This window comes from Microcaecilia unicolor, chromosome 3 (assembly GCF_901765095.1).
Source record: "Microcaecilia unicolor chromosome 3, aMicUni1.1, whole genome shotgun sequence".
Classification (NCBI taxonomy): Eukaryota; Metazoa; Chordata; class Amphibia; order Gymnophiona; family Siphonopidae; genus Microcaecilia; species Microcaecilia unicolor.
In genome coordinates this window covers 525,102,172-525,385,943 of record NC_044033.1, presented here as the reverse complement: position 1 = coordinate 525,385,943, position 283,772 = coordinate 525,102,172, and the positions used below count along the sequence as shown (strand labels likewise).

At 44.9% G+C, this 283,772-nt stretch overlaps 1 protein-coding gene and 14 non-coding genes across 15 annotated transcripts; 1 reads left to right on the top strand and 14 right to left on the bottom strand.

The window, feature by feature from the left end:
* Window positions 1–625: 625 nt before the first annotated feature.
* On the bottom strand, window positions 626–698 carry TRNAR-CCU. Its single transcript has one exon. It is a non-coding gene; the product is annotated as a tRNA-Arg (tRNA).
* Window positions 699–1,290: 592 nt separating this feature from the next.
* TRNAR-UCU lies at window positions 1,291–1,363 on the bottom strand. Its single transcript has one exon. It is a non-coding gene; the product is annotated as a tRNA-Arg (tRNA).
* Window positions 1,364–2,827: 1,464 nt separating this feature from the next.
* Window positions 2,828–2,900, bottom strand: TRNAR-CCU. The gene has a single exon. It is a non-coding gene; the product is annotated as a tRNA-Arg (tRNA).
* Window positions 2,901–3,492: 592 nt separating this feature from the next.
* Window positions 3,493–3,565, bottom strand: TRNAR-UCU. Its single transcript has one exon. It is a non-coding gene; the product is annotated as a tRNA-Arg (tRNA).
* Window positions 3,566–5,029: 1,464 nt separating this feature from the next.
* TRNAR-CCU lies at window positions 5,030–5,102 on the bottom strand. Its single transcript has one exon. It is a non-coding gene; the product is annotated as a tRNA-Arg (tRNA).
* Window positions 5,103–5,694: 592 nt separating this feature from the next.
* On the bottom strand, window positions 5,695–5,767 carry TRNAR-UCU. Its single transcript has one exon. It is a non-coding gene; the product is annotated as a tRNA-Arg (tRNA).
* A 3,735-nt stretch (window positions 5,768–9,502) lies between these two features.
* On the bottom strand, window positions 9,503–9,575 carry TRNAR-CCU. Its single transcript has one exon. It is a non-coding gene; the product is annotated as a tRNA-Arg (tRNA).
* Window positions 9,576–10,166: 591 nt separating this feature from the next.
* Window positions 10,167–10,239, bottom strand: TRNAR-UCU. The gene has a single exon. It is a non-coding gene; the product is annotated as a tRNA-Arg (tRNA).
* An 8,179-nt stretch (window positions 10,240–18,418) lies between these two features.
* TRNAR-CCU lies at window positions 18,419–18,491 on the bottom strand. The gene has a single exon. It is a non-coding gene; the product is annotated as a tRNA-Arg (tRNA).
* A 591-nt stretch (window positions 18,492–19,082) lies between these two features.
* TRNAR-UCU lies at window positions 19,083–19,155 on the bottom strand. Its single transcript has one exon. It is a non-coding gene; the product is annotated as a tRNA-Arg (tRNA).
* Window positions 19,156–20,619: 1,464 nt separating this feature from the next.
* On the bottom strand, window positions 20,620–20,692 carry TRNAR-CCU. Its single transcript has one exon. It is a non-coding gene; the product is annotated as a tRNA-Arg (tRNA).
* A 591-nt stretch (window positions 20,693–21,283) lies between these two features.
* TRNAR-UCU lies at window positions 21,284–21,356 on the bottom strand. Its single transcript has one exon. It is a non-coding gene; the product is annotated as a tRNA-Arg (tRNA).
* Window positions 21,357–25,689: 4,333 nt separating this feature from the next.
* TRNAR-CCU lies at window positions 25,690–25,762 on the bottom strand. The gene has a single exon. It is a non-coding gene; the product is annotated as a tRNA-Arg (tRNA).
* A 592-nt stretch (window positions 25,763–26,354) lies between these two features.
* On the bottom strand, window positions 26,355–26,427 carry TRNAR-UCU. The gene has a single exon. It is a non-coding gene; the product is annotated as a tRNA-Arg (tRNA).
* Window positions 26,428–49,895: 23,468 nt separating this feature from the next.
* On the top strand, window positions 49,896–250,194 carry SEC63 (SEC63 homolog, protein translocation regulator). The gene is made up of 21 exons (XM_030199182.1): window positions 49,896–50,120; window positions 67,149–67,248; window positions 79,892–80,006; window positions 83,998–84,110; window positions 97,027–97,088; window positions 103,854–103,912; window positions 114,185–114,235; window positions 121,575–121,683; window positions 131,167–131,261; window positions 131,381–131,513; window positions 146,161–146,253; window positions 153,793–153,947; window positions 156,337–156,484; window positions 162,975–163,057; window positions 172,123–172,182; window positions 172,664–172,834; window positions 189,715–189,873; window positions 195,788–195,889; window positions 200,093–200,191; window positions 213,131–213,235; window positions 249,677–250,194. Exons 1-21 carry the CDS (start codon window positions 49,997–49,999, stop codon window positions 249,818–249,820), a joined length of 2,280 nt encoding a protein of 759 aa, XP_030055042.1. The 5' UTR covers window positions 49,896–49,996; the 3' UTR covers window positions 249,821–250,194.
* The last annotated feature ends 33,578 nt before the right edge of the window (window positions 250,195–283,772 follow it).

Genomic DNA, 283,772 nt, shown 5'->3' with positions numbered 1-283,772 from the left:
TACGTATAAGGCACCGAATGATGCTTTGCTATTGCCTATGCGCCTCTTTTCGGAGGACATATTGCCCTGGTCTGAACAGTAGGGGGACTTGAGCTTTTTCTATGGCACTTCCTTCTAGCACTGGCCATATGCTATAGTTCCTGGCTAAGACCCTGAGCAAATTCTAGTGTTGGGAGCTGGGAAGGGAGTAAACGTACGTTCCCTGTCGCTGAGTTTCTGTTGTGGATGCAGAGGTCCGCAGAGTAAAGTCCCGGTAATGGCGCTTCTGGCATTTCACTATAAGAAGCTGATCCCGAGGGATCCAGGTGTGGATAGAAGGGTATTTCTGCTCTGAGGAAAGGAACTCCTTACTCCTGGTCTTTCTTTCAAGGTTAAAGAGCATCGGTAGCAAACAGAGATCATCACAGGAGTGATAAGCATTCATCATGTGCTCATCCACATGCGAAAAGGGGAGAGAGAGGAGGAAGAGGGAGTATTGAAGCAGTGCAGAAGAGAGAATCCTGGATATTCCAAGGGGAGAGGGGTGGGAGGATCAGAAGACCATTTTCTGCCTGTAAGAACCTGTTTTATTGAGGAGAAGGGGAATAGTATGGAAGGGTTTCAATAAACAAAGACCTATAAAGAGCACCCCAGGTGGGACTTGAACCCACAATCCCTGGCTTAGGAGGCCAGTGCCTTATCCATTAGGCCACTGGAGCTGTAAAGTCAGGGGGCTTTTATTTGAGCTACAGGGAAGGAGATAAATCCATTATCTCAAACCGGATGAGAACTCTCCTGCGACTTCAACATCACTGAGGAGGTGTCAGGCGGCTTTCCTTGGCTTCAAGAAGAGAAGCTGGGGGTTTTACCGCAGAATGAGGCATTCAAAGAAACATGAAATAACTCTATATTCCACAAACATCTTAGACCGCCCATTGAATCATCCTTTACAAAGGTAAATAAATGGCGCAGCAACTCAAGGTTGCCAAGCGGAGCGCAGGGTGGCAGGAGCAGAAACCCGACTGGATCTGGATGAACCTGGGACTCACCTTGGAGAATGCTGGGAGCAATATGCAGTTGGGCTGCAAAACCTCTGCAGTAGTTCCTGAGACTGTGCTGTTGAATGCGCACTTTTGGCCATTGAATTGGTGTCTGCTTTCTATTATATTTAGCCTACACTCCTTTAACTTGGGCCTCACCTTCAGTGCGAAGGGCTTAATTGGTGCCACTCTGCCTCCTTGATGTCCTTGTGTGGCAGAGAGGGAGGCTGGTTTAAATCGAATTGCAGAAAAGAAAGCTTGTCATAGGACACACCCCAGATGGGACTTGAACCCACAATCCCAGGCTTAGAAGGCCAGTACCTTATCCATTAGGCCACTGGGGTGAGGATGACAAGCCTTTTGTGGTCAACATCCCTGACAAGGGTTAAGGAACCCTCCCCTCCCCTGCAAGCACACTCATTTTGGCTCTTCTGATTCTCTTACTTCTTCACTGAGGGCTTTATCTCCGCCATTCCTGTTACTGATGTGCTGCTCAGTAAAGTCCCAGAATGCCGTGTGCCTGATCTCAGCAACAGTTCCTCTAGTTCTCCAGACTCCGTAGTAGATTACAGTATTCCTTGATACCCCTTTCTATCTGTAGGCTCACACAGGAGTTGGACTCTCACAACACAAATGTTTTGCCAGTGTAGTAAAGGAGGTTCTGCGCATGGAACGAGCTCAATGACAAGAATACAGATAGGCACAAGAAGAAAAAGTTACAGATGTGTGTACAGCTTGCCACAAGACAAAGACACAGTGAATCAAAAGTTCACGTACTGATCAGAGGGCTCAGGGAACCTTCAATTGACAGCCAATTTGCTATTCAAGTTGCAGTCTACAGTCATGTTTGCTATGGTGCCATTGGGCCAGAGCAGTGTTAAAGTCAGGAAAGGATAGAAAGATTGAATTTCATGGTTCAAAAATAGATCAAGGTTTTCTACTCAACCCTATCTTCACCTAAGCTATACCAAACTTAAGATCCGGTTCAATGTGAAATTTAGCCATGGGAACAGATTGGGGGAAATAAACTCCTTTTCAAACAAGGGAAACGTCTAGGATCTCAATTTATCCCATTCTGTGATCAATCCATTGTAGACCTTGAAATGTACTGATCCACCAACAACCAGTTGCTCTGAGAAACTTTGCATGTTTGCACCACTCGCATTGTGTAGATGCACTTCCTTACGTATAAGGCACCGAATGATGCTTTGCTATTGCCTATGCGCCTCTTTTCGGAGGACATATTGCCCTGGTCTGAACAGTAGGGGGACTTGAGCTTTTTCTATGGCACTTCCTTCTAGCACTGGCCATATGCTATAGTTCCTGGCTAAGACCCTGAGCAAATTCTAGTGTTGGGAGCTGGGAAGGGAGTAAACGTACGTTCCCTGTCGCTGAGTTTCTGTTGTGGATGCAGAGGTCCGCAGGGTAAAGTCCCGGTAATGGCGCTTCTGGCATTTCACTATAAGAAGCTGATCCCGAGGGATCCAGGTGTGGATAGAAGGGTATTTCTGCTCTGAGGAAAGGAACTCCTTACTCCTGGTCTTTCTTTCAAGGTTAAAGAGCATCGGTAGCAAACAGAGATCATCACAGGAGTGATAAGCATTCATCATGTGCTCATCCACATGCGAAAAGGGGAGAGAGAGGAGGAAGAGGGAGTATTGAAGCAGTGCAGAAGAGAGAATCCTGGATATTCCAAGGGGAGAGGGGTGGGAGGATCAGAAGACCATTTTCTGCCTGTAAGAACCTGTTTTATTGAGGAGAAGGGGAATAGTATGGAAGGGTTTCAATAAACAAAGACCTATAAAGAGCACCCCAGGTGGGACTTGAACCCACAATCCCTGGCTTAGGAGGCCAGTGCCTTATCCATTAGGCCACTGGAGCTGTAAAGTCAGGGGGCTTTTATTTGAGCTACAGGGAAGGAGATAAATCCATTATCTCAAACCGGATGAGAACTCTCCTGCGACTTCAACATCACTGAGGAGGTGTCAGGCGGCTTTCCTTGGCTTCAAGAAGAGAAGCTGGGGGTTTTACCGCAGAATGAGGCATTCAAAGAAACATGAAATAACTCTATATTCCACAAACATCTTAGACCGCCCATTGAATCATCCTTTACAAAGGTAAATTAATGGCGCAGCAACTCAAGGTTGCCAAGCGGAGCGCAGGGTGGCAGGAGCAGAAACCCGACTGGATCTGGATGAACCTGGGACTCACCTTGGAGAATGCTGGGAGCAATATGCAGTTGGGCTGCAAAACTTCTGCAGTAGTTCCTGAGACTGTGCTGTTGAATGCGCACTTTTGGCCATTGAATTGGTGTCTGCTTTCTATTATATTTAGCCTACACTCCTTTAACTTGGGCCTCACCTTCAGTGCGAAGGGCTTAATTGGTGCCACTCTGCCTCCTTGATGTCCTTGTGTGGCAGAGAGGGAGGCTGGTTTAAATCGAATTGCAGAAAAGAAAGCTTGTCATAGGACACACCCCAGATGGGACTTGAACCCACAATCCCAGGCTTAGAAGGCCAGTACCTTATCCATTAGGCCACTGGGGTGAGGATGACAAGCCTTTTGTGGTCAACATCCCTGACAAGGGTTAAGGAACCCTCCCCTCCCCTGCAAGCACACTCATTTTGGCTCTTCTGATTCTCTTACTTCTTCACTGAGGGCTTTATCTCCGCCATTCCTGTTACTGATGTGCTGCTCAGTAAAGTCCCAGAATGCCGTGTGCCTGATCTCAGCAACAGTTCCTCTAGTTCTCCAGACTCCGTAGTAGATTACAGTATTCCTTGATACCCCTTTCTATCTGTAGGCTCACACAGGAGTTGGACTCTCACAACACAAATGTTTTGCCAGTGTAGTAAAGGAGGTTCTGCGCATGGAACGAGCTCAATGACAAGAATACAGATAGGCACAAGAAGAAAAAGTTACAGATGTGTGTACAGCTTGCCACAAGACAAAGACACAGTGAATCAAAAGTTCACGTACTGATCAGAGGGCTCAGGGAACCTTCAATTGACAGCCAATTTGCTATTCAAGTTGCAGTCTACAGTCATGTTTGCTATGGTGCCATTGGGCCAGAGCAGTGTTAAAGTCAGGAAAGGATAGAAAGATTGAATTTCATGGTTCAAAAATAGATCAAGGTTTTCTACTCAACCCTATCTTCACCTAAGCTATACCAAACTTAAGATCCGGTTCAATGTGAAATTTAGCCATGGGAACAGATTGGGGGAAATAAACTCCTTTTCAAACAAGGGAAACGTCTAGGATCTCAATTTATCCCATTCTGTGATCAATCCATTGTAGACCTTGAAATGTACTGATCCACCAACAACCAGTTGCTCTGAGAAACTTTGCATGTTTGCACCACTCGCATTGTGTAGATGCACTTCCTTACGTATAAGGCACCGAATGATGCTTTGCTATTGCCTATGCGCCTCTTTTCGGAGGACATATTGCCCTGGTCTGAACAGTAGGGGGACTTGAGCTTTTTCTATGGCACTTCCTTCTAGCACTGGCCATATGCTATAGTTCCTGGCTAAGACCCTGAGCAAATTCTAGTGTTGGGAGCTGGGAAGGGAGTAAACGTACGTTCCCTGTCGCTGAGTTTCTGTTGTGGATGCAGAGGGCCGCAGGGTAAAGTCCCGGTAATGGCGCTTCTGGCATTTCACTATAAGAAGCTGATCCCGAGGGATCCAGGTGTGGATAGAAGGGTATTTCTGCTCTGAGGAAAGGAACTCCTTACTCCTGGTCTTTCTTTCAAGGTTAAAGAGCATCGGTAGCAAACAGAGATCATCACAGGAGTGATAAGCATTCATCATGTGCTCATCCACATGCGAAAAGGGGAGAGAGAGGAGGAAGAGGGAGTATTGAAGCAGTGCAGAAGAGAGAATCCTGGATATTCCAAGGGGAGAGGGGTGGGAGGATCAGAAGACCATTTTCTGCCTGTAAGAACCTGTTTTATTGAGGAGAAGGGGAATAGTATGGAAGGGTTTCAATAAACAAAGACCTATAAAGAGCACCCCAGGTGGGACTTGAACCCACAATCCCTGGCTTAGGAGGCCAGTGCCTTATCCATTAGGCCACTGGAGCTGTAAAGTCAGGGGGCTTTTATTGGAGCTACAGGGAAGGAGATAAATCCATTATCTCAAACCGGATGAGAACTCTCCTGCGACTTCAACATCACTGAGGAGGTGTCAGGCGGCTTTCCTTGGCTTCTAGAAGAGAAGCTGGGGGTTTTACCGCAGAATGAGGCATTCAAAGAAAGATGAAATAACTCTATATTCCACAAACATCTTAGACCGCCCATTGAATCATCCTTTACAAAGGTAAATTAATGGCGCAGCAACTCAAGGTTGCCAAGCGGAGCGCAGGGTGGCAGGAGCAGAAACCCGACTGGATCTGGATGAACCTGGGACTCACCTTGGAGAATGCTGGGAGCAATATGCAGTTGGGCTGCAAAACTTCTGCAGTAGTTCCTGAGACTGTGCTGTTGAATGCGCACTTTTGGCCATTGAATTGGTGTCTGCCTTCTATTATATTTAGCCTACACTCCTTTAACTTGGGCCTCACCTTCAGTGCCAAGGGCTTAATTGGTGCCACTCTGCCTCCTTGATGTCCTTGTGTGGCAGAGAGGGAGGCTGGTTTAAATCAAATTGCAGAAAAGAAAGCTTGTCATAGGACACACCCCAGATGGGACTTGAACCCACAATCCCAGGCTTAGAAGGCCAGTACCTTATCCATTAGGCCACTGGGGTGAGGATGACAAGCCTTTTGTGGTCAACATCCCTGACAAGGGTTAAGGAACCCTCCCCTCCCCTGCAAGCACACTCATTTTGGCTCTTCTGATTCTCTTACTTCTTCACTGAGGGCTTTATCTCCGCCATTCCTGTTACTGATGTGCTGCTCAGTAAAGTGCCAGAATGCCGTGTGCCTGATCTCAGCAACAGTTCCTCTAGTTCTCCAGACTCCGTAGTAGATTACAGTATTCCTTGATACCCCTTTCTATCTGTAGGCTCACACAGGAGTTGGACTCTCACAACACAAATGTTTTGCCAGTGTAGTAAAGGAGGTTCTGCGCATGGAACGAGCTCAATGACAAGAATACAGATAGGCACAAGAAGAAAAAGTTACAGATGTGTGTACAGCTTGCCACAAGACAAAGACACAGTGAATCAAAAGTTCACGTACTGATCAGAGGGCTCAGGGAACCTTCAATTGACAGCCAATTTGCTATTCAAGTTGCAGTCTACAGTCATGTTTGCTATGGTGCCATTGGGCCAGAGCAGTGTTAAAGTCAGGAAAGGATAGAAAGATTGAATTTCATGGTTCAAAAATAGATCAAGGTTTTCTACTCAACCCTATCTTGACCTAAGCTATACCAAACTTAAGATCTGGTTCAATGTGAAATTTAGCCATGGGAACAGATTGGGGGAAATAAACTCCTTTTCAAACAAGGGAAACGTCTAGGACAGTGATGGGCAACCTTTTGAGCTTGATGTGTCAAAATTCGCCAAAAAACCGAGCATAACTCGGGTGGTGTGTCACTTCGAGAAAAATCACTGCTACTAGGACCGCCCCCGGGCCCCCCCCTACCCGAGATCGCTGCCCACCCGAGGTCGCTGGGCCCCCCCCCCTCCACCCGCTACCGGGCCCAGAACTAACCTTAAAGCCTCCTTTCATGTCGCAGCAAGCAGCAGCAGGGCAGACCTCTCCTCCTTCCTTCTGTGCTCCGCCCTCGCGGACGTTACGCCAGGCGAGGGCGGGACACGGAAGGAAGGAGTGGCCTGCCCTGCTGCTGCTTGCTGCGACGTGAAAGGAGGCTTTAAGGTAAGTTTCCGGGAGCGAGGAGGGAGGGCGGACCCAGTGCATTTTTCGTAGAAAAAAAGGTGCCGGTACTCATTATGGGTGGGGTCACCACATATGGCTCCACCCCTATGATAGCCACACTCACATTAGCCACATCCCTTATATCAGCCATGGCGCATATAAACAGATATCATTGAAAATATACTAGTATAGGAGAAAAACAATAACTTGTGATTTTTTTTCATTATAAATCATTTCTGTAAGATGTTACAGCTCCAGTATACCCAGTGCAAAATAAGCCAACAGATGTAAATTCTGAAATTGGACAAATTCCAAACACTAAAATGAAAATAAAATAATTTTTTTCTACCTTTGTTGTCTGGTGACTGTTTTCTATCCATACTGGTCCAAGTGTCTGATTCTGCTGCTCTCTATCTGTTCTCTTAACTCCGTTTCCAGAGCTTTCTTTCCATTTATTTCTTTACTTTCCTCCTTTCTTCTTCCATGTCCAGCATTTCTCCTCTCTCCCCGCCAACCCCTCCATCCATCCATGTCCAGCAATTCTCCTCTATCTCCTGCGCTCCTCTCCATCCATTTCCAGCATTTCTCCTTCCTCTCCTGCCATCCCATCCATGTGCATCTCCTTCCTATCTTCCCTCCCCTCCATCCATGTCCAGCATGTCTCCTCTCCCCTCCCCTCCCATGTCCAGTGATTCTCCTCTCTCCCCTGCCCTCCTCTCCTATCCAAGTCCAGCAATTCTCTCTTCCCTGCCTTCCCCTTCCATCCATGTCCAGCAATTCTCCATTCTCCTCTCTCCCCTGCCCTACTATCCCATCCCCTCCATGTCCAGCGATTCTCTTTTGCCCCCTATCCTCCCCCCCTCCCTTCAATGTCCAGTGACTCGCCCCAGCCTCCACCTGCCCCTGAGATCATTCAAACCCCAGCCCCACTTGCCCAGCCCCACTTGCCCATACACACATACCCCCAACCCTACTTGCCCACACACACACCACCAGCCCCACTTGCCCACACACACACACCCCAGCCCCACTTGCCCACACACACCCCCAGCTCCACTTGCCCCCACACACACACACCCCAGCCCCACTTGCCCACACACACCCCCAGCTCCACTTGCCCCCACACACACACCCCCAGCCCCACTTGCCCACACACACACCCTCAGCCCTACTTGCCCACACACAACCCCAGCCCCACTTGCCCACACACACAGACCCCCAGCCCTACTTGCCCACACACACACACACACACACCCATCCCTACTTGCCAAACACACACCCCCCAGCCCCAATTGGCCACACAACCCCCACCCCAGCCCCAATTGGCCACACAACCCCCCAGCCCCACTTGCCCACACACACACCCCCCAGCCCCACTTGCCCACACACATCCAGCCCTACTTGCCCACACACACCCCCCAGCCCCAATTGGCCACACAACCCCCAGCCCCACTTGCTCACCCTCCCCTGCTCGCTCCCTGCTGTTTGCACCGATCCCTGCCTTGTAAAACTTATTTTTTCGCGAACCGGCAGACTGAAGAATTAAAACAAACAGCTGACAGGCTTGCCTCCTTCGATCGCGTCGGCCGCTTCCTTTCCCTGCATTCTGAGCGTGTCCCGCCCTCGAGAAAAGGAAATGACATCAGAGGAGGGCGGGACGCGCTCAGAATGCAGGGAAAGGAAGCGGCCGACGCGATCGAAGGAGGCAAGCCTGTCAGCTGTTTGTTTTATTTCTTCAGTCTGCCGGTTCGCGAAAAAATAAGTTTTACGAGGCAGGGATCGGTGCAAACAGCAGGGAGCGAGCAGGGGAGCACTGGGCGGACCACACTGCGACGCCGCCGCGTGTCATCGAAAATGACTACGCGTGTCAGTGCTGACACGCGTGTCATAGGTTCGCCATCAGGGGTCTAGGATCTCAATTTATCCCATTCTGTGATCAATCCATTGTAGACCTTGAAATGTACTGATCCACCAACAACCAGTTGCTCTGAGAAACTTTGCATGTTTGCACCACTCGCATTGTGTAGATGCACTTCCTTACGTATAAGGCACCGAATGATGCTTTGCTATTGCCTATGCGCCTCTTTTCGGAGGACATATTGCCCTGGTCTGAACAGTAGGGGGACTTGAGCTTTTTCTATGGCACTTCCTTCTAGCACTGGCCATATGCTATAGTTCCTGGCTAAGACCCTGAGCAAATTCTAGTGTTGGGAGCTGGGAAGGGAGTAAACGTACGTTCCCTGTCGCTGAGTTTCTGTTGTGGATGCAGAGGGCCGCAGGGTAAAGTCCCGGTAATGGCGCTTCTGGCATTTCACTATAAGAAGCTGATCCCGAGGGATCCAGGTGTGGATAGAAGGGTATTTCTGCTCTGAGGAAAGGAACTCCTTACTCCTGGTCTTTCTTTCAAGGTTAAAGAGCATCGGTAGCAAACAGAGATCATCACAGGAGTGATAAGCATTCATCATGTGCTCATCCACATGCGAAAAGGGGAGAGAGAGGAGGAAGAGGGAGTATTGAAGCAGTGCAGAAGAGAGAATCCTGGATATTCCAAGGGGAGAGGGGTGGGAGGATCAGAAGACCATTTTCTGCCTGTAAGAACCTGTTTTATTGAGGAGAAGGGGAATAGTATGGAAGGGTTTCAATAAACAAAGACCTATAAAGAGCACCCCAGGTGGGACTTGAACCCACAATCCCTGGCTTAGGAGGCCAGTGCCTTATCCATTAGGCCACTGGAGCTGTAAAGTCAGGGGGCTTTTATTTGAGCTACAGGGAAGGAGAGAAATCCATTATCTCAAACCGGATGAGAACTCTCCTGCGACTTCAACATCACTGAGGAGGTGTCAGGCGGCTTTCCTTGGCTTCTAGAAGAGAAGCTGGGGGTTTTACCGCAGAATGAGGCATTCAAAGAAAGATGAAATAACTCTATATTCCACAAACATCTTAGACCGCCCATTGAATCATCCTTTACAAAGGTAAATAATGGCGCAGCAACTCAAGGTTGCCAAGGGGAGCGCAGGGTGGCAGGAGCAGAAACCCGACTGGATCTGGATGAACCTGGGACTCACCTTGGAGAATGCTGGGAGCAATATGCAGTTGGGCTGCAAAACTTCTGCAGTAGTTCCTGAGACTGTCCTGTTGCATGCGCACTTTTGGCCATTGAATTTGTGTCTGCCTTCTATTATATTTAGCCTAGACTCCTTTAACTTGGGCCTCACCTTCAGTGCCAAGGGCTTAATTGGTGCCACTCTGCCTCCTTGATGTCCTTGTGTGGCAGAGAGGGAGGCTGGTTTAAATCAAATTGCAGAAAAGAAAGCTTGTCATAGGACACACCCCAGATGGGACTTGAACCCACAATCCCAGGCTTAGAAGGCCAGTACCTTATCCATTAGGCCACTGGGGTGAGGAAGACAAGCCTTTTGTGGTCAACATCCCTGACAAGGGTTAAGGAACCCTCCCCTGCAAGCACACTCATTTTGGCTCTTCTGATTCTCTTACTTCTTCACTGAGGGCTTTATCTCCGCCATTCCTGTTACTGATGTGCTGCTCAGTAAAGTGCCAGAATGCCGTGTGCCTGATCTCAGCAACAGTTCCTCTAGTTCTCCAGACTCCGTAGTAGATTACAGTATTCCTTGATACCCCTTTCTATCTGTAGGCTCACACAGGAGTTGGACTCTCACAACACAAATGTTTTGCCAGTGTAGTAAAGGAGGTTCTGCGCATGGAACGAGCTCAATGACAAGAATACAGATAGGCACAAGAAGAAAAAGTTACAGATGTGTGTACAGCTTGCCACAAGGCAAAGACACAGTGAATCAAAAGTTCACGTACTGATCAGAGGGCTCAGGGAACCTTCAATTGACAGCCAATTTGCTATTCAAGTTGCAGTCTACAGTCATGTTTGCTATGGTGCCATTGGGCCAGAGCAGTGTTAAAGTCAGGAAAGGATAGAAAGATTGAATTTCATGGTTCAAAAATAGATCAAGGTTTTCTACTCAACCCTATCTTGACCTAAGCTATACCAAACTTAAGATCCGGTTCAATGTGAAATTTAGCCATGGGAACAGATTGGGGGAAATAAACTCCTTTTCAAACAAGGGAAACGTCTAGGACAGTGATGGGCAACCTTTTGAGCTTGATGTGTCAAAATTCGCCAAAAAACCGAGCATAACTCGGGTGGTGTGTCACTTCGAGAAAAATCACTGCTACTAGGACCGCCCCCGGGCCCCCCCCTACCCGAGATCGCTGCCCACCCGAGGTCGCTGGGCCCCCCCCCCTCCACCCGCTACCGGGCCCAGAACTAACCTTAAAGCCTCCTTTCATGTCGCAGCAAGCAGCAGCAGGGCAGACCTCTCCTCCTTCCTTCTGTGCTCCGCCCTCGCGGACGTTACGCCAGGCGAGGGCGGGACACGGAAGGAAGGAGTGGCCTGCCCTGCTGCTGCTTGCTGCGACGTGAAAGGAGGCTTTAAGGTAAGTTTCCGGGAGCGAGGAGGGAGGGCGGACCCAGTGCATTTTTCGTAGAAAAAAAGGTGCCGGTACTCATTATGGGTGGGGTCACCACATATGGCTCCACCCCTATGATAGCCACACTCACATTAGCCACATCCCTTATATCAGCCATGGCGCATATAAACAGATATCATTGAAAATATACTAGTATAGGAGAAAAACAATAACTTGTGATTTTTTTTCATTATAAATCATTTCTGTAAGATGTTACAGCTCCAGTATACCCAGTGCAAAATAAGACAACAGATGTAAATTCTGAAATTGGACAAATTCCAAACACTAAAATGAAAATAAAATAATTTTTTTCTACCTTTGTTGTCTGGTGACTGTTTTCTATCCATACTGGTCCAAGTGTCTGATTCTGCTGCTCTCTATCTGTTCTCTTAACTCCGTTTCCAGGGCTTTCTTTCCATTTATTTCTTTACTTTCCTCCTTTCTTCTTCCATGTCCAGCATTTCTCCTCTCTCCCCGCCAACCCCTCCATCCATCCATGTCCAGCAATTCTCCTCTATCTCCTGCGCTCCTCTCCATCCATTTCCAGCATTTCTCCTTCCTCTCCTGCCATCCCATCCATGTGCATCTCCTTCCTATCTTCCCTCCCCTCCATCCATGTCCAGCATGTCTCCTCTCCCCTCCCCTCCCATGTCCAGTGATTCTCCTCTCTCCCCTGCCCTCCTCTCCTATCCAAGTCCAGCAATTCTCTCTTCCCTGCCTTCCCCTTCCATCCATGTCCAGCAATTCTCCATTCTCCTCTCTCCCCTGCCCTACTATCCCATCCCCTCCATGTCCAGCGATTCTCTTTTGCCCCCTATCCTCCCCCCCTCCCTTCAATGTCCAGTGACTCGCCCCAGCCTCCACCTGCCCCTGAGATCATTCAAACCCCAGCCCCACTTGCCCAGCCCCACTTGCCCATACACACATACCCCCAACCCTACTTGCCCACACACACACCACCAGCCCCACTTGCCCACACACACACACCCCAGCCCCACTTGCCCACACACACCCCCAGCTCCACTTGCCCCCACACACACACACCCCAGCCCCACTTGCCCACACACACCCCCAGCTCCACTTGCCCCCACACACACACCCCCAGCCCCACTTGCCCACACACACACCCTCAGCCCTACTTGCCCACACACAACCCCAGCCCCACTTGCCCACACACACAGACCCCCAGCCCTACTTGCCCACACACACACACACACACACCCATCCCTACTTGCCAAACACACACCCCCCAGCCCCAATTGGCCACACAACCCCCACCCCAGCCCCAATTGGCCACACAACCCCCCAGCCCCACTTGCCCACACACACACCCCCCAGCCCCACTTGCCCACACACATCCAGCCCTACTTGCCCACACACACCCCCCAGCCCCAATTGGCCACACAACCCCCAGCCCCACTTGCTCACCCTCCCCTGCTCGCTCCCTGCTGTTTGCACCGATCACTGCCTTGTAAAACTTATTTTTTCGCGAACCGGCAGACTGAAGAATTAAAACAAACAGCTGACAGGCTTGCCTCCTTCGATCGCGTCGGCCGCTTCCTTTCCCTGCATTCTGAGCGTGTCCCGCCCTCGAGAAAAGGAAATGACATCAGAGGAGGGCGGGACGCGCTCAGAATGCAGGGAAAGGAAGCGGCCGACGCGATCGAAGGAGGCAAGCCTGTCAGCTGTTTGTTTTATTTCTTCAGTCTGCCGGTTCGCGAAAAAATAAGTTTTACGAGGCAGGGATCGGTGCAAACAGCAGGGAGCGAGCAGGGGAGCACTGGGCGGACCACACTGCGACGCCGCCGCGTGTCATCGAAAATGACTACGCGTGTCAGTGCTGACACGCGTGTCATAGGTTCGCCATCAGGGGTCTAGGATCTCAATTTATCCCATTCTGTGATCAATCCATTGTAGACCTTGAAATGTACTGATCCACCAACAACCAGTTGCTCTGAGAAACTTTGCATGTTTGCACCACTCGCATTGTGTAGATGCACTTCCTTACGTATAAGGCACCGAATGATGCTTTGCTATTGCCTATGCGCCTCTTTTCGGAGGACATATTGCCCTGGTCTGAACAGTAGGGGGACTTGAGCTTTTTCTATGGCACTTCCTTCTAGCACTGGCCATATGCTATAGTTCCTGGCTAAGACCCTGAGCAAATTCTAGTGTTGGGAGCTGGGAAGGGAGTAAACGTACGTTCCCTGTCGCTGAGTTTCTGTTGTGGATGCAGAGGGCCGCAGGGTAAAGTCCCGGTAATGGCGCTTCTGGCATTTCACTATAAGAAGCTGATCCCGAGGGATCCAGGTGTGGATAGAAGGGTATTTCTGCTCTGAGGAAAGGAACTCCTTACTCCTGGTCTTTCTTTCAAGGTTAAAGAGCATCGGTAGCAAACAGAGATCATCACAGGAGTGATAAGCATTCATCATGTGCTCATCCACATGCGAAAAGGGGAGAGAGAGGAGGTAAGCCTTTTTTTGGTTGAGAGGTGCCCAGCTCTCCCACCGGTTGCCTTCTCAGGTGCCGTGGAGGACTTGCAGCTCATCTGCATATCCTCGGAGCCTTCGCCAGAGTGACTCCCAGGTCCGATCCACTTGGGGCCTCTGCTCAAGGTGCCGCGCGCCGTTGAAAGCTTTCCTTCTAATAAGTTCTGGGAGAAGAGGATATTTCTCTGGTAAGTGAACAAATTTTGCTTGTGCTTTCGGAACTTGAAGATTGGGGTTTAAAGGAGGAACTGTAAGTTAGTGATAGGCTGATATCCTTAATACTTTAGCAAGTTTTAAATTACGGAAAAACTCAAAAAACACTAAGATGGAGTCAGCAGTCCAGCAGCGAGAGGGGTGCTATCCAGTCTTTTGCATTGAGTGTCACATGTATGATTATCTCCCAATTGGTGAGGTGTCATATGTGTGTGCCCGATGCAAAGAGCTCCTAGCTCTCAGAGAACGTGTCCGTTCCCTTGAGGCTAGAGTAGCAGACTTGATGGAGCTGAGGGAGACAGAGAGGTACATAGAGGAGACCTACAGGGATGTTGTAGAGAAGTCCCACCTCCAGTCAGGTAGCCCCTGTGCTACCTTGGAGGAGGGAGGTCTCCTAGAAGGAGAGCATCACCCTGGTGAAGTAGGAAGTACTCCTGTAGCCAGGACCTGCCCACCAGGGGATGTATTATCCTTTCGCACCGAGGATATATCTCCAAATGTTGCCCGGGAGGGAAAGGTTAGGACAGCTGTTGTACTTGGTGATTCGATCATTAGGCATATAGATAGCTGGGTGGCTGGTGGACGTGAGGATCGCCTGGTGACTTGCCTGCCTGGTGCGAAGGTGGCGGATCTCACGTGTCACCTAGATAGGATTCTAGATAGTGCTGGGGAGGAGTCCGCTGTCTTGGTACATGTGGGTACCAATGACATAGGAAAATGTGGGAGAGAGGTTCTGGAAGCAAAATTTAGGCTCTTAGGTAGAAAGCTGAAATCCAGATCCTCCAGGTAGCATTTCAGAAAATGCTACCTGTGCCACGCGCAGGGCCCAAGAGACAGGCAGAGCTCCAGAGTCTCAATGCGTGGATGAGACGATGGTGCAGGGAGGAGGGCTTTAGATTTGTTAGGAACTGGGCAACATTCTGGGGAAGGGGGAGCCTATTCCGAAAGGATGGGCTCCATCTTAACCAGAGTGGGACCAGGCTGCTGGCATCGGCGTTTAAGAAGGAGATAGAGCAGCTTTTAAACTAGAAATGGGGGGAAGGCCGACAGTCGCTCAAAAGAGCATGGTTCGGGATAAGGTATCTTTCAAAGATATCACCATAACAGGGAAGATAGAGTATCCTGATAGTGAGGTTGCAAAAGAGATTGTAGTAGATCGGGTATCTTTAAATAACAATAAAAATCAGACAAAAGATTGCCAATTAATACTGTCAAGTACTAAGCATGATGTACTTAGGAACAACAAACATAGTTTGAAATGTCTATATGCGAATGCCAGGAGCCTAAGAAATAAGATGGGGGAGTTAGAATATATTGCACTAAATGAAAAATTAGATATAATAGGCATCTCTGAGACCTGGTGGAAGGAGGATAACCAGTGGGACACTGTCATACCGGGGTACAAATTATATCGTAGTGATAGGGTGAATCGGATTGGTGGAGGGGTAGCATGGTATATTAACGAGAGCCTTGAATCAAATAGATTGAAAATTCTGCAGGAAGCAAAACACTCCTTGGAATCACTGTGGATTGAAATTCCATGTGCAAAGGGGAAAAGGATAGTGATAGGAGTGTACTACCGTCCGCCTGGCCAGGACGAACAGACGGATGCGGAAATGTTAAAGGAAATCAGGGACGCAAACAAACTGGGCAACACAATAATAATGGGGGATTTCAATTACCCGCATATAGACTGGGGTAATGTAACATCTGTACACGCAAGGGACATAAGATTTCTTGATGAAATCAAGGACAGCTTCATGGAACAGCTAGTTCAGGAGCCGACAAGAGAAGGAAAAATACTAGACTTAGTCCTTAGTGGTGCTCATGATCTAGTGCAGGGGGTAACGATACGAGGGCCGCTTGATAACAGTGATCATAATATGATCGGTTTTGATATTGGCATTGAAGGAAGTGAAACTAGGAAATCAAGTACGCTAGCGTTTAACTATAGAAAAGGTGATTACGACAAAATGAGAAAAATGGTGAAAAAAAGACTGAAAGGAGCAGCTCGCAGAGTAAAAAACTTGCATCAGGCGTGGATGCTGTTTAAAAACACCATCCTGGAGGTTCAGGACAAATATATTCCACGTATTAGAAAAAAGGGAAAAAAGACTAAACGTCAGCCGGCGTGGCTAAACAGTAAGATAAAGGAAATCATTAGAGCCAAAAAACAATCCTTCAGAAAGTGGAGAAGAGAACCAACTGAAAGTAACAGGATAGATCATAAGGAATGCCAAGCCAAATGCAAAGCGGAGATAAGGAGGGCAAAAAAGGACTTGAGAAGAAATTAGCGTTGGAAGCAAAAATACATAGTAAAAACTTTTTTAGATACATTAAAAGCAGGAAACCGGCCAAAGAGTCAGTTGGGCCGCTGGACGAAAATGGTGTTAAAGGGGCGATCAAGGAGGACAAAGCCGTAGCGGAGAAATTAAATGAATTCTTTGCTTCGGTCTTCACCGAGGAGGATTTGGGGGGGACACCGGTGCCGGAAAGAATATTTGAAGCGGGGGAGTCGGAGAAACTAACAAATTCTCTGTAACCTTGGAGGATGTAATGGGTCAGTTCAGCAAGCTGAAGAGTAGTAAATCACCGGGACCTGATGGTATTCATCCCAGAGTATTAATAGAACTAAAAAATGAACTTGCGGAGCTACTGTTAGAAATATGCAATCTGTCCCTAAAATCGAGTGTAATACCGGAAGACTGGAGGGTAGCCAATGTTACTCCGATTTTTAAGAAAGGTTCCAGAGGAGATCCGGGAAATTATAGACCGGTGAGTCTGACGTCGGTGCCGGGCAAGATGGTGGAGGCTATTATTAAGAATAAAATTGCAGAGCATATACAAAAACATGGACTGATGAGACAAAGTCAGCACGGATTTAGTGAAGGGAAGTCTTGCCTCACCAATCTAATGCATTTTTTTGAGGGGGTAAGCAAACATGTGGACAATGGGGAGCCGGTTGATATTGTATATCTGGATTTTCAGAAGGCGTTTGACAAAGTGCCGCACGAAAGACTCCTGAAGAAATTGCAGAGTCATGGAATCGGAGGTAGGGTATTATTATGGATTAAGAACTGGTTGAAAGATAGGAAGCAGAGAGTAGGATTGCGTGGCCAGTATTCTCAGTGGAGGAGGGTAGTTAGTGGGGTCCCGCAGGGGTCTGTGCTGGGTCCGTTGCTTTTTAATGTATTTATAAATGACCTAGAGATGGGAATAACTAGTGAGGTAATTAAATTCGCCGATGACACAAAATTATTCAGGGTCGTCAAGTCGCAGGAGGAATGTGAACGATTACAGGAGGACCTTGCGAGACTGGGAGAATGGGCGTGCAAGTGGCAGATGAAGTTCAATGTTGACAAGTGCAAAGTGATGCATGTGGGTAAGAGGAACCCGAATTATAGCTACGTCTTGCAAGGTTCCGCGTTAGGAGTTACGGATCAAGAAAGGGATCTGGGTGTCGTCGTCGATGATACGCTGAAACCTTCTGCTCAGTGTGCTGCTGCGGCTAGGAAAGCAAATAGAATGTTGGGTGTTATTAGGAAGGGTATGGAGTCCAGGTGTGCGGATGTTATAATGCCGTTGTATCGCTCCATGGTGCGACCGCACCTGGAGTATTGTGTTCAGTACTGGTCTCCGTATCTCAAAAAAGATATAGTAGAATTGGAAAAGGTACAGCGAAGGGCGACGAAAATGATAATGGGGATGGGACGACTTTCCTATGAAGAGAGGCTGAGAAGGCTAGGGCCTTTCAGCTTGGAGAAGAGACGGCTGAGGGGAGATATGATAGAAGTGTATAAAATAATGAGTGGAATGGATCGGGTGGATGTGAAGCGACTGTTCACGCTATCCAAAAATAATAGGACTAGAGGGCATGAGTTGAAGCTACAGTGTGGTAAATTTAAAACGAATCGGAGAAAATTTTTCTTCACCCAACGTGTAATTAGACTCTGGAATTCGTTGCCGGAGAACGTGGTACGGGCGGTTAGCTTGACGGAGTTTAAAAAGGGGTTAGATAGATTCCTAAAGGACAAGTCCATAGACCGCTATTAAATGGACTTGGAAAAATTCCGCATTTTTAGGTATAACTTGTCTGGAATGTTTTTACGTTTGGGGAGCGTGCCAGGTGCCCTTGACCTGGATTGGCCACTGTCGGTGACAGGATGCTGGGCTAGATGGACCTTTGGTCTTTCCCAGTATGGCACTACTTATGTACTTATGTACTTATTGAAGCAGTGCAGAAGAGAGAATGCTGGATATTCCAAGGGGAGAGGGGTGGGAGGATCAGAAGACCATTTTCTGCCTGTAAGAACCTGTTTTATTGAGGAGAAGGGGAATAGTATGGAAGGGTTTCAATAAACAAAGACCTATAAAGAGCACCCCAGGTGGGACTTGAACCCACAATCCCTGGCTTAGGAGGCCAGTGCCTTATCCATTAGGCCACTGGAGCTGTAAAGTCAGGGGGCTTTTATTTGAGCTACAGGGAAGGAGATAAATCCATTATCTCAAACCGGATGAGAACTCTCCTGCGACTTCAACATCACTGAGGAGGTGTCAGGCGGCTTTCCTTGGCTTCAAGAAGAGAAGCTGGGGGTTTTACCGCAGAATGAGGCATTCAAAGAAACATGAAATAACTCTATATTCCACAAACATCTTAGACCGCCCATTGAATCATCCTTTACAAAGGTAAATAATGGCGCAGCAACTCAAGGTTGCCAAGCGGAGCGCAGGGTGGCAGGAGCAGAAACCCGACTGGATCTGGATGAACCTGGGACTCACCTTGGAGAATGCTGGGAGCAATATGCAGTTGGGCTGCAAAACTTCTGCAGTAGTTCCTGAGACTGTGCTGTTGAATGCGCACTTTTGGCCATTGAATTGGTGTCTGCTTTCTATTATATTTAGCCTACACTCCTTTAACTTGGGCCTCACCTTCAGTGCGAAGGGCTTAATTGGTGCCACTCTGCCTCCTTGATGTCCTTGTGTGGCAGAGAGGGAGGCTGGTTTAAATCGAATTGCAGAAAAGAAAGCTTGTCATAGGACACACCCCAGATGGGACTTGAACCCACAATCCCAGGCTTAGAAGGCCAGTACCTTATCCATTAGGCCACTGGGGTGAGGATGACAAACCTTTTGTGGTCAACATCCCTGACAAGGGTTAAGGAACCCTCCCCTCCCCTGCAAGCACACTCATTTTGGCTCTTCTGATTCTCTTACTTCTTCACTGAGGGCTTTATCTCCGCCATTCCTGTTACTGATGTGCTGCTCAGTAAAGTCCCAGAATGCCGTGTGCCTGATCTCAGCAACAGTTCCTCTAGTTCTCCAGACTCCGTAGTAGATTACAGTATTCCTTGATACCCCTTTCTATCTGTAGGCTCACACAGGAGTTGGACTCTCACAACACAAATGTTTTGCCAGTGTAGTAAAGGAGGTTCTGCGCATGGAACGAGCTCAATGACAAGAATACAGATAGGCACAAGAAGAAAAAGTTACAGATGTGTGTACAGCTTGCCACAAGACAAAGACACAGTGAATCAAAAGTTCACGTACTGATCAGAGGGCTCAGGGAACCTTCAATTGACAGCCAATTTGCTATTCAAGTTGCAGTCTACAGTCATGTTTGCTATGGTGCCATTGGGCCAGAGCAGTGTTAAAGTCAGGAAAGGATAGAAAGATTGAATTTCATGGTTCAAAAATAGATCAAGGTTTTCTACTCAACCCTATCTTCACCTAAGCTATACCAAACTTAAGATCCGGTTCAATGTGAAATTTAGCCATGGGAACAGATTGGGGGAAATAAACTCCTTTTCAAACAAGGGAAACGTCTAGGATCTCAATTTATCCCATTCTGTGATCAATCCATTGTAGACCTTGAAATGTACTGATCCACCAACAACCAGTTGCTCTGAGAAACTTTGCATGTTTGCACCACTCGCATTGTGTAGATGCACTTCCTTACGTATAAGGCACCGAATGATGCTTTGCTATTGCCTATGCGCCTCTTTTCGGAGGACATATTGCCCTGGTCTGAACAGTAGGGGGACTTGAGCTTTTTCTATGGCACTTCCTTCTAGCACTGGCCATATGCTATAGTTCCTGGCTAAGACCCTGAGCAAATTCTAGTGTTGGGAGCTGGGAAGGGAGTAAACGTACGTTCCCTGTCGCTGAGTTTCTGTTGTGGATGCAGAGGTCCGCAGGGTAAAGTCCCGGTAATGGCGCTTCTGGCATTTCACTATAAGAAGCTGATCCCGAGGGATCCAGGTGTGGATAGAAGGGTATTTCTGCTCTGAGGAAAGGAACTCCTTACTCCTGGTCTTTCTTTCAAGGTTAAAGAGCATCGGTAGCAAACAGAGATCATCACAGGAGTGATAAGCATTCATCATGTGCTCATCCACATGCGAAAAGGGGAGAGAGAGGAGGAAGAGGGAGTATTGAAGCAGTGCAGAAGAGAGAATCCTGGATATTCCAAGGGGAGAGGGGTGGGAGGATCAGAAGACCATTTTCTGCCTGTAAGAACCTGTTTTATTGAGGAGAAGGGGAATAGTATGGAAGGGTTTCAATAAACAAAGACCTATAAAGAGCACCCCAGGTGGGACTTGAACCCACAATCCCTGGCTTAGGAGGCCAGTGCCTTATCCATTAGGCCACTGGAGCTGTAAAGTCAGGGGGCTTTTATTTGAGCTACAGGGAAGGAGATAAATCCATTATCTCAAACCGGATGAGAACTCTCCTGCGACTTCAACATCACTGAGGAGGTGTCAGGCGGCTTTCCTTGGCTTCAAGAAGAGAAGCTGGGGGTTTTACCGCAGAATGAGGCATTCAAAGAAACATGAAATAACTCTATATTCCACAAACATCTTAGACCGCCCATTGAATCATCCTTTACAAAGGTAAATAATGGCGCAGCAACTCAAGGTCCCCAAGGGGAGCGCAGGGTGGCAGGAGCAGAAACCCGACTGGATCTGGATGAACCTGGGACTCACCTTGGAGAATGCTGGGAGCAATATGCAGTTGGGCTGCAAAACTTCTGCAGTAGTTCCTGAGACTGTGCTGTTGAATGCGCACTTTTGGCCATTGAATTGGTGTCTGCTTTCTATTATATTTAGCCTACACTCCTTTAACTTGGGCCTCACCTTCAGTGCGAAGGGCTTAATTGGTGCCACTCTGCCTCCTTGATGTCCTTGTGTGGCAGAGAGGGAGGCTGGTTTAAATCGAATTGCAGAAAAGAAAGCTTGTCATAGGACACACCCCAGATGGGACTTGAACCCACAATCCCAGGCTTAGAAGGCCAGTACCTTATCCATTAGGCCACTGGGGTGAGGATGACAAGCCTTTTGTGGTCAACATCCCTGACAAGGGTTAAGGAACCCTCCCCTCCCCTGCAAGCACACTCATTTTGGCTCTTCTGATTCTCTTACTTCTTCACTGAGGGCTTTATCTCCGCCATTCCTGTTACTGATGTGCTGCTCAGTAAAGTCCCAGAATGCCGTGTGCCTGATCTCAGCAACAGTTCCTCTAGTTCTCCAGACTCCGTAGTAGATTACAGTATTCCTTGATACCCCTTTCTATCTGTAGGCTCACACAGGAGTTGGACTCTCACAACACAAATGTTTTGCCAGTGTAGTAAAGGAGGTTCTGCGCATGGAACGAGCTCAATGACAAGAATACAGATAGGCACAAGAAGAAAAAGTTACAGATGTGTGTACAGCTTGCCACAAGACAAAGACACAGTGAATCAAAAGTTCACGTACTGATCAGAGGGCTCAGGGAACCTTCAATTGACAGCCAATTTGCTATTCAAGTTGCAGTCTACAGTCATGTTTGCTATGGTGCCATTGGGCCAGAGCAGTGTTAAAGTCAGGAAAGGATAGAAAGATTGAATTTCATGGTTCAAAAATAGATCAAGGTTTTCTACTCAACCCTATCTTCACCTAAGCTATACCAAACTTAAGATCCGGTTCAATGTGAAATTTAGCCATGGGAACAGATTGGGGGAAATAAACTCCTTTTCAAACAAGGGAAACGTCTAGGATCTCAATTTATCCCATTCTGTGATCAATCCATTGTAGACCTTGAAATGTACTGATCCACCAACAACCAGTTGCTCTGAGAAACTTTGCATGTTTGCACCACTCGCATTGTGTAGATGCACTTCCTTACGTATAAGGCACCGAATGATGCTTTGCTATTGCCTATGCGCCTCTTTTCGGAGGACATATTGCCCTGGTCTGAACAGTAGGGGGACTTGAGCTTTTTCTATGGCACTTCCTTCTAGCACTGGCCATATGCTATAGTTCCTGGATAAGACCCTGAGCAAATTCTAGTGTTGGGAGCTGGGAAGGGAGTAAACGTACGTTCCCTGTCGCTGAGTTTCTGTTGTGGATGCAGAGGTCCGCAGGGTAAAGTCCCGGTAATGGCGCTTCTGGCATTTCACTATAAGAAGCTGATCCCGAGGGATCCAGGTGTGGATAGAAGGGTATTTCTGCTCTGAGGAAAGGAACTCCTTACTCCTGGTCTTTCTTTCAAGGTTAAAGAGCATCGGTAGCAAACAGAGATCATCACAGGAGTGATAAGCATTCATCATGTGCTCATCCACATGCGAAAAGGGGAGAGAGAGGAGGAAGAGGGAGTATTGAAGCAGTGCAGAAGAGAGAATCCTGGATATTCCAAGGGGAGAGGGGTGGGAGGATCAAACACAACTCATGGACTTCATCTCGAACACGTGTGTATCTGCCACAAACATCCTTTTAATAGGAGACATTAACCTACACCTTGAAGATGACACCTCAACAGGCACACGAGAATTCAAAGAATTCCTAAAACTCTAGGATCTACATGTACCCAACACGCAACCAACACACGAAAAAGGACATACACTGGACATTATAACACACAAATTGGATCCGACTCAGCTATCACACTCACCAACACAAGATGGACACCTATATTATGGTCAGATCACCAGAAAGCAAATGTCTCCCTCTACTGGGAAAAAACACACATGAACACAATCAATAAACACCAGCGAACTACATACACCACGAGAGGAAAAATAAACCCCACAACATTTTGGCAACAGATCTACCAGAACGAATGGTCAACCACTGCTGACACCATCCAATTCCTCCAAGAATGGGACGATCTATGTACAACAACATTAGACAAAATCGCCCCAATCCAAACCAGAACATCACACAGAAAAAAATCAAACCCATGGTTCACCGAAGAGCTGAAAAAGCTTAAAACACAAGTCAGAAAACTAGAACGTGCATGGAATAAAAAAAGAGATGAACAAACAAGAAATGCCTGGAAACTACTTCGGAGGAAATACAAATATACCATAAAACAGACTAAAAGACTACACTACAAGACAATAATAGGACCAAACTACAAAGACACACATAAACTCTTCCACCTTGTGAACAAACTGTTAGACACCACACCAGTTACAAACAACAGCAAAGATATACCAGACGTTGACAGCCTTGCGAAATACTTCAAGGAGAAAATTATACAGTTATGACTTAAAATACCTTCCAGCCAAATCGAATAGGCCTCACTCCTAGACTGTCTAGACCCAGAAGATGGCATATATCCAGCAGACAGAACCTGGACCGAATTCGAACTACTATCAGAAGACCTCATCTCTGATACACTTAAAAGATATGCCAAATCCAACTGCAAACTAGACATATGCCCAAACAACCTCATGAAATCAGCTCCTCAACAATTCATATCAGACCTAACGAACCACATAAACTTCATGCTACTAAATGGACTTTTCCCAAAAGAAAAAGGACAAATTTTACTCACCCCAATACCCAAAGACACAAAGAAAAGCGCAAGAGAAATAACTAACTACAGACCAGTAGCATCCATACCACTAACAACCAAAATAACCGAAGGAATTGTAACTAAACAACTCACCAACTATCTAAATAAACACTCAATACTACATGATGCCCAATCAGGATTCCGATCTAATCATAGTACAGAAACAGTATTAATTACCCTCATGACTAAATTTAAACAAATGATTGCAACCAGCAACAACATACTCCTCCTACAATTTGACATGTCAAGTGCCTTTGACATGGTTGACCACGGAATCCTATTACACACACTTGATTATTTTGGCATTGGAGGAAACGTCCTAAACTGGTTCAAGGGGTTCCTAACCATGCGTTCATACCAAGTCACATCAAAGTCAGCCACGTCTGCCGCATGGACACCTGAATGTGGAGTACCACAAGGATCACCTCTCTCACCAACCATCTTCAACTTAATGATGATCCCCTTGGCAAAACTCCTATCAAACCATAACCTCAACCCATATATATATGCCGATGATGTAACAATATACATCCCTTTCAAACAAGACATCAAAGAAATCTCCAATGAAATCAACCAAAGTCTACACATCATGAACACCTGGGCAGACGCATTTCGTCTGAAATTAAATGCAGAAAAAACTCAGTGCCTGATACTTACTTCCCAATACAACACAAAGGAATTCACCGCTATAAATACACCAAAACTAAACCTTCCAATCTCAGAAACACTAAAAATCCTTGGAGTTACCATCGACCGCCACCTAATACTCGAAACCCATGCAAACAACACAACAAAAAAAATGTTCTACTGCATGTGGAAACTGAAAAGAATAAGACCATTCTTCCCAAGATCCGTCTTCCGCAGCCTAGTGCAATCCCTCGTACTCAGCCATCTGGACTACTGCAACTCACTGTACGCAGGCTGCAAAGAGCAAATACTGAGGAAACTTCAAACAGCCCAGAATACAGCAGCCAGACTCATATTCGGAAAACCAAAATATGAAAGTGCTAAACCATTACGAGAGAAGCTACACTGGCTCCCACTCAAGGTACGCATTACTTTTAAAGTATGCACACTAGTCCACAAAATTATTCACGGAGAAGCTCCAGCCTACATGTCTGAGTTAATCGACTTACCACCCAGAAACGCTAAAAAAATCATCCAGAACTTTCCTCAACCTCCACTTCCCTAACTGCAAGGGCCTGAAATACAAGGCGCTGCACGCGTCAACCTTTTCTTACATGAGCACACAGGACTGGAACGCGCTGCCACGTGGCCTGAAAACGATCTGCGAACAAACCAACTTCCGCAAATTATTGAAAACACATCTTTTTGAGAAAATTTACGGAAAGAACCAAAACACATAAATCCACACTCACTGTTCAGTAATACATCAACACATCCACTATGAATTTTCTATCCTGAAACCTCACCACACATATACCTCTACTCACAAAAAAAAAAAAAATGTATATCATATGTTTTCTGTCATGATATATTGCCCCATGGCTCCTCGTTGTTTCCTTCCAATGTTTCAACGTTCTTTTCCATTGATATATTCCTTAACGTTACTTTGATTTTTATTTTGTCTCGTATAACTCTTCACAATGTAATCCATAACCGAATTGTAACAAAATGTATTTCCATCATTCATAATGTATTGTAAGCCACACTGAGCCCGCAAAAAGGTGGGAAAATGTGGGATACAAATGCAATAAATAAATAAATAAGACCATTTTCTGCCTGTAAGAACCTGTTTTATTCAGGAGAAGGGGAATAGTATGGAAGGGTTTCAATAAACAAAGACCTATAAAGAGCACCCCAGGTGGGGCTTGAACCCACAATCCCTGGCTTAGGAGGTCAGTGCCTTATCCATTAGGCCACTGGAGCTGTAAAGTCAGGGGGCTCTTATTTGAGCTACAGGGAAGGAGATAAATCCATTATCTCAAACCGGATGAGAACTCTCCTGCGACTTCAACATCACTGAGGAGGTGTCAGGCGGCTTTCCTTGGCTTCAAGAAGAGAAGCTGGGGGTTTTACCGCAGAATGAGGCATTCAAAGAAACATGAAATAACTCTATATTCCACAAACATCTTAGACCGCCCATTGAATCATCCTTTACAAAGGTAAATTAATGGCGCAGCAACTCAAGGTTGCCAAGCGGAGCGCAGGGTGGCAGGAGCAGAAACCCGACTGGATCTGGATGAACCTGGGACTCACCTTGGAGAATGCTGGGAGCAATATGCAGTTGGGCTGCAAAACTTCTGCAGTAGTTCCTGAGACTGTGCTGTTGAATGCGCACTTTTGGCCATTGAATTGGTGTCTGCTTTCTATTATATTTAGCCTACACTCCTTTAACTTGGGCCTCACCTTCAGTGCGAAGGGCTTAATTGGTGCCACTCTGCCTCCTTGATGTCCTTGTGTGGCAGAGAGGGAGGCTGGTTTAAATCGAATTGCAGAAAAGAAAGCTTGTCATAGGACACACCCCAGATGGGACTTGAACCCACAATCCCAGGCTTAGAAGGCCAGTACCTTATCCATTAGGCCACTGGGGTGAGGATGACAAGCCTTTTGGGGTCAACATCCCTGACAAGGGTTAAGGAACCGAACCGAACCAAACCGAACCCTCCCCTCCCCTGCAAGCACACTCATTTTGGCTCTTCTGATTCTCTTACTTCTTCACTGAGGGCTTTATCTCCACCATTCCTGTTACTGATGTGCTGCTCAGTAAAGTCCCAGAATGCCGTGTGCCTGATCTCAGCAACAGTTCCTCTAGTTCTCCAGACTCCGTAGTAGATTACAGTATTCCTTGATACCGCTTTCTATCTGTATGCTCACACAGGAGTTGGACTCTCACAACACAAATGTTTTGCCAGTGTAGTAAAGGAGGTTCTGTGTGTACAGCTGCCACAAGACAAAGACACAGTGAATCAAGAGTTCACGTTCTAATCAGAGGGCTCAAGGAACCTTCAATTGACAGCCAATTTGCTATTCAAGATGCAGTCTACAATAATGTTTGCTATGGTGCCATTGGGCCAGAGCAGTGTTAAAGTCAGGAAAGGATAGAAAGATTGAATTTCATGGTTCAAAAATAGATCAAGTTTTTCTACTCAACCCTATCTTGACCTAAGCTATACCAAACTTAAGATCCAGTTCAATGTGAAATTTAGCCATGGGAAGAGATTGTGGGAAATAAACGCCTTTTTAAAGAAGGGAAACGTCTAGGATCTCAATTTATCCCATTCTGTGATCAATCCATTGTAGACCTTGAAATGTACTGATCCACCAACAACCAGTTGCTCTGAGAAACTTTGCATGTTTGCACCACTCGCATTGTGTAGATGCACTTCCTTACGTAAAAGGCACCGAATGATGCTTTGCTGTTGTCTATGCGCCTCTCTTCGGAGGACATATTGCCCTGGTCTGAACAGTAGGGGGACTTGATCTTTTTCTATGGCACTTCCTTCTAGCACTGGATCTGGCCAGGAACAAGTCATTGGAGAGTTTAGCAAGCTGTTTCAGTTGAATGAAGAGGGTGAAAGCCAGATTGATGTGGATCAAAAATAGTTTGAGATGAAAGAAAGTCAAGACAAAAGCGGTGAACAGCACGTTCAAGTATCTTGGATAGGAAAGGGAGGAGGGAGATGGGGCGATAGTTGGAAGGACAGGTAGGGTCCAATTAAGGTTTTTGAGGAGTGGTTTGACTATGGCAAATTTGAAGGCATCAGGAGCAGACACAGTGGAAAGTGAAAGATTGAGGATATGACAGATAGAAGGGATGATATTAGGAGAGCCAAGTGGGAATAGGATCAGAGGAACAGGTAGTTAGCTTAGAGGAAGAAAGAAAATGTGCAGTTTCCTCTTCAATGATTTCAGAAAAGGATGCAGGAGTTGAAGTGTTGAGAGAATGGACTAAGAGAAGGAGAGGTGGAGGTGATTTCATTGTGAATTCAAGTTTAATCTTGTGAATCTTATCTTGAAAGTACTCAGCCAGATTCTTGGGAGAAAGTGAAGGGGGGAGTTGGAGGTGAAGGCACATTGAGGGGAGAGTTCAGTGTGGCAAAGAGATGTCAAGGGCTTGGGCTAAGAGAGTTTGTCAACTGCATGTAGTAGTCCTGCTTGGCAAGTGAAAGAGCAGACTGGAAGGATGTCAGTAAGAATTTGAAATGTATGAAGTCAGCATGGGCACAGGATTTCAGCCAAAGGTGTTCTGCAGAGTGGGCACTGGAACGTTTATTTGTAGTTAAGGGGCACTGTGAAGAAAAGTAAAATTCTCAAGGCAAAGTTGTTAGTGGCAATTGTATTCTTTTCCAGTTCACATACTGCTTAAAGAATGATTTAGGTAGATAAAAATAGTTCAGTAATTGTCCTTTTTCTGTTATTAGTGGTTGAGAAAACATTACCTAAGACATGTTTTTCTATCTTGAAACCCATCTGTTTTGGCAAATGGTCAAAGTCTATTTTCATTCTTGTTTTGCAGACCTATTAAACTGAATATCAGCTGACTTCATAATATAAGCTTTTTTTTAATGTCTATATAATCTTGTATTCTCCCTTTGCCTGGCGAGAAGCTCATGGGAGAAACCTGACTTCCAATTGTCAGTGTTTGATTCCATATATCTTCTTCTTTGCCATGGTAAATATCCCTCTGAATAAAGGAAAACGTAACTGACCTCTTTGCTTTATTGTGTTAATTAAGCAGCCTGAATACACAGTTTTATTACAAGGGTTGTATGGGTATGGGATCCAAGGTCTGGTGCTCCTGTGGTTTGCATCATTTCTCCAGGATTGTACCTTTGAGGTCCATGCAGGTGAAGACTATTTAGCGGTTTATGAGTTGTGTTGGGAAGTCCCACAAGGGTCTGCCTTGTCTCCAGTGCTCTTTAATTCGGTTTTTGGTGCTACTAATACAGCCTCAATCCACAATTTGTGATCTTAACATGATCATTATGTTTCCTACAGAGAGGAAGCTTTGCTTTGTATTGAGAGGATTGTCCATAAGGTAAGAGCTTTGGTTGTCTTGCTCTGGAGGTTTCTCTATGATAAACAAACAGTTTTTTTCAGTTAAGATTGATCGGTTTGGGGTTTCCTTTTTTTTTTTTTTCCAGAGGTTCTGTATGTCTGTGTGTCAGTCTGGTTTCTGGTACTTTACTCTTAAATTTGGGGTTGTAAAGTTTTAAGCGAGCCAGTTGTTGCTTAGTTATGTTTTTACTGTTTTCCTGTCATTCTGTACTGAAGGCTGTGAGAATTAGTAATATTGAGCCACACTGCCCTCTAGTGGGCCAAGTGAATATTGCAAAGAAAAAAAAAAGGGAGTGTATGTATGCATATAATTGTTTTTTTTTTTTTTGTTTTTTTTTTTTTTGATTTCTTTTCAACATCTAGGGCTAGTCACCGAAGAGATAAACGCGAACAATGTATAGGTAAAAACAGATCAAATGGCAGCAGTGCATTTAGACATATACATTCATACAAAGGAGTCTTGCATCGAGTGGAATTAGAAAAGGTACAGAGAAGGGCGACGTAAATGATAAAGGGGATGGGATGACTTCGCTATGAGGAAAGGCTGAAGTGGAGTGGAACGGGTAGAAGTGAAGCGTCTGTTTACTCTTTCCAAAAATACTAGGACTAGGGGGTATGTGATGAAGTTACAAAATAGTAAATTTAAAACGAATTGGAGAAAAATTTTCTTCACTCAACGTGTACTTAAACTCTGGAAAAAATTTTCTTCACTCAACGTGTAATTAAACTCTGGAATTCGTTGCCGGAGAATGTGGTAAAGGCGGTTAGCTTCCATAAGAAAACAAAAAACTAGCCCGTTGTTACGGGCTTATTATTATTTTTATTCTTACTTTCACCTCAGAGAGGTGACTTTATGATTGATTCTTTGTGCAGTTTTCTAGCTTCATCATACATAGTAACATAGTGGCCTAGTGGTTAGGGTGGTGGACTTTGGTCCTGAGGAACTGAGTTTGATTCCTGGCACAGGCAGCTCCTTGTGACTCTGGGCAAGTCACTTAACCCTCCATTGCCTGCTGCATTGAGCCTGCCATGAGTGGGAAAGCGTGGGGTACAAATGTAACAAAATAAATAGATGATGGCAGAAAAAGACCTGCACGGTCCATCCAGTCTGCTCAACAAGATAAACTCTTATGTGCTACTTTTTGTGTATACCTTACCTTGATTTGTACCTGTCCTTTTCAGGGCACAGACCATATAAGTCTGCCCAGCACTATCCCCGCCTCCCGCCACCGGCTCTGCCACCCAATCTCGGCTAAGCTCCTTAGGATCCATTCCTTCTGAACAGGATTCCTTTATGTTTATCCCACGCATGTTTGAATTCCGTTACTGTTTTCATTTCCACCACCTCCTGCGGGAGGGCATTCCAAGCATCCACTACTCTCTCTGTGAAAAAATACTTCCTGACATTTTTCTTGAGTCTGCCCCCCTTCAATCTCATTTCATGTCCTCTCGTTCTACCACCTTTGCATCTCCGGAAAAGGTTCATTTGCGGATTAATACCTTTCAAATATTTGAACGTCTGTATCATAACACCCCTGTTTCTCCTTTCCTCCAGAGTATACGTGTTCAGGTCAGCAAGTCTCTCCTCATACGTCTTGTAACGCAAATCCCTTACCATTCTCGTAGCTTTTCTTTGCACCGTTTCAATTCTTTTTACATTCTTAGCAAGATATGGCCTCCAAAACTGAACACAATACTCTAGGTGGGGCCTCACCAACGATTTATACAGGGGCATCAACACCCCCTTTCTTCTGCTGGTCACACCTCTCTCTATACAGCCTAACAACCTTCTAGCTACGGCCACCGCCTTGTCACACTGTTTCGTTGCCTTCAAATCCTCAGATACTATCACCCCAAGATCCCTCTCCCCGTCCGTACCTATCAGACTCTCCCCACCTAACACATACGTCTCCCATGGATTTCAATTCCCTAAGTGCATCACTTTGCATTTCTTCGCATTGAATTTTAATTGCCAAACCTTAGACCATTCTTCTAGCTTCCGTAGGTCCTTTTTCATGTTTTCCACTCCCTCCGGGGTGTTCACTCTGTTACAGATCTTAGTATCATCCGCAAATAGGCAAACTTTACCTTCTAACCCTTCGGCAATGTCACTCACAAATATATTGAACAGAATCGGCCCCTGCACCGATCCTTGAGGCACTCCACTATTCACCTTTCCCTCCTCCGAGCGAATTCCATTCACCACCACCCTCTGGCGTCTGTCCGTCAACCAGTTCCTAATCCAGTTCACCACTTCGGGTCCTATCTTCAGCCCATCCAATTTATTTAAGAGCCTACTGTGGGGAACCGTGTCAAAAGCTTTGCTGAAATCTAAGTAGATTACGTCCATAGCTTGTCCCTAATTCAATTCTCCTGTCACCCAATCAAAAAATTCAGTGAGATTAGTTTGGCACGATTTCCCTTTGGTAAAACCATGTTGTCTCGGATCTTGCAACTTATTGGCTTCCAGGAAATTCACTATCCTTTCCTTCAGCATCACTTCCATTACTTTTCCAATAACCGAAGTGAGGCTTACCGGCCTGTAGTTTCCAGCTTCTTCCCTATCACCACTTTTGTGAAGAGGGACCACATCCGTCGTTCTCCAATCCCTCGGAACCTCTCCCGTCTGCAAGGATATATTAAACAAATCTTTAAGAGGACCCGCCAAAACCTCTCTGAGCTCCCTCAATATCCTAGGGTGGATCCCATCCGGTCCCATGGCTTTGTCCACCTTTAGCTTTTCAAGTTGTTCATACACACTCTCTTCCGTGAACGGTGCTCTATCCACTTCAATCTCATTTGTACTTTTTCCAGTCCATCGCGGTCCTTCTCCAGGATTTTCTTTTGTGAAAACAGAACAGAAGTATCTATTTAGCAAATTTGCTTTTTCTTCATCATTATCCACATAGCGGTATCTCTTATTTTAATTTCAATTTTACTGATGCATATTGACCTCATTCTCTTGATTGTGTCATTTTTGCAGTTCCTCATCTAACAATGTGTCCTCATTTAATAATGTGTTCTGTATTTAATTTTAAAGTTAAATATTGTTTTTATTAATTTACTAGTAAAAAAGGCCCATTTCTCACACAAATGAAATGGACGCTAGCAAGGTTATCATGTAATGGTGATTATGTTTTTAAGGGAACTGTTAGAAGGCGAGTTGTGGTGCGAGTTCCGCGCTCGCCTGCTTCCCGCCACCCTGCTGGTTACGATGGAGTTTGAGCGGCGTAGGAGTCTGGACGTCAACGGCCAGTTGTGACGCGAGTTCCTGCCTCATGGCCATTCTGAATTTGACATGGCGCTCATTAATGCGTACGGCATACGGGCTTCGAGTTCCATGCCCCCTCCCTCCCTCCGAGTTCCAGGCCCCCTTCCCTCCCTCCCTCTCCTCCCCTCCGAGTTCCAGGCCCCCCTCTCCTCTGAGTTCCAGACCCCCCGCCTCCCTCCCTCTCTCTCCAGCAGCAGCAGTGAAAGGCGAGCAGACTCGGCGCTTCAGCCTGCCTTCCCTTCTCTCTCAGCTCTGCCTCTGGTCCTGCCCTTGCAGAAACTTTTAAATTCTGGGCGGAACAGAAACTTTTAAATTCTGGACGGAACGCAGGAGGGAGAGGAGCAGGCAAAGAACTAGAAGAAGAGGGCGGGCAGCGCAGGTCGGGCTGTCTGGGAACTTCCGTTTCGGGACTTCGGGCGGGTCAAATATTAGGGGTGCTCGAGCACCCACAGCACCCACGGAGTTGGTGCCTATGCCTCCATGTCCAGCAATTCTTTCCTCCCCTCCATGTGTAGCGATTCTCCTCTTCCCTGTCCTGCCATCCGTGTCCCGCGATTCTCTCCTCTACTACTACTACTTAACATTTCTAGAGCGCTACTAGGGTTACGCAGCACTGAACAGTTTAACAAAAAAAGGACAGTCCCTGCTCAAGGAGCTTACAATCTAAAAGCCAAAATGTCAAGTTGGAGCAGTCTAGATTTCCTGAGTAGAGGTATGGTGGTTAGGTGCCGAAGGCGACATTGAAGAGGTGGGCTTTGAGCAAGGATTTGAAGATGGGCAGGGAGGGGGCCTGGCGTATGGGATCAGGGAGTTTATTCCAAGCATGGGGTGAGGCGAGGCAGAAAGGGCGGAGCCTGGAGTTGGCTGTGGAGGATAAGGGTAGTGAAAGGAGGGATTTGTCTTGAGAGCGGAGGTTGCGGGTAGGAACGTAAGGGGAGATGAGGGTAGAGAGGTAGGGAGGGGCTGCAGATCGAATGCATTTGAAGGTTAGTAGGAGAAGCTTGAACTGTATGCGGTACCTGATCGGAAGCCAGTGAAGTGACGAGTAGAGGGGTGATATGAGTATATCGGTCCAGGCGGAAGATAAGACATGCAGCAGAGTTCTGAATGGACTGAAGGGGGGATAGATGGCTAAGTGGGAAGCCAGTAAGGAGTAGGTTGCAGTAGTCAAGGCGAGAGGTAATGAGAGAGTGGATGAGAGTTCGGGTGGTGTGCTCAGAGAGGAAAGGGCGAATTTTGCTAATGTTGTAGAGGAAGAAGTGACAGGTCTTGGTTATCTGCTGGATATGCGCATCGATTCTCTTCTGCCCTGCCCTCCCCTTCCTCCCTCCCTCCCCTCGCAATTCTCTTCCTCCTCTCGATTTGTACCTGAACGTTCTCTGGCTGGCTGGCTTCCCTTCCCTCTCACTGTTCCACCCTCTGACGTCATTACGTTATGACGTGAGGGCGGGGCAATGAGTGGTTATGGATGTTACGAACCCAGGCATCCAGACGTAGAACGCTGGAGGTGCAAATTATTATATAGGATAAGTTCCCTATGTGTTTTAATTTAGAAAGCAGAGACTCCTGAGGCAGGCCAGTTTGGCCAAAACATTGCCGTGTCGCGTCTATAAAGTTGTACAATAATCATCGAAAAAAACCTACGCATTGTCAATAGACTTATTTTTGAGTCATCTTCATTGTTTCCTGTGTGCATTCGAGTGTTCGAAGATTTGTGTTCTTCTGTGTGCACATCGAAGGGGGAACAGTGGCAGAAACCCTGATGTATTTCCAAAATTGAACCAGCAGAAGGAGTAGTGAAGGTAGCAGGGCTCTTCCACAAAAATGACAGAAGGACGAGAAATGTTATAAAGTTTTTATTCTTCAAGACCTGACACAGTACTGTGTTTCGGTGTGAAGCCTACATCAGGGGCCTGTACATCTGATACAGGGATAACAAAGGAAACAGAATCATTTGCTTTTCCAGATACAGGAGACAAACTAGACTTTATGTCAAGGGAAAACATGATGCAACATTTAATACGATGGGCTGAGCCTACATCTATAAAGGTTGGAGCAGAGTTAGAAAGGATGTGTAATGATTTGTCCCTTAATGAATTGCAAGAAATATATAGAAAAACCAAAGATGCTCATGAAAAGGAAATAAAAGGTATGCTTAAAGATTTGATGTCTGATTGTAAACGTGTTGGCACTTATGACATATTAGAAAAAGAGTATAAAAAGCTGTCTTATCCTGAGTTATGTGTCTTGTATCACAATGAGTCCAAACTTAGGCACACTAAGGCTAATAAGCAGGTCACAGACAGCGAGGGTTACAGCTTATCCATTACGATTGCTGCCTGCGGAACAAGGTAAGCTCATGAGAGTCCCTATACCTTGGAATGTCTCTGAGATTAGAGCAAAAGATTTTCTTGATATTGAGGAAGATCCAGTGAAGAGGCAGAAAGAACTGCATAGTGTATTTGATGGTTATAATCCCACTTACACTGATGTCAATTGTCTTTTAAAAACTCTTCTTCCTGATACTAAACTGAGCAAACTCCTTAAGGAAGCTAAATGGTATACAGAAGATCCAAATATTGATTACACAGAGGATGACAGCCTAGATGTAATGATGTAGTAACTAAAGTTACAGAAATATATAAAACAAAGGCTGACTGGAGTAGAATTCATGCATGCCCACAAAAATCTGGAGAAGACCCCTCTAAATATTGGGACCAATTGGCAAATGAATTTGAGAAATATTCTGGAATTGACAATGCTTTAGAGAATGCTGTTCCAGATGTCAGCGCAGCATTTGATAATGGGCTTTTGCCCCCTGTATAGTCATTGGAAAAGCGCGATTTGAAAGCGCAAAACCCCTCCGTGAAAAACTACACTGGCTCCCAAAGAACGTATTGCTTTCAAAATCTGCACTCTGGTTCATAAAATCATCTACGGAGAAGCCCTGGGATACATGCAGACCTCATAGACCTACCAACCAGAAGCACATCCGGATCAACACGATCATATCAAAATTTCCCAAGCTGCAAAGGACTCAAATACAAATCAACTTATGCATCCAGTTTTTCCTACATAAGCACACAACTGTGGAACGCTTTACCAAAAGCTGTGAAAACAATGTATGACCACCTAAACTTCCGGAAATCACTAAAAACCTACCTGTTGAAAAAGACATACCCTACCGATCCAACCTAAATGCCTGAACTCTACAACACAACGAAACCAAAGCTTGTAATGGACATAATATACCTCTTCCACTCCACAATTCCCTAATGTGTCTTTTCACATGAACCTTATCCTACCAAAACACAACTTTGTATTTGCTCATACTGGAGTTGGCAAACGCCCCTCCAGTACTATGTAAGCCACACTGAGCCTGAAAATGGGTGGGAAAATGTGGGATAAAAATGTAACAAATAAAATTGCTGAAAACCATTCATGTTGGATGGAGTACAGAAACACCTGAGACCCTTGTTGAAGTAGCTAAACTACTTGATCAGGAAGCAGAGAAGGGCTCCAAGCTAGCAAAGAAACAAGAACAGCTGTTGAACCTGCAATTGTGATCTTTTCAGGTCTCCAATAACTAAGGAAGAGGAAGAGGCGGAGGTAGAGAACAAGGGCCTGGAAAAAAATACTGGCCTACCAAGAGTTCCATGTTTTATATGTGGCCAAATAGGACATTGGAAAGCTTTTTGTCCTGAAAAGCCTCCCTGAGGTCCCCCCGATGTTGAAGTTGAGCAATCCCTGTATATTCACGATGACTCAACTAGTAATTGACTAACTATGGGGAACTCTAGCACTGAAGAACCCAAGGAGACTTTTCATGGAAAACCCCCACCTGAGACCCTCTATCCTCTCATACCCCTTGATGCTGATTGCTCATTTGACACTACAGTGAATGGACAGCCAACTGGTTGCTAATTGACACCAGAACCACATGCTCTGCTCTCAAAAGTTCAGAATTTCCCACAGTCTTTCTGTCAGGGGATATGGTCCCAGCTGAAGGGATATCTAGCAATCCAATACCTCATGCTTTATCTGAGCCCTTGCTCATACAAATGGGTTCCTCATATCAAGAAAATACCTTCCTAATGAGCCCTACTCTTCCAGTTAATCCGATGGGCAGAAATCTTTTGTGTCGCTTGAGCTGCACCATTTACTGTACTCCAGATGGCATGTTTCTTTCAGGTTCCAGAGCAACGATGTTGAAGCAATATTGTATATGTCCCTCAAGGAACCTGAGCCTAATGAAGGTCTTGATTCTGAACTGGAAACTCATATTCTTGCAGTCCCACAGGCCTTGTGGGCTTCTAGCCCTTACGAAGTGGGGCATTTGAAGACTGAACCTGGACCCTTCCGGTGCCCAAGTTTTCTCAGTATACCCTGAATCCTGAAGCTGAGGAGGGTAATGATTCAGGATCTCCTGAATCAAGGAGTCATCTGTCCTACAAACTCTCCTTACAACACCCCAGTCTTGCCTATCCCCAAACCAGTGGCGTAGCTACAGGTGGGACTTAGGCCCAGCCAAAATTGTGGCACTCTTACTGTGGCTGGTGGGAATCCTCAAACCCCACCAGCTATAGATTTCCTCCTCAGGCAGCCAATGCTCCTCCAAACGGCAGCTGGCACCATACACCAGCCCCTTTGCACATGCTCATTGTTTACCCATGTGGAAGCACTGCGCATGTATGGACTATTGGCAGCGGCATCAGCTCAAGTCAAGTGCTGCCAGCTGCTGTTTGGAAGAGCACCGGCTGCCCAAGGAGGAGGAAATCTTCAGCTGGTGCAGTTTGGGGATCCCAACCATCTCAGGTATTTAATATTTTGTGTTTGAGGGTAGGGGGAGAGGCAGAATGCAGACAGCAGAGCGGAGGGGGGCCAGGAGGGACTGAATTCAGTGCCCATCCTGCCTGGCTATGCCCCCTGCCCCAAACCTGAGAAAAACACCTGGAGATTTGTGCAAGATCTGAAAGCAGGTAATAGGGCTGTTGTTGCCTTCTTTCCAGTTGTTCCTAATCCAGCTACAATCCTCTCAGCCATTCCTCATGAAGGAACCTTTTATACTGTCACAGATCTGACTGCACAAAATCAAACCAAATTCACACCACTGCCTCAAAGGATAAAACCACCTAAGAATAGATGGTTCACAGTAGGCTCAGGCAGACTTCGTCATGTGACACAGAGGCATACACCCTCACAAGTGTTACCCCTACAGAATTCTTTTGCTCCATTAGAGCTCTGTGAGGTTCCTAAAAATAGAACTGAGCCAGAAGAAACAGCAAAAGCAAAAGAAATTAAGGTGGAACAAAAAGATATGGAGGGACCCAAAGACAAAAAACACACCAAAATATCAAATGTTGAAACACATACCAGGAAATGTAAATGGAAAGTGATGACCACAAATGCTCGTAGTCTTGGCAACAAAGTTCATGACCTTCAAGCCCTGATGTTGGAGGCAGACTTAGACATTGTTGCAATCACAGAGACATGGCTCAATGGTTCCCATGAATGGGATGCAAACATACCAGGCTATAATCTATTTAGGAAGGATAGAGAGGGTCGTAAAGGTGGAGGAGTAGCTCTATATGTGAGAAATGATATCACAGCAACCGAAATGACAGGGACCTGGGGTAAGGAAGAAGCGATATGGATCACCTTAAAAAGAGATGATAGAACCTCTGTCCACGTGGGTGTTGTCTACAGACCTCCAACACAATTGGAAGAATTAGATAAAGACCTGATCGCAGATATTCAAAAGTTGGGAAAGAAGAGAGAGGTGCTGTTGCTGGGAGATTTCAATCTGCCGGATGTAGATTGGAAGGTTCCGTCTGCGGAATCGGAAAGAAGTAGAGAGATTGTGGATGCTTTCCAAAGTGCTCTGCTCAGACAAATGGTCATGGAACCCACGAGGGAGGGAGCGACGCTGGATCTGGTGCTCACAAATGCGGATAGCGTGTCAAATGTCCGAGTGGGTGCCCACCTGGGCGGCAGTGACCATCAAACGGTTTGGTTTGATATGACGGCTGAAGTGGAGGGCAGCCACTCAAAACTCAAAGTCCTGGATTTCAAGCATGCTGACTTTAGTAAAATGGGGGAATACCTAAGGAAGGAGCTGATGGGCTGGGAGGACGTACGAGAAGTGGAAGGACAGTGGTCCAGGCTGAAAGAAGCTATAAATAGGGCCACAAACCTTTATGTAAGGAAAGTAAATAAAAGCAAGAGAAAAAGGAAACCGCTATGGTTCTCCAAGCAAGTGGCTGAGAAAATAAAGGTTAAAGAGTTTGCATTCCAGAAATACAAAAAAACTCAAGACGAGGAACACGGGGAGGAATACCGGAGGAAACGAAAGAAGCCAAGAGAGAGGTACTTCTGGCGAAAGCGCAAGAGGAAGAACAAATGGCTAGAAAGGTAAGGAGGGGTGACAAAAATTTCTTCAGGTATATTAGTGAAAGGAGAATGACTAAAAAGGGAATTGTGAGACTAAAAGATACTGCAAACCGCTATGTAGATAATGATGAAGAAAAGGCAAATTTGCTAAATAAATACTTTTGTTCTGTTTTTACTGAAGAAAATCCGGGACAAGGACCACGATGGACTGGCAAAAGTTCATTTGAGAATGGAGTGGATATAGCACCGTTCACGGAAGAGAGTGTGTATCAACAACTAGAAAAACTAAAGGTGGACAAAGCCATGGGACCGGATGGGATCCACCCCAGGATATTGAGGGAGCTCAGAGAGGTTCTAGCGGGTCCTCTTAAAGATTTGTTTAATAAATCCTTAGAAATGGGAGAGGTTCCGAGGGATTGGAGAACAGCGGAGGTGGTCCCTCTTCACAAAAGTGGTGATAGGGAAGAAGCTGGAAACTACAGGCCGGTAAGCCTCACTTCGATTATTGGAAAAGTAATGGAAGCGATGCTGAAGGAAAGGATAGTGAATTTCCTGGAAGAAAATGAGTTGCAAGATCCGAGACAACATGGTTTTACCAAAGGGAAATCGTGCCAAACGAATCTCATTGAATTCTTTGATTGGGTGACCGGAGAATTGAACCGTGGACGTGCTATAGACGTAATCTACTTAGATTTCAGCAAGGCTTTTGACACGGTTCCCCACAGGAGGCTCTTAAATAAACTGAATGGGCTGAAGATAGGACCCAAAGTGGTGAACTGGATTAGGAACTGGTTGACGCACAGACGCCAGAGGGTGGTGGTGAATGGAGTTCGCTCGGAGGAGGGAAAGGTGAGTAGTGGAGTGCCTCAGGGATCGGTGCAGGGGCCGATTCTGTTTAATATATTTGTGAGTGACATTGCCGAAGGGTTAGAAGGTAAAGTTTGCCTATTTGCGGATGATACTAAGATTTGTAACACAGTGGACACCCCGGAGGGAGTGGAAAACATGAAAAAGGATCTGAAAAAGCTAGAAGAATGGTCTAAGGTTTGGCAATTAAAATTCAATGCGAAGAAATGCAAGGTGATGCAAAGAAAAGCTACGATGATGGTATGGGATTTGCGTTACAAGACATATGAGGAGAGACTTGCGGACCTGTACATGTATACCCTGGAGGAAAGGAGGAACAGGGGTGATATGATACAGACGTTCAAATATTTGAAAGGTATTAATCCGCAAACGAACCTTTTCCGGAGATGGGAAGGCGGTAGAACGAGAGGGCATGAAATGAGATTGAAGGGGGGCAGACTCAAGAAGAATGTCAGGAAGTATTTTTTCACGGAAAGGGTGGTGGATGCTTGGAATGCCCTCCCGCGGGAGGTGGTGGAGATGAAAACGGTAACAGAATTCAAACATGCGTGGGATAAACATAAAGGAATCCTGTGCAAAAGGAAGGGATCCTCAGGAGCTTAGCCTAGAATGGGTGGCAGAGCTGGTGGTTGGGAGGCGGAGCTAGTGCTGGGCAGACTTATACGGTCTGTGCCGGGGCTGGTGGTTGGGCGGCGGGGATAGTGCTGGGCAGACTTATACGATCTGTGCCAGAGCCAGTGGTGGGAGGCAGGGATAGTGCTGGGCAGACTTATACGGTCTGTGCCAGAGCTGGTGGTTGGGAGGCGGGGTTGGTGGTTGGGAGGCGGGGATAGGGCTGGCCAGACTTATACGGTCTGTGCACTGAAGAGGACAGTACAAATAAAAAAGTAGCACATATAAATTTATCTTCTTGGGCAGACTGGATGGACCGTGCAGGTCTTTTTCTGCCGTCATCTACTATGTTACTATGTTAGTGTCTTTTTTTTGTGTACCTTTGGCCCCTGAGAGCCAGCCACTCTTTGCATTTACATATGGGGGGGAGGGGGGGAGCAACAATATACCTGGACTACTTTGAGTCAGGGATATACTGAATATCCCTCTTATTTTTCTCAAACTTTAAAACAGGCCTTAGAACCCCTGCAATTTGAGGGCGGTTCTATCCTAGAACAGTACGTTGATGTCTTCTGGTCTGATCACCCACTAAAGAGGCCTGTATAAAATACTCTGTGCTATTGCTTAATCATCTATATAACATAGGCCTTAAAGCCAATAGGAAGAAACTCCAGTTCTGCCAACCCAAAGTTATGTATTTGGGATTTCTACTCAGTCACAGTAGCACAGAATTGTTACCCACCAGAAATGCTGCTATTGGAACTTCACGACGGCCTACTACTAAGAAACAACTTAGAAAGTTGCTTGGAATAGCAAATTATTGTAAACAATAGATCATGGACTATGCTGTTATTACCAAACCCCTCCAGGATTTGTTTTCAGGTGAAGTTCCAGAACCTCTGCCCTGAGGACAGGAACAAGAGCAAACCCTAACACTACTTAAGCAGGCCTTGTCTACTGCCCCAGCATTGGGATTACCAGATTACACAATTCCATTCACCCTGTTTTGCCATGAACAGAATTGTATTGCTTCTGGATTTCTCACTCAACCCCATGGGACAAAGTCTATGCCAATTGCTTACTACAGTGCTGATCTTGATTCTGTTGCCAAAGGATACCCACCTTTTTCAAGAGTGGTGGTCATGGAGGAAGTGGCGTCACCGAACAGCATGGCCGCATAAGCGCTGAGCTCCTGCTCACCCACACTAAAATCATGGCGATTCTCTGGCGCTTGGTAACATTATCGCTATAAAAAATATCGGTGAAATTGCTAACAACTGATTCAATTTATGACGAGCTCCCGACCAGAATCAACGGACTTATCCCGCTATGCTTTTCCTGCCGGGGCAACGTCACAGTGTGTACGCAGTCAAGGGCTGGAGGCCCTGCGGAACCCAGCTGTTTCCCAGAGCTCATCCCCGAGGGATTTGTTCGCTTCAGGGGATGGGCCAGAGGATCAAGAGACACTGAGAGGCATATTTTCAAAGCACTTTGGGAGGCTAAGTTCCATAGGTTTCTATGGAACTTTGGGAGGCTAAGTGCTTTGAAAATATGCCTCTGAATCTCCCTGAGCTGAAGGATTTGTTGCAGTAAGTTAGATTGGATTTTAAAGCGATGCGGGTGGATTTAGCCATGCTGGGAGCAGATCTACAGGGTGACATTCCGGAGTTGGGCAACAGATTGGAGGAGGCGGAGACCCAGCTGGAACAGCACTCTGAAAAATTTACCTTAGTGGATCAGCGGCTAGCAGACCTTGACGCGGGACAACAGTCTCTGCAGGACAAGCTTGAGGATCTAGAGAACCACAGTCATCGTCGAAATTTGCGATTTCGGGGTCTCCTGGAGACTCCCCTGTACCAAGATAGTGAGTCAGTTGTTCAGAAGATGGTAAGATCTTTGCTGGCGGGTGCAGGGACCCCGATTGAGCCTAATATGGTCCTATTGGAGAGGGCGCACAGAGCGCTGGGACCGGCGCGTAATAACATAGCTAAAGATATAATTGCCTGCTTTCAGGACTATAAAATCAAGGAGCAAGTGTTAAAGGCTGCACGACAAGCAAAGAACTTTCAATGGGATTCCTACAATCTAGAAATCTATCAAGATCTGGCGGCGGCAAACCTTTAGACGTCGAGCGGAGTTGAAGCCGGTTACCAAGAAGCTGAATGAGATGGGCCTCCGTTACAGGTGGCACCATCCATTTGCCTTAATTTTCTACAAAGATGGCCGTCAACATCAGATTAAGTCAATTGCAGAGGCACGAGAGGTCCTACCAGAGGGAGATTCAACATCACAGCGGCTGGCCCCCAAATCTACTGGAGCCGCTCCTGTCAGCGCCCCTCCCTCAAAATGGCAGTGAGTTATGAACGGTCATAAGCGTTTGCAGCAACAGCAATCAGCAAATCAACTAACTTTATGTACTTTCTTATATGCTGTGTTTTTTCTACTCTTTCTTGCTGGAACTATTCGCGCTATGAAGGGAGGTCCTCAGCATTTGCATACTTGATGAATATATGATGGAATCACTTGAGGGCATCCCCCCTGAAGAGTTCTGTTGGTGTCACAAATGGTTAGGGTCTCATAGTTCAATAGTTTTGTTTGAGATACACTGCATTTTTAGTGTTAATACTTTGATATATTGTGTGGGTTGGGCGGAGGTCTTATGCTCGCCTTGCACTTCCTCTGGTGACATCCCACCCTTTTAGGTGGGGGTCTTAGAATACTGGGGAGGATTCAGGGAGGGGGGAAGGGGATGAGGGTGGGGATTGGGGGGTGGGTTGAGATGAAGGAGTGAGTTTAAGGGTTTTGGTTTGGGACGGGAGTAAGATAAGGGGCAGTTTGGATAGGGGGAGCGGTTTTTGGTGTGTGAATGTCTTAAATGACTAGTATTTCTTTGGTGCTTATGAACTCTAGGGGGCTGAACAGTCCACGAAAGCGGCAGCTCTTGTTCCGGGAGCTACTCTGCCTTGGGGCGGATATGGCCCTACTGCAGGAGACTCATTTAAATCCCGTTCATGAGCACTTGTGTCATCACCGTAAATACCCTCACTTGTATTTTGCTTCTAACACTGATAATACCAAGACCTGAGGAGTTATGGTAGATTTAATAGTTCCAAACCATGGCAAATTTTGAGGGTGGTCAAAGATGAGGGGGGGGGGGCTGATATATATTAGTGATCTTCAAGTTGGGGGGCTGTACATACACTGGTGAAAGTGTATGGTCCCAATGCGGACCATGGGGAACACTTCTCCAACTTGGATCAATTGCTGTTGAAGCATGGGGAGGGGTCTGTGCTGGTAGGGGGAGATTTTAACCTCACAGTTCATTCCCAGTTGGATAACTCTGCTCAGGAGGTTCATTATGCGCAGTGAGATAGAAGGCTGTTGCATGCGTTTATGGCTTGCTGGCAATCAATAGATCTTTGGCGTCAAGATAATCCTACTTTGCGAGTGTACTCATACTTCCCCTCAGTGCATAATTCCTTCTCCCGGATAGATTTTTGATTGGGGGGACAGTTTGATTTTGCAACAAGTTTGCAGTCACCATGGGGTAGGCCACACTACCTGGCAATGGCGACTAGATGATACACTGCTTGCGGATATGGTACATCTCTCCCAATTAGAGGGTCAGATTAAGGGTTATATACAGTTCAATGATACGGGGGAGGTCTCACCGGGTATACTCTGGGATGGTTTTAAGGCAGTCATGCAAGGTCATTTTATTGCTTTGAGAGCTCATGTAAGGAAGATGCGTACGTCTGAGGAAGATAATTTAAAGAAGAGATTAGCTAAGGCTGAGGAACAACTTCACAATCAGGGGTCGCAAGCCAATCTATCTTTCTCAGATCAGATACATAAAATTTGTACTGAGCTCTATGACCTGCAAGTGGTGGATGTTTCTGAGCAATTGCAGAGGGCTCGGCAGTCCCATTTTGAGTTTGGTAACAAAGCAAGTAGACTCTTAGCTCATAAGCTTAAACAACAGAGCACTAAGACACACGTAGCCACTCTTAGGGATAGCTGTGGGAAGCTTCATTCAAATCCTGTGTATATTATCATCATAGCTAAGAGCTTTGGTTCAAGGCCTGACTTTGGTTCAGGATCTAAAACGAGAGAAAACCTTACAGGCCCATGACTCTAACCTGAACTTTAGTGTGACTGCAGAACTCATGATCTGTTGTGACACTTTCATGCAGCAGAATGAGGAACAGGCGTAGGTGGAAAAACAGAGTGGTCAAAGATGTTTTAGTGAAAAACAGAACAAGATAACTCCTCAGGAAGATGACTTAGAGGCATATTTTCAAACTTTGGAAGGCTAAGTGCTTTGAAAATATGCCTCTTAGTCTTCCAGGAAGAACTAGTCCATTATTAGCTTTTCCAGTAAATACTAACCACATTATTATAATAGCCAATCAGTGTTAACCATTATATTAGCATATATCCAATAAATGGGATTATTGTCAGATTACCTAGGTATGACCTGTTATGTTAATGACCGTATATAAGTGATTGTACTTCCTACTTCAATGGAGAGACAGTCACAGCCAGTACCTTTGTGCAAGCAGGGCTGCTCTCTCATGAGAAACCAATCAATTGTATCTGCATTGGCAAGTAATCCTATTGCTTTCTCATAAGTAGCCTTGAGTCTTTTATATCTGCAAATTGGCTTTAGCTGGTAATTTGGGGTGAGGGCGAAAGAGACCCTAAATAAAACATTAGAGACTCAGACACAGAGAACACCTATGTGTAGCTGTGGTACTGTACTCCCATAAGCAATTGATTGTACATATACTTGGAGAAAAATAAATAAAAGTATTTGATTGCTTATATATTCTTTGGAGTCTCAGATATAGCAGTACTTTTGTATAGCAATGTTCCATACTCCCGGTGAGATATCACTGATCTGCTAATTGTACAAATACTTGGTAAGAAATAAGGTATCTAATTAAACTCCTAACTGATGCAGCCTTGGGTGATTTATTTCTTCCTAGGTATTGGTGGGTGAACCACCATATTGGGAGGGATAAATGCACCTAAAAATACACCTGATAGCCTGCAATCCCTGTTCCGACAATTCTATGAAACTCTCTGTGCGTCAGACGCTGATCCAGCTGCTGATGATATAGCCGCATACTTAGATAGGGTGGATTTACCTAGACCCCTGATGGCGAACCTATGACACGCGTGTCAGTACTGACACGCGTAGCCATTTTCAGTGACACGCGCCGCATGTGGCCGCATACAGAGAAGCAGCGGAGTTCCTTGCTGACACCCGGGGCGGATCGCCGATGCGCCCCCCCCTCCCCCCCGGTGCAGCGCGACCTCCCCCCCCCCGGCGAAATCACCCGGTGCATGTTTACCCGCTGGGGGTGTGCCGTGTGCGCTCCTATTGGCTCCCTCCCTGCTGCTCCCTCTGCCCCGGCTCCTCACTTCCGGCCGGCGGAGCAGAGAGCAGCGGAATGCCGTGGGGGACGCATCTCTGAGGGCCCTGTGATCACCATTACCAGCAACCATCATCCAATCTACTGTTCTGGGGTGTCGTGGATTTGTAATTGACCACCATTACTGAGATAGGTGAGGGGGAGGCTGGGAGAGGCGAGGGCATGTGCTATGGGTGCCGTTTCCCGCCATTAGAAATAGCGGCAGCCATCTTAATTTACATAAGGTGGTCAGTTAGGCTAGTTAGGGCTAACAGGCTATCTATAATTCTATCTTCTGTCTCTGCCCCCCTGATGGAGAACTCAAAAAATAAAAAACCAAGGTTAAGTAAAGGAAGTGGTAGTAGCAGTAGCCGACCCTTTCAAGAGACATGGACCGAGATGTATGGCATTATAGAAAAAAATGGCAAATCATTTTGCGTTCTATGTACTGAAACGGTAGTAAGCAGAACGTGGAATATAAATAGACATTTTGAAACTAATCATTCCCAGCTCTTGAAAAAAAGTGAGGATGAACGGAAGGAATACATTTCCAGGCAGCTACACTTTTATAAGAGCCAATCTAAGTCCATCCTTAAATTTGTAAAAGGTTCTACAAATTTAACATCTGCAAGTTTGAGCATTGCTCACTCCATAGCTCAGCATGGAAAAGCACTCAGTGAGGGAGAATTTATTAAAGAAACTCTCCTAAGATGTGCACCAGTTCTATTTCACGATATGCAGAATAAAGATGCAATTATTAAGAGAATATCTGAGTTACCAGGAAATTTGGAGTGCCTGGATCCGATTACCAGACACTTTTAGCACCCTGAAAAATATAGCAATGGCTTTACTCACAATTTTTCCCTCTACGTACTTTTGTGAAACCTTATTCTCAGCGTTAAATAATATCAAAACCAACAAAAGAAACAGATTGACAGATGAAGTTAGTAGCGCTTGCTTGGGCTTGAAGTGTACAAAATACCAACCTTCAATTGAAGATTTAGCCAATGAAATTCAGCAACAAAAAAGTCACTAATAGGCAGATTAGTTAAAGAATTCCCCCTCCCCCTCACTTATCTTAGTTCACGGCACCCCACACAAGTTAAATAATATCAAGACCAACAAAAGAAACCGATTGACAGATGAACAAAGAAGTCACTAAGTAGGTAAGTTAAATAATTAGTTTTTGGTTTATTAAATACAGTTTTATATTACAATTATACATTTTTGTTATTTAAACTATAAATATCGCGAAATTATGGTTTTTTTCTCGAAGTGACACACCACCCGAGTTATGCTCGGTTTTTTGGCGAATTTTGACACACCAAGCTCAAAAGGTTGCCCATCACTGACCTAGACTGTCGGAAGGAGCCAGTCAAGCACTGTCTCAACCTATAGCTTTGGATGAAATACATCAAGCAATTCAAGATTTGGCTCCGCATAAGGCCCCGGGACCATATGGTTTTATTAATAAATTTTATAAGACATTTGGAATTAGAAAAAGTGCAGAGAAGGGCAACGAAAATGATAAAGGGGATGGGACAACTTCCCTACGAGGAAAGGCTAAAGTGGCTAGGGCTCTTCAGCTTGGAGAAAATGTGGCTGAGGGGAGATATGATAGAGGTCTATAAAATAATGAGTGGAGTTGAATGGGTAGATGTGAAGCGTCTGCTCATGCTTTCCAAAAGTACTAGGACTAGGGTGCATGCGATGAAGCTACAATGTAGTAAATTTAAAACAAATCAGAGAAATTTTTCTTCACTCAACATGTAATTAAACTCTGGAATTTGTTGCCAGAGAATGTGGTAAAGGCGGTTAGCTTAGCGGAGTTTAAAAAAAGGTTTGGACGGCTTCCTAAAGGAAAAGTCCATAGAGCGTTATTAAATGGACTTGGGGAAAATCCACTATTTCTGGGATAAGCAGTACAAAATGTTTTGTCCTTTTTGGGATCTTGCCAGGTATTTGTGATCTGGATTGGTCACTGTTGGAAACAGGATGCTGGGCTTGATGGACCTTTGGTCTTTCCCAGTATGGCAATACTTATGTATTTATATTACTCTAGATGGAGTTCTAATCCAGTATGGCTGCTCTATCCCCACACAGCACTACACAAAGCACATGGCACACATACAACCTGATGCAGACTTCAAGCAGGTGGCAGCATGTTCCTCAGATGGTCAATCAGATGCAACGCAGGTCTGCTCCTTGGATTGAATGTCAACACAGCAGCCTGTGCCTCAGATAATAGCTCCTTTTATATAGAAATCACGGGCTGCAACAGTGTTAATGAAGTGTATTCTGGTCTTGTTGGTGATGCACACGTAACATTTTGTTATCCCCATTGTTGTGACTTCAGGGGCCGCAACATTGTCTCACTGGCACCACATTGATGGGGTCACTGTGACAAGAAGCCGGGGTTTCATGAACAATTGCAATCTTGGCAGCCACAGTGTCTCTCCGGGTGCATGGGAGATTCCAAGACTTCTTGGCTGGTCTGGCCACAACATTGGTGCCGATGAGAATGTTGTTATTCTGGTAAACTGGTGTCTTTGGCAGCATTCTGTATGCAAGGTCGAGGCTCATTTAACAATAGACTTTAGCAGTGAAAGATGAAAAATCATGGTCTGTATTAAGTGAGGTTGCTAATACTGGATAGGGCCGTGTATTATAATCCTACATATCTTTGTTATACAGGAACACATATAGTACTATATATAATGCTTCATAGTGCTGGTTTCGCGCCTACAGATAGATAAGGGCCTCAGAGAGAAGATGAGTGGGGGTCATGGTGAGAAAGGTGCCAAATGGACAAGGAGACTCTAGCAAGATAGATAAGAAAAAAGACAGCGGAAAGCAGAAACCAAAGACTGGGACCAACACCACAAGAAAAATAAAATGACCAGATAACAAAGGTAGAAAAAAAATGTTTATTTTATATTTAGTGATTAGAATATGTCTGTTGTATGCAGGGCTTTTTTTTGAGGGGGTACTAAGTACCGGCACCTTTTCCATTGTCTGCTAAAATTGACCCATGGTCCCCAAGTTTTAATGAAAGAGCTCAGGCTCTACACACCAATTCTGCCTTGTCAGAGATTCTGTGACTGGTTGCAGGGGGCCTGGCTATTGTGGGGTGGGTCCAAAGGCATAGCTAGGGGGGGCGCCAGCAGAAGTCTGCTCTCTGCTCCCCCCATGCCTTCAACCTGGTTCCGCTTCTGAGTGGGTCCCTCGGTGATCACCCCACCCCTGAAGGGTAGCCTAGCATTTGACTACCAGCACCTTTTCCATTATGTGCTGAAATTGGCCCATGGTCCCCAAGTTTTAATGAAAGAGCTCAGGCTCTACACACCAATTCTGCCTTGTCAGAGATTCTGTGACTGGTTGCAGGGGTCCCGGCTGTTGTGGGGTGGGTCCCTCAGTGATCACCCCACACCTGAAGGGTGGCCTGGCATTTGACTACCAGCACCTTTTCCATTATGTGCTGAAATTGGCCCATGGTCCCCAAGTTTTAATGAAAGAGCTCAGGCTCTACAAACCAATTCTGCCTTGTCAGAGATTCTGTGACTGGCTGCAGGGGGCCTGGCTATTGTGGGGTGGGTCTCTCAGTAATCACCCCACCTCTGAAGGGCAGACTAGCATTTGAGTACCAGCACCTTTTTTACTAGAAAAATGTGGAATGAATGTGAATCTGTCAGGACTGGTTTTAGACAGGGCTGGGGCCTGCAATCTCATTTTGCTCTGATAGTTTGTATCCAGCATATTCTGTTTGGTGCTACGTGATCAGTGAGTTGACAACACATATACAAGTAGGACTCTTCGTTTTGCATTCATTACTTGGTGTATTTATTGACCCCTGATGCAGACGCTTTTTAGTGTCGAAACACGGCCTGTGTCGGGTTGTTATCTCTGATATAATAAAGACTGTTGGACTCACGTCTCCAGTGGTGAATCGTCTATTAGTCTCTACTTTTGCCTTCAGTCTCTAACACAGCAGTGGTAAACGTCCAGCTTTGGGATGTACCACCCTTGGCACCTCTGCAAGAGTGAAGAAGAGGCTGTCCGTCCCCTTTCCCTAGTTCCCACTTCTTCTAGTACTGTATTAAAGAGAGTTAAGTAAGTTACCCAAATCCAAAATGGCGCATCTGTCCCCTGCAGTCACGTCACGTGCAGAGCGCGCCTCCACCATCCATCCATCCATCCATCCATTCCTAAACCTAAAGACACGTACTACTACTCTACTCTGCTGCTCTTCTTGGAAAGAAACACCTCCTCCACCACGGCGCGAGCGCGGATTGGTTCCCTCCGTAACGGCTACGTGCTCCGCACGAGAACAAGCTGAGGGCGGAGCCATAAGCAGGGCGGGCGAACCGCTCAGGGCTGGAGAGCGGATTGGAGGTCGTCGTCGCTTTGGTCGGCTAGGTCTGCTTCGCGTACGCACGCGGGGTGGAGCCACGTCACAGACGCAGGGCCTGCCTCAGAGTTGCTCACGGTGCGCGGGGGCTCAGTGGCTGCTGCTGGTCTTGTCCCCGGTGAGGGGCCGCAGCCGCCATGGCCGGCCAGCAGTTCCAGTATGACGACAGCGGCAACACCTTCTTCTATTTCCTCACGTCGTTCGTGGGACTCATCGTCTTCCCGGCCACCTACTACCTCTGGCCCCGGGACCAGAACACTGGTGAGTGCGGGCGGCGCTCTCCTCCTCACGCGCCCCCTTTCCCCACTGACACTGCCCCTCCCCCACTCTACGCTTGCTTTGGCTTAGTTTCCTCCACCCCCCCCCCCCCATCCCACCCCGACATTTATTGCATTTGTATCCCACATTTTCCCACCTCTTTACAGGCTCAATGAAAATATATAAGAAAATAGACATTTAGTATTGCATAAGGATCTTGGGTAACATGATAATAATAAAGCATGATAGTAGTGTAACAGGTAAATATCGTAACAATGCATCAAACATGCGTGGGATATGCATAGAGGAATCCTGTGCAGAAGGAATGGATCCTCAGAAGCTTAGCTGAAATTGGGTGGCGGAGCAGTTGGGGGGAAGAGGGGGTGGTGGTTGGGAGGCGAGGATAGGGGAGGGCAGACTTATACGGTCTGTACCAGAGCCGGTGATGGGAGGCGGGACTGGTGGTTGGGAGGCGGGAAATACTGCTGGGCAGACTTATATGGTCTGTGCCCTGAAAAGGACAGGTACAAATTCAAGGTAAGGTAGACTGGGCAGACTGGATGGACCATGCAGGTCTTTTTCTGCCGTCATCTACTATGTTACTATGTAAGGCAATTCTGGATATATGTGTAGGAGTTCACATTTGTTGGTCCTTGTGGTATGCCTTGTTGAAGAGATGGGTCTTCAGTAGGTTGCGGAAGTTAGTTCATTCATGGATCGTTTTTAAGTTGCGCGACAGCGCATTCCAGAATTGTGTGCTCAGGTATGAAAAGGTTGACGCATGCGTTAGTTTGTATTTTAGACCTTTACAGTTGGGGAAGTGAAGATTAAGGAATGTGCGGTATGATTTTTTACCATTCCTGGGTGGTAAGCCTATCAGGTCTGACATGTATCTTGCTAAGGATGTAAAAAGAATCGAAGCGGTGCAAAGAAAAGCTACGAGTATGGTATGGGATTTGCGTTACAAGACGTATGAGGAGAGACTTGCTGACCTGAACATGTATACCCTGGAGGAAAGGAGGAACAGGGGTGATATGATACAGACATTCAAATATTTGAAAGGTATTAATCCGCAAACAAACCTTTTCCGGAGATGGGAAGGCGGTAGAACGAGAGGGCATGAAATGAGATTGAAGGGGGGGGGGGGGGGCAGACTCAAGAAAAATGTCAGGAAGTATTTTTGCACGGAGAGAGTAGTGGATGCTTGGAATGCTCTCCCGCGGGAGGTGGTGGAGATGAAAACGGTAACGGAATTCAAACATGCATGGGATAAACACAAAGGAATCCTGTTCAGAAGGAAAGGATCCTCAGGAGCTTAGCCGAGATTGGGTGGCAGAGCCGGTAGTGGGATGCGGGGATAGTGCTGGGCAGACTTATACGGTCTGTGCCCTGAAGAGGACAGGTACAAATCAAGGTATACACAAAAAGTAGCACATATGAGTTTATCTTGTTGGCCAGACTGGAAGGACCGTTCAGGTCTTTTTCTGCCATCATCTACTATGTTACTATGTATGCCGGGGCGTCTCCGTGAATGATTTTGTGAACTAGGATGCATATTTTGAACGTGATGCGTTCTTTGAGTGGGAACCAGTGTAGCTTTTCTCATAGGGGTTTAGCACTTTCATATTTTGATTTGCCGAATATGAGTCTAGCTGCAGTATTCTGAGCTGTCTGAAGTTTCTTGATTATTTGCTCTTTGCAGCCAGCGTACTTTGCTTTTCCTCCTCCACCTCTTACCCTCCCCTACCCGCCGTAACTGCTCCATCCCTCCTCCCTGGCCCACCTGCATCCACTCTTCTCTTATGTCAGCTTCTCTACTACTACTTAACACTTCTATAGCGCTACAAGGCATATGCAGCGCTGTACACCATACACATAAAGACAGTCCCTGCTCAAAGAGCTTACAATCTATGAAGGCCAACAGAATGTTGAGTATTATTAGAAAAGGGATGGAAAATAGGGGGGCCCACAGGGAAAAAAAATAAAAAAAAGATAGGGGAAACTCCATGTATGTGTGTCAAGAAACGAGGTTATAAATTGTGGCAAAGCTACGGCTGCTAAAGTAGAATTTTGTTATCAAGCGCAGCGTATGTTTCCTTAAGAATGTAACATATTGCATAATTCTTGTATTTATTTGGTGTGTTTTGGTTTTCTGTAAAGTGTGTTTCTCTACCTAATAAAAACATATTTAAAGAAAAGGAATGGAAAACAAACATGAGGATGTTATAATGCCGTTATATCGCTCAATGGTGCGACCGCACCTGGAGTATTGTGTTCAGTTCTGGTCGCCGCATCTCAAAAAAAGATATAAAGGAATTGGAGAAGGTGCAGAGAAGGGCGACAAAAATGATAAAAGGGATGGGACGACTACCCTATGAGGAGAGGTTAAGACGGCTAGGACTCTTTAGCCTGGAGAAAAGGCGGCTGAGGGGTGATATGATAGAGGTCTACAAAATAATGAGTGGGGTAGAGCAGACAGATGTGAAGCGTTTGTTTACACTTTCTAACAATAATAGAACCAGGGGACACAAGATGAAATTAGAATGTGGTAGGTTTAAAACGAATCAGAGAAAGTTTTTCTTTACTCAGCTCGTTCTTAGACTCTGGAACTCATTGCCGGAGAAGGTAGTGACGGCAGCTGGACTTGCTGAGTTTAAAGGGGGTCTGGACAGATTCCTGAAGGAAAAGTCCATTGATCATTATAAAATTTGGGGTTTTTGCCAGGTTCTTGGGGCCTGGATTGGCTGCTGTCTGAGAGTGCTGGGCTTGATGGACCTTTGTTTTTTTCCCAGCGTGTGTAAATAAGACGGGTAACAGACAGAACAACTAAGAGGTAAGGGGAATTAAAGAGGAGGGGATAAAAGATACAGGCAAGTGAGCAGTGGTTAGGACTCTTTACTTTCTCTCGTGATTCTACACAAGTACATAAGTATTGCCACAGTGGCCAATCCAGGTCACAAATACCTGGCAAGATCCCGAAGAAGCTCAATACATTTTATGCTGCTTATCCCAGAAATGAGCAGTGGATTTTCCCCAAGTCAATTTAATAATGGTCTATGGACTTTTCCTTTAGGAAGGCGGCCAAACCTTTTTTTAAACTCTGCTAAGCTAACCGCCTTTACCACATTCTCTGGCAACAAATTCCAGAGTTTAATTCTAATTCTCCTGCCCCTATTCCACCCGCCCTTTTTTTTCCATCTGTTGACAGTGTTGATCCTGCCAAGCCATTTCCTCTCTTTAACACCCCATCCCCATACTTTCTGTCTTCCAAGTCTTTACTTCAGTCTCTTCCTCAAGTTCTTTGTCTCCTGTATTTCCCTTGCCTCGTTCCTGGTCATCAGCTTTCCTCTTACCTTCACTGTCCTCGACTTCTTATCTAGTCTGCAGCATCTACCATTCTGTTGCTTCTCTGATTGGCATTGTGTACTTATTGTTGATATTTTTTCTTTCTTTCTGATTGAGGATGGATGAAGGGACGTGCTCACCACTTTCTTCTCCCACCCGTTTGCTGCTTTGTGTGCATCGTTTGCCTCTTGGGCAAATTGTTTTGTTTTCTGCTCTCTTTACTGTGGGCTTTCCAGGGAGAAGAGTAATTGCATACTGTACTGTAGGGAGCTCTCTGTGAACTCACAGAGCAGAGATGTGCCTTCTGGCAACAAACTGTAGCTCTGAAGAAACTATTTGGGGCAGTTATTTTGTATTAATAGAAGCAGAATTTGTTCACCATACCTGGGCAGTTCAGTCAAAAGGGTGAAATAAGTAAGCTTTTATTTTATGTAATTCAGTAGGTTCTCTAATATTGGTATTAGGCTGACTTTTTCAAGGAATGTTGCTACTATTTGAGTTTCTGCCAGCCAGGTACTTGTTGGTCACTGTTGGAAGCAGGATGCTGGACTAGATGGATTATTGCTCTGACCTAGTATGGCTATTCTTATGTTTCTCATCTAAATGTTAGGATAAATGTAGTCTGTTTACTGAATGCTGGCTGCTGCTTGTTCATATTTGAAGTGCAGACAATCAAAGGTCCTGCGATGTTCCAAACAGCGCTGGACTTTACCGTTCCTATCATTAGCGATATCAACATGCAGATTTAAACATGCTATTATCTCTGATTATAGGGTAAAAGTGCGGGAGGTTTCTGTCAGAATATGTGCTCGGGCACAATCCTCCTGCACTTGTTTGTAAAGTCCGGGCTGTCAAAAGCCCAGACCTGTCAAACATGGGGGATGGAGGTCTATGGGACCCCCAGACCACCTGCAGTGCAAGGCCCTGGTGACCAGTGCCCCCAAACCCCCATACACCCACCCTAAGCCAGCGACATAGGGGCTGACCCCCCCCCCCCCCCCGACAGAAGTTAACAGAGGGCTGGAGATCTGGGTGGGACCACCACTATTTAAGGGAGTTGGGCAGAGCTGGGTGCTGCCATTTTCAAGGTGGCGCTGGAAGAGCAAGTACTACTCCCTCCTCAGCTACGATACTCAGTTACAGGGGGGCAGGGAAGGGGGCGGCTAGAATACCAGGGTGGGGGGGGGCTCATGTTTGTGGCCTAGTGGGGCTTTTTTTTATTGGGGTGTTAAAGGGGGCTGGAGCCCCATGTCTCTGGCTTGGGGGGGCCTGCGGTGCTCCTGTGGGGGGGCCTGCTAGCATGCAGATACATGCTGTACAGGGCTCACCATTCCTCCCCAGTGTTCTAAGCTGACTTAGGGTTTGCCGCGGGCAAAGCACCAATGTTTGGTGCACTGCCCCCCCCCCCCCGATTATTGGGGGGGGGATAATAAAATACCTGTTTAGTATGCATGTGGTCAGAGCCCTCAAGCAAGTTGTTTCACGTGCTTGGGGGCTCTGATCATGGGGCGGTAGGAAACGTGGGTACTAGTATGGTGCTAATAGCCTCTAGCGCCCACGTTTCCTCTGATCATCGGCGTGTGAATTAGGCAAGCTTTCAGTGTAGGTTTTTATGATCTTGAGAATAGCTGTAACTTCCTTGTCATCAGCAGCAGATGGTCATAACTCCAAAGTCTCTGGATTTGTTTACCAGCAGGTGGAAATGAGAGCACTGGATTGAACTCATATATAGGACAGTGTGCTCCTTGGTCAGTTAGTATATCTCTATTTCTAGCAGTTGATGGGCGATCTCTCACTAGCTCCTGGTTAGAGAATGACATGGAGACAAAGCTTGTCCCCGTCCCTGCGATCTCTGTCTCCATCCCCGCAGGGCCCTGTCTCAATCTCTGTCCCCGCGGGCTCTGTCCTCATCTGCCGAAGCCTCGAACACTTATAGCTTTATATTTAAAGGAACAATTTTCTGTACAACTGTTTAAAAATCACAAATAGAAAACAATAGCAAGCAACTATAATAACCTCCCCCTACCACCCTGTACCCTTCCAACCCCATCAATAGATGACTTCTACTACCCCAAAAAAAAACCCTAATACACCCAGGGATAAAAAATACAGTCCACTCTGTATGCCCTGATAGGGAAGAAATATGCCCTACAAAGCACTGTTATGATTTTTTAAATCTGTGGATGAATAATAAGTCATCAGCAATCTTAGGATTCAGTCTAGCTCTCCTGTCCTCCACAGTCCTTTTTTGCAAAAGAAATGTCTTCTCAAAAGATGTGCAAGAATGCACAGGATCCCCCATGCAAATTTTGCCAGCAAATTAGAATCACTCGAACATACATAACTGTCCAGTTCATTAACAGCTGTCAAAGTACAGAATGATACGGGGACAGTTTGTCCCTGTGGGTTCTGTCCCCGTCCCCCCTGTCATTCTCTTCCCCTGTTTTTTTTTGTTACTCTTCATTCCTTCACTCATTTTAACCCTTTAATTGTCCATATTAAAAGCACGCTTTGAGGTGGAGGTTGTTCTTCCAGTATTTCTTCTGAACAGCACTTGTCTTCTACACACAGTTGACAAAGTTTTGTGGTGTCTTTCTAAGCAGCTTTGTGGGGTGAGTACTTTTAAATTCATAGTAATGTAGTAGATGACGGCAGGTAAAAGACCTGTAGGATCCATCCAGTTTTCCCAACAAAGATAAACTCATAGCATCAGGTATGATGTGATACTTGATTTGTCCTTACCATTTTTAGTGCACAGATGTAGAAGTCTGCCTGGCACTGGCCTTGTTCTCCAGCTACCGAAGCTGAATCTGTGCAGTCACGATCAGGGCACAGCAGAAGTCTGCCCGGCACTGGCTTTGCTTCCCAATTACTTGTGTTGCCTTGTTGAGTTTGCTGACATGGTTTTATTTTTAGCTTGTATTGTATGGCGGCTGAGGTAGTTAAACACTGCTTTTTCTATGGGATTCGAAGAGCAGCGTTGGGATAGTATGCCTTTCACTTTTCAGCCACAAGTGAGTTGGATAGTTATGCAGGACTCACGGAGCCATCGGATTTCCACATGGGGGAATTGGCTTCTCTGTCTCCACAGTGCTTTCCCTTCTGAGTCAGTCGGGTTACATTTCAGCTGTGCCTCCAGCTGCATGTACTTCTGCTCTGGATATGTTTTCACCTGAATTTTTTCTTTTATTATATCAAGCATAGCTTGTTAAACGCGCTCAGCCTGCCTCTGCAGTCAGACATGCCTTATAAGAAGGAGTGGAGGAATGGCCTATTAGTTAGAGCACCAGTCTTGCAATCCAGAGGTGGCCGGTTCAAATCCCACTCCTTGGGCAAGTCAGTTAACCCTCCATTGCCTCAGGTACAAACTTAGATTGTGAGCCCTCCTGGGACAGAGAAATATCCAGAGTACCTGAATGTAACTCACCTTGAGCTACTACTGAAAAAGGTGTGAGCAAAATCTAAATAAGTAAATAAATAAAAATAAAGAGGCATGTGGAACAGGTGTCTGAATTTGAATCTTTCTCCTCCATCTTCTTTCTGAGGGTGAAATTTTGGCAACTTCATTTCTTTCTGTTCTTGAGATTATAGTGGAAGAAGAACTGCAGCTGGATGAGGTGGATGATCCTACGCTGTTCGCTTGTTTTATAAGGAGGAGCTTGCCTTCCTGTATAACTAAGGCTTTAAAAGTCCTTAATATCTCCTCTCCTTCCACTCAGCCTTTAGTTACTTCTTCCAGGCCTATGATGGCAAGCACTAAGAAGCCTCCCAAATCCTTTCCAGTACCTGAGGCTAAAATGGAAAATATACAAAGCAGATCGTTGATAGATAAAAATGATTTTAATAATATACTAAAATATGCATACAATAGCCCGACACAGGCCGTGTTTCGCCCTACTGGGCTGCTTTAGGGGCTACAAAACAAAATAATATAAATAATCATAATAAGAACATAAAAAACATAAAATTAAAATTGAAATTAAAAAATTCAATCCAAATCCCACAGAATTAACATATATATGAAAAAACAGATAAATCAAAATATACATATATATATATGCAGAGTCATGGAATCGGAGGTAGGGTATTATTATGGATTAAGAACTGGTTGAAAGATAGGAAGCAGAGAGTAGGATTGCGTGGCCAGTATTCTCAGTGGAGGAGGGTAGTTAGTGGGGTCCCGCAGGGGTCTGTGCTGGGTCCGTTGCTTTTTAATGTATTTATAAATGACCTAGAGATGGGAATAACTAGTGAGGTAATTAAATTCGCCGATGACACAAAATTATTCAGGGTCGTCAAGTCGCAGGAGGAATGTGAACGATTACAGGAGGACCTTGCGAGACTGGGAGAATGGGCGTGCAAGTGGCAGATGAAGTTCAATGTTGACAAGTGCAAAGTGATGCATGTGGGTAAGAGGAACCCGAATTATAGCTACGTCTTGCAAGGTTCCGCGTTAGGAGTTACGGATCAAGAAAGGGATCTGGGTGTCGTCGTCGATGATACGCTGAAACCTTCTGCTCAGTGTGCTGCTGCGGCTAGGAAAGCGAATAGAATGTTGGGTGTTATTAGGAAGGGTATGGAGTCCAGGTGTGCGGATGTTATAATGCCGTTGTATCGCTCCATGGTGCGACCGCACCTGGAGTATTGTGTTCAGTACTGGTCTCCGTATCTCAAAAAGATATAGTAGAATTGGAAAAGGTACAGCGAAGGGCGACGAAAATGATAGTGGGGATGGGACGACTTTCCTATGAAGAGAGGCTGAGAAGGCTAGGGCTTTTCAGCTTGGAGAAGAGACGGCTGAGGGGAGATATGATAGAAGTGTATAAAATAATGAGTGGAATGGATCGGGTGGATGTGAAGCGACTGTTCACGCTATCCAAAAATACTAGGACTAGAGGGCATGAGCTGAAGCTACAGTGTGGTAAATTTAAAACGAATCGGAGAAAATTTTTCTTCACCCAACGTGTAATTAGACTCTGGAATTCGTTGCCGGAGAACGTGGTACGGGCGGTTAGCTTGACGGAGTTTAAAAAGGGGTTAGATAGATTCCTAAAGGACAAGTCCATAGACCGCTATTAAATGGACTTGGAAAAATTCCGCATTTTTAGGTATAACTTGTCTGGAATGTTTTTACGTTTGGGGAGCGTGCCAGGTGCCCTTGACCTGGATTGGCCACTGTCGGTGACAGGATGCTGGGCTAGATTGACCTTTGGTCTTTCCCAGTATGGCACTACTTATGTACTTATGTACTTATATATATATACTAGCCGTTGAGCCCGTAAAAACGGGCTGGTATTGAGGTTTTCCTCCCCCCGCGGTCACCACCGCTCCCCTCCCCCCCCGCGAAGTCGCCACCGCTCCCCCCCCCCCCCCTCGAAGTTGTCGCCTCCACCTGGCCCGGGCCCTCTCTTCACTTCTGAACTTACAGATCCATTCGCCGAACGCAGCAACGCACATCAGCTGAGCTGCCCCTTCCTTCTCTGCCTGTGTGTGTCCCGCCCTCGCTGACGTTACGTCACAGGAGGGCGGGGCCACAGGCAAAGAAGGAAGGGCTCACTGCAGCTCAGCTGATGTGCGTTGCTGCGTTCGGCGAATGGATGTGTAAGTTCAGAAGGGAAGAGAGGGCCCGGGCCGGGTGGAGGGGTGGCGGCGGCGACTCCGAGTGGGGGGGGGAGCGGTAGCAACCTCGGCGGCGCAGTTTCCCTCTCTGTCCCCCCCCCCCCCCCGTCATCACGTATTGACGTGGGGGCGGGACAGAGAGGGAAGTCTCTACTGCGCATTTGCGAGTGAGTACGGTCACTCGCTGTTTATATGTTTGATATATATATATATATATATATAATAAAATATCACATTGAAATAAGAAATAAAAGTATAAATATATCAAAATATTTACACTTTTATGTTCTTATTATGATTATTATTCATTATATATTATTTTGTTTTGTAGCCCCTGAAGCAGCCCAGTAGGGCGAAACACGGCCTGTGTCGGGCTATTGTATGCATATTTTAGTATATTATTAAAATCATTTTTATCTATCAACGATCTGCTTTGTATATTTTCCATCTTGGAGTTTGCAGATCGTCTGCCCCTTTGTTTCCTTGGACCCCCAGTACATGAGGCTATGCAGGAGTTGATTTCTGCACAATGGTCCTTTCCAGATGCCAGTCTCAAGGTAGCCAGGGCAATGTCCCGCCTCTACCCCATTTTTCTGGATGAATTAGAAAAGCCTCATCTAGGTTGATGCCCTAGTGATGAAGAAGACCATCCTTCCTATAGTAGATAGTGGTATTGCTCTTAAGGACATCCAAGACAGAAAGCTGGAATTCACCTTATTGCTCCTGTTTGAAGTCTCAGCATTACTATAATGCATAAATCTTTCTTTTGAATAAAATCAGTCTCTGAATTAATGTCACCACACCTTGAAGCTTTAGCCTGTCACATCTCGGATGAATCTTTGTCTAAACAACTCTGCCTCATATTACTTTTACCTTCCTACAGGAAAATGAGATTCAGCAGAAGAGGAATTAAATGATTTTATTTCTAATATTTGTTTTTTTTTTTCTGATAATGTCTTACTGGTTAGTGATGTTAATCTACATTTAGATATAATTCAAGATCCTAATACCAAAATTTTCTCAGTGCTTGGAAATTTACTCAACTTACTGGAACTTCTCGCATAAAGGTCACTAACTGGACATACTAGCATATAGATTCTCAAATCCAGATAATTTCTTTATCTCAGATCCAAAGTGGTTGCCCAATCCTTGGTCTGACCATAGAAAACTTACTTTCACAATTAATTGGAAAGAAGTTTTTAACACCACTAAAGTGACTCAAGGTACCCACCATTAAATCAAGGGGCAAAATCAACATAATAGACTTTTGGTCCAATCTGCCTTTCGACCATCTAATTCTCATATCTCGCTCCCCAAACTTTATTTAAATCTGCTGTGTGACAATTTACAGCCCAGTTTTTTTGGGAGCAGTGTTTTTTTTTTCCTCCATAGAGAAGGAGTTTTCTGTTGCTCCGCAGTTCTGGGCTTTATTTTGAAAACCAGCAATAGTAGCCATTTTTGGGGTGTAGTCATTGCTGGCAATATCTGGGCAGTTAAATTTTCACTTTATTAAATATGAATTAAAGTCCAGCATTTTTTTTCTCATAATCAATATAAGCAAAATTTTAATTAGAGTTTGGCTCACTTAAAGCCAGTAGTAATATAACTAGTCAGAATGAGGTTACACATGGTTAATGTTCTTTCATGGTTGACAATGTCAGAGTAAACTGTAGATCAGCTGCTGATCCCATTCAGTCTTACTTGGTTAAATGGTTGCTTCCAGACTTGTTGCCTTAGTCTTTCTGAGGGCTATGCCCCACAGGCATGGTAGGAGGAGGCCTGGGTTTAGAAGAAGGCTGGGACTAGGTTTATTTCTAGTCTTTCTAGACTCCTAAAGTGTCTCTGCCAAAGGCTTTGACTTGTGGAATCCTATAGAGTTCTGTTTTAGACCCAACTCTTTTCAAAATCTTTATTGCCTCTTTGGCAACATTGGGTCCTAGTTTTGGGGTTAGCATAACCGTTCTGCTTCTTTAGATCTTCTCAAGATAAGCTTCAGGTATTGCCCACATTAGTAAAAGTTATCCAGTAATTAGTCTTCTCATGTGTTATGCTCCTACTCTAGGGTGCTTACCAAATTAGGAATAAAAGGATCATATCTTTGTTTAAGAAGGCCTTAAAGATTTGGCTTTTGGTTAAGGTCAAAGAAGTGGGGACTTGATGAATGTTGCATCAAGAAATGCTGGGAAGGTAAAGTTCCTAGACAAGATGGTTTCATGGAGCAGCTGATTCAGGTACTGAGTAGAGGGAGAGCTATTTTAGCTTGTTAGTAGAATAAGGACTTGGTGAAAGAAGTAATGGTGTTGAGTTCGCTGGGCAGTAATGATCATTTCATGATTAAACAAAGTTAATATAAGAACATAAGAATAGCTATACTGGGTCAGACCAATGGTCCATCTAGCCCAGTATCCTGTTTCCAACAGTGGCCAATCCAGGTCACAAGGAGCTGGCAGAAACCCAATTAGTAGCAACATTCCATGTAACCAATTCCTGGGCAAGTGGTGGCTTCTCTATGTCTGTCTCAATAGCAGACTATGGACTTTTCCTTCAGGAACTTGTCCAAACCATTTTTAAACCCAGATACACTAACCACTGTTACTCTATCCTCTGGTAAAGAGTTCCAGAGCTTAACTATTTGTTGAGTGAAAAAATATTTCCTCCTTTTTGTTTTAAAAGTATTTCCATGTATCTTCATTGAGTATCCCCTAGTCTTTGTACTTTTTTAAAAGAGTAAAAAATTGATTCACTTGTACTCGTTCTACACTAGTCAGAATTTTGTAATCATATCTGCCCTCAGCCATCTCTTTTCCAAGCTGAAAAGCCCTAACCTATATGCCCTTATGTGCTTTGCTAAAAACCCACCTTTTCCAGTAAGCTTTCAGTGTCTAGGACAGGGTTGGCTCTGTGGCAGGAGACTAGAGTTAGTAGATGGTTTTTAATCCGTATTTTGTTTGTCTTCTCTTGTGTTGCTTATTTTTCTCGAGTGAGTAATTTAATGTATGAATGGAAATTGATAGCTAGTTCTTTCCTTTCCAAATTGACGTTCATTTCCATTTTCCTTCCTTTTATTGCTGATTTTTTAAAAAATTGTATACAGCTTCAATTTGCGTGCAGTGTAAGTGGTATAACAAGTTTAATAAATGATAAAAGATAACCTCAGACCCCGCTTCAAGGAGGCCAAACGTTATAGGTCTGGCAAATCCGGGGGGTTTTCTAAGCCTCGGTTTCAGCAGAGACAGCAGTCCTTTCGACAGGACCGTCACCAGACTGCCTCGGCCTCTCGCCCCCAGCAGGGTGGCAGAGGTGCCCAATGATGGGGCCCTGGTCCATTCCTTTCCGGCCATAGGGGGACGGCTGTCTCAGTTCGGGAAGGCGTGGGCCGGGGTTACCACAGACGAATGGGTACTGGATATTATTCGGGACGGATACAAGTTGGAGTTCGCCCGTTCTCTTTCGGACAGTTTCCTAGAGTCTCCTTGCAAGTCTCCGCTAAAGAGAGCAGCGGTGCAGGAGACTCTGGCGGAATTATTGCGCCTTGGGGCAGTCGTGCCGGTGCTTTTGGCCAAAGTCGGCCAGGGTCGCTACTCTATTTTCTTTCGTTGTGCCAAAGAAGGACGGAAGATGTTGGCCCGTTCTAGATCTCAAAGCGGTCAACAGAGCACTCAAAGTAAGGCACTTCAGGATGGAAACGTTGCGCTCGGTGGTGGCGGCCGTGCAACTGGGAGAGTTTCTCACAGCGCTCGATCTGAAAGAGGCATACTTGCACATTCCCATTTGGCCGCCTCATCAGCGTTTCCTTCGTTTTGCGGTAATGGGACAGCATTTTCAGTTCAGAGCCATGCCTTTCGGTCTGGCCACGGCGCCCCACACCTTCTCCAAGGGTAATGGTGGTGGTGGCAGCCTTCTTGCGGGCAAAAGGAGTGCAGGTTCATCCGTATCTCAACGACTGGCTCATTCGGGTGCCGTCCCAGGAGGAATGTGCCCGGGCGACGCAGTCGGTAATGGATCTTCTACGTTCGCTGGGTTGGGTGATCAACATGCACAAATGTCATCTCGTCCCGACCCAGACGTTGGAATATCTGGGAGTGCTGTTCGATACCACTCAGGGCAGAGTGTTCCTTCCAGAACCTCGCAGGTTGAAGGTCGTGAGGCAGATTTCTTCTCTTCTGCAGGTAGCTGCTCCGAAGGCATGGGACTATGTTCAAGTCCTGGGATCGATGACCGCAACGCTGGACGTGGTTCCTTGGGCCAGGAGTCACATGCGGCCGTTGCAGTGGTCTCTGCTCAGTCGTTGGTCCCCTTTATCGGAGGATTATGCGGTCCGGATTCCATGGCAGGCTCGAGTGCGTTTTGCCATCCGGTGGTGGCTCCAGCCGGATCCCCTGAGGCGTGGCATGCCCCTCGCCTCTCCGGAATGGAGGGTGGTCATGACAGATGCCAGCCTCTCCGGTTGGGGAGCTCATTGCCTAGGGCATTCAGCGCAGGGGGTGTGGAGCTCGTCGGAGGCCCGCCTATCAATCAATCTACTGGAGTTGCGGGCTATTCGGCACTCGGTGCGAATTCTTTGCGACAATGCGACAGCTTACGTCAATCGCCAGGGGGGCACATGGAGCGCTCAGTTGTCAATGGAGGCTCTGGCTCTCTGCCGCTGAGCGGAAATGCGGCTCTTTTATTTTCAGCGGCGCACATCACGGGAGTCCTGAATGTGCAGGCGGGCTTCCTCAGCTGGAATCGGTTGGATGCGGGAGTGTGGGAGCTCTCTCAAATGGCGTTCACCCAGATTACAGATCGCTGGGGAAAGCCGGTAGTGGACCTGATGGCCCGGTCGTCCAATGCCAAAGTGCCTCGATTTTTCAGCAGAGGCAGGGAATTTGGGTCCGAAAGAATAAGACGTGTTATTGCAAAGGTGGCCGCAGGACCTGCTGTACGTCTTTCCTCCTTGGCCCATGGTCGGTCGGGTGGTCGGCAGGATCGCGCATCATCTGGGAGTAGTCATTCTGGTAGTTCCGGACTGGCCCAGACGCCCTTGGTATGCGGACTTAGTGCGTCTGATGATAGACGAACCGTTGCGTCTGTCGGATATTCCCGATCTTCTGGTGCAGGGACCAGTGAGCATGCAGGATCCTCTTCCATTTGCGCTTACGGCTTGGCTATTGAGTGGTCGCGGCTCAGGCGCAAGGGCTATCCTGAACCGGTGATTGGAAAGATGCTGCAGGCGCGTAAGAGGTCTACTTCTGCGGCGTACGATAGAGTCTGGAGAACCTTTGTCTCTTGGTGCTCGTCGGCAGGCGTCTCGCCGGAATCGGCCCCTCTCTGGTCTATTTTGGCCTTTCTGCAGGAGGGGCTTGATAAGACCCTGTCTTTAAGCTCTCTCAAGGTACAGGTGGCAGCGTTTGCCTGTTTCCAAGGTTGCTGGGGTGGTCACTCTTTGGCTGCTCATCCGGATGTGGTTCGTTTTCTCCGGGGCGTTAGTCATGTTAGACCTCCTCGGCTTCCGGTAGTGCCGGGATGGAATTTGAACATTGTTCTGAGGGCGTTCCAGCGGGCCCCATTTGAGCCCTTGAGTAAGACGTCTTTGAAGGATCTCACGTTGAAGACGGTGTTTTTGGTGGCCATGGCTTCGGCAAGACAGGTCTCCGAGTTGCAGGCCCTGTCGTGCAGGGACCCCTTTCTCCGTTTTTCAGAGGCGGGGGTCTCGGTTCATACGGTTCCTTCTTTTCTGCCAAAGGTGATTTCGCGTTTTCACCTAAATCAGGAAGTACATTTGCCAAGCTTCAAGCGGGAAGATTACCCGGAGGAGTTTCGTCAGTTGCGGTGTTTGGATGCCAAAAGGGCTCTTATCGTATATTTAGAGGTGACTAATGCCTTCTGGAAGTCAGATCATCTCTTTGTGTTGTTTGGGGGACACAAAAAGGGACAGATGGCTTCTAAGGCTACGATTGCTCGGTGGCTACGGGAAGCGATTGGTTCGGCATATCTTTCCACATGGAAACCGGTTCCTCTTCAGGTTCGTGCGCATTCGACTAGAACTCAGGCCACATCCGTTGCGGAATACTGGCTGGTGCCGTTGTATGAGATTTGTAGAGCGGCTACTTGGGCCTCGGTGCACACTTTCGCTAGACATTACCGGCTTGATGTCGCGGCGCGTCAGGATGCGTTCTTCGGCGCTTTGGTGCTGTCTTCAGGAAGTAGGCGGTCCCACCCTTCTTGAGGATTGCTTTGGTACATCCCACAAGTCTCTGGATTGATCTGGGGACGCTATGGAAGGTAAAATTATGTCTTACCTGATAATTTTCTTTCCATTAGTCCCATCAGATCAATCCAGAGGCCCTCCCTGGGGTTCACATTAGCTGATTCTGTATGATGTATATATTGAAGACTGAGGTCTTCACGCTCTTCTTGTTCACGCTCTTCTTGTAGTCTGCAAGTCGGGTTAAATCAGTTATTATTCAACAATTGTTACTGTAAACAGCTGCAAGGATTTCTTTTGCAGCTTGTTTGCTCTGTTAGAGAGGCAGGAGAGTGACCTGTGGTTCCAAGGATTTCTTACTGCTTTGGTATCGTATACTGAAGTTGGGATGGCTGCACATGCCCTCTTGTGGCGAACTTCGGTGTTCTCTCTATCTATCTAACCTGCTAGTGGAGGGACATAACCCACAAGTCTCTGGATTGATCTGATGGGACTAATGGAAAGAAAATTATCAGGTAAGACATAATTTTACCTTGCTTTCTCGAAGACAGGTGCAGACTGGATGGACCGTACAGGTCTTTATCTGCAGTCATTTACTATGTTACTATGTGCCATTAAGAACATTTCTTTCCGCTTCTCACTGTGGATGTTAATGCAGGCAATTGTTCTGTTAATAGTAGTTATTTTTCTTTTGCATTTGATAAGGAAACCAGCTCATTTAGAGCATACTGGCAAGTATTTTTTTATTTTTTTTTGTTACATTTGTACCCCGCGCTTTCCCGCTCATGGCAGACTCAATGCGGCTTACATGGGGCAATGGAGGGTTAAGTGACTTGCCCAGAGTCACAAGGAGCTGCCTGTGCCTGAAGTGGGAATCCAACTCAGTTCCTCAGGACCAGAGTCCACCACCCTAACCACTAGGCCACTCCTCCACTGTTGCTACTATTTGAGATTCTACCTGGAATGTTGCTATTCCACTAGCAATGTATGTGCAGGACGTCAGACTCACAGAAACAGAAGCCTGCGCAGCCTTCTACATGGAATGTTGCTAGTGGAATAGCAACATTCCATGTAGAATCTCCAATAGTAGCAACATTCCATGTAGAATCTCCAATAGTAGCAACATTCCATGTAGAATCTCCAATAGTATCTATTTTATTTTTGTTACATTTGTACCCTGCACTTTCCCACTCATGGCAGGCTCAATGTGGCTTGCATGGGGCAATGGAGGGTTAAGTGACTTGCCCAGAGTCACGAGGAGCTGCCTGTGCCTGAAGTGGGAATCAAACTCAGTTCCTCAGGACCAAAGTCCACCACCCTAACCACTAGGCCACTCCTCCACTGTTGCTACTATTTGAGATTCTACATGGAATGTTGCTATTCCACTAACAACATTCCATGTAGAAGAAGTCGGCCCTTGCAGATCACCAATGTGGCCGCGCAGGCTTCTGCGAGTCTGACGTCCTGCACGTGCAGGACAACGTGCAGGGACGTCAGACTCCGAACTGGATTGAACAACTATCAACTACAGCACGGCCACGGAGGCCGAAGAAGAACTTTAAAGATGTCTGGTCGGCTGGCGGGGGTTGGGGTCCCCAGCAGCTGAAGAAATATCTTTAAAGGCGGCAAGCAGACCTCTGCTGGCGGGGGGAGGGTTGGCGGCGGGGGGAGGAGGGTGGAGAGTCGTCGGTGGGGGGATCTGGCAATGGCGGCAGCGGGGGGCTAAAATGTGCCCCCTCCCTCTGGCTCTGCCCCCCCCCCCCCTACCGCCTGAGTCCAGATACGCCCCTGAGTGTGACGAGGAGAGATTGCAGTTCTAAGCTTTGCTTCAACTATTATATTTCTATTGGCGTAATCAAAACCTTTCTTTTCCTTCCCAGAGCAAATTCGATTGAAGAATATAAGAAAAGTATACGGACGATGTGTATGGTATCGATTGCGGTTATTGAAACCACAGCAGAGTATAATTCCCACATTAAAGTAAGTTTGAGTGCCAGGGGCAACTTTGGTTACTTTTTTTTCTTTTTCTGTTAATGTTGCTACACTTTTTAAAATTTCCAAAGCTTGCTTTTTTTTTTTTCTCCTTATGTTTAATGCATAAAAAGCAGATCATAAGAAATTTCTTCGGAAGGCCAAAAACCCTGTCTCTTCCAAATTGTAGCCTATTCCTTTTAAACATGTTTCCGTAATAGTTCATTTAAAAAAAAAATCTTTATTAGCCCCAAAAGCAGAAAATATAACACAACACTACTACATTCAAGAGGTATACTGCAACAACTAGGCATGCATTGATAAGTATTCCAAAGTAAAATAACACATGGCTAGCCAAGAACAGTACTGATATAGTAGGCACTTTTTCTTATGTCAATCTTGCTAGGCTTTGACGTCTTTGAACCCCTAGTCTGAATATCTATGCAGATACATGTTTAAATCATACATAAAGTATAATATAAAGCTGATGAAGAAATAGGGTGCTAAAGGTATTGCCACAGAAATAATGACTGGGCAGTAAGTACCACTGAGGCAAATTAAAAAATAATTGAAAAGCATTGTGAAGGTGGTGGAGGAAAATATTTATGTAGAACCGAGCAAGTTGATGTGTAGCAAGAACAGTAGCAGCCTCCAGAGTACAAAAACAGCCATTGGTGTATTTTATTATTTAAACAATATAACGAACAAAAACTCCCTGATCCCCTCACCAAGCGAACTCCAATATACATATCTGGGATATCCCCATACTATTTGGTCAAATTCAATTCCGAGAATGTTTTCCACAGTTCACAGTAGTGATGGCGACCCTGGGGCACTAAGTACTGAAATTGGGAAGCCACCCAGATTGCCATTTCATTCATCATGTTAATCCATGCAGTAAATGAAGGTACTGCAGGGGTCATCCAAGATTTTAAGATGCATTTCTTAACCAGAAGCACAGTCAATAAAACAAATTGACATTGAACATCCGTTGACCCCTGTGCCTTCAAAGGTAAGTCACTCCCCATCAGCAACACCCAGTAAGATCATTCAAGACTCAGTTGAAGCCCATGCTCCAGCATCTCAACAACTGCAAACCAGAAGCCTTTCAAAGCGGGGCATTCCAAAAAGGAATTGAGGAAGATGCCACCTCCTATTTGGCATCTAAGTCAGCGAGGATCCTCCCAAAGCCCCATCAGAGCCCCTCCTCTGTCTGGTGATATGGACACGATGTAAGATTTTAAATTGGATAACCTGAAGCATAACATTAGGAGTGGTTCCGTGGATCCGCTTCAAAGGAGTGTTGGAGCTACTGACTGGTGACAGTCTTGGCCATATCTAATATCCAAAACAACAAACAAAAAAACAGCGAAGATGACTCAACAAAAATCAGAAGACGACGCTTCTAATGTAAAATCGATAAAATCAAGTTTATTGGACTTAAAAGAATATAAGGTAATAATATATAAAAGGTGGGTGAGACTCGACACAGCTGTGTTTTGGCCTATCTGGCCTGCATCAGGAGTCTATCAAAAGAACAGCATGTACATCACATTTAGAAATATAAAAATCAAATGATAATGGCATATATAGACAGTAAGTCGACATATTGTGTCTGTATCTAATAGATAACATAGATATCAAAAGAATATATAGATGAGACAATCGTATCAAAAGTTACATATACCAACAGACAGAACATGTACATATAACCTAAAATCGGTAACAAAAAGAATGTATAAATATTACATACAGAATTGTCATCTAAACATTATACAAAATTTTTTATATATATATGATCATAAATAGTCTGGTAAAACAAAATTGAAATACGTAAAAGTATATATAGAAAAAATAATGCACACAGTACTTTCAATGTTAAAGATCTTTAGATTTTTATAAAAAATATGTATGTAAAAATTATATTCCTTTTAGATGGATCCAACCATAGATGCAAATGGTAGAGAATGATTCGATGTTAAATTCTCTGAAACCATTGTTAACGATTATATAGAAAAATAAAAAAATGCAAGGTAAAGAACACTCAAATTTAAAAAAACTCATAATGGAAAAGGGGGAAAATATACATCAAAAATAGTACCGTATTTTTCGGACTATAAGACGCACCGGACCATAAGACGCACCTAGGTTTTAGAGGAGGGAAATAAGAAAAAAAAATTTTTCCTTTTTCCCTCCTCTAAAACCTAGGTGCTCCGGTGCGTCTTGTCCGAGTTTTGGACCTCCGTCCCGTACTTACACGATTCCATGTTCCCTGGTGGTCTAGTGACGTCGGGGCAGGAAAGAGCCCCCTCTTTCCTGCCCAGCGCGCTGCTCTCCGTCCTCCTGTATGCAGCCTGACGGTCTCGGCGAGATTCAAAATGGCCGCCGAGTATTGAAGTCTCGGCGGCCATTTTGAATCTCACCGAGACCGTCAGAAAGCATTGAGGAGCACGGAGAGCAGCGCGATGGGCAGGAAAGAGGGGGCTCTTTCCTGCCCCGACGTCACTAGACCACCAGGGAACATGGAATCCTGTAAGTACGGGACGGAGGTCCAAAAACGCTACCTTCGGACTATAAGACGCACCCCCCATTTTCCTCCCAAATTTTGGGGGAAAAAAGTGCGTCTTATAGTCCGAAAAATACGGTATATATGTCAAAAATAATAAATGATAATTGTGTATGGAAGTGTATGGCCAGTGCTTGTGCATTAAAAATACGGTAGTTCATTTTTATAAATAAGCTTAACTATATGTTATATATTAATTTTTCATACATTGGTAAAAGATCATAAATAATAGTAAATAATGTCCAATCAAATATGCAGATACATAATAAAAGTAGTTTTAAATTTTACCTTGTCACCATGGGATAGCTCACTTCCTATATTTATATCCTCTAATCTCAGCCATCTCTCTCCTCTTCAATCTGTTCAAAATTCTGCTGCACGATTAATATTTCACCAAAGTTGCTATGCCCATATCAGCCCTCTTCTGAAGTCACTTCACTGGCTCCCTATCCGTTTCCGTATACAGTTCAAGCTCCTCTTATTGACCTATAAGTGCATTCACTCTGCTGCCCCTCACTACCTCTCCACCCTCATCTCTCCCTACACTCCTCCCCAGGAACTCCGTTCACTAGGTAAATCTCTCCTAATTGCACCCTTCTCCTCCATCGCTAACTCCAGACTCCGTTCCTTTTATCTCGCCGCACCTTATGCCTGGAATAGACTTCCTGAGCCGGTACATCAAGTTCCATCCCTGGCCCCCTTCAAATTCGGACTAAAGGCCTGCCTGTTTGATGCTGCTTTTAATTCCTAACTTGTCAACCTGCTCGTAACCTTTATCTTGTCTTCCTCTCTTCAATAGTCCCCATTCCTTATGTGTCCTATCTGTCTGTCCTACCCTTATCCCTTATTTGTCCTGTCTGTCCTTATTTAGATTGTAAGCTCTTTTGAGCAGGGGCTGTCTTTTCTTCATGTTCAATTGTAAAGCGCTGCATACGACTGGTAGCGCTGTAGAAATGATTTGTAGTAGTAGTAGTAATGATGAATGTGTCAGTTAAATGTTTAGATCGTTATGTATGAATGTATTGATTAGATGTCTAAGACATTATATAAGCCTGAGACGTGGTTAAAATATTCTATGCCCTATATTTGAAGACTAAAGTACTGGTTAAAAGGAAAATTTGAAGTTATGCAGCACTTACTCCTCTTTCAAGAATGGTACATATGATTGTGCTTGAATGTCTGTGCAATCAACTTCTCAATTTCTAAATATAAAATAAGGTATAAAATGTTATAGTACTCTCATTATATGTCTAATTGAAAAACACCATCGGTATGACTTCTAATATTAGTGATGCAATGTCACTAATGTAGTATTAGTATTTAATATAAAGAGACATCCAAGTTGCTATGTAACTAAATGTGTCATACTGAAGGGACTTATTAGAAGCTTAAATGTTATGTTATGAAAAAGTGTCTAAGATCAGAAAGGATAAATTTCAATTTAAACTAACAAGTCATTAGCCTGCTACCTAAGTGCAGTCTTACCTCTCGGGAAACTTATATCACCGATTTTAGACTCAAAATGGAGGAAATAGTAGAGCCGGCGTAAGCGTCTCTCATCAGGAGAAATAAACAGAACTGGTGTCGGCGTCTCCCTTTTTATATCTTGGTGCAAAAATTAACGGAATTGTATGACTGTCATCTTTATGCATTGTAATATATAGATATTTCTATATATATTAGTAGATAAATTAATACAACACGTATTTAGAGGAGATAATTTGATATAGTGGATAATGAAAAAATAATAAACTGTGTATTATTCATGAGACCCGGAGATGTCCCGATAGATGGAAATTCTTAATTAAAATTCTGTATGTTATATGATTTGATGAATTTATGTTGAATAACGATTGTGATTCTGGTAATCAATAGAGAAACCATCAAAACCTTTCTTTGAAAATTAAATTAATATAAACAAATTTTTTAAAAGGGATGGTGATGAGTAATGGTGTATATTATTGGTGTTAAGTGGAGAGTAAATAAATGATGACTTGATTCCATATATTAAGAATGTAAACATCGATAGTAAAAGGCCATTCTTATGAAATATATGGTATGACTATATATCATGAGCAAAACTATTTAAACTGAAAAATAATAAGTGTTGGGACAACACATATGTAATATGAATAAAATATTTATAAATGAAAACAATTTCCTATTCTCTCCAGGGAGTTCACTATGATGCAAATCTTGGTATAATCTGCAAAAAGGCAAACTTTTCTTTCTGACCCTTCAGCAATGTTGTTCACAAATATGTTGAATAGAATTGGCCCCAGTACCGATCCCTGAGGCACTCCACTACTTACATTTCTATCCTCTTGAGAAGATGCCATTTACCACCACTCTGTCAGCCAGTTCCCAATCCAGTTCACCATATTATGTCCAAAGTTTAGCACACCAAGTTTATTTATGAGCCTCCTACGAGGGACGGTTGATATTTTGTATCTGGATTTTCAAAAGGCATTTGACAAGGTACTTCATGAAAGGCTACAGAGGAAATTGGAGGGTCATGGGATAGGAGGAAATGTCCTATTGTGGATTAAAAACTGGTTGAAGGATAGGAAACAGAGAGTGGGGTTAAATGGGCAGTATTCACAATGGAGAAGGGTAGTTAGTGGGGTTCCTCAGGGGTCTGTGCTAGGACCGCTGCTTTTTAATATATTTATAAATGATTTAGAGATGGGAGTAACTAGCGAGGTAATTAAATTTGCTGATGACACAAAGTTATTCAAAGTTGTTAAATCGCGACAGGATTGTGAAAAATTACAAGAGGACCTTACGAGACTGGGAGACTGGGCGGCTAAATGGCAGATGACGTTTAATGTGAGCAAGTGCAAGGTGATGTATGTGGGGAAAAAAGAACCCAAATTTATAGCTACGTCATGCAAGGTTCCACATTAGAAGTTACGGACCAAGAAAGGGATCTGGGTGTCGTCGTCGATAATACACTGAAACTTTCTGCTCAGTGTGCTGCTGCGGCTAGGAAAGCGAATAGAATGTTGGGTATTATTAGGAAAGGTATGGAAAACAGGTGTGAGGATGTTATAATGCCGTTATATCGCTCCATGGTGCGACTGCACCTTGAGTACTGTGTTCAATTCTGGTCGCCGCATCTCAAGAAAGATATAGTGGAATTGGAAAAGGTGCAGCGAAGGGCGACTAAAATGATAGCGGGGACAGGACGACTTCCCTATGAAGAAAGACTAAGGAGGCTAGGGCTTTTCAGCTTGGAGAAGAGACGGCTGAGGGGAGACATGATAGAGGTATATAAAATAATGAGTGGAGTGGAACAGGTGGATGTGAAGCATCTTGTTCACGCTTTCTAAAAATACTAGGACTAGGGGGCATGCGATGAAACTACAGTGTAGTAAATTTAAAACAAATCGGAGAAAATATTTCTTCACCCAACGCATAATTAAACTCTGGAATTCGTTTCCGGAGAACGTGGTGAAGGCAGTTAGCTTAGCAGAGTTTAAAAAGGGGTTAGACGGTTTCCTAAAGGACAAGTCCATAAACCACTACTAAATGGACTTGGGAAAAATCCACAATTCCAGGAATATCATGTATAGAATGTTTGTACGTTTGGGATGCTCGCCAGGTGCCCTTGGCCTGGATTGGCCGCTGTCGTGGACAGGATGCTGGGCTCGATGGACCTTTGGTCTTTTCCCAGTGTGGCATTACTTATGTACTTATGTAAAGACCTTGAAATCCAAGTAGAATATATCTAGCACATATCCACTATCCAATTATCTGGTCACCCAGTCAAAGAAATTATCAGATTCGTTTGGCACGATTTTCCTTTGGTGAAAACCATTTTGCCTCAGATCTTGTAACATGTTGGATTCCAGGAAACTTACTGTCCTTAGCACCTTACCTCCATTACCTTTCTGACCACTGAAATAAGACTTGCCGGCCTATAGTTTCCCACTTCTCTGTCTCCAGTTTTGTGAAGAGGGACCACATCCGCTGTTCTCCATCCCACGGGATCTCCCTTAAGATTCTCGGATAGATCCTATTGGGCCCCATGGCTTTGTCCACTTTCAATTTTTCAAGTTGTTTACAAATGCATTCTTCCATAAGTGGTGCAATATCAACTTCATTTTCAAATGTACCTTTATCAGCCAACTGAGGTTATACTCCAGGATTTTCTTCAATGAAGATAGAAGTATTAAGCACATCTGCTTTTTCCTTATCCCTGTCCACATAAGCGGTTCATAGCATCTTTCAGTCTTGCAATTCCATTTCTAGCCTTCCTCCATTCACTAATATAGCTGAAAAAAGTCTTACTGATTGGGTTAAAAATTGGTTGAATGGAAGGAGACAGAGAGTAGTGGTAAATGGAGCTTGCTCTGAAGAAAGGGATGTTATCAGTGGAGTACCGCAGGGATCAGTCCTCGGTCCCGCTCTTTTTAACATCTTTGTGAGTGGTATTACGGAAGGGCTGTTTGGTAAGGCTTGTCTCTTGCAGATGATACCAAACTCTGCAACAGGGTGAACACCCCGGAGGGTGTGGATGACATGAGGAAGGATCTAGTGAAGCTGGAGGAATGGTCTGATATTTGTCAACTAAGTTATAATGCTAAAAAATGCAGACTTGGGTCACAAGAATCCAATGGATTGGTACAGTATAGGGGTTGAAGTGCTTCTGTGTATGAAGGGAGAGAGGGACTTGGGGGTGATTGTGTCTGATGACCTTAAAGCTTCCAAACAGGTAGAAAATGTGACGGTCAAAGCCAGAAGGATGCTTGGGTACATAAAGAGAGGGATGACTAGCAGGAAAAAAGAGGAGATAGTGCCATTGTATAGGTTTTTCAGCTTCCTAAACCTCATGTGATTCATTTCTAATCTAACCCCATTTGGCAAGGAATTCCATATTCTAGCGGACTGATAAGAGCATTAAATTATGTACCCGTTTTATATTTTACCTGAGTCACTGAAGGAAAATTAAGCTTTAACTGATTTTAAGTACAAAGACCTTCCCTTAAAGAAGGAAACGATAAAAGGAACATGAATGGAGCAGGAGCTAAACCATGAAAATAATAATAGATATCATCGTACATAGCTTAAACAGCACCCTTGCCTCTATGAGGAGCCAGTGCAACTGCCTAAGCAAAGGAGTTGTATGCTCGCATTTCACAACCTGACACATCAACCTTGGTGATGTATTTTAAAGCATTTGAAGATGTTGACACAATAGTTTAGAGCAAACCACATAAAGCAAATTACAATAATTGAATTGACTTAGTACTAAAGACTGAACATAAGAGTAGCCATACTGGGTCAGACCAATGGTCCATCTAGCCCAGTATCTTGCTTCCAACAGTGGCCAGTCTAGGTCACAAGTACCTGCAGAAACCTAGTTAGTAGCAACATTCCATGCCACCAATCCCATGGCAAGCAGTGGCTTCTCCCATGCCCATCTCAATAAAACTGTGGACTTTTCCTCCAGGAACTTGTCCAAACTTTTTAAAACCCAGATACGCTAACCACTGTTACACATTTGGCAGCGAGTTCCAGAGCTTAACTATTCTTTGAGTGAAAAGAATAGTTTGTCTGCTGTTCAGACTCCTACCATCTTCAACGTCCTTCCATCATGTGCTCAGTTGCTCAAGCATCTTAGTGTTACTGCAAGAGATTCATTCATTATTGTTGGCATCAATCAACCTAAACTAATTGAATGAAAAATATTTTCATTTTCGTGTCTTAATTTCCTGAAAATTAGTTTTTGTTATAGAATTAACCGAGTCTCAAGTAACACCCCAAGCACCTTTAGCCCCAACTCAATGTCTTACCTTCAGAAAATACTGATCTGAAAAATATTTTTAAATGGTGGCGTTAATGAACCCATCCACATCATCTTGAACTTTTCCGCATTTAACTTAAGATGGTAAATATAAGCCCATGCCTCCACTGTATCCATACAATTCTGTACTATTACTGTTGGAACCAACTCCATACTCTCAACAGGAATGAGAAGCGTAATGTCATCATTTGGGTATATGTAATAATTTTCTTTTAAGGAGCATGGGAATTTATCTAAAGAACTGATTACATTAAATAAAATTGGTGACAGCTGGGAGCCCTGCAGCACCCCGCTAACATATTTCTAAGAGCTAGATAGCAAGGTCTGATGTTTCATTTTACAGGATCTATTTTTCAGGAACATTTTATACCAGGTATAAACTCTGTTATTCCTATCTTATCCAACATATTCATTAGAATATTGTGATTTACCACATCAAACACTGCCGATAGGTCAAACTGAAGAATAAAAGCTTGTTTTCCCATACTCCATAATTCTCTTAATATTAACCAGAAGACCAAGTAATGACTGTGCCGGACCCGTTTCTAAAACTGAACTGCATTGGTTGCAATATATTATGAACTTTCAAATAGTCACTTGCATAGCCACGATTGCTTCCAAGATCTTCCCAAAAATTGGAATATTTGCAACGGGCCTATAATTACTAAGATCTTACTTGCTTTCAGTAATGGTATTAATACTATATCTCTTAGTGATGTAGGAAAGAGACTTAACCTCAATGACTGATTAATCCAAGTATGCAACCATACAAAAAAAAAACTCAATGGTGGAGATCTCAACAAATACGTCGGATATAAATCTAGAGCACAGTGCTTAACTGAGACTTTCTCTTTAGTAGAACAGACCTCTTCTAATTTCACTAAACTAACATTAGACCATTCTTTCAGCCACTACATGTGTTAAATTGTTCCTCTTTTTTGTAATTTGCCATTTTTCCTTGTATGGAGTTCGTTCTTCACCTATAAATCTTAATATAGGCAGGTTATTGGCATAGAGCAGTAGCCTAATAGTTAAAACAATGGGAGAACTCCTTGTAAATTTGACTAGCCTCCATTGCCTCATTTATAAACTTTATATTGTGAGACCTTGGGGAACAGGGAGATACCCACACTTTGTTATTGCTGGAAAAGACATGAACTAAATCCAAAATTCATTTCCTTCCTAGGTTATGTATTTAAAAAATATAATTAGACATCATACTTTTAAATGCTTTTACATGATTTGTTCTGGGTGGACTGGTGTAAAGTGTCTAGGGTATCTAATACTACTACTACTACTACTTCTACTTATCATTTCTATAGCGCTACTAGATGTACGCAGCGCTGTACACTTGAACATGAAGAGACAGTCCCTGCTTGACAGAGCTTACAATCTAATTAGGACAGACAAACAGGACATATAAAAGATAAAAATTACTGAGGTGGGGTGATAAAATAAGGGTACTGAACAAGTGAGTAAGGATTAGGAGTTAAAAGCAGCATCAAAAAGGTGGACTTTTAGCCTAGATTTGAAGATGGCCAGAGATGGGGCTTGACGTACCGGCTCAGGAAGTTTATTCCAGGCATATGGTGCAGCAAAATAAAAGGAACTGAGTCTGGAGATAGCAGTGGAGGAGAAGGCTGCAGATAAGAGAGATTTACCCAGTGAACGGAGTTCCCGGGGAGGAGTGTATGGAGAGGTGAGAGTGGAGAGATACTGAGGAGCTGCAGAGTGAGTGCACTTATAAGGCAATAAGAGGAGTTTGAACTTTATGTGGATAGGGAGCCAGTGAAGTGACTTGAGGAGAGGGCTAATATGAGCATAACGACCCTGGCGGAATATTAGTCGTGCAGCAGAATTTTGAACAGATTGAAGAGGAGAGAGATGGCTAAGTGGGAGACCTGTGGGAAGCAAGTTGCAATAACCTAAGCGAGAGGTGATAAGAAAGGAAAGGGCGAATTTTGGAGAAGGAGAGAGAGAAGTCGAAGATGACCCCAAGGCTGCGAGCTGATGAGACAGGATGAGTGTTTTCCACAGAAATAGAGAATGGGGGAAGAGGAGAGGTTGGTTTAAGGGGAAAGATAAGAAGCTGCTACTACTACTACTATTTATCATTTCTATCAGTCTTGGTCATGTTTAGTTTTTAGATGGTGGTGAGACATCCAGGCGGCAATGTCACATTGGCAGGCTGATAATTTGGCCTGGATTTCAGCTGAGATTTCTGGTGTGGAGAGGTAGATCTGGGAGTCATCAGCGTAAAGATGATACTGAAAACGATGGGATGAGATCAGAGTACCAAGGGAAGAAGCATTGAGCCTGCCATGAGTGGGAAAGCGCGGGTTACAAATGTAACAAAAATAAAATAAATAAATAGATGGAGAAGAGAAGAGGTCCAAGGACAGATCCCTGAGGTACACCAACTGACAGTGGGATAGAAGTGGAGGAGGATCCACCGGAGTATACACTAAAAGTACGATGGGAGAGATAAGAAGAAAACCAGGAAAGAACAGAGCCCTGAAATCCAAGTGAGGACAGCGTATCAAGGAGTATCCCTTGTACTCACCCTAATTATATTACCTGTCAGTATTTGTCTATGGCACATTTTTACTTTGTTTCAAGTAGAAATGTATTTATATTTAGCTCATGTCTTTTCACTGGTACCTCAAGGTGAACAACATTTAGCTATAGCGCTATTTCCCTTTCCCCAAAGTTGCTAAGGAGACTAATTACTAAAGGCAACACTGCTTATTAAATAGGGCCTGGAGTTAAGGGTTAAGTGACTTTCCTAAGGTAACAAAGACTATCAGCAGGATTTGAACCTTGGCTTCCTTGGTTCCTGTACAGACTAACCTGCCATGAACGCTGACAGTAAAAGATTAAGCACAGCTGCCCCTAGTTGTGCTTTTTAGCATCCACTGGGTGAGGCATTGGCTTGGCTCTGCGGGGCCTCGCTAGAGGGTGGCAGATCCCCATACCTATCCCCATGTTACCCTACACCCTTTTTGGATGCTTTTTCTCTAACAGGCCAATAAAGCCAAAACAGGCAGGCCAGATTCAATTTGTATTGCCTGGGAAACCAGCAGCTGAGCACAGCTGCCAGTTCAGTCTACCCTTCCCCCTCTGTGGTCCCAATGTCTTTAGCGGGAATGGCAGCCATATTAGATTCTGCCTTTTTTTTTTCTTCTTTAGCAGGAGACTTCACAACCCCCATTGGAGCTCGGAGGGATGGGGGGTTTCTCTCCCACCCATGCTGGTTCGCCTTCTGGGGGGGGGGGGGGGGGGGGCAAGGGTCCTCTAGCACTTTTTGACTCCAGAGCTTGACCCATTTGGTTACGCAAGCCTTGAAAACTTGACTTTTAAAGGATTTTAACAATTTTCTTATTACAAATTTAATACATCAGTGTTTTGTCAGGTTTTGAACTTTTGTGTGTTAAAATTAGTTGGATTGTGGATTGGCTAATAGGAGAGTATGCTCTTAGTTGTGAGTTAACAACTGCTGAGGCAGGCTTTGGTGCTGAAACATTGCCAGGTTATAGTCCTTTTTGATCTCACTATGTTTAATGTGTCTAATATTTCTCTAGTGTTCTTGATACTACCTCTTTGTCTGGAATTTATCTTTCACAGAGGATATATTTCTTTACCTTCTCACCGATGATAATCTTAGTTAACATTTTGTTGACTTATTTTTTCACTATTTTTTTTCCCCAACAGTGATCAATACATAAGTCCTTGCTTTGGATTTATTTAGTTGAAGAGGTGATAATGGTTGCCTGTCTTTTTTTGTGAACTGTTGTAATTGGAAATCATATATCTTTACACAGCAAGACTCATTTTTCTACAGTGAAATTAGTCTTTACTCCTCTTAATACTTCTGCATTTCTGCTATGGCTGAATAGGTTATTTTGCCAGTTAGATACTGTCTGTCATTCGTTGTCTATCCCCTAAATTTATACTTTTGGCAAAGTTAAGAGAGCACTTGACCCAGGGGAATACTGAGAATGTGGTAAGTTTGAGACTTTATTCTTTCCACCTAGGACATAGTTTTCTTTAAAGAGCGGTTTCTGAGAGCCAGTTGTGTGCTGGTCTGTGTCTAGCCCTTTAGTTTCCATGCAGTCTTTATAGAGAGAGGAGATTATTATTAGCTACCAGACGCACGCAGCGCTATACACCTGACACAGAGAGACATTCAGCAGATAAACTTGTATAGTTTGCTTTAAAGTGTATCTGTGTTGAAATGTATTTTGAAATGAGAAACTTTTCTGTTTTGTTTTTGAAAGGAAAACAGCTCTTCTTGCTGGCTGGGCATTATTTTTGTTCCTTGCATACAAAGTCTCCAAAACAGAAAGAGAATATCAAGAATACAATCCGTATGAAGTTTTAAGTTTGGATCCGGTAAGTTCTTACAAAATTGCCTGGGGTGACTTAGCAGCAGTGGGAATGAAATTTTTTTTGGTTTCTTGGTAGGTGTATAAAAAAGTACTGTGCTCACAACTCACTATTGAGCTTATTTTAGAAAGAGATCGCCGGTCATCTTCTGACACAAATCGGGAGATGGTCGGCGATCTCCTGATCCCTGCCAAATCGGTATAATCGAAAGCCGATTTTAGCCGGCCCCAACTGCTTTTCGTCGCGGAGCCGGCCAACCTTGAAGGGATGGTACCGAAGGTGGGGTGGGGGCGGGACGGAGGCGTGGTTACGAGATAATGGAAAAAAGATGGCCAGCTCAGATGAGCATTTTGCCGGCTGCACTTGGACCATTTATTTTTAGGTCCAAGTCACAAAAAAGTGCCCCAATTGACCAGATTACCACCGGATGGAAACGGGGATGACCTTCCCTTACTCCCCCAGTGGTCACCAACCCCCCTCCCACACAAAAAAAAAAAAAAAAAAGGTTTTTGCCAGCCTGTATGCCAGCCTCAAATGTCATACCCAGCACCCTGACAGCAGTATGCAGGTCCCTGGAGCAGTATTTAGTGGGTGCAGTGCACTTCAGGCAGGTGGGTTTGAGATGGCCGGGCCCAGTTTCCATTATGGCTGAAAAACGAAGCCAGCCATCTCCTCTAAACCCGGCGATCGATTTAGCCGGCCCCAACCGTATTTTGAAAATACGGTTGGCTCCGCCCCCTTGCGGAGCCGGCCCCGAAGATGGCCGGCCATCTATTTGCCCAGTGCCGTTCAGTTATGCCCCTCTTTGGCTCACTCTGCCCACTCCCCACTCTGACACAAATTCCTGTCGGAATTGTAAACTCCAGTGGACTTGTATAGCCAGATAATGCTTGTTGGATCTAACAGCTGATTGTTGGCAGAACTTTCCAGTTTTGTAATCATTTTTTAATATCCTGCTTGAGCTGTGTATATGCCAGACTTTTTTTTTTTTTTGCTTGTTCCTTTCTTGGAAAAGTCTTTACCTGAGGCATTGTTCCTTCATACTGCTAAGAGTTACATCCTGTAAATACTCCGCACTGAAAGAAGTGATAACCTCAACTTGTCTGTCTACGGAAATGTATATAAATCAAAGTCAACAATCGATGTGGGTTACTAACTTCTGCAGTTAATCTTTTGTCTCTGAGCCTTTCATTTTTTTTAAATTTAATATTAATTTTCTTGTATTCTTTTTTGGGCTTATTGTGTATTTGAACCAGTTAAAGTGTGATGAGGACTGATTTAATATGAAATAACCTATTGAATAACAGTTTCAAGAGAGACCACACAGGAGGATATATACACAGATACTGGAAATGAAAAAATAACCTTTGTAAAAGAGGTTTAGCGAATGCTCATTTACCACAGACTCCTGAAGGACCTGGGCTGCTTTGCCTTAATCTGATGAAGGAACCTGGGATTTGAAATGCTAGTTCTGTTTGAGTCTGGTAAAGTTATCACCTACTGCTTCTCTGGGGTTTTTTTTTTTAAACCTTTTATTCCTTTTATTTACTGTTTTATATTCTTTCTACTTGTGGCATTAGGGCCTGATTCTGTTGTGGATGTTTCTTTTCACTCTTTCTAGAAATCTGTGCTATAAAATGCTATAACCTCTGCAACAGTGACATTCCCATAACATGAATAGTCTATGCTCATTGGGCCCAACCATTATTAATTGAAGGCCTCAAGGGTTATTTCCACAGTACACTTCATGTAGCTCACCATTGGCTACAAAAGAAAAAAAGGCATGGGTTAAATCCCAAATCTTTCCTTCCCAGCTTTAGTGACATTACAGTTTGCTTGTAGGGCTATGAGTTAGCAGGCTAATGCATTTAACGACTGATATGTTTATAGACTGGTGATTAAGAGATGTTGGCAATTCTAAATCTGTGAGATGATGTCCTTTCCATAACTCTGGATAACTAGACACTTATACCAAATCTGGAAAACTATATCCTTCAGATTTCAGATTCCTTCCCAGCAAATCTTATAGCCTTCTAGCTGTATAGTAGATAAAATGAACAGTGTGTTAGTCCTACCATAATGTAAGAATTAGGGCTGTATTTCAATAAAAAATTTTAATCGTGATTCATTGCGAGGCACAGCCGGGGGAGGGGGGAGGAAGGCACAGGAATGGACTGGGGGGGGGGGGGACATGCATTTCCTCCCCCCCCCCCCCTCCACATTAGATATCATACCTTTGCTGTGCTGATTATGAAGCCTTGCCAGTCAAAGAAATCCACTGCCAAAGCAGCCCCCTTCCTCCTTGTGCTGCTGCTAGAACATGCTCAGTTCATACACAAACTCAGCATGCATGGAGAGTGCAAGCATTGATGGATGGAGGCACCCCGCTGATTTCCTCACTCCTGAGGGAATATGAGGAGAAAAGGGGTGACTCGGACAGTGGATTTCTTTGGTTGGCAGGGCTTGGGCAACCCCACCAGCCATTGAATAGGTACTGCAGCTTTGGAGGGGGCCTAAGCCCAAAGAAGGGGAGCCCAGGTCTACAAGGCTCCTCCCCTTCCCTCCCCTGTGGCTATACCAGCATCTTACTTTCTCCTACCTCCAGGTCCAACTTTCTCCCAACCCCCCACCTCCGAGTCCAGCACCTCTCTTTTTCTTCCTTCCACCCCAGGTCCATTATCTCTCTCTCCCTCCATGCATCACTCCCTCCTCTTTAGCCCTGCCTGTGGTTCTCCCTTCCCCCACCCCCGAATCCAACACCTCTTTTTCTTCCTTCCCTCCATCCCAGTTCTATTATTTCTCTCCATCCATGCATCTCTTCCTATTTTCCCCTCCCCCCAGTTGCACTTCCCTCCCTCCTCTTTTAGTCCTGTCTGCGGTTCTGTCCCTCCCCTCCCCCCAGCCACCTGAGGTTCTCTCCCTCCCCTCCCCGCTGTCCGAGGTAAACTTGTGGCGAAGGGGAGTGGTAAGGGCTGCCGGCAGTACGAGAGGGGAGGGAGAGATGCTAGACCGACCGGGCAGAGAAGGGAGGAGGCAGGTTAATTATTAATCATGAATAAATGTTTTATTTGCAGCATTAATTGCGATTAATGTGCAGCCCTAGTCAGAATAAATACAGCTAGTACTTCATGATCAAGTTTCACATTCACATGATAACTTTGACAGTTACAGAAAATATTGATTTAGGGTCAGAAGACTCATTTTCTTCACTGACATTGAGAGAGCTGTCACATTCATTGTACCCAAAGCTTTCTTTTTAGCAAGATGACAGATAAGTATTTTTCGAACTATAAGACGCACCGGACCATAAGACGCACCTAGGTTTTAGAGGAGGGAAATAGGAAAATTTTTTTTTCCTTTTTCCCTCCTCTAAAACCTAGGTGCTCCGGTGCGTCTTGTCCGAGTTCGGGATCGCCCTCCCCCTGGCCCTGTCACCATTTCTCCCTACTCACGTCACGCGATCTTCCCTGGTGGTCTAGTGACGTCGGGGCAGGAAAGAGCCCCCTCTTTCCTGCCCAGCGCGCTGCTCTCCGTCCTCCTGTATGCTGCCTGACGGTCTCGGCGAGATTCAAAATGGCCGCCGAGACTTCAATTCTCGGCGGCCATTTTGAATCTCGCCGAGATGGTCAAGCTGCATACAGGAGGACGGAGAGCAGCGCGCTGGGCAGGAAAGAGGGGGCTCTTTCCTGCCCCGACGTCACTAGACCACCAGGGAAGATCGCGTGACGTGAGTAGGGAGAAGTGGTGACAGGGCCGGGGGGAGGGCGATCCCGAACTCGGGGGGAGGGAGGGAAATCGCTACCTTCGGACTATGACGCACCCCCCCCATTTTCCTCCCAAATTTGGGGGTAAAAAAGTGCGTCTTATAGTCCGAAAAATACGGTAAGTATTTTGAACTGTTTTGCTATATACCAAAAGACATTTTATTTTCTCTCTTGAAAAAGCTTCTCTTGTATGGGGTATTCAAGACTGCTAATACAATACCTTTCCTTTTAAGGGAGCAACAGTTTCAGAAATTAAAAAGCAATATCGTTTACTCTCTCTGAAATTCCACCCTGATAAGGGAGGTGATGAAGTTATGTTCATGAGAATTGCCAAGGCCTATGCAGCGTAAGTAATCTTTTTTCCACCCTGTACAAGACTTTAGAAAAGTAGTTTAGCACATATGTTGATGGCTTATTAACAAAGCCTGGCACTTCAGTTAGAAAACTGTAGAAATAAAAGCAGCTTCTGCGTATGAAGGATTACAAAAAAAAACAAAACACAAAAAAACATACAACCCTGTTTTCCTTTCCTCTGTTTTTGAGCAGTGGGGGCAAGGTGGGAAAGGGAAGCATGTCTTGGCTATTTTTTCTCACCTCCAAAGCTTTCAAATTGCACCTTAGCAGCTTACTAGGGTTTTTTTTTTTAATTTAATTTTCTGTGAACTATTTATTTCAGACTCTTTCAGCAAACTGGTCTTTCCTGTGAGCACTGTTGTCTGATCCCTGCAGGCCCCTGTTGGGCATATATTTAACACTTGTGAGCAGTAAGATCCTGTAAGGGGTTAAAGGCAGCTAAACTTTTTTATGACTGAATGTGCTAAACCTTTCAACTGTGGTTTCTATAAGCTACTGCTTTTGCATTGAGTGCCACATGTATGATGATCTTCCAGTTGGTGAGAGGTTAGATGTGTGTGCTTGATGCAAAGAGCTCCTAACTCTCAGAGAATGTGCCCGTTCTCTTGAGGCTAGAGTAGCAGACTTGGTGGAGCTAAGGGAGTCAGAGGTACCTAGAGGAGGCCTACAGGGGCTTTGTAGAGAAGTCCCACCTCCAGTCTGGCAGGCCCTGTGCTGCCTTGGAGGAGGGACATCTTCTAAAAGGAGAGCATCACCCTGGTGCAGCTGGAAGTAGTGGAGGAGTGGCCTAGTGGTTAGGGTGGTGGACTTTGGTCCTGGGGAACTGAGGAACTGAGTTGGATTCCCACTTCAGGCACAGGCAGCTCCTTGTGACTCTGGGCAAGTCACTTAACCCTCCATTGCCCCATGTAAGCCGCATTGAGCCTGCCATGAGTGGGAAAGCGCGGGATACAAATGTAACAAAAAAAAAAAGTAATCCTGTAGCGAGGACCTGCCCAGGAAAACAGCAAAACAAGCGGAAGAAATCACAGATGTTGAGAAACCAAAATGATTTATTAGGACCCTACACGGTTTTGGCCGAAACACGAACCGTGTAGGGTCCTAATAAATCATTTTGGTTTCCATATCATCATGCTGATCAATCCATAGACTGGTGGGTTGTGTCCATCTACCAGCAGGTGGAGATAGAGAGCAAACTTTGCCTCCCTATATGTGGTCATGTGCTGCCGGAAACCCCCCAGTATGTTCTCTATCTCAGCAGGTGGTGGTCACACACAGCAGCAGCTCTGGCTAGGCCTCCAAGCCTAATTTTTAGGTTTTGTTGAGTGCCTGGGGTTGAGGGCTCTTCTTGAGCAAGTGCAAACCTGGTGGCGCCAGGTCCCTCCTTTTCTCCCCCCTCCCGCTGGCTCCGTTTAAAAAAAAAAAAAAAAAAGTTTTTGAACGTCCTTAAAGGCGTTTATTTCGACGTTTATTTAAACGTTTATTGCAGCTACTCACTGGGACACCAGGTCGTTACAGCTCGGAGCGGACAGCAGGTAATTTTTACCTTTTATAGCGGGCAGGGGGTTCCCCGATTGTTCTCCACGTGGCCTATGGCGTCGGAGGGCGAGGGCGCAAAGAGTCGCTCCCCGGATCGCGTGTGCGCTTCCAGAGGGGATGCGGGGGTCTTAAAGTCTGATTCGCCCTTGTTGGGTTACAGTTTCGTGACCGATGAGTGTCCCGGTCCTTCCTCCGGTGTGGCGGTTTTTCCCACCATAAACGCCCATCCCCCGCGGCTCGCCTCCGCCATATTGGCCGGCCACGCGGCTCGGACGGCTTCTTCTTGGGCCGCCCTTGAGGTGGGAGACATTGATGCCATGAACGCCCTTAATTTGGGCGACGGCACAAAGCGGCTAAAGTTAAGCGCCGTTCTTCCCGCGCGGCTCCTTCGCGGAGTGTCGCGCCGGACGCCATCTTGGATGCGCAGCATGTCTCTCCCCCGCTCTTGCGAGCGCCGGTTGAGGGTGCGTCTAGGGCTGTAGCCCAGGCTGCGGAAGTGCACAGTATGCCGGGTTTCTCCCCCGAGTTTGTTTTGCTGCTGCATCAGGCCTTCCTTATGCAAAACGCTGCCCCTGCTCCCTCGTCTGGTAAAGAGGTTGAGGCCCCCGGAGGTAAACGCCCTCGGGTTGATTTCCAGGCCTTGGAGGACTTTGTCTCCTCCGATGTAGATGAGGGCAGCGTATCTGAGTTCTCCCAACGGTCCTTTGCGGATTCCTTGGAGGAGACGGATCCCCGCTCGGATGGAGCGGATGACCCCTCTGCAGCGCGGCTCTTTAGCTCAGAGGATTTGCCCAACCTGTTAATGCAGGCCATGGGCATTTTGAAGATTTCCTCTCCGGAGGACGTCTCTCCCTCAGCCCCTGTTGGCTCTGCCATTATGCTGGGGACGTAGCGCCCGCATAGAACCTTCCACGTGCATGATGCCGTGCACACCTTAATTTCGGCTCAGTGGGATGTCCCGGAAGCGAGCCTTAAAGTGGTTAGGGCTATGTCCTGCCTCTATCCTTTGCCTGAAAGTGAACGTGAGGCCTATCTGTGGCCTACCGTGGTTTCTTTAATCACTGCGGTGACTAAGAAAACGGCGTTGCCGGTGGAAGGTGGCACGGCCCTATAGGACGCCCAAGACAGAAGATTGGAGGCGGCCTTAAGGTCGTCCTTTGAGGCGGCTGCTTTAAGTTTGCAGGCCTCAGTTTGCGGCTCCTATGTGGCCAGGGTGTGCCTGACTATGGTGCAGCGGGCTTCCCCCTCGGATCATTCCTTGAGGGCTGATTGGCCGGCCCTGGAATCGGGCTTAGCCTATTTGGCAGACTTGCTGTATGATGTCTTGAGGGCCTCAGCTAAAGGCATGGCTCAGACAATCTCTGCGCGGCGGTGGCTTTGGCTGAAGCATAGGTCTGCTGACCACGCCTCTAAATCCCGCCTGGCTAGATTGCCTTTTAAAGGCAAGCTGCTCTTTGGGGTCGAGCTGGACAAAATCGTGACCGATCTCGGCACGTCTAAGGGCAAGAGGTTACCAGAGGTCAGGGCTCGGGCTAGTGCTCGCCCCGGTACCTCCAGAGGACGGATTCAGGAAGCCAGTCGGTACCGCCCGGGCAGGTCGGGCTCCTCTGCCCCCTCTTCCTTCAAGAGGAAATTCTCCCCCAAGCAGCATTCCTTTCGCAGAGACCGCCGTCCCGGAGGTGCTCCCTCCGGTCCTCCCCTAGGGTCTCGTACCCAATGACGGGGCCTTGGTCCACGCCCCAGTGCAGATTGGAGGACGGCTGTCCTCGTTTCTGGGCGAGTGGATCACAATAACTTCAGACGCTTGAGTGCTGGAAGTCATCAGTGACGGCTACAAGCTAGAGTTCTGCCGACCCTTAAGAGACGGGTTTGTACTCTCTCCCTGCAAGTCTCCGGTCAAAGCTGTGGCAGTGCAGCAGACCTTGGACAATCTGATCCGCCTGGGTGCAGTCGTTCCGGTGCCAGAAAATCAACTTGGCAAGGGACGTTACTCCATTTACTTTGTGGTACCAAAGAAAGGAGGTTCTGTACGGCCTATCCTCGACCTCAAGGGGTCAATCAGGCTCTTTCGCATGGAGACCCTCCGCTCTGTTATAGCGGCAGTGCAGGCAGGAGAGTTCCTGGCATCCTTGGACATCAAGGAAGCGTACTTGCATATTCCCATCTGGCCTCCTCATCAACGCTTTCTGCGTTTTGCAGTACTGGGCCGACACTTCCAGTTCAGAGCCCTCCCGTTCGGGTTGGCTACTGCTCCGCGGACCTTCTCCAAAGTAATGGTGGTCATCGCGGCCTTCCTGAGGAAGGAAGGAGTACAAGTCCATCCTTATCTGGACGACTGGTTGATCCGAGCCCCCTCTTATGCAGAGTGTGGCAAAGCTGTGAACCGGGTGGTTGCTCTTTTGAGCTCCCTGGGGTGGATCATCAACTGGGAAGAAAGCCAGCTGCGCCCAACTCAGTCCCTGGAGTATCTGGGAGTTCGATTCGACACCCAAGTGGGCAGAGTGTTCCTGCCAGACAATCGGATTGTCAAGCTTCAGGCTCAGATGGACCAGTTCCCTCTCCTGTTCGGGCTTGGGACTATGTGCAGCTGTTGGGCTCTATGACGGCCACGATGGAAGTAGTGCCCTGGGCCAGGGCTCATATGAGACCACTACAACACTCTCTGCTGCAGCGCTGGACTCCGATGTCGGAGGATTATGCTGTGCGCCTTCCCTTGGACCCAGCAGTGCGCAAGGCGCTGAGCTGGTGGACGCAGACAGACAAGTTGTCTGCAGGAATGCCTCTGGTGACCCCGGAGGGGATTGTTGTCACGACGGACGCCTCTTTGTCGGGCTGGGGAGCCCACTGCTTGGGAAGGACAGCGCAGGGGTTCTGGTCTCCTGCAGAGGTAAAGTGGTCTATCAACCTCCTGGAACTCAGAGCCATTCGGTTGGCGCTTTTGGAGTTCATCCCGGTACTGGCGTTGAAGCCTGTACGGGTCCTGTCGGACAATGCCACGGCTGTGGCCTATGTCAACTGCCAGGGAGGTACCAAGAGCGCCCCTCTAGCCAAGGAGGCCATGAATCTATGCCAGTGGGCGGAAGCGAACCTGGAACAGCTGTCAGCGGCCCACATTGCTGGAGTCATGAATGTCAAGGCGGACTTTCTCAGTCGCCATACCTTGGAGCCCAGAGAGTGGCAGCTATCTGTTCAGGCGTTCTTGGACATCACGAAGCGCTGGGGCCAGCCGAGCCTAGATCTGATGGCGTCATTGGCCAATTGCCAAGTGCCGCGCTTTTTCAGCAGAGGACGGGACCCTCGATCCCTGGGAGTAGATGCTCTTCTCCAACAGTGGCCGACACAAGAGCTTCTCTATGTGTTCCCGCCCTGGCCCATGTTGGGCAGGGTGCTAGACCGGGTGGCAAAGCATCCGGGCCGGATAATCCTGGTGGGTCCGGATTGGCCCAGACGTCCCTGGTATGCGGACTTGATCAGGCTCTCAGTGGACGAACCTCTGCGACTGCCAGTGGAGCAGGGCCTGTTACATCAGGGTCCCGTGGTGATGGAGGATCCCTCCCCCTTTGGTCTTACGGCCTGGCTATTGAGCGGCAGAGTCTGAGGAAGAAGGGCTTCTCAGACAAGGTCATCGCCACTCTGCTGAGAGCGAGGAAGCGCTGTACTTCTACTGCTTACGCCAGGGTTTGGCGTACCTTTGCAGCGTGGTGTGAAGCAGGTTTACTTTCTCCATTTACTGCTCCAATTTCTTCAGTGCTGGCGTTCCTGCAAGAAGGTCTGGAGAAAGGCCTGTCGCTCAGTTCCCTGAAAGTCCAGGTAGCGGCCCTGGCTTGCTTCAGGGGCCGCCTGAAGGGTGCTTCCCTGGCTTTGCCGCCAGATGTGGTGCGTTTCCTAAAGGGAGTTAATCACCTGCGCCCTCCTCTGCACTCAGTGGTGCCTGCGTGGAATCTCAACCTGGTGCTAAGAGCCTACAAAGCCGCCTTTTGAACCCTTGTCGAGGGCATCTCTGAAAGACCTGACGTTGAAAGCAGTCTTTTTGGTGGCTATCACTTCAGCCAGAAGAGTTTCCGAGCTCCAGGCACTCTCTTGTCAAGAGCTTTTTTCTGCAGTTCACTGAGGCAGGAGTGGCTATTCGCACAGTGCCTTCCTTCCTACCCAAGATTGTTTCTCGCTTCCTTGTGAGTCAGCAGCTCTGTCTCCCTTCCTTTCGTAGGGAGGACTCCCCAGAAGAGTATTCTGCTCTCAAATATCTGGATGTGAGACGGGTCATCATCAGATACTTGGAAGTGACCAATGATTTCCGGAAGTCGGATCATCTGTTTGTCCTGTTTGCAGGTCCTCGTAAGGGTCTGCAGGCTGCTAAGCCTACAGTGGCAAGATGGGTCAAGGAAGCCATTGCAGCGGCTTATGTGGCCGCAGGGAAGGTGCCGCCTATTCAGTTGAAGGCCCACTCCACTAGAGCTCAGGCGGCCTCGATGGCAGAGGCCGGGTCCGTCTCCTTGGAAGAGATTTGCAAGGCGGCAACTTGGGCGTCGGCCCATACCTTCTCCAGACATTACCGCTTGACTGTGGCTGCTCGGGCGGAGGCCCAGTTTGGAGCTTCAGTGTTGAGTTCAGGGATTTCAATGTCCCGCCCTGGGTGAGTACTGCTTCGGTACATCCCACCAGTCTATGGATTGATCAGCATGATGATATGGAAGGTAAAATTATGTATCATACCTGATAATTTTCTTTCCATTAATCATAGCTGATCAATCCATAGCCCCTCCCAGATATCTGTACTGTTTATATTCTGGTTGAATTTTAGGTTCAAGTTTAGTCTTCAGTTACTTCAGGAGGACTTCGTGTTCAAGTTTTTTCACTTGGATTCTTCAAGAGTTGAGACGAGTTTGTGTTACAGTGAGCTGCTGCATTCCTCTCCCCTCCGTTTTACGGGGCTGGATTGAGACTTAAATTCTGCCGGCACTCCCTCCCGCTTCGTGCGGATGTAGGGCAGCTTTGTACCCCTCCCGCTTCGGCGGTGTTAGGGTCAGTCAGCTCCTCCCGCGGTTGCAGGATAAGCCAGATCCCCCCGCATCGGCGGGGTGGTGTCCCTCCCCCGCTCCGCGGGGATGAGCTGGACGGATTCCCCTCCCCCACTTGTGTGGGGATGAGCTGGGTTAATTCCCCTCCCCCGTTTCGGCGGTGGTGAGCTGGGCAGAGTGTCCCTTTGTGGGTGTAATTCTCTAAGTGCTGAGTCCTGCGGATGGAGCTTTGATATCGACATACTGAGGGGTTTCCGGCAGCACATGACCACATATAGGGAGGCAAAGTTTGCTCTCTATCTCCACCTGCTGGTAGATGGACACAACCCACCAGTCTATGGATTGATCAGCTATGATTAATGGAAAGAAAATTATCAGGTATGATACATAATTTTACCTTCTCAACATCTGTGATTTCAGTTTGGTCTTTCTGGATATCTTCCGCTTGTTTTGTTGTGTTTTTTGTGGGAGATTTGGACTCTCTTTGTTGTTCGTTGCCAGGACCTGCCCACCAAGGGATGCAATATCCTCCCGCACAGAGGATGTGTTTCCAGGAGCTTCTCTATTTCCAGCAGGCGGTATAGTAGCTCCTGTGCACTGTAGTGACTTCTGTGTGGCCTCCTGCTTGCAGGTTCAGTTGAGTTTGGGATTGAGAATGTCTTATGCCTCAGGTTAAACTTAGTGGTCTAGGTCCCTCCCTGCTCCCCTGTTGCCACTTTCTTCCTGTGTGTCTCGATCTTCCCTTCTCTTTTTCTGCTGCCTCTATCTTGTAAAGACATTTTTTTTAAAAGCCACTGCGGTTCTTTTTGAGAGTGCTTGTGCTTTGGGAAGATTTGTGGAGCTTTAGTGGTTTTGGAGGTCACCAGACTGGCTGTTTTCTGTGAGTATATTTACTATTCTCTATGTCTGAGGTCTTATGTGTGCTGCGGGGGTTCCTGCACACTTTGCTTTTACTACTCTGTCTCCGGGAGTTCAATATGGCCCCACTCTGATGGCGGTTTTGGCAGGCTCAGTGCCAGCAGCTCCTGTGCTCCTTGAGGGTTCTGTGGCCATTTTGTCAGTGGGTTCCTCGCTTGCTACTGTGCCCCCGGGATGTTGGTTTTGCGGGGGTAGAAGTCTCTTCTCTGCAGTTTTCGCCTGAATTTGTTCTTCTATTACATTTTTTTTTTTTTTTTTTTAATTAAAGTCAGCTCAAGTTGCCTCTCCTTCTTCCCCTTACGTTGCTTTTGAGGAACAGCTTCCTAAGAAATTAAAACTTCCCGTTTCACAGGATTTGGAAACTGTTCCTGCTTGGGACTCTGACGAGGCTTTATCTGTGTATTCTGACTGTCCTAGTTCTGCTGATAGCCCTGACTTGGACATTTCAGAGGCAGATGGGGCTGTTTTCGAGAGCCGAGTTGCCTCTGTTGATCACAAAATCTATGGAGGCTTTAAACATTTCTTCTCCTGCCTCTAAGTCCTCTGGTCCATTTATTATGTCAGGTACCAAGAGACCTGTATCTTCCCATATTCATGAGGCTATGCAGGAGCTTATTGCAGCTTAGTGGGAGACACCTGATTCTAATCTTCCGTTAGCTCGCGCTATGTTCAAATTACATTCCCTTCTGCTGTCTGATTTAGAGCAGTTTGCTCTGCCTAAGGTGGATGCCTTATTACGGTGGTTACTAAATGTACCGCTATCCCTGGTGATGGCAGCGCTGCATTAAAAGATATGCGTGACCGCAAGCTTGAGGTTTCCTTGAAGCTTGCCTTTCAACTAGCTGCATTAAATTCTCAGGCAGCGATTTCTTCTTTTGTAGCCAGGGCTTCTTTATCGTGGATTCAACAATTGTCCACATTGGATTTTTCTTCAGACTTTCTACCCTAGAGGTGGGGTTGTCCTATTTGTCAGACACTCTTTATGATATTCTTTGAGCCTCAGGTAAGGGTATGTCTGGCCGTTTTGATGCAACGCTGGTTGTGGTTGATACATTGGGTGCTGATGTGACATAGTTGCCCTTTCAGGGGAAACTACTCTTTGGTGTAGATTTGGGAGAATCCAGGGTCCGGCTACCTGAGGACAAGCCTAAGCCTCATCTTCGGGTGGTTAAGTCTCGTTTTCGAGAAGCGCGAAGGTATAGGCCAGGGAAGATTAGTGCTTCCGCTCAAAAACCTTGCTTTCCTTAGACTCGGTCTTCCTTTCGAGGAGGCAAGAAGCCCTTTTCCTCTTACTCAAGAATCTCTCCCTCTTTGCAGCCCTCGTAATGACGGGGTCGAGGATCAAAACGCTCAATCCCACTGTTCAGTCTGATAGCTGTGTTTTGCATCCTCTGTAAGCGTTTTAGCTGCTTTACTGAAACGCAAGAATAAAGTGATTTATAGTAATCCAATTGTGGCAGCAAGACAGCTTGAACAACAGATCCAAAATCCTATTTAATTAATGAAGATCTTATTGCCTGAAGCTGTCGAAGCTTAAAACAAACCTATTAAGAACATTAATCTGTTTCTCAAAAGACAAAGTAGAATGTAAAACTACTCCCACACTCTAGAATGGTCCTGAATATTTAACACCTCCCCTGAGTTCTTTCAGTACACTGGGGTGTATACTATTCTGTCTATTTTGGCTCAGTATGAGGCGTATTTTCAAAGCTCTTAGCCTTACAAAGGGGCCCCTATTCAATTGGTTGACACCATTAAATATTTAGGGGTTCACATTGATACTGCCCTCCTCTTTCACTCATAAATTTCAGCAGTTATTCTGTAAATTCTGTTTTTACTCTGTCCAATCTGTGGAATCAGAAAGAAGTAGAGAGATCGTGGATGCTTTTCAAGGTGCTCTGCTCAGACAAATTGTGACGGAACCCACGAGGGAGGGAGCGACACTGGATCTGGTGCTCACAAATGGGGATAGTGTGTCAAATGTCCGAGTGGGCGTCCACCTGGGCAGCAGTGACCATCAAACAGTTTGGTTTGATATAACAGCTGAAGTGGAGGGCGGCCACTCAAAACTCAAAGTCCTGGATTTCAAGCATGCTGACTTTAGTAAAATGGGGGAATACCCGAGGAAGGAGCTGATGGGCTGGGAGGACATACGAGAAATGGAAGGGCAGTGGTCCAGGTTGAAAGAAGCTATAAATATGGCCACAAACCTTTATGTAAGGAGAGTAAATAAAAGAGGAGAAAAAGGAAACCGATATAGTTCTCCAAGCAAGTGGCTGAGAAAATAAAGGCTCTAAAGAGTTGGCGTTCATCAAATACAGAAAAACTCAAGAAGTGGAACACAGAGAGGAATACCGGATGAAACTGAAAGAAGCCAAGAGAGAGATGCGTCTGGCGAAAGTGCAAGCGGAAGAACAAATGGCTAGAAATGTAAAGAGGGGCAACAAAAATTTCTTCAGGTATATTAGTGAAAGGAGGAAGACTAAAAATGGAATTGTGAGACTGAAAGATGCTTCAAACCGCTATGTAGATAATGATGAAGAAAAAGCAAATTTGCTAAACGAATAGTTTTGTTCTGTTTTCACTGAAGAAAATCCTGGAGAAGGACCACGATTGACTGGCAAAAGTACATACGAGAATGGAGTGGATAGAGCACTGTCCACAGAAGAGCGTGCATATGAACAACTTGAAAATCTAAAGGTGGACAAAGCCATGGGAACGGACGGGATCCACCCCAGGATATTGAGGGAGCTCAGAGAGGTTCTGGCGGGTCCTCTTAAAGATTTGTTTAATAAATCCTTGGAGAACGGGAGAGGTTCCATGGGATTGGAGAAGAGCGGATGTGGTCCCTCTTCACAAAAGTGTTGATAGGGAAGAAGCTGGAAGCTACAAGCCGGTAAGCCTCACTTTGGTTATTGGAAAAGTAATGTTAGCGATGCTGAAGGAAAGGATAGTGAATTTCCTGGAAGCCAATAAGTTGCAAGATCCGTGCCAAACGAATCTCATTGAATTCTTTGACTGGGTGACCGGAGAATTGAATTAAGGATGTGCTATAGATGTAATCTACTTAGACTTCAGCAAAGCTTTCAACACGATTCCCTACAGGAGGCTCTTGAATAAACTTGACAGGCTGAAGATAGGACCTGACTTGGTGAACTGGATTAGGAACTGGTTGACAGATGCCAGAGGGTGGTGGTTAATGGAATTCACTCGGATGAGGGAAAGGTGAGTAGTGGAGTGCCTCAGGGATCGGTGCTGGGGCTGATTCTGTTCAATATATTTGTGAGTGACATTGCCGAAGGGTTAGAAGGTAAAGTTTGCCTTTTTGCTGATGATACCAAGATTTGTAACAGAGTGGACATCCCAGAGGGAGTGGAAAACATGAAAAAGGATCTGCAGAAGCTTGAAGAATGGTCTAATGTTTGGCAGTTAAAATTCAATGCGAAGAAATGCAAAGTGATACACTTAGGGAGTAGAAATCCACAGGAGACGTATGTGTTAGGCGGTGAGAGTCTGATATGTACAGGCAGGGAGAGGGATCTTGGGGTGATAGTATCTGAGTATCTGAAGGCAACGAAACAGTGTGACAAGGCGGTGGCCGTAGCCAGAAGGTTGCTAGGCTGTATAGAGAGAGGTGTGACCTGCAGAAGAAAGGAGGTGTTGATGCCCCTGTATAAGTTGTCGGTGAGGCCCCACCTGGAGTATTGTGTTCAGTTTTGGAGGCCGTATCTTGCTAAGGATGTCAAAAGAATTGAAGCGGTGCAAAGAAAAGCTACAAAAATGGTATGGATTTGCGTTACAAGACGTATGAGAAGAGACTTGCGGACCTGAACATGTATACCCTGGAGGAAAGGAGAAACGGGTGATATGATACAGACATTCAAATATTTGAAAGGTATTAATCTGCAAACGAACCTTTTCCAGTGATGGGAAGGCCATAGAACTAGAGGACATGAAATGAGATTGAAGGGGGCAGACTCAAGAAAAATGTTAGGAAGTCTTTTTCACGGAGTGAGTAGTGGATGCTTGGAATGCCCTCCCGCGGGAGGTGGTGGAGATGAAAACGGTAACGAAATTCAAAAATGCGTGGGATAAACATAAAGGAATCCTGTTCAAAAGAAATGGATCCTCAGAAGCTTAGCAGAGATTGAGTGGCAGCACCAGTGGTTAGGAGGCGGGGCTAGTGCTGGGCAGACTTCTACAATCTGTGCCCTAAAATGGCAGCTACAAATCAAGGTCAGGTGGACCATACAGGTCTTCTTCTGCCGTCACTTACTATGTTACTATGTTCTGGACACCACCTCTCTATTTTACCTTTTTACTTAACGAGACTTGAGTCTGCATGCCACTCAGCTTTCTTTTCTATTGCACCTTCTCTCTGGAATTCTCTTCCCACTGATATTCGTGCAGTTATCCTATTTACGGCGATGAAGTCTTTTGAAGGCCCACTTATTTTCTCAAGTGTTCGCTGTGGATACCTGAGTTGCGGGTCATTTTCTGGCAGCTGAAACTATCCTTTGTATTTCTGTTTTTTTTTTCTGTTTCATTTTATTTCTTTCTTCTCTGTCCCTTCCCTCCACTATCTGTTTTGTAGTTCCTTTCTGTTGCAGTTGTATTGTAAAACTGCCTTGATTGTGCCTTGAAAGGTGGGTATATAAGCGCTTCAATAAACCCCACGATCTTTTCTCAGAGCTTTGTCACTATTTGACAACTTGTTACTCTCCAGTCCTTATTTGGTGATTTTTGACAATCTTGCTCCTCTATCATATACTTATTCCTGGGTTTGTATCCACTGCTTTAACTTTCTAACTAGGTTCCTAGGGGAATCTGGCCATATAAAATGTATTATGTCTGCTTACTATCCTGCCTTTGTCCCAGGAAACACACTTTTATAGATGATCTGTCATCCTGTTTGATTGCATCCCCCTTTTCTACCATCATGGAACTACACCCATTTCTAGAGATCATCTAGCAGGTCATGTACTGGAGTAGTTCAGTAGACAGGACTTGTTTTGAAGGATTGGAAAAGAACAGAGGTTGTGCCTCTTCATAAAAGTAGAAAGAAAACTGGAAATTATAGGCCTGTTTGACTTTGGTGGTGGGGAAACAGTGGAGAAAGTTTACTGAAGGCAAGAATAGTGAAATATTTATAATCCAGTCAGATTCAGGACCCAGAGCAGAATAGTTTTATTAGAGGAAGACTGTATCAAAGAAATCTGATCCATTCTTTGGTGATTAGAGAATTAGATCAAGCCAGGTCTGGGCATCGAGCACAGATTTTTCACCAGGCTGCATGCTGTACTTGGTCCTAAATCACTGGGCTCACCTTCTTAAGAATTTATTTTTCATAAACGTTTACAGCATGTATAACTTGTCTTTTTTTCCTGCTTAATTGAAAATGTTTTTTTTTTTTTGTTCCTGTTATTTAATTAGTTTGACTGATGAGGATTCTCGAAAAAATTGGGAAGAATATGGTAACCCTGATGGACCACAAGGTATTTGACATAGAAAGTTTGCAATTAGCTTTCACTCTCTCGTTTGTACTTAGCCTCTCGTTTACACGCTTTTGCATTATTCATTTTATTTTACATATTGTTGGGTAGGTTATGTATGACAGTGAATAGTGAAACATAATGTTCTGCTTAGTGGTGAAATTCTGAAATGTCTTCCTTTTTTGCCTTTGGCATTGCTTATGTCCTAGAGAAGCAAACTGGTCTTTCCTTTATGTACCTTGCCACTATTCCAGAACCTGTTGGATAGTTGTCACGTACCTATTTGAACCTCCACTATGCATGCTGCATTGGTCTCAGATACAAATCAACATATGCATCGAAATTTTCTTACTTAAGTGCACAAATGTGGAATGCACAATTAAAAAAAAAAATAATGAGTGGAGTGGAACAGGTGGATGTGAAGCGTCTGTTCATGCTTTCCAAAAATACTAGGACTAGGGGGCATGCGATGAAACTACAGTATAGTAAATTTAAAACAAATCGGAGAACATTTTTCTTCACCCAACGTGTAATTAAACTCTGGAATTCGTTGCCGGAGAAAGTGGTGAAGGCGGTTAGCTTAGCAGAGTTTAAAAAGGGGTTGGACGGATTCCTAAAGGACAAGTCCATAAACCGCTACTAAACGGACTTGGAAAAATCCAAAATTCCAGGAATAACATGTATAGAATGTTTGTACGTTTGGGAAGCTTGCCAGGTGCCCTTGGCCTGGATTGGCCGCTGTCGTGGACAGGATGCTGGGCTCGATGGACCCTTGGTCTTTTCCCAGTATGGCATTACTTATGTACTTAGAGTGTGAAAACGATTCTCGACCATCAAAACTTCAAGCGATCATTAAAGATCTCTGTTTTGCAAGGCCTATCCTACTGGCCCTACTTAAATGCATCAATACCTTACATCGCATTGGACATTATATATTCCTTTATTTCCTTGTCCCTTCTTGTAATTGTTTACTCTAACCTTACCTGACCCTTATTTTAAAATGTATTTGTTCAACATCTACCGGACTTGGCGATCGCCTATACGGTATAATGTAAGCCACATTGAGCCTGCTAATGGGTGGGAAAATGTGGGATACAAATGTTACAAATAAATAAACCCTGCAGGTGGAGATAGAGAACTGAAAACTGAGCTAAGATATCTCTCTTGGCATCCTGTCTAGCTCCTCAGTATTTTCTGTCTCCAGCAGGTGGATGGACACATTTTTCAGCCTTTGATTCTGAGTGCTTTGTTCCTGGTCCAGTTGGTCAACTGGTCCCTGGTTGAGCTTTGCGGGTGGCAGAGTAGGTCTTCAGATCCCTATCTCTGGGGTCCTACGAATTTACTGTCTTGCTCCCTTCACCTCTTCCCTGTTTCCCATGGAGCTCTCCTTTTCCAGCACAACCTTTAAAAAAAAAAAAAAATGAGAAGGAAAAGTTTTTTGGAGAACGTGGGACAGGGTATCAGTCCTGAGCCTTTCTCATCTGTGGTAAGACTGTGGAGTGTGAGCTTGGGGGTAGTAGCCAGCAGGAGAGCGTGGGACAGGATATCAATCCTGAACCTGACCCTTTCTCATCTGTGGTAAGATTTGGGGAGAGTGAGCTTGGGGGAGCAGCCGGCAGTGGTAAGTCTGACTATGACTCGGAACTGTTTGGAGGGGGCTACAAGTTGTACTGTGTGCAGGGCGGAGGGGATCGTGACTCACCACTTGGGACACATTGTGTTGCACTTGTGAAAGTCAAAGTGAATGGTGACTCCCAATGAGGCAGATAAGCAGTGTTCCGCTGTGTGACCCGCAAGCCAGTGTTGGGGCATTGCAGTGCTTGCAAGCTGGGAATCCCGCGGGATGTGGAGGAAACGGTTGACTGCAGCACATCTTCGGATTTGGCACAGCATCTGAATATGCCGGGGTCTAGGGGCTCCATTGTGTTGGGGCTGACTGGTATTAAGGAGCAGCCTTTGTCTGATAACGCACAGAGCATAGCTGCCATTTTACAGCCCCAGGGCCCTACAGAGCATTCAGCTTTATGAGGATCTTTTTCTCAAGAGTTTGTTGCTCTTACACCAGGCCTATTTACTGAATTAGAGATATTCAGAGTTGGTGCAAGGTGCTTCAGTTTCTCGCCCTCCCTCCAGCTCCTAAGAGATCTCATTTAGACCTCTGAGGAGTGGGAGGATGAGGCTATCTCTGCTTCTTTCTCCTTATCTGGTGTGGACTTGGTCTATTCAGAGGAGCCATCGTTGAAGGAGCTGTTAGAAGAGGGGGGGGGGGGGTGGATGATCCAAAAGTACTGAGATTGTTTGTTTCATAAAGAGGAGCTCAGTACTGGCGGTTCTTTCCATTGAAGAGCTTTCTGCTTTGGCGTCAGGAATTCCAGCTTTGTCGATCATGAGGGGGCTTAGAGTTCCTTCTAAAGCTTTCTTAATGCAGACATTCAGGAGCTGATTACAGCAGAATGGGTCTCACCGGATGCAGGGCTGAGAGTGGGAAGAGCCATGGCTTGCCTCTACTCATTAGTTCCGGAGGACAAAGATAAATTGCAGCTTCCCAGGGTGTGTGGGGCATACACAGATTATACGTTTTTTGGGTATAATTGGGGAACGTGACTTTTGTATAAATTATAGAGAAACATGAAACAGTGACACTTTGGTATTAGTGTAATGGTCTGTAAAGTAATCACGTTCCCTTTATCCATAGGCCCAAGTTCTAATGTCCAGTACTCTGAAAGAACTGATACCGTACCCGAGGCTATCTATAAAAATAGATAGCTATTTATTTACACAGCAGCAGAAACAGAGAAAGAAATGCAAGAATAATAACAAAGGTGGCCTTACCTTTAAGATAGCTCAGAGCAAATGCACAATAAACCCTAAGGTATGCTTCTAGTTCAGCCACTTATTTTACCCCTTAGCAATATATGGCAGTTGTACAACCCAAATGGGGAAGGCAAAGAGTCCAGCAGGTGGCAGAGGATTCCCAGATGAATCGGACAGGCAGGCAGAGCAGGGATTGCACTTCTTTACTTTACTTTATTGGATTTATACCACACACACATCCGAGTTGAGGACTCTGTTCTGTGTGGGCCCTACCTTAAATTAATCAGATATACAAATATAGGTCAGGTGCATGAACAGGGAGAAAAGAGATAAAATGGATGAGTTAGCATATATAAGGAGGGGTGTACGGTAAACATGGTTTGGCTATAGCTTGTCGAAATGTTGATCGCTTGATGCTAAGTTTCGTCGATCTGCAGGAATTGTATATAAGTGTGCTTCAGATCGGATGGAAAGGAAGCAGCATTTATCCTTGGTTTTGAGCCTTTTTTATGCAGAGACTGCAAGCTTCATCTGGTGTAGTGATGTAAATCATGGCCTTGTTTGATGCATGGGTCCTGAATGTTTATCCCCACAAAATTGTCTGTCCTAGACATTGTGACTTAGGGGAATTCCACTGTTTCCCACTTGCATCATGCTGGAGGTACAAGGTGACCAAGGATACATTGTTTCAATAACAATAAGCAGATGTAGTCCCATCTGCGTCATGCTAGAGGGTCAACTTGATCACCAGTCTTTGTTCCCATAAATAGTATGCAGATGTGGTCCCAACTATCACATCAGCAAGTTTCAAGGGAAATTCCTATAGACCTTGGCAAGTCTCGATGAGTTATCCTTGTCTAACTGCAAGCCTGAAGTCTAGAGGATAACAGGCCTTTACAGAGAGGTTTTAATTAGCCTGAGTGCATATTAATGCTTTATCTCAATATGTATTGGGATGTTTCAATGAGCCAGGTTCTGGCCTATGGTGCCATATTGTATACAACTGCCATATAGTGTCACATATATATAGTACTCCCACAGGTGAACGCCCTGATTATGGCGGTGTCTAAGAAGACCAGCTTGCCAGTGGAAGGGAGCATTGCCCTAAAAGACTTTCAGGATAGGAAACTAGAAGGCTCGCTGAAACGGGCCTTTAAGCAATAGTGTGCAGCTTATTCGTGACAAGAGCATGCCTGAAGTGGCATCAGCAGTTGGTAATAGAAGATGGGTGCCATAATGCCTAGCAGGAAGCGGGGTTGGCCTACTGGGTGGATGCTATTTCTGACATGTTTTGGGTTGTAGCTTGCAGTATGTCTTTGGCTGTCATAGCATATTGGCAACTCTGGTTGTGGCATTGGGCATGAGATGCAACGTTGGTCATGTCTAGTTAAATTGCCCTTTCGGGGCAGGTGGTTATTTGGAGAAGATCTCGGTAACTTGGTGAAAGAACTGGTCACCGGAGGATAAGCTTGAAAGCCTCTGGTCATCCATCTTCAGGAGGCTCTCTATCTCAATTTCGAGACAATAGATGTTACCAGCCTGGTGGTCAGCAATATGGTTGGAAATCCTGCTTTCAGGCATGCCAATCTTCATTTTGTGCGGACAGAACGTCCTCATCTGTCAACTAGAGCACTTGGTGCCTCCTGAGCTTTGCAATGATTTGAGGCTGGTCCTCTCTTCTCTTCCTCCGGTGGGAGGATTTCTTTGCTGCATTTGTATCCCACATTTTCCCACCTATTTGCAGGCTCAATGTCGCAATAGCGATCATCATTAACAGATGGCCCTCCTCCTCCAGCGCAAGGCCTCGTTCTGTTTCTGTGAGTCTGACGTCAGCGGTTGCTGGCTGATCTGCAAGGCTTCACTCTGTTTCTGTGAGTCTGACTCACAGAAACAGAACGAATCCTTGCGCCAGAAGAAGAGGACCTAGATGTTAGAAGGAGTGGGCCAAAATCATGTCAGACCCCAGTGGGTTCTGAATATTGTTACAGGAGGTTACAAATTGGAGTTCTCCCATCCGGTTGCTCCTCTCTTCTTGCAGTCTCCTTGTCGAAAGGGAGCCGAGGTGTTCGAGGTTCAGGCCATTGTAGATTCCTTGCTAGTGCTCTGGGCCATTGTTCCAGTTCCCCAGGCTGAACAGGGACAAGGCAGGTACTTGTCTATTTCATTGTCCCAAAGAAGGAAGGCACCTTTCATCTGGTTTTAGATTTCAAAGGTCTAAACCGCTATCTGAGTGTCCCACTTTCGCATAGAAAAGCTGAGAGCAGTCATAGCCTTGGTTCAAGCAGGAAAATTTCTCGCTTTCCTTAATCTTAAGGAGGCAAAGAGGATTTTTCAGTCTACTTTTTCTTATCAGGCTGCACAGTTTTAGAATTCTCTTCCTTCTTTTAAGAATTTGTGGTTTATCTTCAGCTTAAGAAAGCCCTTAAGATGTTTCTTTTTAAGAAATCTTATTCATTCGTGGTAATGGAGGTTTTTTTTTAATTATTGTATAATTTGGTTTAAATATTGTTCAGTTTTTGTCTGTTACCCGCAGTGAACTTTTGGGTATTTTGCAGGTTTTAAGACTGTAGTAGCCCTTGGCTAAGGAGGGTTGCTGCAGTTGGCGGGTTAGATGATGGCCTTAAAAAATGGTGGGAGGAGGACTTATGCTAAGAACCCCGGGTCGTTACAAATGAAAGCATGGCCAGTTCTGATTTGAGTTGGAAGCCCAAAGGAACTGGAGGAAACTGATGGGCCAAACCACATTCAACAATCTATAATAATAGCTCACTTCTTCTCAAACTTATCCACTGATCCCTTTTTAACATTTAAATACTCACATGGCCTCAGATGATGAAATAGGACAACACTTCTGCACTCCCTCTCCCCACTTGTGCAAAGCATGAAGGTGGCAGCAGTCAACACCGGGCCCCGTGTGCCCACGTGCACTTGCAGATCTCTGTACTATGCGGGGCTTTTTAGTCTAAGGGAAGGACGAGAGGGCAGAACCTGTGCTATCACTATTGGGCATAGATCCCATGGAGAGGGAGAGGAGCAGCCCTGTTTGTGTCTCTGTCCACTGAAGATAACTCCATTGGGGATGGGAAGAAGGTTCTAAGATTTTAAAAGTAAAATAAGTCAAAATCCCATGCTACTTCTGGTTTGCTAGTTAAAAATAAAGTATGCTAAAGGGTGTTTTAGGTTTGTCTTAATTTGTCTTAATTTGTCTTAATTTATTCCGCATTTTTAGGTATAACTTGTCTGGAATGTTTTTACGTTTGGGGAGCGTGCCAGGTGCCCTTGACCTGGATTGGCCACTGTCGGTGACAGGATGCTGGGCTAGATGGACCTTTGGTCTTTCCCAGTATGGCACTACTTATGTACTTATATTTTAGTACTAGATAGAATTAGTCATTTAGTTGATTACACTTTTCTAGAAAGCTTTAGTGTATGAATAATGTAATAACTGATCAGCAAACAGTTTTACCTGCTGTTTTGTCAGTGTGTTGTGCAGTGAAATGCTGAAATTAATGTGTGTGAAACTTTAGACTGCTTAGTTTACCACACGTACTTAAGCAGATTGCCCTGGACTGCCCCGTTTACTTTTTCTTTTATGGGTTTTTTTTTTAATTGGTTGGGGAGGGGGGCTGACTTAGACTGATATAGTTGGATTGGTAATACCGGCATTAACCAAGAAGTGGTATACACAGTAGTTGGCAAAGATCAATCTTCCTCACATGGCTCCAGAGCTCTGTGCACAGACCTGCCCTGATCCTGAACAGATCAGCATTCTTGTGGCGCTTGTTTGCTGGTCCTGCCAGTGTATATCACTTATTGTACAAATCTTTTCATAAATGGACATCTAGATATGGTGAGCATAACGCCATGTAGTTTTTGGCATGTTGGGAGGGATGTCTTTGTGTTTTTTTTTTTTAATGTTTTGTTTTAACTTCAATGTTTTTTTGTTGCCTGCAGCTACAAGTTTTGGTATTGCCTTGCCGGCTTGGATTGTGGATCAAGAAAATTCGATGTTGGTAAGTCTGTAATGAGAACAGTAGGCCCTCTATGCACTGTTTCATGCTGCTCAGCAGTTGTCAGGTTTTTTTGTGACATCTGTTAAAATCTCTGTGTGGTTTTCTGGTGTTCCAGTGGATGCTTGCAAATTGCATAAATGCTTATAAATCAGCTTTATCTCCATTAAAAAAAAAAATTAGATATGGTACCATCATGGTAGAGAGCAGACATTTTTAGATGTAGTATTCTCAGAAGGGGTCCATTTTCCTTCATACTTGACTACAAGATCTTTAGAACTCTAATAGATTCTGACATCATTTAAATTGTTTCATTCAGAGGTCAGTTTGTTTCTTTGACCACTACTACTACTACTTAGCATTTCTATAGCGCTGCCAGGGTTATGCAGCGCTGTACAAGTTTAAACACGGGGAGGGACAGTCCCTGCTCAAGAGAGCTTACAATCTAACGGTAACAGACTACGTAGTCAGTGTAGGTAACAGGAATGGGGAAGGTGGTTAGGCGCCAAAAGCAAGGGAGAAGAGATGGGCCTTGAGTAAGGACTTGAAAATGGGCAGGGAGGGCGCATGGCGTATGGGCTCGGGAAGTCTGTTCCAGGCATAAGGTGCTGCGAGGCAGAAGGGGCGGAGTCTGGAGTTAGCGGTGGTGGAGAAGGGTACAGATAGGAGTGATTTGTCCTGAGAGCGGAGGTTACGGGTGGGAACATATGGGGAGAGGAGGGTAGAGAGGTAATGGGGGGCAGCAGATTGAGTGCACTTGAAGGTCAATAGGAGAAGCTTGAACTGTATACGGTAGTGGATTGGGAGCCAGTGAAGCGACTTGAGGAGAGGGGTGATATGAGAGTATCGGTTCACGCGGTAGATAAGACGTGCGGCGGAATTTTGGACAGATTGAAGGGGGGATAGGTGGCTAAGCGGGAGGCCAGCGAGGAGAAGGTTGCAATAGTCAAGACGAGAGGTAACGAGCGAGTGGACGAGGGTTCGGGTGGTCTGTTCAGAGAGGAATGGGCGAATTTTGCTAATATTATAGAGGAAGAAGCGACAGGTCTTAGCTGTCTGCTGGATATGGGCAGAGAAGGAGAGGGAGGAATCGAAGATGACTCCGAGATTGCGTGCTGAAGAGACGGGGAGGATGAGGGTGTTGTCAACAGAGACGGAAAGTGGGGGAAGAGGAGAAGAGGGTTTGGGTGGAAAGATAAGGAGCTCAGTCTTTGCCATGTTCAATTTCAGATGCCTGTTGGACATCCAGGCAGCGATGTCGGAAAGGCCGGCTGAAACTTTGGCCTGGGTTTCGACTGTGATGTCGGGAGTGGAGAGGTAAAGCTGGGTGTCATCGGCATAGAGATGGTACTGGAAACCATGTGATGAGATCAACGAGCCTAGGGAAGAGGTGTATTTCGAGAAGAGAAGTGGTCCAAGGACAGATCCTTGAGGAACCCCAACAGAGAGCGGGACGGGGGTGGAAGAGGAGCCATTAGAAGATACTCTGAAGGTGCGTTGGGAAAGATACGAGGAGAATCAGGAGAGGACGGAGCCCTGGAACCCAAATGAGGACAGTGTGTCAAGAAGTAAATTATGATTGACTGTATCAAAGGCGGCGGATAGGTCGAGGAGGATGAGGATGGAATAATGGCCTTTGGATTTGGCGAGGAACAGGTCATTGCAGACTTTAGAGAGTGCTGTTTCTGTCGAGTGTAGTGGGCGAAAGCCAGATTGAAGCGGGTCGAGGGCAGCCTGAGAGGAGAGGAAGTCAAGGCAACGGCTGTGGACAGCACGTTCAAGTAATTTGGAGAGGAAGGGTAGAAGAGAGATGGGGCGGTAGTTGGAGGGACAGGTGGGGTCAAGTGATGGTTTTTTGAGAAGTGGTGTGACTACTGCGTGCTTGAAGGTGTCAGGGACAGTAGCAGTGGAGAGAGAGAGGTTGAGGATGTGACAGATTGAGGGGTTAACTGTAGGAGAGATGTTGGTAAGCAGATTGGTGGGAATGGGATCCGAGGAACAGGTGTTGCACTTAGAGGAAGAAAGAAGGCGAGCAGTTTCCTCTTCGGTGATCTCAGGGAAGGAGGAAAAGGAGGCCGGGTTAGGTTGGTTGAGGGACCACAAAAACAATGTTATGACACTAAACAGTTCCCAGGTTATTTTTTAAACAATGGCTGAGGTAATGAGGCATTTGCAGTGAGATATTAGTGCTTAGTCTTGCTTTAATATTCCATGCCAGACCATGTTTTGAAGAGGGCTCTGCTGTAGATTTCCTGGAAGCAGCCATATTTTACAATGTATCTTACACATTGAGTAGTCTGTATTGGTTATAGCGTTACACGTAGTATTCTTTTCCATCAATAAGCAGGATTGTCAGGACACACAAGTGGGTGATGCCATTGCACATCGGTGGGCCAGAACAGGTCTCCCAGAGCTCAGACCAAGTTTAAAGTTACCAATATTGAAGAAATATACTGTCACTTGCTTGCAATACAGGTCAATGGCTCAGGGCTCAGGCTAAAAGCTAGGCCTGTAAGAATCAGAGATCACCTTTGACACAGTTACATTTCACTGTGGCAAGTGCTGAAATGAGGTAATTGAGAGCTGACAAAGGGTGGGGGAAATCTACCCTGTAAACAATGAGGAGACTGGCACCTGCAAGATTGTTGTGGTTATTTAGAGATAGTACTGGGTTAGCTGCACCCCGGGTGAGAACATCCAAAGGAGGGGGCTAGGGGGAAGGTTTGGGGAACATGTGGAGTCATCTCACAAGATGCGCTCTGAGCATATCTTGTTTATACTTAGAGCTTGATAACATGTGAAGTCATTCTGATCAACTGATAAGGGCCAAGAGCCCTGGTGAGAAAGACTAGGGTCCATTGGAACCAATGGAGTCAAAATGGTATATAAGGACCAGTCTGAGGGGTATTAAATCAGAAAGAAGGCTACAAGAGAAGGCAGGTGACAGATGTGTCGTGAACTGCTGCTCAACCATATGAATACCTGATTTGCTTGTACTGCTATTGGTGAGATTGTAGTAAACTATCTTCTTATATCCCAGCAAGTCCTTCTGATTATGGAGTTTGTTAATTCCTAGACTGTGTAAGGAGCAGTCTGGGGAGGATGAGGTCAGAGTAATTGCTGGGAACATGCAAATTATAAACATTTTGGTAACCCCGAACGTGTGCCTTAAGCAGCCTACCTTTGCTGATGCACACTGGGATATAATCTGTATCTATCTGCTGAGAAACTCCTTCTTTGCTTTCCTTTAAAAAAAAAATAATAAAAAATTTCCTTTTCGTTCTGTTTCAGTTACATGAACAGCAGGCAATCTAATTTCACTATAAATAACTACAAAATACTGGAACATCTCTTGCTAGTCTTAACTCAAGGTTTCTTCTGGGACAATTGCCAGAGTAAAATTGTTTATACAATTTACCCTGCATGCTCCGTTCACGGAGATTACAGAGGCAAAATTCACACTGAGTTTAAAAATCATTTTTTGTGTGCTTTCGGCTCTGTCCTGACAGACCTGTAAAAGTTCGGCTTACATTCCTGTTACTTACTGTCCTTGTACAAGGCTGTGGGTTTCTCTTAGGGTCTCTCTTTTTTACAGAGAATTGTTGTGGCCCTATGCCCCTTTGTGAATACCAACAAGTGGTTTTTGGGTTTGCCCTCATTCAGGTACTATAATTTTAGCTGACCATTCCGTTTTTTTTTACATATTTTGAAGTGTATCACATTGTGTATTTTTATTTCTGGGATACATAGGTTTATGCAGTTGAGTTTTTAGGATATATTAAAGTTTTTGTTTTGTCCGGTGTGCCGCTGGCCGAGGGTTTGTCTGGTCTCTGGCTGACCGAGGGATTTTTTCCGGTTAAAGACCGAGGGTATATCCGGTTAAGGGTTAACCGAGGGTTTTTTCCGGTTCAAGGTGTCCTGTAATGGCTCCTGCTGCGAGAAGTTATACTTGATGGACGCATCAATTAATAACTCAGGTTTGGACCGCGGGGTCTGCTAAGTACCTTGACTCATACGTATACATATTGAAGTTTTTTTGTTTTTGTCCGGTTCAGCTAAAATTGTACCTTTATGAAAATTGCTGTAGGCAACCCTTTCTTTTTACTTAGACGTATCCACAGGTTTCCTTCTCTTTTGTGAAGTATCCCTGAACACTAAAATGTAAGTATATAATTCACTCTAATTTTTTATTCAGATTTAGCCATAGTGCCAGCCTTGTTGCATTTTCCTTTAGTGATAGTCTATTAAATCCCTTTCACACTGCAATAATGTTAAGCACATAATTACATAACACCATTTGTAGTACACTTTGTGCCTTACACTTTTCTGACCATGACTACGCCCTTAGACTCAGTCCTGAAGTTCTTCCCCAATGAAAAGAAAACCCTCACCCGTATCTGTAAGAAATGGTTTAAAGTCTGGAATGCCAATGATAAGACCCTTGCTTGGCCTGCATCCGGTTCCTTTGAACCTGCCAAATTACGTTCCTTGTTTGCCTGCAACGACTCCCATAAGACAGGGAAGTCCAGAGATAAACATCTCAATGCCATAAACAAATGTATTCTTATTGGGGAGCAAGAAGGTAATTCTAATCATCTGCTCAACTCCCAAAGCCCAGCACATCCACCTTTGGATGACACTGCACCCATGGCTGTACCTTCATATGAGGGGACTCCGCCTTCATATGATTCAGGTTTTTCCAACAAACTTTTAAATTGTGGCGTTGCCGTTGATTATATGCCCATACCACCCCACCTTCTGAGTCCCACACCTCCACTTCCCCCCACCCATCCCATCACTCTGGACAAGCCTACATCTGTACAGATCTCCGGTATGGTAGATCTGTCACCTGTCCCTGTTCCTTCCGGTCCAGGACCCATGATTCCAGGTGCTGTTGGATGGCCCCAGAATTAGCACCCCTTTTAGCAGATTTGTTTAATCAGGTGGGGAGGGGGGAGCCCTTGCCGAAGTCCATGATGGAGGCATGGGTAGCGATATTACCTAAACCAGGAAAAGACCATTGTGAATGTGGATCCTATAGACCTATATCGGTCTTAAATGCAGATGTAAAAATACTGGCTAAGGTGTTGGCTAGCCGGCTGGCTCCTATTCTCCCAGTGCTTATCCATCCTGATCAGGCGGCCTTTGTCTCCTATCGAAAAGCGATGGCCAATATTAGGAGAGAATGGAAATTATGTACCTGGCCAAGAGAAATCAGAAGCCGCTCTGTCTCTTAAGCCTCGACGCGGAAAAAGCCTTTGACCGGGTTCACTGGCCCTTTATGCACAGGGTTTTGGAAACCATGGGGTTTGGGGCACAGTTTAGGAGGTGGATTCAGGCCTTTTATGAGTCCCCAAGGGTCTGTGTCCGGGTCAACGGCGGTAACTCCGAGATGTTCATGTTGTACAGGGGTACCAGGTAGTGGTGTCCTTTGTCACCCTTGTTGTTTGCTATGGTGATGGAGCCCTTCGCGGCTCGTGTGCGCCTGGATCCTAACATCTCGGGAGTCAGAATAGCAGATAGAATTCACAAAATGGCCCTATTCGCTGTCGACGTTCTGCTGTTGATATCTAGGCCTTTATCTACTTTTCCACATCTTGAGCGCATAATAAGTACATAAGTACATAAGTAATGCCATACTGGGAAAAGACCAAGGGTCCATCGAGCCCAGCATCCTGTCCACGACAGCGGCCAATCCAGGCCAAGGGCACCTGGCAAGCTTCCCAAACGTACAAACATTCTATACATGTTATTCCTGGAATTTTGGATTTTTCCAAGTCCGTTTAGTAGCGGTTTATGGACTTGTCCTTTAGGAATCCGTCCAACCCCTTTTTAAACTCTGCTAAGCTAATAGAGGAATACTCTGCAGTGTCAGGATTCAAAGTGTCGGGATTCAAGGTCAACATGGCGAAATCAGAGGCCTTGAATGTGACACTCCCGGAGGACGTGGTGGAATCCCTAAAGAATTCCTCTCCCTTCCAATGGGCTTATAAACAAATCAGGTACCTAGGAGTCAATTTGACTGGGGAGTACTCGGAACTCTTTAATGCCAACTATAAAGGTTTAGGCAAAATTATTGGGGAGGACCTAGAGGTTGGGAAGACCTGGGACTTTCATGGTTTGGGAGAATAGCCCTTCTCAAAATGAATATATTACCTCGCTTGCTGTACCTGTTTCAGGTGCTGCCTGTGATGATACCCAGGCGATTTATAGCTTCTCTACAAGACAAGTTAGTGTGGTTCGTCTGGGCAGGAAAGCATCCAAGGCTAGCGAGGTCACTGTTGTATAAGGTGCGGAAGATGGGGGAGCTGGGGGTACCCAATTTCGCCTGGTATTACAGGGCAGCGCAGGGGAAGGCTGCACTTGAATGGCATCAGGAATACCCGGATCGACAGTGGGTGCACATTGAACAACATTCCATGGGTGAGACGCCGTTGAGTGCACTTATGTGGCTGCCGAAGTCCTTTAGAATCTTGGAGGAGCGAGCCTGCCCCTCCATAGCGGTAACACTCTATTACTGGGACAGTTTATTCCCTAGGAGACAATGCATACTGACCCGGAATACTTCCATAGCATTTGATCCTCTATTTTTGCCAGGTACTACAAAGGGGATCTTCACCAAATGGTACGAGGTAGGGGTGCAAAAATGGGGTCAGATGTTTGATGGGGACTCGTCTTTTAATGCTTTGAAGGATAGGTACCCAGGGGTGGAAGGAGGTGAATTTGCATACTGTCAATTATCACACTTTCTCCAGACTAAAGCGGTGCGAGAGGTGATGCAGCGTCAAACATTAGAGTTAGTAGAGATGTGTGAGAAGTTTTCTTCCTCTCGTGGTTTGATCAGCGACCTATACCTTCTCATAAGTAAGCAATCACCATGTCGTAGTGAGCACAGGAACAGCTGGGAAAGGGAATTGGGAGTGAGCTTGGGAGAAACTGAATGGGAGAGAATAGAAAGAAGTGTAGTGGGGGTGTCGACTCATGTCCCCATGCAGGAGAACGCAGTGAAAGTACTATATAGGTGGTACCTTGGGCCTGCCCGTTTGCAGAGGATGTTTCCGTCGTCCTCGGGCAAGTGTTGGAGGAGGTGTGGCCATAAAGCCTCATTGGGGCACATATGGTGGGGCTGTGTCAAAATCTGAGCATTCTGGAGGGCGGTCCACTTTAGGCTGCAGAACTGGCTGAGATGTACAATCCCATGGACTCCTGAAGTGTTTCTGTTCTCTGCCCGGATTGCAGGTCTAGCGACATGCAAACAGATACTGGTGAAACATGTGGTGGGAACAGCAAGAGTGGTTGTGGCCTCTCACTGGCAGCACGAGGGAGTTCCCCCGGTAGCAAAGTGGCTTAACAAATTGTGGTATGTGTGCGAAATGGAGAGATTAATGGCCGAGCGCAAGCATCAATTGGGAAAATGGAAATCAGTTTGGAAAAATGTCCCATCTGAAGCCCTGTCAGTTTAACATATATGATGAGAGCATGAGAACACTGTTAGTGGCCAGCTGTGTCCTTTGGGAGGGAGTAGGAGGAGGGAATTGTTAAACGTGAAAAATCAATAAAAAATTTTGAAGTTCGGTGATGTTAATATTTGAAAGTTGAAACTGTTGATTATTGTAATATAGGAAGTATTAGAAGATTATTTGTACTAGCCATAGAACAGTACTTTCTAGTTGCTTGTGCAATGTATTCTATGATATGTTTCACTTGATAATAAAGACTTCTTACAAATAAAAAAAAAAAAAAGAATTAATAGAACACAATGCTTTGAGAGTGAAATGTTTTAGAAGTCTTGATTCAAATTCCAGGGTTCAGTGCGGATTAATTCTAGGTGTGACAAAAGCAGAAACTGTGTATGCATGAGACAAAAGAACATTATAAAAAAAGTCTCATAGATGGTACGAGGAGAGAGAAGTTGTAATTTATTAAATAAGGTGGTTAAAATAAAATTAAAATTTATATACATGATTGTAGCAGGGAATTATACAAAAATTTGGGAGGGTTGTTAGACCAGTGATTTATTTTTTACATTGTATCCCACATTTTCCCACCTATTTGTAGGCTCAATGTGGCTTACATAGTATCGGAGCAGTGTTTGCAGACTCCGGAGTAAACAAATACAAAGTGATGTTGTGGTAGGATAAGGTTCATGTGGTAGGACCACATAAAGGAAACACACAACGGAAGAGTTGTGTAATATCCATTATGAACTTTAGTGTTGTTGTGTAGCGGAGATCAGGCATTTATGTTGGATCGGTAGGGTATGCCTTTTTAAACAGGTGAGTTTTTAGTGATTTCCTGAAGTGTAAGTGGTCGTACATAGTTTTCAAGGCTTTTGACAGTGTGTTCCATAGTTGTGTGCTGATGTAGGAAAAACTGGATGCGTATTAAGTTGATTTGTATTTGAGTCCTTTGCAGCTTGGGTAGTGCATATTTAGGTACGTTCGTGTTGATTCGGTTGTGTTTCTGGTTGGTAGGTCGATCAGGTCTGTCATGTATCCCGGTGCTTCACCGTAGATAATTTTGTGAACCACAGTACAGATTTTGAAAGCAATGCATTCTTTGATTAGGCGCCAGTGTAGTTTTTCGCTGAGGGGTTTTGCACTTTCAAATCGTGTTTTTCCAAAAATGAGCCTTGCTGCTGTGTTTTGAGTGGTCTGAAGTTTCTTTAAGGTTTGTTCTTTGCATCCTGCATAAATTCCATTGCAGTAGTCTACATGGCTTAGTACCATTGATTGTATCAGGTTGCGAAATGTTTCCCTTGGGAAGAATTATTTCACACATTTGAGTTTCCACATTGAGTGGAACATTTTCTTTGTTGTGGATTTCACTTGGCTCTCAAGTGTTAAGTTGCGATCCATTGTAACGCCAAGGATTTTCAGACTGTCTGAGATAGGGAGGGTGTAGTCTGGGGTGTTGGTAGTTGTGGGGTTGTTCGTGCTGTGTTGGGATGAAAGGATGAGACAGTGTGTTTTTTCTTTGTTGAGTTTTAGTTGAAATGCATTTGCCCAAGAGTCCATGATGTTCAAGCTGGTCTTGATTTCGTTAGCGATTTCAGTCAGTGTAGGTTTGTAAGGAATGTATATGGTGACATCGTCTGCATATATGAAAGGGTTAAGGCCTTGGTTGGATAAGGTCTTGGCTAGTGGGGTCATCATTAGGTTGAAGAGGATCGGTGATAGCGGTGATCCTTGTGGTACTCCACAGTCTGCTTTCCACGGTGATGATAGGTTTGAGTTTGATTTTACTTGATATGTTCTTGTGGTTAGGAAACCCTTGATCCAGCTAAGTATGTTGCCACCAATCCCGAACTTGTCGAGTAATCTTATTAATATATTATGGTTTACCATATCGAATGCACTAGACATGTCGAATTGGAGGAGGAGGATGTTGTTGCCTATTGCTATTTCCTGTTTGAATTTGGCTAGGAGAGTGAGTAGTACTGTTTCTGTGCTGTGTAACATAGTAACATAGTAAGTGACAGCAGAAAAAGACCTGTACGGCCCATCCAGTCTGCCCAACAAGATAAACTCATATGTGCTACTTTATATGCATACCTGACGTTGATTTGTAGCTGCCATTTTCAGGGAGTGATGGTGTCAGTGTGAAGTAATTCCACATATCCCAATTTGGAACCTGTGAGAGCCACTGAGGTCTTTTTCCTCATAATAGGAAAAGTATCGAGATTACAAATATTAACATTTAGTTGTAATAATATATATGGTAGGATTGCCAGGATTCAACTATGAATGACAGTGTAATATAGCATATTATGCCATACTTTGTTGTTTTGAATATTTTTGCTGCTGTAATTGTCTGTTGCTTATGTTTGACTTTCTTGCTATATACCGCCTTGAATTCCTTCAAAAAGATGGTAAATAAATCCTAATAAATAAAATCTGATATTCTTGATGTAGCCTTATGGCAAAACATAGCCATGTTTAAAATTTTAACATATGTTATTGTTTTGGGATATGAGAATGACTCATCATATATTAATTTTTATATAGCTGTTTTTTAAATATATTTTTTGAAAGTAGTGGTGCTATCTTTAATTAATTATTTGTTTTTATTTCTTATGTTTCCTGCTTTGTGTTGTCCTTCTGGATGTTATGAGACATCTGCCTTTTGATTTTTGGTTCCTTTTCTTATAGGGTCGTTCTGTGACCACTAAAGCCCTAAAACAAATGTAAAATACATCTACAGTTATTTAGATGGTTCAGATCATTCCAGCATATATCTGTAGCTGTACTAATTATTCCTCTTATGTTGCTGTAGGTTTTGCTTGTTTATGGATTGGCATTTATGGTTATCCTTCCAGTTGTCGTGGTGAGTAATATCCTTTCCAGATGTCAGGCTTTTAAAATTTATTTATTTTGTTAAAACCAAAATTTTCTACATATTTTACCACTAGTATTCCGGATGGTAGCTATCTGGCTGCGTGGCTTAATTTTGTATTTAATTCCCTTCTGATCATGCAAAGGGAATGGGACTTGATATACTGTCTTTCTGTGGTTTTTGCAACTACATTCAAAACAGTTTACATAGTATATACAGGTACTTATTTTGTACCAGGGGCAATGGAGGGTTAAGTGACTTGCCCAGAGTCACAAGGAGCTGCAGTGGGAATTGAACTCAGTTCCCCAGGATCAAAGTCTACTGCACTAACCACTAGGCTACTCCTCGCCTGCCCTTACAGATCAGCAATGCAGCCATGTAGGCTTCTGTTTCTGTGAGTCTGAGGTCCTGTGAGTCTGACATACGTACGTGCAGGACGTCAGACTCACAGAAACAGAAGCCTGTGCAGCCACATTGGTGAGCTGCAAGGGCAGGCTTCTACATGGAATGTTGCAAGCGGAATAGCAACATTCCATGTAGAATCTCAAATAGGGAAAGGGAAATGGGACTTGATATACACCCTTTCTGAGGTTTTTGCAACTACATTCAAAGCGGTTTACATATATTCAGGTACTTATTTTGTACCTGGGGCAATGGAGGGTTAAATAACTTGCCCAGAGTCACAAGGAGCTGTAGTGGGAATCGACCCCAGTTCCCCAGAATCAGAGTCTGCTGCACTAACCACTAGGCTACTCCTCCACTCATTCCACCAATAAGAGCCAACCTCATCAGTGATGTCACAATGGCTTGATTGCCCGATACGACTCACTTCTGATACTGTGGTGTCATAAGGGAAAGGGGGAAAGGGAAATGGGACTTGATATACCGCCTTTCTGAGGTTTTTGCAACTACATTCAAAGCGGTTTACATATATTCAGGTACTTATTTTGTACCAGGGGCAATGGAGGGTTAACTTGCCCAGAGTCATAAGGAGCTGCAGTGGTAATTGAACCTAGTTCCCCAAGATCAAAGTCTGCTGCACTAATCACTAGGCTACTCCTCCACTCTGAGCTTTGGTATCAGACTTCTAGTTAAGAACAGTATTATGCCATTTATGTATTTACATTTCTCAAAGGACAAACAGAATATGTAGCCCTCCCTAATTGGGTGATGATATGCAGTGCAGCTTGGGCCAGAAAAAAATCTTATGCTATTGTATTATAAAGCTTTGAGAGCCTTATCTTATCGTTATCCTTTGATCTTGGGCCAGTCACTTAACTTCCATTGCCTCAGGTGCAGGCTTAGATTGTAAGCCTTCTGGGATGGGAAAATACCTACTATGTATAACTTGCCTAGATCTGTTACTAAAAAAGGCATTAGTTAAATCCAGGTTCTCTATTCTTGTGCCTGTTCCATGCCAGGGCCACCGAGAGACTGGGCTGGGCCCGGGGCCCCGCCCCCCCAAGGTCGTAGCTGCTGCCCCCCCAGGCCGCTGAGCCACAGTCCCCACTCGTTCCCCTCCGTCTGCCACTGGGCCAGGCCCCCTGTATTGAAATCATCACAGCACCCAACCTGTCACCTTGCTCCATGACTGGAAGCGCAGCAGTGGCAGATCGGATTCGCCTCCCTTCAGGCCTTCACTCCCTGTGTCCCGGCCTCGCGGAATTACATCAGACGAGGGCAGGACACAGGGAGGGAAGGCCCGAAGGGAGGCGAATCCGATCTGCTGCTGCTGCGCTTTCAGTCACGGAGCGAGGTTACAGGTGAGGCGCTGTGATGATTTCAATGCAGGGGGCCCGGCCCAATGGATGGTTAACTGAGCCGAGGGTGGGTAAGATTGGGGACTGCGGTGCCGGAATTTTGTCCCCCCTGTCTCCCTCTCTCGGCGGCCCTGTTCCATGCTGGCTTTATTGTGCAGGGTCACCTTACCTTCAGTATGTAGTAGAAAATGACATGGGAGCGAGTAGCTGCAGTTACGGCAAAAAGTTTCCATGTTTTACTGCAGGCGCAAACTGTAATTATTTCCTCGCCCCATCGGAGTGATAGTAATCTCTTTACCCATGGAAAAACAGATGCCTACCTTTTACTGCTGTTTTACCGCAGGGACACATAATCCAGCCTTGTTCTCTCCTTCTGCTCCGTTCCTCCTCCCTGCCTGGAAGATGGAAATGTGAAAATAAAAAAGTTTTGGATGTATTCATGAGTCTGTAGAAATTGTTTGTTTTTGCATGGCCGCTCGGTCAGGTTTTCTCCCCTTTTTGTGCCGTTTTTATTTTGGCACAATCGAGACCTCTAATTTTGCTGAGGCCGTTTTTCCTTTCATGTCATTGAGGACACTCAGCGGCTTCAAACGTTGTACTCGGTGCAACCAGACCATCTCAGGTACCGATACCCATTCCTGGTGTATCCAGTGCCTTGGGCCCAACCACAGCCCAGCTGCTTGTAATCTGTATCTTCGTATGAAGAAACGGACCCAAGTAGCTCGAGAACCCAACGAGAGAAACTTTTTGGGACTCGGTCTGGTCCTTCGATGTTGACATCGGTACCGAGGTCGTCAGCGTCAACATTGAGGGATGCATCAACGTCAGGGGCAGAGGTAATGACAGCTGAGAGACCAAGTCGCACTGGGAGCAGTTTTGCATCGAGTGGGTTTCCACCTGCCTCGAGTTCGCCTGCTATGCAGGCCCCCCGGGACCGACCATCATCTGACCTGACCCCCAGGAGACATGAGGATTCCTCGCCGGTACCGAGGAGTCTCGATGACGGGCATCGAGCAAAGGCAAAGAAGCACTGTCATCGATCTCCTTTGACACACGGTACCGGGAGCTCCGGGCCGTCGAGAGATTCGGCACCCGAGAAGCATTGGCACCGAGAGGATCACTCTCTGTCTATACAGGAGGTGCCAATGCGCCGGTCTCTTAGCAGCCCGTTACCTGCACCTGAACCTCAGCAGATTCTGCCACTGGCTGTTCCACCGACCCCCGCAGCCTTCTCTGATGGCGGCTCTCGATGAGCACATCCAGGCCCTACTTCCAGAGCTTCTGGAAGGACTGCTGCGCCAGTCTGCTTAGGTGTTGGGAGTGCGTGCGCCTTCCATACCGTCTGCTGCAGCGTTGTCTGGCCCTTCACCTGCAGTGAAGTCTCCGTCCTCGGTGCCCCTTGCCACCTAGGTCGACTCCCCTTCGACATCGGTGGAGGAAGCTTCGCCGCAGTCCATGCGGGCGTCGGCCTCTTGACATCGCCATCGAGGACGTCGATCCTTGGTGTCGAGGCAGGCTCAGTTTCGGAGTTCTCTTAGAGAGGTACTATCCGATACTGAAGAGGAGCGTTCGTGGGAGTCAGAGGAAGATCCCAGATACTTTTCTTCTGATGAATCGTATGGGGTTCCTTCTGAACCTTCCCCTCCACCTGAAAGGAGACTGTCTGTCTCCTCCTTAGAGTCTCTCTTTTACATCTTTTGTCTGGGAAATGGTTACAGCTATTCCATTCCCTATGGAGGTTGAGGATGAGCACAGGGCTGAGATGCTTTTGAGGGTCCTGGACTATCCTCCTCCACCTAAGGAGGCTGTGACGGCTCCTCTACATAAGGTACTGAAAGAAGTCCTTATGCGAAACTGGTCGTTCCCCTGTGAACCCAAAGAAAGCTGATTCCCAGTATCGGATCTACGGTGAACCTGGGTTGATGAAGTCTCAGGTATTCCACAATTCCATGGTGGTGGACTCCGCCCTCAAAAGAACCAAGAGTACTGGGGACTATGCCTCGGCGCCCCCAGGCAGAGAAGCTAAGACCTTAGATTCTTTTGGGAGAAAGACATATCAGGCCGCTATGCTCGCCGCCTGTATCCAGTCTTACCAGCTGTTCATGAGCGTACACTTGCGGAACTCGGTGAGGCAGCTGTCTAGCTTGGTTGGTGCACTCCCTCCGGAGCAGGCCGAGCCTTTTCGCCAGGTGGTCAGGCAGCAGAAGGCGTGTCGTAAATTCCAGACCGTGTGTGTGTAAGAGAGTGTGTTTGACAGTGAGACACAGAGAGTGAAAGACTGTGTGTGAGAGAGAGAGAGTGTGTGTGACACAGAGATAGAGTGTGATAGAGTGTGTGTGTGTGTGTGGGGGGGGGGTTCCACGTTCCATGACCCCCTCCTTCCCTCCCTCTCCTTCCGTCTGAGGTGAAGGGCACCCCCCTTTCTGTCCGAAGTGCAGTGCCCCGCCCCTTCCGTCCGAGGTGCAGATCCCCCCCCTTCCATCCGTCGCATTTAACCTAGCGAGCGTCCCCTCAAGAGATAATAGCCAGCAGAAAACTTACCCAGAAGAGTTAGACCCTTCGGAGTAGGATTCAAAAGCTCTTCCTTTTCAGTGCGGAGCACTAATGTACTGTCATAGTGGGAAGAGAAACAGTGCCCCAATACTTGACTTTCGCTGGGCTGCCTCATTCTCACACACAGTCTCTCTCTCACAGACTCACTCGCACCCAGTCTCTCTCACTCTCTGTCACACACTCGCACATTCACTCTCTCACACAGTCACTCTCATGCACTCTCAAACATACACACTCTGAGGAAAACCTTTCTAGCGCCCGTTTCATTTGTGTCAGAAACGGGCCTTTTTTACTAGTTAATAAATAAAAGGTTAAAAAAAAAGTTTGGACAAATTCCTGGAGGAAAAGTCCATAGTCTGCTAGTGAGACAGACATGGGAAACAACTGCTTGCCCTGGAATTTGTAGTATGGAGTGTTGCCACGATTTGGGTTTCTTCCAGGAACTTGTGATCTGGCTTGGCCACTGTTTGGATACTGGGCTAGATGGACCACTGGTCTGATCCAGTATGGCTACTCTTATGTTCTTATGCCTTGTGGATGCATTCTGGGCTAGATGGACCACTGGTCTGATCCAGTATGGCTACTTTTATGTTCTTATGCCTTGTGGACGCATTCTATGAGGCATACAGCGACATCCTGGGCTGAGACTTCCTTACTGTCTCTAGATATTTGCAAAGCAGCGGCATGGTCGATGCTGTATACCTTTGCCAAGCACTACAGGGTGGATGTTGCAGTTCACTCGGAAGCCAGTTTTGGGGCTTTGGTCTTCAGGGCAGTGGCATCAGGATCTCATCCACTGTAGGGATTGCTTTTAAACATCCCACAGGTTCTGTAGTATTGGGAAGCTACGGAATGGAAGGAGAAATTAGGTCTTACTTGATTAATTTTATTTCCATTAGTCCTTGCCACTATTCCAGAGGCCCGCCCGAGGTTTCTGAGATGTTTAGTTGGTGCAAAGTAATGGGTAAAATAACGACTGTCACATTTCATGGTACTTTCTGCATATCTTATTGTCTTCAAGGTGTCTAGAGATGACTGTTTGCTCGTCTGGTTAGTGAGTTGTTTAAGGTTGTTGTGTTTTGAATTTCACTTTACTGATTGTCTATGTAAATACTGAGGAGCTGGACTGGATGCCAGTAGAGATGTGTCCTAGCTTAGTTTTCAGTTCTCTATCGCCACCTACGGGTTGATGAAAACAACTATCCCACAGGTTTTGGAATAGTAGGAAGGAGTAATGGAAAGAAAATTATCAGGTAAGACCTAATTTTTCTTTATGATTTTTGCTTTCTTATATGTTGTTGGAGTATACTGTGAAGTATTAAAATTCTTGATTAAAATTAAGATAAGTTGAGAATGTAAGAGAAAGTCAGAGAGGATTGGAAATGTAGATATAGAAATTCTGGAGAGCAGAAAGACTGCTTGGCTGGCTTAATAAGAGGTATTTGGAGTACTCTAGATGTACTGGCTCTGCTCACTGAAGTCCACAGGTAACTCCTAGGGAATTCAAGACTGAGAGGCAAAAGCAGCCGCCATCACAGTTTGTATAGCTCTTCCATCCCCTCTGTCCCTTCATTCCCCCCCCCCCCCCCCCCCCCCCCCCCACAACCTGTACTGATCATAGCAAGAGGAGGAAAAGATCAGCTCTACACCAAACTGTGTTGTCATCTTGCCCTGGACCATACTGTTGTTTTGAACCTTCTGGGACCCCTTACACTCATGTGGTTCAAATAAGAAATGTAAGGGCAGCAAAAGAGGAGGACGTGGCAGACTAGGAGAAGCAGGACTGCCCAGTCAGCATGAGAAGGGTAAATAGGGTGCAACCTGGAGATATGTATTTTGAGAAGGGGAGGGCTCAGAGCAAGCTGGGTGTGTGTACCTGAGGACGGGAAGATAGCACAAGGGAATGAAGCAGAGAGCCGGGTGACAGAGGCGAGATCCTTCTGGGAGTTGGGGAGAAAGAACAGGGGAGCAGAGAAAGGGGATGGGGTAAGGCAGTGGCGTAGCGGGGGCGGCTGCCACCCGGGGCGGATCGCCGCTGCAGCCCCCCCAGGTGCAAACCAACATGACACCCCCCCACCGGCGTGGACCCCCCCCCCCCTACCGGCATAGCACCACCCCGACACGGTCCCCACCTGTCTACAAGCTCCATCCATCTGCAGCGCTGCTGTAAAAATCGCTTCGTCGGCCCTTCCCTCACTCACTGTGTCCCGCCCTCTGATGTAACTTCCTATTTCCTCAAGGGCGGGATACAGTGAGTGAGGGAAGGGCTGACGAAGTGATTTTTACAGCAGCGCTGCAGATGGATGGAGCTCGTAGACAGGTGGGGACCGTGTTGGGGGGGAGGCGCTGCGCCGGGGGGGGGGGGGTGGACGGATGCACGCCCCGCCCTTGCTACGCCACTGGGGTAAGGGGAGAAAGAAGGAACCATGGGACAGAGAACATTGGGAGGTGTCCACTCTGCAGAAGGGTCAGAGGTCTTGGGGGTTGAACTTGTTGAGGTTTGGGGTTCAAGCTGAGCTGGTGGGAGAATGATCCAGGGAGAATGGAACCTGGAGGTGATATTGTAGGAGGGTTGCAGCTTAGGAAAACACTGAATAAGAAAACGATAATGTATGTAGATTTTTTAAATTTGTTTATACCGGATTGCCCTGGCAATAACAGTTAATATAAATATACAGATGAAGTAGGTTCTTAGACCAAATATAAGTATGTGATGTCCAAGAAACCAGAGCTGTCTGGATTTCAAAGGCCAGAGATTAGTATCACAATTCTAATTTCTTATTCTCTGTGCCTGACACTTGAGTTGGATCTGGCAGGGTGAAAAAAAGGTCTCTAAATGAATAGAGTGCCTAGACCCCTGTTTTCTACCTTTTGAGGACAATGAGTTGGGGTCTGTAGATGAAAACACCAGTAAGCCAGATGCCAAGTACATCATGAACTTGAGTAACATAAAAATGTGACTTATGAAGATTGCTGTTACAGTTCTTATTGTGACTTTTTCGTTAACAATCCCTTAGGGTTCCTGGTGGTATCGATCAATTCGCTACAGTGGAGACCAGATTCTCATACGTACAACACAGATTTATACATATTTTGTCTATAAGACTCGAAATATGGACTTGAAACGTAAGTATTGAGATTGCTTTAGGAAAGAGCCAGCAGCTCTGTGCCTTGCCTATCTTCTTTATATTCAATTTGAAGTACTTATATAGAAGAGTTTTCAAATTCCAATGGGAGGGTGAACTTGTGGTTTCTTTCGTTTAATTTTATGTATTTTGCATAAATGCATTGCTCTGGGAAATCAGTTTATGCATTAAGAGATGGTTATTATTTTGTGTTTTGCTAAAATCAGGCTTAAATTAGAATACGCATATTGAAAATATTCTGATAGAACAATTTCTGGCAGGATTGTTGCAGAATTAATGGCGTTGGTAATCTTAGGTTCTGGTATTCAGTGAAAAGTGAGTCCTGTATGACTAGTTGAGCATTTTAATGATACCACCATTCCTGTTTAGTCTGTGTTCCTCATTTTCCTTGGAGTCACTTCATAACTTGGTGGCTGGTGCTTTGGTTACTGGTCTGTGTTCATTTCTACTTTTTCTTTTCTTTGTACCATAAAAAAACATGTGCAACTTAGTAACTGAAGAACTCGTCTCCTTTATGAAGTTACATACATTTGTGTTCCTTGCATTTTTAAGTTGCTTCTTCCTGTGGTTGGAGCAATTAGTAGCATAGACAGTTAGCATAATGATCATTTTCCTAATAATACAAATTTTAGATTTATCCAATGTCTCTTCATTTGTAACTGAATGAGAACTACATTCAGGTAGTATACTGCCCTGCAGTGGCAGAAGGAAGTAAGTCTTTTCTGGCTGATTTGTGGGAAGATGGGGGAAAAACAAAACTATGTAAGCCACATTGAGCCTGCAAATAGGTGGGAAAATGTGGGATACAAATGCAATAAATAAATAAAAAAAAACATGTTGTGTTTGGATTCTCTAATGAACCTAATGGAAAACATGAAAAAGGATTTGCAGAAGCTAGAAGAATGGTCTAATGTTTGGCAATTAAAATTAAATGCAAAGTGATGCACTTAGGGAGTACAAATCCACGGGAGACGTATGTGTTAGGCGGTGAGAGTCTGATATGTACAGGCAGGAAGAGGGATCTTGGGGTGATAGTATCTGAGGATCTGAAGGCGACGAAACAGTGTGACAAGGCGATGGCCGTAGCCAGATTGTTGCTAGGCTGTATATAGAGAGGTGTGACCTGCAGAAGAAAGGAGGTGTTGATGCCCCTGTATAAGTCGTTGGTGAGGCCCAACCTGGAGTATTGTGTTCAGTTTTGGAGGCCGTATCTTGCTAAGGATGTAAAAAGAATTGAAGCGGTGCAAAGAAAAGCTACAAAAATGGTATGGGATTTGCGTTACAAGACGTATGAGGAGAGACGTGCTGACCTGAACATGTATACCCTGGAGGAAAGGAGAAACAGGGGTGATATGATACAGATGTTCAAATATTTGAAAGGTATTAATCCGTGAATAAACCTTTTCCGGAGACGGGAAGGCGGTAGAACTAGAGGACATGAAATGAGATTGAAGGGGGGCAGACTCAAGAAAAATGTCAGGAAGTATTTTTTTCACAGAGAGAGTAGTGGATGCTTGGAATGCCCTCCCACGGGAGGTGGTGGAGATGAAAACGGTAATGGAATTCAAAAGTAAGTGGGATAAACATAAAGGAATCCTGTTCAGAAGAAATGGATCCTCAGAAGCTTAGCAGAGATTGGGTGGCAGCACCGGTGGTTGGGAGGCAGGGCTAGTGCTGGGCAGACTTCTACAGTCTGTGCCCTGAAAATGGTAGATACAAATCAAGGTCAGGTATAAATATAAAGTAGCACATACGAGTTTATCTTGTTGGGCAGACTTGATGGACCGTAGAGGTCTTTCTCTGCCGTCATCTACTATGTTACTGCCTTTTGCTTCTGAAATATTGGAAATCCTGAAGTGGCTATTCTGAAGTCCAATATACATTATGATGGGACATACTTCCCAGTGTGCAGCAATAGCAAAGAAGCAAACAACGTTATAAATTATTACCAAAAGAATAGAAATTATAGTGCTTTTGTATCACTCCATGGCGCAAACTCGCCTTGAGTATTATGTGCAATACTGGTTGCTGTATCTCTAAAGAGAAATAGGGGAATTAGAAAAGGTTCAAGAAGGGCGATCAAAATGATTACGGGGGTGGAATTCCTCTTATACGACAAGGTTTGAGAGGTTAGGGCTCTTTAGCTTGGCGAACGGACGGTCTTCAAAATCTAGATTGGAGTAAAACGGGTGAATGTGGATCAGTTTGTTTAGTTCTGAAGACTAGGAGACACTCCATGAAGTTACATGATAATGCTTTTAAAACAAATAGGAGAAACTTTTTCACTTAACCAATAGTTAAACTGTGGAAATATTTGCCAGAAGATGTGGCAAAAGCAGTTAGTGTATCTGGGTTTATCCCTGGGGTCGGTAGCATGGGATTTTGCCATGTATTTGTGACCTGGTGAGTCCAGTGTTGGAAGCAGGATACTGGAATATATGAACCTTTGGCCTGACCCAGTATGATAGTTATGTTCTTAGAGGTACTTAAGTCACTTTTGAGTATAAGTGGACTTACTTCCTTCTACCATACGGTTGAGTATAGTTATTTCCATGCCCACAGGCAGACAATCTAAGTTTCTAGCTATGATAGTGGAGAATTAAATTCACTTGGTCAAGGTCACAGAGGATCACCAGGACTTCAACTCTTGCTTCCCTAACCCACTGCTCTAACCCCTTGGCTACTCTTCCACTCTGAATTACAATTAAATGAGTCTATAACACATCTTGAACCTAACTTGCTGATTGTAACAAGTAAACTCTTAGTCTTCAAAAATGCTATCATTATCCAGAAGCAGATATCCTGGTTTCCAAGCCCATTAATCATTCAACATTCTTTGCAATTCTTTGCAAATTCCATCATAGACATATATATACATATGCATACAGTAGCGGTTTATTTTGTTTCTTTTTGTTTAAGCTATATACCTCTTACTGCGAGATTTATTCTCCGAGGACAAGCAGGCTGCTTGTTCTCACTGATGGGTGACGTCCACGGCAGCCCCTCCAATCGGAATCTTCCTAGCAAAGTCCTTTGCTAGCCCTCGCGCGCCCGCGCGGCCGTCTTCCCGCCCGAAACCGGCTCGAGCCGGCCAGTCTTCTTTCGTCCGCACTCGGTACGGCTGTGTTTTTGTCGTGTCGAGCCCCGGAGAGTCGACCTCGTGCGTCCGTTTTAAAATAGACGTGTTTTTTCTTCGGAAAAGTTCTAACTTTGTTCGGGAAGTGCTCCGGAAACCCCCTTGGGTTTTGTTTGCCCCTTCCCGTGTTTCCAGTTTTCGCCCCGGTAAGTTTTCTTTCGTCGTCGGGGTAGGCCTCTTTTCAGCCTCTGTCGAGATTTTTCTCCCTTAAAGTTTTGGTGCTCCAAATTCGTCATTTCGGATTTTGATTTCGCCGGCGTGATTTTTCCGCCCATGACATCGAAGCCTTCCAGCGGCTTCAAGAAGTGCACCCAGTGCGCCCGGGTAATCTCGCTCACTGATAGGCACTCTTCGTGTCTTCAGTGTCTGGGGGCCGAGCACCGTCCTCAGAACTGTAGTCTGTGTTCCCTGTTACAAAGGCGGACTCAGGTAGCGAGATTGGCCCAGTGGAACGTTTTGTTCTCGGGCTCTTCGTCGGCATCGGCACCGGGGTCATCGTGTGCATCGACGTCATCAGCGTCCAGACCTTCATCCTTGGCCGCCAGTGCATCGAGGCATCGGCCCTCTGCATCGGCGCCGAGACATCGGATAGCTGCATCGACGTCGGTGGTACCGGGACCTCGTCTCCTGATGTCGTCGGACGGTGGTGCATCGGGTGGAGTGCAGGTGAGGGCTGTCCATTCCCCTGCTGGTGGCGGTGAGCCTTCGGGTGGGTCTCCCTCTACCCTGAGGGCTCCTGCGGTACAGCCCCCCCGGGATCGACCTGCTTCGACCTCGGCCCTTAGGAAGCGACGGATGGATTCTACGTCCTCCTCGTCGGTGCCGGGGAGCTCCGGTGACATGCTTCGGAAGAAGTCGAAGAAGCATCGACACCGGTCTCCTCCCCGCGTCGGCACCGAGAGCTCTGGGTCGCCGAGGGAGTCGGCACCCAGCAGGCATCGGCACCGAGAGGACCGCTCACCCTCTGTTCAGGAGGTGTCGATGCGCTCCACTCTGGACAGCCCGGACCAGCCTCCACGCCCGGAACAGGTTCTGACGTCGACGCCTGCATCGACCTCCCTGCCTTTCTCTGCAGCCGCTCTGAACGAGAGCCTCCGGGCCATTCTCCCAGAGATTCTGGGAGAGCTGTTGCGCCCTACCCCTCCGGTACCGGCGGTGCTTGCGCCTCCGGTACCGTCGAGCGTGGCGCCGGCTGGCCCATCGCCCGGGGTGAGGTCCCCGACGACGCGGTACCGACTGCGGCCACCTCCCAGGAGGGCTCCCCGACTACGTCGGCGGAGGGAGCTTCGCCGATGCGGGCAAGGGAGTCTACCTCTCGACGCCCCCATCGTGGACGTGGCTCCACGGAGTCGAGCCGGGCGAGGTTGCAGACACAGGTCCGTGAACTTGTGTCTGACACCGAGGGTGAGGCCTCGTGGGAAGAAGAAGAAGACCCCAGATATTTCTCTGACGAGGAGTCTGAGGGTCTTCCTTCCGATCCCACTCCCTCTCCTGAAAGACAGCTTTCTCCTCCCGAGAGTCTGTCTTTTGCTTCCTTTGTCCGGGAGATGTCTACGGCCATCCCCTTCCCGGTGGTTGTGGAGGACGAGCCCAGGGCTGAAATGTTTGAGCTCCTGGACTATCCTTCTCCACCTAAGGAAGCGTCCACTGTTCCCTTGCACCATGTCCTGAAAAAGACATTGCTTGCGAACTGGACCAAGCCATTAAGTAACCCCCACATCCCCAAGAAGATCGAGTCCCAGTACCGGATCCATGGGGACCCAGAGCTGATGCGCACTCAGTTGCCTCACGACTCTGGAGTTGTGGATCTGGCCCTAAAGAAGGCTAAGAGTTCTAGGGAGCATGCTTCGGCGCCCCCGGGCAAAAACTCTAGAACCTTAGACTCCTTTGGGAGGAAGGCCTACCATTCCTCTATGCTCGTGGCCAAAATCCAGTCTTACCAGCTCTACACGAGCATACATATGCGGAACAATGTGCGGCAGTTGGCGGGCTTGGTTGATGCTCTCCCCCCCTGAGCAAGCCAAGCCTTTTCAGGAGGTGGTCAGGCAGCTGAAGGCGTGCAGAAAATTCCTGGCCAGAGGGGTGTATGACACCTTTGATGTTGCGTCCAGGGCCGCTGCTCAAGGTGTGGTGATGCGCAGGCTCTCATGGCTGCGTGCCTCCGACCTGGAAAATAGACTCCAGCAGCGGATTGCGGACTCGCCTTGCCGTGCGGACAATATTTTTGGAGAGAAAGTCGAGCAGGTGGTAGAGCATCTCCACCAGCGGGATACCGCATTCGACAAGTTCTCCCGCCGGCAGCCTTCAGCATCTACCTCTACAGGTAGAAGATTTTTTGGGGGAAGGAGGACTGTTCCCTACTCTTCTGGCAAGCGTAGGTACAACCCTCCTTCTCGACAGCCTGCGGCCCAGGCTAAGCCCCAGCGCGCTCGCTCTCGTCAGCAGCGTGCGCCTCAGCAAGGCCCCGCAGCTCCCCAGCAAAAGCAAGGGGCGAGCTTTTGACTGGCTCCAGCAGAGCATAGCCGACATCCAAGTGTCAGTGCCGGGCGACCTGCCGGTCGGGGGGAGGTTGAAAGCTTTTCACCAAAGGTGGCCTCTCATAACCTCCGATCAGTGGGTTCTGCAAATAGTCCGGCAAGGATACACCCTCAATTTGGCCTCAAAACCTCCAAATTGTCCACCGGGAGCTCAATCCTACAGCTTCCAGCACAAGCAGGTACTTGCAGAGGAACTCTCCGCCCTTCTCAGCGCCAATGCGGTCGAGCCCGGGCAAGAAGGGCTGGGATTCTATTCCAGGTACTTCCTTGTGGAAAAGAAAACAGGGGGGATGCGTCCCATCCTAGACCTAAGGGCCCTGAACAAATATCTCGTAAAAGAAAAGTTCAGGATGCTTTCCCTGGGCACCCTTCTCCCCATGATTCAGCAAAATGATTGGCTATGCTCTCTGGACTTGAAGGATGCCTACACACACATCCCGATACTGCCAGCTCACAGACAGTATCTGCGATTTCAGTTGGGCACACGCCACTTCCAGTACTGTGTGCTACCCTTTGGGCTCGCCTCTGCGCCCAGGGTGTTCACAAAGTGCCTAGCTGTAGTAGCAGCGGCACTTCGCAGGCTGGGGGTGCATGTGTTCCCATATCTCGACGATTGGCTGGTGAAGAACACATCCGAGGCAGGAGCCCTGCAGTCCATGCTGATGACTATTCGCCTCCTGGAGCTACTGGGGTTTGTGATAAATTATCCAAAGTCCCATCTTCTCCCAGTGCAGAAACTCGAATTCATAGGAGCTCTGCTGGATTCTCGGACGGCTCGCGCCTATCTCCCAGAGACGAGGGCCAACAACTTGTTGTCCCTCGTCTCGCGGGTGCGAGCGTCCCAGCAGATCACAGCTCGGCAGATGTTGAGATTGCTGGGCCACATGGCCTCCACAGTTCATGTGACTCCCATGGCCCGTCTTCACATGAGATCTGCTCAATGGACCCTAGCCTCCCAGTGGTTTCAGGCTGCTGGGGGTCTAGAAGACGTGATCCACCTGTCCACGAGTTTTCTCGAATCCCTGTATTGGTGGACAATCTGGTCCAATTTGACTCTGGGACGTCCTTTCCAAATTCCTCAGCCACAAAAAGTGCTGACAACGGATGCGTCTCTCCTGGGATGGGGAGCTCATGTCGATGGGCTTCACACCCAAGGAAGCTGGTCCCTCCAGGAACGCGGTCTACAGATCAATCTCCTGGAGTTGCGAGCGATCTGGAACGCTCTGAAGGCTTTCAGAGATCGGCTGTCCCATCAAATTATCCAAATTCAGACAGACAACCAGGTTGCCATGTACTATGTCAACAAGCAGGGGGGCACCGGATCTCGCCCCCTGTGTCAGGAAGCCGTCAGCATGTGGCTCTGGGCTCGCCGTCTCGGCATGGTGCTCCAAGCCACATATCTGGCAGGCGTAAACAACAGTCTGGCCGACAGACTGAGCAGGATTATGCAACCTCACGAGTGGTCGCTCAACTCCAGAGTGGTGCGCCAGATCTTCCAAGCGTGGGGCACCCCCTTGGTGGATCTCTTCGCATCTCGAGTGAACCACAAAGTCCCTCAGTTCTGTTCCAGGCTTCAGGCCCCCGGCAGACTGGCATCGGATGCCTTCCTCCTGGATTGGGGGGAAGGCCTGCTGTATGCTTATCCTCCCATTCCTCTGGTGGGGAAGACTTTGTTGAAACTCAAACAAGACCGAGGCACCATGATTCTGATTGCTCCTTTTTGGCCGCGTCAGATCTGGTTCCCTCTTCTTCTGGAGTTATCCTCCGAAGAACCGTGGAGATTGGAGTGTTTTCCGACCCTCATCACGCAGAACGAAGGGGCTCTTCTGCATCCCAGCCTCCGGTCCCTGGCTCTCACGGCCTGGATGTTGAGAGCGTAGACTTTGCCTCTTTGGGTCTGTCAGAGGGTGTCTCCCGCGTCTTGCTTGCTTCCAGGAAAGATTCCACCAAGAGGAGTTACTTCTTTCTGTGGAGGAGGTTTGCCGTCTGGTGTGACAGCAAGGCCCTAGCTCCTCGCTCTTGTCCTACACAGACCCTGCTTGAATACCTTCTGCACTTGTCTGAGTCTGGTCTCAAGACCAACTCTGTAAGAGTTCACCTTAGCGCAATCAGTGCATACCATTACCATGTGGAAGGTAAGCCGATCTCGGGACAGCCTTTAGTTGTTCGCTTCATGAGAGGTTTGCTTTTGTCAAAGCCCCCTGTCAAGCCTCCTACAGTGTCATGGGATCTCAATGTCGTTCTCACCCAGCTGATGAAACCTCCTTTTGAGCCACTGAATTCCTGCCATCTGAGGTACTTGACCTGGAAGGTCATTTTCTTGGTGGCAGTTACTTCAGCTCGTAGAGTCAGTGAGCTTCAGGCCCTGGTAGCCCAGGCCCCTTACACCAAATTTCATCATAACAGAGTAGTCCTCCGCACTCACCCTAAGTTCTTGCCAAAGGTCGTGTCGGAGTTCCATCTGAACCAGTCAATTGTCTTGCCAACATTCTTTCCCCGTCCTCATTCCTGCCCTGCTGAACGTCAGCTGCACACATTGGACTGCAAGAGAGCATTGGCCTTCTATCTGGAGCGGACACAGCCCCACAGACAGTCCGCCCAATTGTTTGTTTCTTTTGATCCCAGTAGGAGGGGAGTGGCTGTAGGGAAACGCACCATATCCAATTGGCTAGCAGATTGCATTTCCTTCACTTACGCCCAGGCGGGGCAGGCTCTTGAGGGTCATGTCACGGCTCATAATGTTAGAGCCATGGCTGCGTCGGTAGCCCACTTGAAGTCAGCCTCCATTGAAGAAATTTGCAAAGCTGCGACGTGGTCATCTGTCCACACATTCACATCTCATTACTGCCTGCAGCAGGATACCCGACGCGACAGTCGGTTCGGGCAGTCAGTTCTTCAGAACCTGTTTGGGCTTTAGGATCCAACTCCACCCCCCGAGGGCCCTGTTTGTTCTGTTCCAGGCTGCACTCTCAGTTAGTTGGTAAATTTTTTAAGTCAATCTCAGTTATGTCCTCGCCGTTGCGAGGCCCAATTGACCATGGTTGTTGTTTTGAGTGAGCCTGGGGGCTAGGGATACCCCATCAGTGAGAACAAGCAGCCTGCTTGTCCTCGGAGAAAGCGAATGCTACATACCTGTAGAAGGTATTCTCCGAGGACAGCAGGCTGATTGTTCTCACAAACCCGCCCGCCTCCCCTTTGGAGTTGTGTCTTCCCTTGTATTGTCTTGCTACATACTGGACTGGCCGGCTCGAGCCGGTTTCGGGCGGGAAGACGGCCGCGCATGCGCGGTGCGCGCGGGCGCGCGAGGGCTAGCAAAGGACTTTGCTAGGAAGATTCCGATTGGAGGGGCTGCCGTGGACGTCACCCATCAGTGAGAACAATCAGCCTGCTGTCCTCGGAGAATACCTTCTACAGGTATGTAGCATTCGCTTTACCTCCTCCTTTATTGTGCTGTCAACTCTGATGGGCTTTATTGACAACAGCCCTTCATTCCTGGTTCAGACCAAAATTTCTTCAAGAAACTTGTATGAGTGTCCCATAATTAGCAATTGGGTAGATGTTATTTGTTTAATACATGGGACCCCGCCAGCCTGGCTAAGCAGCAAGAGTCATGTTTAAATCTGGGCCATTAAACCAGCCCTTAAAACCTTATTTAATTTTAGGAAGCTTTTAATTATAAGCAGTCGTATGTTTGCTTATCAGGTATTGGTTTTCAGTCGACAGTTCTGTTTTGTTCTTAGAAAGATCCAGTTCTATCTAGTGTTTTTCCTGATGACCCCTTTCTTTTCAGGTCTAATCATGGTTTTGGCAGGAGCTTCTGAATTTGACCCTCAGTATAATAAAGATGCCACAAGTCGACCAACAGATAATATTCAAATACCTCAAGTAAGTTTTCCCTCAATACATCTGTTGCATGTGATTTTGTGCTACATGGAAAGCAGCACCGATTTTAGTTTTTGTTTTTGTTTTTTTAATTTGCGAATACTACATTGCATTTATTTCAGTTAATCCGAGAAATTGGCAGTATTAACTTGAAGAAGAACGAGCCACCGCTTACTTGCCCATACAGTCTAAAGGCTAGAGTTCTGATGCTCGCTCATCTTTCCAGAATGAAAATCCCTGACAGTCTCGAAGAAGGTAATTTTTAATTTTTTATTAAATTGCTGAGACTTGAAGTGTGCCTGAGCAACTGTGAAATATTGTGGTTCTTTTAAAAGAATTTCTACAAAAATAATTAGATATCTAGCTGACATGATAGTAACGTATACTTAGAATTTCATGCTGATACCTGATCCTGTATTACAGATGGATTCTGTTCAGAGGCTGTTATTAAGGTGTTGATTTATGCATGTTCTTGCATTTTTGCTGTGGGTTTTATATATTTTAAATAATTCTACACAAGCATGTAAATCTATGCAGTAAGCATAGGTTTGTATGTTTAGCTCAATCCTTTTCATTGGTAGTGTAAGGTGAGTTACGTTCAGGTACAAGTAGATAGTTCCTTGTCCCTGAAGGACTTATGGGCCCTTCTACTAAAGGGCCATAAGCACTTAACACATGGTTAACATAAAGGCTAGAGCTCAACCATGTTAAGGAATTTTACAGTAGTTTGCCTAAAATACTAGGACTAGGGGGCATGCGATGAAACTACAGTGTAGTAAATTTAAAACAAATCGGAAAAAATTTTTTCTTAACCCAACGCATAATTAAACTCTGGAATTCGTTGCCGGAGAACGTGGTGAAGGCGGTTAGCTTGGCAGAGTTTAAAAAGGGGTTAGACGGTTTCCTAAAGGACGAGTCCATAAACCTCTACTAAATGGACTTGGGAAAAATGCACAATTCCAGGAATAACATGTATAGAATGTTTGGACGTTTGGGAAGCTCACCAGGTGCCCTTGGCCTGGGTTGGCCGCTGTCGTGGACAGGATGCTGGGCTCGATGGACCTTTGGTCTTTTCCCAATGTGGCATTACTTATGTACTTTCACACATTAAACCGCTTATTACTGAATTTTTCTGTCAGGTGCCGTGGCATGAGTGGAGGCAGTAAGTGCTTCCACATTAATTTAGAGCAGGTGTTTCGCGTTAATCTGAATGTTAACAGATGACCTGCAGTAAATTAGTGGGAATGCCCCTTCTTGATGTAGCATTTGTTTCAGACTTGCTAGGCATTAAAATCCCATGTTACAGCACGTTAAGGCCAAAACTTAACACTTGTTTGTAGAAGAGCTCCTTTCTACATTTTCACAGTTGTACTTGAGGTGAATTCAGAGCCAAAGTGATTTCTCCTGCTAGTTACTTATTAGCTGCTCACCTCAACCTTTCATGGTTTTGAGTAGGTCTGGCCCTCCCCTTCTTGCCAGGGGTCTTGCAGTGAGATTTCAGTTAGGTATTGAATGCCTTGGTGGGAGCTTTTTTTGAGCCACTAAAGTGTCCTTGAAGGTTTTGTATTAAGACATCCTTTCTAGTTGCTGTCTGCTCTACTTGGCGTATCTGGGAGCTGCAAGACCTCTTGTCCAGATATCCCTATTTCAGTTTTGCCCCAGATTCCATTTCCTTTCCGATAGTACTGGCATTTTTTTTTAAATCAAAGTTGTTATCCTTTCTTCTCAGACAATACCTGTTGAACATTTGCAGAGTTTTGCTCTGTTTGAAGGCTAAAGATATCTTTGGCAAGACATATTGATTGATTGATTGATCTCTTCAGTGGTGCCCCTAAGAGCTAGTTGACTCTAACTCCTTCTTGTCCTGTTGGGTTCAAGAGACAATCAGTTTGGCGTATATCCTAAAGGGAGCCTGATACTGGTAGATCTTTGGGCTCATTGTATGAGATGCCAAGCTATGTTGTGTCCAGAGTTCAGTTGTCCAGGATTATATTTAAAAGGTAGTTAATTTGATTGGCATTTAAATGTAGATTGAAGCCCAACTATTATTGTTTTTTAGATACTTTTCTTCAGCTTTCTTTACTCCTTGATGTGGATTATAGTAACTATTGTATTCCCATGTTTATTTTTATTAGACTTTCTTTACCACCTTTTGAATGGGCATACCAAAGTGGTTTACAGTGTAATAACAAGAAGAGTTAGAAGGAACAAAGGGAATTCTAATAGAAGCAAGATGGACTGGGGAAGATTAAAGTCTGAGAACAGTTCAGGCTGTGAATGATAGCTTTGCCTACTGTCTACCTAGGAAATCCTGAATCAAAAGCTAAGATATTGTAGTGGGTTTTAAGGTTGACTTTAAATCTTTTGTAAGAGGACACCTTCCAAAGAGCAGTTGAGAGAGGGTGTTCTAGAGAGGAAGGGTCAGGAAAAAAAAAAATTTAACGACCACTCATCTTTTGGATTTTAACAGGATATGAGCAAATTCTTGGATTTGGACCAAAGGAGATGGAAAGGGAATAGGGAGTAAGTAGAGTAAATAAGAGGTAGTATTCTAGTATATAAAACCCTATGGACAAACAAATAAATTGTGAACAGTAAACAATAGTAGACAAGGAACTAGTGGTTATCTGCCTGAACCCAAGTAAAATAGATTTTGTTGGTTCTTAACACACGCGGACAGTTACCTGTCTTCAAAAACTACCCCCCCCCCCCCCCCCCCAGTTTCTTTCAAAGTAGAGACCTGCACGGGAGTGGGTTTGCGGGAATCCCACAGAACCCACGGGGATGGAAGCAGTTCCTGCGGGGTTCCCGTGGGGACGGAAACAATTCCTGCGGGGTTCCCGTGGAAGTGTAAGCTACACCTGCGTCAACATCTCACCTACCAAGTACCAAGTTCTTTCAGTGCTGTCTCCTTCTCCTCCTCCTCCTCCTTTCTTTAACAGCACAGATGCAGAAAGTCTTCCATTAGGGAGGTGGTACAGACACAAATGGTGACGGAATTCAAAAAGACATGAGATGAACACAGAGGATCTCTACTTAGAAAATGGAAGTTATAAAAAAAAAAAAAACCCCCGTAAACTTAAATGGCTGCATGTATATGGATGTGTCGAGTGACAAGATGGCGACTCCGGCTGTGATGAACTAGGATCTCTACTTAGAAAATGGAAGTTATTAAAAAAAAACAAACCTGTAAACTTAAATGGCTGCATGTGTATGGATGTGTCGAGTGACACTTAGATGGCGACTCCAGCTGTGATGAACTAGGGCTGATACCGGGCAGACTTGTCTGGTCTGTGTCTCATATATGGCAATCTAGTTTAGGATGGACTGGAAAGGGCTTAGACAGCAACATCTGTGGCTGGAACACAAGGACAGTGCTGGACAATCCTCTCTGCTCCCAGGCTGATGCGCAGACCTCAGCTCTGACATGGGCATGAGCATCAGATGTCACCTGACCTACTGGCACGTGAATGTGGTGACTTCTTTGCACACAGTGCCAGTGAATCAGAGACAAGTCTTACATGTGCACACTAGAGTGTTCCAAGTTCCAACATCTGTTCTTTTCTTGCATGCAGTTCTATGGCTCGAACCCAGAGATAGACCGAGAGAGCCAACCAGAATTTTTTTTAATGTACCATTAAATTCTTTTGGGGCTGGGTGGGGACAGGTTAAATTCTTGCGGGGACGGGTGGGTACGGGTTAAATTCTTGCGAGGATGAACGGAGATGGGTAAGATTCCAGCAGGAATGGGCGGGGATGGGTAAGATCTCTGTCTCTGTGCAACTCTCTCTATTTCAAAGTAGTTAAATTGCGAATGTATTGTGAAGAGTTGCAGAAAATACCTAGCATGGCACATAATTTAATGTAAACAAGTTCCTAATGATATATGTAGGGAAAATTAATCCAAACTATGCATACATATCACTGGGCTCCGTATTTGGAGTCTCCACCCAAGAAAAAGGATCTTGGAGTCAGTGCCACGACACGAAAGTCAATAAAACAGAATAAAATGTTAGGATTTAAATTTGGAAAGAAATAGAGAATTAAAGGGAGAACATCACAATGCCAGATCTGGTTGCCGTATCTCAAAAAACAATATAACTGGAAAGGGTACAGAGAAGAGCACCAATATGATAAAGGGAATGGGATATTTTGTAGTAGCATAATATGATATAGTGGATGACGGCAGGTAAAGACCAGCATGGCCCATCTAGTTTGCCATCAAGGTTATTAGGCTGGCACCTGCCTTGCGGTAACCGCATCCCCATGATTTTTTAGGAGAACTGGAAATCATTTCACAGCTGTTTTGAACTGATGTTCTCTATGCTTGATTTCCATTCTCTTACTCCTTAGGGATATCCACTGTGTTCATCCTATTTCTTTTTGAGCTGCTGCACTGTTTGCATTCATTACTGTTTCCTTGAAATATTTCAATCAATTGAGAATATTTTTTATTTATTTTATTTTAGTTACATTTGTACCCCGCGCTTTCCCACTCATGGCAGGCTCAATGCGGCAGGCAATGGAGGGTTAAGTGACTTGCCTGTGCCGGGAATTGAACTGAGTTCCTCAGGACCAAAGTCCACCACCCTAACCACTAGGCCACTCCATGGCTATTAGAATAATATCAGGTGGTAAGATATTTAATGAGGCTACACCCCATCTGCATTTTGTTTATTGGCTTCCTTGTGATTTACATAATAGCCATACTGAGTCAGACCAATGGTCCATCTAGCCCAATATCCTGTTTTCTAACAATGGCCAAGCCAGGTCACAAATACCTGGCAGAAACCCAAATATTCTAACCTCACTTACCACATCCTCCGGCAAAGAGTTCCAGAGCTTAACTATTCATTGAGTGGAAAAATGTTTCCTTCTATTTGTTTTAAACTGAATAATTGCTAGTGATCTGAAGACACCTTCAATGGGGACGGGCGTGCCTGAGAGAGAGCCTTCTGCACAGCATTTGATCAACCTGAGAAGTCAGACTTATGAGGAGAGCAGATTGGTACAAGCCGACCAATCCACTAAGGAAAAAAGTAACCCTGAAACTTTGACCGAATCAGTCTGTACACTAACTGGCCTGCACACAAATGAGCTCCTAACTAAAACAACAATATCTGAGTCCAATGAAGACTCTTGGAAGCCCAAACCAAGTGCTCAAACACCAGCAATCATCTCTCCTCACATTCCAAAGAGCAATTCAGCCAACAACCCTAACATTGTCTTGCAAATACCTTTCCTTGACTAGAGCAACCCCCCCCCCCCCCCCCCCCCCCGGGCCAACTTGCCAACTACCATAGACAGCCAGTTGCACACATGACACCTACCCGTTGACTACCTGAAAGTGATCCGCAATTCCCCCTCCCTCTGCTCCCTTCTGTCTCTAGCCAAAGTCAGGAAAAGGAGCTGCTGACACCCTAAGCAACAAGGGTGAGAAGCAATCAGTTGCTATGAGACAGACTAAAGGAGGCCCCTGATCCGAAGCTACTCTTCCCCCCTCCCATCTCCTCTGCTCATTAACTATCAGTGAAACCGGACACAATACCGATCTCAACAGATAAAAGGCAAGCCAAATAATCACATGAGACCAAAACACCAGTTCCTACACCAGAGATCATAGCCCTATCACACATCAGAACATGGTAGAACACGGTCTTAAGAGTAACCTCAGGGCATATATACCATAATGAAGATCCTCAAACTACTCTTAACAATCTACTCCTTAACACTGATCCACTCAACACTAACCACCCCACTTGCAGAAAACAACGTTACATATTACACTATCATCATAGACTGATCAAACACACCACGCCTCACCAAACTGATATCAACCTAAGCAAAGGAAGAACGCCTACAGGCTAAAGATATGGATGAAGGACGTGCTAGATGTAATTTGCTTGGATTTCTTCAAAGCCTTTGATACGGTTCCCCACATAAGACTCATGAATAAACTGAAAGGGCTGAACTTAGGACAAAAGTGGTGAACTGGATAGGAAACTGGTTGACCGACAGGTGGCAGAGGGTGGTGGTAAATGGAATCCGCTCAGAGGAAAGGAGGGTGAGCAGTGGAGTTCCTCAGGGGTCGGTGTTAGGGCCGATTCTGTTTAATATATTTGTGGGAGATATTGCTGAAGGGTTGAATATTGCTCCAGGGTATCCAATAGAGTGGATACCCTGGGGGGAGTAGAAACAATGAGAAAAGATCTCCAAACATTAGAAGAATGGTTGAGGGTGTGGCAGGTAAAATTTAATTTCAAGAAGTGCAGAGTGATGCACTTGGGGTGCAGAAACCCAAAAGAGAGATACCGAATAGGAAGGGAGAGATTAGTAAGCTCGTCTCAGGAGAGAGACTTTGGGGTGTTGGTGTCTGAGAATCTGAAGGTGAAGAAACAGTGTGACAAAGCGACATCCATGGCCAGGAGAATGCTAGGCTGCATAGAGAGGGATATAACCAGCAGAAAGAAGAAGGTGTTGATGCCCCTCTACAAGTCGTTGGTGAGGCCCCACTTGGAGTATTGTGTTCAGTTTTGGAGGCCATATTTTACTACAGATGTAAAAAGACTGGAAGCAGTGCAAAGAAAAGCTACAAAAATGGTATGGGATTTGCATTGCAAACCATACGAGGAGAGACTTGCCAACCTGAGCATGTATACCTTTGAGAAAAGGAGAAACAGGGGTGACATGATACAGACATTCAAATATTTGAAAGGTAGTAATTCACAAACAAAGTTTCTGGAGATAGGAAGGCAGTAGAACTAGAGGACATTAATTGAGGTTGAAGTGGGCTAGTCTCAAGAGTAATGTCAGGAAGTATTTTTTCATGGAGATGGTGGTGGGTACATGGAATGCCCTCCCATGGGAGGTGGTGGAGATGAAAATGGTAATGGAATTCGAACATGCGTGGGATAAACACAAAGGAATCCTGTTTAGAAGGAATGAATCTTAGCGGACATTAGGTGGCAACGCCAGTAATTGGGAAGCAAAACCAATGCTGGGCAGACTTCTATGGTCTGTGTCCTGATCGTGACTGAATAGATATGGATGGCCTAGAGTGTACATTTTAAGGGACTTTGACGTTAGCTTCAGAACTTTTAGTACAGGAAGAGTGCTGGGCAGACTTCTATGGTCTGTGCCCTGACAAGGGCAAATCAAACTCTGGTATACATATAAAGTATCACATACCATGTAAAATGAGTTAATTCTCCGAGGACAAGCAGGCTGCTTGTTCTCACGACTGGGTGACGTCCGCGGCAGCCCCCACCAACCGGAAATAAGCTTCGCGGGACGGTCAGCACGCAGGGCACGCGCATGCGCGGCCGTCTTCCCGCCCGTGCGCGACCGCTCCCGCCAGTTACTTTTTTTCCGCGACTGAGAGAGTTGTGTTTTCCCCTCTCTCTCGTTTCAGCCGCCGGATTTTTTCGACCGCGTTTACGCGGATCGTCGCTTTTGGCCTGTTCGGCCTCTTCTTCTTCTTCTTTCTCTTTTATTAAAAAAAAAAAAAAAAAAGGAATTTTGCGCGTGTGGAGCACGCGCTCCTTCTTTTCCCTCGCTTTCTAGCGGGGACGCCTCGTTGCGGCCTAGTGGCCGCTCGGTCGGTTACAATTTTCGTGGTGTGATTTTAGCCACCATTGCCGACTTTGACTTCGCCGACGCGATTTTTCCATCGATGTCCTCGAAGGTCCCGAGTGGATTTAAAAAGTGTGGTCGCTGCGGCCGGCCGATCTCGCAGACCGACACCCACGCTTGGTGCCTCCAGTGCCTCGGGCCGGAGCACAATCTCAAGTCGTGCGTTTTGTGTCTCGGTCTCCGGAAACGGACTCAGGTTGCGAGGCAAGTTCTGCGGGACCGTCTTTTTGGAACTTGCGCCGGCCCCTCGACGTCGACCTCGACGGCATCGGTATCGAAGACCGGTTCTTCGGTACCGGTATCGATGCCCGAGACATCGGCACCGATGGCAGCGACCCCAGGAGAACAGGTCCCGTCGGCCCGCCGGTCCGCCGGCGAGAGTGGGGTAGAGAGACCGCGTGGGCAGTCGGCCCCGGTCACTCCCTCAACTCGTGAGCCACGGGACCGAACCCTGTCGGACCCGGTACCCCGAGACCGAGGGGGATCGACCTCCTCCTCCTCCATGCCCTCCGGCACCGGTGACGTGCACCGGAAAAAAGACAAGAAGCGCCGTCACCGGGAGCCCTCGGTGCACCCTGAAGAGGAGTCGACGCCGAAGCGTCATCGCAGAGAGGAGAGATCTCCGTCGGTGGTGGAGGTACCGACGCGTCGGGGTTCCGGCACCTCGGTGCCGTCTCCTGGCCCCCAGCAGCTTCCGGCACCGACACCCTTACCGGCCCCACCGCCTTTCCCGGCAGCGGGCCTGGACGAGTGCCTCAGAGCCATCCTTCCGGGGATCCTGGAAGGGCTGATGCGCCAGGCTGTGCCGGCGCCGGGGGTGCTTGCGCCCTCGGCGCCGATGACTGTGGCGCCGGCGAGCTCTAGCCCGGCGCCGGGGCAGTCGACACCGCCGCCGCTTGCGGTGCCGGTCTCGACAGCCACGCAGGTGGAGTCCCCGTCGACGTCGATGGAGGGAGCTCCGTCCCCGCCGGCGCGGGAGTCCACCGCTCGACGACACCGAGACCTCGGTGCCTCGACGTCGAGCCGGGCCCGGTACCGGACTCAGCTACATGAGCTAATGTCCGATACCGAGGACGAGGACTCGTGGGGGGAAGAGGAGGACCCGAGATATTTCTCCTCCGAGGAGTCTACGGGCCTTCCCTCGGACCCCACGCCGTCACCGGAGAGGAAGCTCTCACCTCCTGAGAGTCTCTCCTTTGCCTCCTTTGTGCGGGATATGTCTATAAGCATTCCCTTTCCCGTGGTCTCTGTGGAAGAGCCGAGGGCCGAGATGCTCGAGGTCCTCGACTATCCATCACCACCTAGAGAGTCCTCCACGGTACCGCTGCACAATGTCCTGAAGGAGACGCTGCTCCGGAACTGGGTGCGACCACTAACTAATCCCACCATTCCCAAGAAAGCAGAGTCCCAGTACAGGATCCACTCTGACCCAGAGCTCATGCGGCCCCAGTTGCCCCATGACTCAGCGGTCGTGGATTCTGCTCTCAAGAGGGCACGGAGTTCGAGGGATACCGCCTCGGCGCCCCCGGGGCGGGAGTCTCGCACTCTGGACTCATTTGGGAGGAAGGCCTACCAATCCTCCATGCTCGTGACCCGCATCCAATCTTACCTGCTCTATATGAGCATCCACATGCGGACCAATGTGCAACAGCTGGCGGACCTGGTCGATAAGCTCCCGCCGGAGCAGTCCAGGCCTTATCAGGAGGTGGTCAGGCAGCTGAAGGCGTGCAGAAAGTTCCTGTCCAGGGGGATTTTTGACACCTGTGACGTGGCATCTCGTGCTGCGGCCCAAGGTATAGTGATGCGCAGGCTCTCATGGCTGCGTGCCTCTGACCTGGACAACCGCACCCAGCAGAGACTGGCTGACGTCCCTTGCCGGGGGGATAACATTTTCGGTGAGAAGGTCGAGCAGATGGTGGACCAACTGCATCAGCGGGAAACCGCTCTCGACAAGCTCTCCCACCGGGCGCCTTCAGCACCCGCCCCCACGGGTGGGCGTTTTTCCCGGGCACGGCAGGCTGCACCCTATTCTTTTGCAAAGCGTAGGTACAACCAGCCGGCCCGAAGGCCTCGTCAGGCACAGGGACAGCCCCAGCGCGCTCGTTCTCGTCAACAGCGTGCGCCTAAGCAGCCCCCTGCGCCTCCACAGCAAAAGCCGGGGACGGGCTTTTGACTGGATCCACGGGAACATAGCCGCCCTACAAGTGTCCGTACCGGACGATCTGCCGGTCGGAGGGAGGTTAAAACTTTTTCACCAAAGGTGGCCTCTCATAACCTCCGACCAGTGGGTTCTCCAAATAGTGCGGTGCGGATACGCCCTGAATTTGGCCTCCCTGCCTCCAAATTGTCCTCCGGGAGCTCAGTCTTTCAGCTCCCATCACAAGCAGGTACTTGCAGAGGAACTCTCCGCCCTTCTCAGCGCCAATGCGGTCGAGCCCGTACCACCCGGGCAGGAAGGGCAGGGATTCTATTCCAGGTACTTCCTTGTGGAAAAGAAAACAGGGGGGATGCGTCCCATCCTAGACCTGAGAGGCCTGAACAAATTCCTGGTCAAAGAAAAGTTCAGGATGCTTTCCTTGGGCACCCTTCTGCCAATGATTCAGAAAAACGATTGGCTATGTTCCCTGGATTTAAAGGACGCATATACTCACATACCGATACTGCCAGCTCACAGACAGTATCTCAGATTCCGTCTGGGCGCACGCCACTTTCAGTATTGTGTGCTGCCCTTTGGGCTCGCCTCTGCCCCACGAGTGTTTACCAAGTGCCTCGTGGTGGTAGCGGCCTATCTACGCAAGCTGGGAGTGCACGTGTTCCCATATCTCGACGATTGGCTGGTCAAGAACACCTCGGAGGCAGGAGCCCTCCGGTCCATGCAGTGCACTATCCAACTTCTGGAGCTGCTGGGGTTTGTGATAAATTACCCAAAGTCCCATCTCCAGCCAACTCAGTCTCTGGAATTCATAGGAGCGCTGCTGAATTCCCAGACAGCTCAGGCCTACCTTCCCGAAGCGAGGGCCACCAATCTCTTGACCCTGGCTTCGCAGACCAGAGCGTCTCAGCAGATCACAGCTCGGCAGATGTTGAGACTTCTGGGTCATATGGCCTCCACAGTTCATGTGACTCCCATGGCTCGTCTTCACATGAGATCTGCTCAATGGACCCTAGCTTCCCAGTGGTTCCAGGCCACCGGGAATCTAGAAGATGTCATCCGCCTCTCCACCAGTTGCCGCACTTCACTGCTCTGGTGGACCATCCGGACCAATTTGACCCTGGGACGCCCATTCCAAATTCCGCAGCCCACGACAGTGCTGACGACGGATGCATCTCGCCTGGGGTGGGGAGCCCATGTCGATGGGCTCCACACTCAGGGTCTGTGGTCCCTCCAGGAAAAGGATCTGCAGATCAACCTCCTGGAGCTCCGAGCGATCTGGAATGCACTGAAGGCTTTCAGAGATCGGCTGTCCTGTCAAATTATCCAAATTCGGACAGACAATCAGGTTGCAATGTATTACGTCAACAAGCAGGGGGGCACCGGATCTCGCCCCCTGTGCCAGGAGGCCGTCGGGATGTGGCGTTGGGCGTGTCGGTTCGGCATGCTCCTCCAAGCCACGTACCTGGCAGGCGTAAACAACAGTCTGGCCGACAGACTGAGCAGAGTCATGCAACCGCACGAGTGGTCGCTCCATGCCAGAGTGGTACGCAAGATCTTCCGAGCGTGGGGCACCCCCTCGGTGGACCTTTTCGCCTCTCAGACCAACCACAAGCTGCCTCTGTTCTGTTCCAGACTTCAGGCACACGGCAGGCTAGCGTCGGATGCCTTTCTCCTCCATTGGGGGACCGGCCTCCTGTATGCTTATCCTCCCATACCTTTGGTGGGGAAGACCTTACTGAAGCTCAAGCAAGACCGCGGCACCATGATTCTGATCGCGCCCTTTTGGCCCCGTCAGATCTGGTTCCCTCTTCTTCTGGAGTTGTCCTCCGAAGAACCGTGGAGATTGGAGTGTTTTCCGACTCTCATTTCGCAGAACGACGGAGCGTTGCTGCACCCCAACCTTCAGTCTCTGGCTCTCACGGCCTGGATGTTGAGGGCGTAGACTTCACTGCGTTGGGTCTGTCTGAGGGTGTCTCCCGGGTCTTGCTTGCCTCTAGGAAGGATTCCACTAAAAAGAGTTACTTTTTCAAGTGGAGGAGGTTTGTCGTGTGGTGTGAGAGCATGGCCCTAGAACCTCGTTCTTGCCCTGCACAGAACCTGCTTGAATACCTTCTGCACTTATCAGAGTCTGGCCTCAAGACCAACTCAGTAAGGAATCACCTTAGTGCGATTAGTGCTTACCATTATCGTGTGGAAGGAAAAGCCATCTCTGGAGAGCCTTTAGTCGTTCGATTCATGAGAGGCTTGCTTTTGTCAAAGCCCCCTATCAAGCCTCCTGCTGTGTCATGGGATCTCAACGTCGTCCTCACCCAGCTGATGAAACCTCCTTTTGAGCCACTGAATACCTGCCATCTGAAGTACTTGACTTGGAAGGTCATTTTCTTGGTGGCAGTTACTTCAGCTCGTAGGGTCAGTGAGCTTCAAGCCCTAGTAGCTCATGCTCCATATACCAAATTTCATCACAACAGAGTAGTGCTCCGCACCCACCCAAAGTTCCTGCCGAAGGTGGTGTCGGAGTTCCATCTTAACCAGTCAATTGTCTTGCCAACATTCTTCCCCAGGCCGCATACCCGCCCTGCTGAACGTCAGTTGCACACATTGGACTGCAAGAGAGCATTGGCCTTCTACTTGGAGCGGACACAGCCCAACAGACAGTCCGCCCAATTGTTTGTTTCTTTCGACCCTAACAGGCTAGGGGTCGCTGTCGGGAAACGCACCATCTCTAATTGGCTAGCAGATTGCATTTCCTTCACTTACGCCCAGGCTGGGCTGACTCTTGAGGGTCATGTCACGGCTCATAAGGTCAGAGCCATGGCAGCGTCAGTGGCCCACTTGAAGTCAGCCACTATTGAAGAGATCTGCAAGGCTGCGACGTGGTCATCTGTCCACACATTCACATCTCATTACTGCCTCCAGCAGGATACCCGACGCGACAGTCGGTTCGGGCAGTCGGTGCTGCAGAATCTGTTTGGGGTGTAAATCCAACTCCACCCTCCAGGACCCGAATTTATTCTGGTCAGGCTGCACTCTCAGTTAGTTGTTCTTCGTAGGTCAATTTCTGTTATACCCTCGCCGTTGCGAGGTTCAATTGACCTGGGTTCTTGTTTTGAGTGAGCCTGAGAGCTAGGGATACCCCAGTCGTGAGAACAAGCAGCCTGCTTGTCCTCGGAGAAAGGGTATGATACATACCTGTAGCAGTTGTTCTCCGAGGACAGCAGGCTGATTGTTCTCACCTTCCCTCCCTCCTCCCCTTTGGAGTTGTGTGTTTCATATTTTTTGCTAGTCATTCAACTGGCGGGAGCGGTCGCGCACGGGCGGGAAGACGGCCGCGCATGCGCGGTGGGCGTGCCCTGCGTGCTGACCGTCCCGCGAAGCTTATTTCCGGTTGGTGGGGGCTGCCGCGGACGTCACCCAGTCGTGAGAACAATCAGCCTGCTGTCCTCGGAGAACAACTGCTACAGGTATGTATCATACCCTTTTTGTTGGGCAGACTGGATGAACTGTACAGGTCTTTATCTGCCATCATTTACTAAGTTATGAATTTCAAGCAGGGAAATCTCCAGACACTTTAATATGTGTGGGAATTTCCGCGGTTGAACTGCTTTAAACCCTTTACTGTAGTGCGTGCCCTTATGTTCGTACCTGAGCAAGTTTCAACTTAGAACTAGGTGGGTGGGATTGTATGGCTGAAATATCCAACTATCCACAAAGAACACCCGTTAACAGGTATGCAACTTTGTTTTTTTTGATGGTGCTAATGGTTTTTTTGATGGTGCTAATGGAAGCAAAACAGTAGACTTGGTATTCAAAAAGCCATGGAGCAAGTAATGAGGAAGCAAAATATTAAAAAGAGACTCATGGCAGGGCAGATGGATCTTGTGCTTCATCTGCTACAGTGGCCCTATGTTTCTAGTAGGGCTGTACCAAATATTCTTATTTGATTCGGCACCGAATACATTATTCATATTTGGCTGAATAGTGATTTAAATTTGAATATGAATAATCAAGGCTGTACTGTGCTAGATCCTACTGAAACATTTGATCTGATTTAACGTTGCTTCTTTTATTTGTTCAGTTCAATGCCCATTCGTATTCTGGTGGAATATATTTTTCATTATTCATATTTAACCGAATAGTAAAATATGCTATTCGGTACAACTCTAGTTTCTATGGAAGAGAAGTAACTTGTATAGTTAGCCCAGTGGTTAGAGCAGTAACCTGAGAAGCCAGGGCTCAAATCCCACTGATGGTTCTTGTGACCTTGAGCAAAACACCTAACATATATACTCGTCTGTAAGTAGGTCCCATGTATTCTGTAAGTAGATCCCATGTACAAGTTGAGGGCAGTTTTGGGACTAAAAATGACCAAAATTGATGTGACCCTTGTATAAGTTGAGGGCACACACAGATCCATATTTGAACCCCCTCCCCAACAAAACGGGTCTTTCTCCCTGACACACTCTCCACACCACTCAGTTCCAGTATGTCCTCTCTACTGTTTCCCCCGACACACACAGACTTAGCATGCCCTGTGTAGCACCCCCCCCCCCATGCATGCCCCCCTTTTTTTGCTCCCCCCATGTACCTTAAAATCTCTCTTCTCAGTGGTACACCTGAAGTCTGTTCTGGAGTTCGCCCTCTGACTCATCCTGCTCTCTTGACTCAACTTCTGTTTCCACACGGACGTGACGGGTCAGAAGGAGCTCTCAGGAGCAGACCTTGGGCGGCCTAGGTGTACAGCTGCGGTGCCAGTGCTGTATGGAGGAGATTTGAAGGTACATGGTGGGGGGATAGGTGGGAATGAGATGCTGAATTGGTTCTGGTGCAGACTGGTGTGTGGGAGGGAGGATAAATTTTGTTAGTGCTACAGGTGTTATCCATAGATCAGACTACACCAGTTTTTCACATACATTTTTTAGCACAAATTTCTCAACGTAGTTGAACATATGGCCCTCTTATTGCCTCAGATACATCTGGGAACTGGGGAAAAAACCTACTATACCTGAATGTACCAGAATATAACTCACTTTGAATTACCACTTGCAAAATATGAGCTGAAAGGGAAAAAACTTTGGAATGACTGTACCACCCTAAGATGTTTTATTTCTCATGCAGACCAGCAGTTTATCTTGAAAAAATGCCCAGCCCTGCTTCAAGAAATGGTGAACGTGATTTGCCAGTTGATCATAATGGCGCGTAGTCGTGAAGGTAAGCAGAAAGCAGTTCTTTGGATTTATTTTATTGTTCTGCCATCAGATTCCAGCTAATATGATGAACAGAAGATCTTGGCTTTATTGTTGAGTACTTGGGATAAGAATAGCTTTCTAGTCTGTTTTTGCTATAGTATTGTTGATGTGCCTTCCTCGTAACCTTGTGATGAATTATAAGTTGTATGAAAATTAGAAAAAGTGTGCCATGATTATAGTGTATTATGCATTCAAGAATCCAACTTAAAATTACAAAGTCTTTGAAGATAATTAAAAATTCTTCAAATAATGGATCACAGGATGTATGCAAAGTTTTATTTTAGGCTATTATATTGAATTTTCAGTTTTCCTTTAACCAGAGTATTTCATTCTTCAAGGGTAAGCAGGCCGCTGTATTCACACACATGGGTGATGTCAACTAACGGAGCCCGGTGCAGACACTGACTAGCAAGATTAAGAATTTTCAAGCAGTGTTCCACCATTCATACATTGGTGCCTTCCCACCTGATGCAGAAGTATGGGTCCCTCAGTCTTCATTTTTCCACGGAGCAGGGAAGGATGCGTGTTTGTGTTCTCCTCACAGTTCGATTCATGCCTTTTTTTTCTTGTGCCTTCCTGGGTGGTTTTTTGAGTCCTTTCAGATCATTTTTCCTTTAATTTACCCCTTTCTTCAGTTTTTTTTCCCTTTTAATTTCTTTTAGTTTGTAAACTCTTAGTTTCCTTTAATTTTCACGTATTGCCAGAGCCCCACCTCAATTTGAACACTGCCCTTTTTTCCGGTTCAAAATTGAGAAGTTTAATTTGGCCATGATTCTTTTCTCGATGCCCAAGATGACTCCCAGTGGCTTCAAAAGGTGCGCCCAATGAAATCGGGTTATTTCGATAACTGACACGTCTTGGACATCACACAGAACAAGGAGTTTCTTCTACAATCCAACCTCCAATCCAGCCTCATGATTTGGATGTTGCAAGCATAGAATTTGAATCCTTGTAAGGTTTCTTCTCGGTGCAATTAGTGCTTATCACCGTGTAGGAGGTAAGCCCATAAGTACATAAGTAATACATAAGTAATAAGTAATGGGAAAAGACCAAGGGTCCATCAAGCCCAGCATCCTGTCCACGACAGCGGCCAATCCAGGCCAAGGGCACCTGGCAAGCTTCTCAAACGTACAAACATTCTATACATGTTATTCCTGGAATTGTGGATTTTTTCCAAGTCCATTTAGTAGCGGTTTATACATCTTTGTACAGTCTCTAGTTTTCGCTTCATGCAAGGTTTGTTGACAAACTCCCCAATCAAACCTCCAACTATGTCACGGGATCTCAATGTTGGCCTCACTCAGCTGATGAAAGCTCCTTTTGAGCCGCTTGATTTGTGTCATCTGAAGTATTTGACCTGGAAAGTTGTGTTTCTGGTGGCAGTCACTTCAGCTGACAGACAGTGAACTTCATGCCCTAGTAGCTGACCCACCTTACACTAAGTTTCACCACAAGAGAGTAGTTCTCTGCATGCACCCTAAGTTCCTTCCTAAGGTAGTGTCAGAATTCCATCTTAATCAGTCATTCATCTCAAAACCATATTCCCATCCTGGCGAGAGTGTACTGCATGCCTTGGATTGCAAATGTGCCTTAGCTTTCTGTTTGGAGCGCACTAAAGCCTATAGACAGTCCACCCAACTTTGTTTCTTTTGACCCAAACCAGATAGGTTAGCCATCGGCAAACGCACCATTTCCAATTGCCTAGCAGATTGCATCTCCTTTGCTTATGCCCAGGCTGGGCGGACTCTAGAGGGTTGGATTGGATCAACAGTTATATACCGTAGTGCCAAAGCTGTTCACAATGTTTATAAACATCAGAATTTAAAAAACTTGTTCAGACAAAGTATTAATGGACTATCCAGGGTCATGTCTAAGCTCATAATGTTATAGCCATGGCTACATCAGTAGCCCACTTGAGGTCAGCCTTCATAGAGGAGATTTCCAAGGCTTCAACATGGTCATGTGTCCACACATCCATATCACATTACTGCTTTGAGTAGGATACCCAATGAGACAGCCAGTTCAGGCAAGCAGTACAGCAGAATTTGTTTGATTTCTGGAATCCAACTCCATCCCCACCCCAGGCCCAGTTTTCTTCTGTTCCAGGCTGCACCTCCACATCTAGCAAGCAAATTTTTTCAAGTTGTTTGAATAACAGGCCTTGTCCAAGCATTGTTTTTCTTGGTGAGCCTGGTAGCAAGGGATTCCCACATGTGAGAATGACTGCCGGCTTGTCCTCGTAGAAAGCAAAGTTATTCACCTGTAGCAGATGTTCTCCAAGGACAGCAGGCCAAGAATTCTCACATACCCTCCCACCTTTCCCTGGAGTTAAATTCTTTAGCTTTTTACAATGACTGAGGGACCCATGCTCGAACATCGGGTGGGAAGATACCAGCATATATGCATGGTAGGACACTGCTAGAACATTCTTATTCTCGCTAGTCAGCGTCCGCACCGGACTCCATCACCCACATGTGAGAATACTTGATCTACTGTCTTTGGAGAGCACCTGCTACAGGGAGTAACTTTATATTATTTCAAATAGACAAAAGTATCTCACAAAGCAATTTTTGTTTTTTGTAATTTCCAGTTGAATCAGAAATGTTGCGTTTGATCACAGATGTGCGTTGGTACACTAATACTGGAAATAGGAAAGATGGGAGAAACGAGAAATGAGCAGAGGCTTAAAGACTCAGTGTCTCAAGTAGAGCCGCACCGAATAGTGTATTTTACTATTTGGTTGAATACAAATAATGAAAAATATTATTTGGCCGAATCCAAATAATGGGCATTGAGCTTTAACATGACAAATAATAAAAGAAGCAGTGTGAAATAAGAGATCCAACTATTTATTTCAGTGGGATTTAGCACAGTAGAGCCGTGGATTATTTGTATTCGAATTTAAATCATTATTCAGCTGAATACAACCAATGTATTTGGGGCCAAATCAAATACTATTAGGTACAGCTCTAGTCTCAAGGGCCTTTGCACATCATATACATTATGGGAATAAGTGATGAGCCTGCAAAAATGTGGGATACAAATGCAATAAATAAATAAATAAATATACCATTCTCTGCTGATAGGCTAGAAGGGAGTAATTTTCTTGTGCATAAAGCTTATATCTTTTTCTCAGTTACTGTAGAGAGATGTGGAGACGTATTTTCAAAGCACTTAGACTTACAAAGTTCCATACAAGAGCCCCAGAAACATATTCTAAATTTCCTGTTAGGTTTTTGCTGGGCTGTAATGATACAGAAAAGCTAATCTTGAAAAAATCAGTGCAGACCTGCCAAGTCTCCCGCATTCAGCGGGTCATCTCCCACCAAAGCGGGAAAGTCTCCTACTGAGACACTGTCGGCAGCTCTTCCTTCCACCCGGTATGCATTTCCTAGCCACTGCTGCTTCTCCTGTTCAGCAGCAGTGGCCGCAACCAAAAAAAAAAAAAAAAAAACAATTGCGGGGCCGCAGCAGCCTTCAGGCATGGGCTGTCGGCTCTGCAGCCTCTCTTCTCTCCGCACCTGGAGCAGGAAGTTGAGATCGACTTCCTGCTATGCTCCTCCGGGGACAGAGAGAGGAGTGGCTGCAGAGCCGACAACCCATACCTGAAGGCTGCTGTGGCCCTGCGCTTGCTTTAACTTTGTTAGCTCTTTTTTTTTTTTTTTTTTTTTTTTTTTGCGACCACTGCTGCTCAACAGGAGAAGCAGCATTGGCCAGGAAATGAATATCGGGTGGTAGGGGGAGTGGGAGGCAGAATGGAGAGAGTTGGAAGATCCCCATGGAGGGGGCATGGAGAAGGGCTGGAGAAAGAGAGAAGCTGCCGAAAATAAGGATGGGGTGAAAGGTGGGAGTCCTGGCTGAGAGCAGAAAGAGGGAAGAGGCTGGAAGGAAGGGTAGGGAGAGAAACAGGAGAGACATTGAAGGATGGTGACAGAGAAGGTGGTCATGATGAATGGAAAAGGATAGAGATAGAGACACTGGATGGAAAGAAGGATAGAGAGAGAGAGAGAGACACTGGATGGAAGGATTGGGAGAGGGGGGTAGACGGATGGAAGGATCGGGAGAGGGGGTAGATGGATGGAAGGATAAGGAGAGAAAGAGGGAAGACAGATCGGAAGGATGGTGAGAGAGGAAAAACGGATGGAAGGATGGGGAAAGAAAGACTCGATGAAAAGATAGGGAGAGAAAGAGGGAAGACGCTGGATTGAAGGATATGGAGAGAAAGAGGGGACACAACAGAAAATGGTAGAGAGATAGAGAGACACTGGATTGAAGGAGGGGGAGAGAGAGAGACACTAGATGGAAGGATCAGGAGTAGAGGGTAGATGGGTGGAAGGATGGGGAGAGAGTGGGGACACTAAACAGAAAAGGGTAGAGAGATAGAGAGACACTGGATAAAAGGAGGGGGGGGGAGAGAGAGACAGTAGATGGAAGGATCAGGAGAAGAGGGTAGATGGGTGGAAGGATGGGGAGAGAAAGAGGGAAGAAGGATGGAAGGGTAGGGAGAAAAAGAGAGGCAACGCTGGATGGAAGGATGCAGAAAGAAAGAGGGGAGGCGCTGGAAGGATGGGGAGAGAAAGAGGGGAGAGGACAGAATAGTGAAAGACTGGAGAATAAGAGGAAGAGACATGCAGAGAAAAGGGGTGAGGAAAAGATGAAAAGCCATAGGTAGATGAAGTAAAAAGAAGGAAATTAAAGAATGAATTAAATCTGGACAGAGAGGCAGAAAAATATTGAAGAAAACAAAGAAAAAGGAGAGAAAAATGTCAAATGGACAGGAAACCCTGGCAAGAGAGTTAAGAGAAGACAAAGGAAAGCAGAATCAAGAGACTGGGAGCAACACAGTTAGAAAAAGTAAATGGCCAGACAACAAAGAAAGGCAAAGAAAATAATTTTATTTTTAATTTAGGATAAAGTAATGTGGTAGCTGTGTTAATAAAGTTTAATAAATGCAAATAAAACACAAAATAGAAAATAAGATGATACCTTCACTGATTTTAAAACAGTTTTGATTAGCTTTCAGAGACCAACACTTCCTTCTTCGGGTCAGGAGAGGATACCATAACAGTATTATACTGACCTGAGGCAGGAGGTTTTGGCCTCTGAAAGCTAATTGAAAAGGGTATTTTCTGAAATGGCCGTGGGTGGGTTTGAGGAGTGCCAGGGGGCGGAGTCAGATAGAGTGGGTGGAGCCAGTGTAAAGTGGGGCAGTGCTGGGGCGTGTTCTAAAATCTCCCTCTCAAAAATTGGGACCCCTTGGCAGCTCTGTCAGTAGGAAAGGGAAGTTGCACAGCATCTGCCACCCAGATTCATTTTTACACAATAGAGAGGCAGAACATGTATTTTACTGGTATCCCTGAGGATAAAATGCACAAGAAATGACCTCCATCAAATGGTTTCTAAAACGCATACATATCCTTGTATTTGCTGGTTCACTTATGTATTCTGGTCCTTTAACAAAAATGTGACTAAGGTATTGCACTGCTTTGAGCAACCTGTGATTGGGACGTGGCCTGGAAATGAACCTGCCTCTGTGAAGGTGACCTTTACATTGTCATATTTTTGCTGGATTTTGTTTCGTAGAATGTGCCTCCACAGACTTTTATAATTGATAAAGAAACTAATCCTGGTGAAATGTACTGCTTGTTTGCTTGCCCTGAGGTCTGTCACCTGGAAAAGTGGCATCACCACTGCTGTGCAGCATTCACAGAACCCTTGACCACTGATGTGTTAGCGCCTGAGCACCTTTCCACTTTCTCATTTAAAACATAGTAACATAGTAGATGACAGCAGAAAAAGACCTGCATGGTCCATCCAGTCTGCCCAACAAGATAAACTCATGTGCTACTTTTTGTGTATACTTTACCTTGATTTGTATCTGTCATTTTCAGGGCACAGACCGTATAAGTCTGCCCCGCCTCCCACCACCGGCTATGCCACCCAATCTCAGCTAAGCTTCTGAGGATCCATTCCCTCGGAACAGGATTCCTTTATGTTTATCCCACGCATGTTTGAATTCCGTTACCGTTTTCCTCTCCTCCACCTCCCGTGGGAGGGCATTCCAAGCATCCACCACTCTCTCTGTGAAAAAATACTTCCTGACATTTTTCTTGAGTCTGCCCCCCTTCAATCTCATTTCATGTCCTCTTGTTCTACCGCCTTCGCATCTCCGGAAAAGGTTTGTTTGCGGATTAATACCTTTCAAATGTTTGAAATTCTGTATCATATCACCCCTGTTTCTCCTTTCCTCCAGGGTATACATGTTCAGGTCCGCAAGTCTCTCCTCATACATCTTGTAATGCAAATCCTATACCATTCTCGTAGCTTTTCTTTGCACCGCTTCAATTCTTTTTACATCCTTAGCAAGATACGGCCTCCAGAACTGAACACAATACTCCAGGTGGGGCCTCACCAACGACTTATACAGGGGTATTAAAACCTCTTTACTTCTGCTGGTCATTCCCCTCTCTATACAGCCTAGCAACCTTCTACTTACGGCCACCGCCTTGTCACACTGTTTCGTCGCCTTCAGATCCTCAGATACTATCACCCCAAGATCCCTCTCCCCTTCGGTACCTATCAGACTTTCACCACCTAACACATACGTCTCCTGTGGATTTCTACTTCCTAAGTGCATCACTTTGCATTTTTTCGCATTGAATTTTAATTGCCAAACCTTAGACCATTCTTCTAGCTTCCACAGATCCTTTTTGATGTTTTCCACTCCCTCCCGGGTGTCCACTCTGTTACAAATCTTTGTATCATCCACAAAAAGGCAAACTTTACCTTCTAACCCTTCAGCAATGTCACTCACAAATATATTGAACAGAATCTGTCCCAGCACCAATCCCTGAGGCACTCAGCTCTGCCTTTAAAACTAGGTCAGTGATCTTCAGTATTTTTCAAGATCACTTAGCAAAAAAAAATTGATTGAGAACCAGAACCATCAAAGGACAGTGGGTCCAGGGCAAGGAGGGATGGGGGTATAGACCCCAGTGATATAGTCAGCTTGACTGCTAAGATACATTTTAAAGCAATTGATAACCAAGGCAGCCTGCTCCCTCCTGACTGTTCTCACACACCTGCCCTTAATTTCCCTCTCTTCCTCCACCATGTATTTTTCTAGTTAGACATGACTACCACCTGCCTCTTACCAGTCAGTGTCCATCACCAGTCAGCCTCTGCCATCACCACCTGTGGAAAAGAAAAAATATATTGTTTTCATATGGCACCTTGGTAAGTTTTAGCCCCAGAGTGCCCAAACTCCTGAACTGTTCTCCATGCAAGAAAATAATGCAGTACTTAGGGCATCACAAAACCCGAATTCCCTGAGAACTGCTCAGTGGGAGCTGCCACTGGCTCCCAGACCTTGAAGAAAAGAATAGTAAACTAGGTTTTCGGATACCCTTGTTCTTGCAGTAAATGCTTGCAGACCATTTCTAGATGTTATCTCAGATTTGGAGAGGCACAATCACATGCCTTATTAAATGTACCCTTCCAGAACGGGAGTTCCGTGCACCGTCTTTAGGATCTTTGGAGAACTGTATGAAGCTCTGCCAGATGATAGTTCAAGGTCTGCAACAGTTCAAGTCCCCTCTCCTGCAGCTGCCCCACATTGAAGAGGACAACCTTCGCCGTGTCGCCAATCATAAAAAGGTAAGCTTTTTTTTTTTTTCTTTCCTGCTGCAGCCTGTTCAGTGCTGTATTGAAGATATCTCTCAGTATGCCTCATTGCTTTACACTAAGTTTGTACACAGCAAAAGCACAATATGCTTGCTTGGTTTGATAGCACTAACTATGTCATAATCATGATGATGTGATGTTTCTGTGACATGCCATAAATGCCCAGACATTTCCAGCTCTTCATTCATAGGCAGCTGCTTGTTGAAATGTGGGTTCAGGGTACAAATAAGGCACAAGAAACAGCCCTTTTGCATAGAAAAAGATGTAGATTCACAGGTGTAAGGCTGCAAGGGAGCAGAAAGAGAATATCAGAAGTATTTCTACATGGAATAGGATGGTAGATATCGTAGAACAGCCTTCTATACTGGAATCAAAAATAGTAATGGAATTTCAGGAAAGCACAGTGGATCCTTAATTGCAAGAAAGTGATGAGAAAGTCGGAGATCAGCTGTGTTGCGTGACATTGACCCAGAAATGAACTTGGGCAGGCTGGCTGGGCCTTAGGATTCTTAACTAACTACAACCAAGTTCTGTTTCTTTGACATGTGTTTGGAAGGAGAAGACTGGTTATGTAAAATGTAAGTTGTAATTAATTTGCAATATATTTATAGGCTCTTACATTCACAGAAGTGCTATAATTAGTAAACTTTAAATCATTTATATTCCAAAGTGTGAGTAGCAAGAGAAGGGTGGCTTAAGTGTATTAAAAAGAAGGGGGGTGGGGGGAGGAAAGCTTAAACTGAAAATCACTGGACTTTGTAAAATTAACATGTCAGTGTAAGTATTGGATGGGGCTAAATAAAGGTTTGGTACCTATTGTGTGAAATATCAGTGGTGGAGAAATATTTTTAAAACTTGGGCACTAGCTACAATTTGGCAATTATTGTTATTTTAGGCTTTCTCTCCCTCTCTGCGTTTTCAATTTTGTGTGTTATCTGTTTGGAGGAGGTCGTGGAGGGTTAATTTGGATGTCCCACTCCCTTTGCTCTTCTCCCCCCCGCCCCCCCCCCCCCCCCCCCACACCCTCTCCCCTCTCTCTCTTTATATGAATAGGGAACAGAACTCGGCTACAGCAGTTCTCTGTAGGTCTGGACCACTCACAGGTGCGTTCTTGACTCGGATACTGCAGTGGCAGTGGCAGCATCACCTTGGCTGATGACTCACACTCATGTTTAGGAGATCCTGGGAATTTTCCTTCATCTTAAGATATTTTCATAGATGAAGACAGATTTATTTATTTATTTAATACATTTATACCCCACATTTTCCCACTAGTTGTAGGCTCATAACCGTAGGGTAGGCTACAGTTCAGAAAGTATAAATGAACAATGTAATAGTAGGTTATTAAGTGTATAGGTATCATGTAAAACAACAGAGATAACAAAAGATAGTACAGGGTAATACAAGATGATCAAATTGGTCCATTCATTCTGCCCTATTGACTCTTCCAGTATAGGAAATTTATATATCATCTATCTAGATACGGTGCAAGCCAGCGTCAACTCCCTTGCTCCCTTTCACGTCTTATGTACTTATGTACTTATTAAGGGAGGTGAAGTTGAAAGATTGGGCCTATCCATGCTCATTAAAGCTTGAGTTTTAATCATGGTTCTTTTATGCAGGTTATTCTATAATTTTAGAGGCACGATGCAGTCCTACTGGTTTTTATCTCTGTGTTTGTAACAAGGGTAACCTCTGTGTCTTCCTGGACACTCAGTTCAGTCATAGTACTGCTGTCTGGGGTTGTATCCACTGCTCCATGTAGGTAGCCCTGGTATGTGTTTTTCATTGTCTCTGCCACCAGAGAATCTTCTGTTGATCCCACACTTTTTTTGAATTCTGTTACAAGTTAATTTGTGCAGAAATACATTTTGGATTGAATTCTAGATTTGTAATTTAGTTTAGATTTTCTGGTATAGTTTTCCAAATTGAATGCATGCAAATCTCTCATGAATATTCATTGTGGGTATCCTGAAAATCTGACTGGCTGGGGAGCCTCCAGGACCAGGTTTCAGAGTCACTGGTCTAAGATGAAGGGCAAAGTAAGAAAAGTGTATAGATTCCTTTCTTTCCTGCCAAATTAGGCAAAGAAGTTTCCTCTTTGATAGTTCAGGCATCGAGTCGTAAATTTTAGTCGTTTGCTTAAGACATATTTGTTTCAGAATTGTGCAAGGAAATGAATTTAACAGTTTTAGTTAATTATTATAATTATTATTGTATTTCCTGGTTTGTCCAGCTGCTTTGCATGTAACCCGCATTGAACTGTGAGGGATTGCGGCAATAAAAACAACGTATTATGTTAAGAACTGGTATTCTCTGTACTGCCTAACATTTTTATATATTTTTCTGTTGTGGGGTCTAGTACAAGATTAAAAGTATTCAGGACTTGGTGAGTTTGAAGGAGTCGGATCGCCAAAGTTTGCTTCACTTTCTGGAAGAGGAGAAGTATGAGGAAGTAATGGCTGTTCTGGGCAGTTTTCCTCATATCACAGTGGAAATCAAACCACAAGGTAAGTAGGAAAGCAACTAACCAGTCTTGCCTCTGCTGACTGCCATTCCCATTTGTAGTGAAGAGATAGCTTGGCTAATCAAAGTATTCAGAACCATGGACAGCTCTGTTTGTTTTGATATGTGCAGAGGCTTGTGTGGTATGATAGGGGTGCTATAAATAAGGCTTCTGGTTCTAGATGTTCATAGTTTGGAATTTTAGGGGTTTCTTTTTAAGGCAGTTGGGTGCTCTCCCAGGCTCAAAAAATAAGGGTTTATTGGTGTATATATGTAGCAAAAAAACCACATTTTTAGTAGTCTATTTTGTAGTTGTAGTAGATCCCATTCATGGACCCAAATCACAAATTTTTTATACTAGCCCCCCCCACCCCTTCTTCAAGCAACAGTTTCAGTCACCCCTGCCCCTTTCTCTGAGTCTCAGCTACAGAATGTGGCAGTTTGTCTTCTGGTACTTAGACACAGACAGATACACAATCTCTTTATAAGACCTTCTTGCTACTTACAGGAATGGTTAACATTGGAATAATATCTTTTAACTGGACTGATGGAGTACATTTCTTGACTAGAGTTTTGAGAGCTGATTTCATTCCCTTGGGTCTCAAAGTTGGTCTATTTTGGAAAATTGGGTATGTACCTCCTGAAAGGTATTGAAATAATCCATTGAGAAGGTGTCAAATTAAAAAAAAAATCTAGGTGATATTTTATTTTCATTTATTCAAGTGGACTAATATGGCAACTACACTACCTACTCCCAGTGGTGTGAAATGTTAATGTATATAGTCTGTGTTATTGCACTATTCTGCTTAGAGAGGATTGAATTGGATTGATTTGTGGTTGCTTGCATTTCTGTGTAAGCAAGTAAGCGGAAAGCAGATAGATTTTATTTCCTACCAGCCGTGCCCCACGCCACCCCATTCTTCAAATCTCATATTTTCTTGTACTGGGACCAGCACTGTTTAACACATTCTTTAATGATCTAGAAAAAAAAAACCAGAAGTGATTACATTTGCAGGTAGAAGGCTGTTGCTCAACTTTAAGAAGATGAGATCTTAGTTCTTGCAACTTCCTTTGTTTATGCATATTTCCAATAATTTCCTTGTGGTTTTTAACCCAAAGCCTATTTATTTTGTCTGTCTTAACTGGAATGTAAGGTTTGTGGAACAGGGCTGGTTTATTTTGTGTGTGTTGGTATAGTATTGCTTATTGTGTTTTTATCTTCACATTTAACTGCCTCTCTCTAGTGGATACAAGGTGGTTTACAGCAAAACAAGAGAGCAATAAAAGTAACAAACCATAAAATCAAATCTGCATCCCCAAACTAAAAAGTCAGACAAATTCTCTTGAGGAATCATGTAAGCAGTCATGGCTTACATTTCTTGGTCAATATGTAAAACTCAATACATTTCAACTTAACAGCATAAATTCCAGCAATTAAGGCCAGCATAAGAGAAAGCCCTCTGCCTTACCAGTCACACACCATCAGACACTTGAAAGTGAGCCTGTGGCAGGGAGTGTAACATTCTTGCTGGAGCATAATGTTGAATGGAAGAACACTTAGGTAGGAGCCTGCTTATGAACTGTTGGAGGAAAGGCTAAAGAGGTTAGGGCTCCTCAGCTTGGAAAAGAGACAGCTGGGGGGGGGGGGGGGGGGTATGATTGAGGTCTACAAAATCCTGAATGCTGCAGCACAGGTAAAAGTGAATCGATGTTTTACTCTTTCAAAAAGTACGAAGACTAGGGGACTCAAGGAAGTTACATGGTAATGCTTTTAAAATGAATAGGAGGAAATATTTTTTCACTCAACAAATAGTTAAGCTCTGGAACTCATTGCCAGAGGATGGTATGTGCAGTCAGTGTACCTGGTTTTAAAAAAGGTTTGGACACGTTCCTGGTGGAAAAGTCCATAGTCTGTTATTGAGATGGACATGAGGGAAGCCAGTGCTTGCCCTGGGATTGGTAGCATGGGAAGTTGCTACTATTTGGATTTGGGTTTCTGCCAGGTACTTGGGACCTGGATTGGCCTGTGCTAGAAGCAGCACATTGGGCTAGATGGACCATTGATCTGCCTTGGCCAACAATAGTAAGTTTACAGCACAGAGAGTGTTCCAGAAGTTTGGGGAGGGACTGAAATCTTTGATTCGGACTGTGACTTTTTCTGAAGTAATTCCCTACGTTGGGGAGGGGAGAGGAAAGACTAAGCAAAACAGAGGAATTCAATAAGTGACTTGAGTCTTGGTGTAAAGAAGGTTTTAGATACATAGGAGAATGGGGTAATACGTGGAAAAATAACAGGCTGTACTGTAATGATGGGCTACATCTTTCTGTGATGGGAAAAAGGATCCTTGGGGAGAAATCTAGACAGTATGTTTCTAGACATTTAAACTAGAGGGGGGGGGGGGGGTGACAAAAGGAAACGGGATTTCAGAAAGTCACCCCCAGAATAAACATGATGGCAGAGGGAAAGGTCATGTGAATATAAAAAACCACCCAAACTCACTAAGCACATGGAAAGCTATGTGCACAAATGCTCGTAGTCTAAGTAAAAAGGTTCAAGACTTGCATGCCCTGATGTTTGAAGAAAACTTGGATATTGTTATTGGAAAGTGTGTATATGTATGTGTATATATATTTCTCCGAGGACAAGCAGGCTGCTTGTTCTCACATGTGGTTTGACATCCGCGTCGGCCCAGGAACTGGCATTTTGCAAGCAAAATATAAAAAAAGTTTTGCCAGTCTTCTGTGGCACAATTGCATCGTTTGGTTTGCTGAAGCCGTTTTCCTTTCCATGTCATCGAAGATGCCCAGTGGCTTCAAACGTTGTACTCTGTGCAGCCGGACCATCTCAGGTACCGATACTCACGCGTGCTGTATCCAGTGCCTTGGGCCCAACCATAGCCCAGCCGCTTGTAGTCTGAGTTCGAGTCCCACTTCAGGCACAGGCAACTCCTTGTGACTCTGGGCAAGTCACTTAACCCTCCATTGCCCCAGGTACAAATAAGTACCTGTATACAATATGTAAGCCACATTGAGCCTGCCATGAGTGGGAAAGCGCGGGGTACAAATGTAACAAAAAATAATAATATGAAGAAACAGACTCAAGTGTGTCGAGAAGGCTTACGAGAAAAGCCTTTTGGGGCTCGGTCCGGTCCGGGCTAAGTGCTTTGAAAATGAGCCCCATGGCCTCCACAGTTCATGTAACACCCATGGCATGTCTACATTTGAGATCAGCTCATTGGACCCTAGCTTCCCAGTGGAATCAAGCTGCGGGAGATCTAGAGGAAATGATCCAACTACCCACCGACATTCGGAATTCTCTTCATTGATGGAAGATTCGATCCAATTTGTCCATGGGACGACCATTCCAAATTCCTCAGCCACGAAAAGTGCTGACAATGGATGCATCCCTCATGGGGTGGGGAGCTCATGTAGATGGGCTTCACACTCAAGGAGCCTGGTCCTTTCAGGAAAAAGGTCTTCAGATCAATCTCCTGGAATTGCGAGCGATCTGGAACACTCTGAAGGCTTTCAGAGATCGGCTGTCCAACCAAATCATCTTGATTCAAACAATCAGGTGTGCGATGTATTACACCAACAAGCAGGGGGGCACCGGATCTCACCCTCTGTGTCAGGAAGTCGTCCAGATGTGGCTTTGGGCACGCTATCACAGCATGTTTCTCCAAGCCACTTATCTAGTGGCCGAGAGGCTGAGCAGGGTAATGCAACCTCACAAGTGGTCGCTGAATATGGGCGTTGCCCAAAAGATCTTCTGAGCATGGGGCACCCCTTCTGAGGATCTGTTTGCCACGCAACTGAATCACAAGGTCCCTCAGTTCTGTTCCAGGGTTCAGGCCAACGACAGACTAGCGTCAAATGCCTTTCTCTTTCATTGGGGAGCAGGCCTTCTGTATGCTTATCCTCCCATACCTCTAGTAGGGAAGACTTTGCTGAAACTCAAGCAAGACCACAGAACCATGATACTGATTGCTCCCTTCTGGCTACGCCAGATTTGGTTCCCTCTTCTTCTGGAGTTGTCCTCCAAAGAACCATGGAGATTGGAGTGTTTTCCAACACTCATTATCCAGAACGAGGTGTTGCTTCTGCATCCCAACCTCCAGACTCTGGCTGTCACGGCCTGGATGTTGAGAGCTTAGAATTCGCCTTCTTGGGTCTCTCTGAGGGTGTCTTCCGAGTCTTGCTTGCTTCCAGGAAAGATTCCATGAAAAGGTATTATTCTTTCAAATGGAGGAGGTTTGCTGTCTGGTGTGAGGGAAAGGGGAAATGGGACGTGATATGCTGCCTTTCTGAGGTTTTTGCAACTACATTCAAAGCGGTTTACATATATTCTTATTTTGTACCAGGGTTAAGTGACTTGCCCAGAGTCACAAGGAGCTGCAGTGGGAATCGAACTCAGTTTCCCAGGATCAAAGTCCACTGCACTAACCACTAGGCTACTCTTCCACTCCAGAAAGGCCTTAGATCCTCTTTTTTGTCCTACACAGACCTTGCTTGAATACTTTCTACACTTACCAGAGTCTGGTTTGAAAACCAACTCCATAAGGGTTCACCTTAGTGCAATTAGTGCTTATCATCGGCGTGCAGAGAGTAAGCCTATCTCTGGACAGCCTTTAGTTGTTCGCTTCATGAGAGGTTTGCTTTTATCAAAGCCTCCTATCAGACCTTCTCCAGTGTCATGGGATCTCAACGTTGTCCTCGCACAGCTGATGAAAACTCCTTTAGAGCCTCTGAATTCCTGCCATCTGAAGTTCTTGACCTGGAAGGTCATTTTCTTGGTGGCTGTTATGTCAGCTCGTAGGGTCAGTGAGCTTCAGGCTTTGGTAGTGCATGCACCTTATACTAGGTTTCATCACAACAGAGTAGTCCTCCACACACACCCTAAGGTCCTGCTGAAGGTGGTGTTGGAGTTCTGTCTGAACCAGTCAATTGTCTTGCCAACTTTTTTTTCCTCGTCCACATGCCCACCCTGGCGATTTGGGCAGACAGTGCTGCAGAATCTGTTCGGGGTTTAGAATCCAACTCCACCCTCCTAGGCCCATTTTTGTTCTATTCCAGGCTGCACTCTCAGTTAGTTGTTTATAGTTTCAGGTCAATCTGTGTTACGTCCTCGCTGTTGCGAGGCCCAATTGACCAATGTTCATTGTTTTGAGTGAGCCTGGATGCTAGGGATACTCCACATGTGAGAACAAGCAACCTGCATGTCCTCAGAGAAAGCAAAGATACTTACCTGTAGCAGGTATTCTCCGAGGATAGCAGGCTGCAAACCCACCCACCTCCCCTTTGGAGTTATTTGGTTTTTATATGCTTTTTGATTTAACTGAGGAGACGCGCTCGCACGACGGGTGGGAAATCAGTCCGCACATGTGCCAGAGTACTCTGGCAAAACTTTTTTTTATATTTTGCTTGAAAAATACCGGTTCCTGGGCCGACGCGGACATCAACCCACATGTGAGAACAATCAGCCTGCTGTCCTCAGAGAATACCTGTCAGGCATTTTTTTAGTAAAGCAACGAGTCTAATAACTGATTGTATAAGGTTTTTGCTGTGTATCATTGTCTATATTTTAATTTTGTTCTATTGTGAATGTTTTTATTGAAACCACCTAGTTATAGTTGGTATATAAAATTTTAAAATAAATATAAATTGCTATCCATATTTTTTTTCTAATGAAGCATTTTACTTAACCTTTCTTGTTATGAATCTAAGATGAGGATCGTGCTGTGCTGATCCAGTGTCGTTCCTAGGGTGGCTGACACCCGGGGCGAATCGCAGATGCGCTCCACCCCCCCCCCCCCGGGTGCATTTTATACCTGCTGGGGGGGGGGGGGGGGGGGGGGCCGCGCGCCTGTCTGCTTCGCTCGTTCCATGCTCCCTCTGCCCCAGTACAGGAAGTAACCTGTTCCGGGGCAGAGGGAGGCTGGAACGAGTGGCGCCGACAGGCGCGCGGCACCCCCCCCCCCCCCAGCGGCGTGCACTCGGGGCGGACCGCACCCACCGCCCCCCCCCCCTTTAGGAACGCCACTGTGCTGATCATATTGAACCCCCATGCAGATGGTGTATAGAAAATGCACAGTATGATGACAGCACAGCTGGAGGGCAGATTGGTTGAGAGAAAGACTTAAAAGCAGGAATGTGGCTAATGAGTAGTGCACCACTTTTCTTACGGTATGCAAAAATATAACAAGCAACATATAAAAAAAAAAAAAAAAAAAGGTATAACCAAGCCAGAAAACTGGCAAGTTTCTGATTTGAAGATTTCATGTGACCTTATGAACTGAATATTTTTTTTAATCGATCGCTCTAGTAAGACCATGGCTTCCTGTTATTTTTTTTTTCACTTTTTCTCTGGGTATAATTTCATATTTGCAGCTCTTTCCATTGCTTGATTGGTTTTATACTTGGTTTCAGTGGTTATGAATGTGGTGGAAAAGGCATTGGCTGGGCAGCTTTCATTTATTTCATCTCCTCTCCTTTTAGTTCTAGATGATGAAGACAGCAATAACATAACAGTGGGATCCCTTGTCACAGTCCTTATCACACTCACAAGACAAACAATGGCAGTAAGTATCTCAGTAAGTCACTGGGTGAGGAGTGTGACTACTGGAGGTGGCAAGAGGCAAAGAGAAATTGTACCAACTTAAGGGGCCCTTTTACTAAGGTGTGTAGGTGCCTACACTCGTCCAGCGTGTGCCAAATTGGAACTACCACCCGGCTACCACGTGCCCCAGGCGGTATTTCCATTTTTTACGTGCATCCAAAACGTGGTAGAAAATATTCTCTATTTTGTAGTGCGGGAGACCTTACCACTAAGTCAGTGTGTGGCGGTAGGGTCTCAGGCCGATAATGGATGTACGCTGATTTTAATTTTGCTGCATGTCTGTTTTCGCCCACAAAAATAAAATGCCTTTTTTCCAGGTGTGCTGAAAAATTGACCTGCGCGCGTCCAAAACACGTGCCTTCACCAGTGCAGGCCACTTTTTGGCACCCCTTAGTAAAAGGGCTCCTTAATTTGTTAGTAGTTATGTAAAAATGGAATCCACCTAAAAAATGTGTAGTGGAAAACACAAATACACACATTTTTAGCACCCCCTCAAAGCCCTTAATTGACTTGATTATAAACATCTAAATTTACAATGTATAAAACCCTACAATCAGATGCCCTAATTTTAATTGACTAGAACTGGATATGGCACAACCCACATGCAGTGCTTCAGTATCTTTAAGAGAAGTAACATGGAAATAGAGAAAAGTAGATAAAAGTAGATAAAAGTACAGATGGGCAGACTTGATAGGCTTTATGGTTAACCACAAACCTCACACAAGAAAGTGGAAAAGAAACCAACTTCAAGAGATCAGTCCAAACTCAGGGTAAGATGCTCCAATAAGCAATTTTATTTGGACCCTACACGGTCCGTGTTTCAGCTTTTAAAAAAGCTTCATCAGGGGTCGATCCGTGAGTGCACAGTTGTATACTGATTGACAGTTGAGCATATGAATTGATCTCTGTAAATGCAAACGAAGAATACTGTCTTACACCAACAAATTTGTGCACTCACTGATCGATTCCTGATGAAGGCTTTTTTAAAAGCCGAAACACGGACCGTGTACGGTCCAAATAAAATTGCTTATTGGAGCATCTTACCCTGAGTTTGGACTGATCTCTTGAAGTTGGTTTCTTTTCCATTTTCTTGTGTGCTGTTGAATTTTGTGGATCTTGTGAACCCCTTTGCTTTGCGGTTAACCACAAACCTCTACAATTGCCTCCTCTACCTTAAAGATCCTCTGTTCTTGTCCCATGCTTTCTTGAATTTAGGTACATTCTTAATCTCCACCACCTCCTCTGGAAGTATTTCATGTACCCACCATCCTTTTCGTAAAGAAAAGTTTCCTTGGTTGGTTTGTTTAGCTTACACTTTTTTCCAAAGTAAGTTACATTCAGGTACAGAAGGTATTTTCCTTGTCCCTACTGGGTTCTCATGATGAGTTTGTACCTGAGGCAGCAGAGGGTTACAATTCGCCACAGAGGGATTTGAACTGGGCTCTCTGTTTCTCTGACTACTGCTCTAACCATTAGGCTACTCTCCAATTCCAGAGCTTCCTTTCAGTTGAAAGAGACTCATTTCCTGTGCATTTGTGCCACAGAGGTATCTAAATGTTTCTATCATATCTCCTCTCGCCCAACTTTCTTCCACAGTATACATGTTGAGATCTTTGTCCCTATATAATTTATGATGGTGATTATTGATCATTTTAGTAGCCACCCTTTGGAGTGGTTTCATCTTATTTATATCTGTTTGAAGGTGCGGTCTCCAGAATGGTACACAGCTGTCCAAATAAGGTCTGACTAGAAACTTAAACAGAAGGCATTATCACTTTTTTTTTCTGCTGGCCATTCCTTTCCCTGAGCACCCAAGTGTCCTCCTGGCTTTTGCCATCACCTTTGCTGCCTGACCACCTGGTGAAACCACCTGGTAAAATGGCTCGACCTGCTCCGGAGGGAGTGCATCAACCAAGCTGGACAGTTGCCTCACCAAGTTCCGCAAGTGGACGCTCGTGAAGAACTGGTATGTTTGGATCTTGGCAGCGAGCATAGCGGCCTGAGTCACAAGGAGCTGCCTGTGCCGGGAATCGAACTCAGTTCCCCAGGACCAAAGTCCACCACCCTAACCACTAGGCCACTCCTAATGTTTCCGAAAGGTCCGTCCCCATGTATCCCCTGGACGGTCCCGATCCTTGCTTGTTTTTTGTTTCTGTTGGGTGGATCTGGTCCTCGTTTTCATAGTATCTGGTCCTCGACCTTCCCCCGCTTGTTCACTTGGTTTAGGGTCACTTCCAGTACTTAATTCATCCGTTTACAGAGACCAGTCAGGGGGTGGTACAGATTGAGGTCCCACTGGCACATAGTCCAGCTTTATCCTTGCTTCCAAGAGTTCCCAATGATACCCTACACCAGGGGCAAAATGCTAGGAGAGCTGTTGGCAGGAAATACATTTTCTAAGCCCCGTGAGAAAGAATTAAAGGGGGAACACCAAGCCTGTGGGAGGTGCCAGTGGTGTAGGCTAGCAATCATAGGGCCAGAATGGACAGTGCCAGGAGTGGATAAAATCTTGAAGGCTACAGATATCACCAACTGTGATACTAGTAATGTGATTTATGCGATATAATGTCCTTGCAACCTAGTGTAAGTGGGGAGAAGTAAGCATTCTATTAGGACACGGCTAACTGAACACAAATCTCGAATTATCACAAATAACACCCAGGCCCCTCTAGTGGATCACTGGGTACAAAATCATCATACAGTAGAGGACATTAGATGGAGGATAGTTGAGCATGTACAGCTGGGTAAAGAAGGGGGCTCAATAAACTGTCAAATTTTATAGAGCAGTGGTACATATACACATTGCAAACAGTGACACCGGCTGGCTTAAATGCAGAGCTGGAGTGGACGTCGTTAATTTAATTAGGGTGCTCCATCCAGCCTATAGGAGCCAGAGGGAAGGAGTGAGACGTCATGACTAAGAAACTATAGATAGACAGAAAGACGCCGTCGCCATCTTTGCGAGGGTTTGTCCCATAAAAATTATAGCAAAGCTGGTGCTGAAGACGGCTGAGGGTAAAGACAAGTTTTTTTGAATACTGATTGTATCACTGCATGAGAGTAGGCAAGTATGACACTTATGCAGTGATCTTAGCTACCTTTCTCTTTGATTATTTCTAGGGGAAAGTCCTTGAGACAGCCTATGTATGGGCAAAACATGCATGTCGGACGTGTTTAACCCCGAGTCTGACACACGTGAAAGATAAGTACCTATTATTTGAAAAAATTAAAATTAGGGTTAAAGTATTTTTGAGACATGGTAATCAGGTGTGCCGATGAAGAGGTGGGTGCTGGATCCATTGCTATTCCTATGTACTAGCAATGAGCACTGCTGAGGTCACCATTAAAATCGAAAAAGGTTATAAGTGATTAAGAGCTTTGGTATATACAAATCAAATAATCAAGAACCTGCTCTAGTCAGATGGATTATAACTGTGGTTCTACTAAGACACACTTAAGAGAATTGCCAGTGGAATTGGTATCCTCCTAGATTTGGCATTAGGTATCCAAGGGACACTGGTCCTCTGAGGAGGCTCAGTGATTTATAAATTGGAATGGCCCTGGATCCGTTACAGCCTCTTCTCCTGAACCGAACGGTGAGTGTCTTGTCGGACAGTTCCACAGCGATGGCATATGTCAACCAACAGGGGACACTTGGAGTAGGCGAGCAAGGCAGATGATCTGATGGCCTGGGTGGAGCACCCTCTGGCTGAGATCTTAGCGCAGCATGTGGCCGGAGTATAGAATGTGCAGGCAGAATTCCTCAGTCGGAACTTTCTATATTCAGGGGAGTGGGCCTTATTTGAGGAGGCCTTCCAGACCCTAGTGAGTTGCTGGGGAGTACCGGTCATGGTTTCATGGCCATGGCCAAGAATGCCAAGACGTCTTGCTGTTTCAGTCACAAGAAGGAGCCGATGGCAGAGGACATCGATGTCCTGGCCTTGTCTCTGGCTGTTGTATGTGCTCCTGCCTTGGCCCTTGATAGGGCCTGTCATTCAGCGGATAGTGTCTCATGGTGGTTGAATGGTCCTTATCGCTCCAGATTGGTCGTATTGGCCGTGGTACAGAGATTGTTCGGCTGCTGGTTGATGGCCACTTTGGTTTCCATTCACACCGTCCCTGTTGTGATAGGGTCTGTTAGCCATGGTGCACACGGCTCAATTCTTGCTTATAGTGTGGATCTTGAGCTGGCACAGTTGTTGAAACGTGGTTACTCTGTATCTGTCATTTCCATCCTCTTGAGTTCTTGGAAGCATTCCATGTGGTTAGCCTATGTGTGAGTCTGGTGCATTTTTGAGGACTGGTGTGCATCTCACGGGGTGGTGTCATGGCATTTGTTAGTCGTGTATATTTTGCAGTTTTTCCAAAATGGCCTGCAGAAGGGTTTGGCCATCTCGTCCTTAAAGGTACAGTTAGTGGCCTTCTGCAGTTCCAGTGCAGGAGTGTTCCCTTTCCCTCCATCCGGATGTGGCCCACTTCCTTCAGGGTGTTTGTCATTTGCAGCCTCGGGTTTGGCCGATGGTTCTTCTCTGGGATCTCAACTTGGTCTTGTCAGCCTTGCTGAGGCCTCCCTTCAGGCCTCTCCAGTCAGCTACTTTGAAAGGTCTTTTCATCAAGGTAACCTTTTTAGCGGCCATTACTTCGGTGCAGCGTGTTTCGGAGCTGCAGGCTCTGTAATATAGGGAGCCATTCCTGCTTTTCTTAGAGGGGCGAGACATTCTGCGCCCAGTTCCCTTTTTTTAAAATCTACGGTAGTGTCTCCTTTTCATGTCTACCAGACCCTCCCTGTCTTTAGTAGGTAAGAGGTTGGATGACCGGAAAGTGCTGTTATTTTCGCAAGACTGCATAGTTCTGCAGCTCAGATCGTCTTTTTGTTCTGTTCATGGGCTGGAAGAAAGGTGTGTCAGCCTCTAAAGCTACCATTGCCTGCTGGATCAAAGAAGCGATTGCCTCTGCCTACCTTCTTGGTGGTCAGAGGGCGCTGGCTGTGCTCCGCACGCATTTGACCAGAGCGCAATCCACTTCATGGGAGGAGCACTTATAGGTGCCGGTGGCAGACATTTGCAGAGCAGCTACTTTGTCGTCCTTACATACCTTTTAAAACACTACCATCTGGATGTCCAGGCCCACAATGACACAACCCTTGGGTCTGAGGTTTTGGAGTCTGGACTGGCTGTTTTCCACCCTCGGTGAATACTGCTCTGGTACTTTCCACTCATAGGGGAATGGTCTGGGAGCAAAACACTGAGGAAGGCAAAATTAGAGCTTACCTGTTAATTTACTTTCCTTTAGTCGCTCCAGATCATTCCCTGTTCCCTCCTTGTTTTCATTGTCTGCTCTAAGGGCTTTCAAAGCTGAGTGAATCGTCAGGAGGCAGAAGAAATGCAAACAAAAACAATAGCACTGAAATATGAGCAAGAGCAAGCTTACAACAGCACACATGTTGCTTATGCACAGGTTCTGTTGTTCAGGTCTGCACAGCACCAGATGCAGTCACTTCACAGTTAATTGTAAGGAATGGTCCGGAAAGACTGAAGGAAAGTAACTTCGCAGGTAAGGTCTAATTTCTCCTTCTAGATTCAGCCCTGTTGTCTTTAAGTACTGTGTTGCATTAAAGATGGACTTCTGTAAATGAACCCAGCAAACCATTAGAGGATGGGATCCTGCAGACAGTGTCTGTTAGAATAGCTTACTCCAGCCAGCATTTAATATGGTCCCTTAGTACTGCAACTATTGGAGCTTTGCTTCTGATATTATGTTCCTTATGTTATTGAATTCCACCTTTCCTTTCAAGTCAATTTCACATCAGTAATAATACAGTAAAACAAAAAAATAAACATTAAACGGAGTAATATTAAAAGCCAGATGTCCACTATTGCTGTACTAACTCTGAAAGGGTGAAAGACCATTGTTATTTCACAATCACAAAACAAATTTTATCAAAGAGACTATAAATGAAATCTTTTGTGTTTGTGCTCAGAATCGTGAGGCATAGCCAGAAAGTTGGCAAGCTTTCACTTTCCAATCATTGCACCTCCCGTATAACCAGCCTTCCAGACATTTTTTACTGCTAATCAAACTACTTGTAAGGTATCAATATAGCTAAGCTTAATCCACAATAATTTCATTCAGAGTCACAAGTGAATGTGAGGCAAGAACACAGCAAGTTGTACTTAGCTTTTTCAGATATACACTGCAGATTGGATACAGGAGTCAGATGCAAAATTCAAAAAGTGAAAACAAGGTGGTCAAGTGATCCACACATATACTTGAAAGGTAATCCAGTAGATGTAAATACAAATTGTTCCCCTCCTCGACTCATCATCCCCAGCTCTTCCCCCCCCCCCCCCCCAACTACCAGGTAAGTTCAACATCCAGCTTTGTCAGCCCCCCACCCCCTAAGGTAGACATCCCCAAGCTTGCTCTTTTGCCTCCAGCCACCTGCGATTTCTTTCCTTCTGTTTTCTCCAGTCTTTCTCCAGCAAAATTACTGTACTTAAGTACTAGGTTTATTCAAAAGTCCAAGGTGAAAAATATAAAGCCAGTAAAATACATTACCCTCACTTTCTAGTTGTACGATTTTCTTTTCATGATATTTCTTCTCTCGCTGCATGCTGCTCCATTTTTTTTCAGTGCAAGCTCCTCTGCTTTGGAATTCTTTGCCAGAAGATTTGAAGATCTTCTCCACTTTCTCAGTTTAAAATTGAGCTAAAGACCTACCTTTTTTGGAGGCTTGTGGGCACTAGCCGGAATTGCATATATCGCCAACAGTCATATTTCCCTATTGTTTTCCCTCCTTTTTTTCTCTTTCCTGTAAGATAATATAGTTCTTCTCTTGCTCCTTTTATATCACTGTGTCTTGTCAGTTGATGATGAATGTTTTCATTTTCTTCCTATTAGATTGTAATGATGGGCGGGTTAGAAAGTCTTTATTAAACTTGAAACTTGGAATTGAAATGCGATTGTGATTTGGTGAGCTTTGGGTGCATAAGGAGTTGCCAGCGCTGTATACTGTTGTGTCAGTTAAGTAACCGCTTATTCTTTTTGAGTGTTGGAATAAAATTTCTTTTGAGTGCTTTTTGAGATGTTTATGATTTTTTTTTTTTTTGGGGGGGGGGGGGGGGGAGGGTGCAAGTGATTTGAGCTGCAATAGGATCTGTTTTTCGAACAGATGTGCGCTGTAAGAGTCCGATAACCTAGTCTCAATTTATGTGATGTTGTCCTTGCCTCTTTTTGTATATATATTTTTGAAGGTTCTTTTCCAAGTAATATTTAGTATCCTATATATTTTGCTCTTGTGAGTTTTTGGTTGCCACTTTTGTACCTTTTCCTACTTTGGGCTGATATGTTCTCTTGTGAAATGAGTCTTTGGTTCTCTTGATTTTTCTGGTAAGATTTTTTTTTTTTTAAGCCATAGCTGAAGGCTGCCATACTGGTCTCATTTATTCACACTATCCAGCTTATAATCGAAAGTGATCGCCGGCCATCTTCCGACACAAATCGGGAGATGGCCGGCAATTTCTTAAAAGCGGCGAAATCGGTATAATCAAAAGCGGCATTTTTGACAGCATCGCTGCTTTCCCTGTCGCTTCGCCAGCGAAACTTTAAGGGGGCGTGTCGGTAGATTAGCGAAGGCGGGACATGGGCATGGCTACCAGATGGCCGGCTTTCGCCGATAATGGGAAAAAAAAGCGGCGTTAAGCAGTATTTCGCCGGCTTTACTTGGTCCTTTTATTTTCATGACCAAGCTTCAAAAAGGTGCCCCAACTGACCAGATGACCACTGGAGGGAATGGGGTATGACCTCCCCATACTCCCCCAGTGGTCACCAATCCCCTTCCAAACTAAAAAAAATAAAACTAAAAACCTTTTTTGCCAGCCTGTATGCCAGCCTCAAATGCCATACCCACCTCCATGACAGCAGAATGTGTTGTATCCTCCGACAGCCTTTCCCTGGTTGTGATGTGGCTCTCGGGTGAGTGTGACACCTTTTCTGTTAGGTGCCCAGCATAGTCACATTAGCAATGCATTGTGGTGGGTGTAGGGTACTGGGCTCTACTCCCATGGTACTTTTCCCCCCTGCTAACTGGGTCAGAGTGTGCCCTGTTTTGTTTCCTGTTGTAGTCCATGCGGTAGTACCATTTTTGTAAGCCAGTTTTAGTTCCCTTTCCTGTGTTACTCACGTTAGAGAACGTAGTTCTTACCTTGAATGGTGCTGAAAGAGGGCATTGTACACCATTGTGCCAGCTCTGACCTACTGCTAATCTTAGTACCAGGGGACTCTTTGCCAATGGGGCACAACCTCTGAGCTGCAGTTAACTGTGAGTAAACGTGATTATTTCAAGAAAGGACTTTTTCAGAGAGATTAGTCTTCAGGTGTGAACTGGTGTGCCAAAGTTATACAGCAGCAATAAGTCCTAGAGGCTGTATGCAGGTCCCTGGAGCAATTTTAGTGGGTGCAGTACATTTGTGGGTAGTGGGTTTGGGGGGCTCAGCTACCAAAGTAAGGGAGCTATGCACGTGGGAGCTTTTCTGAAGTCCACCGCAGTGACCCCTAGGGTGGCTGGTTGGTGTCCTGGCATGTGTCCTGGCATGTCAGGGGAGCCAGTGCACTAAAAATGCTGGCTCCTCACACGGCCAAATGCCTTGAATTTGGCCGGGGTTTGAGATGGGCGACATAACGTTCCATTATCGCTGAAAAAGAAACCCAGCCATCTCAAACCCGGCGAACTCCACGGCATTTGGCCAGGCTAAACCGTATTATCGAAAAAAAAGATGGCCGGCCACCTTTTTCGATAATACGGTTCCGGCCAGCTGTAGCGCCGCCGCCATCATAGATTGCCGGCGAACTATTTGGCCGGCAATGTTCGATTATTCCCCTCCACATCATCAGAAGCCATGTGAAAAGATTCAGATGAATTTAAAAATTATTTGAAGCATATAATATATTTGTATATTAATCAAACGTAACACAACTAACAGACCTCCCCTTCCCTGTTTGTTTGTTTTGTTTGTTTTTTACTATCAGGATATGTTTGAAAAAGAACAGTCCACATGTGCTGCAGAAGACCAGCCTGTAGAGGAAGGAGTAAGTTGTTACTTTTTTTGTCACTTGTGATTTCTAATGGAAGAATTATTTTTTCTATGTGCACATCTCAAGCAAGCAGTTTGTCTCTGCTGAGTACATCATTTCCCTTGTTTTAGGAATCCTTTTCCAGCACAGCATTGTGCAGAAAGGGAGGAGCAGGTTATAGACCAAGGGTGGACAACATTTAGGTTGGCATCCTGATGGTGGTAGGCTGAGGCAGTTGTACCCATCTCCTGCACAGGAAATCTGAGCAGTGGTGGAAATCTCTGGAGCATCACAGAGGCTGTCTCGGCATTTGTCGCTGCTCTCTCCCTCTCCCCCCCCCCCCCCCCCCCCCCCCCCCCCCAAAGCTCTATTCAGCATTTTCAGGATCCAAATTGCCAAACTCCTGCAGGCTATAGTTTGCTCATCTCTTATAGATGAGGATGTGGAAAGGAGTTGATGATCTTTGCATGTTATTTCTCCTTTGGGTCTGTTACAGCAGGGAGACGTCAACAAGATGAAAAGCAAAGGATGGCAGCAGAAGGGCAAAGGAGCCAAGAAAGCTTCCAAATCCAAGAAAAAGAAGCCAGTGAAGAAGAAAGTGGTCGCCCCACCCTTACCACAGCAGAAGCAGCCGAAGCAGAAGCAGGCCAACGGGGTGCTGGGAAATGTACGTATTCCTCTTCAAGAATCTGGTGCACTATGTCTAAAGATGTAGCAGCTTGGTTGTACATGCAGGTGTATTCACTGAATGGCTAAACTTGGGAGCTGGCTGGCTCTGGAACTTGTCGCCAGAGGATGTGAGAAAAGCAGTTAGTGTAGCTGTGTTTAGAAAAGGTTTGGATAAATTCCTGGTGGAAAAAAGTCTATAAACGTCAAGAGACCTGGGAAAGCCACTACTTACAGTACAAAAACAATTCACGTACAAGTATTGCAATAAATGCCTCTGCAGAGATCATCCATTTCCCAAGCTAGTAAAGACTTGTATTAGGTGTCATCTCAGACACCTCTTGACCATTGTTTCTGAGTACAACTTTTGGCACTGTCTCCCATTAGAGGCTCATAAATTGAACAGTGTAGGGGATAGGGTCAGCCCTCGGGTATTAGTGCTGGATTAGAAACTGGTTACGTGACATACATCAGAGTTCATTTTTGATTATCTGTGACTTATCTTTGGGGTCTGTCCTGGAGCCAGTCTTTTTCAATGCTTTCATGAGTCATATTGCAGGAGGGGTAAGAAGGAAGGTTGTCTTTATGCAGATAATACATAGTTCCACAGCAGAGTGGATTTCCCTTATTAGGATTTAGTTCATACCTTTTCATTAGCAGTTCAAGGGGAATTACATTCAGATACAGTAGGTATACAGATGTCAGCATAAAAGGACTGTTTGGGCCACCCAGTCTGCACTTTTGCACCTTACTAATATGCTGTCACAGGTTTTATTTGATCTGTGGTTCTTTCCCTCCCATATATGCTTGAATTCTTCCAAAACGTTTGAGGTTATTTAAAAGGGCAGGACACCCCACTGAGCTGGCCATTCCCAGTTATTCATCGGCAGTATCCGGTTAATATCCCTTCTGACCAACAAAGCAATGACTGGCTAGGTTAGAGATGGAGTGTGGCCGGGGCCAGCATGACCAATTTGCGGCCATATTCAGTCTATTGACCAGTTAAGTGAGCGGATACAGTTAAGAGCTGAAAGGCTGTCCTAACTTTATCAGCCAAGTTAACAAGGCACTGGTCTCAATATCGGCTTGTGTCCGGTTTACCTCTGGGTTGCCGCACTAACCTGGATATTCAGTGCTGGAGGCCGGACATTGAATATCTGGGGTTAATTCAGCCCACAGCTATGAGTGGCCTACAAGCTGCTTACTGCTGTGGGCTGAATATTGAGCTCTTGATTTCTGTACCCTCTTCTGTGCAAGGTATCTGTCATCCTAGGTGAACAAGGGTTTTTTTTCATCTTCCCTTTAAGTCTCTCTCCTTCGGGCTTCATTTGATGACTGACTAGCCTTGAGCTTTTCATTCTCTGAAAACTAGAAGGGTGCAGGCCAAACTTTTTCATTTTTAGTTTCTCAAGTTTTTATGATTTTTTTTTGTTTTGTTTTGTTTGGGTTTTTTTTTGTTTCAGGGGCAATGCCAGTAACATGCACTAGGGCTCATACTTGGTGCTATTGATGACATGGGGAGGAATGCAGATTTTTTAATATTTTTTTTTCAGGTTAAAAATGATACAAAACAATATGAAAAATGTTATTTCAAATGAATAGACATTCTTAATGAAAACTGCTACTTTCTGATGCATTACTGAATACCTATTGATGTGTGTAATCGTATTTCTGCTTATTTTCCATGTGTTTTTATGCCCATTAGATGTGCGCTTAAAATCTTTGTAAATTCTGATGACATTCTTTTTTTTTTTTTTCCGTACAAAAATTCACTTATGGAAACATATACATGTCAGTCATTTGGTAAATACTAGCTTGGATGCAAGGACAAAGATTAAAATTGAACCCAGATAAAACTAATATATTATGGGTGAGAATAATGTAGATTGCCCATCAATTAACCCAACACTGTTGGGAGTTACAGTGACTCTGAAAGAGATTAGTCTTAGGGGTGATTTTAGATTCCAGTGAACACATTTATGTGGGATTGATATGAAAAAAAATATTTTCTAGGTGCGAAGGTCATCTACCATAGGAAACCATTTTTTGAACATTATCTGTGACAGGTGGATCAAGCGACAGTATTACCTCAGTTTATTGTAATTATTGTATGTATTGTGGTCACCAATTAAATATATTAATAGGTCACAGGTTTTACAAAATGCAGTAGCTAAGTTGATTTATGGGAGAGCGAGGTGGGATCAGTCCTCACTGTTTTTAGATCAGTTACACTGGCTTCCAGTGAGAAAACAAATCACCTTTAAGCTGATGGTTTTTAAAATTTTGAATGGAAGACATTTACTGACTCAGACTGATATTTTCCTTCTCCAAAGGACTCTCATCTAAGCCAAACGAGGAAAATGTCTATGAGGAGGGACAAGGGCCCATTTTATGGCATTCTCTACTTTTAGAAATGCAACATAGTTTTAGGGGAAATTATTGAAAACCTGTTTAACCAAAATATTTTATTTTAATGGATACATAAAATAAAGGCAGTTTGTTTAGTACAGGTTTGTGGACCAAAACAGAAAAGATGGGGATATGGAAATGGCTAGAATTTCATTGACAAATAGGGACAATTTATATTCTCTAGGGATAAGCAGGACAGATGTATCCTAACAGTTGGGTGGCATCATCCTGACAGAGCCTATTGCAGACGCTGCCCAGCAAACTATGTCTTTAAGAGGTTTTTGGCAGCGGTCCAACTGCACATTCATGAGTCCCTTACCATGCAATGTGCAAGTACGGGACCCTCAGTCTAGTTTTATTCTGCAGAGCAGGCAGGTCACATCTCCTCCTCCCTCGACATTGAGTGCTAGTAGCCCCAGGACAGATATGCATTGGACCCGACACCGAAGACACGTGGGGATTCAATGTCTTCCTCCTCAGCACCAAGGGACCCCAGTGGCTGTCATCCGTCATTACGCGAAGACCAAGAAGCTTCAGCATCGGTCCACTTTGACACACAGTGCCAGGAGCTCCAGGGTACTGACATTGCTGGTGCCGAGAGGTCTGCTCCCCTGGATTATTCTGGTGCCATTGCCTCATCCCTCATGTAGCCATGACCCTGCTTCCAATTCGGCACTGGCAACTCAGGCTGTCTCCACGCCAACACTGGCCGCAGCCCCAGCCTTACCGATGCCTATCCTCAATGACTGGTTCTGTGCCATGCTGAAGAGGAGCTGGTGGATTTGCTTCAGTTTCAAGATGCTCGGGTATCAAAGGCACTTGTGCCAGCCATAGCACTCAGCATCTCTGACCTCAAGGCCTACGCTTTACCTGTGGTGTAGTCCCTGACCCCCTTGTCCTGAGGGGCATCAGCGTCTGTACCGCCCCATGCACTGCAACACTTGACGTTGGGGGAGGAAGTCCCCTCAAGGTCGAGAGGTGAGCATTCGCTTCTTCACCTAACCCAGAGGCCTGGACATCAATCCACCCCACCTAAGCAGGTGCAAACTTGGTCATCTCATGAAGACTATTTTACTGAGTCTGATACAGACCAGTCATGGGAGTCTGGGGAAGAGCTAGATTACCTCTCGGAAGAGGGGTCTTACGGGATACCCTACTACTACTACTACTACTACTATTTAACTTTTCTAGAGCGCTACAAAGTGTACGCAGCGCTGTACAAACACAGAAGAAAGACAGTCCCTGCTCAAAGAGCTTACAATCTAATAGACAAAAAGTACAGCATTTAAATTTAAAATATTTAAGCAGTCAAGCACAAGAGAACAGTCACAGAAGGGCTGAAGATGTTGAAGGGTGGTCAGTGTGATTAGGTGTAACTCTGGTTGGAGTAGTGGGAGAAGGTGATAGAAGAATAGAAATGGGTGAGGTAAAAGTAATGAGTGGGTTGATAGGGAGGTTATATAAGACATGTCACTCTAGGGGTGGGTGGGTGGGTGGGTAGAGGGGTAGGGTGGGCGGGACTAAGTCCAAAGCAGGAGAAGGCACTCTCCGCAGCCCATCTGCGAGATGGAAAATGCTCTCCGAAGCTGCTGCTATAAGCCACCAGCCCTCTCTCCCTGAAAGAGATCCAAGCCACACCCACGAAGCCCGAACCGTCTGTGGGGAGGGGGAGGGGAGGAAACAGAAGTGCCCGACGAAAAAGAGAGCCCAGTCCGACAGGAGATACACTACAGGACGTCACTCGTGAGGCCAGGCCAAGTCCAAAGCAGGAGAAGGCACTCTCCGCAGCCCATCTGCGAGATGGAAAATGCTCTCTGAAGCTGCTGCCACAAGTTGCCAGTCCTCTCTCCCCGAAAGAGATCCAAGCCACACCCACGAAGCCCAAACCCTCAGACCCCTCTCCTCCTGATGAGATAAATCTACACCTGAACCCCTCTTCTTCACCTGTTTTGTCAAAGAAATGGCAGATGTTCCCTTTTAAGTTAGAATTGCAGGATACACCTAGAGCTGAGTTTTTCCAGGTCCAAGAGTTTGATTCTATGCCCAGAGATGCTGTGACTGTCTTTCTGCACAGACTTCTATGGGATGTACCCCTCTCTCTGTGTAAGTGGTACCCAAGAAGGTGGATTCCATGTACTAAATCCAAAAGGCTTCTGGATTCGAGAAGGCCCAGTTGCTGCATCACTCCCTGATGGTCAAATCAGCTCTCAAGGGCCAGGAGTTCAGGTCTCACGCCTCATCACCCACCAGTCAGAGAAGCCAGAACTTTGGAATTTGGGGGGAGGAAGGTTTATCAAGCCTGTATGCTCATTTCCCATATCAGGACTATCAGCCCTACACATGCATCTTTGGTTCACAGTGTGCTTGTCTTTGCAGACTCCCTCCCACAGGATCAGGCTGAAGAGCTTTGCCAGCTGGCCACAAAGCAGGAGTGTTGGAAGTATCTGGCCAGGTACGCATTTGATACCTTTTGATGCTTCTGGGACATGGACCTTAGATGTCCGCCTGGCCCTATCCTTATGTTCCAATTGCTGGAATTGCCGTCGAAGCCCACTCCATCCTATTTGTCTTCTAATTTGCGGGACATAGACCATAAAAGTCTGTCCAGCACTGTCCTCATGTTCCAGCCGCTGATGTTGCTGTCTAAGCCCTTTCCAGCCCATCCTAAACTAGATTTCCATATATGAGACCAGTGGTGATCCTAGGTCGGCTGCCACCCAGGGCAGCTTGCCGCTGCGCACCCCCCCCCCCCCCCCCCCCGGCTGCAGCAGCGTCTGTCCCCCCAGGGTGCAGCACGACCCCCCCCCCCCCCCCCCCCCATGCATTCTTAGCTGCTGGGAGCAGCTGCTCGGCTGTCGGCTCCACTGGCTCCCTGCTCCCTCTGCCCTGGAACAGGAAGTAACCTGTTCCGGGGCAAAGGGAGCAGGGAACCAACGGAGCTGACAGGTGCACGGCTGCTCTCTGCTCCCTCCAGCAGCGTGCACCCAGGCCGGACCACCCCGCCCTTGGTACGCCACTGTATGAGACACAGATCATACAAGCCTGCCCGGTATCAGCTCTAGTTCATCACAGCTGGAGTCGCCATCTAAGTGTCACGCGACATCTGTGTTGCGTTTATACTCTCCTTTAGGTGTGAGGATGCTTAGACTGTCATGTCTGCTCATCTCTGACCTTGAATCTGTGGTTCAGGAGAGATTAGCAGACGTTTCTTGCCAGGGTGACAATCTTTTTGGGAACAAGTTGGAGGAAGTTTCTGCCCTCATTAAGAAACATAACTTACACCAGTAATGGCAGAGGCAAGGTTGTGGTGTGGATTAGAAATTGGTTATTGGACAGAAAACAGAGGTTAGGGTTAAATGGTAATTTCTCTCAATGGAGGAGTGTGGAGTGCCGCAGGGATCTGTACTGGGACCGGTACTATTTAACATATTTATAAATGATATGGAAATCAGAACGACGAGTGAGGTGATCTAATTTGTAGATGGTACAAAGCTATTTAAGGTTGTTAAACCACGTGTGGACTGTGAAATGTTGCAGGAAGACCTTAAGAAATTGGAAGACTGGGCATCCAAATAGCAGATGAAATTTAATATGGACAAATACAAGGTGATGCACATTGGAAAGAATAATCCAAATCACAGTTACCTGATGCTAGGGTCCGCCTTGGGGGTCAGTGCTCAAGAAATACTGGGTGTCATTATAGATAATACGCTGAAATCTTCTACTCAATGTGTGACGGCGGCCAAAAAAAGCAAACAGGATGCTAGGAATTATTAGGAAAGGGATGGTGAATAAGACCAAAAATACTCTAATGCCTTTGTATCGCTCCATGGTGCGTCTGCACCTTGAGTATTGCATTTAGTTCTGGTTGCCGTATCTCAAAAAAGATATAGCGGAATTTGAAAAGTTCTGTCTGTCTTGCCTGTCTTATATAGATTGTAAGCTCTTTCAGCAGGGACTGTCTTTTTTCTGTATGGTGTACAGCGCTGCGTATGCCTTGTAGCGCTATAGAAATGATAAGTAGTAGTAGTAGAACTCTTATGAGGAAAGGCTAAAGAGGTTAGGGCTCTTCAGCTTGGAAAAGAGACGGCTGAGGGAAGATATGATTGAGGTCCTGAGTGGTGTAGAATGAGTAGAAGTAAATCAATTTTCTACTCGTTCGAAAAGTACAAGGACTAGGCGACACTCAAGGAAGTTACATGGAAATACTTTTAAAACAAGTAGGAGGAAATATTTTTTCACTCAACGAATAGTTTAGCTCTGGAATTCTTTGCCAAAGGATGTGGTAACAGCGGTTAGCATATAGTAACGTACTAAATGACGGCAGAAAAAGCCCTGAACGGTCCATCCAGTCTGCCCAAGATAAACTGACTTCACGGTAAACCTGGTAGGACGTAATGGGGCAGTTCAGCAAACTGAAGAGTAGCAAATCTCCTGGACTGGATGGTATTCATCCTAGAGTACTGATAGAACTGAAAAATGAGCTTGGTACCGGAAGATTGGAGGGTGGCCAATGTAACGCCAATTTTTTTAAAAGGTTCCAGGGGAGATCCGGGAAATTATAGACCGGCGAGTCTGACGTCAGTGCCAGGGAAAATGGTAGAGGCTATTATCAAAAACAAAATTACAGAGCACATCCGAGGACATGGATTACTGAGACCATCAAGCTCATTTTCAAAGCACTTAGCCTCCCAAAGTTCCATAGAAACCTATGGAACTTAGCCTCCCAAAGTGCTTTGAAAATATGCCTCCAAGTCAGCACGGCTTTTGTGTGGGGAAATCTTGCCTGACCAATTTACTTAAATTCTTTGAAGGAGTAAACAAACATGTGGACAAAGGGGAGCCGGTTGATATTGTGTATCTGGATTTTCAAAAGGCGTTTGACAAGGTACCTCATGAAAGGCTACAGAGGAAATTGGAGGGTCATGGGATAGGAGGAAATGTCCTATTGTGGGTTAAAAACTGGTTCAAGGATAGGAAACAGAGAGTGGTGTTAAATGGGCAGTATTCACAATAGAGAAGGGTAGTTAGTGGGGTTCCTCAGGGGTCTGTGCTAGGACCGCTACTTTTTAATATATTTATAAATGATTTAGAGATGGGAGTAACTAGCGAGGTAATAAAATTTGCTGATGACATAAAGTTATTCAAAGTTGTTAACGCGTGACAGGATTGTGAAAAATTACAGAAGGACCTTAACGAGACTGGGAGTCTGGGTGGCTAAATGACAGATGACGTTTAATGTGAGCAAGGTGATGCATGTGGGAAAAAAGAACCCGAATTATAGCTACGTCATGCAAGGTTGCACGTTAGGAGTTACGGACCAAGAAAGGGATCTGGGTGTCGTCGTCGATATACACTGAAACCTTCTGCTCAGTGTGCTGCTGCGGCTAGGAAAGCAAATAGAATGTTGGGTATTATTAGGAAAGGTATGGAAAACAGGTGTGAGGATGTTATAATGCCGTTGTATCGCTCCATGGTGCGACCGCACCTTGAGTATTGTGTTCAGTTCTGGTCGCCACATCTCAAGAAAGATATAGTAGAATTGGAAAAGGTGCAGTGAAGGGCGACTAAAATGATAGCGGGGATGGGATGACTTCCCTATGAAGAAAGACTAAGGAGGCTAGGGCTTTTCAGCTTGGAGAAGAGACGGCTGAGGGGAGACATGATAGAGGTAGATAAAATAATGAGTGGAGTGGAACAGGTGGATGTGAAACGTCCACGCTTTCCAAAAATACTAGGACTAGGGGGCATGCGATGAAACTACAGTGTAGTAAATTTAAAACAAATCGGAGAAACATTTTCTTCAACCAACGCGTAATTAAACTCTGGAATTTGTTGCCGGAGAACGTGGTGAAGGCAGTTAGCTTAGCAGAGTTTAAAAAGGGGTTAGACGGTTTCCTGAAGGACAAGTCCATAAACCACTACTAAATGGACTTGGGAAAAATCCACAATTCCAGGAATTACATGTATAGAATGTTTGTACGTTTGGGAAGCTTGCCAGGTGCCCTTGGCCTGGATTGGTCACTGTCGTGGACAGCATGCTGGACTCGATGGACCCTTGGTCTTTTCCCAGTGTGGCATTACTTATGTATGTACTTTATACGTATACCCGAGTTTGATTTGTCCTTGCCTTTCTCAGGGCACAGACCGTAAAAGTCTGCCCAGCACTGTTCCTGTGCTAAATGTTCTGAAGCTAATGTCGAAGCCCCTTAAAATTTACACTCCAGCCCATCCATATCTATTCAGTCACGATCAGGGCGCAGACCGTAGAAGTCTGCCCTGCACCTGTTTTACTCTCCAATACTGGCGTCGCCACTCAATCTCCGCGAAGATTCCGTAGATCCATTCCTTCTAAACAGGATTCCCTTGTGTTTATGCCACATGTTTGAATTCCATTACCATTTTCATCTCCACCACCTCCCGCAGGAGGGCATTCCATGTATCTTCCACCCTCTCTGTGAAAATATACTTCCTGTTATAACTCCTGAGTCTGCACCCCTTTCAACCTCAATTAATGTCCTCTAGTTCTACCACCTTCCCATTTTTATTTTTTTTTATTTGTACCCCACGCTTTCCCACTCATGGCAGACTCAATGCAGCTTAGGTACTTATTTGTACCTGGGGCAATGGAGTGACTTGCCCAGAGTCACAAGGAGCTGCCTGTGCCTGCAGTGGGAATCGAACCCAGTTCCCCAGGACCAAAGTCCACCACTCTAACCACTAGGCCACTCCTCCACTCCGGAAAAGGTTTGTATGTGGATTCATATCTTTCAAATAGTAACATAGTAGATGACGGCAGAAAAAGACCTGCACGGTCCATCCAGTCTGCCCAACAAGATAAACTCATATGTGCTACTTTTTGTGTATACCTTACCTTGATTTGTATCTGTCATTTTCAGGGCACAGACCGTATAAGTCTGCCCAGCACTATCCCTGCCTCCAACCACCGGCTCTGGCACAGACCGTATAAGTCTGCCCAGCAATATCCTCGCCTCCCAACCACCAGCCCCGCCTCCTAATCTCAGCTAAGCTTCTGAGGATCCATTTGCTCGGAACAGGATTCCTTTATGTTTATCCCACGCATGTTTGAATTCCGTTACCGTTTTCCTCTCCACCACCTCCCGCGGGAGAGCATTCCAAGCATCCACCACTCTCTCTGTGAAAAAATACTTCCTGACATTTTTCTTGAGTCTGCCCCCCTTCAATCTCGTATCGTGCCCTCTAGTTCTACCACCTTCCCATCTCCGGAAAAGGTTTGTTTGCGGATTAATACCTTTCAAATATTTGAATGTCTGTATCATATCACCCCTGTTCCTCCTTTCCTCCAGGGTATACATGTTCAGGTCAGCAAGTCTCTCCTCATACGTCTTGTAACGCAAATCCCGTACCATTCTCTTAGCTTTTCTTTGCACCGCTTCAATTCTTTTTACATCCTTAGCAAGATACGGCCTCCAGAACTGAACACAATACTCCATGTGGGGCTTCACCAACGACTTATACAGGGGCATTAAAACCTCTTCTTTTGCTGGTCACTCCCCTCTCTATACAGCCTAGCAACCTTCTACTTATGACCACCGCCTTGTCACACTGTTTCGTCGCCTTCAGATCCTCAGATACTATCACCCCAAGATCCCTCTCCCCTTCGGTACCTATCAGACTCTCCCCGCCTAACACATACGTCTCCCGTGGATTTCTACTCCCTAAGTGCATCACTTTGCATTTCTTCGCATTGAATTTTAATTGCCAAACCTTAGACCATTCTTATAGCTTCCACAGATCCTTTTTGATGTTTTCCACTCCCTCCCGGGTGTCCACTCTGTTACAAATCTTTGTATCATCCACAAAAAGGCAAACTTTACCTTCTAACCCTTCAGCAATGTCACTCACAAATATATTGAACAGAATCGGACACAGCACCGATCCCTGAGGCACTCCACTACTCACCTTTCCCTCCGAACGAATTCCATTTACCACCACCCTCTGGCGTCTGTCCGTCAACCAGTTCCTAATCCAGTTATTTGAACATCTGTATCATTTCACCCCTGTTTCTCTTTTCCTCCAAGATATATGTGTTCAGGTTGGCAAGTCTCTTGTACGGTTTGCAACGCAAATCCCATACCATTTTTATAGCTTTTCTTTGCACTACTTCCAGTCTTTTTACATCTTTAGCAAGATACGCCCTCACCAAAGACTTGTAGAGGGGCATCAGCATCTCCTCTCTTCTTCTGGTTATACCCCTCTCTGTGCAGCCTAGCATCCTTCTGGCCACGGCCGTTGCCTTGTCACATTGTTTCTTCACCTTTAGACCCTCCGACACCAACACCCCAAGGTCTCTCTCCTGAGTCGAGCTTACGAATCTCTCCTCTCCATTTGGTATCTCTCTTTTGGGTTTCTACACCCCAAATGCATCACTCTGCACTTCTTGGCATTAAATTTTAACTTCCAGACCCTCAACCATTCTTCTAACTTTTGGAGATCCCTTCTCATCGTTTCTACTTCCTCCAGAGTATCCACTCTATTGGCTATCTTCGTGTCATCTGCAAAAAGGCAAACCTTTCCTTCCAACCCTTCAGCAATATCTCTCACAAATATATTAAACAAAATGGGCCCCAGCACTGACCCCTGAGGAACCCCACTGCTCACCATCCTTCCGAGCGGATTCCATATACCGCCTCCCTCTGCCAACTGTCGGTCAACCAGTTTTCTATCCAGTTCACCACTTTCAGTCCTAAGTTCAGCCCTTTCAGCTTGAGTTTTTTGTGGGGGACCGTATCAAAGGCTTTGCTGAAATCCAAGTAGTGCACAGCCTTCATTTATTTTGTCACCCAGTCAAAGAAGTCAATGACATTCGTTTGGAAGGATTTTCCTTTGGTAAAGCCATGTTGCCTTGGGTCCTGTAACTCGTTGTCTTCTAGAAAGTTAACTATCCTTTTTTTCAGCAGCGACTCCATTATTTTTCCTACCACCGAAGTGAGACTTACAGGTCTGTAGTTTCCCACTTCTTCCCTGTCTCCACTTTTGTGAAGAGGGACCACAATCTGCTCGTCTCCAGTCTTGCAGTATCTCTCCCGTCTCAAAAGATCTATTAAATAAATCTTTAAGAGGTCCTGCCAGGACCTCCCTGAGCTCCCTCAGTATCCTGAGATGTATCCCATCCGGCCCCATAGCTTTGTCCACCTTCAGATTCTCTAGCAGTTTATAAACTGTTTCTTCCTTAAACGGCGCAGTATCTACTCCATTCCCTTGGCAGCCAACCAATATGCCATGGCCACCAAACCTTTCTGTAAAAGGGTTAGATCAAACATTACAGTTGATATCCTGTGGGGCTCTCCAGTCTTGCGGTATCTCTCCCGTCTCAAAAGATCTATTAAATAAATCTTTAAGAGGTCCTGCCAGGACCTCCCTGAGCTCCCTCAGTATCCTGAGATGTATCCAAAATGAGGATGTCATCAGCGTAACAGTAAACACTCAAACCAAAACCCTGTATCAGTTATTAAAGGGCTAAGAAAGATGTTAAACAAGATAGGGGAGAATGTTGAAGGGTATCTTCTTAGAGGTAATAGAATCTAACTGTACCACTTATAACCTATCTGATAAAAATGCTAAACCATTGTACAGTATCCCTCCTATCCCAATAGGCTGAAGAAGGTCATAATATATTAGATCAAATGCTGATGCCACATCCAATGATACTGCAAGAGCTATGGCACCATGATCTAGTATTGCTCATATTTCACTAATCATTTCAGTCAGGATAGTCTCCATACTATGCCCTTCCTAAAGCCAGACTGCCATGAAGGGAGAATTGGTTGAATGGTAGGAGACCTGCTCCACTACCTTTTGTGGGGCTCTCAAATGACAGACTGGGTTAGGCACTGGTCAAGTGGAAGGCAACAGAGAGTATTGGTAAATGGAGCTCACTCTGAGGAAAGTTATGTTACCAGTGGTCTACTGCAAGGTTTGGTTCTTGGACTGGTTCTTTTTAACATTTTTGTAAGTTATATTCCTGAAGAGATGGCTGGTAAGGTTTGCCTCTTTGTGAATGGTACTAAAATCTGCAATAGGGTAGATGCCCCTGATGGTGTAGATATTTTTTTATTTTATTTTTGTTACATTTGTACCCCGCGCTTTCCCACTCATGGCAGGCTCAGTGCGGCTTACATATTGTGAGAATAAGGACCTAACGAAGCTTGAAGAGTGCTCTGGAATTTGACAGCTAAAATGTAATGCTAAAAAATGCAGGGTCATGCATTTGGGCTGCAAAACCTGAGGGAATAGTACCATTTAAGGGACAAAGAATTTTGTGCACAAAAAAAGGAGTGAGATTCGGATGTGATTGTATGTGATCTTATGTTGGCCAAACAGGAAGCAAAGGCAACAGCGAAAGCTAGAAGGATGGCTCGGGTGCATAGGGAGAGGAATGGCCATTAGGAAAAAGGAGGTGATGATGCCCTATATAAAACTCTGGTGAGAACTCACTTAGAATATTGTATACAATTTTGGAGACCACACCTTTAAAAAGATATAAACAAGATGGAGTTGGTCCAGAGAGCAGCTACTAAAATGTTTGGTGGTCTTCGTCATAAAGCTTATGGGGACAGACATAAAGATCTTAATATGTATACATTGAAAGAAAGGTGGGAGAGGGGAGATAAAGTTACCTGTGTGGCATAAATGCACAGGAGACAAGGTTTTCAATTGAAAGGAAGCTCTGGAATGAGGGCATAGGATGAAGGTGAAAGGAGATAGACTCAGAAGAAGTCTAAAGAAATACTGCTTCATGGAAAGGGTGGCAAATTCATGGAACAGCCTCCCGATGGAGGTGTTGATGAAAATATCTGAAGTCCAGAAAGCTTGTGACAAGTACTTAAGTTCTCTAAGGGTGTGAAGGTGAGAGTAGATGGTATGGATGGGCAGACTGGATAGGCCAGGGGTAGGCAACTCCGGTCCTCGAGAGCTGCAGGCAGGTCAGGTTTTCAGGATATCCACAATGAATATGCAGGAGATAGATTTGCAAGCACTGCCTCCTTGGTATGCAAATCTATCTCCTGCATATACATTGTGGATATCCTGAAAACCTGACCTGCCTGCGGCTCTCAAGGACTGGAATTGCCTACCTCTGAGAGGCTGTATGGTTTTTGCCGTAATTTTTCTATGTTTCTATGTATCATGTCACCCCTGTCTCTCTAGCGTATACATATCCAGGTCTGTCTTCTCATACATCTTCTGACACAAACCGTTTACCATTTTGATCTTCCTCTGAACCACTTTGTTTTTTTATGTTCTTAGCAAAATTTGGCCAACTGAGCGCAGACTAGATGGATCATGCTGGCCTTTATCTTCCATCTGTTACGGTGTTAAATTCTAGGTTGAAGAGAGAAATAAAAAAAAAAAAAAGAGGTAGTAATGTCTCTGTATGTATCATTGATGAGACTTCATCTAAAACATTTCCAGTTCTGGAGGCAGTAACTCTGCTGTTCAGATGGTCCAGGAAAGGACTGTTAAAAGTGTGGGATTTGTATCAAAGGTCCTAGGAGACAAAATTTTAAAGACCTTCTAAATTATGTACAGCCTAGGGGAGAGGTGAAAAATGGTGGCTGTGAGATGTTCATATAGAAACATGATGACAGGATACAGATAATATGACAGTAAGCACACCTGATTGGATCTATATTAATGTCATAGTTATCACTGATTGGCTATGGTAATGAAGTAGTTAGTATTTTACTGGAAAAGCCAACAATAGACCACCTCTTACTGGAAGACCAAGTCATGTTCTTGCAAGACCACTCATTTCTTCATTTTTGACCACATCTTCCTTTTGACCAAAACACTTTCTGTGAAGCCATCTTTGCTCTGTTTTTCAAGAACATCTGTTGCCACCATATTGCCACATTCATGCAACTCTGCAAGTTAGACCCCCCACCCTTTCGTGTTTCTTCTTGCTCTGCAGTGTTTCAACACTGGAGTTCAAGTCAGAGACACAGGCCTGTAATTTTTTCCTCATTTTAGGTCTTGAACCAAAGTCTCAGGCCTTGAACCAAATATTCAGGTCTTTTGTGAGATCTCTAGCTTAGTGTAGAGTTAGATTTCACATATATGTGAGCTGGAGATTTTGGGCTCATAGCCTGTTTCTAAATATACTACTAAATTAGTATCCGGAATGCTTCCAACAGTCAGATTTACTATAGCTAAAGCTTGGAAGCAATCTCCTGTGATTGCAAACTGGCATGTCCAGCTAGTTCAGGTATTGCTCCTATAGAAAAGCTCACATATTCCCTCAAAGATACCAATGAACAATACAGTCTTATATGGAGCAAACTCTGCATATACTATGCCCATAATGCACATGACTATTTTTATTACTAAATAGTAATAAGATTTATGGGCTTTTGTCTTTTTTTTTTTTATTACACTCGATCTGGACTTAATGTGGTTTTCTGTTCTTTATCAGCACTTTGATAATAGCAGCATGTTGATGCTGTTATATATATTCATGACTGCACTGTTATCTCTTACCACTTCCGTTACGTGTCCCACTGAATAAATACATTAATAAATGTAATATAAATAATAAATGTAATTATAAATGTAATATAGTTCTTGTATCACGCCAGCTCCCACAAAAATGGTTCAAAGCGGGTAACAAAATTCAGAAATAATATGGATGAATGCAGAAAAATAAATTAACCTAAAATATTTTGAAAAGGATAAGTCTTCAAATTTTCTGAAAAAGAAAATAAATAGATGACTGCAAGACAGTTGGAAGGGATAACACAAAATGAGGTGTTTGATAACTGAGTCTTTGAGAAATCTTTTAAACTTAACTCTTGAAAAGATGGTAAAAACAAACGAAATGGGTCCCTGGATTAAGGCGAAGGAAATGAAATGAAAATTGAGAACAAAGCCATCAAATATTTTAAGTATTATGCAAGCTAATTTAAACAAACAGCAAGCCTGTGAAGAGAAATAAGAGCTGCTGAGGCACTATCAGATCTTTTAAGTCCCAGTATAAGTTTGGCCATTGTGTTCTGCAAAATCTGAAGCTTTGAATGAAGTCTAACTTTAAGAGACAAGGACAGACTGTTACAATAATCAAAATGAGCTAGAATAATGGCTTGAACCAAAGTAGTGAAATGTGTTCTATAAAAATAGTGACAAATTCGTCGTAGCTGTCAGAGTTAAAAAAAAAATAATAATAACATGTAATATGATTTACCTGAGGTTCAAAAGAAAGGGTAGGGTCCAGAAAGAAACTAAAAACCTTAGACGTTTGTTCCATCTTTAAAGATAAATCTTTACAGACAACTAAGAATTTGAGAGGGGTTGGAATAAGCATAGAAAATCCTAATTGTAGAGACGTGGGAAAAATTAATGGCCGACTGGGGTCTATGGCATGCAACAGGAAGTTGTTTTAGGCAGTCTGGATAGGCGAAGCTGTTACACTGAGGCATGTCATTCTCTTTATTTTCAGCAAGGTATGAGAACCTAAATAGGCGAAGAAGGAAAGGTAAGCTAGAAATAAGGCCACAAGAGAACAAAAACAGAGCCAAAGCAAAGGCAAGTTGCTGGTTTGAATAATCCAGACTTTAGACAGTGGTTGGTGTACATACATAATGTTTGCTGTGTTTGTAGTACAGGACTTCTCAACCCAGTCCTTGAGGCACAGATAGTCCATCAGGTTTTCAGGATATCCACAGTGAATGCAAATAAGAGAGATTGCTTGCAGTGCCTCCTTGGTATGTATATCTATCTCATGCATATTCATTGTAGATATCCTGAAAACCTGATGGGACTAGGTGTGCCTCAAGGACTGGGTTGAGAAGCATTGTTGTAATGTGTGAAATAGTGTTCTGGGACTAAATATTCAGTTGGTGGTATTTTTTTGCCACTACTGGCTTGTGCTCAGATATTAAGTGCTGGGTTATGTCCAGGGACCAGCATTGAAAACCTGGGTATGTGTGGACAACTGGAACTTAAATGGTTGAGTGCTGATATTCAACCTTAACCGCCTAAGTTAAACTGGCCATAGATAGGACTGCTATTTATGCAGTCCTGTTTGGCCAGTTAAACACAACTGGTTAAGACTCAGGATCATCACTTTACTAGTTAAGTGCCAGCTCTGCCCTCAGACTGCTCACTGAATAGCCAGTTTCAATTTAGGCAGTCAGCACTGATATTGTGTGACACTATCTGGTTAATTGGATAGCCCCACACAAGCAATTTAACTGGGCAGGAGTCGTCTTCCCAGTGAAATCTGTTTTTGAATATTGACCCCCGCCCCCGTTAGCTCTTTCAGAGAGAGTTCAGCAGACATTTGGAGTCTCTTCTGAATAATGGTAATATGACCGATATGTGCTTTGTGAACTCATCTTCAGAATGCCGCGTGATCACATTCTACAGAATCTCCATTGAAAGGCTGGATCTTGTGCATTCTGATGTGTTAAATGCTTTTTCTTTCTTTTCGCGTAGGAAGTTGTAGCAAAGGAGGAAGAGGAAGAAGCTTCCGACAAAGGCAGCGATTCAGAGGAAGACGACTTGAACAGGGACTCGCAGAGTGACAAGGACGACGGTAGCGACAGGGATTCTGACCGAGAACCAGATGAGAAACATGGCAAGGATGATGAGGCTGTAAGCTGGGGTGGAGGCGGTTGCAGCTCTAACTTACAGCCACCTTCAGAGCTGTTGTCTTTAGTCTTCATTGCGTGGGACATGAATTGCTAGTAACAAATCTTTGGGCAGCATGCATAGGTCTATTTGAAACGCCTTTAGAGCCACCACCTTTTGAATTTAACAAAATGCACCAGGAGCAGGATTCATATATATATATATTTTTTAATATATATAGCACCATTGGTATGACTTGACACCAGGGTGCCTTGCAGCCATTTGCTTGTAGGTACAGTTAAGGCTTGCCTGAAAAGATTACACACTATGGAGTAGTTTGATAACAAGGCACATAAGTCAGTTTCAAGAAGACACAGCTTTGAAAGACAGTACATCAAGTGTCAATAAACAGTTACTCCAAATATAGAGAAACCATCAGTTATATCTCTTAGTCTCTATATCAGATATTGAGCCAGCACTACAGGTGTGCACCCAAAGTTACACAGCACTGGTCTTCTGTGGGTGGTTATCTTATAGGTGTCCCAAAGCATTCTGAAATTGGGTACCAATAGAAATCAAACAAAATAAAACATGGAAAAGAAAATAAGATGATACCTTTTTTATTGGACATAACTTAATACATTTCTTGATTAGCTTTCGAAGGTTGCCCTTCTTCGTCAGATTGGAAATAAGCAAATGTGCTAGCTGACAGTGTATATAAGTGAAAACATTCAAGCATTACTATGACAGTAAAATAGATACTATTGGAGATTCTACATGGAATGTTGCTACTATTGGAGATTCTACATGGAATGTTGCTACTATTGGAGATTCTACATGGAATGTTGCTATTCCACTAGCAACATTCCATGTAGAAGGCTGCGCAGGCTTCTGTTTCTGTGAGTCAGACTCACAGAAGCAGAAGCCTGCGCGGCCACATTGGTGATCTACAAGGGCCGACTTCTACATGGAATGTTGCTAGTGGAATAGCAACATTCCATGTAGAATCTATAGAAATCAAACAAAATAAAACATGGAAAAGAAAATAAGATGATACATTTTTTATTGGACATAACTTAATACATTTCTTGATTAGCTTTCGAAGGTTGCCCTTCTTCGTCAGATCGGAAATAAGCAAATGTGCTAGCTGACAGTGTATATAAGTGAAAAACATTCAAGCATTGCTATGACAGTCTGACAGGGTGGTAGGATGGGGGTGGGTCGGAGGTATGCATGGGGACATCAAAGCATATCATTGATATTCTAACAGGATGGGTGTGGATAGGTGAGGGGTGGGGTGATCAACAGAGAAATACAGCTTTTATGGTTTATAATGGGTTAGGAACCCCAGATCCTTGTTAAGTCCTTTCTGTTGGGTGTTAAAATATTCAATCATTCTGACTTCAAAGGTCTTACGTTCTTGTATGGTTTTAAAGTTACCTTTGAGGATTCTCACTGTGAAGTCACTGGTGCAGTGTCCTGGTCCTGTGAAATGCTGGCCAACAGGGGTGGGAACCCTGCTGGCACCAGTATTGTTCATATGATGTCTATGTAAATTGAATCTTGTCTTGAGCATCTGGCCTGTTTCTCCAATATAGCATCCTTCATTACATTTTTTACACTGAATGATATATACCACATTGGAAGATGAGCAAGTGAAAGATCCCTTTATGTTGAATATCTTTCCTTTGTGGATGACTTTGGGGTCCTGTGAAATATTTTGGCATAGTTTGCAACTGGATAAATTACAGGGAAGTGTTTGATTTCTATTGATAACCTTAAGAGTGGACTAACACGGCTACCACACTCCTCTACTGAAATTGGGTACGAAATTATCATTAAACATGGTTTGTTTTCAACAACTCTTGACTCAATCCATCTTGCACACCAGCATGAAAACACAAGGTAATAACTTATCTGTGTTGCCAAACATTCAATGTTTATGCTCCTGCTGCCCTTGCTATTGAGTATTAAAAAAAAAAAAAGCCAGTAAGTTCTGTTTCATAATCCTCCTTCAAGGACTGGCAGTAATGATAGAAAAAATGCACTGCTGTACTTTTCTAGCAGCGCAACTTTATCAAACATCATTTCCAACACAGTATTCCAAAATTAACCTGTTTATGAAGAGAGAAAATTCCAAAATCCTCTGGAAAAGGAGTAAAAAATGGAAGCAAGAAGGCAGGATCAACCAAGTGGTCTAGTATAGAGTGTAGTGGAACGGGTACATGTGAATCACTTGTTTACCCTTTCCAAACATACTAGGAGACATACAATGAAGCTACTAAGTAGCAAATTTAAAACAAACTGGAGAAAATATTTCTTCACTCAATGTGCAACTAAACTCTGGAATTTGTTGCCAGAGAATTTGCCAGCGTTTAAAAAGGTTTGGATAATTTCCTAAAAGAAAAATTCATAAGCCATTATTAAGATGGACTTGGGAAAATTCACTGCTTATTTCTAGCATAAGTAGTATAAAATCTGTTTTACTCTTCTGGGATCTTGCCAGGTACTTGTGACCTGGATTGGCCATTGTTGGAAACAGGATACTAGGCTTGATGGACCTTTCGGTCTGTCCCAGTATGGCAACGCTTACGTTCTTATGTTCTTCCCATCTGATTATGTAAAGTTGTTAAAATATCAAACGAGATAGCATAATGATCAGTTAATGAAAATATATAGTTCCAAAACCCCTGCAATCTATATAACCTAAATCCAAAGTCGAAATGAGCAAATCGAGGGTGTAGCCTTCAACATGAATGAGGCCCCAAACCCACTGAGTAAGGGTCCAATTAGATACACTATGGTTTCTGAGGGCCCTGCAACATCTCCATAAGGTTATTAAAAACTCCATGAATGATCAGATTTGGAAAAACGACAGCAGCCTCTGCTATAGTTTGAAACAGCAGTCAACAAGGCCAGTGGACAATAAAATAACTCCAAGTACAAAGGCACCTCTAGTACTTCCTTATTTAAAAAATGATGCAGAAACTGCTGTTGCTGACGAGACCCTACGGACAAAATGACCATCCCCACCACCTTTTCTAGATGAGCAGGATAAAGATAGAACGTCATAATTTGAAGGAACACAAACAAATATGATTCTTCCCCCTTCTATAGCAGTGTTTCTGTTGAACATAAGATCTTAGTCTATCCATCATCAGATCCAGCAATACAGGTGTCTTAGATCTTCAAAGTCTATAATAATTTCAGAGGAAGAATATGCCAGTTGTTTGGCAAGATTGACCAACCAGGATGCATCAAGCAATGTTGGGGCTTTAACCCGTGTTAAGGGAATTAACATGTGGTAAATGCTAAGAAGCTCACCTTGTACTTAACAAGGAGCAGGCCTATTTCTCCTTTCCCCCCCCCCCCCCCCCCCCCCAAAAAAAAAAAAATACGTGTATAGACGAGCCGAGAGACGCCATCAAAAATATAAGAATCCAAGCAAGCCTTGCCTAAAATATTCCAAACGGCCTTGCCTAAAACATTCCAAACTTTTTCACAAAAAGTCAAATAAGTCACTAATATGCTTCCCCATAACAAAGTCCAAGGAACATGTTCTGGGTGCACACTAGCAAAGCACGAACCCCACTGTCAGCTACAATTTATATAACGTCTTTGGAGTGAATGCTTACATCTGCTACTGCACGATTCCCAGGGACCTACGGGGCTCCTCTGGGTACATACATATACTAAGAGTTTTGGTATCTAAAGTTCGATTTAAGTCAAGAGGAGATGAAAATGAATTATGATTTTGTACATAATTTTGGAATTGTTTAGGACACTTTAAAAACACATGGGGGTCAATGCTATATAGTGTGACAAAAGGTAGGTGCAAAATGCTGGGCATTAAACATGAATTGGGAAATGAGATCTGGGCGCCCAGCTTCCATCATAGAATACTAGCATAAGTTGGTTTTCACGGGCCAACATTAGGTCTGCCCATTTCACCACATCTGTGGCAAATTACACTATTGTATTGCATGCATCTGTTTTTGACATCCATGTGAACGCTGCCTTGCTTTATTTGTGCTATCCAAGTTGCACAAATTATAGAGTACTGCTTAGCACCCAACTAGTCCTTGTGAGCAGATCTGAAACAGTCACCCTCGTTAGTGCTAGTATTCTATAATTTGAGCACAGCCACTCCCCCCTTACCTGTCACAACATCTGCGCCCTTATAATCCTGAGAGGATATTTTGATCTTCCCAATAAACCTGACTGTTAGTAGCAGTGGCTAGGTTAATGTGCATTTAGTATTTAGTTGTCTTGCACCCTAAGCTTTGGAATTCTTGAAACCTTGCCACCTCCCTCCCCCCCTTGAATAAAAAATCGCTTCACAGTTCTGTTTGATTATAGATTCCAATCTACACCAAGCATGTCAAATGTTTTTATTCACTCGTTTGATTATTTGTTTGTCAGATGGAGTTCAATGTGTGGGTGGTGGTAAATGGAGTCTGATGAAAACCACTGCTGGTAGCTCACGCACTAAAGCGCCCCTCAGTGTTGTGATTTCAATTACAGCTAATCAAATCTCACTACTTATCTTGTGTGGCATAATCATTGGATTGTATGACTCCTGACGCAGCTGAAATATGGGGGGGTCCAAGAAAGCACAAAGGCAGACGGTCTGCAAACTCCAAGGTGGAAAGCAAAAAGAGCAGATCGTTTAAAAGTAAAATGTAATTTATTTTTAAACAGTATAGCAATACTTATATAAATACAAACAGCCCGACACAGGCCGTGTTTCGCCCAACTGGGCTGCTTCAGGGGCTATAAAAAAACATTGTTTTGGTATGTATCATTTTAGATTTATGTATGTACATTTATATAGATGATATATTTGTTGTGTGTGCATATACATGTATGTGTATATATATTATATATGTTATCTATATATGTAGCTTGATATTATAACAGACAAATGTATATGTTTTTTATAGCCCCTGAAGCAGCCCAGTTGGGCGAAACACGGCCTGTGTCGGGCTGTTTGTATTTATATAAGTATTGCTATACTGTTTAAAAATAAATTACATTTTACTTTTAAACGATCTGCTCTTTTTGCTTTCCACGCAGCTGAAATATGGCCATGTTGAGTCTTACCCTTTATGCCAATGTTTCCCAAGTCCAGTCCTGGAGTACTACTACTACTACTATTTAGCATTTTTATAGCGTCCCCTTGCCAGTCAGGTTTTCAAGATATCTATAATGAATATGTATGAAAGAGATTTGCATATGATGAAGACAGTTTATGCAAATGTCTTTCATTTATATTTATTGTGGATATCCTGAAAACCTGACTGGCAAAGGGTACTCCAGGACTGGACTTGGGAAAAACTGCTTTATGCCACTATCATTTGTAGTTGAGAGATTATTTTTTTATGTATCATCTCTTGTTGGAACTGTTGAAGGATATTTTAAAGACAAGGTTCTTAGATTTGTTTGGGTTTTTTTTTTTTGTAATCTTGGCGTCTACCTTGTGTTACCCAATGAAATATTTTAAATCAAATAGAAGGGCAAAATAATTGTGCCTACAGCCTTGACCTTTCCATTTTATTTAATATCCCTTGAATTAATATTGAAGAGCAGCATATTGCCAAACAAGCTTTAAAATCCTGTATCCAGACAGATGGCAGTCAGTAGGCGCTTGACGGTTTGTCGTCATCTGTGCTTATGAGTGGTGACTTTATTGGAGCAGTCAGTGTTTGTTGCTGGGTGTTCTAAGGTGGATTTGGGGAGCTTTAGTAAGGATAGTTACGACTGTTAACCCCTAGATCTTGGGTCTATTAAGTTAGCCACAGTACCCAAAGCCCCAAAAGTGCTGTGGGTGTTCTCTGAAGCATGTAGTCCTGTGGGCTGAGCAGCACAGTCCTGCAGATTATGGTAAAAATCATTTGTTAAATGCATGACTTATTTAAAATTTTTCTGCTTTGACCAGGAGTGGCAAGAGTTGCAGCAAAGTATACAGCGAAAAGAACGGGCCCTGCTGGAAACCAAATCGAAAGTCACGCACCCTGTTTACAGTCTATATTTCCCTGAGGTCAGTGATCACACACTTTGTTTTCCCAGTTTCTACTTCCCTGAGGTCGAGGATCCCACGCCATCCTGTTTTACAGTCTGTACCTCCCTAAGGTCAAGTTCTCAGTCCACCATGTTTATGCAGTCAGTACTTCCCTGAGGTCAGGAATCCCTCGCCACAGTTGAGGTCGGGGATCACACGCCACCTTGTTTATTTGGGTTTCTGCCAGGTACTTGTGACATGGCTTGGCCACTGTTTGGAAAACAGGATACTTGGCTAGATGGATCATTGGTCTGGGATCCCATGCCACCCTTTTTATACAGCATGTACTTTGAGAGGGACATGCTAACAAGGTACATAGAATTGGTATGTGATTTTTTTTGTTTGTTTTTAAGTGCTGGACCAGTAATGTAAAGTTATATAATTTTATGACATTGCCGATAGATTTTAGAATAATTATTTCTTGGTCTTACTGAAACTTGAATAATCTAAAAGGAAAATCTCGTTGTTTTACTTTAAATATAAGCAGACTGTATTGAATTGGCTGACTTTTTGCCTAAAGTGTAGGTGGTCTGTGGATATCATATAGATGTGTGTTTTTTATTTGCATTATAATAGTACAGTGAGGTTTATTTTCCAAGTTAGCACATAAATTTGGAGAGTAAGGGTGAGGGAAGGTCATGTGCAAAGCAACAGGGCAACTGATAGTGAGTATGGAAAGCCTGGTCTCTGCTAAATACTAGTAAGAAAGTAAGTACTTCTCGAAGCTGTTCTCTTGTGGAATTCTTTGCCTATTATTTTGCAGATAGAATATGATTTAAACTTCTCAAAACACTTTTATTTCAGAAATATGATGAGTATTGTTGTGTATATTGTATTTTGAATTTGTTGTAGCTTTCTTTCTCCGAGGACAAGCAGGCCATCTCATTCTCGCATGTGGGTGACATCATCCACATCACTTGATGCAGCTCGCTTTTACATCATACTGTAGCTTTAAGAGCACGCACCAGTGTCCCACTGCTCGTGCACGAGTGTCTTCTCGCCTGCCTTGAGAGCGTAGGACCAGCAGTCTCTCTTTATGCCTTCTCTTTAGGTATTTTTTGCCTAATTTTGATTTTTCTTTTGTTCGAGATTTTTTTTTTTTTCTTCCCTCCCTTATATCTGTGTTTTTCCCCCACTTTTAAATTTTTGTATTTTTTCATGCTCACGAGGCCTGCTTAGGCCTGAGTTTGTCAAATATTTCTTTCCCTCCTTTTTTTTCTTGGTGATTTGCTCTTTCTATTATCACCATCGACATTTGATTTGGCGGTGGCTGTTTTTTCCTTCCATGACATCAAAGATTCCCAGTGGCTTCAAGCGCTGTGCTCGATGCAGCCGGACCATCTCTAGAACTGATGCCCATTCCTGGTGTCTCCACTGTTTGGGGCTAGAACATACCCCTTCCAGCTGTCTTCTTTGCCGCCTGTGTATGCAGAAAAGAACTCGACTGTCCAGAGATACTCGGAAAATAATTTTTGGAGCCTGGTCCGAATCGTCGACATTGGCGTTTGCACCGGCATCAGGTGTGTTGGTCCTTATGGCTGCGAGACCCATGTCAGACACTGGGAGTGGGCTTACCTCAAATTGAGCTTGTTGCTCCAGCTTAAGAGTGACTCTAGAGCTGCAAAAAACAAAGAAAACTTAAAAATGCCAAAAACACTAATAAAATAAAAGGGATGGAAGAAACTAAACCGTTATGAAGGAAAACTAACTGCACAGGAAGGCACAAAAAAAAACCGCTAAGGAAAAGGGTTGAGGAGGAGAGACACAAAATGCAATCTCCTAGCAGAGAGAAGATAACTGAGGATCCTGTGTCCACTCATCAGGTGGGAAGACACTCTCGCATGCACGGTGGGGCTGCTACCAAAACCCCCTTAAAGTTAGAATGCTGGGTAGCATCCCACACCGGGCTCTGTTGGGATGACATCACTCAGATGTAAGAATACCACTGACCTTACCCTGTAGCAGGTGTTCTCCGAGGAGAGCAGGACAGGTATCCTTACAACCCTCCTACCTCCCCTAGGAGAAGTTGAATTTTTCCAGCTATTATGTTACTGGACAGGAAGGTACTTGAGTGTGTACAGTGGGGTTGCTGCCAACAGCCTCTTAAAGTGCTGGGGTAACATCCCGCACCAAACTCCATCGGGATGATATCACCCAGGAGTTAAGGATACCTGTCCTACAGGTAAGTGACTTTGTTTTATCTTTTGTTTAACCATTTGTATCTCTTAGATTGGAAGGTACATAAATAAGCTGTTATTAATAATTATAACTTTAACCTCTTTCCCTTTAATCTGATTATAAGATCATTAATGCAGTGGTTTAATTACAACTAGGGTGCACATTTCCCATAATCACATTGGAAGATGGTGCAAAAACCAGCTTCTCATTTTATGTATTTATTTGCATTAACTTGCACCTTGCTCAATTAGTAGCTCAAAGCAAGTTACATTCAGGTAGAGTAGGTATTTCCCTGTCCTGGGGGCTTATAATCTCTTTGTATCTGAACTTGAAACAATGGGAGGGTTAAGTGACTTGCTGAAGATCACAAGGAGCAATAGTGGGATTTGAACTGGGCTTCTGTGGTTGTCAGCCCGGCGTTCTAACTTATAGGTGGCTACTTCACTCTACTTGCGATAATGATTCATTACATTACATTGCATCCAATGCTCATACGCAGCGAATAACCAAAAATGGATCAATGCAGCTCACATTAAAAGAAGTAGCGCATAATCCTAGAACTACAGCACATTAAAACCTAAACAATATCATACAATCTCAAACTGTGGCATCCAAATAAAGTATAATCGTTTATACAGAACAGTATGTACTACTATCAAGACAGTTACCAGCTTCTGAAATACCAAGTTTTCAAAACTTTCTGAAAAATTGCATGAGAACATGTTGGCATACTGGGACAGACTGAAGGTCCATCAAGCCCAGTATCCTGGTTACAAGTACCTGGCAAGATCCCAAAAGAGTAATATAGATTTTATGCTGCTTAACCTAGAAATAAGCAGTGGATTTTCCCCAAGTCCATGTTAATAATGGCTTATGGACTTTTCTTTTAGGAAGTTATCCAAACCTTTTTTTAAACCCTGCTAAGCCAACTGCTTTTACCACATTCTCTGGCAACGAATGCCATAGTTTAATTACCAGTTGAGTGAAGAAATATTTTCTCCAATTTGTTTTAAATTTTCTACTTTATAGCTTAATTGCGTGCCCCCTAGTCCTAGTATTTTTGGAAAGAGTAAACAAGCGATTCATGTCCACCCATTCTATTCCACTCATTATTTTATAGACCTCTATCATATCTTCCCTCAAATTTTCCTCATAGGGAAGTCATCCCTTCCCCTTTATCATTTTCGGTGCCCTTCTCTGTATGTTTTCTATTTCCACTATATCTTTTTTGAGATGCAATGACACAGTATTTGAGGTGTGGTCGTACCATGGAGCAATAAAAAAGGCAGCATAACATTCTCATTTTTGCTTTCCATTCCTCTCCTATTAACTAACATTCTGTTTGCTTTCTGAAGCTGCCTCCGCACACTGAGTATAATTAATCTGATGCTAATAAAATTTGGTAGTTTATTCCACCACTTGGCTGCTTGATAAGTGAAAGAGGCTTTTAATTCAGTTTTGTATTTAACCCCTAGGTAGAGGTGAAGGGAATTGTAAGCTCAAGTAGTGTCGTAAGCTAGATGCATAAGTCATACCTATGTCACTGCTCCCAGGTCCACACTTCTCCCTTCTCCAGCTTGGCCACTCAGTCCACTGCTGTTAGTGGACATGGGACAAAATGAAGGATATACCGCCTTTCTGTGATACAACCGTTGACATATCCTATACAGGTACTTTCTCTGTCCCTACTAGGCTCACAATCTGTTTTTGTATGACCTACGCGTTTTATGCAGGAATGAGGGATGGGAAAGAGGGAAAGATCCAAACCTGCTAGATCTGAATGTGCTTAGGAAGGGAACAAGGAAACCAGATCTCATGGACTTGCTGTTTTGTTCCCTACCTTATTCCTGCTGGCAATTTGTTTTTCCTTTCTTTTGGTCAACTGCTGGGAAATAAAACTGACAGACTCTTGTGGAGCAGTGAGTGCATTGCAAAAGCTTTGCTATATCATATTCACCAATGACTAGTTGCATTGTCTGAGCGCTTTTGTTGTTTGTTTAACAGGAGAAGCAGGAATGGTGGTGGATTTATATTGCGGATAGAAAGGAGCAGACATTAGTATCAATGCCATATCACGTGTGTACACTAAAACGTCAGGAAGAGGTAAGGAGACTCGAGTTGTAACTATTCTTTCATATGGGTTTATGATTTATTTGAACTTAATTTCTTTGCAATCTGGGTCTAGATCAGGGATTCTCAACCCAGTCTTCAGGACACGCCAAGCTAGTCTGGTTTTCAAGATGTCTGCAACGAATATGCATGAGATAAATTTGCATTCACTGCCTCCATTGTATTCAGATTTGTCTCATGATTATTCATTGTGGGTATCCTGAAAACCTGGTTTGACCAGGTTGAGAGCCCCTGGTCTAGATGGATGTTTCAGTAAAATATGCTGGTTAAAGTTTGATTTCAAGTACTGATATTCCTGTCTAGAATATAGTAAAAAGATTTCCTGTGTTTTACTGATGGAGTTGGGTTACAGCAATTAAGGCAGCAGTCAGTCAGCCAATTAGTGATGGTTTCATGGAGCATGCTCTGATATTACTACTACATATTTGGGGGCTGGACTGCGGTGCCATGTGCTGTTGTGCAGAATACCAGGGCTTCACCGTCCTATCCAGTAGAATTTGGAATAATCACATGGTACGTAGTACATATGTCAGCTAAAGGGTTTTGCTGGAAGAGGATGCTCCTTTGCATGCAGACTGGAAGATGGAATATGTTTAGGAGTAGCAGGGAAGGGGAGAAGAGTTGTTTATAAAATATAATATTCTGGTCCTTATTGGATGGCAGCTGTCATTTTGCATGTTTTATATTTTTGTACATCTCTTTTCCTCTGTGTTAGCCAGCTGTAAACAGTGGTGAACACTGGTGCTATACAAACCAGTCTGGTTAATCGGGTATATGCATTCAAACAGGACTTCTTCCTCACCAGATGCACTCCATCACCTCTCAGTCATGAAGGGAACTTAAAAAATACATTTGACATGTTTCAATAAAGTATAAGAAGGTGAAATTTACCATTAGAAAAGGATAGAATTACAGGGAAGAAGTTTCAGACAGAACCTGAAGGGTTGTGAGCATCTGGAAAAGCCTACCAGTAGAAGTAGTGCTATCCAGAGCTATTATATTCAAACATACACAGAGCAAAAGGGTACAGCAGCTGAGGGGTAATGATTAGAAGTAAAGCTCAGATATATGAAACCTTTGAAGACCAAATATGGGAGAATATAACCAGTAGGTGAAGACTAGTAATAAAACTGTAAGGTTTCCAAGAATCACGATTTACCTGCACTGAACTGCTGTGGCTACAACTTTAAATGGTATCGCTGCCTCAGGAGTCTCAAGAAGGCTAGGGGATGACTGCAGAATCTGTTAGCAGAAAACATGGAAAAGTCATAGTAAATAGAAGGTGGGTAAGGCCTCTCGGTGATGCTGGATTAAAGCAGGAGAATTGAAGGAGGAAACGATAGTTAAAAGGAGAGAACATGTAAAGAGAGAGGAACTTTAGCGTTTTAGCTTTGGCAAAATGCCGGACCGGGCAACGCGGATCAGCGTCATCCACTTGTGAGAATATGAAGCCTGCTGTCCTCGGAGAATACCTGCTACAGGTCAGTATTTTCGCTTGAGTGAGATATGAAACTCAATAAGAAGCCATTGTTCTTTGATGAGCAGTGGAGTAACCTAGGCACACACTTGGGTATATGCTCTCCTACCAGCAGGTGGAGACTGAGAACTAATGAATTGTGACATGACTGTATATTCTGTGTTGCCTAGAAACAGTCAACATGCTCTCTGACTCCAGAAGGTGGTAGGTGACACATTTTGACATTTTATGCTGACTGGTCAGTCAGGTAGGCTGAACTTAAATTTTATTTAATTTGGGGAGGATGGGAGAGAAGTAAAAAGGGTTATGTATTTATTTCTTTGTGAGTCTGGTTAGACTATCTTCTCCCTCCTGCCCTATTCAGGCTTCATTGGGACTCTGGAGGAGAGAAAGTTAGCGAGGGTAGGAGTTTTTGCTTCACTGCACTGCAGGGGCCTCAGCTGTGGTAATCTGAGCTGGCATTCTGGGTCTTTCAGACTACGGGCAGCATTGTGGTAAATGTGACTCTTATTGAACTGCCAGAGCATCTAACGTTTTGTGCTCCCAAGTATGCTAGGGCAGTGTTGAGTCTCAAGTTGGCCCAGGAGTACCCCTTTGCCAGTCAGGTTTTCAGGATATCCACAATGAATATGCATGTTTGCATATAATGGAGGCAGTGTATACAAATCAACTTCATGCATGTTCATTGTGGTATCCTGAGAACCTGACTGGCAAAGGGGTACTCCAGAACCAACTTGGGAAACACTGTGCTAGGGAGTTAATCCACAGCTTCTTCCCCTATGGTAATGAGGCAGGTCAAAGAAAAGAGCTTCCCCTGTATTTCTGCTGAGACCACACCAGGGGCAGGAGACCCAGTTTGGGGCAGGAAGTTTTGTCGTTTTGTCTTCTGCTATTCTGGAATGGGCAGTGCTGACAAAGCCTGCTAGTTCTCCACTGGGGATCCAATTGTTAATGAAGGTGGGGTTTTTTCACACGTTTTTTTATCCCAAATTTCTATTTCTTTTGCATGCATTTGTTTGAAGAGGGGAATGGTGCAGCCAGGGGACCCTGCTATGCTATTGACTTCTGAGGCTTGGGTCTTGACGAGGAAATCAAAACCAAAACCATTACCTGAGAAAGAGCCTGAAGATCTAGGTACTGATGTCTCAGGAGATGCTCCCAGTTTGGAGGAAGACTATTTAGATGTTCAGTGAGAGTAGCTGGAGATTGGTTGGATGAAGAAGCAGTTACCCCCCTCCCTGGGGACGTTTTCTTTGTAATTACACGTTTCCAGTGGGATAAATCGAAGCAGAACTTTGGGTTTTGACGTTGGTGTAACCATTTGGGCACCACTGTTAGATCACCAGACCTTTGGCTGCTGGACTTTTGGGCACCCAAATGGCAGTGTCTAAAAGTACTTTATCTCCCCTCCCCCCTCCCCAACCTCCGGTACTCATTGGTGGAAGCTGCTCACTGTTTGAGCCAGGGGTCCTTGAAGCAGAATGGAGATGTGGGCTGCTCCAGGCAGTGCCTGTGAGAGGATGGTTCTTCAGGAAACCTGTTCTATCTTCCCTCAAGGCACCACCTGCGCAGCCCATCTCCCTTCTGTTCCAATGACCCCTGGCTGAGTCCTGGACCCTACTCTCCACTGACCAGTCCTGGAGGTCAATGCAGGGTAGAAATAGAGAGAGGACTTTTAGATCCTTGCAACTTTACAGATTTCTGAGGAAAAGCCCATGGACTCTACTACACAGTGAGGCCCTCTTTTGGAGCGAATTAGGCCTTTCTTGGTTGACAGTGCCATACAGGAAATTTCTGCAAATGAGAAGTTTCCGGATTCAGGGTTTAGTGTGTTGCTTTAGGGCTAAGCTCTGGTTGAACCTGAGGAAGGAGCAGGATGGTGCCTCCCAAAATTCGATGCCTTGGCTCCTGTGGTCACTCAAACTATGACGATTCCAGCAGAAGATGGCTCTGTGTTGAAAGATCTTCAGGATCAGTGCACGGAGGGTATTCTAAAGCGATCTTCACAGGAATTACTTGCATTACCTTCAGCTAATTTCTGCATATTTGTCAATACTAAAATGTTAAAATTTTCTATCCCACCTATAGGAAATTCCATCTAGGCGGTCTACAATCTAAAATTAAAAAGGGTAGACAGTTTCCAGACAAGACCACATTATGCACATTAAGAAAGGAAGGAGACTACCATTTTATGATAGTAAAGTAAGGGATGGATAAAAACAAAAGGTATTCTGCACTGCCTTTCCACCCAGCAGCAACCAGCAACCTTACTGGGTTTCAGAATTGAGAGTATCTAACTATATAAATGACAAGTGACCGACTCACCCGCAAATGCGCAGTAGAGAGCAGCTGTTCTGCGCATGCGCGGCAGTCATAGGTCTCTCCCAACGTCAGCTGATCATATGCTCCTCCAAAGTTCTGTGGCTGCCTGGGTTCGTAACAGACCCCGCCCTCATGTCAAAACATTTATTTATTTATTTATGCATACGCCTTGTAGCGCTATAGAAATGCTAAGTAGTAGTAGTATTTCTACCCCACATTTTCCCACAAATGCAGGCACAATGTGACTTACAAGAATTACAAAAGTAGAGAGGTACAACACATGAATTTTACAGTAGAATAAGGATAAAACGCTAGCAGCAATTAGGATGACTAAACAGCAGAATTACTAAAGGAGTACGTTTTTTCAAAAAGGTACCTGTTCAGCAGCTTCTTGAAAAGATGGTGATCAGCTTGCGATTTTAGGTACTGAGGTAGAGCATTCCAAGTCTTCGGGCTGGAGTAGTGGAAAGTAGAGGCAAAAAGAAGCTTGTATTTGACACCCCTGCAAGATGGGTAATGTAGTTGGAGAAAGGTGCGTGCTGTTGTGATGGCATTTTTAGGTGGGAGATCTATTAAAGGAATCGTATTCCGGAGCTAATCCGTAGATTATTTATGTGTTAATGTGCAGATCTTGAATGTGATTCGTTCTCTTACTGGTAGCCAATGTAGATTGAAACGTAGGGGCTGCGCAGGAACCATGCGCGATTTGCCCAAGATGAGTCTCGCAGCAGTATTCTGGGCAGTCAGGAATTTCCTCAGTAGATGCTCCTGGCAGCCTGCATAAATCCCACTGCAGTAGTCAAGGCGAGACAGAACTAGCCATCATGACATCAGAGGGCAGGGCCTGTAACGAACCCTCTCTCTGTAAGCCAAATGAAGCCACCTTCCCCCGAGGTCGCCGCCCTCGCAACCCCCCCTCTCGGTCGGATGCACTCCACATACAGAGCAGTGCAAAAAACTTGATTCGTCAGTCCTGAGCAGCAGCGCCAGCCACCCATCAGGACGTGGGGTCAACGGCGCTGGGAAGCACACGAGCTGGCTGGCAGGCAGAGCTTGCGTACGTCGCGTTGGTGAATAGGGAAAGAGCATGGACTCCCATTAGCATGACGTACGCAGAGTTGATCTGGGAGATGCAGGGAAAGCGAGCTGACGAGAGGACTCACAGGAGGTAACAAAAGCACAGGAGAGTTGATGGACACGGGGGCAGGGGAGGGGGGAGAGGAGGGTTGCTGGACATGGGTGGATGGAGGGGAGGGAAGGGGAGAGAGGACGGTTGCTGGACATGGGGGGAGGGCAGGGGAGAGAGTAGGGTTGCTGGGCATGGGTGGATGGAGGGGAGGGCAGGGGAGAGAGATTGGTTGCTGGACATGGGGGGAGGGTAGGGAGAGAGGAGGGTTGGTGGACATGGATGGATGGAGGGGAGGCCAAGGGAGAGAAGAGGGTTGCTGCACATGTACGGATGGAGGGCAGGTCAGGGGAGAGAAGAGGGTTGCTGCACATGGATGGATGGATGGAGGGGAGGGCAGGGAGAGAGGAGAATTGTTGAATATGGATGGAGGGGAGTGAAGGGAAGACAGGAAGTAGATACACATGGATGGATGGGAAGGGAGAGAGAAGAAATGCTGGACATCCAACTCTAATTTTTCTTCTTCGTCTGTTCCACTGCATTGTTCAAAACAAAAATCTTGCCCGTTTTAACGGGCTTAACAGCTAGTATGGATTATAAATTAATGGAATAGGCATCTTGAAAAAGAAATGTTTTGAGATCAGTTTTGAACTTGTCAAGAGTACACTATTTCGCAAAGATTATGAACTTTACAACACCATCTAAAGTCAGAAATATTACATTAAGAGGTTTTGACGAGCTGTGAAACTTTTATTCCAGCGTTACCTCTTTTAATGGTTGTACCGCCTGTACTATTTCATGATCATGTTTATACTTTCTCGTTTTGACGGAATTTTATATGCTGTATGATTTCAATGAAATTTTTGTGGTTACCCACTTAGAACTTGGTGATCAAGCGGGATACAAATGCGGTTGTTAAATTAAATCAGACCTCTTCCCTAGCCTTGCATTCAGCTGTGGTTCGTGATTATGTGGCTAGGGCTTGTTTTTAGGGCTGGTGTTAGATACACAGGGACCCAGTGCAGAAACTGGGGAGGGAACTCCAAAGCCTACCTGCAGGCTATGCCTCCTTCAGTTTGAGGCAAGCATGGAGGCCCAGGGCAGGCACCCTGCTGGCCACCTCCTAAAGCCAGCCCTGCTTGTTTTGGATGGTTAGAGCAGTTTGGACATTGCAGTACAGGATTCATACAGGGCTTTGGTGCTAGATTGGGTGGATATGGGTTCTGCTTTTCTGGTGGACATTCTGACTTAATACATACTTCTGCCAAAGGAATGGCATTGTTAGTGACAAGGTTTTTCTGGTTCTGAAATTGGTCAGTGGACACAGCATCCAAGGCTAGGCTTAGTAAGATTCCCTGTAAGGGAACACTTTCTTTGGAGAAGATTTAGAACAGTTGGTGAAGTCTGTGTAATATCAAGGTGCCGAGGCTCCTGGAATACCATGGGAAGGGTCCTCCGGGGATGTTTTAGAGACTTTAAAAGGTATAGACCAGGTAGAGTGAGTGCCACCCAGAGATGACTTCTTTCATGGTGACTGCAGAGGTGGTCGGGAATACCGATCAGATGTTTCAGGAGCTGCTGGTGGAATGCAGTGAGGTCTTGGGAACCCGCACTCTGTAATGGGCAGAATCCAACATTTTTATCAGAAGTGGGTTCAGTTAACCTCAGGTCAGTGCCATTCTCTGTCTGAAATGTTTCTTTGAGTCTCCTTGCCATTCTCGAGTCAAGGCAGTGGTGATAAGAACCACCTTAGACTGATAAAACTGAAGGCAGTAGTTCTGATTCCCAGGGAACAGAGAAGGTCAAGAAGGTATTCCAATTTGCAGTGCCCAAGAAAGAGGGCTTCTTTCACATGGAAACCTTGTGATCAGTAATAGTAGTAGCTTGTCAAGGGGGAATGTTTGATTTCTGTAGATCTCATGGAAGCATACTTGCACATTCATTACCATTAGGAAAGTACATCATTTTCTCAGATTTTCAGTCCTCAGGCAGCATCATAAATGTCAAGCCCTACTATTCAGACTTGCTATGGAGCCAAGGATCTTTTCCAGGATGATGATGATGGTGGTGGTGGTAGCAGCAGCAGCCTTGCACAAGGAAGGAATCCTGGTCACACTACTTGGATGATTGACTCATTCAGGTGATCCCAAGGCCACAGTGTGAATGGTTCAGCTGTTCCAAGAGCTCGTTTGGGTAGTCAACCCCATGAAGAGCAAGTTAGCACCTACTCAATTTCTGGAATACCTGGGGTCACAGTTTGGGAATGTTTTTTTTTTCTTGACAAGCAAACATTACGTTTCAAATCACAGTCTTGCTTACCAGTTCCAGATTGACAGCATGGGACTATCTCCAGCTGTTGGGGTCAATGGCAGCAACTCTGCCGTGGACTCTGGCGCATGTTCAGTCCCTCCAGAGAGCCTTGCTTTCCCACTGGTCTTCATAATCTCATGACCTAACTCAGATTCTGCCTTTCCCATTGTCAGAGAAATGCATTCTACCCGGTGGATGTGCTCCAGCAACTTGAGGCAAATCATGGATTTGGAGCCCTTCCTCCCTCCCCCCAATGACTGATGGTCAGGACAGTTGCCAGTTTGCTCAAGGACAATGGTTGATGATTTAAAGATTGTAGTCAGTCAGCAGCCACCTGGAAGAGAGCTCATGAAATTGTCCAAGTGATGCGCTGGGCAGAGAGACGTTGCTTAGCTCTCTGCGTCTTACATAGCAGGAGTGAAAAGTCCTGCATTCTGGTGAGTGGAGTCTGGTGGAGGTAATCCAGTGTTGTTCAGCTAATCATGGATCTCGTGACCACCTTTTAAAAGACAAAAAGCTCCCAGGATTTTTGGTTGCAGAACAGAGTGGCATTCCAAGGACATAAATGTGTTGGGTCAACCATGGCCTGTGTTGAGTCTCCTTTACATGTCCCCCCACCCCCGCCATGGTTAGGAAGGATTATTCAGAGGATAGAAGGTTATGAGGGTCTAGTAGTGCATGTAGCTCCAGATTGGCCAAGGACACTGTTGTGTTTCCTCTTCCTTTGGTCAGTAATACGCTGCTGTTATTGCAGGGCCCAATTCTCATGCAGGATCTGTCTCTGTTTTGTTTTTTTGGCCTCACTTTTAAAAGGGCTCGGTTTCTGGAATTGGGTTCAGTGTTGTGGCATTCTAGGTAATCCTGTACTACCTTGGCATACGTGAGAGTCTGGAGACTTTTTGTTGTTAGAAGCTTTAGATCTCTCCATTAATAACTTTGGTTTCTGAGATGTTAGATGGTCAGAATGGTTTTAATTCTGGCGCTTGCTTCTCTTAGAGTTCATTTAGCAACTGTTGCATTTTACAGAGGATTGGTGCAAGGACCACTCCATGGAGACACACCTGGGTGGCTTGAGATTTCTAAGGGAGTGAAATTGCTCAGACCAAGACACTCTGTGGTGCCTCCTTGGGATCTTAATTTGGTTTTGTCAGTCTTGATGCATCCTCCGAGCCTTTACAATATGCTACTTGTGATGAAACAGTGGGTTTCTGAAAACTGTATTGTTTCATGAAGTGTATTTCTCCTAATTGGCCAGCAGATGGCACTTGTTTTGAGTTTTAAATCTGTTAAAGATTCCCCCCCCCCCCCCCCCCCCCCGCCCGTATAAGTTTATGGAAAGTAAATCTGCAGTACCATTGGCCAGATACTTTCAAAGTCAATGCCCTGGGGCTCTGATTGGCCCTGGACTTCAAATCTAGCCAGGAGGTACTGGAGTTTTGTTTAAGTGTGGGGTTACAGAGGAGAAACATCTCTGTCCTGAGATCCTGATCAAGGCTTGTGAATAGTTAAGTTCCTGAACTCCTCAGGTGCTACCCAGGTAGTAACAAGTGTTAGTTTTAATGTTGATCCTTATTGCTTGCTGTACTTTTCCATCTGGTTTTCAAACGTTCACTGTTCAAGTTCTGTGATAATAAACTTATAGTATATTAGTTCTGAAGTCCCTGGACTGAATAAGAATCCTGGTGGTTTGTGTGTTGGGTCTGTGGGTGTGTTGCAAGAATTGTGGGACCCCTGAGAAAGTGGCCCCAGTACCTAGAAATCACTGGGGAGAGTGGGAAACAATTGGTGGGAGGAGGGTGCCAGTATAGAGCACGTGCCATGGTACAGGCGGACCTGAGCAGTGCTGGGGACAGACTTTCCAGGTGGCAGCAGGGTTAACCCCAGGCGGGTGCTAGGCATTTCGTGACACTACTCTTAAAGATATTAACTTGAAGACAGAGTTTCTGATGGTGATCTGTTTGGTGAGAAGAGTCTGAGTTGCAGGCCCTTTTAGGCGTTATTTTTAGTGTTTCCAAAAGAAAGTAGTTCTCCGTCTGTTTCCTTCCTTTCTTCTAAGGTGCTTACTCCATTTCACTTTAACCAGTTGATTTCTTTGCCAGTCTTTAGACAGTTGAGTGATGGTGATAAGCATGGGTGTTATGATAAGTTAGATGTTGGACAGTCACTCTGCTTTTGCTTGTCAAGAACCAGCAAATTAGTTGGTCTCATAGGCTGTTAATGGTCTTTGGTGGTCCTAGGAAAAGTGAAGCACTTTTGACAGCTACAGAGAACTTTAAACGTTTGGTTTAAAGAAGCAATTACTTCCACTCTTATTTGGTCAGGCAGATCAGGTCCTTCTATTCTCAAGGCTCATTCGACTGGAGCTCAGGCATCATCATGGGTGTAACACATACTTATTCCACCTCAAGAGATTTTCAGTGGCTCTTAGGCATCATTGTCTTCTTTTATGAATTACTATAGGTTAGATGTGCAGGCCAAACAAGATGCAGCATTTGGGGCCTGTGTGTTGTCAGCAGGTACTGCTATTCCCACCTGTGAAGAATGTAGTAAATGAGAGCAGATAAAGACCTGAGCGGTCTATCCAGTCTGCCCAACAGTCACACTCGTTATCAATTCATGATTAAATCAACAATGAATGCGATATAAAATACTTGATCAAGAGACTTGCTTTGATACATCCCAAGCATCTGGACTGGTCTGGAGGGACAAAAAGGAAGGTCAGAATTAGGTCTTACCTGCTAGTTTTCTGTCCTTGAGTCCCTCCAGACCAGTTCAGAACCTGCCAGGTTTCTGTGATGTAAATAGCTTAGCAGATACGCTTATAGAGATATGGTGTAAGCAAATCTTCTCTACACTTTCTAGCTTTTCCAAGTCATGTTTTTATGTTCTAGTTTGTTGTTAGGTTTCTCCAACAGTTCATGGGATGTTTTGCTACCCTGCTTTAAGAAAATATTGGCTGTTTCTAGGCAACACAGAAAACTATATGCAGTGATGTCATAATTCATTAGTTCTTAGGCTCCAGCTACCAGCAGGAGAGCATATATCAAAGCATCATCACTGGTGTGGAGGGACTCAAGGAAAAAAATTGGTAGGTAAGACCATTTGAAGCCCACTCTTTCAATAAAATTGAGTGACCTGAGTAATTAATTGAAATGGAGTGTTACATCACATTGCACTGAACAAGATTAGTTTTGTTTTGACCCTTTTTTAATTTTTTTTTTTTTTTTAATAAGCACTAAACAAAAATGCAGAAATGCTCAAGAGAAGTACATTAGAGGGAAAAGAGAGCAAACAAAATTCAGTCTTTATCCTTAGACGAAGATTCTGGAGTAAAGCTAAGGATCCTGGTATTTATAGACAGTGGAAAGACGAGATTAAAAATATAAAAATTCTGTTGTGTCGTTATTAAATTTTGGGTTTTGTGCCAGGTTCTTGGGGCCTGGATTGGCTGCTGTCGGAGACAGAGTGCTGGGCTTGATGGATCTTTGGTCTTTTCCCAGTGTGGCGGTGCTTATGTGCTAAGGGAATATTATGGAAAAATGATAGCTGATTCAGAAAATTCATCAAAACAGCTTACATTTTCAACTCATTGAGAACTGATAAGGTGCTGATGATTTCACAACCTATGGCGGATGAGTTGGCAAATTATTTCCGTACTAAAAGATATTATTAGGCAAAGTCTTGTTGAAACAAGACAGCATTGCCAATGGTGGGAGCAACAGGAAGAGAGAGGAGATACATCTTTTAAAGGAGACATGCTATGAAATGAATTTTTGGAAGCTGATACAAATACTATTAATATCTACCTCAAAAGGTTGTCTAAGAAAGCTAGTCACTTAGATGTTTGTCCATCCTATTTACTTAAGACAGCTCCCTCTGACATAGTTGACAGTGTTTGTTAATTGTATTCTGGGAATTACCCCCTTAATTTTCCATATATTATGCTGACTCCTACTCCCAAATCAGTGGGAGCTAATTTGTCTAAGCCTGAAAATTATAGACCAGTGGCAAGCATACCATGGCTTGCTAAACTTAGTGAATGTGTTGTGAATATTCAATTATGTGACTACTTGAGCAAATTTGACATTCTTCATATTTCACAGCACGGTTTCAGACCACTACACAGTACTGAAACTTTGTTTGCAAGAAAAGGTAACTGCAATCAGACTGGCTCTTACTAATTTTGCTACAATTCGATATATCAGCCGCCTTCGATGATCAACTGTTGAATAGGCTTGGTCAGATAGGAGTGAGTGGTACTGTTTTGAAATGGTTTAGTGAGTTTTTATAGAGGAGAATATATAGTGTACGAAAGGATTCTAAGGTATCCTTGCAGTGGAATGCAGATTGCGGAGTTCCTCAAGGGTCACCTTCCTTGTTCAGCATCTATTTAAGTATGATGGGAACAGTGCTGTCCACCTTGGGACTATTGGTCTACTCATATGCAGATGATATTTTTCTTCTGTGTGAAGCTCGAGAAAAGTGTGAAGATACTATGACTCTCTTGAGGGAGATGGTCATCAAAACTGATAACTGGGCTAAAGCTAATTTTCTGAAATTGAATAGACTAAAGACTAAGGTCGTTTGGTTTGGAAATTATGAGAAGCTGACTGCTAAGTGTTTGGAACTGGGTACAGGTGAGAAACTAATGATTGAGGACCACTCAAAAGTGTTGGGAGTCAGGCCTAACTTTTGAATTACATCTGAAGACTTAAAAAAAAAAAAAATTACAATTACGACAGCAATTCGATCTAAATTACTACTACTAAACATTTCTAGAGCGCTACTAGGGTTACGCAGCGCTGTACAAATTAAACAAAGAAGGACGGTCCCTGCTCAAAGGAGCTTACAATCTAAAGAACGAAATGTCAAGTTGGGGCAGTCTAGATAACACCTGGATAACTTTAGAACAGTGGCAGAGGCAATCCTGATTCCATACTTAGATTACTGTAATTCACTGTTTGGGGGTCTTACTGAAAAACGGTTACAAAAACTTCAATTTCTGCAGAATACAGCAGCAAGAGCCCCACTGTTAAAAGGAGCTACGTTGGCTTCCTGTATCTTCAGGATTGAAGTTTAAGCAAACATGTATGATGTACAAAATGCTGTACGGTGATGGATCTGGTAGACCGATTAATTATTTGGATTTCCTGTCATCTTTTTCCTCAGGTAGATCGGAACGCTGTTTGAAATGAAGCTATCTGTCTTTTAGGGGTGTTCCTAAGAAAACCATTCTAGAGCGTTCCTTTTTACACCAGGGAATTAGGCTTTGAAACAGACTGCCTTTAGAAATTCAGAGAATAGCACAATATTATTCCTTCAGGAAAATGTTAAGGTCTTTTTTGTTTGATGAGAGGAGGTGTATTTTAGTTTCAATGTATTAGATATAGAACTGTAATTGATGTTTTAGATGTTCAGTTGATAGAGTTTTTTTGTTTGTTTGTTTCAATGTGTTAGATATGCAATTATAAATTCTCCTGAAGAAGGACTTATTGTTTGTAATCCGCTTAGAATCTTTTTTGAACTTAGCGGAATATAAGAATCATATAGCATAGCACTTAGCAGAGGCACAGTTAACAAGATTTTTTCCTAGCGGTTTTAGTCTTGCTATCACAGAAAAGCCCATAGTGTTCGTTGCCATCTGTGATATGGTTTTTCTTCTTTGTATTTGTTTTAGGTAGAACTGAAATTCCCTGCACCAAGCAGACCTGGAAATTATCAGTACACGGTGTTTTTGAGATCAGATTCATATATGGGCTTGGACCAGGTTAAACCATTGAAGGTAATGTCTATTTTATTATCTAGCTTATTTATTTTATTTATTGGGATTTATTAACCACCTTTATGAACAGCAGGTCTAGTTTAACATAACTTGCATGCCCCCTAGTCCATGTATTTTTGGGAAAAAGGAAACAATTGATTCACATCTACCCATTCCACTCAACTCAGTGTTTTTAGACCTCTATCATATCTCCCTTCAGCCGTTTTTTTCTCCAAGCTGAAGAGCCCTAGCTGCGTTTAGCTTTTCTTCATATGGAAGCTGTCCCTTCCCCTTTATCATTTTTGTTGCCCTTCTCTGTATCTTCTCTAATTCCACTATATCGTTTTTGAGATGCGGTGACCAGAATCGCACACAATATTAGAGGTGCGGTCGCACCACGGAGTGATTCAAAGGCATTATAACATTCTCGTTTTTGTTTTCCATTCCTTTTCTAATAATTCCTAAAATTCTGGTTGCTTTTAGCCTCTGCACATCTAGATCCTTTTCCTGGTCGGTGACTCCTAATTTGGAACCTTGCATCACGTAGCTGTAGTTTGGGTTCCTGTTTCCCACATGTATCACTGCATTTGCTCACATTAAATGTCATCTGCCATTTGGATGACCAGTCTCATAAGATCCACTTGAAATTTGTCACCATCCACCTGACCAGGACTTGTGCCATCAGCAAATTTAATCGCCTCACTAGTTATTCCCAACTCTAGATCATGTATAAATTTAAAAAGCAGCTGTCCCAGCACAGGTCCTTGGGGAATCCAACTATCTACACTTCTCCTTCCATTGAGAACACTGGCCATTTAACCCTAATCTGTTTTCTAATTAGTTCTTAATCCATAATAGGATATTACGTCCTATCCCATGACTTTCTAATTTCCAAAGGAACAGTTCATGAGGTACTTTGTCAAATGCCTTTTGAAAATCCAGATACAAAATATTGACCTTTATCCACATGTTAATTCACCCCTTCAAAGAAATGTAGTAGATTGGTGAGGCAAGATTTCCCTTGACTATATCTATGTAGGCTTTCTGTCATTAATCCATGCTTATGTATGTGCTCTTTAATTACGTTCTTTATAATAGTCTCTACCATTTTGCCCCGCTGCAACATCAGCCTTATGGGTCTATAATTACCTAGATCATCTCTAGAACCCTTTTAAAAAATGGACATTATATTGGCCACCCTCCAATCTACTGGTACCATGCTGGATTTTAAACATAAATTACATACTACTAACAATAGCTCTGCAACTCTTTTATCCATTCTTTAAGTACCCTGGGATTGTATACCATTTGTCCAGGCAATTTGCTACTCTTCAGTATGTCAGATTGCCCCATTACATCTTCCAGGTTTACAGAGATTTGTTTTTCTCTGACTCAGAAGCTTTGAATACCATTTCTTGCACTTGTATCTCCCACATCTTCCTCGGTGAAGACCAAAGCAAAGAATTCATTTAATCTCTCAGCTATGGTCTTGTCTTCCTTGAGTGCCCCTTTACCCCTCGGTCATCATATAGCAGTCCAAGTGATCCTTTTACCGGCTTCTTGCTTCTAATATACCAAAAGTTTTCAAATCCTCTGTTTGCATTTCTTAGCACTTTGCATTTGACTTACCTAATTCTGTTTCCTGTTATTTTCAGTCGGATCCTTCTATTTTCGGAAGGATTTTCTTTAGCTCTAATATCTTCCTTCAGCTCACTTTTTAACCATGCCAGCTGTTGTTTGGCCTTCCTGCCTCCTTTTTTTAATACATGGAATAGATCTGGTCTGCACGTCCAGGATGGTGTTATTGAATAGCATCCATGCCTGATGTAAATTTTTGACCTTAGCAGCTGCTCCTCTCTCTCTCTCTCTTTTTTTTTTTTTTTACCATTCTCATCATTTTATCATGGTCTCCTTTTTGAAAGTTAAATGTTAATATATTGGATTTTCTGTGTATGCTTACTCCAGAGATTATATCAAATCTGATCATGTGCTGTTACCAATTGGCCCTAGCACCATACGCTCCACTAAGGACTAGGTCTAGAATTGTTCCCCCTCTTGTTGACTCCTGAACCAGCTGCTTCATAAAGCAGTCCTTGATTTCATCAAGGAATTTTCTCTCCCTAGGGATTCCAAGATGTCTTGTGTCCTGCAGAACTTTTAGTCTATTTGTTACAGTGCTGCCCTTAATGTATAATGTTACTCCTCCACCAATTAGATTTACCCTATCACTGTGATATAATTTGTATCCTGGTATGACAATGTCCCATTGGTTAATTTTCTTCTACAAGGTCTCAGAAATGCCTTTTATTTTATCTAACTTCCCCCATCTTATTTCTTAGGCTTCTGGCATTTGCATACAGGCATTTCAAATAATGCTGCTTGTTTCTGTTTACAACTTGCTCAGCAGTTGACAGTGATAAATTGCAATCTTTGAAATCTGTCTGCTCTTTATTTAAAGACATGTAGTCTACAATGGTGTCTGTTGCAACCTCGCTATCAGGATGCCCTATCTTCCCTGTTTTAACCATACCTTGTTCCAAACAATGCACTTTTGAGCGACATCCTTCCCCCCAGTTTTTTGTTTAAGAGCTGCTCTATCTTCTTTTTAAATGTTGATGCCAGCAGCCTGGTACAATCCTGGTTAAGTTGGAGCCCATATTTCTGGAATAGGCTCCCCCTTCCCCAGAATGTTGCCGAGTTCCTAAGAAATCTAAAACCCTCCTCCCTGTACCTTATCCACAATTTGAGACTTCAGAACTCTACCTGTCTCTTGGGTCCTATGCGTGGAATGGGGAGCACTTCTGAAAATGCTAGGCTCTGGATTTCAGCTGTCTACCTAAGAGCTTAAATTTGGCTTCCAGAACCTCCCTCCCTCGTTTTCTTATGTCATCGGTGCCCACATATACCAAGTCAGCCGACTCCTCCCCAGGACTGCCTAAAATCTTATCTAGGTGACGCATGAAGTCTGCCAACTTCGCACTAGGCATGGAAGAGACCAAGCAATCCTCATGTCCACCAACCACCCAGCTATCTACATGCCTAATGATCGAATCTCCAGCGGCCATCCTAACTCTTCCCCAATGGACAGAAGCCCCTGGAGACACATATCGGTGCGAGAGGATATTGCATCCCCTGGAGGGGCAGGTCCTGGCTTACTTCCTGCCTCTTCATGGTGATGCTGTCTCTTCAGGAGAATATTCTCCTCCATGGCACCACAGAGGTTGCCAGACTGGAGGTAGGACTTCTCTATTATGCCTCTGCAGGTGTCCTCTATAAACCTCTATCTGCTTGAGACTGAGGGGAATGAGCAACAACAGTCACACAGGAAGGAGCACTCGCACTCGCCAAGAAAGACATTTGTGTGCTTTGGGAGAGAGGACTGGCCATTAAGATACAGATTTCAAGAGGGTTTGTTTTGGACACGGTTTGGAAATACATGTTTATTTTAAAAATTCCTGCACTGGCATCTGTGCCTGCTCCTAGGCATGTGATTGCTTGGGCCTGGAGTTGAGCTTGAGTCTGCACCAGGGATTGAAGGGCAATTGTGCTAACCTCAAATTTATTAATGTATTTCATCTGCCTTATTAACAGACTTCTCGTGTACATGTGGTCCCTATGAAATCAGATGCACATCCAATATAATAAAACGCAGCTCCAACATTCTGAAGCTGACTGCATGGCTGAGGCATTCCTGCTCTCTGTATCCATCTCCTGAATTGACATCACGTACTTCCGAGTTCGTCACAAGCAGAAGTGACCAACCACACGAGGTTTCTCGGCTTCAGAATGTTGGAGGTGCATTCTATTAAATAGGATTGGTCAGTTCCTTGAAGCACAGCCAGAGCTCAGCGTCCTGCACAGTAACGCTCAGACACCAGAGAGAGGGAGGGGGGGCCTGACACCAGAGAGGGGGGGAGGTATCTGTCACACACACACTCTCTCACACAGTCACTCTCACATACACTCTCTCAAACATACACACTCAGAGGAAACCCTTGCTAGCGCCCGTTTCATTTGTGTCAGAAATGGGCCTTTTTTTACTAGTGCCTGTAAGAATTGGCAAATGCACTAGTATGTTGCAGGATTGGTATTTATCCATGTAAAGCTGCAAATGGTGATACTGTCTTTGAACATGCTTTTCCTCCCTGAAATGACTGCACATGCTGGCAAGTAAATAAATAAACCACTCTCTCTTTCTTTCTCTCTAGAGACCATTGTAGACTAGGTTTTTTTAAATAAAGAGCAGAGAGATTTCAAAGATTGCAATTTATCACTGTCAATTGCTGAGCAAGTTGTAGATTTGAACAATTATATATATATTTATCACTGTCAATTTGCTGAGCAAGTTGTAAATAGGAACAATTATATTTACAGTGCACTCCATTTAAGTGCATGTCTGATAAGCGCATGCTCTGTTTAACTGCATGCTGTACTTCGATCCCATTTTTGGCACCATCAATTTCTATGGGGACAAACTTCGGTTTAGCGGAAGATTCGCTTATATGCATGGTTTAAGACCGCTTCTCTGCAGAAAAGACTCCACATAAGCGCGCGCATGGAATATGGAAGCCGATTGGCACATGACAACCGAGATTTCAAATTTACCGCCTCTTTAACTGCCCCAGGCAGATTAGGGGAAAGAATGTTGTTGGAGCGTGCTCCGGGGTCGTCGAAGCGGCGGAACTGTAAGACTTTAACACTGGCTGAACGATTAGAAATTCTTAAAAAATTAGAAAACAAACAAAGTCAAGCATCTATTGCTAAAGAATATGGTGTCAATCCCAGTCAAATTTCATGTGTCTTGAAGCAGAAAGACCAGCTTCTGGAAGACTGGCAAAACAATACAAATCCACAACGAAAACGAAACAGGCGGGAAAAGCTGAGGAGGTAGAAGATGCTCTTCTTCAGTGGTTTTCTCGAGTCAGGAGCAGACAGTTTCCTGTCAGTGGTCCACTGCTTATGGAGAAAGCTAACCAGCTAGCTGAAAGTCTTGGACTAACTGAATCCAAAGCCACTGTTGGATGGTTGGAAAGATGGAAGGAAAGGAACAGCATAAAATTCAAGAAACAGCATGGTGAGAAACAAGACGCTGATGACTTTGGTGCTGAAAATTGGGTTGTTTCAGTTCTTCCTACCAACTTGAACGAGTTTGCACCTTGTGACATTTTCAATGCTGATGAAAATGGTCTCTACTGGCGAGCGATTCCTGATGGAACACTTGCATTCAAACATGCCGAAACTACTGGAGGTAAAACATTGAGGGACCGACTGACGTTCCTCCTTTGCTGCAATATGGATGGTAGTGAGAAGTTGGAACCCCTCGTCATTGGAAAGAGCAAGCAGCCCCGTAGCTTCAAGAATGTTAAGCGACTTCCTGTGTCATATGAGGCTAATGCAAATTCATGGATGACTGGGAAATTTGGAAGCAGTGGCTAAAGAAGTTAAGACACTAGAATGCGGGCACAAAAGCGTCAGATTTTGTTGCTTTATGATAATTGTGCTGCACACAGGGATGATGTCAGGCTGTCTAATGTCAAGGTGGTCTTCCTGCCACCAAACACTACCTCTCTGATCCAACCTCTGGATCAGGGCATAATAGCCAATTTCAAACAACATTATTGGGCTCTTGTGCTACATCGTCTGATGAGTGTTATGGATGACCAGGCTGGGAAGGATAAATGTGTTGTTGAACTGGCTCGTAATCTATCACTGTTGGATTCTTTACATATGCAGAAAGAAGCCTGGAATCATGTTACACAGGCAACCATTGTGAACTGCTACAAGTGGGCAAGCTTTGTTAAGGATGTGGAGAGGGACGAAACAGGTGCAGCTGTTACAAATGCGTCGGATGAAGAGGTTATTGACATCCCAGCTGGTTTTACTGAAGAGGAGTTCCATCGCTACATAGTTGCTGATTACGATCTAGAAACAGCTGAAGACAGCACTGATGTCGAGATATGCTCCTACATGCAGGCAACGACGGCTGATGATGGAACAGATGAAGAAATGAGCAGCGAGGCACATGCTGATGAAATTCAACAGCCTCCTCCTGTCACTTTTGCAAGAGCGCTGGAGAGTCTCAACACCGTGCGGGCCTATCTGGAGGCCACTGGATGTCAGTGCTATGACAGTTTTTACCGTCTGGTAGACGTAGTCTATGGGACTCACAGACCCAAGAGTGTACAGAGGACTATAACTGATTACTTCAAGTAAGCCTAATGTCAGTTAATTGAGACTGTATACTGTATGTATAATAATAAACAGTACTGTACATATGTTGATCAGATGTCAAGCTTCTTTGGGTCACAACGGTTAACTGCATGCTCTGTATGACAGTTTTTACCGTCTGGTAGACGTAGTCTATGGGACTCACAGACCCAAGAGTGTACAGAGGACTATAACTGATTACTTCAAGTAAGCCTAATGTCAGTTAATTGAGACTGTATACTGTATGTATAATAATAAACAGTACTGTACATATGTTGATCAGATGTCAAGCTTCTTTGGGTCACAACGGTTAACTGCATGCTCTGGTTAACTGCATGCATTTCTTTGGTCCCATGGTCCCAGACCCTTGTACTTAAGCGGATTGCACTGTGTGTGTGTGTGTGTGTGTGTATATATATATATATATATATATATATATATATATATATATATATATATATATATATATAATGGCTGCTCGTTGATCATGATGAACTCCGTGAGTAACGTGCCATTTTTTAATCACGATTAATAAAATTGATCCCCAGTGCCTTAGTTTTCCCGCTCCTGCACGGAGTGCCATTATGTTTTCCTTCTCTTTCCCAAGTTTCTCTCCGTCCCTTCCCCTGAACCTGATTGGCTGTCTAGCGGGGTCTTCTTATTGGCTGTCTGCCAATGAGAAGGGCCGCTGTTGCGCAGCCAGGTGGATATTGGTGCACAGCGCTTTGTCTCTGTGACCCTTCTGCTACCCGGTCTGCCCTCACCTCTTGTTGCCGCTACCCGCCCTGCTGTCACTTCTTCTGGTGTCCCGCCTGCCCGCGTTGCTTTTGCTGCTGTTGACCACTCACCCATCTGTTGCTATTAAGTGATCTTGGTTCTCCTCCCCTCCCCTGTGGTCCAGTGGTCCCGGTCCCCTTCCCTCCTCTAATGTGGTTCAGCAGTCCCAGTCCCTTTCTCCCCCTAGATTGTTTCCTTCCTGATCAGTGACCCATATCAGGCATGCAGGTAGGCAGTCTGTTGGGGGGGAGGACAGAAGGGAAGAGATATAGTCACTGGTAGCCTGTGTAACTGCATCCTTTCTTGTCCTTTCTCCCTTCTCACCCCCCCCCCCCCCCCCAAATACTGCCTGCCTGCTTAATCTGAGTGACAGACCAGGCATGCAGCACAGTCTGGGGAGGGGGGGCTGGGGTGGAAGACATGCAGTCACACAGTCTGTGTGACTGACTCTGTCTGTCCCGTCCCCCCCCAGACTGTGTGCTATCTGTGATAGTCTGGGGAGGGGGGAGACAGATGCAGTCACACAGGCTGGCTGTGAGTGATTGCATCTATCTTCCCACCCAGTTCCCACAACGAGCGGCTCACAGCTTCCTGGGTTTTTTTAATCACGTGATCAATCGTGAGATTTAAAGATTTTAATGTATATATTAAAAATTTTACTCTCTCTCTCTCTCTCTCTCTCTCTCTCTCTCTCTCTCTCTCTCTCTCTCTCTCTCTCTCTCTCTCTCTCTCTCTCTCTCTCTCTCTCTCTCTCTCTCTCTCTCTATATATATATATATATATATATAAGAGCTGTACATCGATTAAAATTTTTAATCACATGGTTGATAACTTAAGGGGTCCCCTCACATTTCCTCCTGTACAGTACAAAATATAGACAGCAGATGTAAATTCTCAAAACTGACATATTTCAATTACTAAACTGAAAATCATTTTTCTTACCTTTGCTGTCTGGCAATTTTTATTTTCTAATCACTTGTTCCCTGCTTCTGGTTCTGCTTCCCTCTGTTTGTGCTTTGAATTGTGTTTCCAGAACATCTTATCAGTTCATTATTTCTTTTCTCTCTTCACATCCTGCCCTATATTCATCCTTCAACTTTCTTCCTCCTGAAATCTATCTAGTTTTCTTCCCTTCACCTTCTCTCCATGGGCACCGTATCCTCCCGTCTCTTCCCTTCTCTTCCATAAGCACCATCTCCTCTCTGTTTTCTTCCCCTCCCGTCCACGAGCACATCTCTCTGCTTTCTTCCCTTCCCCTCCCCTCCACGAGCACATCTCCTCTCGGCTTTCTTCCCTTCCCCTCCTCTCCACGAACACCATTTCCTCTCCTGCAACCTCCCTCTATGGGCACCATCTTCTTTCTTCCCTTCTCCCCTCCATGGGCACCATCTCTTTCCTTCTCCCTTTCCTTACCCTCCCATTCCCTCCCCTTCATGGGCACCATCTCCCTTTTGTTTATCCCATCCCCTAGTTCAGATCTCGGCATCTTTGCCTGTTCTGACTGCATCTCCCCACCCCTTTGCCTACACTCTGACATCTCACACTCTCCTCTCCCCCTGCACTCAGGCCTCTGACTCTCCCCAACCCTCCCTGCTTGTCTTTACTGTTTGCAGCACTAGACACATGCTGCTTCTCTCAAGCTGGGAGCCTTCCCTCTGTAGCATCTCTTGCCGACAGAAAACAAGAAGTTTATCAGTTCTATCAGAGGGAAGGCTCCTGGCTTGAAAAAAGCAGTGTGCATCCAGTCCTGCAGACAATAAAGGCAAGCTGGGAGCTGGATATGCCAGAGCGTGTGGGTAGAGACTGCATGACAGTAAGGCAGAAGCAGCGGAAGCAGAAGAGGAAAAAACTGAAAGAGGACAAAGGGAGAGACCAACATAGCAAGGAGTGTAATGCGATTAACGCATTAAATGTGCAGACCTAATATTAATATATGTTGATAGAAGTCTTAATAGCACTTTATCTACAATCCTAAGCTGTTTCCAATAAAAGATATCTCAAATATTTTTCACAAAATATGTATTGCTCAGCAGAGCCTTTTAGAAATGACCAAGGGAACTGTGAATGGCCCAGCATGTATTTCCAGTTTCTGACATTCTATGTAAAATAGGGCTTGATAGCTATTAAACCTGGATGCAAACAAGTGCACAGAAGACCTGAAGGGCCTAGTACATGGTTTTCTAATTCTGGGGTTTTAATGCCAGGTCTGAGAAGAAGTATAAATTTAGCTCACTCTTTTACAGCTAGCCTTAGTAAGAATTGTCATGGCTGCCTCTTCTCTTTTGTGCAAGCAGGATTAACCCACAATTTTTCTTTCTTGCTTTTTTCTTTTAAGGAGATGGGTCAGTGGAGGGAAAAAACAAATGCAGAGGGCTGAGGAGAGGAGCTAAGGTGATTGTATCACTGGAATGCAGAGAGTGAGAGGGAGGTGCTGTGGTTGTGAAATAAACATTCTCCGAGGACAAGCAGGCTGCTTGTTCTCACTGATGGGTGACGTCCACGGCAGCCCCTCCAATCGGAACACTTTTCTAGCAAAGTCCTTTGCTAGTCCTTGCACGCCGATGCACACCGCGCTTGCGCGGCCATCTTCCCGCCCGAAACCGGCTCGTGCCGGCCAGTCTTCTTTTGTCCGCGCTCGGTACGGTCGTGTTTCGCCGTTCGCGCCCCAAAGTTGACCTCGCGCGTCGTTTATCGACTTTCTCTTAAAAAAAAAAAAAGAAGGTGTCGGAAGGAGACCTTTATGGTCTTCTCCCTTCCCATACTTCCAGTTTTTTGACCCGGTAAGTTTTCTTTCGTCGTCGGGGTAGGCCCTATTTAGGCCTCGGTCGAAGTTTTCTTCCCCCTAAATTTTGCGGTGCCTTTTTCGCCATTTCGAGTTTTGATCTCGCCGGCGTGATTTTTCCGCCCATGACATCGAAGTCTTCCAGCGGCTTCAAGAAGTGCACCCAGTGCGCCCGGGTAATCTCGCTCACTGATAGGCACGCGTCGTGTCTTCAGTGTCTGGGGGCTGGGCACCGCCCGCAGGCCTGTAGTCTGTGTTCCCTTTTACAAAAGCGGACTCAGGTAGTGAGATTGGCCCAGTGGAACATTTTGTTCTCGGGCTCTTCGTCGGCATCGGCACCGGGAGTATCGACTGCATCGACGTTGTCGGCGCCTGGACCTTCATCTTCGTCCCCGAGTGCATCGAGGCATCGGCCCTCTGCATCGGGGCGTCATCGGAAGGCTGCGTCGCGTCGGTGGTATCGAGACCTCCTCGTCTGCTGATGTCGTCGGACGGTGGTGCTTCATCTGGAGTGCAGGTGAGGGCTGTCCATTCCCCTGCTGGTGGCGGTGAGCCTTCGGGTGGGTCTCCCCCCACCCTGAGGGCTCCTGCGGTACAGCCCCCCCGAGACCGACCTCCTTCGGCCTCGGCCCCGAGGAAGAGACGGCTGGATTCTACGTCCTCCTCGTCGGTGCCGGGAAGCTCCGGTGACATGCTTCGTTCCAAGAAGTCGAAGAAGCATCGTCACCGGTCTCCTTCCCGTGTCGGCACCGAGAGCTCTGGGTCGCCGAGGGAGTCGGCACCCAGTAGGCATCGACACCGAGAGGACCGCTCGCCCTCTGTTCAAGAGGTGTCGATGTGCTCCCCTTTGGACAGCCCGGAACAGCCTCCACGCCCGGAACAGACTCTGACATCGACGCCTGCATCGACTTCCATGCCTTTTTCTGCAGCCGCTCTGAACGAGAGTCTCCGGGCCGTTCTCCCAGAGATCCTGGGAGAGCTGTTGCGCCCTACCCCTCCGGTACTGGGGGTGCTTGCGCCACCGGTACTGTCGAGTGAGGCGCCGGCTGGCCCATTGCCAGGGGTGAGGTCTCCGGGTACCGACTGCGGTCGCCTCCCAGGAAGGCTCCCCGACTACGTCGGCGGAGGGAGCTTCGCCGGTGCGGGCGAGGGAGTCTACCTCTCGACGCTCCCACCGTGGCCGTGGTTCCACGGAGTCGAGCCGGGCACGGTTGCAGACACAGGTTCGTGAACTTGTCTGACACCGAGGGTGAGGCCTCGTGGGAAGAAGAGGAAGACATCAGATATTTCTCTGACGAGGAGTCTGAGGGTCTTCCCTCTGATCCCACTCCCTCTCCTGAAAGGCAGCTTTCTCCTCCCGAGAGTCTGTCTTTCGCTTCCTTTGTCCGGGAGATGTCTACGGCCATCCCCTTCCCGGTGGTTGAGGAGGACGAGCCCAGGGCTGAAATGTTTGAGCTCCTGGACTATCCTTCTCCACCTAAGGAAGCGTCCACAGTACCCATGCATCATGTCCTCAAAAAGACATTGCTGGCAAACTGGACCAAGCCTCTAACTAATCCCCACATTCCCAAGAAGATCGAGTCCCAGTACCGGATCCATGGGGACCCAGAGCTGATGCGCACTCAGTTGCCTCATGACTCTGGAGTTGTGGATTTGGCCCTAAAGAAGGCCAAGAGTTCTAGGGAGCATGCTTCGGCGCCCCCGGGCAAGGACTCTAGAACCTTGGACTCCTTTGGGAGGAAGGCCTACCATTCTTCTATGCTCGTGGCCAAAATTCAGTCCTACCAGCTCTACACGAGCATACACATGCGGAACAATGTGCGGCAGTTGGCGGGCTTGGTGGATAAGCTCCCCCCTGAGCAAGCCAAGCCATTTCAGGAGGTGGTCAGGCAGCTGAAGGCGTGCAGAAAATTCCTGGCCAGAGGGGTGTATGACACCTTTGATGTTGCGTCCAGGGCCGCTGCTCAAGGTGTGGTGATGCGCAGACTCTCATGGCTGCGTGCCTCCGACCTGGAGAATAGAATCCAGCAGCGGATTGCGGACTCGCCTTGCCGTGCGGATAATATTTTTGAAGAAAAGGTCGAGCAGGTGGTAGAGCAGCTCCACCAGCGGGACACCGCATTCGACAAGTTCTCCCGCCGGCAGCCTTCAGCCTCTACCTCTACAGGTCGAAGATTTTTCGGGGGAAGGAAGACTGTTCCCTACTCTTCTGGCAAGCGTAGGTACAATCCTCCTTCTCGACAGCCTGCGGCCCAGGCTAAGCCCCAGCGCGCTCGCTCTCGTCAGCAACGTGCGCCTCAGCAAGGCCCCTCGGCTCCCCAGCAAAAGCAAGGGACGAGCTTTTGACTGGCTCCAGCAGAGCATAGCCGACATCCAAGTGTCAGTGCCGGGCGACCTGCCAGTCAGAGGGAGGTTGAAAGCTTTTCACCAAAGGTGGCCTCTCATAACCTCCGATCAGTGGGTTCTTCAAATAGTCCGGCAAGGATACACCCTCCATTTGGCCTCAAAACCTCCAAATTGTCCACCGGGAGCTCAGTCTTACAGCTTCCAGCACAAGCAGGTACTTGCAGAGGAACTCTCCGCCCTTCTCAGCGCCAATGCGGTCGAGCCCGTGCCATCCGGGCAAGAAGGGCTGGGATTCTATTCCAGGTACTTCCTTGTGGAAAAGAAAACAGGGGGGATGCGTCCCATCCTAGACCTAAGGGCCCTGAACAAATATCTGGTCAAAGAAAAGTTCAGGATGCTTTCCCTGGGCACCCTTCTCCCCATGATTCAGGAAAACGATTGGCTATGCTCTCTGGACTTGAAGGACGCCTACACGCACATCCCGATACTGCCAGCTCACAGACAGTATCTGCGATTTCAGCTGGGCACACGTCACTTCCAGTACTGTGTGCTACCCTTTGGGCTCGCCTCTGCGCCCAGAGTGTTCACGAAGTGCTTGGCTGTAGTAGCAGCGGCACTTCGCAGACTGGGGGTACACGTGTTCCCATATCTCGACGATTGGCTGGTGAAGAACACATCCGAGGCAGGAGCCCTGCAGTCCATGCAGATGACTATTCGCCTCCTGGAGCTACTGGGTTTGTGATAAATTACCCAAAGTCCCATCTTCTCCCAGTGCAGAAACTCGAATTCATAGGAGCTCTGCTGGATTCTCGGACGGCTCGCGCCTATCTCCCAGAGGCGAGAGCCAACAACTTGTTGTCCCTTGTCTCGCGGGTGCGAGCGTCCCAGCAGATCACAGCTCGGCAGATGTTGAGATTGCTGGGCCACATGGCCTCCACAGTTCATGTGACTCCCATGGCCCGCCTTCACATGAGATCTGCGCAATGGACCCTAGCTTCCCAGTGGTTTCAGGCTGCTGGGGATCTAGAAGACGTGATCCACCTGTCCACGAGTTTTCTCCAATCCCTGTATTGGTGGACGATTTGGTCCAATTTGACTCTGGGACGTCCTTTCCAAATTCCTCAGCCACAAAAAGTGCTGACCACGGATGCGTCTCTCCTGGGGTGGGGAGCTCATGTCGATGGGCTTCACACCCAAGGAAGCTGGTCCCTCCAGGAACGCGATCTGCAGATCAATCTTCTGGAGTTACGAGCGATCTGGAACGCTCTGAAGGCTTTCAGAGATCGGCTGTCCCACCAAATTATCCAAATTCAGACAGACAACCAGGTTGCCATGTATTACGTCAACAAGCAGGGGGGCACCGGATCTCGCCCCCTGTGTCAGGAAGCCGTCAGCATGTGGCTCTGGGCTCGCCGTCACGGCATGGTGCTCCAAGCCACATATCTGGCAGGCGTAAACAACAGTCTGGCCGACAGGTTGAGCAGGATTATGCAACCTCACGAGTGGTCGCTCAATTCCCGTGTAGTGCGACAGATCTTCCAGGTGTGGGGCACCCCCTTGGTGGATCTCTTCGCATCTCGAGCCAACCACAAAGTCCCTCAGTTCTGTTCCAGGCTTCAGGCCCACGGCAGACTGGCATCGGATGCCTTCCTCTTGGACTGGGGGGAGGGTCTGCTGTATGCTTATCCTCCCATACCTCTGGTGGGGAAGACTTTGTTGAAATTCAAGCAAGACCGAGGCACCATGATTCCGATTGCTCCTTTTTGGCCGCGTCAGATCTGGTTCCCTCTTCTTCTGGAGTTGTCCTCCGAAGAACCGTGGAGATTGGAGTGTTTTCCGACCCTCATCACGCAGGACGAAGGGGCGCTTCTGCATCCCAACCTCCGGTCCCTGGCTCTCACGGCCTGGATGTTGGGAGCGTAGACTTTGCCTCTTTGGGTCTGTCAGAGGGTGTCTCCCGCATCTTGCTTGCTTCCAGGAAAGATTTCACTAAGAACAGTTACTTCTTTCTGTGGAGGAGGTTTGCCGTCTGGTGTGACAGCAAGGCCCTAGATCCTCGCTCTTGTCCTACACAGACCCTGCTTGAATACCTTCTGCACTTGTCTGAGTCTGGTCTCAAGACCAACTCTGTCAGGGTTCACCTTAGTGCAATCAGTGCATACCATTACCGTGTGGAAGGTAAGCCGATCTCAGGACAGCCTTTAGTTGTTCGCTTCATGAGAGGTTTGCTTTTGTCAAAGCCCCCTGTCAAGCCTCCTACAGTGTCATGGGATCTCAATGTCGTTCTCACCCAGCTGATGAAACCTCCTTTTGAGCCACTGGATTCCTGCCATCTGAAGTACTTGACCTGGAAGGTCATTTTCTTGGTGGCAGTTACTTCAGCTCGTAGAGTCAGTGAGCTTCAGGCCCTGGTAGCCCAGGCCCCTTACACCAAATTTCATCATAACAGAGTAGTCCTCCGCACTCACCCTAAGTTCTTGCCAAAGGTTGTGTCGGAGTTCCATCTGAACCAGTCAATTGTCTTGCCAACATTCTTTCCCCGTCCTCATTCCTGCCCTGCTGAACGTCAGCTGCACACATTGGACTGCAAGAGAGCATTGGCCTTCTATCTGGAGCGGACACAGCCCAACAGACAGTCCGCCCAATTGTTTGTTTCTTTTGATCCCAACAGGAGGGGAGTGGCTGTGGGAAAACGCACCATATCCAATTGGCTAGCAGATTGCATTTCCTTCACTTATGCCCAGGCTAGGCTGGCTCTTGAGGGTCATGTCACGGCTCATAATGTTAGAGCCATAGCAGCGTTGGTAGCCCACTTGAAGTCAGCCACCATTGAAGAGATTTGCAAAGCTGCGACGTGGTCATCTGTCCACACATTCACATCTCATTACTGCCTGCAGCAGGATACCCGACGCGACAGTCGGTTCGGGCAGTCAGTGCTTCAGAATCTGTTCGGGGTTTAGAATCCAACTCCACCCCCCTAGGCCCATGTTTGTTCTGTTCCAGGCTGCACTCTCAGTTAGTTGGTAAATTTTTTTAGGTCAATCTCAGTTATGTCCTCGCCGTTGCGAGGCCCAATTGACCATGGTTGTTGTTTCGAGTGAGCCTGGGGGCTAGGGATACCCCATCAATGAGAACAAGCAGCCTGCTTGTCCTCGGAGAAAGCGAATGCTACATACCTGTAGAAGGTATTCTCCGAGGACAGCAGGCTGATTGTTCTCACAAACCCGCCCGCCTCCCCTTTGGAGTTGTGTCTTCCCTTGTCTTTGTCTTGCTACATATGAGACTGGCCAGCACGAGCCGGTTTCGGGCGGGAAGACGGCCGCGCATGCGCGGTGCGCATCGGCGCGCGAGGACTAGCAAAGGACTTTGCTAGAAAAGTGTTCCGATTGGAGGGGCTGCCGTGGACGTCACCCATCAGTGAGAACAGTCAGCCTGCTGTCCTCGGAGAATACCTTCTACAGGTATGTAGCATTCGCTTTAAAGTGCTCAGCTACAGAAGTTTACGCATCATACTATATCATCCCACTAATCTTTATGCACAGAGTAACATTCCAGACAAACACACATGCATAATACATGGAAGTTCAACTCTTGATAGTTTCTTTGGGTCACAAAATATTCTGTTGTCAGTGTTTCCATGACAACAGCATGCTTTCCAGGTTTGTGCACATTTTTTTACACAAATGATTTGCACAAATTTGGTTATAGCTTTAGGAAACCATGCACGGAGCTTCAGCACACGGCTTTAATGTGCAGCTTACTACATCAGCTCGAAAAGATACCTTTTCTTCCACTCATCAGTCTTTCACAGCTTCCAGACTGGTGAACTTCCCTTTCCAGCCTCCCTCTTTCTGTCCTCGTTTTTTTTTTTTTTGAATCATTGCCATTGAAGATTTGGGGGGGGGAGAAGAGCATGGATCCTTCTGCATTTCAGAGCCCTTTAGTGATGGGTCACTATGGCAATCAGCGTTTTTATTCCTATCTATCTTCTTCCCCCTTTTATTGTAATAGTTTTGATACTTGATCTCTCTAGTGCGTGCATGTATGCAGAGTCTCCAGTATCTGTGTTTTGTTTAATTTATTTATTAGGATTTATTTACAACTTTTTTTGAAGCAATTTACCCAAGGCAGTTCACAGCAAGAATAAGCTGAACGTAGGCAATAGAGTATTACAATAGCAAATGTATTCAAATAATGGTACACACAGTGTAGAGTGCTACTTACTATGTCAACACAATACACATTAAAACATCTTAATAGCATAGGGTGTTAGTTGACATGGAACACATAGACAGAAGATAGAATAACAGCAATTATAGTTTATTCATGCTTTCTATACTTTGACTGATTGTGCAGGACTAAGCAGTGTACATACTACAAAATACAAATAGAAAAAAGGAACTGCGAAAGTGGATTCACACATAGGTAAGGCATAAACAGTAGGTGAGGAAAAATAGCATGTTGAGGCAGGGCAAACACCATATAAATACAATAGAGACAATGAATACGGTGACTAACTTAAAGAAAAATTGCATGTGGAATCTGAAAAGTGGTGTGAAAATGATCTCAACTAGAGTAGGAGTGGATGAGCAAGCCCTGCTATAGTATGTGCAGCCAGTGTTAGTCCTTGTGGAGCTTTCCCGAAGATGAAATCTCTACTGAAACACCATAAAGACCTGCAGACGTTGAGTGACCAGTATAGGCAAATAGTCATTTGCTGCACTTGAAGCAGATTAAAACAAGATCTGATATCTTGAAAAAGAAAATCTCTTGACATTCAAGGTACTGAAATTGTATCTGAATTTCTGCACATTGTTGTTAGGTTATCTTTATTTGATTTACCACCCTTCAATGATAAACAGACCAGAGCAGTTTACAGTAGAAAACCAAATACATACAATGAAAACAAAAAGGACTACAATTAAAGCTAGGACAGATAGTAGTCACATAACAGAAGAGTAGAACTATAATATATCTAATAAAAAAATAATTATATTGATTATTTATTGATTTATTATATTTTTATCCCGCGCATTCCCACTCAAAGCAGGCTCAATGTGGCTTACATAGTAATGGGAAGAACAATCTAACAATATAATATAACAAATATAACAGTAATAAAAGAGATAAGTAGGTAAAGATAGGTGATGAGGAAGGTGGGAGATTTAGTCTGGAGCAATGTCGTTGTCTTCTGGGTATGTGTTGGGTAGAAGGGTTCATAAGATTAGTCTGGGTCAAATAGATGGGTCTTTAGTGCTTTCTGGAAGGGTAGATAGTCACAGATTGAGCGGATAGGTCTGGGGAGGGTATTCCAGAGTTGGCTGCCCAGGTAGGAGAAGTTGGATCCAAAATAAGTTTTGTAATTGAGTCCTTTGCAATTGGGGTAATGCAGGTTGAGGTAGTTTCGTGAGGATTCAGACATGTTTCTGGTTGGAAGGTCAATCAGGTTAAACATGTATCCTGGAGATTCACCATGGATAATATTATGGATTAATGTTTGGACCTTGAAGTTGATTCGCTCTTTGATGGGGAGCCAGTGAAGTTTTACACAAAGAGGTGTTGCACATTCAAAACGTGATAAAATAAGTCTTGCTACTGTATTTTGGGCAGTCTGAAGCTTTTTCAGGATATGGGTCTTGCAGCCTAAGAAAATGCTATTACAATAATCGACATGGGTAAGAACCGTGGATTGCACCAAGTTCCGGAATGTTTTCAGGGGGAGATAAGGTTTTACATGTTTCAATATCCACATCATATCGAACATTTTCTTTGTAATGGATTTAGCGTGATTTTCGAGCGATAATACTACTGCAGGCCCATAACTTCAAAAATAAGGTGTTGCACAAAGGTTTGAGGGCTTTGAAGAGGATTCCAGGCCACCTTTAGGAGGAACGTAGAAGGCTCCCTGGCTACAGATAGTTTGCCTTCGCTAAGGTGGTCTTCTCTGTGTCCGTTTCCTTATTTTTGTTGCCAAGACATTTGGAAAGGTCAGAAAACCTATTTTTGGAGCTCTAGTGCTGACTGAGGCCAATAGTATAACCACCCCGTTAGCTAAGGAACCCTATGTCATATGGTGCACACAGAACAAGAGTTCCCAGCCATTTTATTCATCACAGCCTGACTGGTTTGAGAACAAAGATTAACAAGAGTCTGTATCTTAGTTTCTACACATCATTTACAAGGAATCTACCAGAAGTAAAACAGTGAAAGGGAAAAATAACATTTTTGTCTAATTTTTAGTTGGTTGGGCATGCAAGGGATCTTGAAAAGGACAGGTACAAATCAAGGTCAGGTATACACAAAAAGTAGCACATATGAGTTTATCTTGTTGGGCAGACTGGATGGACTGTGCAGGTCTTTTTCTGCCGTCATCTACTATGTTATGCGTTTGGTGCATTCATCAAAAGGGAGATGCACGCATCCATTTTCATTTTTCAGGTTGTATTTTTCTAAACCTTCCCACCACTCTTCCACAGAACTACTCGTGAGGCATAAGCTATCTGTTATACAATTAGTATGTCAAGTTGGTTCCTGACATTTTATTTCAGGCACTGTTGTGTTTCCTAGTGTGTTCGCCATATCCTCTAAATGCCATGACCTTTTAAACTGCTGGAGAGCTCCAAGTCTTGAGCAGTTATCAAGAGTGCCCCAAGCTGTTGTGCCATTCTGTCTAGAAATCCAGTTTTTCTTTGTCAGTTAATGGCTCTAATTCGTCCACTGTATTAATGGGAATGGGTTGGACCTTATTCCTGCTTTCCTCAGAAAATTAAGTCATGTGATAGGAATATGTGGCCTACTGTGGGAAGGTAACTGACTAGAAGCTAGGAAACGGTAGGTCTAAATGGTGTAATGAGTGGGTTGATCAGCTGCAGATGGCACAAAATTATTCAACATAGTTAAAATGCAAGCAAAGTGTGAGGGCATTATGTAACTGGGAAATGGACAGTCTAACTGGCAGATGGGGAGTGCAAAGTGATGCACGTAGAGAAAAATAATACTAATTATATGTACACAATGCTGGATTCCATATTAGGTGATACCACCTAGGAAAATAACTTTAAAATTATTGTGAATGATGCGTCATGTGTGGATTTGCACTCGTATCATATAGAGTCCAAAATTACTCAAATCCTTTTTTTTCTTCACACGTCCTCTGGCTTTAAGCCCACCAAAATACTCCCAGTAATCTGTAAATCCACTCAAAGGGAAGTGGCAAATCCCAGCTTTAACTTTCCTAGCTGTGCAGCTCCTGCTTCTGAAGAAAACAGTTGGCCTCGTAAAAAAAAAAAAAATCAATCAGCCACGTAATGCTGTAAATAAATTCAGTCCCCTCCACTGCTGTCCAGAGAGAAACAATACAATATTATCTATCCTTTTTTCAAATACCTTTGCTGGAGACAGAAGATTTTAGGATGGTTCTCGGTATCCACAACAATAAAGTTCAGCACCTTAGGTTTTGTCTGTTTCTAAGGCTTTCCAAATCGACATAAAATATTGTAAATTCAGATCTAGTTCTTATGTAAACATCACAGGAGTCTTTAGGAGTTCGGGGGGGGGGGGGGGGGGGGGAGGTCTTCCTCTTCCTTTGCCACTGCTCCTTGTCACTGCAAGTGTGTCTCACACTCTCTCTCTTAAATCTCTGTAGCTGTCACTATGGGCTGGCTAAAATCTTGCTTTCTTAAGCGAGGGGGAAGCCAGCTCTCACAATTGGCAGCCTTCCTTAACTGCTTTTCACACATACACACTCCCCAAAAAGAGAAAAACAGAAAGGGAAAAGGAAGAAATACAAAGTCCATAAAAGCGTTGTGCTCTACCTTCTGTTGCAGTCTGTTTTAGACCCATGTCCATCTGTACTGGCTCCTTCTCTAAAGCTGGAGAGTTCAAGGGTAAAAACCAGGGGGAACCAGCAGTATATATATATTTTTTGTTACATTTCTACCCAACACTTTCCCGCTCAATGCGGCTTACATGGGGCAATGGAGGGTTAAGTGACTTGCCCAGAGTCACAAGGAGCTGCCTGTGCCTGAAGTGGGAATCAAACTCAGTTCCTCAGTTCCCCAGGACCAAAGTCCACCACCCTAACCACTAGGCCACTCCTCCACTGTTGCTACTATTTGAGATTCGACATGGAATGTTGCTATTCCACTAGCAGTCGACCCTTGCAGATCACCAATGTGGCCGCGCAGGCTTCTACATGGAATGTTGCTAGTGGAATAGCAACATTCCATGTAGAATCTCCAATAGTAGCAACATTCCATGTAGAACCTCCAATAGTAGCAACGTTCCATGTAGAATCTCAAAGAGTAGCAACATTCCATGTAGAATCTCATGGCAGGCTCAATGCGGCTTACATGGGGCAATGGAGGGTTAAGTGACTTGCCCAGAGTCACAAGGAGCTGCCTGTGCCTGAAGTGGGAATCAAACTCAGTTCCCCAGGACCAAAGTCCACCAACCTAACCACTAGGCCACTCCTCCACTGTTGCTACTATTTGAGATTCTACATGGAATGTTGCTATTCCACTAGGAACATTCCATGTAGAAGTCGGCCCTTGCAGACGTGCAGGACGTCAGACTCACAGAAACAAAAGCCTGCGCAGCCTTCTACATGGAATGTTGCTAGTGGAATAGCAACATTCCATGTAGAATCTCCAATAGTATCTATTTTATTTTTGTTACATTTGTACCCTGCGCTTTCCCACTCATGGCAGGCTCAATGCGGCTTACATGGGGCAATGGAGGGTTAAGTGACTTGCCCAGAGTCACAAGGAGCTGCCTGTGCCTGAAGTGGGAATCAAACTCAGTTCCCCAGGACCAGAGTCCACCACCCTAACCACTAGGCCACGGTTTGGCATATTTTCAAAGCACTTAGCCTTCCAAAGTTCCATAGAAACCTATGGAACTTTGGAAGGCTAAGTGCTTTGAAAATATGCCTCTATGCCACCTAGAAGGAAATGTTAACTATACCCTCTCCCCTGGTAACGGGAGACTGCAGACTCACAGGGCTCACTTGATTGGAGTTGAGATTGTTTTCCCTTTAAGGACTGTCTCCTACTTCCAATCCCGGATTCCTGATATCACCTACCATTAGGGACTTACTACAAATTACCTCTTCCCCAGAGATAAGGTACCTTCGTCACAGAACTGAGTTCCTTGGGTTGCAACTTGCAGCCTGTTAAAAGGGTGTTCACTTTTTTTTTTCTCTACCAGGGTTCTGAGCAGCATAATGGGATTCAGGGTCCTCTGCTCAATAAACTCTTCCTTTCAGGTCCCTGGAGTGATATGTTTGTCACAACTGAAATTCTCAGCTTAGTGTGTCATGGTGACCAAAATGGCAAATAGAATTTGAGGAATTAATCTGGAAGAAATTGTTTTATTCTCTATCATAATGCCTACACCTTGTATATTGTGTGCTGTCCTGGTTGCTTCCAACTGTTTCTGTTGGGAGTGAACACAATGGAACAGACCTCTTTGGGAAATCTACTGGGTTCTTATTTATTTTTATGCATTCTTGTATCCCACTGTTTTCCGAAAACGAGTTTCAGTTCAAAGTGGCTTACAGTTTACATTTAGGTAAATTACATATGTTTTACATTTATTGTGTAGGGAGGCCATCGATAGCTTGTATGGATTAGCTGTAGAATTTTTTTGAAGAGGTGGATTTTCAGTTCTTTTCTGAACTGTAGATAGTTAGTGATACTTATGGGTTTTGGTATTGAATTCCACCATTTGGAACCCAGGTAGCCAAATACTGCTGTGTAGATGGTTTTCTACGTTGTGTTTCTGCAGTTGGATAGGTGGAGAATTAGGTAACCTCAGGTTTCTGGGCTTGCATTTCTTGGAGATAGTTCGATCATGAATGACCAGGTTGTCTGCTGTCATTACATTACCTGCTACTTGTATCCCACATTAAGCATAGAAGTTCAATTTTGCTTACAGCTTATAAACGCTAACTAATGATGATGAGTTTGAGGTTTTTTTGTTTTTTTTTTTTTATTTTCTTTATTGATTTTCATTTTACAGAAAACTGGAAACAGCTATGACCAGACGGTCAAAAAATTCTTAATTACAACAGCATTATATAACTTATCCTAACAAAACACACGATATAAGTTTCCACTCTTACATCTCTTCCAGATTTTCCCTCCCACCTCCCCCCCTCCCATCCCTATCACCCCCTAATGGCAGCCAGATTACCTCGCTCATATGGCTCCCAAATTTTCTGAAATGAGTTTGATGGTCTTTCCCAGCATGCATTTGTTCTTATACTTTCCTGCACATATACAGCCCTAGGGCTGTACTGAATATTCATATACAATTCGGCCCTGAATAATGCCCTGAATACTTAATACATATTCAGCCGAATAGTGATTTCAATGGAATATGAATAGTCCGGGCCTCTACTTGCTAAATCCTACTAAATTAAACACTTGATCTCTGATTTCAAGTTGCTTCTTTTATGTTAAAGCTCAGTGCCCATTATTTGTATTCGGCCAGATAGCAAAATATTCTGTTCAGTACAGCTCTAAATTATTTCTGATTGGTCAGATACACAAAGTGCTGATTGGCTGATTTAGATCCTTATATTTGACACGATCCCATATTTGCCATTATCATATGATTACTTTCAAGTCTACCCAAACAGTCAAGATGGTGATTAAATGAATGCATACTGAATTTGTATGAATGCAGGATATTTGCAACAAAATTATTTATAACTAGCATATTTTTCCTCAAGTTATAGATGTAAATGATATATATATATTTTTTGTTACATTTGTACCCCGCGCTTTCCCACTCATGGCAGGCTCAATGCGGCTTACATGGGGCAATGGAGGGTTAAGTGACTTGCCCAGAGTCACAAGGAGCTGCCTGTGCCTGAAGTGGGAATCGAACTCAGTTCCCCAGGACCAGAGTCCACCACCCTAACCACTTGGCCACTCCTCCACCCCACTTCTATCAAAAAGTGATAATTTACATAGATGATGCAGTACATGTGCGCACCACTGTATGCAGGCTGCACATTTTCCTTGTTTCAGTAACACAGACCCTGCTTGAGCTATGGTTTTACCTTCACAGCTGAGAATCCTTTGGTTTCTCTCATGCTTTTTTGAATTCTGCTATTTTTGCCTTCACCACCACCTCTGGAAGACTGTTTTGTAAATCTGCCACAGTTTCTGCTAAGAAATGTTTCTATCCAAGCAAACAGGCAAGCACAAAACAGCAGAGAGGAGACCCAATAAAAACCCTCGCACACATGGTGTCTAAACAAGGTACTTTATTTAATCTTCACAAAGACCTGACAAGACTCGTGTTTCAGCCAAAAATGGCCTGCCTCAGGGGTCTACAGAAAAAAATATAATAAATATAAACATACACAAATAAGCCATATTTATGAATCCCCAAAATATTAAAAGCCTAGTTGATACAGTACCCACAAACCATTTGCAGTGGTCTCTGCATTCATAGCATAAAAGTACATCAGTAGTGCCATCCTGGGACAGACCAAAGGTCCATCAAGCCCAGCATCCTTTTTCCAACAGTGGCCAATCCAGGTCACAATTACCTGGCAAGATCCCAAAAAAGTACAAAACATTTTATGTTGCTTATCCCAGAAAAAAGCAGTGGATTTTCCCCAAGTCCATTTTAGTAATAGTCTATGGGCTTTTCCTTTAGGAAGTCGCCCAAACCTTTTTTTTTTTAAACTCTGATAAGCTAACCACCTTTACCACATTCTCTGGCAATGAATACCAGCGTTTAATTACACTTTAAGTGAAGAAACATTTTCTCTGATTCGTTTTAAATTTACTACTTTGTAGTTCATTGAATGCCCCCTAGTCCAAGTAATTTGGGAAAGGGTAAATAGACGCTTCACATCTACCCATTCCACCCCACTCATTTTATAGACCTCTATTATATCTTCCCTCAGCCATCTTTTCTCCAAGCTGAAGAACCCTGGCCACTTTAGCCTTTCCTCATAGGGAAGTCATCCCATCCCTTTTATCATTTTTGTCACCCTTCTCTGCACCTTTTCTAATTTTACTGTATCTTTTTTGAATGCGGTGACCAGAATTGAATACAATATTCGAGGTGCAGTCGCACCATGGAGCAGTACAAAGACATTATAACGTCCTCATTTTTGTTTTCCTTTCCTAATAATACGTAACATTCTATTTGCTTTCTTAGCCACCGCAGCACACTGAGCAGATCAGTTGAGTTGTATTTGCCAAAACAATTGTGTGCTTCAGATAAATTAAAGCTGATTCACAATCATCAGTTCCCAATACAATAAATTCATATTTAACCCCACAGAAATATCACTGCTGTGATAATCCTATATAATAAAACTCACCCTCAGCGTTCTGAAGACACTGATGTCAGTGAAGCCAAGCCACTGACGTCACTTCCTTCAACACAGGTTGGAAGGGTTCATGGTGGTGAAGCCACCGAAATCGCCAAGTCGCCAGGCCCCGCCCTCGCATCAAACGTGATGACGTCGAGGGCGGAGCAATGGCGTACGGTGCTTGGAGCAAGGGGGTCGGTAGGTATGTAGGAAGGAAGAAGGGGGGGGGGATGTTGGGGAGGAAAACCTTGCTAGCGCCCGTTTCATTTGGTCCAGAAACGGGCCTCTTTTACTAGTGTAGCATAAAACACTTTTATAATAAAACTAGCCGTTCAGCCCATAAAAACGGGCTAGTATAGGAGGGGGGGGTTGAAAGGCCCCCCACCCCGCCGCCGAGTTCGCCGCTGCCACTCCCCCTCCGCTATTGAAACAGCGAGGGCACACAGCACACAGCTCTGCTGAGCTGCTGTGGCCTTCCTTCTTCTCTGCCTGTGTCCCGCCCTCGTGTGATGTAACGTCGAGGGCGGGACACAGGCAGAGAAGAAGAAGGAAGGCCGACGGCAGCTCAGCAGAGCTGTGTGCTGCGTGCCCTCGCTGTTTCAATAGCAGAGCGAGGGCCCGACCGGGTGGAAGGTGGGTGGCGGCGGCAACTCCGGGTGGGGGGAGCGTTAGCGACGGCAGTGTCCCTCGCAAATGCGCAGTAGAGACCCTCTCTGTTCCGCCCTCGTCATCACGTATTGACGCGGGGGCGGTGCAGAGAGGGTCTCTACTGCGCATTTGCGAGTGAGTACGACACTCGCCATTTATATATATTGATGGCCATTGTTCGTATCAGTACAGACACCCTTAAAAGTCTAGTTTACCTGTGCTGTTTCACACTAACACATTGTAGTGCACTGCAAGCCATTTTATTAAATATTTTCAGTATTATCTGACAATCCAACAGGTATTAGTGAAACCTAATTAAACACTTTCAAAAGCAGATTTTGACATCTTGCAGAAAAATTGTTCAAAGGATAGTAGCACATAGATTAATTTATTGATTTGAAGTACATGGCAGATTTTTCTTGTCATTAAATCTTGGCCATTCAGATCATTTATTTTTCTTCTCCACTTGGAGTTTCAGTCCTGCTGCTTATCTTTGTATCAGTTGCAAAGAGGCAGACTTCTTAAGATCAGGAGTGCACAGGCTCAGCCCTTAAGAGCCACAGACAGGTTAGGTTTTCAGGATATCCCTAATTGTATTTATTTATGTATTCTTGTATCCCACTATTATCCAAAAACAAGTTTTGGTTCAAAATGGCTTACAGTTTGCATTTGGGTGGGGTTACATCAAGTGTGTAACATTTGTGACCATAGTTCATGCGGTTAGTTGTAGAATGTTTTGAATAGGAGGCTTTCATAGCTTTTCTGAACAGGAGTAGTATCACTTCTAATGGCTTTTGGTATTGAATTCCACCATTTGGAACCCAGGTAGCTGAATCCTGCTGTGTAAATGGCTTTGTTGGTTATGTTTTTGCAGTTGGGTAGGTGGAGAAGTAGATAACTTCTGCTTTCGGGGTTTGCATTTCTGGGAGATAGTTCTACCAGGTCTTGCATATATTCTGGTGTCATTCCGAATAATATCTTGAAAATGAGGATGCAGGCTTTGAAGTATAGTCTTGCTTTGATTGGCAGCCAGTGTAATTTATTGAGTAGTGGTGTTGCTCTGTCTTATTTTGATTTTTTTTGAATATTAGTCTCGCTTCTGTGTTTTGCATACCCTATGTATGCTGCATTGTAGTAGTTTAGCTGGGATAGTATCATCGCTTGCACCATTATTCTGAACGATTGTCTGAAGAAGTAGTCTCTTATCCTTAGTTTCCATAGTGTTTTGAACCATTTTGATGTTACCGCTGATATTTGGTTTTCCAGTGATAGCTGTTTATCTAAAACGATTCCCAGTATTTTTGTTTCAATTTGGTGTGTTTGATTGTTGATTGTAAATTTTTGGTGGGTAGTGGGATAATGCGGGTTGGTTAGGACCAGGAATTTAGTTTTGTCTCTGTTTAAGTTTAGATGTTGTTGCCCAGTTTTCCATGAGGTCCAGGCCTATTTTGACTTTGTCCATTATTTCAGTGATGCTGTTGTTGAAAGGTGTGTAGATTGTTACATCGTCCGCATATGAATGGGTTCAAGCCCATTGCTTCCGAATGGTGCCATCATTATGTTGAACAGTATTGCTGATATTGGTGATCCTTGTGGTACCCTACATTCTGGGGTCCAGGAAGCTTACAATGTAAGATCTGGTTCTTAGGAAGCCATTGCACCATGCCGCTACTGCTCCGCATATTCCCATGTTGTCGAGTAGGGTCATAAGTGTTGTGCGGTCTACTAGGTCAAACGCACTTGACATGTCGCATTGTAGTAGTAGTATGTTCTGTCCTCGGCTTATTAGGCTTCTGAACTTTACAAGGATGGTTAGGACTGTTTCCGTGCAGTGTTTATTTATTTATTTTTATTTTTGTTACATTCGTACCCCGCGCTTTCCCACTCATGGCAGGCTCAATGCGGCTTACATGGGGCAATGGAGGGTTAAGTGACTTGCCCAGAGTCACAAGGAGCTGCCTGTGCCGGGAATAGAACTCAGTTCCCCAGGACCAAAGTCCACCACCCTAACCACTAGCCTGATTGGGAGTTGTGGAGGAGTGAGAATTGTCAGGTATTCTGTTAGTTGATGTGCTACTAGGCCCTCCATCATTTTGGTCAATAGTGGTGTTGAGGCCACTGGTCTGTAGTTTGTGATGTCACTGATTTTGTTGTGTTTTTAGGTATTGGGGTGAGTACTATGTTTCCTTCGTCTGTCGGGAATTGCCCTTTTGTAAACATGTATGTGATGTGTTTGGTAAAGCATTCAATGAACCAGTCTGGTGGGTCCTTTCATCATATAGTTGGGGCAGTTATCTAGTATGCATCATGCATGTGCACATTTTGTTAGTAGGGATCATGTGTCTGGTTTAGGTGTTTTGAAAGAGGACCATATTCTGTCTGCTGTGGTTTGGGCGTTTGTTTCACATTCTTGTAGGAAGTCTATGATGGTTGTCTGTGGTTTTGTTATCTCTGATCTTGTTTTCATTATTTTGTGTTCAAAGTATTGTGCAAGTTCATCTGCCATTGGTGGTATCTCAGTTGATGCTAGGACGTTGTGGGTCTTCAATAGGTTGTTCTTGAGTTTGAAGAGTTTTTTTGTGTTGCTCTGCTCTGAGTTGGCGTGAGCACTATAGTATTCCGCTTTGGCTTTTTTAATGTCTCGTGTGTATTTTCTTATTGCTTTTCTCCACATGGTTTTGTTTCTGTCAGTCTTGATTTTGGCCCATTTTCTTGAGTGGTGCTGTTTTGTTTAGTGTGTCTTTGCTTATTTGAGAAAGATATGCATATGTGCTACCTTCACTGTATACAAATCTCATGCATATTCATTAGGACAGTGATTCCCAAACTTTTTACTGTGGTGGAACCTCTAAAATATTTTTTCATACACCGAGGAACCCTCAATTTGTGAAATTCCTCACTGTTTCACCAGGAGGATTCAAACTGCAGAATCCCGGTTCACAGTGACTCTTAAACATGGTGTAATTATTGGGAGTTTCGGCTAAGTTGTGCGATTTGAATATTCTTTGAATGAACTATAAGATTAACAATATATGAGAAACTGTACACTGTTCTTGGGAGGGTTTTGTTGGTGGGGGTTTTTTTTTTGTTTTTGTTTTTTAATTTTCTTGATGTAACAGTATATTCTTTGTATGGATGACCCATCTTGATGTTGTTTGGGAACTTGTTTGTGGAGGGTTTTTTTTTCTGACTGGTGTATTGTGTTCTGCAGTCTGGATAGTATTGGACTGACATCATTTTGTCCGGAGGCTTTTTTTTTTTTTTTTTGAATTGATATATGTAATAAAGTTCATTCTGTTGAGTTAGTGGAATTTCATATAAAGTTTTCACTGTTTGTCAGTGTTTAGGTCTATACCCTGAAAATGGCAAAGATAAATCAAGATCAGGTATACATATGATGTAATACATCATACCATATGTAATGAATTTATCTTGTTAGGCAGACTGGATAGACCGTACAGATCTATCTGCTGTCATCTGCTATGTTATGGGCTGATAATTTTGGCATTCTGAGTTTCTACAGCTGTTCCCTGGAATATTATTGGTAATTGAAATCATCCATTATTATACTGTTGCCAAATTTGCCAGCTTTTCTAATTTCTGTTAAAATGTCTTAATCCGATCTGGCTGGCAGTATAGCCCTATCAGTATACTCTCCCTTCTCGCAAGGAATTTCTATCCATAAGGATTCCACATTTCATTTGTTTCTTGCAGAATTTTTGGCTTCTCCATTTTTATTCATGAATATCTTTCAAGTATTTAAATGTCTGTACCATATCTCCCCTGTCCCTCCTCTTCTCCAGGGTATACATATTCAAGCCTTCAAAAGTCTCTTCTCATACATCATCTTATGCATTTTGGTTGCTTCCCTCTGAACAGTTTTGTCTTTGTCCTTGGCAAGATGTGGCCTCCAAAACTGTACACAGTACTCCAGGTTGGGCCTCACCAATAGGTTGTACAGAGGTAGTATCATTCTGGCTTGTTATGTGTCTCTCTATGCAACCAATCATCTTTTGTGCTTGGATCCACCTTGTCTCATTGTTTCATCTCCTTGAGATCCTCAGGTACTGTCAACCCAAGGTCTCTTTTCCTGATCTGCACACATCAACCTTTTGCCTCCCATTATACAGTCGTTTGGATTTCTGCACCTTAAACCTTAACTGACAAGCGTTATCCCAGGCTTCTAATTTGTGTAGATCACTTCTTGCTTTCCACACCTTCCAGAGTGTCAACTCAGCTGCCAATCATTCTCTCATCTGCAAAAATATATACATATAGTAACATAGTAGATGATGGCAGAAAAAGACCTGCACGGTCCATCCAGTCTGCCCAACAAGATAAACTCATATGTGCTACTTTTTGTGTATACCCTACTTTGATTTGTACCTGTCCTCTTCAGGGCACAGACCGTATAAGTCTGCCCAGCACCATCCTCACCTCCCAACCACCAGTCCCGCCTCCCACTACCGGCTCTGGCACAGACCGTATAAGTCTGCTCTGCACTATCCCCTCCTCCCAACCACCAGTCCCGCCTATATTTTCCCTTCTGACTCTTTGTAAATTATTGCTTATAAAAATAGTGAACAGAATAGGCCCTGGGAAGGATCCATGAGGCACTCCACTACTTACCTTTCTTTTGAATGAATTCCATTTACCACCTCTGTCACCTCAGTCAGTCAATTTCTGATCTAGTTTACCATCTTGGGTCCCATCCACAGGCTCCTCAGTTTATCTATAAGCCTCCTTCCTATGAGGAGTAGTATCAAAGGCTTTGTTGAAATCTAAGTAGACCACATCCAGCACATGCCCTTAATCTAGTTCTTTTGTCACCCAGTTAAAGAAATCAATGAGATTTGTTTAGCATGATCTACTTTTGCTAAATATAAAACAAAAAGTGAGGAGAGTGGATGAGGATACCAAAAAATGTTTTTATTCACATGAAAATTAAAAATTTAAAAACCTGATGTACATAAGAATGACCCGACACGGCCGTGTTTCGGCCTTAAGGCCTGCCTCAGGGGTCTTTATAACCTCAGAGAATGTAGCTCAAAACGTGTACTCCAAGGGAAATAACGAAACAAAACTCTCTTAGATCTCCTCTCTTCTAAAGAATATATATAAAATATATATTAAAAAGCGAAACAATATATTTCACAATTGTAGACATCCCTTTGGAGAGGAGTTTTACAAGCTTGTTTCGCTTTTCAATATATATTTTATATATATTCTTTAGAAGAGAGGAGATCTAAGAGAGTTTTGTCTCGTTATTTCCCTTGGAGTACACGTTTTGAGCTACATTCTCTGAGGTTATAAAGACCCCTGAGGCAGGCCTTAAGGCCGAAACACGGCCGTGTCGGGTCATTCTTATGTACATCAGGTTTTTAAATTTTTAATTTTCATGTGAATAAAAACATTTTTTGGTATCCTCATCCACTCTCCTCACTTTTTGTTTTATACTCCACGGTTTCGTGAGGGTTTTCACCTCCTTTTTTTGGTTTCTACTTTTGCTAAAGCCATGTTGCCTTGGATCTTTCAGCCTATTGGATAGTTTCCCACCTCTTCTTTCTTACCGCTTTTGGTGAACAGGGACCGTTTTGTCCTTTTTTCAGTCCTGCAGAACATTTCCTGTCTCCTAGGAACTATTAAACACATTCTTTATAAAGACTTTCCAGAACCTCTGAGCTTCCTTAGTTTCATGGGATGTATCTCATCTAGCCCAATGGCTTTGTACATTTTCAGCAAGTTGTTCTAAACCATTTTCTTCCATGAAAGGTGTAGTATTTATGCCATTCCCGTATGTATCTTTGGCAGTCATTTGCACACTTTCTTTGTGTTTTGTATCCACCAAAAAGAAGTATTCAGAGAATATTTGCTGTTTTAAAATCTAGGGCTTTGTCCTTCCATTTCTCCTGTTCACACAAAAGCTGCTTTGAATACTTTTTTTTTTTTTTTAACCATTTTCAGAGTTTGTCTTCAAAACCAATTCTGTTAAGGTACATCTCCGTGCAGCCTTTCTCAAATTTGTATGAAACTTGTTTAAATTCAAACCTTCTAGCATTTTTGAAATGAGCTGATGAAAGACTTTTTTTAAAACCCCTCTACTAAAGACACAATTTTTAAGTTTATTTATCTTGCTTGCTTACATTGATGAACTATGTTAAGTAGTGGGATATGTATGTTTGTGTGACTTCCAGTGAGTATTTTTTTATTTTTATTTTTGTTACATTTGTACCCTGCGCTTTCCCACTCATGTCAGGCTCAATGCGGCTTACATGGGGCAATGGAGGGTTAAGTGACTTGCCCAGAGACACAAGGAGCTGCCTGTGCCTGAAGTGGGAATCAAACTCAGTTCCTCAGTTCCCCAGGACCAAAGTCCACCACCCTAACCACTAGGCCACTCCTCCACTGTTGCTACTATTTGAGATTCTACATGGAATGTTGCTATTCCACTAGCAACATTCCATGTAGAAGTCGGCCCTTACAGATCACCAATGTGGCCGCGCAGGCTTCTGCTTCTGTGAGTCTGACGTCAGACTCACAGAAACAGAAGCCTGCGCAGCCTTCTACATGGAATGTTGCTAGTGGAATAGCAACATTCCATGTAGAATCTCCAATAGTATCTATTTTATTTTTGTTACATTTGTACCCTGCGCTTTCCCACTCATGGCAGGCTCAATGCGGCTTACATGGGGCAATGGAGGGTTAAGTGACTTGCCCAGAGTCACAAGGAGCTGCCTGTGCCTGAAGTGGGAATCGAGCTCAGTTCCTCAGTTCCCCAGGACCAAAGTCCACCACCCTAACCACTAGGCACTCCTCCACTGTTGCTACTATTTGAGATTCTACATGGAATGTTGCTATTCCACTAGCAACATTCCATGTAGAAGTCGGCCCTTACAGATCACCAATGTGGCCGCGCAGGCTTCTGCTTCTGTGAGTCTGACGTCAGACTCACAGAAACAGAAGCCTGCGCAGCCTTCTACATGGAATGTTGCTAGTGGAATAGCAACATTCCATGTAGAATCTCCAATAGTATCTATTTTATTTTTGTTACATTTGTACCCTGCGCTTTCCCACTCATGGCAGGCTCAATGCGGCTTACATGGGGCAATGGAGGGTTAAGTGACTTGCCCAGAGTCACAAGGAGCTGCCTGTGCCTGAAGTGGGAATCGAGCTCAGTTCCTCAGTTCCCCAGGACCAAAGTCCACCACCCTAACCACTAGGCCACTCCTCCTCCTCTTTCCTTTAATAATGGAGTTCCTTTTCAACTTGTGTTTAAATTAAGTTTTGTAAACTGCTCAGATCTGAAAAGGTGAGCGGTATCAAGTTTTTAATAAAGATAAAGATGTGACCCTTAAAGGACCTGTCATCTCGACTCATTATATTAAAGTCATGACAGCATTAATTACCCATCTAAGGTCAAGCTGATCTGAGGATTTTGCAAGCCTGTGATGTGGAATTAGGTTCACGTACTTACATCCTGTCATTTAGATGCTGATTTCTAATATGACAGTAGGTTTGGTAAGGATGTCTTTCAGGATATGCTTGAAAAGTGGAACAACACTCCATACTCCCCCCCCCCCCCCCCCCCCCAAAAAAAAAAAAAAAAATAACTTTATAGTTTTCTGCTTTCCCCAGTTTTTACCCACTAAACACGTTATTTACCTGTTGGTGGCTCATTTACTGCTGTTACCTGTTTTGTTGGAAGTCACCTCTTGACTAGGGATTCCTACTTGGCTTATTCTAATTGTCTATGGAGAAAACAAAGTAGCATACCAGTAAAATTTACTCTGTTACTGTGTAAGCAGGACAATTAGCCACATGTCTCCACTTCAGCTATTGTATAGGACTGATTCTGTGCTGGTCATGGAGAACATATATTATGTGTGTTGTTAAGATTTGTATCCTTCCCTCCCAGTTTAAACTTGGCTAGGGTGGTGGCATACAGAATTAAACACTAATAAACAGCCGTTACCCACAAAACAGGAAGAAAGATAATTCAGACAGGTAAGATTTGTTCTCCTGCTAACCCTTGTGCAATATCATACGTGAAAATACTGCAGATGATGTGAAAATGGGACATGATGCATGCCACTTATAGCACTTCTTCCTCCTCCCCCACCCCCCTTCCTCTTTTCTGGAAATCTATCAACACCACATGATGGCCTGTCGTCCAATCCAGTCGTAACCCAGTCCATCATCTGAGGACCCCATACGTGCTGCTCAACTTATAAGTGTTCTGTATGAAGCAGTGTCAGAGGCTTTATCCAGTACTTTCTCCTGATTGAAATCTTTGCTCATCCATTCAGTTTGATCAGAATTTGACAAGATTGCCATCTGGTAAATCCATGCTGCCATGAATCGTGACTTCTGCTCAATTCAAGATACTCCACTATCTGTTTTGTTTTCCTTTTAGTAGTGACCACGTTAATGTGCATCAGTTATTGTGCTAATTAGAATGTGCTGTCTTTTTATCTGTACAAAATGAAAAATAATTAAATAGAAGGTTCTAAACATGAAAACCCTTATTTGGGGTGTCTTGTGTGAAATCCAAACGATAATTTAAAGGAGGATGGAATAGAGGCAGGAAGGTTTCTAAGAACTTGATATTCTAGTCTTGCCTTGCTTTGAGGCATATTTTCAAAGCACTTAGACTTACACAGTTACATAGTAACCTTTGGAACTTTATAAGTCTATGTGCTTTGAAAATGAGCCTCTACGTCTCCAGCTAATGTGATTTTTTTTTTTAATTTGTAACGTGTGTCGGTTATCTAGATACACTGTCATTTCCTTCTTTCTTTCTTTCATTCATTTATTAGGATTTATTTACCACCTTTTTGAAGGAATTTACTCAAGGCGGTGTAGAACAAGAATAAGACAAACTTAAGCAATAGGCAATTACAGCAGTAAAAATATTCAAACAACAATACGAAGTATAGCATATTATACTACTTACAATGAATCCTTTTGTTCAGCCCTTTCACTGGCTATGATAGACCGCAACTTAAATCAGAATATAGAACACCACTGTGAAGACTCAGAAATCTTGAACCAAAATCATCTTTAATGCAAATTTAAACAAAAGAAAATGACTGACAAATGTGCTGGGCAAGAGTCTCTGCCTTGCAGAACTACTACATATGTTGTTGTTTGTTACATTTGTACCCTGTGCTTTCCCAATCATGGCAGGCTCAATGCGGCTTACATGGGGCAATGGAGGGTTAAGTGACTTGCCCAGAGTCACAAGGAGCTGCCTGTGCTGGGAATCGAACTCAGTTCCTCAGTTCCCCAGGACCAAAGTCCACCACCCTAACCACTAGGCCACTCCTCCACACTTATCACTTCTATAGCGCTACAAGGCATACACAGCGCTGTACATCATTCATAAAAAGACAGTCCCTGCTCAAAGAGCTCACAATCTAAATATGGAATGTTGCTAGTGGAGTAGCAACATTCCATGTAGAATCTCCAATAGTAGCAACATTCCATGTAGAATCTCCAATAGTATCTATTTTATTTTTGTTACATTTGTACCCTGCGCTTTCCCACTCATGGCAGGCTCAATGCGGCTTACATGGGGCAATGGAGGGTTAAGTGACTTGCCCAGAGTCACAAGGAGCTGCCTGTGCTGGGAATCGAACTCAGTTCCTCAGTTCCCCAGGACCAAAGTCCACCACCCTAACCACTAGGCCACTCCCCCACACTTATCACTTCTATAGCGCTACAAGGCATACACAGCGCTGTACATCATTCATAAAAAGACAGTCCCTGCTCAAAGAGCTCACAATCTAAATATGGAATGTTGCTAGTGGAGTAGCAACATTCCATGTAGAATCTCCAATAGTAGCAACATTCCATGTAGAATCTCCAATAGTAGCAACAGAATCTCCAATAGCAGCAACATTCCATGTAGAATCTCAAGTAATAGCAACATTCCAGAATCTCAAATAGTAACAACATCCCATGTTCCACTGCACTAACCACTAGGCTACTCCTCCACTAGCAACATTCCATGTAGAAGGCTGCGCAGGCTTCTGTTTCTGTGAGTCTGACGTCCTGCACATACTTGCAGGACGTCAGACTCACAGAAACAGAAGCCTGCGCGGCCGCGTTGCTGATCTGCAAGGGCAGGCTTCTACATTACTACTACTACTTATCACTTCTATAGCGCTACAAGGCATACACAGCGCTGTACATCATACATAAAAAGACAGTCCCTGCTCAAAGAGCTCACAATCTAAGTAGGACAGACAGACAGAACAACTAAGAGGTAATGGAATTAAAGAGGAGGGGATAAAAAGGTACAGAGTAGTGGTTAGGAGTCAAGAGCAGCGTTAAAGAGGTGGGCTTTTAGCCTGGATTTGAAAACGGTCAAGGACGGGGCTAGACGTACAAGTTCGGGAAGTCTATTCCAGGCGTGAGGTGGAGCGAGATAAAAGGAACGGAGTCTTGAATTAGCAGTAGAGGAGAAGAGGACAGATGAGAGATTTATCCACGGAACGGAGTACTCGAGGGGGGCGTAGGGAGAGACAAGAGTGGAGAGGTACTTGGGAGCGGTAGAGCGAATGCATTTATAGGTCAGCACTGGGAGTCTGTGCTGTACCAGCCCACTCTATATATACAAGAGGAGCCCGGAGATCTCAGCATCAAGTTCATTCCCTCCACCCCCACTAGAGAGAGAAGCAGGCCAGCTACAACCCAAGATACACAGAGACATGGGCCAGCTAGTAGGGAAAGGGCCCATAAGGCATAGGCAACAGGGACATTTGCTCAGGAAGAGGCTATCATACAGCACTGCAGGAAAACTAAGATTTATAGTCCAAAGGCACTTCCTGCCTTAAGGGCACAAGTACTGCAAACTGTTACAGGCAATTAAATCTGATCTAAACAATGGGCAACCTACCTCTATGCAAATGGGGACAGAACACCTTTTCTATGCCATGTATATACCTCTAAGTCTACTCTGTTAAAAGGGGTCAAACTGAGTTCAGTATAATTTGGGAGCCTGGCAAAACTGACAGCAGCAAACTGCAGGAAACCATAGAAAAAAAAGATTTTATATGACCTCTAATTAATAAAATGGAAGAAAAATCCATGGGAGGAAGGAAGTACATTAATGAACCCATGTGGCAAATTTGTGTCTCAGCAGTTTTTAAATCACTGACTCCTGGACACACTGGGTCTCAACTTATTAAACTGTAATTAGGTGAAATTAATTTTTTATCCCCACCACTCATTGTACAGCCAAAAATGTGCTGCGAGCCAGTTTACCCTCGGAGAGGTTGCCTGTGTTAAATCGTAAAGTGCAAAAAGTGTTAACTCAGATAATTTCTTATGTATAACAACTCTTTCCGTTCCTTTGCAGTTGGAAGTTCATGAAGCGAAGCCGGTACCGGAGAATCACCCCCAGTGGGCTGCAGCGATAGAGGGCGATGAGGATCAAGAGGACAGTGAAGGCTTTGAAGAGAGTTATGAGGAAGAGGAAGAAGAATCGGATGAGGACAATTAAGCCACTCTAGGACTTGACTTCAGCATTTGCACATACTGAAACTGTTCAACAAGCCAGAAACACCATGTAGAACAATTATGAAGAACTCCAGTTCAGGTTTTCTCCCTATTATCTGTGAGGACTTTGTGACCTGTCACTGGCAGTACCTGGAAGATTCTGGTGGGCTTATTTCAGCCTTTGACATTAGGAGGAGATGTTTCAGTTGGAAAACTATAAACCATAAACACTTCTTGGTATTGTTTCTATAAATGCCCAAAATTGTGGGCTGTATATTTATTGTACAGTCCAACAAAATAAAAAAAAAAAATGGCTGTCTAAAATGGAAGAATATCGTTAACCAAACATCTTTGATTAAACAACTATTTTAGACATAATTTTAGTTGAGCTGTCATTCCAAGTCTCTTGGTTGTCAAAGTAATATCTGCATTAATATCAGCTTTAATTTTTTATCAGTATCCATCTCGTTGAGGGTTTTAGCCTGGCACCAGAAATGCAATCACAATTCAGATCATAGCTTGCTGTCTTTTTTTTTTTCCATCATTTTTCAAGTCTTCATAACCATCAGTTTGTATCACACTGTTGGGAGAGACATTCCATTTAATCCACTGGGCAACATTTTACCAATTTTCTTCAGTACCTAGGATTATTGAAAAGTTAAAATATTTTTTAAAAAATCATGAAAACTTAATGAGTGTTGTCAAAGTTTTCCGAAAGCGCTCAAAACACTTTTCATCCTCCCCCTCACTCCAGTAGAGAACCATGTTCTTCCTGTGAGCGATGCATCTGGGAAGGGACTGTGGGACCACGTGTTTATAGGGAAAACCTTTGGAAAAAGTGCAGCTGGAAGACAGAAAATGCAGTACTGACGTTTTGTTTTTGGTTTTTTTTTTTTTAATACAGCCAAAATCATTTAAGAGGCAGGCCTGTCAAACTACTAGATCTTTGCTAACTTGTTTGCATTTTCAATGATGTCCACCTCCCTTTTTTCCCCTTTGGTTGTTAATTTTCCCTTAATAGGGGAGCTCATTTTTCATTAACCTAATATTAGATATAATTGCTGCGGAAGTAGCTAGTGCTCTGTACAGTCTCTGCAAATCTCTCTTTTGAATAGATTTTTATTTTCTGAACTGTGATACATAGAGTTTCAGCTGTAGTGGGCACCAGATACAGAAACAGCATATACATGGTCAACTGGGGAAATGAGGATACGTATTTTTATTATCAACTGTTTCCAAACTTCAAGACTATAAAAAACAAACAAACCTCTTCTCATTTTTTAAATGAAATGTGGACCTTTCTGCCTTATCCCCTCCCCGTCGTCTTGGTTGAATTCATTATGGACCACAATCTGATCACTAACTTATGTGACCTTGTTTATTAAGGAGGGATGTCATTTTAAAAGCAAAAATTACACCAATATATTCTTTGTAATTGAAATAGTTGCAAATAAAAACTTGAAAGTTCTAAATGACCGATTTTGGTTTCTTTGCTTTTTTCTGCCCTCCCCCCTCTCCACCCCAGTTTTTCTGAAATACATCATTTCAGATACATAACTGTGGTTGGATGTGTCCTGTAGGGAAGCAAATATTTGCACCCCCTCTCTTAACAGCTACTTCCATTTTTGTCCCTATAATGTACTGCATAAGGCTTCTGCAGTGGATGCTCTTTGAACAGTGTCCTTCCTTGTAAATTGGGTTCTCATTTGCCATGAAAAGAAAAGTCAAAACAGGCCTAGGAATGATACAGAAAGGGCAGCTTCTCTTTGTGTCACATCCCTTTCATACAGGCTGTTACTGGTTTTACTTAACAGTGCTCTGGCTGATAGAGGCTACAGACAGAGATCAATACAATATAATCTTATAGTCTGCATATACTATAAGATTCAATGTGGATAACAATGTAAGAAGCCGAACAAATATTTGGAAGTACAACATACTTTAAAACATATCAAAATAGTACAAATTAAATATCTTGGTTTAAGTATTTCCTGAAAAAATAGGTCTTTAAACATTTTCTAAAGGCTATATAGAAACCTATTTTCCTTATGGCAATCGGTACAGAATTCCAAATATGTACAACTTGATAATGAAGAGGAGTACTTTTTGAGTGATCAGGTTTTGGATTGGAAAAAGACAGTTAAAAAAAAAAATCTGGTAGATTTGTGATTTTCTTTCTCCAAAGAAAATATAATACAGCTTAAATAAGATGGAACTAGACCAGACAATATTTTATAAGTCAGGGTACAGATCTTAAACTCTATAAGTACCTCAATAGGAAGCCAGTGTAGAGATTTCAACAGAGGTGTAAGTCTATCAAACTGATGGGTTGAAAAATCAACCTAGCCGCTGCGTTTTGTACGGTCTGCAATTTGTCAACTTCAGCTTTGTACTACCAACATAAAACAGATGGCGGTAATCCAGTTGTGAGACCAATATACTCTGAACCATTAATTGAAAAACTTGGCAATCCAATAATTTTCTCATTAAGAGAGGATTTTTTTTAACCAACAAAGATATCTGCAGCTCTTGGTATAAGTTGACTTTTAAACAGTACTCTTAAAATTGTCCAAATCGATATTTTCAAAACCAATTTTTAGACATTTTTCTATGAAGGCCATCAGAACTGCATTCAAATCAAAAGGGGGGGTATCTTAAGGGCGGGATCTGGGCGTTCCTAACACTTGGACTTTTTCTGTCATAATGGAACAAAACAAAAACATCCAGGGCTATACGTTGGACGTCTTGGTCTAGACCTGTTTTATTAATGAATAAGCCACAAAAAGTGCCCTAAATGACCAGATGACCACTGTAAGAATAAAGGAATAACACCCTCTTTACTCCTTCAGTGGCCACTGACCCCCTCCCACCCTGCAAAGTTGTAAATGAAACAGTACATGCCAGCCCCTATGACTGCTTCAGATGACATGGTCAGTCTTATTAGAGCAGCAAGCAGGTTCCTGGAGTAGCCTAGTGGTCAGTGCAGTGCACTGTAGAGAAGGTGACCCAGGCCCATAATCCACTCCAACTATTACACTTGTGGTGGTGGAAGTGTCAAATCCATCCCCCCCCCCCCCCCCAAAAAAAAAAAAAAAGATCCTAAATCTACTGTACCCACATATAGGTGACTCCTGCAGCCATAAGGACTATTGTAGTGGTGTATATAGTTGGGTACAGTAGGGTTTTTTGTGGGTTTTGAAGGGCTCACCATAAAATATAAGGGAGTAATGGGGAGATATGTACCTAGGACCTTTTATGTGAAGTTTACTGCAGTGCTCCCTAGGGTGCCTCAGTGCACTGCTGGGAAAGCTGGCAGCTCCGATGTCCCAATAGCTTGATTTTGTATATTTTTCACTTGGACTTTTTTTTTTTGGTCCAAAAAGATAGATTTACTAATCATAACAATGTCTAGGAAATGTTCATTTTCAAAGAAAAACGATGTTTTTATGGTTTGAAAATGGGCATTTTCACTACTTCATTTTTTGGGGGGATGTTTTCAGCAAAATGTCCAAAGTCCAATTTAGATGTCATCGAAAATGCCCCTCAAAAGTCTCAGTAAGGTGTTCTGGTATCAATATGGTTATGTTATCTGCGTAAGTAGAAAAATCTTTTAACCAAGTGATGAAAGCATATAACATATGACTTTGAGATACTGGAATGTACCCTCGTCTCCCCTTGCGTCCCTACCCATAACCTCCGCTCTCGGGACAGGTCCCTCCTTTCGGTGCCCTTCTCCACCGTCGCCAACTCTAGGCTCCGCCCTTTCTGCCTCGCCTCACCCCATGCTTGGAGCGAACTCCCTGAGCCCGTGTGCCGGGCCCCCTCCCTGCCCATCTTCAAGTCATTGCTCAAAGCCCATCTCTTCAATGTCGCTTTCGGCACCTAATCACAACACCTCTACTCAGGAAATCTAGACTACCCCAACTTGACATTTCGTCCTTTGGATTGTAAGCTCTTCTGAGAAGGGATCGTCCTTAGTTACTAATTTGTACAGCGCTGCGTAACCCTAGTAGCACTCTAGAAATGTTAAGTAGTAGTAGTAAGTAGTAACCTAAAGAACTCATCTGCATATTAAACATAATAGGGGATAGAGGAGACCCCTGCTGCTCTCCACAAGACCGCTTCCAAGAAGATGAAAGGGATTTCTGAAATCTTAATGTATATGGTCTTGGAGTTAAAAAGCCCTCAATCCATTGTAAAACATTACCTTCTGTTCCGATAGAGCTTAATATTGACAACATAAAACCATGATCTACCAGGTCAAAAGCACAAGATAAAATGAACTGTAATAAAACTGCTTTCTGACCTTCTTACCTCTGCCAGAATAGCTCCAATTTCTGACTCCATGCTATAATGTTTCCAGAATCCTGATTGTGAAAAATGCAAAATATTGAATCCATCCAAATGGTTCACCAAGCCAAGCCGTCCATAATTTTAGTGAATAATGGGATTGATGCAATGGATCTTGCAGAGGTCTTGATTTTGAAAGAACAATATTTCCCCCATTAAGTGGAAAACTACTATTTTTGAGATGGTCATACAACCACTGCTTCAATAGTACAAAAAAAGAATCGTGGAGTCCTCATTACATAAGGAGGACACAACTGTCCAACGAACAATATGACAAACTATACTTTGTGAAAAGAGCTCTTAATTCTTAATGAACTGGGGTATGATTTGCTGAGTGCATCTCTGGAAAGTTGCTTTATTCTGCCATCGGGCCAGTTCTCTATTGCCGAGAAATCCACCAGTGGAAACCTCTGCCCACAACTGGATAGCATTGGGCAAACTTAAGTGCAAAGAGCAAATGTTAAGCGACCATTTAGACTATTTGTATTGGTATTATAATTCCCAGACAAATTGAATCTGGCATCTTTCTGTTGTGATCCGCCCTGAACTAAATAGGTAGTTGCAAAATATAAGAGACAGGCTCATTTTCGGAAGAGAAGGACGTCCATCTTTCGACATAAAATGTAAGATGAACGTCCATCTCCCAGAGACGTCCAAATTGGTATAATCGAAACCCGATTTTGGACGTCTCCAACCAGTGCACTACAAATGCTGGCTCCTCCCACGTCCAAATGGCTTTCATTTGGACGTTTTTGACATGGGCGTCTTTGGTTTCGAAAATCGCCAAACATCAGAAATGTCCAGATCCAAGGACGTTCAAATCTAAAGATTTGGATGTCTCTGACGGTATTTTCGAAGTGAAAGATGGAAGTCCATCTTTTTTCGAAAATATGGGTTTCCCTGCCCCTGGATTTCGACATTTTGCAAAGACATCCAAATTGCAACTTGGACATTTCTTTCAAAAATGCCCCTCTATGTAACATAACAAAGAGGTGTAAAGGCTTCAGTTAAGACTGAGAGTGTAAGACATGCGGGAACATTAAGAGATTAAGAGAACAGTGTTTCACTGACTTGAAATGGTGCACATTTTAGTTAAGAAACTTTTTAAAGGTATATATGGAAAATCTTTTGTCCTTCACAAATGATTTGTATCTGTACATTTTAGAATGAAGTCTTCACACTTTGGGGTATGTTTACTAAGGCATGTCAGCGTTTTTAACGCGCCTTTAAAGATAAGGCGCGTTAAATGCTAACTCGCCAATACATTTCTATAGGCGCATTAGAATATGACGCACGTTAAAAACGCTAACGCACCTATAGCATGCCTTTGTAAACACAGGCGTTTGTGCTCTAGTTTGGTTGAGGTTGAAGACAATAGAGCATGCTTTCTTTATGCAGGAGTAAAAAGTTGCAGTTGTGTGTGGAGAAGTGTCCAACAGCAAAGTGAGTTTAAAGCTGGCAGGCGGAATTGTCTCATGTAGTATCACCATAAACTAGCATCGATGTTTGAGGTTTTCTGGACGATGTGATGTTTTCAAGGAAATCGATAACCATAACTACAGTAGTGATGACAAGAAAAGATTCAGACCCTACTAAATAGACAGCTATACCTCAAATAACAGAAAAGTCCAAATCTACAGTAAACATTTAGAAGCAGAGCATTTGAATCATGTCTCCATTTAAATGGAATAAAATGGAGAAGTCATTGGTTAATTACACATTCTAGAGCAGAAGATTTGTATGTCACAAAAGTGTGTATTCTTGTTTGTCTAACCAACTTGGTTCTGAGAATCACAGTTCTGGGTGACACTAGTAGAAGACAGTACGGAAAATGAGCTTGCATCAGGTTAAACCTAGTCCTTGAGACACACCTAGCCAATCAAGTTTTCAGGATACATTTGGCGCACTACCTCCACTGCTTGCAAATCTATCCTGAGGTTATTCATTGTGGGTATCCCAAAAACCTGACTGGCTGGGTGTGCTCCGGGGACTGGATTGAGAACTCCTGGATTAACAGATGGAAAAATGATGAGACAAAGAACCTTCTAGTGAAGATGGCAAATTGAAAGCATCAAGAATCATCCAAGCGTCTGTCCACATCTATGGTAACGCTACATTTGTCATCATAACAAGGAAGGTATTGAGGACTTGACCCTTTTACTGTGCAGGTGCCACAAAATATGTACCATGATAGCTGGGGATTGTTTCCTTTCTGCTAGGGCAGAAACTAATTTGTTCTTCTGCCATTTTCCATTTTTCAGATTTATCAAAATTGTCACATAATCCTGAAAAAAAGAGAGAGACATAAAGTATGACGGAACACTTTTGACATCATTCCCACAAAATCTATGCTCCCAGCACTAAACAAAACATTTGGATCTATTATCGCTTTACTGAAGAAATTCGCCCAAGGCAGTATACAGCAAGAATAGGTTGAACATAGGCAATATGTTACAGCAGTAAAAATATTCAAATAACAGGATAGCATAGTATGCTACTTACAATATCAACACAGTACACGATAAAACATCTCAATAGAAAGCATAGGGTATAAGCAGAGCCGGAACATATAGACCGATAAGATGGAGTAACAGGAATTAGGAAATAAGGGGACTAATTTAAAGAATGCTGCACATGAAGTCAGAAAGGTGCATGAATATGATCTCATGGTTAGGGGTAGATAAGCAAGTCCTGATACGGTATGTGCATTCAGTGTTAACACTTGCGTACGCGACAAGCAAGTTAGTTGCTTCTTTTATTAAAGGCCTGGGAGAAAAAACAAGCTTTCCATTATGTAGCTGCCTGCTATTCCAGAACCAGTGAGATAGTTGTGTCCCATCAACCAACAGGTGGAGATAGAAATCTGAAAACTGAACTAAGACATATCTCTTTTGGAATCCAGTACAGCTTCTCAGTATTTTCTGTCTCCAGCAGTTGGATGGACATACTTTTCAGCCTCTGATTTTGAGCTTTGCGAGTGGCTTGAGTCTGCAGAGTCATACCTGGAGGTCTTGAGATACCTATCTCTGGTACCCCGTAAATTTACTTCTTTCCTCCCTTTACTTCTCCCCTGTTTCTTGTGGAGCTCTCTTTTTCCAGCACAACAACCTTAAAAAAAATGAGGAAAGAGGTTTGCTGGAAAGCATGAGACATAGTATCAGTCTTGTGCCTTTCTCATCTATGGTAAGACTTGTAGAGAGTGTGAGTTTGGGGGAGCAGATAGCAGTGGTAAGTCTGACTAAAGTTTGACTTAGAACCGCTTAGAGGTCTCAAACTCTACTTGGTGCAGGAGAGGGATCCTGACTCACCGCTTGGGACATGGTGTGCTGCACTTGTGACAGTTGGGGTGAATGGCAACTCCCGTGGAGGCAGTTAAGCAGTGTTCCCACTATGGGACCTGCAAGCCAGCGTCAGGGAGTTGCAGTGTATGCAAGCCAGGAATCCTGTGGGATGCAGTCGGCAGCAGCACATCTTCAGATTTGGTGCAGCATCTGAATGTGCTGGGATCTTCAGGCTCTCTGGCAGGGCTGGTACACAGGTTGATGCAGGAAAACATGGGAACAGGTGCCATTTTGACAGGGCCAACTGGCAGTCGTCTAATAGTGGTGGAGGTAGCCTCCCTTATAAGTTGGAGGGAGAAAATTCTTCTCTGCTTGTCGGCAGCTCACATCACAAGGTCCTTGAATGTGGAGGCAGACTTTCTCAGCAGGTACTCCTTGGACCCGGAAGAATGGTAACTATCAGTTACAGCTGATAGTGGACCAATGGGGTTCTCCAATTCTGGTCTTGATGGCAACAAAAAAGAATGACAGTGTCCAAGTTCTTCAGCCATCAGAAAGAACCGTGCTCAATGGGAATCAATGCCCTACCACAGCCCTGGTCATAGATACATCTACTATATCTCTTACTTTCTTGGCCCATGTTAGGCTGCATTTTGAAAATGATCGCATTGCACCAGGATTGAATAATTCTTGTAGCCCTGGATTGGCTGTGGAGACTGTGGTATCCAGACTTGATTTGACTGTTGGATATGTGTCCTCTCCATCTTCCGCAGGTACACTGCCTGCTGAAGCAAGGTCCGGTGCTCACGGAGGATCCGTGCCCTTTTGGTCTTACGGCTTGGTCATTGAAAGGCATCAGTTGAGACAAAAAGGTTATTCTGATTTGGTCATCGGAAATGCTCGACATCCATGGCATATACAAGGGTGTGGAGGACATTCGAGGACTGGTGTTCTGATTATGGTCTTTCTCCCTTCTCTGCTCAGATTGCGTAATCCTAGCATTTATCGAAGCAGGTCTTCAGAAAGGATTGGCGTTGGGTTCTCTAAAAGTTCAGGTTGCAACTTTGGCCTGTTTCAGGGGCCGACTGCAAAAGACATCTCTTGCAGTTCACCTGGATATCGTTCAATTCTTGTGGAGAGGCCACTTTTGTACACTGTGTCCAGAGTGGAACTATAATTTAGTCCTTCAGGCTCTTCAGAAGACTCTTTTTGAGTTACTCTGGCAGGCCTCCTTGAAAGATCTAACGCTAAAGACAGCATTCTTGGTGGATGCTGCATCAGTACGTAGAGTTTTGGAGCTTCAGGCTCACTTGTCCGGGATCCCTTTCTTTGCTTTTCAGAGGTGGGGGGTCTCACTGCGCAGGGTTCCTTCCTTTCTTCCAAATATAGCATCAGCATTTCATCTCAACCAATCTGTAGAGCATCCATCTTTTCGCAGAGAGAACAAAGAGGCTCAGTGTTCCTCCTCAAAGCTTCTTGATGTGTGTTGAGTCCTCAGATACCTGGAAGTCACGAATGAGTTTCGCAAATCGGACAGACTGTGCTTTTTGGTAAACAGAGGCTTGGCCTCATGGCTTCCAAGGCAATGATTGCTAGATGGCTGAAGGAGACTATCACATCAGCTTATTTACTTGCAAGGAAAAAGACTTCTCGGGCCTTGCGGGCTTATTCTATGAGGCGTACAGTGACATCCTGGATGGAAACTACCTTACTGTCTCCAGTGGATATTTGTAAGGTGGCAACATGGTTGAAGCTGCATACCTTTTCCAAGCACTACAAGGTTGATGTTGCAGCACACTCGGAAACCAGTTTTTGGGGCTTCAGTCCTGAGGGCGGCAGTGCCAGAACCCTACCCACTACTCTAGGAGTTGCTTTTGAGCAACCCATATGTTCTGGAATAGTGGAATACTACATAATGAAGGGAGACATCAGGTCTTACCTGATCATTTTCTTACAGAGGCCCACCCAAGGTTTTTGAGATGTTTAGTTGGTGCGAAGTAATGGGTCATATAATGACTATCAGCTTGCACGGTGCTTCCTGCATATGTGATTTGATGATACCAGCTTTGCAGCGTCTGCAGTTGGATCGGACAAAAAAGGGAGCATTTTCTATTGCAGGTCCTTTGGCATGGAATAAGCTGTCATTAAGAAAGAAGCCTGACTGCCTGCATTTAAACGTCAGCTGAAGGACCACTTGTGTTTGGCCTAAACAGCTAGTTGACTCTGATGTTGCTATCCATTAGCTGTTGTAGAATTCTAGTTAGCCTTTTTCAGTGATGTTGTTTAGGGGTTGTTTTTTTGTCCTTGTTATTGTAGTTTGTTTTGTTTTTATGTATGTAGCATTGTTCTCCACCCTGGATAAGGGCAGATAAATCATAAATCTCTTGTTGAGTTCCACACATTTGTTCGTCTGCTTAGTGTTACATTAGCATGTTGTTTATATAGTAAATGATGATGGCAGATAAGACCTGTACAATCCATCCAGTCTGCCTGAAGAGATAAACTCTTTACATAAGGTATGAGGTGATACAACATATGTATACCTGAACTTGATTTGTCCATGCTATTTTCAGGGCAAAGACTGTAGATGTCTACCTGGTACTGTTCTTTTTTGAAACTGTTATTGAAGCCCTTGATAAGCTCCATTCCAGCCCATCCAAGTCTATCCATTCACAATCAAGGCACAGACCATAGAAGTCCGCCCCATACTGGCTTTGTGTCCCAATTACCAGTGTTGCCACCTAGCCTCTGCTAAACTTCTTTGGATTGATTCTATCTAAACAGGTTTCCTACGTGTTTATACCACGCATTTTTGAATTCCGTTATGTTTTTTTTATCTCCACTATCTGCTGCAGAAGGGCATTCCAAGTATCCACCACCCTCTCGGTGGAAAAATGCTTCCTGACATTATTCCTGAGTCTTTCTCCCTTCAACCTCAATTCATGTCCTCTAGTTCTACCACCTTCCCATTTCTGGGAAAGTTTTGTTTGCGGATTAATACCGGTCAAATATTTGAACTTTTGTATCATATCACCCCTGGTTCTCCTTCCCTCCAGGGGTATACATGTTGAAGTCATCAAGTCTTGCTACTCAAAACGCATATCATTTCTGTCACCACTTCCAGTCTTTTTACATCCTTAGCAAGATACAGCCTACAAAATTGAACACAACACTCCAAGTGGGGCCTCACCAATGACTTGTACAGGGGCATCAACACCTTCTTTCTTCTATCCTCTCTATGCAGCCTGGCATCCTTCTCGCTGTGGCCACCGCCTTGTTGCATTGTTTTGTCACCTCAGATACCATCGCCCCAAGGTCCCTCTCCTGAGCCGAGCTTACTAATCTCTCCCCTCCTATCTGGTACATAACTTTTGGGTTTTTGCACTCAAAGTGCATCACTTTGCACTTCTTCATGTTAAATTTTAACTGCCAGACCCTTGACCATTCTTCCAATGTTTGGAGATCCCTCTCCATGGTTTCTACACCCCCCAAAGTATCCACTCTATTGGCTATCTTCGTGTCATCCACAAAAAGGCAAACTTTTCCTTTTAACCGCCCAGCAATGTCTCTCACAAATATATTAAACAGAATCGGCCCCAGCACCGACCCCTGAGGCACTCCACTGTTCACTTTACTTCCCTCTGAGCAGATTCCATGTACCACCACCCTCTGTCGCCTGTCGGTCAACCAGTTTCCAATCCATTTTACCACTTTGGGTCCTAAGTTCATCCCTTAGACTGTATCAAAGGCTTTGCTGAAATCTAAGTAGATTACATCTAGCGCACATCCTTCATCCAGTTCTGTGGCCACCCAGTCAAAGAAATCAATCAGATTTGTTTGGCAGGATTTTCCTTTGGTAAAGCCATGTTGCCTCGGATCCTGTAATCCATTGGCTTCCAGAAAGTTAACTATCCTTTCCTTCAGCAGCAACCCCGTTATTTTTCCTACCCCCCGATGTGAGGCTTACAGGCCTGTAGTTTCTCACTTTTTCCCTGTCCCCGCTTTTGTGAAGATGGATCACATCAGCTCGTCTCCAGTTCTGAAAAACTTCTCCCATCTCTAAAGATCTATTAAATAAATCCTTAAGAGGGACCCACCAGGACTTCTCTGAGCTACTTCAGTGTCCTGGAATGTATCCCATTTGGCCTCATAGCTTTGTCCACTACCAGATTTTCAAGCTGCTTATAAACACTTTCTTCCGTGAATGGCAAAATATCCACTCCGTTCCCAGATATACCCTTGGCAGCCTACCACGGTCCTTCTCAAGGATTTTCTTCCATGAACACCAAAGAGAAGTATTTGTTTAGCACATTTGGCTTATCCTTATCACTCCCCACATAACTATTCTCAGTATCTTTCGGTCTTGCAATTCCATTCTTATTTTTTCTCCTTTCCCCAATACATCTGAAAAAGGTCTTGTCACCTCTCTTTACATCTTTAGCCATTGTTGTGTTCATTTTGAATTCCTTTTTACTGCTTACGTAGGTAAATACTGAGGAGCTGGACTGGATGCCAAGAGAGATGTCTCAGCTCAGTTTTCAGTTCTCTATCTCCACCTGCTGGTTAATGGACACAACTGTCCTACAGGATTTGGAATCGTGGGAAGAACTAATAGAAAGAAAATTATAAGGTAAGATCTAATTTCTCCTTCACCTGCTTCTTACATCAAAGATAGTCTTGTGTTAAGCAAAGCATTACAGGGAGAACGTTCTAGAGTGAGGGGGCAACGCCAGAGAACTTTAGATGAAAATTAATTGGGTGATATTTCAGGCTACCATACTTAGGGTTGTTGCAAGGGTATAAGGCAGGGGCATAACTAGACCTCACGCGGTGGGGGGCACAGTTTAGCCCGCCTTCCCCAGACGCCCCCCCCTGCCACCGCCGCCCCCCCCTGCCACCGCCGCCCCCCCCAAACACACTTTCAGCCCCCTCCTGCTGCCAACCCTCCCCTGTCGCTGCCGCCGCCAGGTACCTTTGCTGGCAGGGGGATCCCCAACCCCCGCCAGCCAAAGTCTTCTTCAGCGCCAGTCTCCGGTGCCTTCGCTGATCTGTTTCTGTCAGTCCTGATTCCTGACGTCCTGCATGCACGTCCTGCATGGGGCTACATATAGGACATGCACGCAGGACATCAGGAGACCCCCAGCAGCAAAGGTACCTGGTGGCAGCTGGGGAGGGTCGGCGGCGAGGTAGGGGGAATCAAAAGTGGCGGGGAGGGTCAGCAGCGGGGGAGGGTTGAAAGTAGAGGGGGCCAGGGCTAAATCTGTGTGGGCCCATGCCCCCGTGGCCCCACCTAGCTACGCCCCTGGTATAAGGTGCCATGAGTGTACTGCATCAGCACCATAGCACTCAAATACTACTACTACTACTTCTCATTTCTATAGCGCTACTAGATGTACACAGCGCTGTACACTTGAACATAAAGAGACAGTCCCTGCTCGACAGAGCTTACAATATAATTAGGACAGACAAACAGGACAAATAAGGGATAAGGACAAAAAGTAGCAAGATTCCGGAATCCCAAAGACTACTACTACTCATCATTTCTATAGCGCTACTAGACGTACGCAGCACTGTACACTTGAACATGAAGAGACAGTGCCTGCAGTGATAAATTCAAGTCTATGTGGGGCAGGTAAAAGAGGTGGTGATAAAGGAGAGGAAGAGATCTTAATTGTATTAGGCAAGACCCGGACAACCATAACAACCGAGAGAGATGACAACCGTTGGGTCCGCAGTAACACAATGAGTAGGGAGCAACTAAACTGGCTTTATTTATTTATTTATTACATTTGTACCCCACGCTTTCCCACACATGGCAGGCTCAATGCGGCTTACATAGTAACAATAAGAAGAATTACAAGTCGTAAGAAGAATATAAAATTTGTAGTAAACGTAATATTAATGGATAAGTAAATTGAACAAAGGAGGAATGAAGTGTAGAAGGAAATGGGCGTTATGAAGTGAGCGTAGGAAGATGGAGAGGAATAGATGGAGAGGAAAAGATTAGGGATAGCAATAAGTATAATGGGAAACAAGGTCAATATATAATAATCGTTGGTAAGTGGACCAACAGTTCCTGATCTGCCATGGCCATGTGCACCAAGTTGAACCACATGACTAAGCTTATCTAACACATCAGTGATAAGCCCTAGGTACCCACTGGATGTGCAATGATAACAAAATTTTTTAGTTTAGTTAAGAATATTTATAAATGCACACATTTTCTGGCATATGCTAAGCAAGGAGGTTTTCTTGACCAATGATTACCTTGAGCTATTTGGAAACTATCATGATGCATTCAGGTGCCATATGAGGTCTTTCCTCCTATAATCATTTTTTTATATACACGTTATCATAGGTATAATTTTATTCCCAGTATCCAAAAATAATGATGGAGCTCAAGCATGTTTGGGACAAACAGAGGATGGTGGAAAGTGCAAGGGAGGGACATGACTAGAGATTGAAGAGAGTCTGCAGGGTGCTAAGAGGTTCTGATCAACTAGTGTCTGCATAGCTTTGTAAAGACTCAGCAGATTAGTTATGGAAAGGACCCACGCCTATGTGAAAATGTGATCTAAAAGTCTAGAAAAAAATTGATAGTGCCTCACTTTTCCTCCAAAGCCTACAAAGATGTTCGTGATGTAAGACAGAGACACTCAACATGGAACATCTTTCTTTGAGGAGGCAAATTAATCAAATCATGTGGCTTTTGAAAGCTCAGTTCAATCAAAAGTCATCTGTCTCTTGGTGTGATTGTTAATTAGCCTGTGAATAATAAGAGCATGTGTAACCTTTCCAGTCTGAGCCTGTCTCTTCTGCCAGGCAGGATTCTGATCTGCCTCAGTTCATAATTTTCTGAAGGATCAGCGTGTATTTTCCCTTCCTGTAATCACAATGTTTAATAAATAATGCATTGTTATTTCACACTTTTTGAGTGGTGTAGTAGTAAAAGATATAAAATAAAATCTGTACCTCTGAATATTGGCATCTTGCCGACACACAAACGAATGTTAGGCAACTGAATTTTGATAGCTAAGCATCTAATTGACTTGAGATTACAGATGTATCGCTTCCGTTTGTGGATCATGGGAAAACTAGCTGTTGAACACTTTAAAAATTATGCGTTTTTGGTGTGCTCACCACTTATTCACGTACGAGCTGTCTTTTTATATAATTAGCCATCAAATGCATCTTTTATAAGCAACTTTGGGGCCCTTTTACTAAGCTGCGTAAGCGTCTATGTGCGCCCAACGCACGCCAAAATGGAGTTACCGCCTGACTACTGTGTGGCTCTTGCGGCAATTTCATTTTTGGTGCACGTCCGATACGCACGTCTGAAAAATATTTTTTTTTATTTTCAGGCGCGCGTAACGGACATGCGCCAAGTGGCATTTGACGTGCGTAGGTGATTACCACCTGAATTCTTTACCACTAGATCAGTGGCTGACGGTAAGGTCTCAGACCCAAAATGGACGCGTGGCAATTTTGATTTTGCCGCATGTCCGTTTTCGTCAAAAATTAAAAGTGGCCTTTTTTTTACGCTAAAAAATGGATCGGAGTGTGCCCAAAACCCGCACCTACACTACCGCAAGCCATTTTTTCAGTGCACCTTTGTAAAAGGACTCCTTTATTAAACAAACACTGGATTTACCAGAATTCATCATTTAAATGCATCCTTCAGACTCGACCACATACATAAAAGAACCGTCAACTCTTGTGTTGAAATTTCCAGCTTCCTTTATGAATCTGTCAGTACCTGCACACCACTGCAGTTAGAGGCACACCTGCGTGCTTTTGAAAATATTTTTCCTGCTCTTTGTGTTCCCCCAACAGGCCTGTAGTGCATATAAATTATTCGCTAAAGAGCCCGGGTGGGATGTGGTGCTGAATAGACTCCTGAGCTCTGGATTAAAAGAACCATTATCACTGAGGAGAGGATGGACAGGCTTGTCAACAGCCTCAAGCCCACTGCTGTGTTTTGTACATTTTTCCATTTTTCTTGGTCTTTGGTTTATTTTTACCTAGTTGTATGAAAAAAAATCTTTCCATTTCCATACATGATAATATTTGTTTGTTTTTTCACATTGTTTTTGAACTTGGGAAAACTATTAAAACAGCACCATAGGATTACAAAGAAGTGGCTTCTATGATTGTGATCAAACTCATTATGGGCCCGGTTCAAAATTAGTAAACTAGTCTCGATGCATAAAAAGGGTGAATAACTGGCATTTAAATCATGCTAAGATATCCAAATACTCTCTCTATATATGTGATGTGTTGTGTCCTTTGTGTTTGAAAGAGGAAAAGCTTCAAATGCTAAGGAGAACTCCTTTGTTGATAGATCTAACAACTTTCATTCATCATAGGCTAAAAAATCTCCTAGATGTGAAATTTCAAGCTTGAACCTTACTTATTTGTATCTTAACGGTTCTAAGATGCACTTATCTTAACAGCCTTGTAGTCGTGTTTCCCCGTCCACAGCCCCAACGACAAGGCTGTTAAGATAAGTGCATCTTAGAACTGTTAAGATACAAATAAGTGTCTTGGGGTGTTTATTGTTATGGGTTTATACTTATGTTGGTGAGAGGAAAGGATAAGGCAGTGTGTTTTCTCAGTTGGAATGAGTTTGCCCAGGAGTCCATGATGTTCAGGCCATCTTTGATTTCGTTGGTTATTTCTGTCAGGTCATGTTTAAAGGGAATGTAGATTTTTTTTTTTGTTACATTTGTACCCCGTGCTTTCCCAATCATGGCAGGCTCAATGTGGCTTACATAGATACTTATTTTACCTGGGGCAATGGAGGGTTAAGTGACTTGCCCAGAGTCACAAGGAACTGCCTGTGCCTGAAGTGGGAATTGAGCTCAGTTCCTCAGTTCCCCAGGACCAAAGTCCACCACCCTAACCACGTCAGACTCACAGAAACAGAAGCCTGCGCAGCCTTCTACATGGAATGTTGCTAGTGGAATAGCAACATTCCATGTAGAATCTCCAATAGTAGCAACATTCCATGTAGAATCTCAAAGAGTAGCAACAGAATCTCCAACAGTAGCAACATTCCATGTAGAATGTCCAATAGTATCTATTTTATTTTTTGTTACATTTGTACCCCGCGCTTTCCCACTCATGGCAGGCTCAATGCGGCTTACATGGGGCAATGGAGGGTTAAGTGACTTGCCCAGAGTCACAAGGAGCTGCCTGTGCCTGAAGTGGGAATCCAACTCAGTTCCTCAGTTCCCCAGGACCAAAGTCCATCACCCTAACCACTAGGCCACTCCTCCACTGTAACATCATCTAGATTGTAACATCATCTGCATAAATGAACGGGTTGAGGCCTCGATTGGATAAGGACTTTGCTAGAGGGATCATCATCATGTTGAAGAGTATTGGTGATAGTGGCGAACCTTGAGGTACTCCACAGGTTGGTTTCCAGGGAGGTGATATGTTTGAACCTTTGATCCAATTAAGTACGTTTCCATCAATTCCGAAGTGGTCAAGGAGTCTTAGTAGTATACTGTGGTTTACCATGTCCAATGCACTCGACATGTCGAACTAGAGGAGGAGTATGCTATTACCTTTGGCTATTTCCTGCTTGAATTTGACCAGGAGGGTGACTAGGACAGTTTCGGTACTTTCATAGGAATGGAATCTTGATTGTGAGTTGTGTAATATTGAGAACTTGTCCAAGTATTCCGTGAGCTGTTTGGTCACCAGACTCTCCATCAGTTTTACTACTAGTGGGATAGACACAACTGTACATTTGTCCTTTAGATTGTAAGCTCCTTGAGCAGGGACTGTCCTATGTTAAATTGTACAGCGCTGCGTAACCCTAGTAGCGCTTTAGAAATGTCAAGTAGTAGTAGTAGTAGTGGGCGGTAGTTGGTAAGATCATTTGTGCTTTTCTTGGTGTCTTTTGGTATTGGGGTGAGTAGGATGTTGCCATATTCCTCGGGGAAGAGACCTTGTTGTAGCATGAAGTTTAGGTGGGATGTGAAGTCTGCTATAAAGCGATCAGGAGCAGATTTAAGTAGATGACTGGGACATGTATCCAATTTGCAGTGGGTGTTGGCGAACCTTCGAGTCGCTTGTGTAACTGATTCAGTGTTGGGGGTGTTAAATGTTGTCCAAATACGGTCGGCTGGGTATCCATCAGGGGTTAGGTCCAGATCATTGAAGAAGTTTTCGATGTCTGTATTGTGATGAGGGAGAGTGCCGCGTAATTTTATTATTTTTTCATTAAAGTAATTGGCGAGTTTGTCTGCGGGTGGGATATCTGTGTTGGTGTGGTGATAGGGGTGGTGTCTAGTAGCTTGTTTACGAGTTGAGTTTCTTCATATCTTTGTAATCCGGTCCTAGTTTGGTTTTGTAATAGGACCTTTTGGTTTGTCTTATTGCATATTTGTATTTTCTATGTATTTGTTTCCATGCATTGAGTATGTGTTCATCTTTTATCTTTTTCCATGCTCGTTCAAGTTTTCTGGTTTTTGTTTTGAGTTTTTTTAGTTTGTCATTGAACCATGGTATCATGGTCTGTCTCTAGATATTCTTGTTTTTAAGGGTGCTATTTCGTTTAGTACATTTTTGCATCTATCCTCCCAACGATTGAGATAGCATATGGAATCAGTTTGTGTTGTCCATCCATTGTCGTATATCTGTTGCCAGAATACTTGTGGATCTATTTGCCCTCTTGTAGTGTAGGTTGTATGTGCTGGTGTGCAGTTTAATCCCTTTTTTCGCCAGTTTAAAGATAGGTTCAGTTTGTAATGGTCAGTTCATGGTGTTGCTGTCCATTTGATGTCTGTTATTAATAGGTTATGATCAGTGAACAGTTTATGTGATAGAAGGACTAGTGTGTGTCCCTTGATATGCGTTGTTTGCGTGTGAGGCCATATGAGATCCCAGGACTGTAGGAAGTCTTTGCATTCACATATGTTGGGGGAATTGAGATCTTCTAGGTGAAGGTTAATGTCACCTAGTATTAGTGTGTTGGAGTTGTTTACACAAGTGTTTGATATAAAGTCTGTGAAGATAGGCTGGCTTTCGTTCCAGTTACCAGGTGGTCTGTAGAATAGGACTCAATTTAGGTGATCGATCAGGGATTTATTATGTATTCTTAGTGAGGCAATTTCTAGTTGGGGTATTATGGACTTGGCTATGGTTTCGGTGGTGAATTGTTCACGGTGTATTAGTGCTAAGCCTCCGCCTCTCTTCTCCAATCTGGTCCAATGAGTGATTTTATAACCTGGAGGGCATAGTTCAAGGATTATAGGGTCCTTTTGATTGTGGATCCATGTTTCAGTGATAAAGATGAGATCAAGGTTTTCAGAGCTGATCCAGTCTGATAGTGTTGCTGTTTTATTGACTACGAACCTAGCATTGATGTTGCCCACTTGGATATTTTGATATGGGGTTGTTGGGTTTGTGTTATATGGATTTTTGTTAGTTGTCGTGTTTTAGGTGGTGTAGATTTGTTGTGATCTTTCTTCTCATTTTGTTGGCATTGTCCGTGTTTAGTTAATCTTCCTTTGATTTGGTGGGTGTCGGTTTGGTGGAGTGTGGAATGTTTAATCAGTCTTTGGTGTTTTTTTAGGATGGGTATAGTATTGTGCTCTGTGAGTGGGATGGATAGTGTTAGGTGGATCAGTGAAAGGGAGTAGATTATCAGGAGTATTTTGGTTGTATTCATTCCTGTGACAGTATAGAATAGATAACTTACAGTTATATGCTCTGGTGTTGTGTCCTGGGAACAGCGCACTATGGCTCTGGTCAGCGCTCTGCTGGTTGGGCGAGGGAGGCTCTGTTAGAGGGGGCGTTGTTTTGTTGGTTCCTTACTTTTGAGGGATGAACCGCTGGTCGGAGGTGGGATGTCCTCAATGGAGGATTATGGACATCCAGGCATGAGACAGTTGAGTTTGTTGGGGGGAGAAATGTGGGTGATATCGATGGTTTACTCATCGATATCACCCACACCCAATATCGTCAACATCTAAAAAGTACTTTATGCCACTTTTTAGATGTTTTTCTGTTTTGAAAATGAGCCCGATGGTATCTCTTCCTACTACAACATTAGGAAACTGGAATCTGGTTGCTGGAGAAGTTTTAGAACAACTGGCCCTTTATATCAGTGATTTGTTTTTGAAAACTTCTGGTTTCATGTAGAAATAAACCACTCCGGTTTAATGATCAATTGCTGATGCTAAAGCAAGAATGTACATGGCTGGAGCGATGTTGGAGAAAATCTTATAATGGAGATTCAAATTTGAGTGGAAAAAAGCCCAACTAATAGAGGTAAGAAAATCTTATTACTCAGGATTCATAGGCATCCAGCTCCCTGACCTAAAGAAATTCTTTAATTAGGTCAATGCTATCTCACAACTAGACTTGTCAACTTAGTCACCTTATTTTCTAACTCCTGTTACTCTCTTACCTTTCTATATGTTCCATCTTCACCTATACCCTACACTGTCTATTAAAATGTTCTATTGCATATTGTATTGACATTGTAAGTAGTATACTATCAGGGGCATTTTCGAAAGAGAAGGGCGCCCATCTTCCGATTCAAATCGGGAGATGGGCATCCTTCTCTCAGGGTCGCCCAAATCAGCATAATTGAAAGCCGATTTTGGGCGCCCTCAACTGCAGTCCGTTGCAGGGACGACCAAAGTTCACAGGGGCGTGTTGGAGGCGTAGCGAAGGCAGGACTGGGGCGTGCTAAAGAGATGGGCATCCTCGGCCGATAATGGTAAAAAGAAGGGCGTCCCTGACGAGCATTTGGTCAACTTTACTTGATCCGTTTTTTTCACGACCAAACCTCAAAAAGGTGCCCAAACTGACCAGATGATGACCTCCCCTTACTCCCCCAGTGGTCACCAACCCCCTCCCACCCCAAACAAAAAAAAATTAAAAAATTTTTTTGACAGCCTCTATGCCAGCCTCAAATGTCATACCCAGCTCTATGACAGCAGTATGTAGGTCCCTGGAGCAGTTTTAGTGGGTGCAGTGCACTTCAGGTAGGCAGACCCAGGCCCATCCCCCCTTACCTGTTACACTTGTGGTGGTAAATGTGAGCCCTTCAAAACCCACCTGAAACTCACTGTACCCACATGTAGGTGCCCCCCTTCACCCCTTAGGGCTATGGTAGTGTTGTACAGTTTTGGGGGGGGGTTGGGGGGGGCTCAGCACCGAAGGTAAGGGAGCTATGCACCTGGGAGCAATTTGTGAAGACCACTGCAGTGCCCCCTAGGGTGCCCGGTTGGTGTCCTGGCATGTCAGGGGGACCACTGCACTACGAATGCTGGTTCCTCCCACAACCAAATGCCTTGGATTTTGGTCGTTTTTGAGATGGGCGTCCTGGGTTTCCATTATCGCCAAAAACCGGGGTCGACCATCTCAACATTTAGGTCCATCTCTAAGGTCAACCTAAATGTTGAGATTTGGGCGTCCCTGACTGTATTATCGAAACGAAAGATGGACGCCCATCTTGTTTCGATAATACGGATTTCCCCGCCCCTTTGCTGGGACGTCCTTAGAGATGGGCACCCTTAGAGATGGTTGTCCCCATTCGATTATGCCCCTCCACGCCATACTTTGTATTGTTATTTGAATATTTTTACCGCTGTACTACTATTAGTCATTTCTATAGCACTACTAGACATATGCAGCACTGTACACATTATATGCAGGTACTTTCTCTGTCCATAGAGGGCTCACAATCTTTTGTACCTGGGGTAATGGAGGGTTAAGTGACTTGCCCAAGGTCACAAGGAACTGCAGTGGGAATTGAACCCAGGTCGACAGGCTCAAAGCCTGCTGCAATAACCATTAGGCTACTCCTATTCTTACTGTACACCGCCTTGAATGAATTCCTTCGAAAACATACTAACATAACATAGTAACATAGTAGATGACGACAAAGAAAGACCTGTACGGTCCATCCAGTCTGCCCAACAAGATAAACTCATATGTGCTACTTTATATTTATACCTGACCTTGATTTGTATCTGCCATTTTCAGGGCACAGACCGTAGAAGTCTGCCCAGCACTAGCCCCGCCTCCCCACCACCAGCCCCGCCTCCCCACCACCAGCCCCGCCTCCCCACCACCAGCTCTGCCACTCAATCTCTGCTAAGCTTCTGAGGATCCATTTCTTCTGAACAGGATTCCTTTATGTTTATCCCACGCTTTTTTGAATTTTGCTACCGTTTTCATCTCCACCACCTCCCTCCGGAGGGCATTCCAAGTATCCACCACTCTGTCCGTGAAAAAATACTTCCTGACATTAGTCCTGAGTCTGCCCCCCTTCAACCTCATTTCATGTCCTCTAGTTCTACCGCCTTCCCGTCACTGGAAAAGGTTTGTTTGCGGATTAATACCTTTCAAATATTTGAAGGCGGTAAATAAATCTTAATAAATAAATAACTTCCACAACCTATCCTTCTGTGGAAGAGTTGTCAAATTTTTTTTTAGAGAGAAACAGCCATCATTTCAATCTCAAAGATTAATAGGGAATTAACATCCCTAAGCCGCGGTAGAGCTAACGTACAGGTAGCTTGTACCAAATGCCGGGATAGTACCGATGCCGAGTGATAATTCCAAGGGCACTTGCCGACACCTAGAGCCCTGTTTACTAAGGCGCGCTAGCGTTTTTAGCATGCACTAAATTTTAGCGCATTATTACCTGATAAACAATGGTTATTTCGAATGTTTTTTTAAAACAGAGAGAAATTGTTTCTAGGCTTTAAGATTCAATTATTTGCTGATGTATCAGGGGAAACGCAACGTAGACGTAAACAGTTCTTATTATTGAAACTTGAAGTTCTGCAAATAGGTGGAACTTTTCTCTTAAGATACCCGTGCAAATGTATTATTAGATATGATGCTGTTAAATATGTATTTACGGAGCCTTCTCACTTGTCAGCTTTTACAGCAACTAAAAGATCATTAGGAGATTAAGTAAGCTTTTATATAATTAATTGCTAGCCTCTATTCCTCAGGAACAATATTGCCTTAAATTTTTTTTCTTTAATTTCCTCTTTTTCATTCATCTTAGATCCTAATAATGTGGACTTGAGTGTTTATAAATTTCTTTGTTTCTTTATGAGAATTCTTGAGGAGTGGCCTAGTGGTTAGAGCACCAGTCTTGCAATCCAGAGGTAGCCGGTTCAAATCCCACTGCTGCTCCTTGTGATCTTGGGCAAGTCACTTAACCCTCCATTGCCTCAGGTACAAACTTAGATTATGAGCCCTCCTGGGACAGAGAAATATCCAGAGTACCTGAATGTAACTCACCTTGAGCTACTACTGAAAAAGGTGTGAGCAAAATCCAAATAAATATCTGAGAATCTACACGGAATGTTGCTAGTGCAGGAGTAGCCTAGTGGTCAGTGCAGTGGAACATTGCTATTATTGGTGATTCTACATGGAATGTTGGAACTATCTGAGATTCTGTTGCTACTATTTGAGATTCTAGATGGAATGTTGCTAGTAGAGGAGTGGCCTAGTGGTTAGAATACTGGTCTTGCAATCCAGAGGTGGCCAGTTCAAATCCCACTGCTGCTCCTTGTGATCTTGGGCGAGTCACTTAACCCTCCAGTGCCTCAGGTACAAACTTAAGATTGTGAGCCCTCCTGGGACAGGGAAATATCCAGAGTACCTGAATGTAACTCACCTTGAGCTTGAGCTACTACTGAAAAAGGCGTGAGCAAAATCTAAATAAATAAATATTTGAGATTCTACATGGAATGTTGCTGAGTGGAGGAGCGGCCTAGTGGTCAGAGCACCGGTCTTGCAATCTAGAGGTAACTGGTTCAAATCCCACTGCTGCTCCTTGTCATCTTGGGCAAGTCACTTAACCCTCCATTGCCTCAGGTACAAACTTAGATTGTGAGCCCTCCTGGGACAGAGAAATATCCAGAGTACCTGAATGTAACTCACCTTGAGCTACTACTGAAAAAGGTGTGAGCAAAATATAAATAGATAAGTAACAATTTTCTTATATAACACTTTTCTTCCTGCATCTGCTCCTCCCTCTGTCTGTCACTCTCCTGTCCTCTGTGCCGGGACCCGGGTTGTCGTATTAATGAAATCACCTGGGTCCCAACACACAGGAGCAGAAGAGTGACAGACAGAGGGAGCAGAACCTTCTGGCGGGCCCGGAAAATCTTGCCCCACCCCCTGCCCTCCCCCCTCTCGGCGGCCCCGCCACAGGCTACATGAAGCCCCGGGTAATTCTAGGACTGTAGCCACAATTCCTGCTATTCCTGCCCCTATTTGACTGACTGTACATCTGTCCTTTAGATTGTAAGCTCCTTTGAGCAGGGACTGTCCTTCTATGTTAAATTGTACAGCGCTGCGTAATCCTAGTAGCACTTTAGAAATGTCAAGTAGTAGTAGTAGTAGTAGTAGTAGTAATATTCGCCGGACAGCAGATTATTATTTTTTTTGTTACATTTGTACCCCGCGCTTTCCCACTCATGGCAGGTTCAATGCGGCTTACATATTATATACAGGTACTTATTTGCACCTGGGGCAATGGAGGGTTAAGTGACTTGCCAGGGCCGTGCCTAGGGTCGTTGGCGCCCCCCTGCAGACTATCAGTTGGCGCCCCCCCCCCCCGTGTGGCATCTCCTTTCTCTCAACGCGCCCCTAACCCCGCCACTCGCTGAGCAGCTGAAGAGATAGATTCCTCGCTTCACTTACCCGGGTGTAGAGCTCGCAGGCGGACATGTCTGGGTGCTGATGGGGAGTGAGGGAGGAGAGCCAAGCCCGAGCGCTGCACGCAGGAAGGCAGCAGAGCATGCGCATAGGCGCCAACGCGGTATGGTTTATTTTTTTAAATTTTGAAATAGAACTCGACTGGCAGCGGCGCCCTTGAAGGCAGGCACCCCCTGCGGTGCTTACCCCGCTTACTGGGTTGGCACGGCCCTGTGACTTGCCCAGAGTCACAAGGAAGCTGCCTGTGCCTGAAGTGGGAATCAAACTCAGTTCCCCAGAACCAGAGTCCACCACCCTAACCACTAGGCCACTCCTCCACTGCCGGACAGCAGATTAAGTCCTCTGAGCCTTCGGGCTGGCCCAGGACCAGACAGTGCTCTCCTGCCGCCTGGGACAGACGCAAGTGCTCTCTCTTCTTTGTACAAGATCAGGGGATGAAAATCGGATGCAGATCCCAATGGTGCCCACGGGCCTTCTCTTGGCTCCTCTTTTACTTATCCACCTGCCTTCTGATATTACGAAAGAGGCCTCTTCTTTGGAATGTTTGAAAGCTGCTTCCGAAAACATTTTATTTTGTGCAGGCCTCTGCTTCAACTGCCTCATGATGAGGTACCACAGATTTGCTTATACTGCATAATGGGATGAGATAAGGAGCTGGTCGTTATTTTAGAAGGGGGGGGGGTTGGGGTACGGTGTGTGATTAGGTCTTTCCTGCTCGACGTGTGGGGCTCTTTTTCTGAATGTCTTATTGCTTTGTAAACCGCTTTGATCCTTCAGCATTCAGTGGTATATCAAATTTTAATAAAGCTACGCTTTTACCTTTCTGTGAGTTAGGGCCTAGGCCAGGGGCTGTGGTTTCCTCTCTTCCTGTGCTATGCTGATAACAGGTCGAGCTCAGACGTGAGTTAGCAGCCTATTCCGGGGAGACCCAGGTGCATAAATACAATACTTTCTGTGCCATATGTGTAAAACCAATGCAGTACAGTGCATAGCAATAATGTGAGGGGCCTTGGGTAATATCTTGAACATGACAAATTTATGTACACAATAAAAAAATCCAGACCTGATTTTACTGCATGAAATACAGATTGTGTTAACTCCTATGTCTTGTCTGCAGATGGGTCCCATTCGAGTCACTGTTTCAGTTAACTTTTTTTGCCCTGTTTTAGCAGATAGTTAACAAACATGGGCTGCCTGAGGGCTGACAGACAGATGCCCAGACAGACTCTACTCATGGACCCACCTTCACAGTGCTGGAATCTGTTTCCACGTGCGAGGATCCAGCAATCGTACACGCTCACCAGTGGGCCAAACTGCAGCACGAGGAGGACAAAGAGATGGGGGTGACAGGCTGGTTTCCTTGGAAACAGAGGGGGGGTTCTTCAAAGTCCCAGTCTCATTATTCCAATACAAGTCATATTATGACTATGTTTTTGTTAGTGCGTTTGTGTGTGGGTGTGGTTATACAATAATTCAAATACACACATGTCTCGATCCATACAGTATGAAAGCAGAAGAAAAGCTTTCGAATCAGACCACAGGCCAGAAGCAGGAAACATAACTGAATAGCCGAGCTGCCAACAGGAAGGAAGGAAGAAAGGAAATGCATCTCTGTTTGTCTATCTATCAATCTATGTCTGTGACTATTTGTTTCTGTGTGTGTGTGAAATGTCTCTGTCTGTGTCTCTCTCAGTGAGTAGATCTGTGTTTGTATAATGTGTGACTGTGCATACAGCTGTGTGTAGGTGTGTCTGCGACCGTCTGTGTGTGTGTGTGTGTCTTTGTGAGTCTGTGTCAATAAGTACATAAATATTGCCATACTGGGACAGACCGAAGGTCCATCAAGCCCAGCATCCTGTTTCCAACAGTGGCCAATCCAGGTCACAAGTACCTGGCAGAAACTCAAATAGTAGGCAACATTCCATGTAGGACCCCAAAGAATAGCAAGATTAGATTCTAGAATTCTAAAGAATAACAAGGTTCCATGCAGAATTTCAAAGTGTAGCAACATTCCATGTAGGACCCCAAAGAATAGCAAGATTAGATTCTAGAATTCTAAAGAATAACAAGGTTCCATGCAGAATTTCAAAGTGTAGCAACATTCTATATAGAACCCCAAAGAGTAGCAAGATTCCATTCAGAATCCCAAGTGCATAAGTATTGCCATACTGGGAAAGACCGAAGGTCCATCAAGCCCAGCATCCTGTTTCCAACAGTGGCTAATCCAGGTCACAAATACATGACAAGATCCCCCCAAAAAGTACAAAACATTTTATGCTGCTTATCTCAGAAATATTTTCCCCAAGTCCAATTTAATAATGGTCTATGGACTTTTCCTTTAGGAAGCCGTCCAAACCTTTTTAAACTCTGCTAAGCTAACTACCTTTACCACATTCTCTGGCAATGAATTCCAGAGTTTAATTACACATTAAGTGAAGAAATATTTTCTCCAATTCGTTTTAAATTTACTACATTGTAGCTTTATCGCATACCCCCTAGTCCTAGTATTTTTGGAAAGCGTGAACAGACGCTTCACATCTACCCGTTCACTCATTATTTTATAGACCCCTCAGCCGCCTTTTCTCCAAGCTGAAGAGCCCTAGCCGCTTTAGCCTTTCCTCATAGGGAAGTCGTCCTATCCCCTTTATCATTTTCGTCGCCCTTCTCTGCACCTTTTCTAATTCCACTATATCTTTTTTGAGATACGGCGACCAGAATTGAACACAATATTCGAGGTGCGGTCGTACCATGGAGTGATACAAAGGCATTATAACATCCTCATTTTTGTTTTCCATTCCTTTCCTAATAAAACCTAACATGTTTGCTTTCAGTGGAGGAGTGGAGGAGTGGTCTAGTGGTTAGGGTGGTGGACTTTGGTCCTGGGGAACTGAGGAACTGAGTTCAATTCCCGGCACAGGCAGCTCCTTGCGACTTTGGGCAAGTCACTTGACCCTCCATTGCCTGCCGCATTGAGCCTGCCATGAGTGGGAAAGCGCAAGGTACAAATGTAACAAAAATAAAATAGATACTATTGGAGATTCTACATGGAATGTTGGTATTCCACTAGCAACATTCCATGTAGAAGGCGGTGCAGGCTTCTGTTTCTGTGAGTCTGACCATCAGACTCGCAGAAGCCTGCGCAGCCACATTGGTGAACTGCAAGGGCCGACTTCTACATGGAATGTTGCTAGTGGAATAGCAACATAAGTACATAAGTACATAAGTACATAAGTAGTGCCATACTGGGAAAGACCAAAGGTCCATCTAGCCCAGCATCCTGTCACCGACAGTGGCCAATCCAGGTCAAGGGCACCTGGCATGCTCCCCAAACGTAAAAACATTCCAGACAAGTTATACCTAAAAATGAGGAATTTTTCCAGTCCATTTAATAGCGGTCTATGGACTTGTCCTTTAGGAATCTATCTAACCCCTTTTTAAACTCCGTCAAGCTAACCGCCCGTACCACGTTCTCCGGCAATGAATTCCAGAGTCTAATTACACGTTGGGTGAAGAAAAATTTTCTCCGATTCGTTTTAAATTTACCACACTGTAGCTTCAACTCATGCCCTCTAGTCCTAGTATTTTTGGATAGCGTGAACAGTCGCTTCACATCCACCCGATCCATTCCACTCATTATTTTATACACTTCTATCATATCTCCCCTCAGCCGTCTCTTCTCCAAGCTGAAAAGCCCTAGCCTTCTCAGCCTCTCTTCATAGGAAAGTCGTCCCATCCCCACTATCATTTTCGTCGCCCTTCGCTGTACCTTTTCCAATTCTACTATATCTTTTTTGAGATACGGAGACCAGTACTGAACACAATACTCCAGGTGCGGTCGCACCATGGAGCGATACAACGGCATTATAACATCCGCACACCTGGACTCCATACCCTTCTTAATAACACCCAACATTCTATTCGCTTTCCTAGCCGCAGCAGCACACTGAGCAGAAGGTTTCAGCGTATCATCGACGACGACACCCAGATCCCTTTCTTGATCCGTAACTCCTAACGCGGAACCTTGCAAGACGTAGCTATAATTCGGGTTCCTCTTACCCACATGCATCACTTTGCACTTGTCAACATTGAACTTCATCTGCCACTTGCACGCCCATTCTCCCAGTCTCGCAAGGTCCTCCTGTAATCGTTCACATTCCTCCTGCGACTTGACGACCCTGAATAATTTTGTGTCATCGGCGAATTTAATTACCTCACTAGTTATTCCCATCTCTAGGTCATTTATAAATACATTAAAAAGCAACGGACCCAGCACAGACCCCTGCGGGACCCCACTAACTACCCTCCTCCACTGAGAATACTGGCCACGCAATCCTACTCTCTGCTTCCTATCTTTCAACCAGTTCTTAATCCATAATAATACCCTACCTCCGATTCCATGACTCTGCAATTTCTTCAGGAGTCTTTCGTGCGGCACTTTGTCAAACGCCTTCTGAAAATCCAGATATACAATATCAACCGGCTCCCCATTGTCCACATGTTTGCTTACCCCCTCAAAAAAATGCATTAGATTGGTGAGGCAAGACTTCCCTTCACTAAATCCGTGCTGACTTTGTCTCATCAGTCCATGTTTTTGTATATGCTCTGCAATTTTATTCTTAATAATAGCCTCCACCATCTTGCCCGGCACCGACGTCAGACTCACCGGTCTATAATTTCCCGGATCTCCTCTGGAACCTTTCTTAAAAATCGGAGTAACATTGGCTACCCTCCAGTCTTCCGGTATTACACTCGATTTTAGGGACAGATTGCATATTTCTAACAGTAGCTCCGCAAGTTCATTTTTTAGTTCTATTAATACTCTGGGATGAATACCATCAGGTCCCGGTGATTTACTACTCTTCAGCTTGCTGAACTGACCCATTACATCCTCCAAGGTTACAGAGAATTTGTTTAGTTTCTCCGACTCCCCCGCTTCAAATATTCTTTCCGGCACCGGTGTCCCCCCCAAATCCTCCTCGGTGAAGACTGAAGCAAAGAATTCATTTAATTTCTCCGCTACGGCTTTGTCCTCCTTGATCGCCCCTTTAACACCATTTTCGTCCAGCGGCCCAACCGACTCTTTGGCCGGTTTCCTGCTTTTAATGTATCTAAAAAAGTTTTTACTATGTATTTTTGCTTCCAACGCTAATTTCTTCTCAAAGTCCTTTTTTGCCCTCCTTATCTCCGCTTTGCATTTGGCTTGGCATTCCTTATGATCTATCCTGTTACTTTCAGTTGGTTCTCTTCTCCACTTTCTGAAGGATTGTTTTTTGGCTCTAATGATTTCCTTTATCTTACTGTTTAGCCACGCCGGCTGACGTTAGTCTTTTTTCCCTTTTTTCTAATACGTGGAATATATTTGTCCTGAACCTCCAGGATGGTGTTTTTAAACAGCATCCACGCCTGATGCAAGTTTTTTACTCTGCGAGCTGCTCCTTTCAGTCTTTTTTTCACCATTTTTCTCATTTTGTCGTAATCACCCTTTCTATAGTTAAACGCTAGCGTACTTGATTTCCTAGTTTCACTTCCTTCAATGCCAATATCAAAACCGATCATATTATGATCACTGTTATCAAGCGGCCCTCGTATCGTTACCCCCTGCACTAGATCATGAGCACCACTAAGGACTAAGTCTAGTATTTTTCCTTCTCTTGTCGGCTCCTGAACTAGCTGTTCCATGAAGCTGTCCTTGATTTCATCAAGAAATCTTATGTCCCTTGCGTGTACAGATGTTACATTACCCCAGTCTATATGCGGGTAATTGAAATCCCCCATTATTATTGTGTTGCCCAGTTTGTTTGCGTCCCTGATTTCCTTTAACATTTCCGCATCCGTCTGTTCGTCCTGGCCAGGCGGACGGTAGTACACTCCTATCACTATCCTTTTCCCCTTTGCACATGGAATTTCAATCCACAGTGATTCCAAGGAGTGTTTTGCTTCCTGCAGAATTTTCAATCTATTTGATTCAAGGCTCTCGTTAATATACAATGCTACCCCTCCACCAATCCGATTCACCCTATCACTACGATATAATTTGTACCCCGGTATGACAGTGTCCCACTGGTTATCCTCCTTCCACCAGGTCTCAGAGATGCCTATTATATCTAATTTTTCATTTAGTGCAATATATTCTAACTCCCCCATCTTATTTCTTAGGCTCCTGGCATTCGCATATAGACATTTCAAACTATGTTTGTTGTTCCTAAGTACATCATGCTTAGTACTTGACAGTATTAATTGGCAATCTTTTGTCTGATTTTTATTGTTATTTAAAGATACCCGATCTACTACAATCTCTTTTGCAACCTCACTATCAGGATACTCTATCTTCCCTGTTATGGTGATATCTTTGAAAGATACCTTATCCCGAACCATGCTCTTTTGAGCGACTGTCGGCCTTCCCCCCATTTCTAGTTTAAAAGCTGCTCTATCTCCTTCTTAAACGCCGATGCCAGCAGCCTGGTCCCACTCTGGTTAAGATGGAGCCCATCCTTTCGGAATAGGCTCCCCCTTCCCCAGAATGTTGCCCAGTTCCTAACAAATCTAAAGCCCTCCTCCCTGCACCATCGTCTCATCCACGCATTGAGACTCTGGAGCTCTGCCTGTCTCTTGGGCCCTGCGCGTGGCACAGGTAGCATTTCAGAAAATGCTACCCTGGAGGATCTGGATTTCAGCTTTCTACCTAAGAGCCTAAATTTTGCTTCCAGAACCTCTCTCCCACACATTCCATGCAGAATCTCAAATAGTAGCAACAGTGGAGGAGTGGTCTAGTGGTTAGGGTGGTGGACTTTGGTCCTGGGGAACTGTGGAACTGAGTTCAATTCCCGGCACAGGCAGCTCCTTGTGACTCTGGGCAAGTCACTTAACCCTCCATTGCCTGCCGCATTGAGCCTGCCATGAGTGGGAAAGCGCGGGGTACAAATGTAACAAAAAAAAAAAATTCTTAGCCATCACAGCAGCAGTAAGTCTGTCAGTGTTTGTATAAAGTATGTCGGTACATACAGCTATGCATGAGTGTGTATGTGTCTGTGACTGGCTGTGTGTGTGTAGAATGTCTTTGTCTGTCTGTCAGTGAGTATGTCTATCTGTGCTTGTATAGTGTATGACTTTATATACGGCTGTGTGTGGATGCGCATGTGTATCTGTTTCTGGGATGTGTGTGTCTGTATATAACTGTCTGTTTATCTCTGTGCATGTCTGAATGTCTACCTGTGTATGTGTGTCTCTCTTTCTCTAGAGATGTGTATGTTCATTTCTCTGAGAACAAGCAGGATAGTATGTTCTCACATCCGGGTGACTTTATCTATGTACAGAGCAGGGGCGTAGCCAGACTTCGGCAGGAGGGGGGTCCAGAGCCTGAGGTGAGGGGGCACATTTTAGCCACCCCCCCCCCCGGCGCCACTGATCCCCCTGCCATTGCTGACTGCCGCCACCACCACTACCACCAACAGTAACTTTTGCCCCCCCCCCCCCCCCGCAGACGACCCTCTCGACTCCCCTCCTGCCGCCAACCCTCCACCGCCGTTGCCTACCTTTGCTGGCGGGGGACCCCAACCCCCACCAGTCGAAGTCCTCTTCTTTCGGCGCAAGGCTTCGTGCAAGTACAACGTGCGGGACATCAGACACAGAAACAGAACGAAGCTTTGCACCGGAAGAAGAGGACCTCGGCTGGCGGGGGTTGGGGTCCCCCGCCAGCAAAGGTAGGCGACGGCAGGTTGGCGGCGGGAGAGGGGGTCAAGAGGGTCGTCAGCAGGGGGGTGCAGAGCCAAATCTACAGGGGCCCAGGCCCCACGTGGCCCCTATTAGCTACGCCACTGGTACAGACGCTGCCCAACATCCCTTTATCTTCTGGAAGCTTTCACCAGGCTTAACGTCTATACTTCCTTGCCTTCCCACCTACCCAACACGCTGCATCCACAGTTTCTCTTTCTCCGTGCTGCAGTGAAGACGCATCTCCATATTCACTGTGGTGTATTTTTTTTTCTTAGAGAGCGTATCTCTTGCCTTCCTGACTTTTGTTTAGTGTTTAGCACAGGTCCATTATTCCTTTGTTCCCTTTTCTTTTCTTAATTTTCTAAAGTCTTTCTTTCTTTTCCACAGCTTGCAGCTGGCCAGGTCTCTGTTTAAAACGCTTTTGACAATTGAGCCCTTTAATATAGCTTTGGCTCTTTTTCCCGCTATGTCCCTGACAGGGCCGGTCCTAGAGTCTCTGGTGCCCCCCTGCAGACTATCAGTTGGTGTCCCCCGCCCACACGCCTGCCCCGCCCCATCTAGCATCTCTGCCCTCTTCTCCCCCCAACATCCCCCTTTTTCTTCCTGCCATCCTGCATGGTTTAAGTGTTTTTTAATTTACCTCCGTCCCAGCGGCCGCGTCATTTCAAAGCCTTGCCCGTCTCTAGCCTTCCCTGCCTTCGTGAGTTCATTCCCTCAGAGTCCCGCCCTCGAGAAAAGAGGAAATGATGTCAAAAGGCGGGACTCTGAGGCAACGAACTCACGAAGGGAGGGAAGGCTAGAGACGAGCAAGACTTTGAAACGATGTGGCCGCTGGGACGGAGGTAAATAAAGATTTAAACCCCCAAGGGCGGTGCGGTATGGCAGTGCAAACGCCGCAGCGGCGCCCTTGAAGGCAGGCGCCCCCCCTGTGGTGCTTACCCCGCTTACCGGGTTTGACCGGCCTTGGTCCCTGAAGTCGCGCAATGGGATGCGGTAAGACCATATCTATGACTGATACCTATGTCATGTGCCTAACCTGTCTGGACTCTGACCATAAGTCCTCTCACTGTTGTTCTCTTTGTGCTCAAATACACAGAGAACCCAGAAGAGTCAGGAGGCCCTGGTGTGAGAAACCTTTTGGCATACACAAGTCTGATCCATCGGCATCGAAGGCATTGGTCCCTTATGTCTTCAGGAGCTGCACAGGACACTGTGGACACCCTCCCCAACTCCCACCCACCCCTAGCATGTCTCTTCATTTATATTGTTAATTAATAGTCAGTTATTTTAATTAGGGTAATAAGAGGAGAGTTTTCAAGTTTCAAGTTTATTGAGCACTTGCTGAACCGCCTATCCGCAATGCCAACTAAGCAGCCAACATTTAATTACTTTCTGAGATGCAAACACTAAATAAATCACACAATATCCTATATAATAAAAAGCACCTCCAACATTTTGAAGCTGACTCCGTGGCACTGTGGCAGTGTAGGGTTCGTAAGTCTGTAGTTCAGGTTTCATTGGCTCTCACTGTCCCCACCCTCACGTTGAGGAAACGGAATGCTGCATAGTTGCCAAGCAAACAAACGCGATGTCACAGGAACGAAGAACCAATCAGACAGAACGGAACTTGGAGGAGGGAAGTGGAGTGGATTGAATCTCTAACAAACAATCATATACAGGGAGGTACGAACATCAGTGGAGGCAAGTGCACAGAACGGAAGGGAAGACAAACATTTAATCACTTTGTCACTCACACACATCACACACACATCACACACACATACACACACACACACTCAATCACTCTGTGTATCTCTCTCTTACACTGTCTGTAAAACACACTGTCACTCTCAGTCTCTCACATGGGCAACTGTTTGTTGCATTCTCACGAGTAAGGAGCTG

Excerpts from the sequence above, each read along its gene's own strand:
- SEC63 (XM_030199182.1), top strand. The coding sequence starts at position 49,997 with ATGGCCGGCCAGCAGTTCCAGTATGACGACAGCGGCAACACCTTCTTC. Across the intron at positions 172,183-172,663 it reads ACCAGCCTGTAGAGGAAGGA|CAGGGAGACGTCAACAAGAT; the intron begins GTAAGTTGTTAC and ends GGTCTGTTACAG. Across the intron at positions 200,192-213,130 it reads CACTAAAACGTCAGGAAGAG|GTAGAACTGAAATTCCCTGC; the intron begins GTAAGGAGACTC and ends TATTTGTTTTAG.